The sequence below is a fragment of the Mytilus galloprovincialis genome, chromosome 3 (genome assembly GCF_965363235.1).
Source record: "Mytilus galloprovincialis chromosome 3, xbMytGall1.hap1.1, whole genome shotgun sequence".
In the NCBI taxonomy this organism is placed as follows: Eukaryota; Metazoa; Mollusca; class Bivalvia; order Mytilida; family Mytilidae; genus Mytilus; species Mytilus galloprovincialis.
This window is the reverse complement of record NC_134840.1, coordinates 70,188,053-70,466,938: the sequence shown is the minus strand read 5'-3', so window position 1 is coordinate 70,466,938 and position 278,886 is coordinate 70,188,053. Positions and strand designations below refer to the sequence as shown.

At 32.6% G+C, this 278,886-nt stretch overlaps 5 protein-coding genes and 2 long non-coding RNA genes across 10 annotated transcripts; 4 read left to right on the top strand and 3 right to left on the bottom strand.

Moving 5' to 3' along the window:
• Positions 1-16,041: 16,041 nt before the first annotated feature.
• LOC143068804 (putative fumarate hydratase, mitochondrial) lies at positions 16,042-25,749 on the top strand. Its single transcript, XM_076243107.1, has 9 exons — positions 16,042-17,147; positions 17,723-17,845; positions 18,150-18,260; positions 20,321-20,497; positions 21,534-21,689; positions 22,202-22,313; positions 23,029-23,109; positions 23,616-23,819; positions 24,522-25,749. Exons 1-9 carry the CDS (start codon positions 16,059-16,061, stop codon positions 24,944-24,946), a joined length of 2,478 nt encoding a protein of 825 aa, XP_076099222.1. The 5' UTR covers positions 16,042-16,058; the 3' UTR covers positions 24,947-25,749.
• A 28,494-nt stretch (positions 25,750-54,243) lies between these two features.
• LOC143068793 (uncharacterized) lies at positions 54,244-127,800 on the bottom strand. 4 transcript variants are annotated; one of them, XM_076243092.1, is made up of 18 exons: positions 127,654-127,800; positions 93,211-93,395; positions 91,941-92,012; positions 90,154-90,228; positions 87,128-87,176; positions 86,399-86,592; positions 81,701-81,833; positions 81,017-81,303; positions 79,728-79,923; positions 74,353-74,588; positions 72,680-72,791; positions 71,899-72,078; positions 70,571-70,729; positions 69,678-69,846; positions 62,392-62,542; positions 61,742-61,997; positions 60,875-60,971; positions 54,244-58,532 (listed from the first exon to the last, which is right to left on the bottom strand). In XM_076243092.1, exons 2-18 carry the CDS (start codon positions 93,322-93,324, stop codon positions 58,160-58,162), a joined length of 2,853 nt encoding a protein of 950 aa, XP_076099207.1. In that variant the 5' UTR covers positions 93,325-93,395; positions 127,654-127,800; the 3' UTR covers positions 54,244-58,159. The 4 variants fall into 4 exon arrangements, with proteins under 4 accessions (XP_076099207.1, XP_076099208.1, XP_076099209.1 ...); XM_076243093.1 differs by lacking the exon at positions 127,654-127,800 and adding an exon at positions 93,481-93,876; XM_076243094.1 differs by lacking the exon at positions 127,654-127,800 and having other exon boundaries at positions 71,899-72,072; positions 93,211-93,876.
• Positions 127,801-132,266: 4,466 nt separating this feature from the next.
• On the top strand, positions 132,267-181,700 carry LOC143068791 (kinesin-like protein KIF16B). Its single transcript, XM_076243090.1, has 32 exons — positions 132,267-132,404; positions 133,161-133,227; positions 135,205-135,327; positions 135,597-135,713; positions 136,802-136,834; positions 139,889-139,941; positions 140,614-140,723; positions 141,497-141,566; positions 142,818-142,890; positions 143,467-143,534; positions 144,351-144,451; positions 145,152-145,268; positions 147,027-147,124; positions 148,304-148,378; positions 148,945-148,998; positions 149,469-149,522; positions 150,677-150,796; positions 151,225-151,276; positions 160,244-160,381; positions 161,379-161,464; positions 161,946-162,037; positions 170,521-170,574; positions 171,047-171,179; positions 171,868-171,951; positions 172,454-172,615; positions 173,373-174,175; positions 175,010-175,064; positions 175,953-176,098; positions 177,495-177,542; positions 179,970-180,027; positions 180,947-181,063; positions 181,496-181,700. Exons 1-32 carry the CDS (start codon positions 132,358-132,360, stop codon positions 181,685-181,687), a joined length of 3,600 nt encoding a protein of 1,199 aa, XP_076099205.1. The 5' UTR covers positions 132,267-132,357; the 3' UTR covers positions 181,688-181,700.
• A 1,853-nt stretch (positions 181,701-183,553) lies between these two features.
• Positions 183,554-184,585, top strand: LOC143068792 (uncharacterized). Its single transcript, XR_012976251.1, has 2 exons — positions 183,554-183,708; positions 184,270-184,585. It is a non-coding gene; the product is annotated as an uncharacterized LOC143068792 (long non-coding RNA).
• A 54,031-nt stretch (positions 184,586-238,616) lies between these two features.
• Positions 238,617-245,509, top strand: LOC143068787 (uncharacterized). The gene is made up of 3 exons (XR_012976250.1): positions 238,617-238,790; positions 241,743-241,932; positions 243,590-245,509. It is a non-coding gene; the product is annotated as an uncharacterized LOC143068787 (long non-coding RNA).
• A 6,123-nt stretch (positions 245,510-251,632) lies between these two features.
• On the bottom strand, positions 251,633-272,601 carry LOC143068790 (uncharacterized). Its single transcript, XM_076243089.1, has 20 exons — positions 272,031-272,601; positions 271,389-271,732; positions 270,220-270,402; positions 269,647-269,908; positions 268,989-269,133; positions 268,345-268,602; positions 267,721-267,978; positions 267,264-267,498; positions 266,578-266,794; positions 257,215-265,980; positions 256,507-256,839; positions 256,014-256,176; positions 255,641-255,825; positions 254,868-255,118; positions 254,574-254,667; positions 254,011-254,098; positions 253,435-253,637; positions 252,861-253,188; positions 252,316-252,515; positions 251,633-252,045 (listed from the first exon to the last, which is right to left on the bottom strand). Exons 1-20 carry the CDS (start codon positions 272,592-272,594, stop codon positions 251,758-251,760), a joined length of 13,365 nt encoding a protein of 4,454 aa, XP_076099204.1. The 5' UTR covers positions 272,595-272,601; the 3' UTR covers positions 251,633-251,757.
• Positions 272,602-272,725: 124 nt separating this feature from the next.
• On the bottom strand, positions 272,726-277,896 carry LOC143066782 (vitellogenin-like). Its single transcript, XM_076239593.1, has 10 exons — positions 277,802-277,896; positions 276,886-276,927; positions 276,079-276,239; positions 275,440-275,688; positions 275,121-275,273; positions 274,486-274,681; positions 274,031-274,277; positions 273,710-273,875; positions 273,236-273,409; positions 272,726-272,902 (listed from the first exon to the last, which is right to left on the bottom strand). Exons 1-10 carry the CDS (start codon positions 277,851-277,853, stop codon positions 272,726-272,728), a joined length of 1,617 nt encoding a protein of 538 aa, XP_076095708.1. The 5' UTR covers positions 277,854-277,896.
• Positions 277,897-278,886: the final 990 nt, after the last annotated feature.

Sequence of the window (278,886 nt, the reverse complement as noted above, 5' to 3'; positions counted from 1 at the left end):
CGTCGATATGCACAACTACATAGTATGTCCTTATTATCTGAAAAGGTTTCGTGAAATTCTGTTGTGTGGTTTGAGAGGAGTTGCAATGACAAACTGTTGCAGTAGTACATTAAAGTAAATAAGTTCAAAGGGGCGTAACTCCTAGAAAAAAAATTGAATCGCAATTTCCCGTCGATACGCACAACTACATAGTATGTCCTTATTATCTGAAAAGGTTTCGTGAAATTCTGTTGTGTGGTTTGAGAGGAGTTGCGATGACAAACTGTTGCAGTAGTACATTAAATAAATAAGTTCAAAGGGGCGTAACTCCTAGAAAAAAAATTGAATCGCAATTTCCCGTCGATATGCACAACTACATAGTATGTCCTTATTATCTGAAAAGGTTTCGTGAAATTCTGTTGTGTGGTTTGAGAGGAGTTGCGATGACAAACTGTTGCAGTAGTACATTAAAGTAAATAAGTTCAAAGGGGCGTAACTCCTAGAAAAAAAATTGAATCGCAATTTCCCGTCGATATGCACAACTACATAGTATGTCCTTATTATCTGAAAAGGTTTCGTGAAATTCTGTTGTGTGGTTTGAGAGGAGTTGCGATGACAAGAAACAGGACTGACGGACGTACTGACGGACGGACGGACGGGTCAAAAACATTATACCCTCCGCAACTTCGTTGCGTGGGGTATAATAATGAACTTTTGACTGATTTTTTTTGGATGGCTGAAATATTTCAGGACCCTAAATCGAAGTATGGAGGCCATTTGCTCTGTATGCTTGAACTATCAGATCCCCAAACCTATTTAAATGTGCATGCTTTCATTGAATTTGAGGAAAATATGTATATTTATTCTTATTATTGGTAAAGCTATGCTACGTTGCGATATTAAATCATTTTGAAATTTGAAAATAAAACCTAGAAATAGCAGCCATAATGGGGTTGTATTGAACATACACCTTTTTAAAGTCAAAGGTGTCCATAGGTATAACATATGGTAATAATAAATAAATAATAATAAAATTCTTTATTTAACGAAGATGTATTGATCTCTTAGAGATAAACAGGCGGAAACCCAGTTGAAATAGAACAAAAGAATCGAAGCTCTTTGTTAGAGAAGGCGATAAATCACAGGCACTTGTTTCTGTCAATATGGGGTTTACTATCCATACCCGTACGAAAAAACACTAATTTTTCGTATGGGTATGGATAGTAAACCCCATATTGACAAAAACAGGTGCCTGTGCAATAAATACTTACTGTAATGTTTACTATAGTAACAAAATTTTTATAGGTAATAGAAACAAATAAAACAACAATTTTCTTCTCAATTACGAAGTATCAAGGGTGCTCTACAACACGTACATCATGTTCCAATGCAACTTTATCAGTATACGTTTTTGACAGATAAAGTTTGCCCTTCACAACTTGACTTGCATTTCACGCTTTAATGACTTTGGATAATTATATGTCACATTGTCGTTTCATTTTATACAGTAAAAAACATGCAAGCAACAATTGAGCTAAAAAATATCTTTCCTTCAGAATATGGATATTGAAGCATTTGGAGGCTCAACAATAGGGGAGGCAAGTGAAGATGAATCACACAAAAAAGAACTAAAGTTAAGGAGGGGTCTTCATACCAATGCACGTATTGTCCTTTCAAGACAAAATGGGTATCTAGTTTTCCCAGGCATAAGAAGATCCACACTAATGGGTTAAACAAATGTGACCAGTGTGAATTAAACTTTTAAGACTTCTCAATAAGCATAACAACTGATAGCTTTGAGAAAGCCTGATTTGTACTCATTGTTCCAAACACTTCAAAAGCAGAACTGGGAAGTGGCGGATCCAGAACTTTTCATAAGGCGGGCCCGATAGCTGACCTAAAGGGGCTAAATTCATGCTTCAGTGATTCCCTATATAATCAACCAAATTTTTCCAAGGCCCCCCTGGATACGCCTATGCTGGTATACCACATGAAGAAAGCAACAGGAACTATAATCACATCTGCTCGTTTTATAGTAAAACATTAAAAATGCTTTGCTGACCGCAGAGATCGAATCCTGAACAGTTGGGGTAAATTTGGATACGATATTAAAGCTTAATACTATCTGAATTTGGATTGTGATCAAATTTATGACGTTATATGGGTTTCTGACACAAGGTAAATGTAGTCGAAGATCTTAAATCGTATGCGCAATACTGTGCAACTGAAGCTTTCTTCCCGCCCATAACATTTTGTTTTCCTTCTAGGATAAATAACCATCAAACCAAATCCCAGTCTTTCCTTTCTGGTAATAAACCTTGTAGTACAATTTTAGAGAGGTCCATACACTTGAACACAAGATATTATCTGGAAACTAGAAAAATGTTTGTTTTGCCATTTCTTTTGCCCCTAATTTCTGCATGTTTGGGGCAATTATCCCCGAACCAAATCCCAGTCTTCCCTTTGTGACATTGTTCCTTGTCGTACAATGCGAAAAAGATCCAAAAACGTACACACAAGTAATTAACCGGAAACTACAAACATGATTGTTTTTGTCCCTTTTTGTTCCTTCATTCCTAAACTGTTAGTACCATTACCCCAAAATGAATCCTAACATTCTACTTGTGGTATTGAACACTGTGGTACAATTTCAGAACAATCAAAATTCTTATACACAAACAATTATCCTGAAACTTAAAACATGCTTCTTTTATGCCCCTTTTTCGTAAACGGTAGGAATCATCATCCCCAACATTATCCCAACTTTCATTTTGTGGTATTGAACCTTCTTTAAAATTTATATAGATCCATTCACTTAAATTAAAGTTGTCCAGAAACCAAATGGGTCTTCGGACGACGCAGACGATAACGACATCATAGCAATATACGAACCGAAAAGAAAAAAAACATTGCGGGGAAACATGGCAATACAGTTCACACATGTCAATACTGTGGGAAAACGTATAAATGGCCAGCCAGTTTCTATAGACATATACAAGTTATAAATATATATAAATATTAAAGTAATCAAATAAGTTTTTCATTTGTTGCAAGTCTAATTATTACATTAATCTACAATAAAAATTCATCGCATTTTCGAAAATTCTACATCAGAAATGAATGCCATACAGTGATAATTCATCGCATCTATAGTGAAAATGGATCGCTTTTAATAACTGATATTCTATGTTATGTTGCTTTTATAACACATATATTAACTTTAATACTGTTATTATACATTAAAAAGACACATCATAATGAAAATATGTTAAAATTTAGTTTCAAATCAATTATTTTGGTATTTTCAAAACGTAAACAAATAAAGTTTTCCCGTGATCCTTTATTCTACAATGAACATACTCGCATACAACAGTGAAAATGAACTGACTGGATTCGCACTTTATATACACTGGTCTTGTATCATTTACTTGAATTCTATTTCATGCAAGGTTCTCGAACATACGACCCACAGTTCAATCAATACATTTTTGAAACAGCATAACATCTTGACCGAAAAGCAGCTTGAATTTTATGATAAAGCTCGTATTATACATCGACGCAGGAAAGCGTCAAATCAAAAATTTAAAATAGCCGTCCAAGACGTCATAATTCTTTGGTCTAGGGTTCCACAAGATACTGTATTAGGCCCATTACTCTTCTAAGTTTCCCCCAGAATCAGTTCAACATTTGGTTTTTCAAACTATTCGCTGTTCTCTTCCATCACACCAAGAATTCCCAGGACGAGGCAAAATTACAAAAGGACTTTCCAACACTATAGATAAATAGGAAACCAAATGACAGATGAAATTTCATTTTAAAAAATGCATTGCTATTCGCATCAACACCAGCATTTAATTAAAATGAGAAATTACTAAAAATTACAAGGCCACACTCTCTGAAGAGGGCTCTCTGAACCAACCAGCAAATTTCAGCGAGGACTTACCATGGAATCTTATTGACATCACTACCAAAAAGCATCCAAATCCATCGGATTCATTAGACGAAACATAAGAGGTCTCATATATATATATACTACCCTCGAACTATACAAGAGTAGAACCACCTTCAAACAGCTACTACGGAAGCCTTTAGTCTGACAATAGAGGAGTCCAGCGTGCACTATCAACTATAATGCACCTTAGAAATTATCACCATAGACAGCAGCGGAGTGTACATAATTGTAATTGTATAGTATTTCGAAACGTTTTATCTGTAAATGATGACAGGAGAATTGCGGGATTTTAAAATAATATGTCGTTACAAGCAGTCAGTTTTGCCCAAATTTGTCAAAATAAGTTCAAAAACATCACTTATATGTGTTGTTGGCTTGCAAAGTAAATAATTAAATCTCGTTGAATAATTTAATCCTTCAGCTAGAGATGGGTTAAAGTTATGCATGTTCTAGGCGTGTTGGCTATTAAAAGAACAGAATGTTAGTGTTGAAAGTGAAACAATGGTAAACCATTTCCATGATTCGATCCACAGAAATTCATTCTTAAACAGATAAAAACGATGATTTTAATATTTTAACTATATTTTTATCTAAAATATGACATCAAACAGGCCTAGAAAAATCCAATGGCACGTGCTTGCTATCAACTGTTTTGTCTCGGTGTAATATCATCCATGGCAGTTTTCGGAGATCATCTGATTAATAAGATGGAGTCAAACGAAATGCTGATATTACTTGTCGATTATTGTCGAGCCCATGTGTTTATTTTATACTTTTTGTCATTTGGATATTCGTTTTAGTATGGTATAAATTAAATATACAGTGGCGGATACAGGGGGAGGGTTCCGGGGGTTGGAACCCCCCTTTTTTTAGACGATCAATGCATTTGAATGGGGACGTATAGTTGGAACCCCCCTTTGTCCTAGGTTGGGACCCCCCTTTTTTTAAAAATGGCTGGATCCGCCCCTGATATAAGAAATGGAGTCAGATCGATGAACATGAATTCGGGGTCAAAATACTTCTTTACGTAAATGCATAATTATTTCTGTATATACGCGAATAATTCGATTGATGTATATACGTAAATCAAATTCCGTATATGTAAATCGAATTCTGTGTATTCATAATTATTTCTGTATATACGTTAAATTTATTCGATCGATATATGTTTATACAGAAGTATTTCTGTGTATACGTTATTTGATTTCTGCCGGTAAAATCGTAATTAGATTTCCTTATGTATACGGAATAATTTCTAAATAAACGTAATACTCTAGTTCAGGGAAGCAATGCGCATGTGCAAGATCGATCGTGATTTTGCATTATCGACTAATTAGATACGAGATTTGATAAACTGGGGGCATTATCAGTTTATTGATTTACCAGATCGGCATCGTTATTACTGTAGTCATATGCATAATTTATTTTCACATGCTATGGCAAACGAAAATATATACAACATATGACAAATATAAGGCAGCAGAGAACAGAAGTTACAGAGTATACAATAATGACCAATAATATTATGACATTATATGTGATCTAATTTTCCAAGCGGCTGCATTTGAATAAATGCATAGTTTTACTGTCAGAGATTTAGAATAAATTATCTAACTTGTGCCGATTTGGCCAAGAATAGTAGAATAAATATGAAATTCTATGCGCACAGATCTATACGTTGGACATGATAAAACAAAATGATATTCGTCTTCCAAAACATTCATATTGCAACATATACAAATTCTATTTTCTCTTTGAGTATTCAGATAACGACCAACTTCAACATTTCATCTAAGTGTGCCGCTACGCAATTTTGTTAATATAGATACATTACAATGAAAATCTAAGTATCTTTCAAAACCAAATACTACTTTATATCGTTTATAAATACAAAGTTTGTTACATTCTTCTAAAGCTGAAGATTCCACTGACATATTAAAACAGACTATTTTGACCGTTATGTTAATTAATCTTAATTACAAAAGGAATGGTTAGATATATGTCACCTGACTTTAAATGTTACCTTCACGCAAAAATGGACAGATTCATGCTGTGATGTTCACTTAGCAGATCGTCTGTATATTCAAGAAGGTACAGGTGCTATTTCATTACCATATCTGAGGAACTGATCTCAGGTCATAAAAATAAAAGTCAATCAACACCTAGGCCATATGGTATCATAAAGTTTTACCTTAAACTATTAATCTCACCAGGCGACAGTTAGAGACAATTTATATACCCTTAATAATCGTAATCATGTTCTGACAGTTAGGTACCATTAAAATATATGTTCAAAATGCTAGCCCTGATTGCATGCGTGTATTTACATAAATGTTTTGTGCTTAATTCAAATGCATCGGATATTGAAAATTTTTGAAAGGAGGGGGAGATGGGTCGTTCAGCATTTTATTTTGATATATTGTGAAGCATACATAATATTGTATACAGAACATCTAGTTAATTCCAACTTTTAAAGCACAGTTCTGTCGTATATTTATTTTTGTGTCAGAAAATTCACGTTAGTAGGTAGAAAAATGATACTAAATGCGATTTTTTTTTGTTTTACTACAATTACTATAGAAAAAAGACCCCCCCCCCCCCCTAAGAGAAAAAGAAAACAATTATTGTCGTCTTGTCGAAAGCAAGGAGGTCTTTAAGATTTATGAGTGAAATAGCTGCCTACTTGGAGCTTTTGACATAGTACATCCTTCTTTTTGACAAGTTTCGCGAAAGCGATACTTAGCGATGCTAGGTTCCGTCGTCAGCATTCACGCCGACTAATTCAGCATTTAGGTTCAGTCTGTGGTTAAAGTTTTGTTTACATCAAAATCGTTGTCAAACATAATGAAATTTCGGGAAATTGGGAGCCTCTTTCTGTCCAAAATACAGTATCCAGGGCAAAATTTTGCAAATATTTATTTTTCATTTTTCCGTAGTTTACTACTAGATGGACTTCGTATTTCCTGAACAGTTAATTTCATGTTTTGTCTGAAGTAAAGGTTTTAGTGCAGTCGTCAATTACCGTTTTGTTTAATCGTCCAGTTGTATGCTATACTGTTTTGGCAATTAATGCCATTACGCCAGCATGTTTCTGGAAATTATTCTCAATCAACAAAAAATTATATTTCTGCACATAAACTTCTTCAAAGTTCTTAACAGCTTCCAGGGACTTGAAGGACCTCGTTCCTTCTTTATCAAACATTTCGTTTTGGCTTTTTGCAAGCAGTAATTTCAATTTTCTTTTCCAATTTTCTCCCGTAATTTTTAAACACTATGTCCCGAATTTTTCAAAACATTACTTATTTTACTTTATTACACATAAACATAAACAAACAAAAAACAGATGACACTCAACGACTTCACAGGTAAACGGGAAAGCGGCAGGCGTCCTAATAAACGCCTATTAAACACCGAATGTTGATGTGTACCATATATGACTTTGCCCCCAGTTCAACCAAATCTCGTATATTCTCGCATGAGTTTTAATTAAACGCTTGACCCACTCAGAATTCTAGGTCGCGAACAAGCTTTCCCTGAACTACTGTATTCGATCTACGTATATACAGTGGCGGATCCAGGGGGGGGGGGGGGGGGGGGGTCCGGGGTTGGAACCCCCCTTTTTTTGGACGATCAATGCATTTGAATGGGAGCATAAAGTTGGAAACCCCAACCCTCCTTTACTCTGGGTTGGGAACCCCCCATTTTTAAAATGGCTGGATCCGCCACTGTATATATATATATATATATATATATATATATATATATATATATATATATATATATATATATATATATATATATATATATATATATATATATATATACACGAAGGGCGTACGGTGACCTATAGTTGTTAATTTCTGTGTCATTTTTGTCTCTTGTGGAGAGTTGTCTCATATAAATTGGCAATCATACCACATCTTCTTTTTTATATAACTATTTTTTTGTATATAGTTAGTAATCGAATTTGTATTATATTCGTAACTAAGAATATTTTATCTTGATTCTTTTCCATAGTCTAATATTTAAAAATCAAATATGAGAGTATAAGTCACATTGGTCAACATGAATTTGACAGATTATGCCCCTTTCAAACTTTTATTAAATAGACAACTTTCAACAGTTATTAATTAAAAAGTAACTGTTTTTCGTTTCAAAGATAAAATGATAATATAAATCACGCGAGTAGAAATTCGAGAGCAGCTTACGATTCACGAATGTCTGGTTAATTGGAAGAATCAACAAAACCTTTCGATTTTGTTTCTTTGATTATAAACTAACCCCACTGGACCTCGTTTGTTTAATCCATAATCCGTTTATACACCGGTTGCTTCCCCTGCAGTTGTTTTTATAAGTTTAAAAGTTAGTACACGAATAGTCAACATTATCAATACCATAGTCATGGTGAGTTAAACTTTAGATTATTATTACTTCTGTATAGACTTGCATCTAATTTTAAACACATATGAAATTTGATTCATGTCCTTATTTTGACTGTATGATTATTGACATTAAATGACCGATAGACATACAACTTGTGGCTAAGTGTGCCAGTTCATTTCAAGATAACAGTAATGAATTCAAGACGGTTAGATGGAATGAGAATAAAACTCACGAAATTACAAAATTGAAAGAAGACGATATGATTTTTACACTCAAAACGAAAGTGAAACACGTGGAGCACTAAAGCATAAAATACTGCAGAGAGTGTGTCTGTCGAAATATTGCTTTTTAACGGTGACAAATAGAAGATAGAAACTTGATTTTGTTTATATAGTTAGTTATTTTTTTTTAATGAATCGATATGTTTTAACAGTTTTGGTGTTCTTTGATGTGTAACAAACCTCCTCTCTTTTGTCAAGTTGATCGAAAAAAAATAAATTGAACGTGACCTGAGTGACTGCACGTACGCGGCTATAACAGTATAATAATGACCGTAGCAGTATGTGGTGATGAGTTCTGCTTATTCAATAGTTTATTTCAGTTGTGCATTGAATATCTAGTCCAACCGTCATTATCATAAATAAAGTACTGTGAACAAAAGTAAACGGAGAGCAACTGATATATAAGTAGCTTGAGACGATCCGTGATTGGAATCGGAGTACGACCTCGGCTGCACATTTAGGAGAAACTGGAATCGGATGGAGATTCACACGAAGAGTTAACTATAACAGTAACTGAGGACATAACATACAGTCGTCGGGAAGAATTTACGAAACTTGTTACCGACTACTAATATATATTAAGACAAGACGAAATTAGTGTCTTGCAACAAATAAAGCCTACAAATGAAAACAAAGGAGATTGTAATGTCTATCTAACACCTAGTAGAAAAGAGCAATGGTTAAAGATTTAAATCACTAGAAGTGTAAGGTCATTGTTAAATTACCAAAAAGAGATATAGAAAGACAAATTAATTGCTGTACAGTGATTAGACAATGAATGACACTTGGTCACAGAAAGAGCTACTAGTATTACTATTAGGCAACCTTTAAAAAACTTATTTAAAACGAAAAATCTCGAAAAGTAAAGAAATGTAAAACGAGCTGAGACTACAATGACAACGACGAAGACGATCATGATAATAATGATGATTGTCATGATAATGATGATGATTGTCATGATAATGATGATTATGATCATGATAGTAAATATGATATGCATGTGCAGGACGGTTACCTATTTATGTCATATGAATATTTACAATTCTCTGCACGACAAACTCGCCACGCCGATTCACGTGGATGGATACCAATGACCCTGCATCCATACCATTGTTTTGGATATTATGACATTACTGTTATATCTATTCAACTATGTACTGTATGCATAATTATATTTTTTCTTATTTAACACTTATTGTTCATTTGTATAAATGCTGTGGTGTTCGTTTGTGTCTCTGGTGTCCAGTGTGTGTTTGGTTATTACTTGTGGTCTGTGTGAGTGATCAACCGATGTGGTAGATCTGATCTGAATAAAATTTTGATCCATCTTTACTCGCGAGCTAGTTTAAAATCAAATAGGGATTACGAAATCTGAGACCTGTAATTTAATTAGATTGTGGTAAATCGAGAAGAAACTATAGTATCACGTCATTAACTCATCATAACTATCACTTGCACTTGTATAGCTTAATGTCAAACATGAAGTCGCTTATGTATACCATATAAGTAAATAAGTAGATTATTTATTATAGTGACTTGTGTAATTACAGTAGTGTATCAATTTACATAGTTTAACACAATATATACATACTAGTATACACCCGACCCACTGGGTCTATAAGTGACCTAAATATTTAATATTAAAGTTCATATCTGATTTGTGTCACGAATTTGATAAATTTAGTAAGTCTCAATAATCAATGTATCTAGTCAGAAAATATAATAATTACAATAGAATATATATTCAATCATCAATAAATTAAAGTTTTAGATAATTAATTAAACTTGTCCGAATACAACTTGACGCCGTTTCTTAATGGCGTCCACCAGATATTTAGGATCATTTAGCAGCTCTTCTTGGAAAGTTGATTAAGATATGATAAAGTTTTTCGTCATTGCTCATTTGCAAGTAGTTGACATCTGATATAATGTCTTTGAAATGTTCATTTCTAAGTTCAGTATAAAGCGAACAGTCAAGAACAAAATGTGATTCGTCTTCAATGCTGTTTTCGGTACAAAAATTACAAATGCATTCCTCACGTTGTTCACCAATGTACCTTCCAGTCTCTATTCTTAGCGGTAGAATTCCACACCGTAATTGTGCTACGCACGATCGTTGTGATTTGCTGAGATTCAACTTAACACTTCACACTTAAGCACTACACAGGTATAAAACAGTTTTTGTTATAATTTAACTCCAAACTCTTTAAACTGATGAATACTTGATATTATTTTCCCCAATGCTCGTCCTGATCCCTTTGATAATGCTTGAGAAGTTTCCATTATAAGTAAACACGACTCCTATATACTTGTACTCATTAACAGTTTCAAGTTTATTTCGACCAACGCTGAATTCAAAGTATGTAGGTTGAGCTCTAGATTTTCTAAAATGGACGCATTTCGATTAACTTGTGTTTATCAAAACTCTCCATCGTTTGCACCAGTCCTGAAGTTTGTCTAACATTTGTTGTAAGTCCTTTTCATTTTTTGCTAAAAGTGCATTATCGTCAGCATAAAGCAATATAGAGAGATTGCTGTCTTTTAATCCAATTCCAAGATTCATATCGTTTAACTGCATCACCAGGTCATTAACAAATATCGAAAACAATGTCGGCGATAAATTGTCCCCTTGTTTTGCACCCGTTTCGCAACAGAACCAGTCGGTAAGTTTACCGTTTAATCTCACACATGATTCAGAACTCTGGTAAAAGTTTTTTATAGAGTTATACACTTTTCCATTAATGTTATATCGTAGTAGTTTGTACAACATCATCTCCCTGTCAATGAAATCAAAACATTTTTTTTCAAGTCGATAAAAGCAACGAAAAAGTTTTCATTATTTCGGATTGCACTATTAAGGGTGAAAATATGGTCTTCATCATATGAACGATTCCATCTAAATCCGTTTTGTTAGTCCGCTAACAAGTTATTATCTTCTAGACAATTCGTGACTCTTCTATTAATAAGTGCACTGTAAAGTTTACTTATACAGGACAACAAGCTTATCCCTCTGTAGATCATCGGGTCTCTCGAATCAGTGTTACAATCTATCAGAATTGGACAAAATATGAGCCATATCAAGGGCACCAATGGGCGTAATGGGCAGTAAGTAAGTAAATAAGTATCAAAGTTGCACATCGGCACCATTTGTTACATTAAACTTCAGAAAAGTTACACAGGAACCACGCGAGAGCCATATGCAGTTTCCGTAACAGAAACCCCACATTGGAGCCACACATGTGTTCTACGCGAAACAGGTATCAGACGCCAATGATACAGCGACATACCGACACACATTACTAAAAAAACACACTCAAATGTAATGCAAATTACAATATCGGGCGGTATTTCTTACTCAGTTTGACAGACACAGAATCCTGTGGCATTAATCTACTTTCTTTTTAGTCTTCGGGACTGGTTCAAACCGTGATACCATATGTGGTTCGTTTTGCCCATTAAGTTTATTATGTTTTGCGTTATTTGCCATGGTATTGTCGGATCCATTTGGTATCTTCTGCTTTTATTTGAAATACTGTCATGAGAATCATAGCTATGATTATCGTAAATTAAACATATAAAAAAGAAGATGTGGTATGAGTGCCAATGAGACAACTGTCCACAAGAGACCGAAATGACACAGACATTAACAACTATAGGTCACCGTACGGCCTTCAAAAATGAGCAAAGCCCATACCGCATAGTCAGCTATAAAAGGCCCCGATAAGACAATGTAAAACGGTTCAAACGAGAAAACTAACGGCCTTATTTATATAAAAACATGAACGAAAAACAAATATGTGACACATAAACAAAGTTTAACGCCAACCACTGAATTACAGGCTCCCGGGACTTTGGACAGGCACATATATAAATAATGTGGCGGGGTTAAACATGTTAGCGGGATCCCAACCCTCCCCCTAACTTGGGACAGTGGTATAACAGTACAACATAAGAACGAACTATAAAAATCAGTTGAAAAAGGCTTAACTCATCAGATGGACAAAAATACAAGTGGCCGGGTACTTATACATCCCGACACAAAAAGACACAAAAACAGATCTGAGAGTACTCGCAGTTATATGACAGCTAGTTTGAAGCCACTAACAACTAATAAAAAATCATGCATTTAAGACTAAACTGTCAATCCGTACACATCCAACATCCAATGGATTTAGTATAAAGACGTCATAAACAGCCAGAGAAAAACATGACCTAGTGCAATGCCAAGTTACAGGTATCGATAGATTGTAGATCCATGAATATGTATATGTATATAACATACTAGAAATATTTAGTTGGCTTTTAATTTACTGATAACAAAATCAATATTTATACTAATAAAAACAATATTCAATGATCTTATTACAGTGTTGAATAGGTAGCCTTTAAGAATAAGTTTATTTAAAGGAGCGACAAGTTTACATGGATCATTTCTAAATTTCTGGGCACGGTTAACAACATTTCCGCAAAAATGAGGATGTGCTATCTCGTTTGAAATAAGCTTTCTACAGTTACAACCAAACTTCAAAACCAAATCTTTATATCTATGGAAAAATTTAGTATGCTAAGCTCTTTAATAGTAGTTAATGAACTAGTTAAGATGTTCATTCGAGGATGACTAGAATATGAATGATGACGTTCTTTTACGAATACCAAGTTATATAACCTTTTCTATGATGTTCAGATTATATTCCAAGTTCAACATGTCACGGTTTGCAGTAGTGATGTGCATTTTCAAATATTTGTAAATAAATGACGTGTCAGATGTTCAGAAAAGTTTCCAACCCGAGAGCAATAAATTTCCGCTATGTTTTTTACATGTATATAATGTTGCCTTCTCTTTACAAATCATTCAATGGCAAATAATATATATATTTATTTATTTTAAACTCTTCTCAAACAGCCAATGGTCGGATGGAGCGGTAGTGTCGTTATAAATTTGAATAAAATTTACATGTGCCGTGTCAAAAAATATTTGACAAAAAATAAGAAAGTACTTCTTCATTTATAGGTTATCTCATTTGCAGCTCTATTCCCAAATATTCATTAGTATTTGGTGATGTGTGTATTGTGTTCAATGTCATTTGTTCATAGATTTTAGATTTTGCTTTATAGTTTCGTACTGTTACTTGTAGATGTGGAGCCTAACGGTGCATTGACAACATATTGAATATAACTAAATGCTCACAAGTATAAGCTCTATGTACCCATGCTTTGCTTTTCCTATGACAAGCGATTGAAACGGGGATAGGATAATGTAACTATACAGTACACAATAAAAAAAAACCATGCACCGCTTTATACATCTTCAATAGCTAAGGGTTACGATCCAGTCCGAGAATGGGACTGGATCGTAACCATTGGCTAGTGAAGATGTGGAGAGGAGATGACGGGATTGCAACACTTGGCTAGCGAAGATGCACTTTATGTAACTTTCTAAAAACAACTATACCAGTCATAATTACAATATATAAATTATGATTATTTTAGATTTGATTTTTTTTTTTAAAGTACGATTGTTAATGACTACATGAGATTAATATGGATTAGGATCAACTGACATCCGTATTCTTTTTAAAAAATATGCAATCATTCATGGTTTTAGTCAATGATGTTGTAATAGGTTTTATATTGATAGCAGATAATTATATTTTTAAAAAATAAAAAAAAAAACATCAGTTTTAATAGTTTTTAAAATGACTTTTAATTTCTTAAATTCAAAATAGGTTCAGGAACATCCGTGTACTTTTCAATAAATCCGAGTACAGTTCGATTTGTACTATAATATATAAAGACACAATATGGGTTAAAAACTAATTAATTTATAATTCAATGCTTCAATCAGTTACTGAAGACAAAGTTCGATTTAGAAAATAACATTATACGTCCGGTTTTGTTCAAACTTAAATCATTTAAAATGCAATATTGATTTTTTAGTTGAGTGACTCAATATAATTTTCTGGTAAATTTTAGGAAAAGAACGACCAGAAAGCCGCTTTTCAATCTGACTTAAATACAGATCCTCGATTGACCGCTTTTGCATTTTTGGGTGTGTCTTGTGATGTACCAGGCCTACAATATAAGACTTCGTAGGTTCACATCATTTGCATTCAACGTTTTTTTTTTATTGGATATTTGTTTTACTGACTCTCAACATTATCATCATGATCATTTAAAAAAATATCATTTGCATTCAAAGTTTTTTTTTAAAGGATATGTTTTTTACTATCAATTTTCGAGGCTTAAGTAGTGTGTACACTATGGAGAAATCTATATATAAAAAAAATCAATAATATATATTTGAAACAGGAATGCTCTTTTACACGTCGGTGATCGTGTTTGAACGTGTCTTTAGCAGAAAAAAAACCAAACCAAACGGAAAGACTAAGCAATCAGGACAATTTCCTTTATTTAAATTTAAAAATCACATTTAAATAACAGATAAACGGTCCTACTAAAATGCGCCCAGGAGCGCCCGGGAAAAGAAAAAGCATCGGGTAAGGAAAAATAGCGCTCGGGAGAATAAAATAATAGTATTTTATAACAATAAATGTTTTCCTGAATAAAAGAAATAATCATTTCTTGTTTATTTCTTGTTTTGTCCTTGATATATTTTTTTTCTTTTTTTGATTTGTTTTTCAATAGTCAGAATTTAACATACAGGTACCCCTATACGCTACCACCTGACAAGGGTATCAAGGGGTTACATCAAGGATTTGTATACAAATCTATGGTTACATAGAGAAAATAACTGAGTGTTATTATTTAAAAAAAATATTCCGAATATCTTTAAAAGAAGACACAAAAAAAAACACTCTTATGTTTAAATTAATTTTGGTGAAATGTACTAGAAAAAAAAGGGGGAGCTAATTCCGTAATTCGCTATCATTCTTACTAATCATTCTAACCAAAAGTTATATAGAGATTTCTCGAATTACCAGATACACAGAATCGATCGAAATCCCTGCCATTTCAAACTCAGGCTAAGTTTAACTTCAAAATAGCTTGGTAAGGTCGGTGTTTTTTTCGGCCACATTTTGAAGTTTCTCATGAATCATGAAGATTGCCAGATTCTAGCTATAACACGAATAGTTCATTAGTGGTTATATGGTCTTCTATTCTATCGATCACTTCATTAACAAGTAGGATTGATTGTGGCGAGGGACTTAATTATTGGGGTTGGATTCTTACAAAGACGCACTTTAGCTTCAGGGTGCTCTCTTAGACGTCCGCGTTTATGTCAACATATGACCAAACCCAGACGAATGTGAATTGGATAATTACAATGTTTTTATTTTCTTTTATGAACATGCTGCTTTTAAATAAAAATCGTTATTTTTCTTTTCGAAATTCAATGCATTTTAAATATAATCGATTGACTATCAGTCGGTCGAAGAATTTTGCCGACGAACTGTCTTTGCAGGGACACCTGATACCGGAACCGGATATCTAATTTGTTTACAATGGCCGAGACGAATGAAGACGAAAATCAGAAACCTGTCATTAAAACTGAAGCTGTGGACAATGAAACAACAGACAGTGTTTCAAATTATGCCTTCCAAACAGAAAATCAGTTCAACCCATACAATGTTAACATGGAACAATGGTTGATGGAAAAATTATACCGTCAGAACGAAATGTACCTGAGAAGTCTGAGTGCTGCTGCAGCGGCAGCAACAGCATCGGTGTCAACACCTGCTTCTTCTTCATCGGCATCTCCATCATATAGTACAGAACAACAAACTAACGATACGATATTGAATGGAACAACAGCCCCACAAGAACCAGAAAAAACACCAGAAGACAATCGAGGTGCAAACTCCTCAATTTTGCAAATCTTGTCAACTCCCCCAACATATGCAGCTGCAACTTTAGCCATGGATGCTGCAGACAAGAAAAGAAAAGAATTGTCATTGAAGCAAAAAGTCGATATGATACAAGCAAGCAATGGGAAAAGCCAGAGACAGCTAGCTGATGAATTCAATGTGTGTAAAAGTCAGGTCCACAATATCATGAAAAGAAAAGATGAAATATTAGAGACATTTGAATATTCAACACCATCGAATAGAAAAAGACGATTTATAAGGACAGAAAATGAAGAAATCAATATATTGACACTTCAGTACTATTTGAAAATGAAAGAAATGGAAATAAATGTGACAGGTTCAATGCTACAAAGAAAGGCAAGAGAAGTTGCTCAACAGTTGGGTAGAACTGAATTTAAAGCATCCAATGGATGGCTTGAAAGTTTTCGAAAAAGACACAAAATAGGATCCTGTTATTCTGGGAATAATAGTCCACATGGTTCAGAAAGACTGCCTTCATTTCCAAGCTTTGCAAATATAATTAAAAGACACGGAAATGCTGCAGAGGAAAGTCCTTCATCAACACAGCAGGGTAATGAACCAAGTCCAGAAACAGAGCAACCACCAATTCATGTAAATGAATCAACAGAACATGTACAGCAACCACAACATCAAGTACAAGTACAACACCAAGCACAACATCAACATCTTCACATGAATGGTTTCTCACCTCATACAGTTGCATTTGTATGTTAATAATTATGGGAAAATCACAGAAAAAAACCTTTATTTAAAGTCTTTTATTTGACTTTTCTTTGGATCAAACCCTATCCGTCCCGCAAATTTAAATTTCAATAATTGTATTCATGAACCCTGAAAATTCTATAATCCATGCAATGTTTAAAATGAAAAGTCCCACTACCAAACATTTTAAGTCTTAGGTTTAAAAAATATGCATTGAAGGGTTTCTTTCCCAAATATGTAAATATTGTAGGGACTAAATTTTTTTTAAAAATTCATTTCACTCATACATGTACATCATGTACATGTACTGACCGTGCAAGGGCCAAATAGCTGAATAGCCAGTCAAGGTCGTTAAAAACTTCCATCAGCATCATTGTACTGTACATTGTCATATACAATTGGAAAAATATTTTACCCAATCCTGTTTTGGTATGACACAAACTGCTTTACTGGACCACTAGTGATTGTTCAATACATTTTTGTAGCTCATATATACATGTAACACACACATGACATATAAAAACTACTGGATAGTGATCATCTGCAATTTATGACATGTAAAATCTTTTTTGTTGTAGGCATATCGTATAGAGACTGATAGTTTTGGTCAGATTGAAGTTCCATCCAGTAAATACTATGGTGCTAACACTGCCAGATCTGTGCTCAATTTTGACATTGGTGGACCTTCAGAAAGAATGCCAGTAAGCCTTCTGTTTATTATATAATTAGAAAGAATATAGGGTGTCTAATAGGAAAACATTTTAAAATGTTTGTTCAAGTTATTAAGTATAAGAGGGGAATGATAAATTCATGTTATGTACATGTACAAATGTATTCAATGTTTAAAAAGACAAAAGAAGAAAAAAAGAATTGTTTTCTATATGATTGGATGACATACCTTCCTTTAGTTTTAATACACATAGTGTTATTGTTAAGTGATGAATGCAAATTAAGTCTTAACCTACATGTACTTCTATTATCAATTTCCATGTATATATTTTGCAGATTCCAGTAATAAGAGCTCTGGGAATATTAAAAAGATGCTCAGCTGAGGTAAACCAGGAGTATGGTTTAGATCCTTCAGTAGCCAATCTTGTTATACAGGCAGCCGATGAAGTAAGTTATAATTACAATGTGTAAGGTGACTAGCACATAAAAACAAAAAACCAAATTTAAAAATTTTGCAGTATCTTAAACTAAAGCACATTTGACCTGGATGAAGTGAATTACAATGGGCCATTCCAGTTAATGTCTGCTAAAAGTGGGTGGATGGTCCTTTCTGAGGAGTGTAAAATTTATACATCTTAGGGGGTGAAATTTTTGGTTTATTCATCTGGCACGTACACTCATACATTTTGTATGTGTTATACGCAAAAAACTTCTGAGGGTCTTGCAGCAGTAAATAATTAAATCTTATTGGTTACAAAAAAAAGTCTATGTCAGATCTTAGGGGTGCTTTGGAATGCAGACAATTTCGTATCATGCATTATCTGGTACTGTATATAAAATTCTGATGGGTACAATCCTTGCAGTAAAAAATTCTGATAGGTAATTTTTTTTGATGAAAGCCTATCCACCCAATGTGAGCAGAAACTCTACATCTGATATGTTTTATTTTTTTAGATCTGATAGGTAGTTTTTCACGATGTTTTTTTTTTGAAACAGATAAAAAGAAATCTCCCCATCCATCCCCACCTGTCAGAAATTAACTGGAATGGCCCAATGTATTCTTATCACATGTTATCTGTTAACTTTCACAAAGATCTCTGAAAGTACTAGGCTAATGGGAAGATAAACTTGGATCTGGTTTTAATTAACATGTTTGGTGAACTGATTTGAAAAGCTCACTAGAGCTTGTGTTATGTAGTTTATTGAATATCGACTCTAAATAAAACTTTGAATCTTGAATCTTGAATCTTGATCATGATCCCAAAAACCTGACTGACATGACTAAAGGAGATAATTCTTGCTAAGGTTATAATAAATGGTTTTCTCCTTAAAAATCATTATAGATAGAGAAATCTGACGGGGCAAAAATGTTCTAGATGTTAAGATTTATCAATTATAAAAAAAATAAAAATATGTGGTTTGATTCAGGGTTTTCAAAAAATATTTGAGCTAGCCAGACATTTTAAATCTGATCCCGATTTTTATCCCTTAAGACTAAGTCACAATTTAAGGCAATTATGGTAATCAGATGGCCATTCCAATGATAGACATTAGATTAAAAAAAAAACTATTTTAAACTTTACTTTGATATGAATTTGATGTTGGGATGTAAACTGTTAAATTGACAGTGCATCATTCAAAGTGTGCACATCAGCGCGCTCATATCTGCCTTAGACTCTTTATTTGTGCAAAATGACATTGTTAAAAACTTTACTTTCGTTTTTAAAATCACATTTTTCTAAAACCAGATGTTGACTTGACAATGGTAAAACATCGACCATAAACGGATACGTAAAATTTGTGTATGTTTACAAAGCTTGACTGAGTGAAAAAGCTCTCTCGACATTATTTCTTCAACAAAATACTTAAAATGAACATTAGATACAGGTGTCAATGATAATTTTAGCGCTTTTGAAGAAATGTAGGATGCATAATTAAATTTCCCACCTGTGCACATGCGCACACATGTTCTAGTTCATACAACGTAGTTCTGACTATTTTTCATTTAAAACGTTTCATGCTTTGCCCAGCCGGACTTTTACTGGACATTATATAAATGACCGGAATATATGACCGTTTTGGAAGCCTTAGTTTGATTGCCAATGAGACAACTATCTACCAAATGTAAGAAGATGTAAGCTGACATCTGTACAGCCTTTAACAAGGAAAATTGTGTTTTAGGCAAACACTGATGTACATGTAGATAGAGTAATGTACAAAAGAATACAAACATATGCTTTCAAAATGTCCAGCAGATAAAATGCACTTATTGGATTGCCCATAAAATATTTCAATGATGTCAGATCTCAGTGTAGGTGTTAAAGAGTTTTTATGGCATTGGAAATGATATTGCTACTACTTATGAATCAACAGACCTTTTAAATATATTAACACCCAAATTTTCATATTTACCATGGTAATTTTCATAATTACCCTAGTTGTATACATTTGTACTTCTATGAGTTCAACTGTACCTTTTGTACTTAAAAGTCTTTTTTTATATGTAGGTAATCGAAGGTAAACTAGATGAACACTTTCCTTTGGTTGTGTGGCAGACAGGATCTGGTACCCAGTCAAATATGAATGTAAATGAAGTAATTAGTAATAGAGCTATTGAGATAGCAGGTGGTCAGATGGGATCAAAGAAACCAGTCCACCCTAATGATCATGTAAACATGAGCCAAGTAAGTTGTAATATGAATAATATCTTATTTCTGAGCACAGTTCTTTTTGGTTTAATTAACATAAGAACAGACCTTAATCATCATGTACTGAAGTGGTATTAAACATCAGCTAGTCAATCAGTTCATATTTCCTCTGTGTCTATTTGCGAATCTCTGATGGCTTCCTCTGTTTTTTTTTTAAACTTTTGTCAATGCTGCTCTGGTCCCCAAAGATAATTGGCAGGTGTACCGGTACATTCTTACCATTTGTCACAACACGAATGTAGATTAATGGGTTGTGTTGTGTATTGTTAATCGTTTATTGACTTATTGTAAGCTTTGTTAAGGCTTTATAGATGTTTTAAAATACATCTACCATTACAACTTTTTATTCAATAGTCATAATCTTATACTGTGAAAGTACTTTAAATCGTGGGTATCAATTTTTGTGGATTGAGCAATAATTACATGTTCGCAGGTTTTTAAATTCGTGGAATTTCTATTAGAAACGAGGGTTTCAAATCGTCTGGATTGAAGGAAATTGCAAAGTAAACATTGACATGTGTAAATCCTAGTGATCACACTAATTAGCCCAAGGGCCATAGTGCATTTTGCCTGTTACTACTATTATAGTATTCTCAGATTTGGCGATATTAAATATATTCTCTAGATCATATCAGTAGTAAAACTTACATAGGAATCTTTTAATGTCTTGATTCAGACAACGGATGTTTTATTTCCTTTGACACTTAAATTCGTGGATAAAGTCAACCACGAAACCACGAAAATTGGTACCCCACGAATAAAAGTACTTTCACAGTATCACACTTACGTTAGGGGTCTTGGTGGCCGAGTGGTCTAAGTAGTTACAATATAGAAATACATTCAAACACTGATGAAAGTAAACTAAATAGAAACTCTGAAATACTTGTTTTAGAAAAAAAGAGAGGGCAAGAAGGCATTGTATAAATAAAGAATAAGTGAATTATAATTAGAGACCTACACATTGTTCATACATGTAGATGATATAAACATAATGAGCTTTTCCTTTTTACAGAGTTCAAATGATGCCTTTCCAACAGCTATGCATGTAGCTGTCTGTTTAGAAGTTCATACCAGGTTGTTACCCAGTCTTCAAATTCTTAAAAGTACTATGTTAGCTAAAAGCGAGGAGTTTAAAGACATTGTCAAGATAGGAAGAACACATTGTCAGGTATGGTTACAAGACTTTTGCCCAAGCATATTGCTTATCGGCAGTTTGTTCAATTAATTTTAATCTTTCTAGAATTATCACTAATGTTCATTTTGTTATCATATGATGATCATATTTTGCAAATTGTAAATGATTAAGTAGCAAAATTAAAAAAATGATTGATTGATATACATGTTCCCTCAAAATATAACTGTAAACATATATATGAAGCTACAAGGGTAAGGACATGTGAAATATACAAAAAATTCAATAATTGTGATTAGGAAACAAGAGCAGTGCCAGGCCATTCATTAGGAGGCGGTACCCGGTACTTTTACCCTCCTATGCTACTGATAAGTACCGCCTGATTCAGGAATTTTTATATAAGATGTTCATTGAATACATTGAAAAGTGCCACCTACAAATAGGAATGTACCGGTCAACATGAAAGATAATGAAACCCCTGACAGTGCTCATATAAATTTGTCTCCCTAAAAATATTGCAGATTTAGATATTTTGTGATTATTTATAGGATGCTACACCACTGACTTTAGGACAGGAATTTAGTGCTTATGTTGTACAGATAGAATATGGTATACAGAGAGTCAGTAATACATTACCAAGACTGTATGAACTGGCTGCAGGTGAGTTATCTACCTTAGTAAAGTCAGCTGTTTTGTTCTGTAATGGATAAAAAAAATATTTAAGAGCAGAAGAATATCTGTTTATAAACCTTTGATGCTAAATTTTTCAATGAATATTTTTGATGGCCTCTGCTCTTGTCTTTTTGTGTGCATATTGTATCTTTTTCAATATATTGGAAGATCAATCTGAAACAAATGCTGATGCTATATCATATGTTTGTATTATAATTTAAGTATTTTATAAATTCAAGGTACCATATATATTTATTTGATTCTTCTTTTAGGATTGATGATAGAAAAATGTAAATACAATATAACATTAATCATTCATACATGTTCCATTCTCAATTTTATACATGTTACTTGCTCAAAGTTGATTGTGCACCTTTGTGCATTCTGTGTACTTAAAAAAAAAATATTTTCTAACCTGCAATAAAGTTTATAATTTGATGTCAGTACTTATTTACAAAAAATACACTAAGACACTAAATGATTTAATTAATGCCACATTGAGTCACATTTTTGTTTGGAATTCCTTATAAAGCTTTTTTTTAAAACAAAGTGTTATTTTCATAATAAATAATAAACTTATAAACTTCTAATGTCTAGTTAATACATAGTGCATATAGATTGTATTTATAACATTGTTCTTATTGATAAACAGTTAAAATATCAATCGTAATAAAATTGAGATATTTTAATTTTTTAATTTCAGGAGGAACAGCGGTGGGTACAGGCCTTAACACAAGAATAGGTTTTGCTGAGAAAGTGGCCAGTAAGATAGCAGAGTACACAAGTAGGTAGTAACACAAGGGAACTCCCAGGAATTGATATATGGAGGTATCCTTGATGGATAAAATTCAATTAAAAGTTCCTTCTTTCCCAACAATATGAAATTTTTGACTCATTCATCACCTTAACTGCTTAAAAACACATGTTTTCTTGAACTGTAACAATTTATAGTAATGGGAAGATGTGGTATGAGTGCCAATGAGACAACTCGCCATCTAAGTCACAATTTATAAAAATAACTTATTGTGATCGTTTAACATTTGTGAAAAAGCAATATGAGATGTCTTTGGAGAATATTAGATGACAATGCAAAATTAGACCAAAACAGAATTCTTATCAACACAAATCTTTATGTAGGAAAATGTCTCAAGTGGTGCTTCATTCAGTCTAATCTTTTTAAGATTGTAAATTTAACCCTTTGACCTGAAAGGCTATTCAATTGTCCGATTTAAAAGTTATAGAAGACAAAATAATTCTTTTCAAACCAGAATTTATCATTGTTTATTTCAGAAATTCCGTTTAGAACCTCCAGTAATAAGTTTGAATCATTAGCAGCACATGATGCTCTGGTTGAGGCTCATGGGGCATTAAATGTGATAGCTGTAAGTCTGATGAAGATTGCTAATGATGTACGATTACTGTCATCAGGACCACGGTGTGGTATAGGGGAAATCTCCATTCCAGAAAACGAACCAGGAAGTAGTATTATGCCAGGTAAATCTATATTTATCTCTGAAATAGAGGCCTTGGTTTCTGACAGGTTTGCCAAAGATTTAGACATCTTAATTCAGAGGTTTCTTACATCAAATAACAATGTTGTTATTCTGAGCAGAATTAAATCAATATTAATGATGTGCATAAAACCTAGTTCATTTGGCAATATCGCAGTCACACGATTTTTGTTTTGTCGCTCCTTCCATGTGCTAAGGGGAGAAGCAGTAAAAACCAAGTTCCAAGTCTTTGATTTGACCTGACTGGAATCCAACCCTCATTATTCTGCACTCAAGGTGAATATGTTACCATGATACCACTGAGGAGGTTAGGATCAGGATATAATATAAAAAAGAAGATGTGGTATGATTGCCAATCGGACAACTCTCCTAAGAGACAAAATGACACAGAAATAACCAACTATAGGTCACTATACAACATTCAAAATTGAGCCAAGCCCATACCGCATAGTCGGCTATAAAAGAATAGATAATATTAAAAAATTAAATTGTATTCATGCAGTGAGATGAAGTTGTTTGAACATAGAATTTTCTATCATAGCATTAAAATTGGGATTGTTATATCTTCACAAGGGGGCTTAATTATGTTTAAATTTGATTTGTTGCATGATGTTGCTGTATTTCTACTTTAATATTGATATATTACAATAGGAAAAGAAAAAGTATGATTTTTTTTAACTTTTAGGCAAGGTGAATCCTACCCAATGTGAAGCAGTAACCATGGTAGCAGCTCAGGTGATGGGCAACAATACAGCTATTTCAGTTGGTGGTTCTGGAGGACACTTTGAGCTCAATTGCTACAAACCCATGATGGTCAGAAATGTACTGCAGTCTGTCCGTCTACTTGGAGATTCCTGTTTATCATTTGCCAAAAACTGTGTATTAGGAATTAAACCAAATACTGACCGAATTAATCAATTATTAAATGAATCTCTAATGTTAGTGACCGCTCTTAATCCTCATATAGGGTATGATAATGCCTGTAAAATTGCTAAACTTGCTCATCAAGATGGCTCAACTCTTAAAGAAGCAGCTCTCAAGTTAGAGCTACTAACACCTGAACAATTTGATCAATGGGTTGTGCCAACTGATATGCTAGGGCCTAAATAACTGTTTAATCATATCAAAGATCAAAGGAGCTCTATATCAGGTCATAATTTTAATATTTTTTTGTTAGGTATTTTTGTCATAATATTTGTTGGGAACACAAACATGCTTTTATTTTTATTTTTTTCATAATCTGACAGTAAAGTGAGAAAGAAAACTATTTTTTAACCAGATTTTATTTATTTTACATAATTTGTTGAGAGTGAAAATGCATTTTTATTTTACTTCACAATCTAATTGGGAAGTTATAATACAGTAGACTCCACCTCATCAGATATCAGTTAAATGATTATATCGGCTATTGTAAAATAATTTCAATACACCAAAGCATCCCTATATGTTTAATGCTAATTTTATCGTGTAATTGAATATTGGATATAAAATATATCGACAAACTGGATAAGAATATTCAGTAAAATTGAGTTAAAACCATGCACAATCATATATTTTCAATGTTATTCTGACAGGAAATGGACCCAGGAGTTACGCAAGTACAATCTTTCAGACAAGATTAGGTCAAATCATTATTGCTAAATATTCAATGAATATACATTTATCGTCTAATTGAATATATCAGGTAATGGGATAATTTATGGTGACATTTAGGGTATCTGATTTGCCAGAGTCTACTGTACATTTGCCTACAAAGTAATATTAAGATCTGTTTATTGTTCAAACTTTATATGTCAGATTGTTGTTATTGTCAACAAAACAGTTGTGCATTTATGAAAAAAATGTTTTTGTTGTTGTTTATTATTCTTGATATTTTACATCAGGAAAAATTCTAATAAATGTTATTACTTCTATGAATTTCTTTTTGTTTTCTGTTATACCATATTTTAAGGACAAACTGCATGTTCATATATTTTAATTGGGGGGAAATTGGGGGATGCGGTGTAAAAATTCATGATACGAGTCACTACACTAAGTGTAGCACAAGAAGTAGACAATTTCCCAAACCAAAAAACAGAGCTTTTATTTGCTGTTTTAAATCTCAAAATCACTGCGAGGCTTTCAAAGTAGAGTAAATTTCAACTTAGGGAAAAGCTTGTGTCAATGCAATTTGCAGATGATTGGATAGAGAAAACCAACTACAACCAGTTATACAACCAGGTATGACTGTTTCCCTGTATTTGTTTCTGTGTCTATTAGATTTATATGTAGGTAAAAGTGTAACAGCTTTTGTGAGCTGTTCTGCTTCATCTGTCTATTACATGGAAAAGCAGACGGAACACTGCACAAAAGATAAAAAAAAATGCTTGTAAATCAAGGCAAATATTCTTAAATATAGTATATGCTATAAACTGGCAATCTTTTCTTGGACCTCCAGAATTGGTGCACATGATGCAAGTGTCTGTTTTAGTGTTGTCTAATTTTTTAGTTTAAAGAAGATTTTTTGAAAATGACCAGAGGAAAGTTAAAATGTGATTGCAAAAATGATTGACACACCAAGATCTATTTACCCTCAAAATTTCTGAAAAATCTGTTGTGCTGTTATGGATTGAATGCCCCTGATAAAACTTTTATCTCCAGTTTTCAAAATTTTATGCTGTTTGAGTTATTGCTCCTGGAATATCTATTTTGATAAAAAAAAATGGTTTATATAAGTTATTTTGTATATATGATCAGAGGAAAGTTAAAATGTTTTTTTCAAAAATAGATCGGCACATGATCTATCTACCCTCAAAATCTCTAAAACATCTGACATCATGTTGAGGAGTAATGTCCCCTGAAATTTTGAATTTTACTGGATTCGTTTGTTGTAGTTTTTTGGTTGTTATATCAAAAACTAAGGGCAAAATGACCAGAAACACAACAACTAGTATGAGTAATTTAAAAAAACTGCTTTCAGCAAGAAATATGGCTTGTTTCTAGTTAACTTTTATAACTGCCTTCTCAGTACCGTACCAAATTTAACAAAACTTAGCCACAATTATATTTCGGGTATTTAGTTGAAAATTATGTCTAAAACTGCCTGCAAACAAACATTACCGACTGAGTCGACTCCTCATAGAGTTATTGCTCTTTCATGGTGGTGTTTACTAAAAAAGTTGCCATTGAGGAAGATGCAGGTGAGAGACACAGCCTCTCTTCTATAGACAAAAAATGACAATTGAAATTAAGATGTAGGTATGTAAAATTGCTCGTAAGTTTGATTAAATAGTATCCAATTGTACACAAGTAATTTCTAGTAACTTGATTTTCTTCCCAAACAGAATTTTGTGCTGAAATTTTATTGACGTAGTATTTGTCATGAAATATATCAAGACTTTCTTGCATTTAATAACTTCTGACTGTTGTGTAGAAATGCGACTCATGATCAAAGCCATGGTATTGTCGGCAGCATAATACAATGTACAAGGTATTCTTGAAATACAGTGAATGGTCTGTCCAGTCATGTTCGTGCTTTAACTCATGAACCGTTTAACCAAAGCTCTTTAAAAGCTTATATGTTGTTACTGATGACAAAATGGAGGTCGAGTTTTTCAGTAGGTATGGTTCTTGAAAGATTGAAAAATGGTCTCTCCAGCCATGTCCGTGCTGTACTCGTCGACCGTACGATGGTGCTAAAGGAACATCACCATCCAAAAAGGGAAAATTAACAATAGGGAACGAAAAGACTTACCTTATGTCGTAAATTTTTAGTGTGGAGTTTCCCGTGTAAAACCGAAATGTCGATTTCTCTATTATGGGTGTCTTACATTTATTCGGTAATCATTTTTTTTTTAAATTTTCGACAGCCTGTCTTTAACTTTTGTACCCAATTAATTTCTGTTCCGTTATATTTTTTGCTCAATTTTTTCTATTCCTTTTTTAGCCATCATTATGTACTTTGTGAACCCTACCCAGGCTCTTAAGTATGATCTTTATCTAATTTCTACATGGTGTGTCTGAAATATTAAGATTTTTTGTACTAACGTCTACGTTGGACGCGTCTTCTTTGGTTATTGTGATCAAGCACTTCCAATTTTCCAGTTCTGAAAAATGTGACTTGACATTGTTTATTTTCATTTCAGAATTTCAAAAATATCTGTGCTTATCACGAAATCTATGGGAGTAGTTTTAATTGCTACGAGTCGGGAAATAAGCAACGCTTTTTGTATGCGACTGAATGCGATACGGACCAGACCAGTCATTAGGTAACACTATATCGAAACTTTTTTTTTTGCTTATGTAATATTAAAAACAGTTTATGTTCTCTTTGAAGCCTGTCAATTAGCCAATGAAAAAATTATCTTCCTACCACGGCATTGCCAAAATCACGCAAGATTATGAAATACGTCACACGCAACGTGGCCACGATGTCTGGCACACTATTAAAGATTGGAATTAATTACAAATATTAATGAACTTTCTGGCTGTTATCTAGGAGGTATCAAATTTATCTTATAATTCGGGTAAATGAAGGTAGGAAGCTGATTAGGACATTCATGGTAATAATTTATCCAATTAATGATGTCATTATTAATTTAGTTTCTGACGGACATTTATGTGGCGTCTGCTCAACAGATGTTCAGCCTTGATTTTAAGCCAATTTTATCCATTCTTTAATTCATGAAAACGGATTTACGTTTAATTCTGGCAAAAAATTGTAGACAAGACAAAGTTACACGAAAATCTGTCATCGTATATTACATAAATAATTTGTATTTGGCTGGGTCATTAATTAATCTTTATTTTTTTTTTTTAATAGACTTTCTAATACCCCTGTATAATTTATCGAGATTAATTATGTAAAAAGAACAGCGAAGAGATTTTTGTTTTACTTATGAATGAAATTAGCTAACATTTGCTAACGTGAAACTCAAGCACAAACATTTAGATAACCATATTGTTATTTTGTGGCTTTTTCTTTTTATACAAGTGAATTGTTTTTTTTTTTCACAGACAGTCGAAATTCTAAGGATCACCAATTGTGCTTCCCTACTTATCATTATAAAAAAGAAGATGTGGTATTATTGCCAATGAGACAACTATCCACCAAAGACCAAAATGACACAGACATTAACAACTATATGTCACCGTACGGCCTTCAACAATGAGCAAAGCCCATACCGCATAGTCAGCTATAAAAGGCCCCGATAAGACAATGTAAAACAATTCCAACGAGAAAACTAACGGCCTTATTTATGTAAAAAAAGAAGAATTCTTAAATGTATGAAACATATTTCGAGCACCTGCTTAAGCGGAACGCTACTTATACCCTTTGTAAACCACCTTCCACTATAGAAACGATCATGTATTTCCTAACTTTTGAAATCTATCTTATTCTGATTTTATAGAGATATAGCAAAAGCATGCAATTGTACTACAATTGTAAGCGAAAACCTTTCTTCTTCGAATTTGACAGGGAACACCATTGAATATTGTTTTTATTGGTATAAACATTGATTTTGTTATCAGTAAATTAAAAGCCAACTAAATATTACTAGTATGTTATATACATATTCATGGAGTTTACAATCTGTCGATACCTGTAACTTGGCATTGCACAAGGTCATGTTTTTCTCTTGCTGTTTATGACGTCTTTACACTAAATCCATTGAATGTTGGATGTGTGCGGATTGATAGTTTAGTCTTAGATGCATGATTGTTTTATTAGTTGTTACTGGCTTTGAACTAGCTGTCAGGTAACTGCAAGTACTCTCAGATCTGTTCATTGTGTCTTTTTGTGTCGGGATGTACAAGTACCCGGCCACGTCCACTTGTTTTTTTGTCCATCTGATGAGTTAAGCCTTTTTCAACTGATTTTTATAGTTCGTTCTTATGTTGTACTGTTATACCACTGTCCCAGGTTAGGGGAGGGTTGTCATCCCGCTAACATGTTTAACCCCGCCACATTATTTATGTATGTGCTTGTCCCAAGTCAGGAGCCTGTAATTCAGTGATTGTCGTCTATTTATGTGTTACATATTTGTTTTTCTTTCATTTTTTTTTACATAAATAAGGCCGTTAGTTTTCTCGTTTGAATTGTTTTACATTGTCTTATCGGGGCCTTTTATAGCTACCGCATAGGCAGCTGGCTTTGCTCATTGTTGAAGGCCGTACGGTGACCTATAGTTGTTAGTGTTTGTTTCATTTTGGTCTTTTGTGGATAGTTGTCTCATTGGCAATCATACCACATCTTCTTTTTTATACCTATTTACAACGAAATAAACGAAAAAGTGAAAAGATAAGTTTTACATTAAGATCCTTTCGGTTGAAATAGGCACTTAGTAATACATTTTGGATAGACATATTTTATTACGACATCCCCTAGTCTTTGTTTTCTATCAGGTTTTTTTAAATTTTTTTCAAAGGTTACTGATAAGGTATCGGTCGAGACCCTTAATTGTTCATAATTTTAGTAATTTATTATTATAATACAGACAACGTTAACCCTACGTCTAGACATTATAGTTTGATCATAGTCGTCAAACATGAAAGTTGCAATAGAACTGACAGTTCCTTGGGAAGAGAAATGTGAAGAGACATACCATCGGAAGAAGGAAAAGTACACAGAGCTGATGAAAACACATAGAGAGAGCGGTTCGAAAGCGTGGCTGTTCCCAGTAGAAGTAGGCTGCAGAGGTTTTTCTGCAGTCAGTTTGGATATTGCCTAGGGCAATGGAAATAGTCGGGAAGGCAGGGAAGACAGCAGTAAGACAGCTATAGGGGAAGCACAGAACGTTCATCATGCTGTTTATGGGCAGCGCGAGGTGATCTGAGCTGGAAGCCGAGTGCTGATGAGTAGTGATTTGACCACCTCATAAACCTCTACTGACCTGCCAACCGGGGGGTGTAATGGTACAGGGTCGAAACATCTGGTGAAGGTTGGAACCATCTGAAGACACCAAAGCACAGACAGGGAGCTACAGAGATTCAGAGATGAGGGCAGATGAGCAGTCAAGAGAATATGATAGCAGAAAAGCAGAATACCACCATCTGTAAGTAATAATAACAAAAACAAACGATTACATGTTCTGCAGTTCTGAGAACTTCGTGCTTTAATCAATATCCTTACTTGAGTCCTTAGTCTGCAAATTCATGTGCTTCAAAATAACTGAATTCTTAGAGATGAGACATCAGTGAATATTCATGACCAAACATTTGGCCATTGCATTGATAACTCTAAATAATAATGACGTCTTGAAAGGCCATTTTATTGTTTTGCTTTGTTGTCATAATTACTTCAACAATCCAAATAATTATGACGTCAAAGCAAATAAATAAAATAGCCTTTCAAGACGTCATTATTATCTAGACTAATCAATGCAATGGCCAAATGTTTGGTCATGAATATTTACAAATGTTTCATCTCTAAAAATTCAGTGATATTTGGATTGTTGCTGTCATTAAGGCGTCAAAGAAAAATTAGAATAGCCTTTTAAGACTTCATTATCATTTGGACTAGGCATTGGTATTGATAATTTCCTTTCGATATATTACTCCCATTTGATCTGCGAACCTTATCAGTATTTTGAAATTTTTTATTCTATACTAACTCCAGCATATGTAACTTTTTAGCTCACCTGGCCCGCAGGGCCAAGTGAGCTTTTCCCATCACTTTGCGTCCGGCGTCCGTCGTCGTCGTCGTCGTCGTCCGTCGTCCGTCGTCGTTAACTTTTACAAAAATCTTCTCCTCTGAAACTACTAATCCAAATTGAACCAAACTTGGCCACAATCATCATTGGGGTATCTAGTTTAAAAAATGTGTGGCGTGACCCGGTCAACCAAGCAAGATGGCCGCCACGGCTAAAAATAGAACATAGGGGTAAAATGCAGTTTTTGGCTTATAACTCAAAAACCAAAGCATTTAGAGGAAATCTGACAGGGGTAAAATTGTTGATCAGGTCAAGATCTATCTGCCCTGAAATTCAGATGAATCGGTCAACCCGTTGTTGGGTTGCTGCCCCTGAATTGGTAATTTTGAGGAAATTTTGCTGTTTTTGGTTATTATCTTGAATATTATTATAGATAGAGATAAACTGTAAACAGCAATAATGTTCAGCAAAGTTAGATTTACAAATAAGTCAACATGACCGAAATGGTCAGTTGACCCCTTTAGGAGTTATTGCCCTTTATAGTCAATTTTTAACCATTTTTCATAAATCTAAGTAATCTTTTACAAAAATCTTCTCCTCTGAAACTACAGGGCCAAATTAATCCAAATTTGGCCACAATCATCTTTGGGGTATCTAGTTTAAAAAATGTGTGGCGTGACCCAGTCAACCAACCAAGATGGCCGCCACGGCTAAAAATAGAACATAGGGGTAAAATGCAGTTTTTGGCTTATAAATCAAAAACCAAAGCATTTAGAGGAAATCTGACGTGGGGTAAAAATGTTCATCAGGTCAAGATCTATCTGCCCTGAAATTTTCAGATGAACCGGTCAACCTGTTGTTGGGTTGCTGCCCCTGAATTGGTAATTTTGAGGAAATTTTGCTGTTTTTGGTTATTATCTTGAATATTATTATAGATAGAGATAAACTGTAAACAGCAATAATGTTCATCAAAGTAAGATTTACAAATAAGTCAACATGACCGAAATGGTCAGTTGACCCCTTTAGGAGTTATTGCCCTTTATAGTCAATTTTTAACCATTTTTCATAAATCTAAGTAATCTTTTACAAAAATCTTCTCCTCTGAAACTACAGGGCCAAATTAATCCAAACTTGGCCACAATCATCTTTGGGGTATCTAGTTTAAAAAATGTGTGGCGTGACCCAGTCAACCAACCAAGATGGCCGCCACGGCTAAAAATAGAACATAGGGGTAAAATGCAGTTTTTGGCTTATAAATCAAAAACCAAAGCATTTAGAGGAAATCTGACGTGGGTAAAAATGTTCATCAGGTCAAGATCTATCTGCCCTGAAATTTTCAGATGAACCGGTCAACCTGTTGTTGGGTTGCTGCCCCTGAATTGGTAATTTTGAGGAAATTTTGCTGTTTTTGGTTATTATCTTGAATATTATTATAGATAGAGATAAACTGTAAACAGCAATAATGTTCATCAAAGTAAGATTTACAAATAAGTCAACATGACCGAAATGGTCAGTTGACCCCTTTAGGAGTTATTGCCCTTTATAGTCAATTTTTAACCATTTTTCATAAATCTAAGTAATCTTTTACAAAAATCTTCTCCTCTGAAACTACAGGGCCAAATTAATCCAAACTTGGCCACAATCATCTTTGGGGTATCTAGTTTAAAAAATGTGTGGCGTGACCCAGTCAACCAACCAAGATGGCCGCCACGGCTAAAAATAGAACATAGGGGTAAAATGCAGTTTTTGGCTTATAAATCAATAACCAAAGCATTTAGAGGAAATCTGACGTGGGGTAAAAATGTTCATCAGGTCAAGATCTATCTGCCCTGAAATTTTCAGATGAACCGGTCAACCTGTTGTTGGGTTGCTGCCCCTGAATTGGTAATTTTGAGGAAATTTTGCTGTTTTTGGTTATTATCTTGAATATTATTATAGATAGAGATAAACTGTAAACAGCAATAATGTTCATCAAAGTAAGATTTACAAATAAGTCAACATGACCGAAATGGTCAGTTGACCCCTTTAGGAGTTATTGCCCTTTATAGTCAATTTTTAACCATTTTTCGTAAATCTTAGTTATCGTTTACAAAAATCTTCTCCTCTGAAATTACTGGGCCAAATTAATTCAAACTTGGCCACAATCATCTTTGATGTACCTTGTTTGAAAAATGTGTCCGATGACCTGGCCATCCAACCAAGATGGCCACCACGGCTAAAAATAGAACAGGGGTAAAATGTAGTTTTTTGCTTATAACTCTGAAACCATTGTCCAAATCATTTAGAGGAAATCTGACAAGGAGTTAAATTGTTTATCAAGTCAATATATATCTGCCCTGAAATATTCAAATGAATTGGACAACCAGTTGTTGGGTTGCTGCCCTCCAATTGGTAATTTTTAAAGAAATTTTGCTGTTTTTGGTTATTATCTTGACTACTATTATAGATAGCGATAAACTGTTAACAGCGATAATGTTCATCAAAGTAAGATCTACAAATAAGTCAACATGACCTAAATGGTCAATTGACCCCTTAATGAGTTATTGCCCTTTATAGTCAATTTTTAACAATTTTCATTAATTTGGTAAATTTATGTAAATTTTTACCAAATATTTTTCTCTGTTACTAATGGGCAAAGTTCATTATAGATATAATTGTAAGAAGCAAGAACGTTCAGTAACTGAGTAAGAACTTCAAACACATCACCATCACCAAAATACAATTTTGTCATGAATCCATTTGTGTCCTTTGCTTAATATGCACAGAGACCAAGGTGAGCGACACAGGCTCTTTAGAGCCTCTAGTTTTGTTATTATCTTGAATATTATTATATATAGAGATAAACTGTTAACAGCAATAATGTAAGCAAAGTAAGAACTAAAAATAAGTCAGTATGACCAAAATAGTCAATTGACCCCCTAAGGAGTTATTTCCCTTCATAGTCAATTTTTAACAATTTTCTTAAAATTTGAAGATTTTCAATAACATTTTCCACAGAAAGTACTGTTATAGATAGAGATAATTGTAAGCAGCAAGAATGTTTAGTAAAGTAAGATCTACAAACACATCACCATCACCAAAACACAATTTTGTCATGAATCCATCTGTGTCCATTGTTTAATATTCACATAGACCAAGGTGAGCGACACAGGCTCTTTAGAGCCTCTAGTTTGTATTTCTACTATTGTATTGTATATAATAAATACAACACAAATAAAATGCGAATTCCTGTTTGAATAAAAAAAAGAGTATAACAAGACAAAGAACAGTATACTGAAAATTTCATTCGTCACTCAAAAAATTGTATATGGGCATGTGTAGCACTAAAAAAATGTAAATATGCAGTTGTAGAAAAAACACATTGCGATTAAATATACATAATTTTGTTTATGGTTTTCTCATGGGGAGAATATGATGTACATCTGTGATGAACAAAATAATTTATTAATTTCTTGAAAATGTTGATAGATTGCAATTTGCCTTTCAAAATCATTAGAATTATCTATTCAACATTTTTGAACTGTACAAGTAATAAATCTCATGTTGTTTTAAGAGCATTGACAGGCTTTGATATTGATATGCATTCTTTTAATTGTCAGGTGGTTATCCCTAAAATGCATTAAAGTAATAAAATTTCAAATATTATTGTAAAAACTGATAACCTTGGAGAATAAGGAGAATATTACGATATAAATGATATTCTTGTATCTTACTCAATAAAATTTTATATGCATTCTTAAATATTACAAATATTTTTATATACTTTATACACTTTGAGTTTAGGAAACAGCATACTTCGATTATACTGATCTATAGATTCATATATATCATTTCTCCTTGACTACAGGTTCATATAACACTTTTACATGTCAATAATAGATTCACAAAACAAAAAGTTTATAGGTCTATATAAGGCTTCTGCAAATCTGATTCCTTTAAAACTTATATAATTAGTTATCAAAGGTACCAGGATTATAATCTAGTACGCCAGACGCGCGTTTCGTCTACATAAGACTCATCAGTGACGCTCAAATCAAAATATTTATAAAGCCAAACAAGTACAAGGTTGAAGAGCATAGAATGATCCAAAATTCCAAAAAGTTGTGCCAAATACGACTAAGGTAATCTATGCCTGGGATAAGAAAAGCCTTAGTTATTCGAAAAATTCAAAGTTTTGTAAACAGGAAATTTATAAAAATGACCACATTATTGATATTCATGTCAACACCGAAGTGTTGACTACTGGGCTGTGATACCCTCGGGGACGAAACATCCACCAGCAGTGGCATCGACCCAGTGGTGTAAATAGTTATTAAAGGTACCAGGATTATAATTTAGTACGCCAGACGCGCGTTTCGTCTACATATAAACTCACCAGTGACGCTCAAATCAAAATATTTATAAAGCCAAACAAGTACAAAGTTGAAGAGCATAGAAGGATCCAAAATTCCAAGAAGTTGTGCCAAATACGGCTAAGACGATTCATGAAACACTTCTTCAAGTTTATATAGATCTATATACTATTAACACTACTACACTTCTATACGTCCATGCAAAACCTCTATAAGTCTATAAGTTCATACACAGCACTTCTGAAAGTCTATAGATCCACCCAACATTTCTACAATTGAACACATTCATATGACACTTCTAACTATATATATAATAAAAACTATAACACAAATTCCCATACGTTTCGGCCATTACGGAAACGTATGGGAATTTGTGTTATAGTTTTTATTATACAATCATTCAGAGACTTTATATATATATATATATATATATATATATATATATATATATATATATATATATAAATTCACAATTCTCTTCTACAAGTTTATAGGTTCATATAATACTTCTAAAAAGTAAAATCTGAAAAATACTGAACTCCGATGAAAATTCAATACGGAAAGTCCCTTATCAAATGGCAATATCAAAAGCTCAAACACACCAAACGAATGGATAAAAACTGGTCATATTTCTGACTTGGTACAGGCATTTTCTTGTGTAGAAAATGGTGGATTGAACCTAGTTTTATAGATAACTAAACCTCTCACTTGTATGACAGTCGCATCAAATTCCATTATATTTACAACGATACACACGTTCTAATCTTAATCACTAAAATACAAAAACAAAAATGTAACACGGAACTTGTGACAGAAGCAAAAAAAGGCATATAGACAAAGCGTATTATCAAAAATTAAAGACAAGAATACACAAATTAACCATAACACATGAATAACACACTGAAAGAATGTTTACATACAGAGCCACGAAATATATGTAACAAAGACAAATAATAGTCTATAAACTAACATAATAATTCTACGAATGAATATAGATCCGTACAACATTTCTGCAAGTCAATATATTCATATAATTATTTTACAAGTCTAAAATTTCATATTATAATTCCACAAGTCTATATATCCATAGATCACTTCTGCCAACCCGAATCCTTTAACACCTTATAATATATTATGGTCTTTACAACTGTATGTATTTTGTAACGGACACAAATATTGATCTCTTTGGTTAATATATATAGCATGTTTCAAGGATCAAAGTATTTGTATTCTCTATTATCGGAAAAACCTTCTGCACATCATCGCACATGATTCATATGTTGCGTCATTTGATAGGATTGACCTACAAACCAGTATATATAGATTTGAGGACATATACACCAGTGGTAGATTCAGCATTTTTCATTTGGGTCTATTGACTGCCTAAGAAGGGACCCACTGCAGTCATGCTTTAATGATTCCCTAAATAATCAATCAATTTGTTTCCACAAAAGGGAAGTCGACCCCCTTTGCCCCCTAAATCCGCATCTGTACACATCGTAAAAGATTAACTTTAATGACTATCGCCAAGTAGTTATCAATACACAGTCGTACAGGATTAATATAAGTACAATCATACACGATTGACCTTAACATCGTATTGCGGGAATGATTTTTAACACCATCGAAGATCATCTAACAGGATGTACCTATAATACAGATCATTAATGATCGATTTTTGTCGAGCCTTCGACTTTAGTCGAAAAAGCGAGACTAAGCGATCCTACATTCCGTCGTCGTCGGCGTCGTCGTCGTCGGCGGCGTCCACAAATATTCACCCTGTGGTTAAAGTTTTTGAAATTTTAATAACTTTCTTAAACTATACTGAATTTCTACCAAACTTGGAGAGAAGCTTGCTTATGATCATAAGAAAGTATCCAGAAGTAAATTTTGTAAAAATAAAATTCCATTTTTTCCGTATTTTACTTATAAATGGACTTAGTTTTTCTGCGAGGAAACATCACATTCACTCTGTGGTTAAAGTTTTTAAAATTTTAATAACTTTCATAAACTATCCTTGATTTGTACCAAACTTGGACAGATGCTTGTTTATGATCATAAGATAGTATCAAGAAGAAAATTTTGTAAAAATAAATTTCCACTTTTCCGTATTTTACTTATAAATGGACTTAGTTTTTCTGCGAAGAAACATTACATTCACTCTGTGGTTAAAGTTTTTAAAATTTTGATAACTTTCATAAACTATCCTTGATTTGTACTAAACTTGGACAGAAGCTTGTTTATGATCATAAGATAGTATCAAGAAGAAAATTTTGTAAAAATAAATTTCCACTTTTCCGTATTTTACTTATAAATGGACTTAGTTTTTTTGCCAGAAACAAAACATTCACTCTGTGGTTTAAGTTTTTAAAATTTTTATAATGTTCTTAAACTATCCTGGATTTCTACCAAACTTAGACAAAAGCTTGTTTCTGATCATAAGATATTATTCGAAGTAAATTTTGTTAAAAAAAAATTCACTTTTTCCGTATTTTACTTATAAATGGACTTAGTTTTTCTTCCAGTTAACATTACATACAGTCTGCAGTTAAAGTTTATAAAACATTTATTAGATTCATAAACTATCCTGGATTTTTTACCAAACTTGGAAGCTTCTTTCAATCAAAAGACAGTATCGAGAGGGAAATTTTTATTGATGTTTTTCCTCATTTTTGTTGAGTCTGCGATTAACAGCAAAGGTAGGCGAGACACTGGGTTCCGTGGAACCCTTACGAATTTTTAAACCATCGTTTATGATTTATTTTTAATCCAACACACATGGTTGTTATATTCACCAATGTTCAAGATTGATCATTACATGATTGATATATTTACACCAGTGTATTTAAAAGGATTCACCCAATACCATCGTATATATTGATCTAACAAATATTGTACGGATTAACCTCTACATCATCGTTCAAGATTTATTCATCGTTCATGAAAACTATATAAACCATCGTAAATGATTGATATATACACCATCATACATGATTAATTTGATATTGGAATTGATCTAAGGGTTGACTTCTTCACCATCGTTCAGGATTGATCGTTCAACCATCATACTTAGTATACACCATCATACATCATTGATGTATAAACCATCGTACAGGATTCACTCACTACCATCATACACGATGGATATATACACTATCATACATAATTGATGTTAACATCATCGTACAGGATTCACCACGTAAAATAACAAAAATACCGAACTTTCTAAACGAAAAGATCATAGGCATAATGCACAATCCAATAACCAAACACAACAAACCAATGGATAACAACTGTCATATTCCTGAATTGTTACAAACATTTTCTTATTAAATCTGGTGATCAAAGGACAATTTTAACGGGTTGATCTTAACACCATCGTATAGGATTGATGTATACACCACTGTGAAGGATTGATGTATACGCCATAGTACGGGATTGATGTTTACATCATCGTACGATGATGCGCTATGCACCATTGTACACTATTGTCTGTACACCATCTAACAGGATTGCGCTGTACACTATCGTACATAATTGGTCTGTACACCATCGTACAATACTGGTCTTATCACCAATGCACAATTTTGCTCTGTACACCATCGTACAATATTGCTCTATACATTATCGTACAATATTTCTCTACATCATAGTACAATATTGCTTTGAACATCCATCGTTCAATATTGCTCTGTACACCATCGTACAATATTACTTTGTACACAATCATACAATATTGCTCTGTACACCATCGTACACTATTGCTCTGTACACTATCGTACAATATTACTCCACACCATCGCACAATATTGCTCTGTACACCATCGTACAATATTACTCCACACCATCGCACAATATTGCTCTGTACACCATCGTACAATATTACTCCACACCATCGCACAATATTGCTCTGTACACCATCGCACAATATTGCTCTGTACATCATCGTACACTATTGCTCTGTACACCAACGTACAATATTATTCTGTATATCATCGTGTAATATTACTCTGTTCACCATCGTACAAAATTGCTCTGTACACCATCATACAATATTTTTCTGTACACCATCGTGTACTAATGCTCTTTACATCATCGTATAATATTGGTCTGTACATCATCGCCAATATTGCTCTGTACATTATCGTACAATTGCTCTGAACCTCTTTAATCATCGTACAGTATTGCTCTTTTCATGCACCTTCGTACCGGATTAACCTATACGCCATCTAATTGATTAATGTACACACCATCACACAGGATTTTCCCATACATAATTGTTTGCGATTGAACTACACACCTTCGCAGTTATTGACTTTTCATGAATACAGCTGATTTTTTATAAACCTTTGTGAAAGATAAGTTATAAGTCAAAAAAAATGTACAACATTTGCATTTGCTTGTATGATATACGCTAGACTTTGTGCAATTGGTCATTCTGGGGGATGAATGGATGATTTTATTTGCCATGAATAAATGGCAAATGCCTTCAATCGTGTGTCTTATTAGACTGTTGGTGTTAGAATATATTTTTCTTATATACATAGTTGTATATCATATGAATTTCTGCATCATTTCAGATTTCCTTTTTTCTACATTTGTTTGACACCTTTAATATTGGTATACTATTGGATGTCTTCAACCTTTAATCCCCTCTTGCTACTTTTATTATTTTACCTACCACAGTTCCACGTGCTATTGTTAAAAAATAAGATACTGTTTTATAAACTTCTGTGAATTTATTGGTAATTTTATTTCTCAAATTCACGAAGTGTAAAACAAAAATTTATAAACAGTATGAATTATGGACAGCTTGTTCTTGTCTTCTGATAGCTTTGGTTTATTTTTTTCCGTTTCACTGAATTAAAAAATATTCGCTAATTTGGTTAATTTTCAGCTACGGATGAGGTACAAATCGGGCCTTAAGATGTTGTTATATTGTCAATATGATTAAAAAAAATCAACGAAAAATACATCTGGAGTATAAAAAATCAATTCTCGTGTTATATGGCTGGTTTCATTTAGGCTTACTGTATATATGTGATGGATGTTATGAAATTAATTTTTGAGTCTGCCTTTTTTTATTATTTCATTTGGCCTATAAAAAAAAACTCCGTAGAGAGACGGTCAATATTAAAACCAAAATTTTCGATGTTTTAGTGTAAAGTAAATTTTAAATCAGAAAAATACCGAACTCCGAGAAATATTTGAAACGGAAAGTTCCTATTAAAAATGGCAAAATCAAAAACCCAAACACATCAAACAATCAAACGAATAGATAAAAAATCATATTCTAGACTTGTTGCATGTATTTTCTTATATAGAAAACACACGAATTTAAATGATTTTCAATTTGTAACTCTTTGTCATTGATTTCCGATGACATGTGAGATCATTTGATTAATAAAGACCATACAGAGTACGAAAATGCCACCCAATTCGTTAATCCAAACTCTTATGTATATAAATAAAGACAACAGTAGTATAACGCTGTTCAAAAGTCATAAAACGATTGAGAGAAACAAATCTGGGTTATACAGTATGTTGATAAAACTTTTTTTTTTAATTTTTATTGCTGTTATGAATATAGCCTATCATTGATTACATCAATTAAGGCCGCAGCTTCTTGCACCGTTTCACAAGCATACAATGTATTGCAGCTTTTTGTCTTGAATGTGTAAACAATTGATACAAAGCAACGGGCGTTGTTTCTCAATTACTATTAAAATTTAATTTTAAATTTATATATCGAATTTCGAAATCAAACAATTATTCAATAATTCAATGGTTCAATGTATTCTATAACATTTATCTTTAAGCATGCATGTTTTTCTGATATCCCTGTGTTTGAAATACAATTAGTTGTTGTTATTTAATTTCTGTATAGAATAGTTAAATAACTAATTGTGTCCGTCTTCATGTTTTGTTCCATTGAGGATTTCATTTACTAGTAATTAATTTTTCAATTTTAACCTGAATGACAATAACAAAAACCTTCTAGACTTAGCCTTAGAACATTAGACTAGCATTGAATCTCCATACACATTTTACTGCTTGTCTGTGACAAAGATTCTGCTAAAATTTTTAATTTCAAACTTTCGTTAGTTTAAACATATTTATTCATCATCAATACAAATATATATCATCATACAAAATACACAATAATAATAGGATTCAAAAACAAGCTATCGTTAGGAACTCGGTATAAAGTGTTCAAAGGATGACATCGATAACTAATCAGTGCCCTTTTTCCGCCCACTAAATTATTTCCAACGGGTTCTGCATGGACTCGCCTGTGAATCGCATTTCTTCTTTATAAAATGAATTTTATTGTTTCACAAATGATTAAAACACATATAACATATTGACAGATGATATTTTTTTTGAAGGTATCGGTGGCCGAGTCGGGTCTAAGAAATTAATCTACAGTTGTACGTAGGATCCTTTGGAAATGTTTTTGATAATTTCAGGCCACCTTTATGTAATATAGAACAATGTTTGGTTTGCAACACATTAAAATGTCACACTGACCATGATAGAAATGAGTCCACAGCAAATGTCACAGTGACCATGATAGAAATGAGTCCAAAGCTGCAGTGACCACTAGCCTTATAGTTAACTTCAAAGATTTGAGTTCGGACCCCTTTGGTGGCATAGTGTGTTCGACTTTCGATCTAAATCGACAAGAAATGTAAAGTTTGATTCCAAAAATCAGCGGTGCTCTACAGGAACTTCGTTCCCATATTTTCCTCTTATGTTTGTTTTGTTCGCGCATCGTTGTAAATATAACAAGATTTGATGCGACTGTCATACAAGTGAGAGGTTTAGCGATATTAAACCAGGCTCAATCCACCATTTTTTACATTTGAAAATGTCTGTACCAAGTCAGGAATATGACAGTTGTTGTTCATTATCGTTTGATATGTTTTATCATTTGATTTTGCCATTTGATTAAGGACTTTCCGTTTTGAATTTTCTTCGGAGTTCAGTTTTTTTGTGATTTTACTTTTTCCTCCAACAAACAAAATCATTATGATATAGACAATAAAGGAGAGGTGAAAGATAACCAATTAAGAATTGAATGCTTCTTTTTGTAAATTTATTGGGGTGTAAAAGCGTTGACCGAAGTACATTTTGTATGAAGCGCGGAAGCGCTTCATTCTAAAAATATACGCACGGTCAACGCTTTTACAACCCTATAAAGTTACAAAAAGAAGCATTCAATACTTATAATTACATTTTTTAGCTATAATCATGAAAACACGAATTTTATATATTTTATTATTTAATTCACCTGTGCACTTTATTGTTGGAGCACGTGTTATCATGAATGAAAAGTTGTATTGAGCAATGCAACTGCTTACGGAATAACACGTGATGTGCATTTAGCCAATCAGAATAAAATATTATAATGAAACATAAACTATGAAAGCGGCTTTAAGGAAGCAGGATTGTCATGTTTTAGATTTTTTGTCAGGTTTCGGAATCCTCTGGTTTTATCCATTTGAATTTAGCCGGTGACCCCCAATTTTCTTTTTGTAAATCTTTTACATGTTTAATGATAAGCCATCTGTAAAAGTCTTATAAAATTTTAATTACTTTTTTAACAGTTTTTGAGAACTTCAACTTGTCAATGATAAAGCTATGAAAAGTCAAGAGAAAATATTTTCCTGCCAAAATTTCAATAGCTAATATCTCTAAAACAAGCACGGTGAACTATATTTATTTTGCTCTTTGGATTCTTTTATTAATCTCCTATCTATTTAAACTTAGTGTTTTGAAAAGTTAATTACTTTGAAACTGAGAAGCGAACTCCCTTAAACACAAACAAAACAACTATTTTATTCAGATTGATTGTCTCATAAGAATTTGGCTTCTTTGTTTGACTTACTGACAATGACCGTGAAAAGATTTAAAAATCGAAACATATTTCAGCTTTATAAACAACCCCTTTTATCAAAACAAAACGAAAAACACGTTTTTTTAAATTCAGATATAGCATAAAAAATTACAACTGTCTACCTATTATTTTTGTAATGATTATCTTTAAATAAGTAATTTGAATTCCATTCCTTCATATAATCTTTAACTATCAGTTTATTAACACTAGTGTTATGGTTAGTATTGTGATACCGCACAAAAATAAGATCAAGTCAAATATATTGAAATCCTGCCGAAATTTTCGTTTAGATATTTAGCTTTTATCTGACAGCCGTTTCTATTTAAAATAACATACATCGGTACGGATTGTTAAGATCACTGCCAATATAAAATGATATCTTGACACAGTAAACAATGATTTTGTCTTGATTCCAATCACACATGTTTTATCATTACGTGATGTATAGGTGGTGCTAATTTAAGTAAAAAGGAAAAACACAATAAAAAACAGTCAATAGTACAAAAAAATCTCAGAAGCTGGTATGTGTGCAATATATTGTCGCCCAACCTACTTACTTAAGATAATGATCGGTAAAATGTTCAACGTGCCAATACATTAACTTAGAAAGATTGCACCTACTCAAATAAGATATATATACATCCAAATATTATGGTAGAAATAGTTATGACTCCAAATGTTATTTTTTCACCCATAGAGCCAATATTGAAAGGTTGAACAAACCTTTATCTAGGAATTCATATATTACCAATATTCACCAAATATCAGTAACATTGATGCAAGCTAACAATACAAAAAAAAACAGAAGATGTGGTATGATTGCCAATGAGACAACTCTGCACAAGAGACCAAATGACACAGAAATTAACAATTATAGGTCACCGTACGGCCTTCAGCAACGAGCAAAGCCCATACCGCATAGTCAGCTATAAACGGTTCCGAAATGACTTGATGCAAGCTAACAAAAGCTAATAAAAAGTTTGATTTTAATTTCCAAACTAACTTTTAATCTATCGTACAAAACTTAAATTTTTGGTTCATTTTAAAACGTTTTAAATTTCTTTTGAGGTAGTATTGGGTAATCATCAGTATATGTAAACACCATCGCAAATCAAACCATTCTTAATAAAGGCTACAGTAGTATACCGCTGTTCGAAATTCATAAATCGATTGAGAAAAAAACAAATCCGCGTTACAAACTAAAACGGAGAGAGCACACACCAAACCTAAGAGGAGAAAAGCATGGTTTAAAACTTTATTTAACAACTTTTTAACAGGGGCATGCACCTGGTACAAATATTACCCCTAGCAAGAGTATGAAAAAACATGACTGAAATCGACACTATATAATATATGTTCCAATTATCGGTACCACAATCTCATCCTTATTACCTGAAATATAAACGACTGAAATAGACTTATCACCAGGTTTGTACTTACATGCATGACCAATAATAATTATTAAAGGTACCAGGCTTATCTTTTAATACATCAGAAATAAGACTACATAAGATTCATCAATGACGCTCAGATCAAAATAGTTAGAAAGCCAAAACAAGTACAAAGTTGAAGAGCATTTATGATCTAAAATTCAAAAAAATGTGCCAAATACGGTTAAGGTAATCTATGTCTGGGATATAAATTACCGGTACCAGATGTGGCAAATGATCTTCTTACCCTTCCGGAATATATGAGAGCCCCGGTTTTGGCTGTGTTCGTGTTGATCGATCTTAAGTTTTCCATGTTGTGTTTATGTATAATGTTTTTTTTTTCTTTTGATTGTTCTTTTTGTTTTCATCCCACGGAATTGTTAGTTTGTTTTCGTCTTGTGAGTTCGAATATTACCTTCGTACTTCTTGCCCTTTTTTTAAGGTCACCATCATGAATTGTTTAACCGATTCAATGTATCTGTGTATCGACTAGATAATATCAAGTTCTGTCGCTCTTAACTTTAAATATGTACCAGTAAAATCGTCTGATCGGTTGCGTCCTTTTGCCTTTTGGGATATTTTGAATAAGCGTGGATCCAAATGGCGGCTGATACATGTAAATCTGGAGACGCACCTGTCCTCACTCAGTTTGGAGTTCATGGGATTCACTACGGTTTTGTATTTGGGTTGTTCACACAATGTTGTTGATATAACGAAACTATGAACCATTGCCTTACATGTGGGAGGTGTAGCTAGCTATTAAACCAGGGTTCTTTCCCTTTCTTTGGAAAATGTCCCAAAGCAGGAAATAGAAGATGCCTTTCACTTGTTACATAGCGTCTGCTTTGATGAACTTCCCATTTTAATTTGCCTTCAAGATTGTTATTTTTATACCATTTTGCGTCTATTTTTTTGGCAAATGAATCCACAAAACAAGTAGCTGACAGACATGAATAGGATTGCAATATTTTTAACATTCAACCCAAACGTTTATATACGCGATAAAAAACGATAAAAACTCTAGTCAACAAACGATTTTAACGATAAGACAGAAAGGGTATGAAAGACATTTTCCACAATGAATAGCTGGGACAGTACATATAACGAAACATGATAACGCCACATCGTGATAGTCAGTGCAATTGTTACAAAGTACCTGACGTATACAAAAAATATAAGAAAACAATTACTTAAGGATAAGGATAGATAATAGACCAAGACTTGTCTTGGTATGTGATTATTATCTTCCCTTTATTATAATTTGACGTCAGAGTATAAAAAAAGTCATATAATTATGAGAACAAATTAACTTGATAATGAATTCGTAATCAGTTTTAAGTTTACATAATTATATCTTACAACTATAAACACAGCAAGTGGTTCCCTGTCAGACTGCTCATACAAAACTATAAATCGTCGTTAGGGTTGATAATACGTGCGCCATTGTGTTATCGACAGGAAACAGAGATACTAACTGATTGAAATCAGTAAATGCAGGGATTTTTGACGTATCAAACTTAGTGCTTATACTAACAAACTGTTGAATAAATTATCCTAATGTCATTTTTACCAGGTTCTTACGTCTGATGAAACTGGTGCACCTGATAGACAGAAAGGCTTTTAATCAAAGAGGTGTACGCACCTGTGAAAGATAATAACTGTACTGGAAGTATATATGTATAGAAAAGTTGAAATTGAAACAGAACCTCTCATAAAGATAACAAATATATAGGTGTTATGTTGTCTCCCCTTGTTGATTAATCTTATTAAATAAATGTTTAGACTTCCTACATATTCCTTTCTTGTTTACATCCTTCTGACAAAGTGATACATTTACCAATCACTATCATAATACTGATTGCACCATGACACTGACTGCCCATGCAGGTGTCAATCATAATGGCAAACACTTAGTTAAAGAGGTTCATTTGTAACAGTTATAAAAGTAACTTAAAATCCTATATTTTCAATTTTCAGACTCTTTCAATTTCAACTGGAATTTGTTGCGACTGTCATACAAATGAGAGGTTTAGCTAATTATAAAACCAGAATCCACCATTTTCTACTGAAGAAAATGCCTGTACCAAGTCAGGAATATGACAGTTGTCATTCCTTTGATGAGTTTGAGCTTTTGATTTTGCCTTTTGATTAAGGACTTTAAACACTAGTATAGAAGCTCCATGGACATATATATCTACTAAATACATCTCTAGCTTACCGTTAATGAAATATATTAAAATTGTTCTTTGTTGCAATGTTGAAGGGATTTGTTCTAATGCTAACATTAATTTCATGTCCCTCTGGTATCTTTCGTTTCTCTAGCATATGCACTGTTTTCATATGGATTTGTTTATCTCAAATTTACCCCAATTCTTCTATCTGTGATATCTCGTTAAAGTTTACAATTGTTTCATTAAACAAATTACCCATCAGACGTCTAAGCAAAACCCTGGTGCAAAGAAACAGTAGTCCATCAATGGGAGCAAGGATTTACAAAATCTTAGGGGTTCTGAAACAAGATATATTTCAACAGTGTCAATAACAACAAGTTTCTACTGATACAGGCAGCTGAAGCGGTATGTCATAATAATTCTTGTTGTCAGACACATCAATATCAAACATATATTTTTAGATGGTAATTAAAACAAATATGTAATTCAAATAGTTAGAGAACAGATGTTATTAATACAAATACAAATATTAGGCATTAGAAGCACGGGTAAAGTACATAATGTTCTCTGCGTATGACGTCTGCTAATACGAATTCGTCAGATATTTGGAGTTTTACATCACGTAGAACGTTAAACATAAATGCTGTTTGAATTTGCTGTTTTTAACTTTTTGCAAAATTATAGAATTGCCCCCACAGAACTATGAATAAGCAAATAGCTAAAGTCAACGTCGAATCTCTGCCTTTTGCTATTTTGCACTTTTTCGTTGGCTCACATCGGCGCAAAATGTTTTATTTCTTTATTTCATTGTTAGGAAGACTTTTATTGATTTTTAATACTTTGAATTGTTTTGGTGTTGGTCGTCTCAAGTCATACCCCTGTTGTTGACAGTCTTGTCCACTTCGATTTTATATTTATAACAAGTTCATCTGAATACACAAAAGATCAGGTACCAGTAGAATTCCAGGTTAACTAGGTTTAATCTCATATAGTTAAATAGAACCACATTTGTACTGTTATCCAAATTTTTACACGCATATTCCTGCATCACGTCCATATTGATATGTTGGCAAGATTATGATATTCACTGACTTTTCTCATGATGTCTACAAAATGATATCTAATGCAATTGTACTTATTGCTATTTTAATCTTTGAAATTATGATTCACTTTTTGTTAATATTGTTTGTTTCTCATTGGTTTGTGATTTATGAACCGATCTCATTAGTCAAATTCCTTTAGTTCCTTTCACAGTGTGTTTTAATGTTCTGGTGTTGGCCACAGACCACAATTAATTCCTCTTTTAGTTATCTATAACGTTTCGGTATCTTTAATGATTTTCTCTTTTCTTTGCTACACTTAAGTGTTAATTCTTACATTTTACCTATGATATATTCAGAAAGTTTCAATTTTGGTTAGAAAGTTTTGTCATGTTGTATTGTATAGCTTTTCTTTCCGTCTTTGTGCATTTTTAGATTGATATATTTTGAAATATTTGGTGTACAAACTAAAATTATATACTGCTTTAAATGTGTTAATTCAATTTTTATTAATGTATGCCATGTTTTATTGTATAATCGCTTAGTATCTTCTCCCATTTTCTTATCAACGACTTTGTACTTCAGCTCATTGTTAGTAACCATTAGAAACTTGGCTGTTGCTACAGAAGAAAGACCATAGTTCTTCAACGTTATAGTGTTATGTTTCTCAATATGAAAATGCTGTACATTGTTTTAAGGATGAAAATATTAATTCCATTTTTTTTTATTGATGTAAGATATTTGGAATATGAACTGACCCGAATTGCAACATCTTCAATGTATGATGCTCAGTTTTAATTTAGAAATGCCTCGCACTATTTGCTTTATTGCAATTACAAGCATAAATAAAAAACAATAATATCATTATTTCTTTAATACATTGTTTGCAACAATTTTAACATTCCCAAGTGGACGGGTTAGACGATAGTGTCGACCCATCACTTTGAAGTGATAATTTTGTGCAAATTGTAAATTTTATACATTTTTTTAACAAGTTATCACCATTTTGAAACGCTCATTTTTTTCTGTGGAGATACAAGATTATTCTCAATTTTTTCTATTTTTATAAATATTCAAGTTGCAGCAAATGAGGGCACCACATTGGGTTAGATTTTATTTATTTGTTTTCTGATACCATATAGCAAACAAGACAGTGATAAGCAAAATCAAAGACAGTGTGCTTGTTTGCATCTTATTATTTGAGGGTGTGTTGTGTACAGATGTCGTACAACATCACGAGCGTCCACAACATAAACAGATAGATGGAAAATGGTCAGTTGACCCCTTTAGGAGTTATTGACCTTTATAGTCAATTTTTAACCATTTTTCGTAAATCTTAGTAATCTTTTACAAAAATCTTCTCCTCTGAAACTACTGGGCCAAATTAATCCAAACTTGGCCACAATCATCTTTGGGATATCTAGTTTAAAAAATGTGTGGCGTGACCCGGCCAACCAACCAAGATGGCCGCCATGGCTAAAAATAGAACATAGGGGTAAAATGCAGTTTTTGGCTTATAACTCAAAAACCAAAGCATTTAGAGCAAATCTGACAAGCAGTAAAAGTGTTTATCAGGTCAAGATCTATCTGTCCTGAAATTTTCAGATGAATCGGACAACCTGTTGTTGGGTTGCTGCCCCTGAATTGGTAATTTTAAGGAAATTTTGCTGTTTTTGGTTATTATCCTGAATATTATTATAGATAGAGATAAACTGTAAACAGCAATAATGTTCAGCAAAGTAAGATTTACAAATAAGTCAGCATGACCAAAATGGTCAGTTGACCCCTGAAGGAGTTATTGCCCTTTATAGTCAATTTTTAACCATTTTTTCGTAAATCTTAGTAATCTTTTACAAAAATCTTCTTCTCTGAAACTACTGGGCCAAATTAAACTAAACTTTGCCACAATCATCATTGGGGTAATTTGTCTAAAAAATGTGTGGCGTGACCTGGCCAATCAACCAAAATGGCTGCCACGGCTAATAATAGAACATAGGGGTAAAATGCAGTTTTTGGCTTATAACTCAAAAACCGAAGCATTAAGAGAAAATCTGACAGGGTTTAATTGTTTATCAGGTCAAGATCTATCTGCCCTGATGTTTTCACATGGATCGGACAACCCGTTGTTAGGTTACTGTCCTGAATTGGTAATTTTAAGGAAATTTTGCCGTTTTTTGTTATTATCTTGAATATTATTATAGATCGAGATAAACTGTATACAGCAATAACGTTCAGCAAAATAAGATCTACAAATAAGTTTGCATGACCAAAATAGTCAATTGACCCCCTAAGGAGTTATTGCCCTTTATAGTTAATTTTTAACATTTTTCATAAATTTTTGTAAATTTGTAGAAAATATTTTCCACTGTAATTACTGGGCCAAGTTCATTATAGACAGAGATAATTGTAGCAACAAGAATGTTCAGTAAAGTAAGATCTACAAACACATCACTATCACCAAAACACAATTATGTCATGAATTTATCCGTGTCCATTATTTAATATGCACAAGACCAAGGTGAGCGACACAGGCTCTTTAGAGCCTCTAGTTCTTCTTCTAACATTTCATGGACCATCGAAAATTTATATTTGTCATCTGTACTGCACGACACATCAAGAAACAATTGATTCATTGAGATATATCAATAAGAAAACATGAGATTTTAGACAGCCATGAAAATAAGACTGAACAGCAGGGATTTTGATAGAAATAACATCAATGAAGATGAAAGCAGTAAAATAAATACAATTTTTTGCACAGTAAAATTTAATAATAGCTAATCCAAATTTCAACTTAGGTAAAAAAAAAAAACACGCTTTTGATAATTATTTCCTCACAAACATGTTTTTCAAAAGGAAAAGACAGAGCACTTTTAAAATTCTCAACCTTGAAGAATAAAAAAAAAGACATATGCGTTGTGGTATTATTCTCTGAATTTCGAGTCATTACTGTTAACAGTCTTGATCACTAAGTATATGTTTGCTTGTTTTATTTTTGATGATTAAACTACATTTAATACAAGACAGATAAGGTAGTTGTAGAATTTTAAGAGAACAAGCTTTAGTTTAATACAAAGTTTAATATATAATTTAATACATAAGGAAACTAAGATTACTATCCAGCTATTGAGACATCTGGTTTTGCATCATGTTTGAACTAAAAATTAAATAACACAAATTTCAAACTCCGAGGAAATTCAAAACGGAAAGTCCGAAATCAAATTGCTAAATCAAAAGCTTAATTATATAAAAAAAAAAAGATGTGGTATAATTGCCAATGAGACCGTACCGTACGGCCTTTAACAGTGAAAAGCCCATCCCGCATAGTCAGCTATTAAATCCCCCGAAATAACAATGTAAAACAATTCAAACGAGAAAACTTACGGCCTTATTTATATAAAAACATGAACGAAAAACAAATATGTAACACATAAACAAACGACAACCACTGAATTACAGGCTCCTGACTTGGGACAGGCACATACGTAAAGTGGGTGTGTTAAACACACCAAACGAATATATAACAACTGTCATACTCCTGCACAGGGTTATCTCATACTCTCTTTATGAAGTATAAATATCGTAGTCTTAGAAGAAATAGTCTATTTATTTGTTAGACTTAGGCTTTGAAAGAACTAAATAAAGATACTAGACTTATAGTAAAGTATACCAATCCGCGTTTCGTATCCATAACACATATTAGGGGCGATCGAATAAAAAAGCAGGTAAAGGTATCAAAAAAAAAAAAAAAATACAAAAAAGAATAAAATACCAAACAAAAACGAAAATTCCTTTAACAAATTGCAAAATCAAAAGCTCAAACACTTCAAACGAATCGAAAATAATTGTTACATTTTAGACTAAAGACAGATATTCCTTTATGTAGAGCTGGAAGGATTAAACCTGCTGCCCTATCTATTGGTAGCTAAACATCTCACTTATATGACAGTCGTAAAATTTCTATATTAACAGCTATGTCTGAGTATAACAAACAGACATAATAGGTGAAAATAGGAAGATTAAACCAAAAAAACGAAGATGTATAGCATTGAACACGCCCAAAAAACCCAACACCCCCCCCCCCCAAAAAAAAACCCAACCCAACAAAGGTGTCAAATCTGGCGATCTGTACACGGGAATAGAAAAACCAGTGTTTCGAAAAATTTCCTTTAGTTTCTGTTTTGCTACTTAGCAATAAAGTGTCTTATTGTTGATGTACAATTTGTCTATTGTTTTCCTTTACCTATATGTTAATTTCTGATTTTGCTTTTATACAGTGTAATTGTATTTTAATAAAGATAGCATGCTCCTGTGGTAACATCAGATGGTTTTCTTTTTTTCTTTTTCCCTTTCTGATGTATAGAACACCAGCACAGTAGTCAGCATTTTGGTGTTGACATGAATATCAATTATTTGGTCATTTTATAAATTTCTTGTTTTAAGTATGAATATTTCGAAATACTAAGGATTTTCTTATCCCAGGCACAGATTACCTTAGTCGTATTTGGCACAACTTTTGGAATTTTGGGTCTTCAATGCTCTTTAACCTTGTGCTTGTTTGGCTTAATAACTATTTTGTTCTAAGCGTTACGGATGAGTCTTATGTAGACGAAATGCAGGTCTGGTGTATTAAATTATAATCCTGGTACCTTTGATAACTATTTACAATATTTTTTTCCTTTTCCTTAACATGAAGTTTTTGTCCATTGTCTGATTTTGCTTCCTTCGTTTGGGTATATAAATGATAATTAATTCCCAAATATTATCTAATGTGATTAACAGTGTGATTTGAACATAGCCATACTGACCGTATGTATAAATATATTTATGCACATATATATATATAACCATTATAATCTATCTGATTCATAGCCAAGTTCCTTATGTTACATCTAGATTGACGTTTCCTATATTTTTTGTCGGTTTTCTTGTGAGTCGGATTTGCATTTTTTTGTTTTTGTTTTAAAGATGTACTGGGAGATCACCTGAGATCACTTAATGTTTTAATTGGGTTCGTGTTGCTTAATCAGTCTTTTAGTTTTCTATGTTCTGATTTGTGTACTGTACTTTGTAAATTATAAAGGATCATAAAGCAGCTATTTCTTTTATTTGATTTTTAGTTTTAAGCAACTATATCATATATGCACAGGATTATTTTGTTTATACCAATTGAGTTAGAAGAAAACCGACATGGTATGAAAATGCAAACCTATTCATTATAAAAAAATTTACATGGGAAAATATAAAAGTAACTTTTTTTGACGTTGATAAATTCGTATGACGTACAGTTTATATAATTCGTATGTGGTGTCTTGTCGTAAATTCATGTGAGGTGTTCGTTGTTCTTCTGTGGTTTACATGTTGCAATTTACTATTATATTATTTATTTGTGTATTTCTCTGTCCTGAATGTTTTTGTGTTTATTTGTTCAGTATTCCTGTCATGTAATGTTGTCATTTTAGCGCAATTTTTAACATTGCCATAAAGGGCGAGGTTTGGCTAATTATAAAACCAAGTTTAACCCACCATTTCTTTTCTTAAAATGTTCTGTACTAAGTAAGAAACTTGGCAGTTGTTATCAATAGTCCGTAGTAATATGTATGTTGGAGTTTGTTTTTGTTGCAGTTCAGTGTTTCTGTTGTTCCGTTGTTTTCTCCTTTTGAATTTTCCATTGGTTTTAGTTTGTAACCAGGATTTGTTTTTGCGTTATCGATGTATAACTATTGAACAGGGTATACTACTGTTGCCTTTGTTTATGAATTCGAATGTCCCTTTTGGTATTTTTCACCGATATGAATTGCGTTAGCATTGTTATTTGTAATCAGCTGTGTGCTATTTATATTGCTTAATATCACTATTTTATTAATAACATTAACAAACAAAACAATAAAAACAATCGTTTTATTCTTGCTTAAATTACTTGTTTGCAACAATTATAACATGTATATACAATAAAATATCAACAAATATTCGAAATTGGACGGTTAGACGATAGGGTTGATCTAACACTTCCAATATATACACACAGACAGATTCACATTATATACATTTGTTGTTTACTTTTCTGTGCTGTACGAGACATCAATAAATGATTGATTGATTGAAATACAATGTAAATCAATAAAAACAAATAACACATTTTGAGACAGCCATTAAAATATGAAAGAACAGCATGAACTGTGATAGAAATAACATAATGAAAACTGAAAGCGGTAAAGCAAATATAATTTTTGCACAGTAAATTCAGAACCGCTAAACGTTTTGAACAACCATTATCTTCTTACTAAAACACTTTTTATTCAAAGAATCATGACGAACATTTTTTTTTAAATGCTGTTTTATTTATCTTAACCTTGAAATATTTATAGAAACTGCAAAAACCTTAACCTGAATTCATGGTTACCGATAACAATGAACATACAAGGCACGTTTAAAACGTTTGATAAATCCAAAAATTTGAAACTAAGTTTTGAAATGCAAATTTAATAATAATGATTAAACAAGAATGTGTCCAAAGTACACTGATGCCCCACTCGCACTATCATTTTCCATGTTCAATGGACCGTGAAATTGGATAAAAAATATAATTGGGCATTAAAATTAGAAAGATAATATCATAGGGAACATGTGTACTAAGTTTCAAGTTGATTGGACTTCAACTTCATCAAAAACTACCTTGACCAAAAACTTTAACCTGAAGCGGGACAGACGGACGAACGAACGGACGAACAGACGGACGGACGAACGAACGAACGGACGCACAGACCAGAAAACATAATGCCCCCTTCTATCGTAGGTGGGGCATAAAAAAAACCCCCAAATTATCACATCAATTGGATGTCTTATCTTCACATATTCACAATCTTTTTGGAAGACAAATTATAACTAAAATTTTCAAACGGCTCGTATATATATTTTCGGATGAATATATCATCTGAACCGTATGACACTGTGCCTGCGTATCATAAATTGTTGACACAGATATATGTCTTGTCGTTGTGATAATATACAAACTTAAACAACAACAGACCCCGACGGCTCCGTAAATATCACACCCAAATTCTAGTATCGCTTTCGCAATTTTTGTCGCAGGTGAGACAGAGAACTTGGATACCAAAGAAAACCACTCTCACTCACATTATACAAGAATAAAATGTTATTTACTGCCTAAAATGCTACCTGAGTAAAACAATAATAAATAACAAAACAAATAAAAAATATATACACATCATTTAGCACTCAGTACTGTAAATAAGCTGTATAGGGTCACCAATGAAAGAAGGATACGATTTTGGGCTACATTGGCATCCACATTTTAATTCATTCAAAATTTCTGTTGCAAAATTGAAAGATGAATACATATATACTTTAATAATCAATCTATATTTATTTTTATGGAGGTGTCTTTTTACGGAGAATACAGCCATGAAATGATAGAAATATCAAGTAAAGTGACCCCGCCTGCACACAATCTTGATATTTAACTTTTGCATGTTAACAAAACAAAATATAGCACACTTTCGTTAAAAATATATAAACGCAGGAAGAGCATTTTCGATATGAAAAGTAATTTTAGTCTTTGATATCGATTTTTTGTTTTGCAAAAAAAATAAAGAAAAAACGAATATGTAATGCATAAACAAACGACAACCACTGAATTACAGGCTCCTTATATCATGTTCTCAGATATCATCTCCCAATTTAAAAAAATCACGAAAAATTGAACCTATTATGTGTTGCTCTCCTAGCTATAAAATGTATCCAAAATCAAAGATGTGGAACATATTCTATCATAATCATTTGGTAACTAATGCAATTAGTGTCTCTTCCATGCCTGTCTTGAACATAAAAACTAAACTACATATAAAATAAACAATACTCCTAATGCTCCGGTTAATAACACATATAGGAAAATCATAGAACTACATTTATCATAAAACACTGTCAAACATTCAAACACACTATCCACACTCATCTGTCTCCACACTTGTTTGTTTGCAAAAAAAAAAAAAAAAAAAAAAAAAAAAAAAAAACCATCCAGCAATTTCCCTAATGATACATATTTAATGATGCCACAGTAAAATTGGTATTGTATTAAAAGAAAAGTTTGCGATTTAAGAAAAACATATGTCTATGAAGTATAAAATTATTTCAAATAACGGAATTAAATTTTTCATTTTTGGTGAAATTAACTATTTACCTATTTCTCTGGGTTTTATTTAGCTCTAAATGTGTAATTCATTATTATATAATCGATAGACTGCAATGAGGCGGCACACGCCCAACTAAAATTATATTATTACCCAAGTTGTTTTCATCAAAGAACAAAAACGTTAAAAACTATCAACCAATAAAATCTGTTAAAAATATGATTATTTTAATGTCACATTTGATACCTTGAATTATTCCGTAAATTTATTTTTCAAACGGAAATATAGTAAGATACCGAAAATATTTAAATATAGAGATATGTTTGTTAAGCCTCTTTCTGTTTGCAATCTATTTGATAAATAAAAAAAATGATCATTTATAACTGATCAAAGCTTTGGACGAACTCATAACATGCAAACTTTTCCTATCATCCTTCAATGGTAGAAACTAAGATATATTTCTTTCGTTTACTGAGTACAATGTTAACTGTTGAAATAAACATATTCATTGAAGCACATGTATATATATAAGAAAACGATCACGGCGAATACTGGCCAATCAAATTGTAAAAGTAAGATCTCTACTTCATTTTTGGAATACAATGACATGGTGTAAATTGTAATACCTTATTTGTTGTCACCCGCCGAAAACATTTCAATATATGTTTAAATTCCAGTTCTTTATTTTTTTCTCAATTACACAAAGGGTAATATGTGTATCTAATTCATGCTTTGTCTAAGCTGCCAGGGGAAGGGAAAATATTACTTTAAAACAGATACAGACAAAACTTCCATATATATTACACGATAAATTTCCTTTGTTAACACTTTAATGTCATAACTAAAAATAAAACGTCACGACATGTTCACATGATTGAAATGCTTCATAATGTAAATGTATTTCCAGGCGTTTTGGTTTCCAATCTGTAGTAGGCGATGTTTATTATATACGCACGATTAAGATATTTAGCTTTTTACTCAATATAAATTTCTCTAAGCATTATATTTACTAGTATATATTGGACATTGGTGTAACATTATCTCAATTATAATATATAAATAAGTTTAGTATTAGATACAATTCTTGTGATATAAGATACAATAGAGGTATTTGATATACATATATAAAAGTTGGAATAATGTGCTTTTCATGCCCTATGAAAGAAACGTCACGATTTTCATATATATGAGAGTTTTTGTGGCAGATATCTATTTGCATTAAATTGTGGACGGATTATAAATCCTTAGAAAAAACCCTCAAAGGCACAGATTTATAAAGTAATACAAAATTCAGTTCGATAACAGACTATAATATGTATTTTGAGAAAGACTAAAAATAGCTGTCATTTAATGACACCAACTAAAACCGCCATGGAAATGTTCAAAACTAAAGCAACAGAGTAAGGAAATCTTAAGTTTCCTCTATAAATCACAGACTATAAATTACACGTTTGTCATGTCTTATTTGTCATTATATTTTTTCAATAACCTTTTCACAAATTGTTTGTGAAATCGAAAATTCACAACCATATATCACAATTTATCTGTCCATATATTGGCAGTTTTAGATTCTAATATACAACCCGCATACCAAGCACATTATCAGCAATCAATGACTTTGGTCCTACATTTCTACACAAAACAAGATATTATGTCGTTGTTTCGTCATCACGTGCCCGAGTTAACCAATCATTTGACTGTTCTCCACAAATACTAACTGTTATGGTGTCACGTGTTAGTGACGGTATTGTTATTGCACGTGGCTGTCTGCCCGTTGAGCTTTTTACCATACCAGTATTTTTCACTGACTGTGAGTGTCTATTAGAAATGAGCGATAATCTATCGTCTGTTTTGGGAACACTGTTACTGCTGCTTTCTGATGTAGACAGAGGAACATCAATATTATCTAGATCTAAGTAATTTCTGTCTACTGACAACAGTTGTTCTAGTTGGAGACGCAGTTCACAAAATAATGGTCTGTCCTTTGGATTTTCCAACCAACATTGTCTCATTATAGCATATCTGTAAGAAAAACAGGTAAATTAAATAACACTAGTGAATACAACTCAACCTTAATTGGGAGTTGTTTTTCCAAACGAGGGAGAAGTTATCAGATGAACAATTAAAATGGGTTGAACATACGGCACACAAATACACAAACAGACAAAACAGCAGTTAAAAAACACTGCATGCAAAAACAAAATTGAGCAGTCGTGACGATTCTAGTATATTCAGTACCAGAATATATCAAAGAAGTTATTCTTACTAAAAAGTCTTTGCTTTTACTTCTATGTACCGCGAACAGAGAGAAGCATAGAATTCCTGTCGGTGATCGAACACACGACCTTCCAAAGAATATAGGAAAGTAATCTAACGACGAGATAATATCGGCGGATATTAGGTAAATATGAATTGGCTATCGATAATATTTTAAGAGAAAACAACTACACAAGGTGCAATGCATGTTAGAATGAAATTCAAAACAGTGTAGCTGTGGCCATTGATTGACACATTAAAATCATCTATTGACTTGGACAATTTACGTGAACGTTTGTCTGTAACGACCACTGTTCACGACGTACCTACGATAGACATTTAAACTGTGGGGTCACCAAAGGTTTCTTAACGCCTTTAATTATAAAATAATTCGAACAATTAATCAGGAATAACCTTGTGTTTTGATTTATATAATTGATATAAATCAAAATATCGTGTTATTTCTGATTAATTTTTCGAATTACTTTATTTAGGTGTTGAGAACCTTTGGTGATCCCATAGTTTAAGTGTCTTTAAAAAGTACATAGTGAGCATTGGTCGTTACATACAAACGTTCACCTAAATTGTCCCAGTCAATGGTTGATTTCAATGTGTCAATCAATGGCCACAGCTACACTGTTTTGAATTTCATTCTATATAGGCACCAATCTTTTATGAAGACGGTCTGTTTACTTCAATAGTTCTTTTAGTTTGTATGTGTCGTAGGGTTGCTTTATAATCAACGTAGAGCCCACAACTCCCTTTTTTGCCGTAGTTTTAAAAACAATACAAAAACACAGCATCACAAGAAAAATAGATAACAGTAACTTTATATTATATATATATATTTAAGAAAATTGTCTCATAAAAATTCTGAAAGTGATTTTTCTTTCTTTCTTTGTATGCATCAAAAGTTATCAAAATATTGTTTTACTTTTTAAACTTCAATCATTATAAATCCCGAAGCCAAGTTACGTAGAAGAAGTGGATAAGATAGATGTGCTAATTAGTCTATTAAAATATGACGCCTTTTTCATTGCTGTAATTTTATACGTAATGGTTAATTTAGATAAACTTTATTTTTGCAAGAGGTGTAGGATCATTTGTTGTTTTAGCTTATCAAATTTATTAAGATAAAGCTCTGATTTACTGAGGAAGATGCTATCTGCTTCAAAGTGGCTCTACTTACTCCTATGTACCGAATCTAATTGTACCGTATGTCTGCAGAATACTTGTGTTCTCGAATCTAATTGTACCGTATGTCTGCAGAAAACTTGTTTTCTCAGTCATTTATTTTACTGAAAGCTTAATTTTATCTTATTCTAAAATCCACAGTTGGTACTTTGCAGCAAAAATGATTTGACACTATTTTATCTTTTGTGTAAACTTAAACCATGATAATATCAAAAATATCTATCTAAGATAATCTGTCAGAAATTTATCAAAACATCTACTTTATATACTGTGCATGCCATACAAACATTAGCTGAAGTTTTTAGTTCGATGTTCTTCATTGGATCAACAAAGTCTGGTTTTATGCAAGATTAACTATCTGATGAAACTTATTAAGATAAGGAATAAATAAAGAAATATCTAAAACGAAAAAAATGTTTATCAATATTCTTTAATCACCTTTAAAAAGTGCTCGTTAAAGTTTCTCAACCAGAAAAAATACATGTTTTTCTAGAGTCAGTTTCATGACTGCTGCGTTTTGACATAATATTTTGATATGAAAATCTTCTGTTTAAGATCAAAACGCGACGAAATTAAACCTTGCTATGGATATATCTCCCAAGACTGGAAACTTAGATCCTGCAGAGTTATGTTTTAAATGTCTACTTTAATTACAAAATGAATACACTGATTGCATTTCAAGCTACAAGTCTTCAAAGAAAAGGAATTCGGATTGTAACCGTACCACTGTTTTCACATAAACAAGACATTTCTTTTAACAAATCAAGATTTCAGTAATAACATTCGTGTTAATGTAAAATGTTTTAAATATAGGAATAAACGATCTTTGAAATCAAAAGGTTTATTTAGTATGAATTTAATTTTTTTTAAAAAGGCAACAGTAGTTCATATTTCCGAGTAGTATATAAGCTTACAGTTCATCAGAGGAATTTCCAGGCTTCTCCATTCGATATCCATTTGCCAATACATAATAGAGGTCTGCCAAGGCTGTATGAGGGTACGGTGATCCTCCTACAAAAACGCATGATAAATATAGTGTGCATCAATATCAGCCCAGAATGTAAACGGACAATAAATATGATTTGCATAATATCGGCCACAAATTTAATTATATTTTTTATATATATAAATCATATATTGCATAATAGACACTTTATATTCATTAAATTTTCCTATATAGAACAAAATTGTCAGAGTATGAAAGGAAAAGCTTAAGCGATCGTAGACCTTCAATTGTCAAAGTATTTGACTGTGTTTTTAATTTGTAAATTGCAACCCGATAAAACCAAACACATTCGATGATAATAGTACATGTTGATAATTGGAGTTCAATTCAAAGCAAGCATTACAGCTGTTTTGAGTTCTAAGTGTTTCAGGTCCCTTTTGGTCATGTAGCTTTTCATGTGGTTTAGTCTTAAAAACATCATTGCATTTGGTTTATTCACAGAAGTCCTCAAAGTAGGCACACATTACTTAAGTGTTTGTAATGAATGTTTTAATCTTGATGGAAACGAACAATTTTGATACAGAGTATTAGGAAGTAGATCTTTTCAAGGGAAATAACTCTTATAAATTACTTTGATTTGATTTAATATGTTTCATTGTTGTATTCCAATCGTCTCAGTAACAATGATTATTGTACTTCTGTATCAAACGAATATTTTTAAAGCGTTGATGAAAGTATGTATTAAAAACGCATTATTGATTGATAAAATCATCTGCCGTAACCCATGTATATCCCGGTTACAATTGAAGCAAGAATAACAGGCGTTTTGACTTACCCATAGTAACTATTTCATACAACAGTATACCAAATGACCAAACATCACTCTGCGTTGTAAATACACGATCACGTAATGATTCGATAGCCATCCATTTTAATGGTAATTTACCACTGGTAACTTTGTGATATTGGTTATCATTGAAAATGTCTCTAGAAAGTCCAAAATCACAAACTTTAACAACTTTATCATAATCAAGTAGGACATTCCTGGCTGCTAAATCTCGATGTACATATTTCTTTTCTGCTAAATATTGCTGGAAGAAAAAATAAAATTTTGCTACAAAAAATTTAAATCAAAGGAAATATTAAAAACAAATGATACATAAAAGATGTTTACCATAAGGACATAAAATGAACGGCATTTTGTAATTAAAACTATTTATTCTTTCAAAAGTTCTCACCCTATTACTAAACCATATTGTCACTATGCAATTTACGTTTAACAATTTTTCACGCTCATTGTGTTTTTATGTTCGTCATTTCAACCAGCTGTTACAATTACAAATGTAAAACAAAATATGATGGATATAACATAAGTTTGCATCTAGTCCGTAACGAACCTACAAGGCAGTCTAAAATTACACCATACAGAACAAATAATTTCTTGTATAATTAATGGTAAAACTGAACAAAAACATATTTATATACCATTGCCATGGCAACTTGACGTGCAAATGACAGCATATCTGCTGGGGTTATTACACCATTATCAATATCACCATTCGGATCCATGATTGAATATGTAACCTCGGTAGGGTGTCCGACTCTTTTAGTAAAATCTCCCTCCATGCGACATTTCCTACAAAAATAACAATCAAATAAAATACACATTTAATATTTATGTTTGGGAGCTCCGCGCGAAAGTAAATCAAGAAAAGTGCTTCAAATGCACTAAACTTACATTACATAAAGTGTTATATTTTCGTTATGTAAGCCTCAGAGTGATTTTTAAATGCATCAATATGGCGGATGGCACATTGGTATACAGTCTTAATGCACCAAACACAAAATATTTCCAAATGTTATTCGGTACAGTAAACAATAAAGAAATATGTAAAAGCAAATACAACAAACAGGTAAAAATTCTATAATATGATTGATGGGGATATACGCAGATTAGTGATTGCCATGTGACCAGAAAAAGATGGCAACTACCCAGGACACCAATGATTATCACAATAAATCCAACAGGGTACCAGTTATACAGATCGTTTCCTTTTCTTTTCAAACATAACTCTCATGATTGAACATGACAACGTTGATTTTATTGTTGTTCACAGTAATTATTTATGATCTATAACTCTTTTTATTATGGCTGTTTGGTTAATTTTTAATGCAATATAAATACAAGAGTGCACACACAGAAATGTCTCGCCTTCTTTACTAATCATTGATATTATGTTGATACTCCTAAATCTAAAGCTTTATTACGACTGTCACATAGACTTAACATGAACCATGAAAATGAGGTCAAGGTCAGTTGAACCATATGCCAGGCAGACATGTACAGCTAACAATGCTTCCATACAACAAATATAGTTGACCTATTGCTTATAGTTTAAGAAAATAGACCAAAACACAAAAACTTAACACTGAGCAATGAACCTTGAAAACCAGGTCAAGGTCAAATAAAACCTGCACGACTGACATATAGATCATAAAATATTTCCATACACAAAATATAGTTGACCTATGACATAGAGTATTAGATAAAAAGACCAAAACTCAAAAACTTAACTTTGACCACTGAACCATGAAAATGAGGTCAAGGTCAGATGACATCTGCCCGCTAGACATGTACACCTTACAATCATTCCATACAACAAATATAGTAAACCTATTGCATAAAGTATGAGAAAAACAGACCAAAACACAAAAACTTAACTATAACCACTGAACCATGAAAATGAGGTCAAGGTCAGATGACACCTGGCAGTTGGACATGTACACCTTACAGTCCTTCCATACACCGAATATACTAGACCTATTGTTTATAGTATCTGAGATATGGACTTGACCACCAAAACTTAACCTTGTTCACTGATCCATGAAATGAGGTTGAGGTCAAGTGAAAACTGTCTGACGGGCATGAAGACCTTGCAAAGTAAGCACATACTAAATATAGTTATCCTATTACTTACAGTAAGAGAGAATTTAACATTGCAAAAAATCTGAACTTTTTTTTCAAGTGGTCACTGAACCATGAAAATGAGGTCAAGGACAATGGACATGTGACTGACGGAAACTTCGTAACATGAGGCATCTATATACAAAACATGAAGCATCCAGGTCTTCCACCTTCTAAAATATTGTAGCGGGTCGAGGGTTGGTAGCGTTTCTTTATTGTCTGTTGCCTGGTATATCAGATACTGTGACTGCTATGCGGAGGACAATATATACTATTGGACTGCTGGTAAACAGTTGTCTCACTAATCGATTAATATTCAGCTCAACTGCCGCCGTGGTCTTGTTTGTATAGGTAACGATAGCAGAAAGGGGGTGGGGTGGGTAGCCTAACTAGCTGTATAAATAGCGGGTTGGCGTTTCAATAAATACCAAGTCGTATCTTGAACTTAATATGTATAATTTAATAAGTTAGACTGACGAGTTATTCAGCATTACATATTTATATGATTTATATAATCAATAAGTTTAACAAATAACTATATTATAACAAGACTCTGTTATAGCTACAACTTTATACAGGAACGAAATATATAGTCAATAACAACTGGTTACTTCTCTGGTACCTGTGATAGTTACAAAAAGGGGGGAGTGGGGTTGGGGCTGGGGTAGCTCTGGTTCAATATGGGTAAGTGGACTGGTAATAACCAAAAGTACTTAATAAATAATCAAAGCATATAATCCTTACAGATCCTTACACATTTTAGCATAAATTGAACACTTAAGTTAAATATATTTAAGGAATATTTATAGAAGAAATTAACAGTTTATAGTTAACATTACGGTTTCTGGGGTGTTCCGCAATCGGCGGTACCGTATAAATATTCACAATGAACTTTCTTATTTAGCTAGCGTGATCCTAATAAGCCTTTATAATAAAAAGATCTAGAATAAATATTAGCAATAATCCTCAAAATCCTAAATTATTAGAACCTAACCTTAACGAAATAACTGGATATATATAAATTCTCTATTTCTGCTAGTTTGTTTATAATTTAACAATATGGCTGCCCAGGAGGAACAAGACTGAATAAGAGAGAATGTCGCGCATGAATTTATAGTACACGACACACTTTGGACACGATTTGGACACACTTTTGACGTTTCTAACGTCAAATGACGTCACGACACAAACTGCACTGTAAACATACGGGGACTTTTATAAGGACTTTGTAAATAAACAATGGCGGCCCCCAGGGTTGAAGTGACCCGTTAATAAAAAGGGATAAAAGCTACATGTCTCGGAGACTTATGATCGTTGATACCGGTATAACTACAACAAGGAACCAGAGAATCACGTTAGTTTTACTTGACTGTAAGTTAAATGTACAACTCGTACATTAAAATAGTAAATTCTACACATGTCACATACATCATACAATTATAAAAAATATAGTCTTAATTAAGCTTTGTCCCCATTTCCCGTATCAATTGCCCTCCCATCTTGAACAGTATTTACATTTCATCACAAAATATAAAGAACGTGATCCACAAAAGAAATGATCAAGAATGGATAATTTAGAATTACAAAACCGTAACAATATATAGCTTTTAAGAAGTGAGCTAACACCGCCGCCGCCGCCGGATCACTATCCCTATGTCGAGCTTTCTGCAACAAAAGTTGCAGGCTAGACAAAAATGGCATCAAAACAGCAATGACGGCTTTAACAGAGAAGAAGATGTAAAAAGAGGCGAGGATACCAGGAGGACAATCACAACGAGATAAACTGACAGCACGGGACAAAATAGAAACAAGACAAAAAACACAAAACACTACATAGATAACAAGACTGAACAACAATAACCCAACCAAAAACTTGTGTAAATCTCACGTGGCCCGGCAGGGTTAGTATATCTTGCAACACTAGTATATAAATAAAGCAAAACAGCCGATTAGCTAATCATATTCGCTATGGTATCAGCAATTCTAAAAATTCTATATAAGTGTGTAAAAAAATATACACGGGTTTCTTCATAAGGAAATGAAGTCAGGAATATGACAGTTGTTTACCATTCGTTTGATGTCAATTAGCTAGCTTTTGCTTTTTCGACATTTGATAAAGGGCCGTTTCCGTTTTGAATTTCCTTGGAGTTCGATGTTTTTTTGTATTTTACTTTTTTACCATTAATAAATCCTTTAAAAAATTATTTTGTTTCGCATACAAATTAATAGAGTTTGATGTTTTCATTCAAACAAATGGCTTTAAAGGGAAAAAAGGCCAGTTCATCAAACAGCTTGCTTTTACAAGGCCAACAAGCCAAGTAGGAACATCAAGGGTGCACGTGTCGGTGTAAACCACTTGCAATTTGCAGTTTATCAAACAGATTGTTATCACCTAAAAATGAATCGTGTATGTTACATGTGCAGTAGGAATTTTATTATTCTGACACGAGTATACATATTTCAAAATGACTTTTATGCAAAGTTGTAAACGCCAATTTAGAAAACTGCAAATCAGTTACATCTTTCAAGCACAACTATGTATATAAGTGCATGATCGCGTATCATCATGTACTTTTTCAAATCTACAATTGCAAGTTTTTTGAGTGCACAGCTGGAACCGAAGCAAGAGTACACGGCAAAAAAGTACACATTATTCATACATAACAACAACTTGGCAGGCTTGCATAAATTCTGCAACCTCTGAGATACGTGTCTTTCAAAAGTTCATAGAGACTGTCAAAAGGAATCTGACTTGTGTCAGCGAAGAAATGTCATGAAAACGACTGAGAGTACTCGAAAGAAAAACATAGCGCATGGCATAAATTGTTTTCTTTTTATGATGTCTTCTGATTATATCTGCACTTAACATGCAACTTTAATTAAAACAATGAGCTCATCGAGATTCCTGCGGGTAAGGGAAGGGTCAACATGGTTATAAAAAATAATTCAATTAGAAATATATGTCCCAAATTTCCTATTTATGATTCAGAATCGCACAATCTATAGAAAAAGTTTATACAGGTGCCCGGAGTAAAATTACTTAACCTTCCCGTGAACTCCTATTATCAAAAAGACCAGTAGAATAAAAAGTTAACCGTTGCTTATTCTCGAGGCGATAATGAACTGTGAATTTTTTTACAATCCTATCAGTCATTCCTGCAGATATAGCGAAGTTTTGGAAAGAAAAGTAAAGCAGTGGGGTTTACAGTTGCTATCTTTCTTGTATTTCATAAAATTAAAATTAATTGGCAAAAATGTGATATTAGAATATCGCACATATTATCTTTATGGGAATTATTTGTAAGTTAACCGAAAACACTTAAGTAATGAAGCAAATTTAATTGTTTTATCATTTTCTTATCCAAAAGTTACAGGTTTATGACCATAATAATAGCTCGTATACCATTAAATTTGTCAGAGTTCTCAGATACTGTCAAACCATCCACTATTTCTAAATTTTCTTCTTTTTTCTATTAAAGTTTTGAATTTTCTTATACATTTATTTTACAAAAAATTGTAATCATGATAGCAGATGCATGTTAAAGCCCGTGTTTAACGTCAGATTAAATTTCTGCATTCTTTCAGGCAGCATTTTAATAGGAATAAAAGAGTTTAAAAAATATAAACCAGCTTTTCTTTTAAGAATCATATAAACAAGACAGAGAAAATAAAATAGAATATGATTATAGATGAAGTCGGATTGCTTTAAACACTTCCTGATAGGATGTTAGTCCTTGGGTGCCATATGCTCAGTAACTTGCGCTACATGCAGTTACGTTTATTTGATTCAAACGTTTCATATAATATTTTACGCGATTGTACTAAATCTAAAGTAACCCCTAGTTTACAGTTAACTGAATTATTCAAGTTAGAGAACCTATGTTTTATATTTCTGTCCAACACATGATGCGTGTACTTTTGGGTAAAAGTAAGATTACTTTTTTTTTTTATCTTAATCTTCAATATTAATTTACGAAATATAATTGATTAAAAAATCACAGATGCGTAAAAACACCTTACGCATTCATATCGTTGTTTAACCTACTGGGATTTAAATAAAACCACCACCAAAGACAAATCGTACAATAAATACCTATTTGTATAGTAATACATGTGTAAATTTGCGATATTATTTATATTGACCGTAGTATTGAAAGGTGACGGAGTATGACCCAGGTTGTTTTACGGCTTTTCTCTTGTATCAATCCGAAACAAAAATGATTCCAACTTATGTCCCAAGTATAATCCAACATAAAACGGTAAAAAAATACCCTAGATCTATTTATTATAAACAGCTGCTTCAGTTGCACATATTAAACTATGTTGTATAACGTAATCACGAAAATAAACCAAATATCTGCGTAGACATCAAGGGATCTAAATTCGTTTTATTTTAATCTATCGAACTGGATGACTTGCAAAAGAAGTTTCTTTACCGTCTGATTAAAATAAATCGTTAAAGAGCCCAATCACTGCTAACGCACTGGTTCTTTAAGATTTTTATTTCATGCAAGTTCGTAGCATGATGTCTCATTTAACTAATGGTTATATACTTAACATGCAATCATCATGTAAGGAACTTTGCTCAAAGTCATATAATAACTTAAATAACAATAACAGAAAACACAAGAGTATTGTAACTTTTAATACCAACAGCATGCAATATGTCTATATTTTTGTCAAGCTTTGGAGATGGGTGCGAAAAGGAAGACCAATGCTAGGAGCAATACAATATATGTCATCGAATGGCAGACGATACAATGAATAAGTGAAAAAGATAAACACGAAAAATAGTCAACATTCCAATGAAAACTAAAAACTGTTAGAAAACGAAGTACACATTCCTGGAATACCTATTCATTCTTTAAGTTTGATGATATTTTGATTAAATACAATTATATCTTGGCATCGCTTTGTAATAAAGTGCAAAATCCATAAAAAATCTTACATAAAATATAATAGATTTGTAATGTAATGTTAAAGTAAAATTAAAGCTGAACGAATTTCAGATGGATTCTCATAGATATTAATTCTTTGATCATTTCCATGAAATGGGTCACGAACAGAAGAAGTAAAACTGTATTCAGCAGCAAAACATACATAGAAACCCATCCCGGGAACAATTCATTTAAAATCCCTAAAGCTTCAAATCTGGGTAACAATCACAAAGGTATTCAAGAGACAACATTTGAATATAGATAAGTTTAGAAAGCAGGATATTCTTTGATTGGCATTTGAAAACATAAAATTGAGAATGGAAACAGTGAATGAGTCAAAGAGAAAACAACCTGACCAAAGAGCAGAAAACAGCCGAAGGACACAAATTGGTCTTCAACACAGCGATATTGTTTTCTATTGGTGCTACTCAAAGCAAACATAATTAATCATGATAAGTTGTATTGGGTTTATTGTTATTTTCAGGGATAATAGTTGTTTTGTGCATTCAACCGCAACTATACGAGATTTAGTAATTCAAATGAAGAGATAAATACTGATAAGTTAACTTTGATCGAGCTTAAAAAATAACTAAGATATACGAAAAGAACACACTCACACACAATTATCCAGAAAGACAATGAAAAAATAAATATTAATATGAAATAAAACTGGCATGGCAAAAAATAAAATATAGAACAAAAGTTCTAGACTAAAATCAGAAGAAATGTGGCTTGTTTTGGTGTAGGGGATTGTTGCTGTACAGTACACTACAAGATTTTTGTATCAAATACATACAATTATCCTCTTTTTGTTAAATTTTGGCATTGTCAAATTTTCATTTTACTTACAATATATATGTATTACTTACTTCAAAAACATTTGTAGGTTTCCAAAAGGAATGTACTCCATAGCAAGAGCAATGGGTTCTGAAAGGGTACATGCTCCTAGCATCGAGACTATATTTGGATGAGCACCTATACGTTTCATCAAGTTGATTTCTGCCAATAGATCTTCTTTATAAGATAAAGGTGCACTATCTATAAAAATAAAGGAAAAAAATATGTACTGGAAAATTGCCACTGGAATAGAAATGCAGGAAACAGGTGAATACAAATAACTGACGGGCCAATTCATTTAAAATTAAAGATATGAATTACTTTTATTATCTCATCTTTGAAACGAAATTGGACATTAGGTTAAAAGTTATTCACATACTATTTTAAGTAAGCAAGTCGGCTTAAAAAGTAGTTTTGATAAACGTCTCCAAAAGATTTTCATTATGTAATAATTTACACCGAAGTAAAGGAGCACAAGTCTTTAAAATGATGTAGAAATATGATGTATTAAACCAGCAAAGGGGAGACGATTACTAGTCATCTGGCGGACATTAGTTCTCAATTATAGCAAGTGTATTGATATAAAAAAGTAACACTTTACAAAACTCTAATTATTCTCTTCAAAGCTATCAATTTTTACGTAAAACATGAATATAATCAACAAACTTTTATAGTTTGCTAGTTTTCCTGACAGATAATTGTAAAAATGTGTTTCACGTCCAAAAGAATATCACGAGCTTAACACAAAAGCTGTTCGTGAAAGTGAAATGAATGATTTAAATGGGAGGTACTAAGCATAAAAAATCTCATAGGATCATAGTATATGACCCTGACGTAAAGAAAACTAAATAAAAACATTCAACAAGTTAAGAAACTTTCAGCTTTATATGAAAATGTGTGAGCATGATTTATAAATAAAACGCACCTCGAACAAGTTTAATGGCTACTCTCTTGTTGTCGTAGTAACCAGTCACTACTTTGCCAAACGCTCCTTGACCAATAGGGGTACAGAACTTGAGACGACAAGGGTCCAGTTCCCATTCATCACTCATTACCAACAATTGATTGGAATAATCAACTTTACCTGTAAAAATAAAAATAAAAATATTTATTGTCTCTTTCTAAATTCATGTATATCAATTGTTTAGGAATATCAAAAAGATTCATATGATCATAAAGAGAACCTTGGTTTTCTTTTTTGGGGGCTTTTTATTTTGTTTCTTCAAAACATTTTGTGTTTTGGACTTAACAAACTATTGGTTTCAAAAGGTAACTGAAGAAGACTTATATCATTTTCTAAATCTAATGCATGTCCGATCAATTATTTCAATAATTGTAGTTGTAATTCTGTTTGTGTTTATAGACTGGTTTTTATAGACAACAAAAGCACCCAAACACTATAATGTAAATACTGTTTGAAATAGACAATATGATTGCATATTCAGTATGCCCTACACTCGGTAAAAGAGGCATTATATTTTCAAGTTTATGAATTCGTCTGAAAGTCCGTCGTGTTAATGGTTAAACGTTTTGTTTAATGTAATTTACCCTGAATTTTGGGTGAAATAAACTTGAACCTTGGCACCTGAATGTTCATATATAGTGAAAGTTTTAAAAATAATTAGATATTCAAAATTGTGTATTGAACATGGAAATGGGATATTGCAAGTAGGGCACTGTGTACTATGGACACAAATTAATGGTTTCCATATCTTTAAATTAATCAATCTTTTTTTCTATACATTAGTTTCCAAACGATGTTCTAATTCTTCAATATAAATATAAAATAAACATACTTAAACTTTAAAATGTCAGCAGTACTATTGACAAATTTAGTGTTTAAAACAAGACATGTTTTTGCTATTAAATGCCAAGCAATGTCTTACGGCAAGTTTTTTTTATTTTTTTTGCATTGGTCGCTGCAGGGTCCTGATTCTTCATTTCTAAAATGAAATATTTTATAATTCCATCTATAATAAATGTAACATATGATTTTAAATAGGACATTGGTACTAAATTAAAATCATTTAAAGGATATGTACAAAAAAGAAGATGTGGTATGATTGTCAATGAAACAACTCTCCACGAGAGACCAAATGACACAGAAATTAACAATTATAGTTCACTGTACGGCCTATTTAAGAATATAAATATATGTTTTTTATTTGTATGTCATAGAAATGGCGAAAAATATTTGTCGAGATAATTAACGAAACCAAAAACGGACACAAATTCGACCTCCGGAATACTTACATCCGACGTTAGACTTGTAACTGTTGCTCTTGGCAACTGCTGGTTTGGTAATGATGATATCTTTGAATGTATGTCTCTTCTTATAAATGAAGAGAATAATTAATCCAAGGAGAATGACACTAGCGACACAAGTAATTCCAACAATTATTTTATCAATATTCTTCCAGTCTGCATCTGTAACTAAAATGTAGAATATAAAAATACAACGGGCATCATTAAAATATATATAAAAAGGAAGATGTGGTATGATTGCCAATGAGACAAATATACATAAGAGACCAAATGACACAGAAATTAAACAGCTATAGGTCACTGTACGGACTTCAACAATGAGCCAAGCCCCTACCGCGTAGTCAGCTTTAAAAGGCCCCGAAATCAGCACAAATGTAAAAATATTCAAACGAGAAAACTAACGGCTTAAGTTATTGTGGCAACTTTAAAAAAAGTTTTTTTATTTTTACCCTTTGGGAAATAATTACCATGTACTATTAATGGGTTTATTTGTTATATGAGTTATCATGTAGATAGAGAATAATAATGGAAATAAAAATGATTTGAAAAGACAAAACATTGGGGGATGATCATGGTAAATTCAAACTTAATAAATACGATAAATTCCAGAAGAATGTTCCTGGACCATTATGGATTTTCTTGGCTACAAGCTTTGGAACTACACTGTCTACACTGAAGTATAGTTTGAGCCATTTTGATATTTTGACTAGATACTCTACATGCGATTAAATGTAGCTTTGACAAAAAGATGTTTGTTGAACGAGCTTACCTTTTCTCGATTTGACGCTTTCAGCTTTAATAGCACACATTGTAGTGTTGAGACGTCTGATATCACTTTGGATTGCATCACGTCTTCCATTACGTTGGTATATAGCTACACCCTAGGTTAATAAAATTGATACAATAGAAAAAAATATAGAAACATTTTTTTTATATAAAATACGGCAAAATTAAGAGCGCATTTGTTTCTAACCTAAACGATGTAAACGATTACGCGCGTAGTCGTTTAATCCATTTTGTTTCTTACATTTTTTGGTCAACGTTGACATCGTTCACATAAACGATGTACGCGCAAAATAGTCGCGTAGTTGTTGATCGTTTATCGTTGAGACGTGTAAACGATAAATTTGTTTCTGCATCTGTCGTTTAAATATTTACGAGCACGTACGTGTTGTTTTCGCAAAGTCCTGGGGTGGTGTTCTCGAAAGTATCCTAAGATTCGTCCTAAGTCATAGATAAGACCGATTTTAGGATGGACATAGGATCGACTTAGAACACTCTTAAGTTGCGTCTCGAAATTATCTCAAACGCATCTTATGTTAGGACGTCCTAAACATATCCTATGTGCGAAAGTCTAAATAGTTAAAGTAATTGTTTGATAAAACATTTATTAGAGACGAAACCAATTAATAAAATTGTTTATAAAATTTTGTGATAACATGTATTTAATTAAATGCATGATTTCAAATGTAATTATAAAATAATATCAAATAGGATTTTGATATAAACTGTAAAACAATTTGTTTTGAAATGAGAATATTGAATTCGTAGTGTCATCGTATCGTAAAAACACGAATTCAAAGTTTAAAATCATGCACAAATTCTTTATACGAGTTAATAACCGATCGTGCGTTTCTTTTCACGTTCATCTTCACGTAAACAATGAGAAAAAAGTATGCACAAAGTTAGGATGAAGATATGATGATCTTAAGACACCTAATTAGGTGTCCTAAAGTTAGGACGAAAAATGTGATATATCGTAAGTTAGGAGAGCTTCGAGAACACGACTTAGGACAAAGACTAGTCATAAGATGGTCTTAGGACACGTCCTAATCCTAAGATAGCTTCGAGAACACCACCCCTGGTTATTTATTTCCCGTACTTTTACCTGTTTGTTTACAGTGCGTGAGTGTAATCTATTCTGTCTGACTATGCGGGGTCGATAAAGTTTATTAAACGATGTATTTGTTTCTAGCAGCTTAACGTTTACTAAACGATAGTCATCGATGACAAAATTTCGGGTTAGAAACAAATGCACTCTTAGTATATTTGTATACCATATAGATAGTTACACAAACATTAAGAAATAAAATAACCATATGTATTTTCATAGTACCAATTTTTGCTTATATTATAACTTTAACCGACTTTTCATCGATTTATCCGTAACAAATATGAAATTATAGTCCATCTACAGCATTCAAAAACATTGATAACAATAATTAAGATTTTTTTTAGTTTTCACAATTTCAGGGAAAATATGTATTTAATGGTGTATAACAAATATCTGACGACGGAAACATTTCAATCAAGAACATGATTATAAGTATATACCGTTGGGTTTGTATATACATTTTGTATATGAATTGGTTATAAAATAATGAAAAATAAACCGTTTTAGTCTATTGCCATCTAACGTATTATTATACACAAATATTTTACCTCTATTCGATATTCAGTATTTTCATCCAAATCAAACCATTCTTCGGTTTTATTTGTTTTCCGGACTATAGCTGGAATGTCGGAGACGTCGTTGATGATGCAGCTTATTGTGTAAGACGAGACAGCAGAATGATTGAATGGGACGTTCCATGCTAACAATACAGATACTGTCCCAGTGTGCTTGTTACACTTCCAGTTCCGTAGTACAATTCCCCATTCCATTATATCAATTGGTTCTGGAAATATAATGATAAATGTGCGTTGAAAAGAGTTTGTGAAAATTGAAACAAAAATTAATATTCTAAATTTGACTCATTACGAAGACCGATGCAATCTAGTGGCTCTTTCACAAAAACTTAAAAGTGGTATAAATTGAGATCATTTTAAATCGAGTATTTTTGTAAAAAATAGTCGATGGATGATTACGGTACAAACATTCGCACCACTAGGAAACAATATGATTAAAATTCAGATCTATAACAACTCTTGTGCTTTTATATATATATCTCATATGAGAATAACGAAATTAGTGGTTTATATTTTGAATAAGATAGATTTTGATAAATACTAAAAACTTTAAGTGTAAGCAATATATACTTCAACAAAACTCGATATTATGTATTATCAAAATAATCAAGGAATGGGCTTAAGGAAGGAAATTATTCCATGAACGTCTTTTTGTTTTATCCAGTTTTTCCTTGTACAAACACCAAAGCATAGATAGACCAACAAGAAATTAAAATGGTACACCAAAATGTCAAACAATATATGGCTGAATATTTGAATTTTTCAATAGGATTCAACTAGAGGAAAACGTGCTTCTGATGTTGTGATGTCTGTTATAACTAAATATTTTTAGTCAGTAGTTAGTTAGATGAATGTTGGCACGTAATTTCGTAAGTATTCAAACGTTTTTCATAAAACTTTCAAAGAAATAAATGAACTAATCTTGCAGAGAAAAAGTTCCACTATAATTCATGATGTTTGGAGGCAGGATGGAATTCGGCCAATGAAATTAACAAGCGATACTGAATAATCAATTAAACAACCGAATACCGATACTGTGATACGTCAGTGTAATAAATTAGATCAAAGACAAGCTTTTATTAAAATATTCTGCATAATATCTAATTATTAAAAAAATGCGTACACAAAGTAGCAATCATCTACTCTTCATGTAGGCAGTTTGGTTGTAATTAGTATATTTTGTCTTCACAAAGTTTGATTAGGTAATAACAACAAGATTGTCGTCTCTCCACCGTAATTGTTACGCATTTGTAATGATATTGTTTAATTGGCGCGGTTCCATCACATTCTCAATAAAATACACTGCTATACAGTAAAGATAGCAGATCAAACTGATAAAATCGTTTGTGACGAGCTCCTAAAGCACCAAGATGCTTACAGTACTTGTTTCATTCTATTCTCAATAAAATACATTGCTGCTATATAGACTTAAGATCATTCTGATCAAACTAATAGAAATGTTTGTGACGACAACAAAAATAACACAATAATAAGAATAACCTGTGGTTCAAATAATAACAAGGCTATAAACGCAAGAATGATTTTCAAAATAAATGTAATTTAACGTCTAGTTGCAAATATATCATGCATATTCAGGACGTTTCTACGTTTTCGGTGCTCATACGCTAAATTATGTTATTTACTTCTTCCAAATAACAGCAATTTAAGCATTGAAACAATGAAGATTAAAACAGGAGAGCCACTTTGTTCCGGTCAATTCTTATCAGACATGCCGATATTACGGTTTTTTGAAACATACGAGGAATGGATGTTTTCAAAACACATCCTGTATATACTAATCACATCAAAATAGAGAAATGCAAAACTACACAATACCGAATTTAATTTTATACACCATTCATCCCTTTCAAAACCACATATAAAAAGATAAAAAGTTTAAAAACAGTATAAACTTTATATAAACAAATAGTTAACATAAACACGACACACACACATAAATAGGGGGCGCTAGTATTAGTTAAAACATTGACAAAAACATTTCACAGTTTTGAGTCGAAAAATTTCTTTTAAGCACTGGATATTAGTTAGAATAACTATCATGGAGCCGAATGATAGCAATGTTACGCTAAACTTTTGTACAATCGATAAAATTAGCACGCAGATGAAATGCTAGGCAGAACAAAAAAGTACATTTTCTATCAGTAAGATGGAGAAATGCTAGACAGAACAAAAAAAAAAGAACATTTTCTATCAGTAAGATGGAGAGAACAAAACACACCGATAGTATTCTATGCCTATGATATAAACAGATGGATGTAAAATACTAGAAAAAGACAACAGCCTTCATTCAAGGGATAACAGGAAGATTCCCTTCGTTCGTATGGGAAAACAGCGATACGAGATAACATTCTGCTCATGTAAGTTTATAGGTTAGATGTAAAATATGACTGAGAAAGAGAAAACACCCTTCATTCGAGGAATAAACAAGGAGATGTTTAAAAGATTCACAGAATAATTCAAAATAGTGGCGAGAGATAGCATCCACCACGGCCATGTAAGATAACAGTTGTATAAGAGGTTTAGAGCAATATGGAAGAACTGGTCTACATGAACGAAAAAGTTAAAATGTTAAGCTAGTGGAATTAAAAAGTACAAACCAGATGACATTATATGCATTGTTCAAAGAAAAAGGATGAAAAGCTTCGTTTTTATATTTATCGTATTTATGCACGATTCAAAGGCTTGGCAGACTTGTTTTTTGTTTCTTTCTTCATTTGTTCTAATTTATATTTCCTGTAGCAGGTGCTTGTCGTCTGTAAAAACGTGGAAAATTATCACTCTTTAAGTTAATATCATTGTCATTAGATTAACAAGTTAGATCCTGTTTTCATCAAATAAAAACATCAAAGAAGTTAAAGGGTTAATCCCCGATAATCATCTTAAAGATTATTCATCAACTCTTAAAAAGATACAACCTCTTCTATCAATGTTCAGTTTCAGATCGTTGCTCTTTTGGCAACCTGGTGGTAACGTGCATTTATCACAATCCAAACTACATTAAAATATAAATTGTTATCGTAGTCACGATGCAATCGAGAGATCATTATTGTAATGATTTATCATGTGATATTATCATATGGCTTTGACCTTTTTATGATGCATAAATCTTAAGTACAGAGGTCACGTAAAACAATGTACATGCAATTGGGTGGTCTTTCGGATTTTTATAAAATACATGTATGCAACTATATTTCCCTATTTACATGTATCTGAATACAAAGAACACTAATGTTCAAGAGATTTCATCAATAATAAAAATTATGAAAAAAGATATTCAAAAAAATGCATGCACATAAAAAGATCCATAAAAAAGATATTTCTTGCGCTTAAAATTGTGCTTTTCATATTTCATTACTTTGAACTTTGGCTGAACATTGTTTGATACTACTATTATAGTGGATAAACCAATAAATCATTGAATTATATAGAACTTATATAGGTGATGGTTTCCTATTTTACTGTATAAAAAATAATTTGAGTGACAAGTTAAAAGCTATGAGTTTGTAGCGTGAGGTTTTGACGACGTTTAGCTCCTTCCTTGTAAGTGTTTTTCTCTTTATATTTATTTTAGTAATTCATGATTTTGAGTTACCAAATCAACATTGTGACCTAATTTTTCAACCCATAAAAACGGGCATAACGTATAAAGCGTCAATTTTAACCAACTTTTGTAAAACAGGTATTAAAGAAATTGCAATTTAAGGATGTACTTAGGTGAGGTTTTGGAATTTGTGTAAAATGTTCGGACTCTTTGGTATTTTTATAACACCCATTTATTTTTTCATATAAGACTTAATAGCTCATGAAAGGTCATTTACCAAAATTTTAGAAGATTCTTGATTTTCTTTCTTCTGTTTTGAGACACAAATAATACAATGCAAATATAAGGTAAAAGTCCGAGTCAGCCTTTCCCGCCATATTTTAAATCTCAAATATCTCGAAAAGGAGGTTCATGACCTATGAATATTTTTAGCTTATCTTTATCCTTAATTGATGCTTTACCAGCTTATAGTATCAATTTTAATTTCTTAATTTCTTAATTTTCACCTAACCTCACCTAAGTACATCCTTAATTAATCAAACATTTTACGTGCATTCTATACAATTCTGAATTATTTTCACACATGTAAGTCGATTGATTCAAAATGCAGCTCTAAACATATATAACATTTCATTAAAATTCTTAATATCGCAAAACCTAAAGTTTGTTAAATAGCTGTTTTTATTGGAAATAATATTGTTATATGATTTATGATTTATCGTACAAAACTATTAAATCGATCATTAACACATTTTAACACTGAAGGCTTAGATATTTTCTCGCAGAATCTCAGACATATTTTCGTTCTTTAGCATACATTTTTAACGATATGATCTAAATTAAGGAGTTCGATGTTGCATGTAAAACATCAAAAAGTGTTAAGTAGGTAATCGTTTAAATCTATCACTAAGAATAATACATAATATTGATCAATTGGACCAGTGCATCTATACTGACTAACTGGTTATTGGTTGTTTCCCACAAGAAGAAAACTATGTAAGCTATTCTAAAGTGGAATAGAAATCGCCTCTTATGGTCGCTGGGGATTATTATGTAGCAAAATTTTTGGCAGTCCGGAAAAAGTGCAGTCCAAGAAAACAGTTTACCAATTTGACAATTATTAAAACTATATAAAAAGGCAACCAAACTACCATTTTATAACTCTTTTTGTAGCTATATAATGGGTAATCGATCGCTAGCAATTTCTAGCAGTTTATCTATGGACATAAATCGGTAATAATCACTCAAATGCATGGTCTTTGAGACTGTGATCTAATATTTAGTAAGCTGGTCTTCGCATTTCACTTAATCATGAGATAAATGGTTGGCCTATCCAAGATGTTATCCAGTGGTTGTCATTGGTTGCAGTGTGACATGTTTGTTTTTCGTCCAGTTTTGTAAAATAAATCAGGTTGTTGTCAGATGCGGTTCCATGATTTTAAAAAAGACAAAGTTTGAACTGGAACCGGTAAATATAAATACCAGCTGCATAATCGGGCCCGGACATCCTTGTCCCCCTTATTCATCCGCCTCTGGTTGTTTTTTCTCTATTGAATGGTTTCATATTGACCAAACCGAGAACTGTTATAGCTAAATAGGTTTGTTTTTAGTACCATACGATATTGGCTTTGCTCATTGTGAAAAGCCGTTAAGTAATTTGAAATTGTTCACAAGTTTGTCCTTTAGTCAATTGATAGCTTTAAAACCACATCTTCATAACTATTAATATATAAATTTGTGTATCATGTAAGACTGATTCAAAAAGAGACATAAAACCTACGCTTACCATGTTCATAATCCTCTTCTGTTTCACTCTCATTATTATTGGCTGTAATTACACTTGGACATACTGTGTAAGTTTTTGTGTCAACATTTGGACATTCTACAGTACGGAATTCCACATTTCCATACCAATCATCATTCATTTGAACTTCTAGGTGATAGTAGGAATTATACAGCAATTTGTCCAGCTTATAATGAGGCTGTAAAGCAAAAGTAATCATTTTTATTTTTTTTTTATTAACAATTTGCATTTGACTATAGCATGTTACGCTTTATAATTTCCCAATTACCACAAGCAGTATATGGCAAAAAGGTGGTACCTAACACTAGAGGGAGATAACTCTGTAAAATCAGCTAAACGTTTTAATTACGTTGTGTTGTTTAGGGAATATTAAGCATCTCGATGATCAAAATAAGTGTTTGTCGAACTGCTATATAACCAGTGTATTTTTTTCTGATAAAACGGTTGGTTTAAATTTTTTGAAATTTTTATATTTTTGTCAAAGGGTCAAAGTAAATACTTTGTCAAAATTTTATGAAAATTAAACGAGCCAAATTAATTTTAGTTAAGGTGTTGGGTACCACCTTAAAACTCTAGTGCCGAAAGATGTAAACGCAGTGGTAACACCAACACGATGGAAATGAAGAAATCAATGAACCATAAACGTCTAAGGTCAACCTGATTTTCCCCAAAAAAGTTAAGATATCTTTATGATCCAAAATATATTAATGAGTTTTTGTTTTCCTTTGATTTCTTTCGCCTCTCTTTTAAAATTATCGAACTTTAAATAGTTATTTTTAGAAACGCCCCTTCAGAGATAATCAGGTTTATAATTTGGTAAGCATCACTGCATTTTATCTATATACATAAGACTTATCAGTGGAGCTCAAATCAACAGCTGAAAGGCTAAATCTTAGACAAAATCGAAAAACATGGAAAACCAAAACCTTAGTTAAAAAAGTTCTGCTTCATCTGGTTTTTCAAAATGTCCCAAGTCAGTGCAAACGCACGAATACACATTCAGTAATGAACATTAAAATTCAAATTACATTTGACATGCAAATTTTAATAGTAAGGATTCTTTCATTAAAGAATGAAATATACTTAAATTGTGTGTTCGATTGACGTAATGGAAAACCTAATTGCCTTAATGAAATTTCTAATGTTGTAATGACCAAATTAGCTTTTATATCCAAGTATACTGCCATAAAAAAACCTTTATACACAATCTTACAATTACAGTATTACAAATTTTCAAGTTAAAGTTGACAATATTACAAAATAAAACTTACCTTTAATGTATCTCTAAACCCAACAGTATGTGCATATTGTTCTGGTGTTTTCAGGCATGTTGGAGATGTTTCATAAACATTGTTGCAGTCAGTAAATAACAAGTGAATATCATACAAAATAACACGTTTACTGGTGAAGATGGGTGGATGGTCCCACTCGACTAGTGCTGAAAGAATTCCAGTTTTGGTATCCTCTTGTAGAGTAACGTTTACAGTCAATGGTGAGTCGCTTGAAATTTGTACTGGTTGCTTTATTTTTAGAGGAAAGACAACAGCCGGAGTAATAACTGCAATAAACAAACGAATTCCGTAAATATTTCATGGTGAGGGAAAGTATTTTCCAATTGTCATTTCATGATTGGTTGTTGTGTCAGAGTGGATATAGAGACCGCCAACCTTTGATTGAATGATATTTTTTAAGCATAAAACTGTCCAGAAAATAATTTGTTTCGCTCCGCTCGTCAGTATTTATTCACATTTTGGAAATTCTACCCCCATTTAAAAATTCTGGATCTGACCCTGATGATTAAATCCAAACATTTAGATAGAAATATATTGGAAATTTCAGCCCATTCACTTAATCTGAAAACAGTGGCTATAAAGTTAACTTTAGAATAATTTAATGAAAAATCGCACTTTTTTTAAGAACTTTAGAGTTTTGAAAAAAAGTAAACTGATAATTACCTTGAACTATCGGTGATGAATCCATGTCAAATTTAATTTCAGCAATAGTACCGTTTTCACTGACCGCCATCAACCAGAACTCCGGAAGTATAGGAAGAGAATCTTGCTCTAAAAGTACTTCCTGAGATGATGTCTGTAAAAGAAAATAACGCTATGTTTATTGTGTTAATATGAAGCTTTTCATGAATTCATTTTCACAAAGAAGTTTTAATACACTCGCCCTTCGAGCTTATGATCTATATAGGGACATGAAAAGAATATCTAAATCCATACTTATCGATACTGAATGTTGCTTATTTTTTAATAATTACGAATCGGTACTTATCGATATTGAATGTTGTTTATCTTTGCACTTTTACGAATCGAAACTGATTGATCTTGAATGTTGCTTATTTTTAAACAATTACGAATCGGTACTTATATACGGTATCGATATTGAATGGTGTTTATCTTTAAACAATTATTTACGAATCGATACTTATTGATATTGTATGCTATTTATTTTTTAACAATTAACGAATCGATAATTATTGATATTGTATTTTACTTATTTTCGCACAATTAACAAATAAAAACTTATCGATACCGTCTGTTGCTTATTTTTGAAAATTGACTTTGTATATTTTTTATGTATCTGCTGTGTTTTATACATTTTACGTTGTAAAATAAGGGGCGATGCTTTTACTTTTAACCTCGAACGGTTCATGGAACACACGAATAACAACTGGGGGTGGACATTGATCAACTGGCGTTCATGCCTTCTATTAATTCAGAGAAGATGGAATAAAGGGATAGGATTAACTTAGGGACATTGTTTATTTGACTAGACCATTTCATTTTCAATACGTATCTGATAGAAATATAAGCAACAAATGAGCCCCCGCTAGAATAGACAATGATACTGAACAACTGTAAAAAATAAGCTTGTTTGAACCGATAAATTTTAAACCTCTAAGTATTGTTAATAAAGAGCAGAAAGTTATCACATTTGGGAATGCGTAGGTCTAGTTTGGTTGCAATTGTTCATTTTTTTCAGGAGAAATAATTTCTAAGGGAACTATTTCTTATCGTCTGTAAAGTAACTTAAGTTACTTCACATTTTTATTCTCAAATATAGGGTGCATAACTACAGGAAACAAAATGTTCTATTTATAGAAACCAAGGAAATGTTATAAGATAAGATTGCCTTTTTTCTCTGAAATCTGGGGAACGTTGCGGTCTAAATGTACATCTATCAAAATAATTGAATAGGTCAAAGTTATCAAAGTTATTTCTTATTAACATGCCCTTCATTCCAAACTTAATGAGAATGCTGTCATCGTAGATTCACACAAAACTGATTGGATAACATATTTGACTCAGTTAATCTATTTAACTGAAACATCACAGCGTAAATCTAAATTTGAGGATCTAATAATGTGTCTGTTTGTTTTATGGACAAAGCATTCTTAGTTACTGAGTAAGATTTTCGGTTTTTAGGTCGAGCAGCAGAACAAACGCAAAAGAACAACAAAAAAATTATCCAAGAATCTCATTATGTTAGTAGACTTTTTGTTTTTTATCATTGCAGAACAATGTCACTTCAAAGAAACTTCATGTCATGCAGAATCGGTGATTAAGATTACTGACTAACAAACGTCTATCACTATGACGAATTGCAATGTACTAAGACAAACAAAAAGTAACTCAGTACATTATAGTAAAAATAATTAACAAAGGTAAAAATTACTTTCTTTAATGTTCCGAACATGTCTTTCATTATTTTTACTTTCGTTTTATCGACAAATGGTCCGTTGGTATCTAGCTGTGTCGGTTATAGAGATATAGCACGCTTGGTTTCAAATACAAATTGGTTGAACATCGATAATCTGTAGAATTAATGATGTATAAATCACAAAGCTCCTGTGATACTACCATGCTTCGATGATTACATGATAATCAAACTCGTCATTTTTTACAATCTTGGCACAAGAAACTCAAAATGATAGAAGCAGCTTCCTATCAAATCGTTTGAGAAAAACTACAACAAAAGTACTACGTCCATGGTAATTTGCACGGTTGCAAAAGATGAAATTTGAATCGATAGGTTTAGCGATTACAAGTAAAAGGAGATGAAGGTTCAATAACCGCCAATAAGACAGCAAACCAACGACGAAACGACCCAAATGACAGACCGGAAGGCTCTGAGCATAAAGTATCCATTTTGATCTCCAAGAAGGAACCAATTTCACCCCCCCCCCCCCCCCCCCAAAAAAAAAAAAAAATCTACAGAGAAGTAATGACATGAAACGGATATTAAAACATACGGCAGAAATGAGGCATTTAAAATAAATATTTCCTTTTCAATTTCTGCATTTTGAAAACTGATAAAAATTTATATAACTATTAATAATAGTGAACCTGTTACGACATAGACATTTGTTGCAAGCTTGGCATTTTTCTTTTTATGTATGCCTCATTTTTATAGGCACTTTGATTTAAGAAGTTGCGTCGTTATATGAAACACTAATTGATTGTTGCTGCATGTGTATTAGGGAAAACGATTTTCTAATGTTTCTGCCAAGAATAAATGGTTAGGACATAATGAAAAGTAAACATAAATGGAATTTTTATTACTAGACATTACACATTTTCCATATTGTACGTATACCTGCAATGCTACTTTAGCGTATAATTTCTCTATCGATGTATCTAAACTCATCAATGCAAATCCAGATACTTATCCCCTTACAATGTTATTAAACAAAGCAAGTGGTTTGGGCATCTGGTAAAATCTAATAATATACCACTGTGGGAGAATGCCAAGGATTAACGTTGGATTATTGCTCTGGCAGATTTATAGTATGTAAATAAAAACATCTACCAAGAAATTATTACCCTAAATATCACACTTGCATACATCATAATAGAAAATCAGACAGAACTATATCGCTGCGTAGGACGCAGAATTTACTAAGTTTTTTTTTGTTTCTAATTAATACAAAATCATCATTCTCGTTACATTTGACTGGATAACATGGATAGATCTCAAGGGAACTCATTTCCTTGTTCAATACTAACATCACAGTAACTTCTGCTTCCATTATTGTATTTAAGTCCTAACGATTTTAGGTAATCAACTTTTGAAAATAGAATCCGGGTGCGTTCAGTAACGGGTGGTTAATTATTAACAAGTTTTTGTAGGAACAAATGATGTGCAATAGATGAATCAACCTGAGAAAAAGGAAAATACGACCTATAAGAACACATTGACATTTTCAAGCTGTTTTACCATTTGGGTTTTAACTTAAAACTTTGATTTAACGCTAATTTTCTCGTGTATAGTCATTGTATATATGTAATTTTCGCACTGAAAGTGCTGAGAAATCATATTCCACCACTAATATACTTTACTATAGTACGTGTAGATAGGTCAAACCGTAGTAAGCTGAAGAGCAATTACTCGATATTTTTTATTTTCCAAGCATGACGAGACCTCAGTCGCAAAACACATTTTATATGACAAATGAAATTCTAACACGGAAAAGTTGAAAAAAATACATAGAGCATAGAGAGGAAAACCCCAAACAAACTCGGAAGGGGATGCACAATTTGAATATGTAGAAAAAGATTCCATGAATATTTTATTGAAATAATCACGATTTCTGGGGGTTGCTAATGAATACAAAGATGCAATGAGATTAATTGTTAAATATTATTTTTTCTATTAAAAATTTATTTGACAAATAGAAGTACAAACACTCTGTAATAATGAATTGAAAAAAAAAAAAAAAAAAATAGGTTGGCGGTTCTATTATATGAATATTTAATTTAGTATTACTTTGAATGAAACAACCCTTGAAACATGAAACCTCTAAATATTTAATCATTTTAAAACATTTAACTGATTTATATTACAAAATGCTTTGTCAAATTTGTTCTTTGATCATCCTTGTTCCCTATACAATGTGAGTTGATCCCTCCCCCACGAGAAAACATTCAAAATAAAACAATGAATTTTAATGTCGGAAATTTTGTTTTGTTGATATGCTGGTATTTTGGCACTAGTCATTTTAAGATAGTAGTCATGCTCGATATACTAAATTCCTGTACTGAATCTTTAAACCCATTACATGGCGGTAATCTTAAATACACATCTAAGATAAGACAAGGCTTGTATTTCTTCAAGAGTCTAAAACATGGAATATGCTGATTAATATCGTGAACATTTTGTATAGTGTTTCAAATACAAAATTCAGCTGTTGGCAAGTAAAAATACATATACAACTGTTTTCATGCCAAATAAATTACGAGTACAATTGAAAAGATCGAACTAAAAAAATATCAGGAAAATTAGTAATTTTATGGTATTATTATGTTTAAATATTTTTAAAAAGTGATCAATAATGCTGGTCCTTGAAGTAATGCGTATTAGTTTTTCTTTTTGTTCTTAAAATCATTAAAAAAAATCCTGCTGAAAAATGTAAAATTAAAACTGAAGCAAATCAAAATCAAATACAAAACAAAAACAATCAAGAAAACCCGGATATGTTGGCAATCGAATTGCGACTTCGGAGAACAACGACTGAAAAGGGGAATCCATTTTAAGTGCACATACTTGGCATAAATGCACACGTATTTGGCATAAAAAAAAACATTTTACACTTTTACCAACAAGGTGAAAACAAAAGTAAGCATGGCATGCATTTGTATACTTACTTGCTGGACTTCCTCCCAGTCTTTGATTTTGACCGTCTTGTCTCTGAACATTATGACATACACAATCAAATCGTTCTTAGTACTTGGAAGTTCCAATTCTGGGCGAGACCATGTTATTTCAACTTGGTGAGAATGTTTTAAGCGTTGTACATGGGCATCTTTTCCTTTAAATTTCCAGCCAGCAGTCACGTTTCCTAAAAGAATGAAAATTTGGAGTAGAATGTTTTGAGTGCTGTATATGGTCATCTTTCCCCTTAAAAGGTGGTACCTAACATTACAGGGAGATAACTCTGTAAAATCAGATAAACGTTTTAATTACGTTGCGTTGTTAAGGGAATATTAAGCTTCTCAATGATCAAAATAAGTGTTTGTCAAACTGCTATATAACCAGTGTAATTTTTCTGATTAAACGGTTGGTTCAAATTTTTTGAAATTTTTATATTTTTGTCAAAAGGTCAAAGTAAATACTTTGTCAAAATTTTAAGAAAATTAAACGAGCCAAATTAATTTTAGTTAAAGTGTTAGGTACCACCTTAAATTTCAAACCAGCAGTCAAGTTTACCGAAAGAATTATAATATTTGATAATTTGATGTTTAAAATAGGGACCTGATAGGTGTAGGAACTACATAAAAGAGATTAAATCATAAATGGTGTAAATCATTATAATAAAGAAAGGAAAGATAAAAGGGGGTATCTTTCTAAAAATTATGAGTTTAATTAGGACTTACCCGTTGGTTCGTTTTCTCGAAATCTGCAAGCGACTTTACAACCTTTGTGCTGTATAAAGAAACAAAAAAAAAAAAAATGTATAAAACTACTGGTTTTCGATATGGTTTCTAAAGAAGAACTCAGTTATTTATTTTGATTAAAGTGCCACTCATTCATTCATTCAAATTTCATTAGGATATAAATACAGAATAGTAATCTTTTTGGCCCTTTCTGCATGGCAATCGATTCTATACGGGTCGAAGTTAAAAAGAAAAAAACTTTTAAAAAAATCAATCAGTAATACTGTAAAATATCTTAATACAAGAATTACGTCATTTGGAAATCATATTCAGTTCGTGTTATTATAGGTAAAAAAAATCTTCCTTTTTTATTGGAAACTTTTGTACTTTGGAAAACATATGTATAGGAGTGAGTACAAATAGCAGTACAGCCAACTATGTAATGAATTCTTTATTTCAATAAGATAAAATCAAATAAATGAAAAAAGGTGTTTTGATGCTATTATTTATCAGATGTTCATTAATTGAAGGTGTGCTCGAATAAATCTGTCAAAGACTTCCCACCTAGTTGTCTAATAAGATAATATTGAGTTTGAAAACATTAACGAACATTGCAGAACAGCTCCATCATTCATATAGCATCCGACTGATTGTTCGCTTTGTCAACAGATTGAAAAGGCTTTTAATTATTGAGTCAGGAATACCTTGTTGGGTGTAAATCAATATGTATTGGCCCAAAACAGTGTGCTTTTGTCGACTATTGGAAGATTACATGGTAGTGTCATACCACAAAATGTGATTAAATAAATTGGAAACAATTTAATCAAATACAAAATCACATTTGTTATTTAAAATGCATATGGTATACTATCCATTTAAGTGTTTGTTTACGGTTGAAGCTATGACAGAATTAGACGATTCTTTTTTAACTTTTGAAAATGCGGTGGCATGTCTGCCATCTTTGTCTTGTCTCCCAAAATTAGTGAACTCTTCAAAATCTTAACCTTACATTTTGAATTCTTTTGCTTATATCAGTGAGACTAATATTTTATAAGCTGCATTTTAGTTCTTTTGTTTTAACTTTTGAAAATGCGGTGGCATGTGTGCCATCTTTATCTTGTATTTCGAAATAAGTGAACTCTTCAAAATCTTAATCTTACATTTTGAACTCTTTTGCTTATATCAGTGAGACGTAATCTTTTCTAAGCTGCATTTAAGTCAGGTCAGATTAGGTTATGAATTACGACTCTGTGGTTGCCTTTGATTTCAACAAGACTGACCACGCACATTTGCCTCCTTGGCTATTTGTACAGACCATACATCAACATCTTGTCAGATGAAAGAAAGTTTCGAGCAAAACATGTTTTAGAAGTGGGCATGACGATTACATTGTTTTTCCTTGAATTATATATTTGATCAAGCGCTCGACTTCTTTATTGTTGTCAGTAACCTTCCAAACTCTGGCTTACAAATACATACATATATCTGAGTTCAGATACCTTTTCAAAAAATGCTGAAGTTGTTGTACACATTGACAACAAAAATACTAGTATATAAGCTATATTCAGTCATATCACGTTTTGTTCTCCTATATATATTCAATAAAATTGAGAAAGGAAATGGTGAATATGTCAAAGCGACAACCACCCGACCACAGAGCAAACAACAGCCGAAGGCAACCAATGGGTCTTCAATGTAGCGAGAATTCCCGCACCCGTAGGTGTCCTTCAGCTGGCCCCTAAAATATGCATACTAGTACAGTGATAATGGACGTCATACTAAACTCCGAATTATACACAAGAAACTAAAATTTAAAATCATACAAGACTAACAAAGGCCAGAGGCTCCTGACTTGGGACAGGCGCAAAATTGCGGCGGGGTTAAACATGTTTATGAGATCTCAACCCTCCCCCTATACCTCTAGCCAATGTAGAAAAGTAAAAGAATAACAATAGTTTGCATTTACCTCTTTAAGAGCAAAGAACATTTAGTGTTCAAGCTTACTCAACGAATACGTTTTAAGAGTCTATAATATGGCTATTTTTTGCAATGAACTTGATACAGTTAAAACTTCATTGATACAGTTAAAAATGTATTGATACAGTTAAAACTGTATTGGTACAGTTAAAACTGTATTGGTACAGTTAAAACTTCATTGATACAGTTAAAACTGTATTGATACAGTTAAAACGTCATTGATACAGTTAAAACTTTATTGATACAGTTAAAACTTCATTGATACAGTTAAAACTTCATTGATACAGTTAAAATTTCATTGATACAGTTAAAATTTCATTGATACAGTTAAAACTTCATTGATACAGTTAAAACTTCATTGATATCGTTAAAACTTTATTGATACAGTTAAAACTTTTCTGTCCACTATCATCTCTAATTTTTATGAGCATGGTAAAAACTAATGGTTAACTACAAATTAGAATCTCAGCATACCGTATTATGTGACGCATTGTTTCAATATTTAAAAAAAATGACATTAAACAGTAATAATTTATGATGATTTTCAGGCTTTTCAATAAAAAATGGTCAAATCGCTGAAAGACCACTTTCCTAAATTATTGCAAAACTTTCATTCTGTATTGACAATAATGTCTGGATGTAAACAAGATACATCCCTCTGGGCTACCACCCTAAGTTGTACATATAGTACATACATCATATCGATGTTTCTGATTCGATTGAATGTCGATAAGGACAAATCAATGCTACGTTAGAAATATGACAGAAATCGCCAAAAATAGTGGACAGTGAACAACACACTGCAGGCAATATCAACTAACAACACTTATAATTTGGACCAGGATCAAAGATTAAAAAAAAAAGACGAATGCAGAAATAATACTGCATAGTGGACATGTCCTTTTCATTAGCGAATACGGTATTTAAGACGACGAGACTGAAAAACACAGTTTAGGAAGACACAAGCTAAATTTCTGAATTGGTCCAAAGGAGAAACACATAAAACTAGTTCCACTTATATTCATACGCTAGAAAGATAAAATACTTACACAAACTTCGGGATTACTACATACAGTTGATGTTAACTGATAACTGGCATACAGGTAGGAACACATCTGCCAACACTGAAAAAATAAGGTCAAATACAGAGCAAAACTTCCTTTCGAACTCTTTTCATGGTTATCTCAATAAGAATTAAGAATTAAAGAGAAGTCTTTCTAAAATAATTAAGCAACTTGTAACCCGGATTGCTTCGGAACCATTTGATATATGTTAAATTTTAAGTTTTTATATAAACACTATATCTTGTATGGTATCTAATATTTTATTTTGGCTCTTAAAGGATTACAGCTTTACTTTCCAAACGTTGTCTCGAGCGTACGAGATTGAGGTTATCAGCAGAAACACTTGTCGTCTGCAGTTAATTGCTACTTTCTTTTTTACGTCTATATGACCTGAAAGCAAGGAAATCTAAACAAAAGCACACAAAACAGATGCAACAAAGCTCTAAAAAAAACAGTTATTTTTCTGGTGTGGACTTTTGATCAGTTTGAACTTTCTCAATTTCCATTTTGAGACAGACTACATGTATATAAGCGTAAGACATTGGGTATATAGTTTGTGGTTCGATAATTTCGTCTATATTTTTCAAGATTATTGCTAATCAAAGCAACATTTCAAAATAACAGAATGAACACAATCAGTAAAAAGAATGAATAAAAGAAGATGGTGGGTATACTAGTACTTCAATAAGAGAGCATTTAAATGACAAAAATAAAAACCTCAACACAGTTGGAGGGAAATCTACAGTCTTCGTCAATAGACAGGTTTTGATGTTTTATTTCTTGTGAAAGTAAAATATATGAAATCTGGTATGTTCTGGGTTAAAACGACATCAAAACTAATAGCATTTTTTTTTTTAAATCAAAGGTTTTTTATGCCCTGTTTAAAATCCACAATTTCAGAACACAAATTTTATGACGAGAGGTAACAATTTTGCCCCCGTGCAATTTGAACATAATCATCATTGTTATGCTAACAAATTGTAAGCTTTTGTAAATGAAGAACAGTTTGTTGTCGTTTTTTCTTCTCCCAAAAGTTACTGTGAGTTGGATAAATACAAACGACGAATACGCTGACCTGTGGCGAGCAACATTCTGAACCGTGCCATATGTATGAACATTTAGTTTGCGCTTTAAGTGGTATATTGTTATGATTTGCTATTACTACAATTATCGCATGGCAAACTTAATGAAGACGGGTCAGTAGTATCCAACTAGGAAATACCCTACTGTTTGTTTACATCTCGCAGCATGTTTGTGGCAGGCTTAATTAATAGCCTTATCAATATAAAGTTATTGTTGGAACTGTTACTTCTCAATGCCATGATAATCAGGGGCAACATGAGGCCAAATAAATATAAAGCAATAATCTTGTCTGGATAATGAACTATGTCATATCATAATATACTACTAGTATTTGCATGTCTAATCTAGTAAAACTGATATGGCCCGGTTTATGGACAAGTACTGCATCTGTTTATATTCCTCATTCAGGGTTGATCCAAAGATCTAGATAAATTCTTCTTTAGGTTTTCATATTTGCTTCCGAATGCTCCAATTTATTTATTTAATGTTGACACCAAGAAATATTTAGCTTTAATGTCATTTTTAGAAATATTTTGGGGGATTTTTTTTAAGAATTGCAATTTCAGTAAATATTATGCACTAAATTCATAACTAAAGCCGGTAGCAACTTGTAGTAGCCACATCAAGACATCAGCCGATTTTTATGACTTTCTCGATATAAACCTCAAAACGAAAATAATAATACATACCCCGTCACAATTGAATTTTTTAAAGCAATTTCCATCGTTGATTTTCGTACTGATATCTCTATGTTTTATTGTCTAAAAAATAAAATGTTATGTGCAGAAGATTTTCTAATACATATTGCAAGAGGTCATACAAGACATTCTATACAGAAACTCGTTTCTTGAGGGAAAAATGAAAGTTTTTATGGTACTTAATTTTATAAGAATGCAGCTATACATGCAAATAGAAAATTTGTAATTGATTTTACATTGAAATTCGGGGTTATCCTGTATCAACAAAATAAAAATTAATTCAAGAACAATTTATATTATCATGCCATACAAAGTTATTAAAATTAATTGTGCTAACTCAAATGAAAACCAAAAATAAGTGTAAGATCCAAGAGCAAGATTCGATCGTTCTGTCTCTGAAAAGGTACTTTATAAATCCAGGAGAACTATTTATTTTGTACAGATATGTTTTTCAAATATTTTTATACTTTTTTCACATATCAATATTAGCTGTAATATTAGATTTCGGTTTATTAAGTCTCTCATTTGGAACAGATTCCTATTTAAATTACAAAACAGTCTCAAAACTGGTTTATTCGTAAAGAAAATATGTTTTCGATGTAAAAAACTCATTTCATGCGTCTAGTATCCAACTGTTATGCCTATTTTCAATGATGTAAACTATATATATTTACACAAAATTAACGCTTTAGTTTGGCTAAGATTTAGTGTGAAATTTCGCTGCACAACATTTCTGTCAAATAAATCATATTTTTGTTCTCGTTTTATTTCATTGGCTTCTCCAAAAATGCGTTTACCATGTTGTATACTGGTCTGTGTTTTTCTTTTTCTTTAAATGTAAATGATGAAAACACCATAGTGCATTATATTACCTAAATTTTACGTAATAAATGTGAACTTAGAAACATTTTTCATACGGAAAATCTTATTTTCTTAATACTTGTTCTATGCTCTTTTTATTCTTAAAATGAAATTGAAAGATAACCACCATATTGCATTGTATTACAAGTTTTTTTAAACAATTTTACGTAATACATGTGAACCAATAGAAACATTTTCCATACTCCAAAATCTTATTTTCTTAATACTTGTCCTACAAGCCATGCAATGCTTTGAGATATTTTTTCATTAAACGGTATTCATATACAAACAGGTGTTGGTAACACTCAAACACAATCAAATAAATTATTCTGAGGTGCGAAAAAGTAATTGCGTTAAACAGATGCAGCAAATAGAGAATACAAAAATAAACTGTATTTACCTGTTTTAAGCATTGCACCCGACATCGAGCTATTTGGACAGTTGTATGATAAACGTTGCCGTGTACTAATCCACAAATAAACACAAACACAAACAGATAAAATAATTTCCACATGTTGCAGCTTTTTGTTTTTAAGACATTCCTTTAAAGTTAGAATACCATGACACTGTATCGATCCTTTAACACTGAAATGAAGAATAAATGTCAGACATAGTTTTTGGTTCAATAATTAATTCAATTAATGTGGAGTTGCAGGTTACGTAGATTTACCTTTCACACCTGAATAATGTTCAGTGGAAATGAACATGGGTATAAACTGTAAAGTATTACTGTTATACACACAATTCCCTAATTGCTGAATATACAGATGATACGAGCATATCATTTCTAGTCGAAACAATTCTTTGAACAATTAATTAAACTGGAGTCAACTAATATTAATCCTTCTATGAATTAGTATCATCCAAAACAGATTAACACAAACATCACACAAAAATAATCATTAATCCATATATCTCTTAGAATTATAATTGATAAGTATGTGTTTTCATTCAGAGAAATACACGTGGATAATAATTATACCATGAAAATTAACGTTGTTTTGTGAGATAGATGTTTGTTTCTGAGTCATATATACGAACGATGAAATGTAACCCTATGTTATCGCGACCGATGATGCTCTGAGGTTGATGAGAGTATGGATTTGAGGCGCATGTCAGCTCTGACGTTTTGACGTTAATTGCTTTGCATTTTCTCGTGTTGGTATTAATTTCATAATGATTGCGTCTTTTAATTAAGAAAGAGTTTTTTAACTGATTATGTTTTTTCCAGATATAGTTTATCTAAATTAAAGACAGTTAATATTTTACAGCAATGAAAGTCTAAAGAGCACGTAATACATGATCTATAGAAAGCTGGGTTTGATATTTAATAAAGATAAATTATTCATGAGAAAGTTTTGTTATTTGAAATTGATTGTATGAGTTCAAAATGCAAAATTGAGTAAATATATATCTAATAAATATCTCATTTGCAATTAAAAAAACTAATATCTTCATTCTCTTACATAAAGTATAGGCTTTTCCTACAAAAAGCATAATGAATATCAGTAAATAATAAATTGGCAATCATATCACATCTCCTTAATTTTCAAATTATATAGAATTTAAAGTTTTTTTTATTAGCATCAAGTGCATATTATTCACGAAATGTTTTGTTATTTTCCCCAATGGAATGACGATATTTGACCCAGTATTCATTTTTTTCAAACATGTGTCGGAATGCAAATTAAGATTTTAACTGGAAAATTCGTTCAAATTCAATATTTACAATTTGAAATCAAGGATATTCTAGCAGTTAGTATATGTTCTGAAGTAAACTGATGACAAAAATTATGCAAAACAGAACATCAGAACATACCAGACAGCTTCCTGAGGGACCGACCATTCCGATATTCGGCAAAAAAAGGGTGGTGGTGTATATGGAGATTTTTTTGCGGGTGAATTAAGTTTTTCTGCCTCGCAAAATTATTCTTTTCTGCTTTAACCAGCGAGGATAGTCATTTTTAGAATCACCCCCCTCCCCATAAAAAAAAAAACAAAAAAAAACAAAAAACAAATTTAATAAGGAAAATCAATTGGTCGTCCACGTATACTGCTGTTTTCATTCTAAAAATATTATATCATTATGTCGAACTATTACATTGAAAAAAAGGAAAAATGAACGTATTAAATACAAATCGAGGGTATTATTCTATGTTATTATGAGTGGTTGTCATTTTTTAACCTTTTGATTTTTAAAACTCATTTTATTCTTATTTTCTTCTGGAATTGTTACCTTTAGCTACTGAACGCGTTGAAATTTGATCTCTCAAGTTCGAAAAATAAGACTACTTGACAGTTTAGTTTAGCCTGCATACGTTATTTAAGAGATTTAATTTGTAAAAAGATACGTTTTCCTGATCATAGTTTGAGATTTTCGTAAATTGATATTTACCTCAGCATAAGTACTTAAGATATTTAATCTAATTTAAATTTTGAATTTCAAATTTAAACTGAGAGTATTGAATTTCTAAGCCGAATCTGAAATTATCCCTGTGGGCTTTCAACGATTGCATTTCAAAAGGAAGTCAGAAGACCAGGAATAAGAAATATTCATAGGGAAAAGTAACAGGCATTGTTTTTTTTTTTTTAGCCTTTTCACTTAAATGTAAAACGAATTAACCATTTCTAATCAATAAAATTGAGAATGGAAAGGGGGAACATGTCAAAGAGACAACAACCCGACCAAAGAGCAGATAACAACCCGACCAAAGAGCAAACAACAACCCGACCAAAGAGCAGACAACAAAACATCGGTCTGTTAATTTCACTGCATTTCAATCTGACAAGAAACTTACAAAAATAGACGTACTTGATTTTGATACTGGTTAAATCTCTTTGCCTTTATACTTAATTATTTCTGAGTTATGTACTATAAATCATATGTATTCGTATTTATAACTGATAATGTAGAATTATTTTTTAAAATCTCAGCTTTAACAAATCGTTTTATTTGTAACAGGTTATTTCAGACCAAAGAAAAAGATGGAAATACTTATGTAAGAATTCTTAATATTTGCCAGTGTATATCATAAAATATTAGTTAATTATTACAAACGATCAAACATTGATACATTAAAGAAAATCGTATTTGTTAGCAATTTAGAAAATTGACTTGGTGGCTTTGATTTGACGCGCATTTTGATGAAAACGACGAAATGTTAATTCAGGGTATAAAATGGCACCAGAACACATTAGCGCAAAAGAGAAATATACTGATTACTTTAATCGCCTACTTTATTTACTCGATTTTGAATATGCATAGGATATGATTACCATTCCGGAGCACCTGGTTCAGTTTCCGGTTTTAATGTAGGTTCTCATTTCGCAAATCTTGTTCTTTGTAGATTTTGCGTTACCCTTACAAGGCGTTTCTTCTCCGTCCGTGATTCAGTCTTGCATCATTTAATTAGTCCGTTTCATGTGTTGTCCTCACCGGGAACTTTATGACAGTTATTCCAGACAGAATCACGTGCTGTGATCACGGAAATCATATCATATGGTTTTTTAAATGCTATATTCGGATATTTCTATTTTCTAATATGTTTTTTCGTGTCCTACTTGATGGAAAACTGTTTTTGTCATGACTCTGCATGAATTTAATTTAACACCGATGTTCTGTAAAATGGTGTTATCTTACAGTGTATTATTTCAAAAGTGGACTATCTATATATGTAATAATATGATGTTTAGCTTTTCACACCTGCAATAACTTTAAGTAGCAAATTACTTATACGGTATGCTATGCTTTTTTTCTTGTTATACTCTATATGCGTTGATTTAAAATTGAAATTTCCACGATTTGAGAAATGTAAAAATAATAAAAGGGGTGTCGTCCTCGGGCAATATCTGTAATTCAAACAAACAACTTAGTTTTTGACAGCGTTGGTGCTGCCTAATCTTAAGTTTTCTGTAAAGTTTAATATTTTGAGTACTTTTAACTTTTTCATCTTCCGTCGTCGAACACCCCCCCCCCCCCCCCAAAAAAAAAAGAAGCGAAAATGGCCATGCATTGCGTTCTCTTCTTCTTATACGTATAGTTTGTGATTGCTTGTATGCCAGTATAGTTTTTTTTTTTTTGTACATAACCAATATTGCCATCATTGCTTCTGTTTCAAAAGATAATTTGAGTTTTAAAACATTTCAAGACTAGTAAAACACTGTGCATGGCTAATGTAAGTTTTGAATGACCTCCTGTTTATCAAGAAAGGGTCTAAACAATGTTCAATGATTGAATGTTTTAGTTTTGCCTTCTTCTCGGTTGTTTCAAACGCAAACAGTCCCTGTTTATTAAGAAAGAGTTGAAAACAATGTTTAATAGATATAGGAAGATGAGGTATATATGAGTTCCAATGAGACAATTCTCTATCCAAAAAACAACTAATAAAAGTAAACCGTGATAGGCCAAGGTACGGCCTTCAACACGGAGCCTTGGCTCACACCAAACAGCAAGCTATAAAGGGCCCGAAACTTAGTGTAAAACCTTTCAAACGGGAAAACCAACGAGCTATAGTCTATATATAAACGAGAAACGAAAAACACGTATGAACTATACATACACAGACAGCTACTGTACATTAGATTCCTTACTTAAGACAGGTTTCAACATTTGATGTTTTAGTTTTGCCTCCAACTCTGTTATTCAAACGTAAAAGGTGGCAGCGTATACGGAGAGAAACAATATAGGTACAAGCTATAGGTAAAAACTATAACACAAATTCCCATACGTTTCGGCCATTACGGCCTTCTTCATTGGAATAAATTACAATTGAATGTTGTAATTTATTCCAATGAAGAAGGCCGTATTGGCCGAAACGTATGGGAATTTGTGTTATAGTTTTTATTATACAATCATTCAGAGACTTTACACATATATATATATATATATATATATATATATAAATGTCTAAGAATATAACTTAAACACACTAATTAATACATTAAAACTTGAAGTTCTATTAGATGTTAAATAGAAATACGCAATATTTCGCTAAACAAATTAGCTTCATCAGGCGTGTGCATCTCTCAAGGTGAAATCGGATGCATGACAAAAAAATATTTTTGTAGCTTAATCTATACAAGAGTTGAGGAAAAGTGTAACATATTGATTGATGTTGCATAAAATATGTTTGTAGCTACAACTACATGAACTTGGAATAAAAGTTTAACACATTTATAGATGTTCGATTAATTGTATGAATTTCTATAAATTAATTTGTATGATTTCAAGATAATTATGGTTTTGATTTGTTTTTAAATCTTTTTTCGTCTCTCTCATTGAGTCCATCAGGTTCAAGAGTTCGTAACTGGTGCATCCAAAATCTCTCTCTTTTTTGTCTTCCTTGTGTATCCCAATTTTGATTTTTCTCAATGATTTGAAATGTGACGTTTTCAAAATCATGTCCTGCTCTTAAAAGGTGTCTTGTAATTGGGCAGTTCCTTTCTTTTGTATAAAATGACCGATGGTTATTTAGTCGGATGTTAAATGGTGTTTCTGTTTCACCAACATATTGTATTTTGCAAGTTCCACACGTTAGAACATAAATGCAATTTTGCGTTTTGCAATTTGATGTTATGAATATGTTGTATTTTTTCTTTGTCACTATGCTGACGAATTGGGTTTCGATAGTGGCGACTCTGCAGCACTTACAATTGCCCCTTCCGCATGGTGTATAACCTCCGATTGTTGATATCTCCTGTTTAGATACTTTGGATGTTACTAGAATATCTTTGAGGTTTTTGGGTCTGCGGTAAGCCATAACGGGAGGTGATGGAAAAATCTCTTTTAAGGAAGGATCATTTTCAATAAGACGCCAGTGTTTGTGGACAATTGATGAAAGATTTGTCAGGTCAGGATGAAAGCTAACAACAAACGGGATTTTATTTGTCTGGGCCGTCTTTTCTTTGTATTCAAGTAGGTTTGTTCGGTCTTTTTCTTTTGCTTTACCGAAAGCTTCTGAAATATTTTTGTTCTTATAACCTCTTGATTTAAGTTGCTGTCTGAGTTGCCCCAAACGATGGTTTAATTTTGATTCCGATGAACAAATCCGTATTTATATGACTGGTGGAAATCTAGCATACTCAGACGAAGAACCAACGACAAGAATACAAAAAGACTGAGAAATGTATTGTAATAATAAATTATAAAACTAAATACAATATGATATACAAAACTGAATAAGAAGTTCAAAGCGTAACAAGTCCTATACGTAAATACTCAAATAATTATCATTCAAACTAGCTCGCTTCCTTTTCTCTTCTCCAAAATTTTATCCGTTTATTACATCTAGAAAGTTATTGCGCAAATAATTATCACAGTTATCGTTTAAAAAGTGAATATTTACCATCAGCAAATTTTGGGCTGATGTAAATTAAAAAAAAGTTAAAAAAAAAGTATAACTGGGTTGCATATATCGTTGCAAAATATCTAAATTCTAAAATCTCTTGAATATTTCATATTTAAGTTTTTTCTTCAAAAAAAAAAAATGAACTGAATAGTGACAATTTCATTTCCTTACATTACCAAATACTAATATTCTGGCAAACCAAATATATATAATATATATATAAATACCGCGTAAAGACGTCTTTTCCTTTTCTTTGTCCTATTTGGCCCCTGTTCTACTTTTAAATAATTGAAATATTTTATCTTTTATTGTTGATTATTTATTGCATATAATTTGTTAAAGGTCCATTATCTTAACATACTAAATATGGACATAATTTACAATAGAAAATAAACACATCAACAACGACTATAAATTTATTGGAGGAGATATCCCTATAGCCGAGCAACTCAAAAGTTAATGGCTGTACCTCTATATCAATCATAATGAACATGGAAAGTTAAATGAATACATATCTATAAACAATGTGCATGAAATACCAGAAAATCCTAGCTACAGATTATTACTTTATTGTTAAAAAACACAAATACATGCATTTCAAGTTAAAGTGGTTTACAAAAATTCCATACGAAAACTAAACTTGGTTCTTAAAAACAATAACTGAACATAATGACATCGGTTTGACAAGTGGCATATTGAAATAAAGAACATTTATTTTGTTTTTACAATTTCTTTAGACTCTTTTTTTCAACTTGTAATGGGTGCGAAGTAAACCTATATACTGACCTGTTTCATTTTTCATATAGCTTGTACCACTTAAAACTGATATACATTTAGAAAAAAATACAACTCTATATAGACACGGAAGCACGTGTTATTGTATACACAGACCACATACTGATTTAGTTCTTTAAGTTAGACGTGTGTCGTTTGTCTACTCTAAATCACATCTATGATTAGGGACAGACAATTGTATTTGTATCCCCCCTTTTTTTTCTTCGAAATCCTGGTTTTCACCTTTAAATTTCATTTTCTTCTGTGTAATATCAACGAACAACAGTAACTACGAAGTAAGACAACATACGGTACCGCCCCAGATGGACGCTTTCAGGGAACACAAAATTTTGGCTCAAGTAAAAATTTTCACGTAAAAAAATATAGTGTATTTTTTTTATACTGATGTAACTTTTTTATCATTTACATAAGACAGATATAATTGCAGTCAGTGCTTTTATGCTATTTGTTGCCTTCAGAGTAATGTGTAATCCCTAAAATCACCATAAGAGAAATATCGGAATTTGTATTGTGGTCTCGTTATGATATCATGTCATGATGTCTAATATTTTTATTTCTTGACGTGCACTTTCCGTGGCGACTGTTCTTAGTGTTTATGGTAAATCCCCTTAAACGAGTATAGTGCAAATAATGACCAAAACTAAATCTTTTTAGAAAAGAAAAAAAGATACAAGTTGTCCAGAAAAAGTCTGACTCCTGTATTAGGAAGATGGAAGAATTAGTTTAACCAGAATTCCGTTTACAAAGATAATCGTCCCACATATTTTTTCAATTTCAAACCTGATTAGGTCAGTGCCTTCAAAAACATAGAATTATAAGATAAATGTTGACTAAAATATCCTTCAGGCTTGAAGAATTCATTGATTTTGTCAATATTTCTTATATAATTAGAAGATCTTTTTTTCTTTGACTTAGTATCAAAACATATTGCGAAAAAAATAACCTCTGGGGCGTATACATGTGCTGCTTTCAAATATTAAAATTTTTCATCTAATTGAGATTGGACTGATATAATTATCAATAAGACAGCAACGCAACAACAGCACTTTTCCTTCACTCCAATACTATTGAAAAAGTGACCCCTTATGTTCGTTATCTGAAGGCCACCATGCTACTTCCGGTAAAAGCAAAAAATGAACAACCATGCAGATTTTAACGATATAAAATTAACTGACGTCAGAACAGGTACATACAACAATGAGGATTATTGAGAGTGTTGCTTGCACAATGAGTACACCCACTTTTCAACTAAAATATAGTTCTCTGATTTCGATATTATGTATACTTATGGAGTGAGCTTATATATGTATGTGCACGCACGTTTATATAGGTGAATTTTAATCAGATTGCTTTTTTTTCCGACCATCAAGATTAAAAGATTGTAAAATTGTTTCCGTTTTTTATAAATACGTATATATTGTTATTTTATTTCTCATTTTAATGAAAATTTGTGGTGTGTCTTTATCAATAATTTGCAGTACATCGAAACATCTGAATTTTCGAACGTTTTAGCGGGTTTAAAAATTTGTAGCCAAAAAGGGATAGCTAATGGCACGGCGCTTATGTTGTTGTCAAAGAGTTGTACAGTTCTAAACATTTCACACCATGATCCAATAGTTCTATTTCATAAAGTTCTTATTCTACCAGCCGATATGAACTAAGTATTCATTTTTGAGATATATTTCCCAGTTCAATAGTAATGAGTTTTCCCTCATTTAATGCAGGTGTGTGATGGTGTTACTGTCTTGTTTAACTTCTCAAAAACGAGTTTTGCTTCATTAGATAGTCTTGTGTGATTTGCCGTTAAACAATACTAGCAGAATAGAAACATGCAATGTTTTCAGATAACATACAAAATTATCACAATGAACATTTTCCTTTGTAAACTGTAGAATTTAGACATGGATATTTCCTATAATGACATCCGTACTTTCTAAAAATATATATAAATCAAAGTGAGATTTCAAAATAAGCATAGGAAATAGGTCTCTCTGTGTCTGTACATATGCAACTTTAAACTATTGAAAGGTTTTAATGATTGTTGAATTTTTATTTAGCTTTATATAGAATTATATTTGTAAATTTAGTTACAGAAGAAATTTTTATCAACTTGCGAATATTACGTATATGAATAAAAGGAAAGGCTTGGTGTACGTCATTAAACATACCAACTGGTTCACAAATTGAAAAAAAAAACCACCAACACATGAGGGTCTGAATAGAATGAGTTATTCTTCATATCCATTATTTTCTAGCCTTTAATTTTTGCCCAGATTCTCTATTTATTATACTATTTTGGCAATAGTTATCTATATTCTGTAAACCTAATTCAGATCCGCATACAGGTCAACCCACCTCTTTCCAAAAGTAAAACAGTCTTTTTTTTTTCTTATGTCAAACCTTGAATTACGCCCTTCAAATTCCTGTTATAATATAATACATTTATGCGTATTGTCAATTAATTTTATAAATGGTTATGAAATTATCAGTACAAAAATATGAATATGCATATTCATATATTTATTTCATTACAAGAAACAATATGAAGGCCGTACTGTCACATTAGTTTGACAAATGAATCATTCCGGACATGGCTATATATCAACATGATTGTTGTGATCTTAATGCTCATAACAACATTTTAATCCAATAGAACTGGAATTCATCAACATATCGTAGTAAGTCTCAGCTTGATACTCCATGTTTTCACCTCAAGAAATGTTCGGGTGTGGTAAAAAACAATAAACATTCGCAGATACTTATATTTATATATCGGTTAATTTTCCAAGATAAGAAGCAACGCATTGCTAATCAGGAAGTATTGAAAGTTTATATCACGTGTCAAATATTCTTAATTCAGATAAATATGATTGTGTTGTTTGTTGATAAATGAAATTTTATTTTTTGTTCACCCATAATTGTTTGAATACATATTAAAGATTTAACTGAGTAAAAAACGCCGAAGTGGTTTGGTTTCTGTAAAATACCAAGCAGAACGATAGTCCGTTAACATTTATCTTAAATATAAAAAAGAAGATGTGGTATTATTGACAAAGAGACCATGTACGTCACCGTACGGCCTTCAACGATGATCTATTTCGTATATATATAATATATATAGATGTCTTAATATTGATTTGAAAATTCACTCACTTTATTAAGGCTAAGTTCACTATATATGTTATAAAAACCTCACTTAATAAATATGGGGGACTAAAACGCTTCTCTGAAAATAACTTCATCCGGAATACTTAAAACCAAAAATGTATACACATCTGGTACTCAGTGTTTAATATAAAAATCCTTGTTTTCTAATAATTATAATGATTTAAAAAATTCTATTCCGTGAGCATATTGGATTACGGGAGTAAATTTATCAATATACTACATTGACACGCAAACATCATTATATTAAATTGTTTTGCAACATCATCTATGTCTTATCATGTAAGTATACTTCCATGATTTTTTACAAATTTAAACTAATGCGTGCACGCCATCAAGATATCCTTTGATTCCAAGTTTTTATGGGATGTAACGCGAATCGCAATATCTTAGCGATAATATTTAGCGAAAATACGTCATTGAAAGGGTTGTGAATAAAAACGTGAGAAGAAAGCTTTGTTAATGATTCAAGGGGCCGGTTGGTGAATAAAAGTCAAATATTCGCGGAGAAAACGAATAGTAAAGCCACTGTTGTATTTTTATATAGAATGAAATTCATAACAGTGTAGCTATGGCCATTCATTGACTGGGGAAAATTAGGTGAACGTTCGTCTGTAATGCCCACTGCTCACGACGTACTTATTATAGAAATTTAAACTGTGAGGTCACCAAGGGTTCTAAACGCCTAAATAAAATAATTAAAAATACTAATCAGGAATAACCTTTGTGATTTGAATATAAATAAAAATGGCCTCACACCGAACAGCAAGCTATAAAGGTTGAATACTTAAAAATCTTTACTTGATTTTTTGTTATGGTTTGACCATCAATTTTCCTAATATGATATCGCACGTTCTTTCAGAATATTTTTTTACTTAATTGGCTTTAAAAATTACAATGCATGTTGTCGTCTGTTTATGTAGTTCATATGTGTTTTTCGTTTCTCGTTGGTTTTCCCGTTTGAATGGTTTTACACTAGTAGTTTTTGGGGGCCTCTATAGGTTGCTGTTCCGCGGTGTGAGCCAAGGCTCCGTGTTGCAGGTCGTACCTTGACCTATAATGTTTTACTTTTATGAATTGTTACTTGGAAGGAGAGTTGTCTCATTGGCACTACATCTTCCTATATCTATGTGTGGATTGACCATCTTTTTGCGGACGTCAAAGCGATTTAACAACTGCGGTTGTCGAATTTAGTCATCTTTAAACCTTTATCTGATCTTAGTTTTATTTAAAACCGAGTGAATAATCCACCTTCAAAAATTGTGAAAATAAAAAAATATAGACAGAATATACTTCTGCCATATCTGCGTACTTGCAAGTTTTTGGAAAGTCAAAAGGCTATTTGGATTAAATCTTGTGAAATTTGAATTTCCGTTAATGTATTGGTAAAAGGTAAAACAAATTGTATAAAGGAAACTTGAAATTATTTTGTTATTTTTGTGTTATAAATTTGTATTGATGCCATCTCGTATGTTTTTTTAATATGAATAAAGAGATAGTCAGTTTGTCTTATACGCAACGAGACACACACAAAAAAAACTGAAAAAATAAATTAAAAAAAGGTACAACATTTTTTTTTCAACAAAAGAATACATCACAAGAATATAAGTTTTGTAAGAAACGTGAGAAATTGTGTTGGACTTGAAGATAAGGCAAAGTGACAAATATCTGAAAGAATGAATCGTTTTATGGTATTAAACAAAGAAATCAAATGATTTTTTAATTATCCACAAACAAAACCCACATGTATATGCATTGAATAAATAGTAGGCCATTCTTTAATGATCACAACGTAGAAGTAGTTGTGCTCTTAATCAATGAGATATTTTGTGAATAAACCCCATCAACTTAATAGTTTTTTTTTACAATGGATAAACCTATTTTTTTTTATATTATTATTAAATGATATCATCTCTGAACATCATTATTCTTATAAATGACACGGTTGTATGTGATGATATAATAAATATTTAAAACAAATTCCTTTAAAGCTTTGTAAAAAGAAAGTTTCATTTTATGTATCTGAATGTGTAACAAGTGAATATTTCAATCCCCACTGGAAGGCCTCTGACAAACTGAGTGAGCATAAAATCATAGCCGTTGACAAACAAGTTACAACCTACAAACGTTTTACCGTCGACCACACTGTTATGCAATTAATTCTATATATATATTTATATTACGATTTCTAAAGACACAAGTCGGCATGTGCCGATAATTTCCATATCTCAATAAATATCGACTGCGCTCTGACGCGCAATAGCTCTTGCACACAGTTGTAACAAAAATAATAATACATGAAAACAGACCGTTCGGACGCCAGGTCTGAATCTCGAACTAATTTACATTATGTTATGCTTCTTTTTATTGAGATTCCATGTCCCACTTTAAAAGAAATAAAGCAGATATGATATGCTTGCCAATGTCAAATCCATTCCGGCAAAATACAAAAGAAATAGATATTTCAAATATATAGTATTAGGTCAATGTCAGAAAAATATAAAAATTTTTGTATGAGGTTGAGAAAATTGGGAAGGTCAAAGTTCTACCGAGCCCTTCCCCATTATTGTGCTGAAAACAAAAAAGTTAATATTTTCTTACATTGACCTAATGATAATTATTTAAATTGTAAAATTTGATTTCAAAATTATTATCATCCCTTAATGAACCTCTAATTGTAAAAAACGTGGATGAGGCTTAGAAAAGGGGAAATGCGAGGCTCTGCCCGTTTCTGACCGACTCCTCATATCGTTGATGATAAGATTGCATTGTAAAGAAGACAATAATAGTGCATTGACTTGGCATATGATATTTCAAGTCAATACACTATTATTGTCTTTACAAAATATGATATGTCAATTAAGTCAATACACTATATTATTGTCCTGACTAAAATGCAATCTAAAAAAAAAACAACATTTTCAACTATTGTTTAATATGTTAATGTTATTTATTTGATTTAAATATTGGGGAAAATCATATCTTGCAGGTGGAGAAATATATACAACACAATGAAATGTAAATTACTTCTTGAAACCCTAAATCGATGGTGAACGAATTCGTTTGATTTATGAATAGGTTATTCAGAAACAGAAAACAGAAAATATGAACAAGTGAAATATGTTTTTTCTCCAAATATTGTAAAAGAAACAAATTTAAGTCGTTACACGCATCTTTGTATACATTGGAAACAAGAACAGGTTGAAGATGTCGTACGAATAATTAAATATATTAAATTTCGGATATTCACGAGGAAAAGTGACATCGGGTCAGTGACTGTATATGACATAGAAATATACAGTCAACGCATTTTGACTGCCCGAATCAGTGGCGAATCCAGAAATTTTGATAAGTGGGCCCACTGACTACATAAGAGGGGGCCCGCTACGGTCACGCTTCATTGATTCTTTATATAATAAACAAAATTTTTCCCAGAAAAGGTGGGGGGGGGGGGGGGCGGTCCCCCCCCCCCTTAATCCGCCTCTGCAAATAGAACTAGTGCAGTATAAATTTAGGAAATCCAAAAAACTTATTAACACCAATGTAAGATACTTATATACGGAAAGGCTTATTCCGTTTTTTGTTGTTGTTGAACATTGCATAATTATAATTCACAACAAATACTATAAATAAAAGTAGTGGTTGACAATACCGGAAGTGAATACTGACAAACTTAAAGTTAAACAACCTATAAATTACAACATTTCGCACTTACCTGTTGAGTACACCTGAAGGTTATGGTATTTCTATAATCAGAGATAAGTTTCAATAATTTACGTATTTTTTCCATTAATTGACGTTTTTCTCTGGGATTGTCTGTACCTAAGTACATGATATTTCCACTACAAACAACATAACGATTTAATGATAATCTTTTAACTGAAACACGAAAATAGTAAAGCAAAGGTGTTTTTGTTGTTTCGTATAATATATATAATTCAGCGTTTCTCTACAAATAAATATTTCTGCCTTTGCGTGAATTAGACAATAGAACAGTACATCTTGCAGATGTACACAACTGTAGTGAGTACATAACACGTGCAAGAGGATATTTCTTCAACGATAAATTAGTTTTCAACAAAAAAAAGACAGGAAAAAAGAAAAAAAAAGAAAAAGGTACCGAAACAAGTTTGATACGCATGTTTCAGTCTACTCATTTAAAGTTTACGCGATGATCAAGTTGCATATAAATATCGTTGATGTGCATCGTTTGGAATTTTTTTTTATTAATTTTACTGCAATAGGTTCATTCTGGTAAGTATTTTTTTGTTTAATTTTTGGAACCTTCGTCATATCTTTACTTATTATATGTGAAAATTATGCAAAATTAAAAAAAAAAAAAAAAAAAAAAAAAAAAAAAACGGTAACGGATAAGACATTCGAAAAATTTCAAACTGTAGATACATGTAATTCAAACTAAATAATAAAAAGTATAACAAACTACACAGTGGATGCTGCATTCAAAACTTAGACTTATACTGATTGATTACATTTGGAAGTACAAGTCAATTCTCTTTATATAATTTTATGGAAATATTTATCCTTCTTATAGTGTGGTGAGCTCGTTACTTCAAAATCAACTTGTGGTAAAGGGTCATGAAGAATCGTTTAAGGGAACATTTTATTGGGGGGGGGGGGGGGGATGAAATATGGATCTTAAAGCATCAAACTCAAGACAACTTTTTGAATAAATCTAAATATATATATGACTGTTTGAAGATCATGAGGCATAACAATTAAAACAACTTTTTGAAAGAAAAGATCTGTAAAACAATCATCCGTGTTTATCTTTTTTGAGTAAAGCATAAGAGACTGTGTTTTTATTTTGTAAAAAGTCTTTCATTTTAATAATACATTTTACTGCTCTGTGGTTGGGTTGTTGTCGCTTTGACACATTCCCCATTTCCTTTCTCAATTTTACTGTTGTTTTTTCTCTTGTACTAGTGTTTTTTGTTGTTGTCTGCTATGCCGTATACCGGTACAGAGGAAAAAAGTGTTCTCAAAAGTAAACATCGGGAAAGTTTAGAGAGCCAGTAGAATGATCTGGAAAATAGCATATCCAGCTACACAACTATTTGTATTACGTTAATCTTGGAAAGAAAAATACACTTAACCAGTATATGATGAAAAAAAGCAAATTCGAACTGTATAGTGGAATAGCTTGCTCGCCTCGAGTTCAATAGGTCATTAGTTGAAATTTGAGTCAGAATAATGTACCAGGAAGGATAATATGACATATAAAAGACAATTATCTTGTAAGTTGGTACATGTTGACATACATGTACATTGGCGGATCCAGAACTTTTCCTAAAGGGAGGTGGGTGGGGGCGCTTTCTGACCTAAAAAGGTGGGGTCCAGTCATGCTTTAATGATTCCCTATATAATCAACCAAAATTTTCCCATGAAAAGGGTGGGGCGGGTCCCCCAGCCCCTACCCTGGATCCTCCTATTATGTATGATGTTGATGATCTAACTAAGCGTGGTATGCTAGTGTCAATCCCAATCTAAATCTGAATATACAAATAATTGGAGGTGATGTATCCTGAGTAAATCAATAGTAGCACACTATCGAACAAACAAATTAGAAGTTACGGTTAGTCTATAGTTTTAATTCAGTAGGATGAAAATGTAAATAAAATCACAGAAACTGCACTAATAGGATTACATCTTCTGACATCAGACTCGGACTTCTCTTGAACTGAATTTTAAATGTGCGTATTGTTATGCGTTTACTTTTCTACATTGGCTAGAGGTATAGGGGGAGGGTTGAGGTCTAATAAACATGTTTAACCCCGTCGCATTTTTGCGCCTGTCCCAAGTCAGGAGCCTCTGGCCTTGGTTAGTCTTGTATTATTTTAATTTTAGTTTCTTGTGTACAATTTGGAAATAAGTATCTCGTTCATTATCACTGAACTAGTATATATTTGTTTAGGGGCCAGCTGAGGGACGCCTCCGGGTGCGGGGATTTCTCGCTACATTGAAGACCTGTTGTTGACCTTCTGCTGTTGTTTTTTCTATGGTCGGGTTGTTGTCTCTTTGACACATTCCCCATTTCCATTCTCAATTTTATCCTGTTGTTTTGTCTTTTTGTCTCTTTCTCTTTTGGCATTGCTTTATTAGTATGAGTTTATTATATTCGCCTCTCCTGTCAAACAATATAACCGGTACAGTATAAATAGGAGTGCAGCTTTGATATAGAAACAATTTTAAAACAATTAAAACATCACAACAACCATAATTCACAAATTTATGATCTCGAAACGAAACTTTCTTCGTCATAAACAAACACCTTATATCTATTCATCAATTAGAGACTATAAATTTTGACGAAATACATCAACGTCCAAGAGCAATAACGGCTACTCGATCCCAAAAATATGTAATTATTTGCCAAAATCAACCGACAGACATACACGTTTAATAATCCTGACGATAAACGTACGTCACAAGCGTCGTCTATCATTTTCCATCAGCACTTTAAGTTTATTTGATAGCTCACCAAACCATTAAGCAGTAATTTCTCTGGACTCGATGAATGATGAACGGCATACATTGAGCAACAGCGAAACATTCTTATACAAGATTCTACGATAAGGGGATAGAGATAAACAGTCCTCGGTGAATATGGAGGATATATCACCCTGTCGTTATTTTGAAGCATATCATCAATGGTATCAATCAAACATATGCTGGTGGCAAACACCCAAAACATCAGGCACTAAAATGGGTACGATATTAAAAAGTGTTATATCTTATAACTAAGTTTACTTTCTTTAAACAAGCTTGAGTAAATATATTTTTAATGTTTGTAGAATGCATGCCGAGAGAATCATTATCGTTAAATTTATTTATTCAAAACCGCGATAAGAATAAAAGTGCGGTTCATTGAAAAATATAATAAAACATTAAGAGTAAAAATATTAAGATTTTCATACGTTGGAATGTTGATATAAAAAATGAATTATGTCAAATATTTCCCAAAATTTCTTTTGAAAGATAAGATAAACTGCCTGAAAATTCTTTTGTGAGATGAAATTAGAATAACGTTATTTGTCGTATGAATAACAAGGTGTGATTGCACTTCTTTTAAAAGACACCATATATAACTTGTGTCAAATTGGCTACATGATATGATTGCCCTTCTGTAACACAACAGGTCAATCCTGTCGAATGTTATGCAGGTTATGATTACATTACATAGAATGATTTGACTACTACAGTATATACTAATAAAGTGTATTGTATCATATTGACAAAATAAACCCTTTATTCAGCAAAGTGCTCCCGAATCATAAAAATAAGAAGATGCAGTATGATTGCAAATGAGACAACCATCAGGCTACGCAAGGATCAAAGTGATACAGAACTTGATAGACAACTACAGGTCACCGTATAACCCTCCAACAATTAGAAAAATGCATCTCCAACAGAAAGTCACAAAAGGCCCCAACACACAAAAAATAAAAAGATAACAACTACGAACGATAACCACCGAAGTACTGGCTTTTAACCTGGAATCGGGAGACTCACTGAATGTGGTGGACCAAACATATCTGCAGGTGTCTAAGCTTCCCCAACTTAGGACAGTGATGTTACAACTTAACATAAGAAGAAACTAGAGGATCTGAAGAGCCTGTGCCACTCACCTGTATTTACTGATGACTTAGAAATCATGTAAAATAAGGTCAAAATCATTAGAATGAAATTCAAAACTGTGTGGCTGTTGCCATTGATTGACACATTAAATTCATCCATTGACTGGGACAATTTAGGTGAACGTTTGTATGTAACGACCACTGCTCACTATGTACTTTTTAAAGACACTTAAACTATGGGGTCACCAAAGGTTCTCAACACCTTAATAAAGTAATTCGAAAAATTAATCAGAAATAACACGATGTTTTGATTTATATCAATTATATAAATAAAAACATATAGGTTATTCCTGATTAATTTTTCGAATTATTTTATAATTAAAGGCGTTAAGAAACCTTTGGTGACCCCACAGTTTAAATGTCTATCGTAGGTACGTCGTGAACAATGGTCGTTACAGACAAACGTTCACGTAAATTGTCCCAGTCAATGGATGAATTTAATGTGTCAATCAATGGCCACAGCCACACTGTTTTGAATTTCATTCTATTTATAGTATAAGATTATATTAGATACGATAATACTATTAAAGATAATTGCAAAAAAGTACAAAATTACTAACTCAGGGGCAGCAACCTAACAACTGGTTTTCAGATTTGTCTTAAAATTTCAGGGCAGATATATCTAAATCTGATGAACATTTTTGCCACCAGTCAGATTTCCTCTTCGCTTCAGTTTCAGAGGTATAAACCAAACACTGAATTTTACCCTTTGTACTATTTTTAGCAATGTCTGCCATCTTGGTTCGCAGGCAGGGTCATTGGACACATTTTTATTTAACTAGATACTCTTATAATCATTGTGGACAAGTTTGGTTACATTTGTTTTAGTAGTTTCAGAGGAGAAGATTTTTGTAAAAAATAACAAAAAAAAAAGAAAAAATGGTAAAATTAACTATAAAGGGCAATAACTCCTTAAACTGACTATTTTGGTCATTTGACTTATTTCAGTGTAGATCCTACTTTGCTGAACATTATTGCTGTTTACAGTTTATCTCTATCTATAATAATATTCAAGATAATAACCCAAAACGGCACAATTTCTTAAAATTACCAATTCAGGGATAGCAATCCAACAACCGGTTGTCCGATTTATAAGCCCCTTATTTGGCCCAAAAATTACTGCAAATTTAAAAGTTATCATACATATTTTTAAATTACTGAAAAGTATCTCAGGTAGAAGGTATTCAGAAAAACAAATAATTTTGGACATTGAACAAGTTACCATGGCAACAAATCATGCCTTAATTTGTATATTTTGTAAAATTTTGTGATTTTCCTTGTTTTTCATCAAATGTTTAAGTATATTTTCGATTGGAAAAGTATGTGCGCACCCAAGAAACAACTTTATATTTGGTGAGATTTTGTCAATAGTAATAATAAAGCTTCAGTTAAATTATTGTGTTGTTTCTTGGCTGCGCACGATGTTTCCACACCAGAAATAAAGATAGAAAACTGCATAAATTCTGAATTTTCATCGTTTTTGTGAAAACAGTACATTTTATGACGTAATTGTGACGTCATCACATAAGAATCTTAATGCTCTTCATTTATATTTCTTGACCCTATGCATTGCTACAGATTATGTGCCAATTTCAAAAAGTTATCAAACATTTTATTTTCTTGGGCCAAAACCAGGCCTTAATGCCCCTACTCCTTTCAGGGCAGATAGATCTTGACTTGATAATCAATTTTAAACCCATGTCAGATTTGCTCTAAATGCTTTGGTTTCAGAGTTAGAAGCCAAAATCTAGATACCCCAAAGATGATTGTGGCCAAAGTTTGGTTAAATTTGGTCCAGTAGTTTCAAAGGAGAAATTTTTTGTAAAAGATTACAACAATTGAAGAAAAATTGTTAAGATTGACTATAAGGGGCAATAACTCATTAAGGGGACAACTGACTATTTTGGTCATTTTGACTTATTTGTAGATCTTACTTTGCTGAACATTATTGCTGTTTACAGTTTGTCTCTATATATATCAATATTCAAGATAATAACCAAAAAACGGCAAAATATCTTTAAAATTACCAATTCAGGGATAGCAACCCAACAACCAGTTGTCCAATTCATCTGAAAATTTCAAAGCAGATAGATCTTGACTTGATAAACAAATATACCCATGTCAGATTTGTTCTAAATGCTTTGGTTTCAGAGTTATAAGCCAAAATCTACATTTTATCCCTATGTTCTATTTTTAGCTATGGCGGCCATCTTGGTTGGCTGGCCGGGTCACCGGACACATTTTTTAAACTAGATACCCCAAAGATGATTGTGGCCAAAGTTTGGTTAAATTTGGTCCAGTAGTTTCAAAGGAGAAGATTTTTGTAAAAGATTACAAAAATTAAAGAAAAATTGTTTAAATTAACTATAAGGGGCAATAACTCCTTAAGGGGACAACTGACTATTTTGGTCATGTTGACTTATTTGTAGATCTTACTTTGCTTAACATTAGTGCTGTTTACAGATTGCCTCTATCTATATTAATATTCAAGATAATAACCAAAAAACTGCAAAATATCTTTAAAATTACCAATTCAGGAGTAGCATCCCAACAACCAGTTGTCTGATTCATCTTAAAATTTCAGGGCAGATAGATCTTGACTTGATAAACAAATTTACCCATATCTGAAAATTTCAGGGCAGATAGATCTTGACTTGATAATCAATTTAAAACCCATGTCAGATTTGCTCTAAATGCTTTGGTTTCAGAGTTATAAGCCAAAATCTACATTTTACCCCTATGTTCTATGTTTAGCCATGGCGGCCATCTTGGTTGGCTGACCTGGTCACCGGACACATTTTTTAAACTAGATACCACAATGATGATTGTGGCCAAATTTGGCCTATTAGTTTCAGAGGAGCAGAAGGTTAACAGACGACGCCGGACGACGACGACGGACGATGGAAGCCAAGTGATGAGAAAAGTTCACTTGGCCCTTCGGGCCAGGTAAGCTAAAAATCAGTTTAATAAGCCTTACTAGAAAGTACATTAGTACAAAGTGAATAACTCGCAATTTCTGAGAAAAAGTTCAAACTGAAAACAGCAAAATATTAAATACATGTATCCAAGACCAAAATATCAATCAGTACACATCCTATGGATTTAGTGTAACAGACAGGGAACACGAATATGATCTACTCCTTCTACTGACACTAAACAAGTCTCGTTTTGGATAATTTGGCTTTAGAAAGGCATAGGTACCGACAAATGTACCACATGCCAAATGTAAAATGTCTTTTCCTGTTTACATACATGTTACTATAATCTTTTAAATGATAAGATTTTTGTCGGATATACTTTATTCATTGGCTTATCATGTTGTTTATTGGTACATCTTAACCTAGATAAAGAAAATTTACTGCACCCTAGATTTAGTACATCTTATCAACATTCAGATTAATTCGAGGAAATTCAATTTATCTTCCAAATCATTTTCAGATTAAAATATATTTAAAATAGATTAATTACTATTTCGATATGGATGTTTGTCAACGTCGAGAGTACCTTTATCTTTCGATTTCTTTAAGTTGCACAACATTGTTTTCGTAGTTGTTTTTCATTCGAAAATAGAATGTTTGATCTTCTCAGTGGCGGCAATGTATTTTGATTTCTATTTTGATTCTTAAGATTTTCATAGATTTGCAGGCATATTAACTCTATAGGATATATCAATGTCAAAGCTTTATGAATATACATGTATCAGATTGAAAAGGTTTACCTTTTTTATGACGCTATTTTGACAGATTTATTATTTTATTTATCAATATAGAATAATAATCTATTGACACAGATATATGTCTCGCCTGTATGTTATTTTAAAATCAAGAATGCAAATATTGAAAACGGCAACACTTTTGAATTTTAACTTTCCAAACTTTCAAACTTAATGTAGCACGTACCACGAATACATTAAGCCATGAGACCAAAACAATCTTTGGGGAAATGAGATATGACAATGTGCGTACAATTGAATATCAAATATCATTAACCATTTGAAGTTGTTCCCCTTGAGATGACCTAATTGCAAACTTATTGACCAGCTCCAAAATCCCAATTATGTTGGAAAATAATATGGTTTACTCCAAGTACAAATAATGGAAGAAAACAAAGCTGCCTAAAATTTATATAGAACTGTACATTTTCCTAAACATTTAACAGGGAAATGATGCAATATATGAACCTTTTTTCAAACACTTGATATTAACCAAACAATGTTGTTCATTAGAAAGCCAAAGAAGATTTCTGCAAATCGTGTATATTAATAATATTTTTGACGATTCGAGTACACAGGTTAACGTATTAGCACGTTTGCCAAGGTTATACTCGTTTGCATGATGGATAGTCCATCACATTGTTAAAATCTGCTACTATTTTTTTGGCGCTCAGACTTATAATATTAATATTGTCTTTTGCAAAGTAGCAGAAAAGAATTATCACAGTCATTTGAAATGTTCGTACTAATGATATTTCAAGCAAGGTTTGACCTTGTAATGACATTAGCTTTATGCTTATGTTTACATTTAGGACAAGTTATTATTGTTTCAAGATTATAATCACGAACACTAAAAGCAATTACACAAAATGCATTACAGAAACTGCATTAATATTGGTTTGGGGTGTGTGTTCTGTTTATGAGCTGCCAGAATTATTGTAGGTCATCAATTTGACATCTACATATATCATAGTACACGTTTAGCATTTATGTAAGAAAGTTGATTATAATTCCAGCTATAATCCATTACCAATACATACCGTTATAGCTATGTAAATCTATGTCGACAACAGAGTTGGCAACTGCAATTGTATACAACCGTGACTTGAACGTTTCTATATTATGTAAACAAACAAATATATCTTGTTGCATTTAGTTTTATATACCACCCTAAAAACCTAAAAAAGATATGAAGGTTATCGGGTCCGAGTAAAAAATTGCCCAATCAGCCCATGTCTGTGAAAAGCACCGATACAATTTCCGAGATATATGTCTTAATCTATAAATTCTCAGATATGGCTATCAAAAGTTCAGGTAATAGTGAGCCTAACTTATTACAAATTGACAGTTCAATTACTGAGCCTAACTTATTACAAATTGACAGTTAAGTTACTGAGCCTTACTTATTACAAATTGACAGATCAGTTACTGAGCCTAACTTATTACAAATTGACAGTTCAGTTACTGAGCCTAACTTACAACAAATTGACAGGTCAGCTACTGAGCTATTCTTATTGTAAATTGACAGTTCAGTTACCGAGCCTAACTTATTACAAATTGACAGTTCAGTTACTGAGCCTAACTTATTACAAATTGACAGTTCAGTTACTGAGCCTAACTTATTACAAATTGACAGTTCAGTTACTGAGCCTTACTTATTACAAATTGACAGATCAGTTACTGAGCCTAAATTATTACAAATTGACAGTTCAGTTACTGAGCCTTATTTATTAAAAAATTTAGTATACATTGCTTTGAAGTTCATTTCGCAACGTTTTGTCTATTTATTCTAATAGTATTTTTTTTTTTTTTTTTTTTTTAAATATTTGGCAATTTGGTACATTTGTACATACTTGTGGTATACGATTCAGCTAAAAATATTATACTTTAATCTTTTTTAATACGAAAGAAAACTTTAATCCAAAAGATACTTTATATAAATAAAAAAAATAGATGGTTAATAAATAATCCCTATTTGCACCATAAAACTTGGACTGGAAAAGCTTTGAATTGCAGGTGGGACATGTTATAGAAAAACATACTTGCATGCTGCAAACATTTTTAATGAATTAGACTTATGTCTTCAAACTTAATTGCAATAAAGCCGTTGGCAACCAACATCTTATAATTATTTTTGCAAGAAAAGAACGTGCATGATTTTACCTGTTGTGAAAACATGATTTAAAAACAGTTTGAGGGTGCATAAGAAAATGAGTTTATCTAATTTTAACACGATTGTACGTTGCATTGTTGATTACTATATCACGTTCAATGTTTCCTGTTGTTTTTCTGATAAAAACATAAACTATTCCTAATTATCTTTGTTAATTATAACATTGAAGTGAGCAATGACGCTCAATATAATTGTGTATGGTCAATTAAGATTAGGAGACAGAGAAAAAGAGCCAAAAGAGAACGCAACTCTTTTACTCTCTGTGAGAGGCCTTGGTTTTCTCGTTAGTATGACTTGTTACAGGTTCCGCTTCATATGATGAGTATCGGCAGTAAACTATCTGTGACGGTTTTACAAATTACACTAAACATCTGCTGGTTTTACGTCACATATTTAGTTTAAATTGAACATTAATAATTGTAATGTGCTTGTTCAAACTACCCATTTTTCTTAATTACATAATCACAGTTCCTTGAAACTGTTTCAAGAAAGTTAACTACTGTTATTTTTATTGAAGTGTATGAATGATTTCTCGTTTTTCTTTTCTAAGATGAAACAATTGAATACTAATGAAAGCAAATAAACAAAGCGTAAGCTTTTCTCAGCTGAAAGCGACGCATGTTTGCACTGTGAACCAAAATCCGTATATGATCCAGTCGATATATAAACTTTGCTGATGCAAATTAAAATTGCTAAACAAAATAAGATGGCGTATTTATGAAATTAACGAACATATTTACGAATAAAAAAAAACAGTATGCATTTTCCTTTTTAAAATTTACGTAGTTAAGCAATTTATATTCACAAGGACGGGTTTCCATGAGATATTTACTGAACATAAGCCAAAAAAGAATATACAAAATACCGGTACAAGAAGAGTTCCATGCAATGGTGTAAACAAAGAAATTTCCGAATTTATCAAACGAAGAACGTTACTTGACGGGTTTTCACGACTACAGTACTCAGTAGTGATTTTGTTTTGGTCGTCAGTTATATGACAGAGATGGATATGTTTAGCATTGGTGTCTGAAGTCTGGTTCTTGTACATGATGCTTTGATTTAAATATATGCCCTGCCGTTTGATCTAGTGCGACATGCCGTTCCGAATTTTTCCGGTACTTACTCATTTATAAACATCCTAAAGGAAAACATGTCACCTTTTTCGGACACATCATTCAAATTTGATTCTATCACAACCTTCCATTTTATCTCCTATATGCCTATGTGTTTACTGGAGAATTAGCAAATACCATTGTAGACGATTTGGTTAGATAAGGCATCAACTAACACCGAGAAATACAGTTTGGAGTATTATGATATGCATGAATATTGCAGATCAAATTTATTCGTTTATAGTGTATTAATGTACGTTTTTTGATTGAGCTGCCAATTGATATTTTATTGAGTGTTTTTCTATGTTGTGATGTTATGCTATTGTTTCAGAAAAATGGAGAAGGTTTGGATCCATTTTAAAACGTTTAATCCCGCTGCAAATGTTTGCACCTGTCCTAAGTCAGGAATATGATGTACAGTAGTTGTCGTTAAAACTTTGTTTATGTAATTTATACGTGTTTCTCGTTTCTCGTTTTTTCAAATTTTATATAGATTAGACCGTTGGTTTTCCCGTTTGAATGGTTTCACACTAGTAATTTTGGGGCCCTTTATAGCTTGTTGTTCGTTGTGAGTAAAGGCTCCGTGTTGAAGGCCGTACATTGACCTATAATGGTTTACTTTTTTTTTTTACTTGTTATTTGGATGGAGAGTTGTCTCATTGGCACTCACACCACATCTTCCTATATCTATGAAATTATCCTTTTGTCATAAATATTATTTGCATTCCCTGCATCTAATTTAAGAATAACGTTTTTATTACTAATTTAATACAATTCGACTTAAAATATTTGATTCAATTTCAATTTCTACAAATTCCGAACACAAGTATCTAATGTTCTGCCATACGCAAATAGATATATATAGATATATATATAACAACACATGTGAGCAATAGTTTATGGAAGATGAAACATGAACTAAGTATATTGGAAAACTTTGCTTGTGTCACATTACATATAGATAGGTACAAAAAACAACGAATTAAAATTTTGACCATAAAATTATTTTTTATTTTGTCCAATTAAAGGAACCAATTGTAATGGCATGACCATATCATTAGTCTGTCAATCATATCGTTATCATTCAACGGAAACAAAACGGCGAATGAACATTTGATTGACTATACATGATATATGCTTTTTATAAGTGTAGAACTGATTAAGAAGATATGGTTCACTTAAAAAACTAGCGGTTAAACTTCATTTTATGCTCGAAGTATACAATACAAACAGCTGTACTAGGGGTTTAATAACACACTGAAATTTTTCAGGGAGAACTATCTGTTTGTTTCTCCAAAACAACAAATGATGGCCGTCTGGAGACATAAAGTTGTGGACTTCTATGTCATTTTGGTCTCTGGTGTAGAGTTGTCTCAATGGCAAGTCTCTGGTGTACAGTTGTCTCAATGGCAAGTCTCTGGTGTACAGTTGTCTCAATGGCAAGTCTCTGGTGTACAGTTGTCTCAATGGCAAGTCTCTGGTGTAGAGTTGTCTCAATGGCAAGTCTCAGGTGTAGAGTTGTCTCAATGGCAAGTCTCTGGTGTAGAGTTGTCTCAATGGCAATTATACCCCATCTTCCTATTCTAATAAGACCCTATCGGGCATACTGTATTATCACTGTCGAGAAATTTCAGTGGACAATATATACAAAATAATCCAGCGTTGAAACACAACTTTTTCTGTCGACAACTTGACAATAGCGTACTCAGCACAGGCACTTGTTTCTATCCATTGGAAGGTCGACTATCCATATTAAACAAGTGCCTGTGGTACTCAGGCTGAATAATCGATCCCTCAAACCACGGCTTTTATTATTTGTTAGCTTCATGACCTTCCTATTACCTGCGCATTATAGTATTAGGGATTATTTAAAATTTCGAAATTGATGTCATACGAGGCAAATGAGTAAACTATTTTGACTGATTACGTAATTACGTAAATCGGTACTTGAGTTACATAATGGTACACATGGTCTCCTTGAAAACGTTGTAATAAGAAGACGAAAATTCAACGCACGCATTGACAATCTAACAAAACCAAAACATTCTTCCTTTAAAATATTTTAAAAAGAAGAAGGTGAAGATAACATTAAAAGGAATTTGAATAATCTTTCAAGGACAACAAAAAATGCCATGTGTTGTCTGTTCATGCTTGTATCTAAAATTTATGTTAATTAAAAGGCGAGTTAATTACTACAAGATAGATCCCACATGCTGATCGCTTTAACGAGTTTAAGGACAGTCTGTATAGTGCTGTGTTAGTTTTTGTACTTAAACACAGGCCAACTTGCTGCTTTTTCAATAGAATAATGGTGATGAACAAGAAACAAGATGGTTTGCGGTAATTCTTCAAAGCATCTGGTTAACGAAACAAGCTAATTTTCCAAAATTTATAATAGAAAAGTTTATGATATATTATGTTATGCCTATATGTCTGTCTATAGATGTGTCTATCTGTCTTTTTTCTTTTTGTTTTTGTTTCAAAGTTTAACAGCAACCCATTTTTTTTTATTTGAGCGTTCACAATCATGACGTTCAATCTAACAATACAATATTCAATCATCTTGAACATGTAGTCGTATTACCCCCTTTTTTCCCCATTTTTTTTATGAAAATGTCCAAACAATAACATTGTCATGAATGTTGTTAACTCTCAATACAGCTTGAAAATAAATCGTCACGGCTTAAACTTTTATTAAATATTTGCAACTAGATGTAAAGAAAACATTACTGGTGCTTGCCCATCGCATTTAAGACCGCCCCGAAAGTATCGTGATTGTGTGTTCGCCTCTGGTACGCGGGTCATGTTTTCGAACTGGACGTTAAATAACCATCTATCATCATCATCATCATCATCATATCCGCACTGAAAAATCGCGCTGCACCGTTTTCAATTAATTTTGTCTGATTCCGTGACGGGATTGCGTAAAATATTTAGTACAACACTGTAACATCTAATTACAAAACAAGAGAACTCATTGACATCCTCTTAAAACGAATGCCAAAATCCTGAAATAACAACAATGACACACCTCTGTCTTATATTTGACTACACAAACAAAGAGATGTCTCCAAGAGTTATTACTACAAGTAGAATGTCTGATGCGCATAAGAAGAAATTAATCTTTGAAGATCCCATAGTGACGAATAAATTGCATATACAAATCTTGTACTCAAACATTTTACGTTTTGTATTACAACATATAAATGAGTGTAAATAAACAACTCTCAATACGAAATGAAATGAAATAAACAACTATAATTATACCAAACAAATATAAATATATTCAAATTTATATTACTTCGAAAAAATTTCAAAATATAGATTAGGGGGAACTCTTAATCTTGTCTTGCGTCTGCCAACCACCTTCATAATTATATATACGTAAAACGTGATGTCAATTTTCACATGCAACTCATCATTTGTGCGTAGTAGGTATTAATTATGCATAAACTTCATAGTATGATTTTACAAAGAAACATATATGTTAATTCATTTAAAAAAAAAAATCTTTTGGAAAAGGTTGCTTAGAGTTACAAAGAATATCATGCAGTGCACCAACCAAAATGCAATTTACAAGTGCAACAAATCTTATTCATTACATTTATATATATATAATCAGAATTTTTTGTGAAAAATAAAAATGCAATATTTGCTGATCCTTCTTTATGAATATACATAGAAATAGATCATTTCCGATCACTTATAAAGATATTGCATCTTGGGAAACATAAGTCCTAGAGTGGTTTCCGAGTAAAATTATACATGCACGCAGGGAGACGAGACATAAATAAGATGGTGAAAATGTTTTTTTTGTGTCCGTGCTGTAGTCATCAGAGCTGCATACATATGACGAAGTAGCATCTATGAGGGTAACATAATTAGTTCTATGACATAATGAGTTATTGCACTTGTATTGAGGAAAACCATAGCTTCTCAGTCTGGTGCAGATAATATACTGTAAGGGACAATATAAATCAAAACAGTGCAATGACCGTATACTATTTACAAATTTCTCACAAATCGAAAGGACTTTGATCTTTCAAGTTTTGGTGGTATTACTATCTAATCGATCAGTATACATAAGATACTATTGTTTAACCGAAGTAACAATACATTAACATAATCAACACTTGTGTTGCCTTTGTTTTGACAGATAGTATATAAACACAAAGGTCTGAAGTATGTATGAGTTAATTTTGTTTGACTAGCAGATTATATGGCTTACAAGCTTTAACAAGACTCTAATAGAAGCTAAGAAGATTTGCACACCAGTCTGTATCTTTGAAAATATAGCTTAATTACACCATTATGCCATGTTTGATTAGTAAAGTTTATTTGTGTGTAATTTCACTAACATCAAAATAATAGCAAGTTGTCAGATCGGATTTGTAAACCTGACTGAAGAGATACATATTGGGTAGATGCATGAGCAGAACATACATAAAACATACACCGTCCTAAGGTAGGGGAGGGTTGAGCGCCAAAAATAAAAGTTTAATACCGACCAATCTAATTAAAATTAAATCCTTTAATTGCTCCTGTTCTGATATGTCGCGCATCAAGGCCTTGATGCGCGACATATCAGAACAGGGCCTTGATGCGCGACATATCAGAACAGGAGCAATTAAAGGATTTAATTTTAATTAGATTGAATACCGACATAATTCTATATATGCCTGTCCGAAGTCAGAAGACTCTAATGCAGTGCTTGTCCGTGGTTGCCGTCTCATATTTGTTTTTTTTTATTCTGTTGTACACAATTCAGGCCTTAAAATCATTTTCAGATTGCTTTAGAATATGAAAATAAGTGGATGTGGTATGATTGCAAATGAGACATTTCTCCACTAAAGACCAAATGATAACTTCAGGCCACCGTACGTCCTTCAACAATGAGCAAAACCGTACCATACAGTTAGCTATAAAAATTGCCTTAGGTAATGACATGTGTAACAATTCAGACGGGAAACCTGACAGACTGGTTTACGAAACAATCATGAGTCAGAACGAAAAACAAATATGAATCTTTCCTTATCCTGTCCAAATTTTTGTATGTCTATATTCTATCAGATCAAATCACGATGAAATTTTGCAAAATCTGCCCATTTACAATACCGTAGTTTTTTAGTGCAACTTTTTGAGGGCCAGTTTATTCATTCTCATTAGAATAATTTTCCCACTGTTCTCTCCTAACTACTGTGCGATTTTAGAAATAAAAAAAAAAAAACGGAAAAAATTAAGAACGTACACTTTGTCAAAAGAAAACATTCCGCCACTATAATTTCTTCAATGTAACTGTGAAACAGGATATCTGAAAATTGATTGATTGATTGTTGTTTCCTTAACGCTCAATTGCAATTGAAAATGGAAAGGTAAGTTAAAATAATTGTAATTTAGTCGGCCTACGTATATTGAAATTTGACACCTTTATATATTAGTGCACAAAAATCATTCACTTTCATTTGAAAAAAAAAACTCTTAAGATGTAAATAGTTGTGTTTTTACTCTGTTAGAATAATTAGCATTTTCATTTATTCTTTTGTTGTCTTACAACAGCCGAAGAGATGAGTGTGATTACTATTGTTTGTGTGGTTTTTACGTTAGGGAAAATCTTAATCCACCTTTAAACATCTGCCATATCACATATTTTCTGTTATTTTCATATTTTTTTTATATTGTTTGCCAATTATTTGTGTAATTACCCCCACCCCACCCCCAGACGTAAGATGTGCGATTTTTCCTTACATCTCACTTTCAAGGATTTTACAAAGATCCAATGTCGACAACGTTTCCTCATTTTGTAAAATCTAGTCTACACATTTTGTACGCCGCAGGCACTTGCTAAAACCTTAACGAACAGAATCATTGATAAAAGTTATAATTTATAACTACTGACAGAGATCAAGCAACAACAAAAACTAAAGATGAAATAAAAAAAGGATGGGCGATACATCGATCTAATATAACAGGAAGTTTTTAGTGCTGTATATCTTTGTGGTATACGTCAGAAAAAGCCCAATGGCTTAGCGCTGACTTGTAAAGCAGAAATCTTTTTTTTTCTTCAAAATATGAAAGCATTTATATGCTGAGATAGGTGGCTTTATTAATTAATTTGTATTTTGAGTAAACGATTACAAAACCTGTCTTGAAAAGACATTTAGAGTAAAGAAAGTGAAGTTGTGTTTAACAAGAAAAGATGAAAGGCGACAGAAATTATAATCATATGTTCCAAAAGCTTTTTTGTTGTTTAACACATGTAAGAATCATGTAAATTTAATTGACGCGTAAAATGCACTGGAAAACTAATTTTTCATCATTATTTTGTGGTGTAACGAAGTTAGAGGATGGAAATATCGTTTGCAGTAGGTCAGAAAGAAGAGTTAGTTTACAGCTATTTGGGTATACGTATGTCAGATGTGAACGTGTGATGAAAAACCCGTGATAAATATGAGATGTTAGACAGCTATGGAACGTGCAAAAATGGTTACTTTATCCCGCACATATGGGTGATACATCTTTTGTTGAAAATATTTCGATGACCGAAAACTAATGTTTACGTTGTTAATGACGATCGGTCAATTTTGACACAAGAAACGAAATTGATACGTTCGTTAAGATTTTTTTTCCTGGCACCTATACAGATGTTTCAGTTGTAAACTCTGGCTGACTTTAAAGTACCTTTACTTTTCTGTTTCCATATAGTTTGATGTGTTCGATAGAAGGTGGATGATTTTGTTTATATTCTTATTTTCAAACTGAGCCCCTCCTCCAAAAATATATATTTCCCTTCAGATATTATTCATAGTTTAATGTTAATTGAAACAGTAAATCATCAAAAGTTTTCAGTAATATAATTTTTTATGATGAGTTTATTTACAACCACTGGGTCGATGTCATTGCTGGTGGAGATTTATTTCCCCGAGGGTATCACAAGCCCAGTAGTCAGCACAAAAGTGCTGACATGAATTGTCATTGATATTGTTATATTTATAAATTTACTGTTTACAAATTTTTGAATTTTTTGAAATACTAAAGCTTTTCTACCTCAGGCATAGATTACCTTAGCTGAATTTGGCATTTTTTTTTTTTAGGAATTTTGGTTCTCAATGCTCTTCAACTTCGTACTTTATTTGGCATTTGTTTTTTTTTTTTTTTGTTTTTTTTGTTTTTTTTTGTTTTTAACTTTTTTGGATTCGAACGTCACTGATGAGTCTTTTGTAGACGACACGCGTGTCTGGCGTATACTAAATTAAGTCCTTTGTATCTGATGAGTTTATTTACAACCACTGGGTCGATGTCATTACTGGTGGAGATTTATTTCCCCGAGGGTATGACAAGCCCAGTAGTCAGCACTTTTTGTGCTGACATGAATTGTCATTGATATTGTTATATTTATAAATTTACTGTTTACGTATTTTTGAATTTTTTGAAATACTAAGGCTTTTCTACCTCAGGCATAGATTACCTTAGCTTATTTGGCAAAACTTTTAGGAATTTTGGTCCTCAATGCTCTGCAACTTCGTACTTTATTTGGCCTTTTTTACTTTTTTGGATTCGAGCGTCACTGATGAGTCTTTTGTAGACGAAATGCGCGTCTGGCGTAAATACTAAATTTAGTCCTGGTATCTATGATGAGTTTATCCTTACCAAGAGGTTGTTATGACTTGATCTTGAAAAGTTAGGATTTTTCGGATAGCTGCTATCTCATACATGTATCAATGAAATACTTCGAAATATTGCTTACCAGTAAATTGATCATAAACGCTTCGATGACGCCAAGTACACTTTTGAATACCGATTATAAAATAAAGGAAAATTCATTTTTTAAATGAAGCATTATTCAAAACTAAATGAAAAAAGAACTGGTATAGATGGTTCGTAAACAAACATGTTAATGGGATTTTGAAAAAAAAAAAAAAAAATGTACCGAATTTTGCACTTAAAAGTGGGATTACAAAAATAAAATGTTCTAACGCAACCAAGACATTTGGATTTATGCAATATGATATGTGTGTTAACAGTATGAAGTGTGTTATATGAAATGTTTTATCAATTATGTCATATATTTGTTTTGACGAAAATTTCATATATATATACGTAGCAATTAAGTTTCGAGATATATATTTTAAACATACTTGATATTTATTTAAATCATTGAATAAGTAAAAAAAAAAAAAAACTCTTTGAGATCTTGTTCGTCTAAGGGGAAATCAGTGGGAAAAAAAAAACATCAAGAAACTGAGACATATATCGTACGTGAAAATTCCTTGTTTACAGACAACAGACGGACAATAAACAATTGCAAAGGACAGAAGGACAAACACATAAATTGCGAAAGAAAAATGAGCCGAAGAAGAAACATAAAGCAACACATTACGCTATATAAAACTTAAACTAAGTCTCATAGATTTCCCTTGAAGTTCGTTCCTGATCATGTAAAAGTATGATACTAAATGTACATATTTTTGTCGCAGAAGAGGTATTGACGGTGCCTAATTGTTGATGAAAAGTAGCTTAGCAGATGAAAGAAAATAAGAGGTTACAAAAATTAAAAGAAATATTCAAACTCAAAAGTCAAATATAAACTGACAACATTATGGCAAAAAATGAAAGAAAGACCAAAAAGACAAACAATACTATACCAAACTCAGCATAGAAAACTAAAAACAGTATATGGAAACAACATATGGTCCGAGACCACCATTGTTGTCCCTTGATCACAAATATAGTCCCTAGTGTTGACAGTGGGTTACTTGCCATTAATTTTTATACCCTTCCAAATTTATTTCTCCATGTTTAATGCCTCAAATTGCAAGTAGGGGGGTGAAATTACACTGTAAAAAAAATTTGGGTCCAGAATTTTAAAGGAAAGTAGTGATTTGGTCCAGCTGAAAACAATTTAAAATTGGCACTTCGGGAGCTGTCAAAAGATTTCAAGACGCCCTAAACATAAAATTGTCCATATTTTGAGTTACAGACGATGAAGTTTTCTATAATTTTGATATAATTTGTCCCAAAAGTAGTACAACACACTGTAAAAGTTTCTTTGAGAAAGCGCAGGTGGGATTTTTTTTTATTTTCATTTAAGTTCTAAAAGAAATGCACTACGAAATAATTGTGGTCTCGGACCATATTCTAGGCCCAAAATCTACTTCAAATTATAGGCCTAAAAACGGTTTCATATGTTATGCCCCAAACCTACTTTAATAGCTGAATACCTTATAACACAAATATCACTAAGCCATTTATTACGTCTTAACTATGACTGTCTTTTGTGTTTCCGTGTAAATTTAATGTAAAATACATTAATCTAATTTGTTTTTACAAATGAGAGATTTGTTTCTCAGTTAAAATGTAAACATAGGAATGTATCGTGACAAAATTGAGTAAATTGAAAATAATACAATTCAAGTAGTTACATGGTACACAAATCAAAGAACAGATGATACCCAATGATATCCTCCTCGAGCTAATAATTATATTAAATTGACGAACAGCTTATATTTTGTTTGTATTTTTGCATGTATAGAGAAAAATTAAATAAAAAAAATTAAAAACAAAAATAAGTCCTTCCAAATATAGATGTTTTTTCGTTTCTTTTAACATGCAAAAATACAAACAAAATATAAGCTGTTTTTAATTTTTTTTTATTTAATCTTTCTCTATTATTTATATGTCTAGAGATCTGTTGCCATTATTCTCTCTTTTTAATTTTTTTTTAACACATTATTTAACATTTTTAAACCCCAACAAGGACCTCAATCATCACCCAACTATTGTTTTACAAATATGCAACACATGGTCCAAGTCGATCAATTATCATTTACGTACATGCAAAAAAATAAGACGACAAAAATAAAATTGTAATGCATTGCTAGCCTTACCTTACTGGTGACTGATTTATTGGTGAATCTATACATGAATCCACAATACCTTGTAAGATAGACAAGAGCAGGTAGTTAACGTCAGAACTTTCCTTTTGTCTCTATTAAAAATCAATGCTTGATAAGCAGGAAAGCAACTTTTATAACTTAGACTTAACTAAAATCAGCAAAATTCAAATAATCTGTTTACAAAAGCTTCGATCCACTATGACATTTGATCTATTAGATAATATTGAATTATTTGTTATTGAACGTTTCACAGTAGCCTGGGCAAAGCTTTTTAAGACATAGATAGGGTTTAGAATGGGATGTCTTCCCGCTGGTATCAAGAATCTGTTACCTGCTCATTTAAAGATTTAATGACAAAATCTCACGCTTCCAAAACATTTATCTTTCAAAATGACAAAGGTTTTGATTAAAACTGGTAACAAAATGTTAATCTATTATCTACTTCTATACTACACTGAAATGCTCGTCTAAAACACATTTGTATAATTAATATTTGTAAATCTTAATGTCGAAGTTCAAACTTGATCTCGTAAAATAAACAAGTCTGTAACATACTATCCCTTTGTAATTGACAGTAAAATTACAACTGTAACACCAGGAACATTCGGCACAAAGTTATAACACTGCATAAGGGGCTGAGAAGCATCAGATGAATTTTTTTTAACTGACAATAATAATTTTCTCCGGGACAGAGATATAGAAGTCCTCGTAGAATTTTCTCTTTGATATGAAGTTTGGCTTCTTTTGTTGGTTTTATAATGTTCGAGATCGAAACACACAAGAGTAGAGGTTTCTTCTATCGAGTAATACTTTTCTGTTGGATATTGATGAATGATTCATTGGGTTAAAACCACTTTTATAAAAAATTCTCTGAAACTGATATTATCAAGATGCTTGATTTCTTGATTGACAACATATTTGTAACGTTCGGGGGACGTGTTTTTCAACAGACTGTCGGCATTCCAATGGGAACAAACTGTGCCCCTCTACTTGCCGACTTGTTTCTTTATTATTATGAGGCTGACTTCATGCAGGAACTTCTTAGGAAGAAAGATAAGAAGTTAGCAATATCCTTTAACTCTACTTTTCGCTATATAGATGATGTTCTTTCACTAAATAATTCAAAATTTGGTGACTATGTGGAACGCATCTATCCAATCGAGCTAGAGATAAAGGATACTACAGATACAGTTACGTCGGCCTCATATCTTGACTTACATCTAGAAATTGACAATGAGGGTCGGTTGAAAACAAAACTTTATGACAAAAGAGATGATTTCAGCTTTCCAATTGTGAACTTTCCATTTCTAAGTAGCAACATTCCAGCAGCACCTGCATACGGGGCATATATCTCCCAGTTGATACGATATTCCCGTGCTTGCATTTCCTATCATGATTTTCTTGATAGAGGGTTGCTGCTCACAAGGAAGCTATTAAACCAAGAGTTCCAAATGGTGAAGTTGAAATCATCCCTTCGTAAATTTTACGGACGCCATCACGAGTTGGTTGACCGTTATGGAATAACCGTTTCACAAATGATATCGGATATGTTCCTTACATCGTAACTACAATCCCCTTCCCTTTCATGAATGTGACCTACCGAATTAGACCATTTACCGGATTTGTTATCACATAAGCAACACGACGGGTGCCACATGTGGAGCAGGATCTGCTTACCCTTCCGGAGCACCTGAGATCACCCCTAGTTTTTTGGTGGGGTTCGTGTTGTTTATTCTTTAGTTTTCTATGTTGTGTCGTGTGTGCTGTTGTTTGTTTGTCTTTTTCATTTTTAGCCATGGCGTTGTCAGTTTGTTTTAGATTTACGAGTTTGACTGTCCCTTTGGTATCTTTCGTCCCTCTTTTATAGTTAAAGTAGTCAAAATAATTGTAAATTAGTCTTTCAATACCGTCATTATCAAGATAATTGTTTGGACCGGTATTGTGAAAATATTTGTATGAAGTTCAAGATTACATATTCGTTACATAAGTGCGTCACTATGTAATGAGTGTTCTTGCGTGTGTCTGTGCTGTATTTCTGTCACGTAGTGATGTCATTTTAGCGATAGTTTTTTTAATATTGCCGTATAAGCGGGGGTTTGACTAGCCATGAAACCAGGATCGAACTATAATTTGTTTCTAAATGTCCTGTACCAAGTCAGAAATATGGCGGTTGTTATATATATATGAAATAGTTCGTTTCTATGAATGTTGGCGTTTGTTTTTGTTGCATTCAGTGTTCCTTTGTTTTCCTCTAATAGGTGATGTGTTTTCCTCGGTTCTAGTTTGTAACCCGATTAATGACTTTTGAACAGCGGTATACTACTGTTGCCTTTATTTATCACTTTTGGCAATATCATGGCCAACCGTTTTTAATGGTGAAAGAAGCGTGAGTGTTATGGCGGCCAGTTTTTATTCGTGAAAGAAGTCCGATTTTTCGGTTGGATATTGATGAAAAAACAATAAAGAGCTTGCATTATCCATTGGCAATTTACAGCGTCATGGTTAGCGGATTTAACTCATTAGGTTAAAGATAGAAATCCTCACAAAGTTGGATCATTATCATTCATGCATTGCAACTTGCATTCTGGTTATCAAAGTTTAAGTATCTCGTTGGTCATATTCATGATTGCCAGAACTAATTTGAAAGAAAAAGGATGACTTTAAAGAGGTATCGCTATTTTCTTTCTCATTAGCTTCAGCATAAGGTTAAAAAAAAAGGAATATAGTTTATGATTTTTAAAATAATGAAAATTTAACCATATCTAATTCTATTTGCATGACTTATAAGGTTATATAAGATTTGAAAACTGGAGGACAAGAACATGAAGTAAAATAAAGATCATTATTTATTGGTCAACTGAGTTCATTAGTTCTTAAGTTATATTATTTTTCTTCTTTATCTATTATTTTAGTATCATCTGAACTCGAATTCAATTTGTCAATTGTCTTTAAAACTGTGTCAGTTTGTACTCAGATTTTCGGATGCTTAGTCGCCTTCTAAAGCTGATATTAGAACTTACTTTTTTGTTACAACTGAAAGATGTCTAATTAGTATTTTGGCTCGGAGCATTAAGTTCTTGAGATGTTCCCAAGGGACATAACTGAGTCCACTCGTACTGGAAATAAATCCAGAGAATTGATTAAGGATGGTTGTCTCTATCTACAAGAACTGATAGAGATGAGAGGGAAAAAAAACAAATAAAAATAACAGTAATGACAACAAGAATTGCCATTACGAGCAATAGCGGATGTCACCCTGCTCCGCCAATTGCCACTAAGTGGCAGCCATTTCGAAACATTTTAACATTGAATTAACATTTTTACTTCACAATACATCATTCTGCTAAATTTTAGAAAATTTAAAGCATTTTTGAAATTTTAACATTTGTACTGTTTCCATGACAACAGCGGCCATTTTGAAAATTCCAAAGATGGATGGCAGATCCTCACATGCCAAGAACATTGCCATAAAGTTTCATTCAATTTGAGAGACTTTCCGATTTTTCACATTCTTTCTGTTTCCATGACAACGGCAGCCATCTTGGAAATGCCAACCCCCGATTGCACATCTGGACATGACCATTGGTCCAAGCAATACCGAGAAATAGTCTGGACAAAAAAAAAAGTGGTATAATAAGGAAAAGAAAAAGAATCGAAGAACAACAATATGTCACCCGACCTCCGTCAGGGTGACATAATAATATTGTAAATGAAGATACAAGTCGTTTAACAACTCAATGATGTTGATTGTAAAATTTCAAATTAAACATGAATCATGTAAACCACAAACATCGGCCGATATTACTTGCGTGACCGTCACAAGTCAGAAACATTGTTGGAGGTTTCTAATATCTTAGCATAATGTTTTTATTTGTTTTTTGGGGGTGTTTATTGCAGATCTTTGACTGTTTAATGTATTCAAAACTTGTGCCGACTGGATTGATTGGTTCTTGGTTGCTTAACGCCCAGTGGCAAATATTTCATGCATGTTCAGACTGGACAATTTAGAACTGGACATATTGTCTATTTTAGAAGACCCTTCTAGTGGTCTTTGATTTTTATGTTGTTGGTTTACTGTCTGGTTGACGTTCACTCCACATCTCCTTTTATTGATATATGTATGTGTTTGGAATCTCGTAAGTATAGTCAGGTCATATCAAACATGTGCAAAGAAACTAAATCAAAGAGGAATAACTCTATACCTACTTTAAACGAATGTGCACACAGATGTTTTAACTAAAATGATAAATTAAACTTTTTGTTACTTATGCATGTTATGTTTGTAAAGGAAAATAAACAAAAACTTTCAATTTGTAGCATGTGAAATAACAGACATACTAATGTCTGCATGTTTCCCATGCAAATGCAGATAATAAGACTGATATTTATTTATCTTTCAAAAATTGAAGGCTGCCTTTCTCGTCGCTTTACACCATGACTAAGACTGGCAGATAGAAATCCCTCAATTAAAATATTTTTAAGGAAAAAATTCATATTTCTGTATTTTGATTCAACGAAAAAGTTATTTTGTTTATAAATAATATAAGTACTAATATTTGACGTGCATTTTTTACCCAACAAAGTAGATAACAAAGTTTGATAATGTTTATCACAGTAAGTTTGTGTACACTAAATGTGTGATTGATAACACGATGATATATGTAAATCATCCGGACATATATTAAATGTACAGTCATGACTTCGGTTAAAGTTGCTGTTCGTGTAAGACCTATGAATCTGAGGTAATTAGCAAACCTTTTCACCTTCCCATATCCCTTTTTTGCACTAAAGTAAATCTATATGTCGCCTAACTTACTATTTTCACATATATTTCAAGTGTGAAACTAGCCGGCGATAACAACATGAAACCTATTTATTCGTTTCAGTTATATCAAGAAGGTTATATTATAATCTTCTTATTAAAATCAACGATATGTTATATTATATCCTATACACTAAACATGAAGTTAACTTTAAGACCAATGACAAACACCAAGAGTAATAAAACAGTGCAATTGGACTAAGCGAAAATACATTAAATTTTGAGAGTAAAAAAGCAGAATGGTCCATATTTTTTAATTATCTGTTATGAAAAAATGTTATTTCAATCCTTTTCTTAGCATTAATTAAAATTAAGATTATTTGAATAAATTAACTCATACAGTATTTGACCGGACTCCAGCTAGCGACCATTCAAACCAGTGATCATTTCTAGTGACCACTTATTCAAAAGATCTGCGAGTTAATATAATATTAATGGGACGGGCGCAGGGACTGACGGATGGATGGATGGTCTAACGGACAGACAATTAAAGGTAAAACAGTAAACCCCCACTTTTTTTAAAGCGGGGGTATAAAAAATATAACACCTGTAAGCTTAATATCTCATAAAAACTAATCGTCGCAAACCAAGGTTATCACTGGTTTTGATAAAGTGAAACCCGATATTACATTCATCACGTAAACGCATGTTATATCAAATAAATGATATTTTGCAGGGAACGCGAATCAAATACAGATGTGGTCGTTCAATTTACGGATAAGATCATACTAACAAATAATAAGGTAAGAATGCTTCAAATGTATTGTCTCTTATCATTACTGTACGTTATAGCTACCAACAAAATGTATACATGAAATTGAATAAACCAGTTTGTTCGAATCATGTGATCTAACGCATAAGTCTTTACACCCTGGATTTGTACTTATATGAACAACACGACGGTTGGCACTTGTGGAGCAGGATCAGATTACCCTTCCAGAGCACCTGTAAACAACACCTAATTTTGGTGGGTTTCGTGTTGCTCAATCTTAAGTTTTATAAACTGTGTTTTTTATACTGTTGTTCTTATTTTGGTCTTTTCTTGCCATGACATTATCAGTTTATTTTCGACACATGAGTTTGAATGTCCCTTTGTTATCTTTCGTGAGGACATATACGTGCATTAATTCAAACACAGGTGATTTAGATCTATAAATGTTGATGAACGTGATTTGTAATTGCAAGAATGTATGATATTGTCACCAGAGGTGATTTGTATTTAGCTATATATGGGAGATGCAATTAAAAATAGATCCAATTCAGTTAAAAACGAGTATAAAGCAAAAAATTATCAGACGAATTCATCCAACAATGGCACTCTCAAATCAATAACTCATCGAGGGGGGAATATTACGGTCTTTTCAAAATTGACTTTGGCTTAGAAAAATATTTATTAAGACTCTCATCTACAGATCGTAAAAATATAACTAAGCTGCGATGCTGTAACCTAAAAATACCAATCGAAACAGGAAGATGGAATGGAATTCCTAGAGATGAAAGACAGTGTCATCTCTGCTCCTTGTCAATTGGAAATGAGTATCACTACTTATTTGAATGCCAATCTGATCTTGTTAAAAATATCAGAAAAAAATATATTTCAGAATATTACCGCATTTATCCATGTGTTGAGAAAATGAAGGGACTGCTTTCATTTTGCAATATCAAAGTTCTTAAAAATTTATCATTGTTTATTAAGAAATTAGTTAAAATATTGTAACCGTTATATGATTATATGTTAACATATATATATTGTTTTGTAGTAACCATAATAATGACTATGTATTTTGCCTCTTGTTGCACATGTAAATATGTGTCTGAGTGTTTCCAAATAAAGTATATTGTTATTGTTGTTATTGTTGTTATTGTTATTTAGTGTCATCCGTATCCAAATTAAATTACTAGTACTTGAATTATTACCTGACGGTGATCTATTATACTTGTATGTTTATGCCATCTCTAGGCATTTATGATTTGGTCATAATCATGTTATGAAATACTCATGGACATCTTGTTGGTGTTTGTTTCTGTTGCATTTCAGTGTTTCTGTTGTTCCGTTGTTTTCTTCTTATAGTTGCTGTGTTTCCCTTGGCTTTTAGCTTGTACCCCGGATCTGAATCGATGTATGACTTTTAAACAGCAGTATGTGACTGTTGGCTTTGCTTGTTCATCATACGCATATCTAAGTGTGATACTGTGAATTTAAGTATAAAAATGAAGGCTTTATTTAACGCTGCTTGCTAGACAAAATTGCAATTGATTAAAAAGTATAATCGATTGCGTGAATAACACGAATAATGAGAAAAAAAAACCGTGTTGGCTAACAGTTTTGCAGATCTAATAGTTGCTAACGACATATGTTACTTTCAAACGACACAGGTTTGTATCATATACATAAATTTTTGCAGTTTTAAACGTGAACGTAAAGTTCTACGTCAGACGGCTGCATTTTATATACACCGTTTGAAACATATGACGGTATCACATGGTCCGAATTTCAGCAAATTACAAAATCATAATTATTTTTTATGAACTAAACACATACTGAAGATAATGAAATTGAAAAATAAAGACAGCAGTAGTATACCGCTTTTCCATTAATATAAATCGATTAACCGAAAACAAATCCGGGTCAAACCAAAACCGAGGCTGTTTAAGTACCCTAGAGTTAAGTTAAGTAAGAAGCAGTTTTGAATGTCTATTTAGAAATAATTTTATTTCAGATTCCAGAGTTTGGTTGTGAAGGAGACGTAGCTAGAGAAGCTACTCGTACCAAAGAATTTTCTTTTAACTACATATTTTGGTCAGTTGATCAGGATGATTCAAATTATTGTTCACAAGAAAAGGTAAACTATAAATTTGATTTCGATATATTTTTAGGATGAATTTGATGACAACGGGAACGAGTATGAGGACGACGACGTTAAACAGCGGAAATTTCAGAAAAAATAAATTGGTATATATTGTTTAACACAAGTTGGAATGATAACGAATTAAATGCGTTGGTAATTAACACCAATTGTGTTTCTATAAAATTATTTTAAGAAGACATTAGATTAATAATCAATTTGATATAAAACAATACTGTACAATAAAGAAACCATGCTATTTGTAGGTTTTTCAGGAATTTGGAACAGATATTGTGTCATCTGCTTATGATGGTTTCAATGCATGCGCATTCGCCTATGGGCAACCTGGTTCAGGTAAAACCTACACAATGATCGGAACGCAGGTATGTATATAGTTACCCAAACATTGTAGATATTTTTGTTAGTTTTTGTTTGCTTAACGTTAATTTAGGAGATAACTTTATTGTATTTTAGGCTCCGATGGCATCAATTGGGAATTTGATGGTTGCAAATTAAGTTTACTGGCGACGCGTTAGCGGAGACAGTAAACGGGTATTTGCGACCATCAAATCCCCAATTGATGCCATCGGAGCTTAAAATAAATATTGTTATCTCAATTCTAATAAAACTGACAGAAAACAACGTTAAAACATGTAATTAAAATCTGCAATATGTCGTCTACGCTTGCGCGTACGTCCTATAGCATCAATTATCAATTGATGCCATGTAAAAAAGTGACATATCCAATCAAAATGAACGTTACAAACATTGTTGCATTAGAATGGCAAATACTTATTACATGTTCAGGACGAGAACAAACTAACGCTACATACAATAGTCAGTTCCTTAATAGAGGCCGTTCGGAATGAAGGTCTGAAAATTTTTGACTGCCACTGAAAAATGAGGATAGATAAGATAGGTAAAGAAATTTTGCTTTGAATCAGGTCATCTATAGACCCATAAAATATTGTTGTACAGTTTTTACTGTGGAGAGCGTATAACACTCTTTACACGACGTATCGGATTTAACGTTCCCATCTGACCGGCCTTGCCGGGCGGTGTACTTGTAAATCCAGCACACTCATATAGACACCCACTTTGACAAGGTTATAACTGCTATCGGAAGAATATCAAAGTCGCCATATTTCTTTATCCCTTGGGGGATGCATAGATAGAAAGAAATTCGACTTTTCATAAAAGATTATTGAAAAATTAGCAAGTGAACAAAAGTCACATGAACTTCAAATGCCAATACACTTTTATTATTTTTAATTTGTATGTGCATAATTATTTCACCAGCAGTACAAACTCGCCCGCGCGTAGTACTCTTTGACATTAATTAAAAAAATATATATCATCATGTCTCATTACTTATTTCAAACTTGATCGATGAAATGTAACTAGTAGCTTTTATCGGATAATCTGGCATCACAAAGCTTATGAATTCATGGATGAAATTAAATTGTTTTAGGAAAACAGAGGTCTAATTCCAAGGATATGTAATGTAAGTATATCAAACACATGCTAGATAATAAAAAAAGGAATTGGTGAACAAACACTTACCCCTATATAGCTTACTAGGTACGTCAATTGAAATCCCACATACTAAATTTGTTATTGTAGGAGCACGTGTATTGATTTATCTTTATAGCGAATGGCCAGAGTCAAAGTTTGGAAAAGCCAATGATCTTTGACTGCGGTACCTTTATTTTTGACATTTTTACCTATTGTATAGATATAAGAAGATATGGTAGGAGTGCCAATGAGACAACTCTCCATCCAAGTCACAATTTATAAGAGTAAACCATTATACGCCAAAGTACGGGTTTCAACACGGAACCTCGGCTCACAGCAAACAGCAAAAAAATTGAAAACAACACGTTTAATAATTTCTTGCGTCCGAAGCGCTTTTCTGTATTTACCTTCATCAGGAACGCTCAAAGCCAAACATTTGAAATCCGAAGATGTATAAGTACCGAAACCGTCGAAGAGCTATATGTCAAAAATATCTAAAATAAATAGCCAAAGCCTTATAAAGCCAACTGTGTCTGAGGGAGTTGAAACCTTAGTTTCTTTATAATTTCAAAATTTATAAACGGACAATTTTAGTAAAGTTTGTTAAATCATGTCAGTACTGAAGTACTGACTACTGAGCTGATGATACCCTCGGGAACTGATAGTCCACCAGCAGAGGTATTGTTTATTAATAATTTCAAAATTTATAAATGGACAATTATGTATTAATTTGCTGAAGACAAAATCGATATTTATGCATATGTGAACTATATTTGAAGACCTAAATACAACTTTGGTAAGATAACCTTTACTAATAAGTTTGTTAAAAGGTTCGATGAGTTTACATGGGTCACATAGTGCTTCCCGCGCTTTTAGTACAATACTACCATTGAATGTAGGATGTGAATTACCTTGTTTAATACGTTTTTTTTACAGGTATATCCAAATGTATTAATAAAATATTTGAATCAATGAAAGAATTTATTTAAATTTAAAGTTATTTATGGTAACGATATCCATAAATTATGTCTGTTTGGTTTGTTCCCACATCGTTGTCAACATAATGAAAATTGATGCGACTTTCATACAAGTGAATAAACTCATCATAGATACCAGAGGTTTAGCTAGATATAAAACCAGGTTTTATACACCATTATCTACACAAGAAAATACCTGTACCAAGTCAGGAATATGACAGTTGTTAACCATTCGTTTGATGTGTTTGAGCTTTTGATTTTGGCATTTGATAAGGAACATTCCGTTTTGAATTTTCCTCGGAGTTCAGTATTTTGTAATTTTGATTTTTATGCCCCACCTACGATAGTAGAGGGGCATTGTGTTTTCTGGTCTGTGGCTCCGTTCGTCCGTCCGTCCGTCCGTCCGTCCGTCCAGGTTAAAGTTTTTGGTCAAGGTAGTTTTTGATGAAGCTGAAGTCCAATCAACTTGAAACTTAGTACACTTGTTGCTTATGAGATGATCTTTCTAATTTTTAAGCCAAGTTAGACTTTTGACCCCAATTTCACGGTCCACTGAACATAGAAAATGAAAGTGGGAGTTTCAGGTTAAAGTTTTTGGTCAAGGTAGTTTTTGATGAAGCTGAAGTCCAATCAACTTGAAACTTAGTACACTTGTTGCTTATGATATGATCTTTCTAATTTTAATGCCAAATTAGATAATTACCCAATTTCACGGTCCATGGAACATGGAAAAGGATAGTGCAAGTGGGGCATCCGTGTACTTTGGACACATTCTTGTTAATACATGCAATCAAAGTCCATTCTATCAAATTCAAATATCACTGGTTGACACAATTGAAAGTACCTTAAAAACATTAACCAATTAAAGTTAAGATAAAAGCGTCAATACTAAATAGATATTAAAATCCCAAACTAAAACTGAATATCAAACTGTGCATTGTAATGATGCATAAAAAGGGTTGTACTATAACCAACATCTGTAGAACGAAATATTCACAAACAAATAACGTAGAGGTCAGTATATTGTTTTACATTGTCTTATCGGGACCTTTCACAGCTGACTATGCGGTATGGGCTTTGCTCATTGTTGAAGGCCATACGGTGACCTATGGTTGTTAATGTCTGTGTCATTTTGGTCTTATGTGGATAGTTGTCTCATTGGCAATCTTTTTTATATATTCAATTACAGACCATTGTATTTAAAATATGTAAAGCTCTGAATCGTACTCGGTCTACACAAACGAAACAGTTAAAAAGGGGACAATATCAAAGAAACTATAGACAACAAAACGCGAAAATCATAAAGCTAGCAATTGAATAAATAAAAAAAAAGAAAGAAAAACTGAGCTAAACTGAAAGGTGCGATATGAATGAATAAAACAGTTAATAACACAGATCTGCATAACATCAAATACTATAAAGGTATATTTATTTTCGCCCTCTCAAAAAGTGTTGAATGTCAAATAATTCAAAGCTATCATTACGTAGGATCTGAATACCATTAAAAGAACAATGTTTTTGACATTAAGCTTGATTATACCGATGAAAGGCATACATAGTATTGATTATACAATTAGTTGTTTGTAGATCTTACTTATACAACTCTCATAATATCACAATATGTACACACAGTAATCAATATCTATAACATTATTTGTCAAATTAACTCATAGATACCAGAATTAAAATTTTGTACGCCAAACGCGTTTCGTCTACAAATGACTCATCAGTTACTCTGGAGTAAAAAAAAAATATATAAAGGCAAAAAAAGTACTAAGATGAAGTGCATTGGGGATCAAAATCCGATTATTTTGGCCAAATAAGGTAATTTATTCCTTTGGTAGAAAGTCCTTAGCATTTTGAAATGATAAAAACAAATTGTTTACAGTTAGTTTCTTTTCCATACCAATGATATTTATTGTCAACGCAGATGGTTTGACTACTGGGGTGGTTATTCTCTCGGGGACGCGGAGTAAGAATGAATAACACAAATACACGATTTTTTTAATTTCGTAATTACGTACTTGTCAAGTTCTGAAGTAAAATAAGACATTGCCCTTTTTTAGGATATTTTTCTGAAGATGAATGACCAGTCTGCAACATATAGAACAGAAATAAGGTAACTGTTACTACAATTTGCATAAAAGATTTCGCATTAAATAAGATAACCCGACATTTAGCGACACTTGAATTTTATAAACATGATAAATAACTAAAAGAAAACCAATCAAATGGACACTATTGCGGCATAGAAAATTTTTGGTGAGGTGATGTCATGATTTTACTGAAAAGTCTACAATGGCATGAAATGGCGGACTCGTGTCTATAACGAGTGTGTTAAAATGGTTAATTAAATACGTCGCAGGACAAATACACCATGTACAATGGAAAAATATATAACTCACGATTAGGAAACATTAAGAAACGTAGAAAAATAAGACGGATGAAGAACCAATGGTGCTCGTAAGATTAAACAGTTTCTTCTCCACTTGTATCACGTGATATACTTCTCAAGGGAAGTAAGCATCAGGTAAAATGTCGAATTCGGTGAATCGTTGTACACGGGGACAGGAGGATGGATTGTCATTATAATAATCGAAACTTAATTTATGTTTTAATATTCATCTCCAATTTTTATGCTTTTTTTGTTCTCAATCTGTCAAGCACATAAATTGTGCATGATTTGTTCGTTACTTGTAGCATTTATGATTTTGTCTCATTTACAGATACCGTTATAGTTTGCTCTTTATTAAATGCTTGCAAATCTTAAAATGTTTCTCTATTATTTCAGTTTTATGGAAATATATAACGAGAGAGTAAGAGATCTACTAGAAACCCCCGATAGAGCTCGAGAGGGTTTACGTGTTAGAGAGCACCCTAAGTATGGCCCATATGTTGAAGGTAACATATTCTAATATTGACATCAGTACAAATGTATCACTTCAGATACAAGCTCACTATTGAACATAAAAGCGAAAACAGCTGAAATAACATTACATTAAGTAATACAATGTATATTGCAATCCCAAACTCTTGTCATGTAACAGGAGGCTTCAGGTCAAGAAACATGACAGTACCGATGATAATATTATATAGACAAATATATACATAATGTATCTATCGCATGGTAAACATGTCTCAAATAGTATATAACGATGCGACTAAAAAGGGAAACATCCACAATCAAAGTACAGCAACAACAGTTTACTTATATTCAAAGTTCATCAATTGATGAAAACTTCACAAAAAAAGAAACACAAACAAGTTTTTTTTTATATAATGAAGTCAAAATATTACAGGGAAAAGAAAGATGCCTTTATTTTAAGCTTAGTAATTGAGTAAACTACAGTGTGATTGGTTATAATTTAGCATTTGCTTTAATACTACATCGAACGATCTTGTCTTAAATATAACTCCAAGCAACGAATAATGACATATTTATAGACAAGATAGTGGGTGTCATTGACATATGAATACAAAAGTTTATTAAAAGAATATGTATGCTTATAATCAGAATAAAGATTTCTTGGAATTACACTGATCACACTATGAACATTTGAATAACAGAACTTATAAACTCAATTTTGAATCTCATAAAAGTAATACATAGGCCAAGAGAACAAAAAAAAAAAACAAACTGCGATGAAATATAATTTATAATTTTTATCCTTTAGATTTATCCCATCATATAGCAGACAGCTTACAAGATGCAAATGAACTTATTCGTATAGGGGAAACGAATAGGTAAGAGTGGAATAAGTCAAAAGAAATCGCTACTGCTTGATATTATTAAGCATACACATTATGAATAACGAGGTTGAACCTATTTTTAATGCCTTTGTTTCATTCAGAGATGTCCAAATTGGCATATGGAATTGAGTATATAAGTTTTTTTTAAAATCTAAACTTTTAATTGAGTGTTCTCCTTCGAATACATATATATTAATTATGTAGAAAGACCACTCATCAATATGCTTTGCTATGAAACACGATTTTGATACAAAATAACACATTTTGTTAATTCATTTATAAGTATTGCAAACACATTTTTCTGAGTTAAATTTTCATCGACATAAGGGATAAACAAAAGACCTTTGAATTGATTTAGCTGCTTCTTTGCTAAGAATGCGGTATTTAGGTGTAAACGCAAATACTGATCGTCTGGGAGTAAAAATAATGAGGTCGGGAAGGCTGACATATCTTCCAAAGGACTGTTACTATGCGAACTAGATGTGGGTTTTGTAAAAAACACGATATGACATTAATCTATGATGAGTTTATTGACATACCATAGTTCTGATATTTTTGTAACAATTACCTTTTGAAATTTAACGCCAACCCAGTATCATCGTCATCCTGATTCTAATTAGTATTTATTGTTAAACTACACAGCTAGTGCTGATAAGCTAAACTACCATACAGTTAACAAAAATAGGATTAACAAACAAATCTGTTTAAGATGATATATTTTAAAGAAATTAAAAAAAAAAACAAATGTATGTGATTAAGATTTCGTATTAGGTAGAAAATAAACTCATCATAGATTCTAGGATTATTGAAATTGGTAATTACGCCAAACGCGCCTTTCGTCTACAAAAGACTCATCAGTGACGCTCGAATCCAAAAAGGTCAAATACAATACGAAGTTGAAAAAAGTAAAATCACAAAAATAATGATTCGGAAAGTCCATAATCACATGGCAAAATCAAATAACAAAACGCATCAAAAACGAATGGACAAGAAGATCATTGAGGATCAAAATTCCTAAAAGTTTTGCCAAATACAGCTAAGGTTATTTATTCCTGATTTAGAACAAACAGCCTTAGTATTTCAAAAGTTCAAAAGTTTAAGAAATGATTACATATTGTAAAATTCCTAAGGAATCTCAACCATAGACCGTTAAGTGGAAACTATATTAAAAATACATGCAAGTTTATTTTAAATCATTTTATACAAAGGATAATAATTTTTATATGAACTATATTGAAACTTCAGATGTACAGCACCAACTAATATGAATGACGTCAGCAGCAGGTCACATGCTATATTTACTCTCATATTTACTCAGGTATTCTCACTTTAATATTTTCATTAAAGTACATAACATCTCTATGTAACAATATTTTGTATATATGTTGAACATTTACAAATCTAAATATGAAAGGTGTTCCTTGCGTTTTCTGTTTTATCTATGATTATATCAAAATTTAAAATTTGCAGATTGTTCGTTAGATTGTAATGAATGTTTTGAAAAAAATATAATTTTATACTTTCGTTATGTTTTTTTTTAAATGTAACAATTAAAGAACGTTTTGTGATAGCTATAAGATAAGATTTTCATCGAATGAAAATAACACTTATACACTTCGTGTCACTATATTGGCCATAACCAAGAAACCTAAGCTTTTTGAAAACTAGGCATGTTAATTTGAGATTGGAAGAAAAAATGTTTTTTGATATCTCATCAACCCAAATTTCAACTGATGATGTGTGTCTATTTTCAAAGAGATATGAATCTGTATGAACAATCAAAATAAAAAAAAATCCATTGCAGTACTGACTTACATATCTATGAACGTACCTTTTTTATTTTTACATTTTTTTTTATTTTGCTGGTTTATTCACATTTTTGTATATGCTTTAGGCTAGAATGTTTAATGGAATGCCTTATGAAACCCAAAGTAGAATTCATTTGGTAGATCTGGCTGGGAGGTGAGTTTTCATATACCTACAAGTGCTTCTATACTAAAATCACCCTAACGAATACTGTGTCTGCAATTTTCAGTTCATAATGATTTTAAATATTTTAAAACCAAATTGATATACTTGTGATCTGCACTATTACGTTGATTTATTCTGTATGCTCAAACACATTGAATATATTTTGTTAACGTTTTTTTAACCTTTGGTCTAATGAAGATGGTTTCAAAATACTAGTACCGTGTCGTCCACTTGAAATCTTTCACTTTGATATTAAATTCGAAAGCGATGCTTTTGGAACATTTGTTTTCGTGAGAATCATTTGCTTCTTTGTTGCATGATTATAACTAACATATTTTGCTTGTAGATTTAAGTTTTACATTCGTAAATAAATAAAACAAAAATTAAGACATTTCATGCGTTCAAATCTTTTTTTATGCCCCACCTACGATAGTAGAGGGGCAGTATGTTTTCTGGTCTGTACGTCCGTTCGTCTGTCGGTTCGTTCGTCCGTCCGTCCGTTCGTCCCGCTTCTGGTTAAAATTTTGGTCAAGGTAGTTTTTGATGAAGTTGAAAGCCAATCAACTTGAAACTTAGTATACATGTTCCTTATGTTATGATCTTTCTAATTTTAATGCCAAATGAGAGTTTTGACCCCCAATTTCACGGTCCACTGAACATAGAAAATGATAGTGCGAGTGGGGCATCCGTGTACTGGGGACACATTCTTGTTTTGTATTTGTACTTGAACTAAAGTTGACCTTTCTAAGTCAAACGAAATTTTATTTTTAATTTTAGTTATGCTATTTGTTTTCTCATTCTTTTTAGTGAAAGTGCAGATGCTTCAGGGGCTACTGGACAAAGACTGAAAGAAGGTGGTAATATAAACAGATCACTTGTCACTCTGGGAACAGTTATTACACTACTAGGTATATCTTTTAGAATACAATTTGTGCGTGCAATGGGAAAAAAATGTGCCTAAGAGGTCATATTTTACCTGTAAAAACTCACAAGCGTTCCAATGAAAATCAGACTATCAAGCCATATGGAACCTTTTTAAAGGCTGATATTACCAATGTTATTTCAACTGATCGGGCGCTTGGAGATTACGTTTTAATTTGCATAAGGACAGTCTATTTGAAGATGTGTGTGATAAGGACGATTGCCGTTATAATTATCATTGCTTTTCAATCAGCTATCAGTGTCACCAAACGAATTTACAATGACCATAACTGAAACATCATTGATGAGTTTATCCCAAAACACCTACCAGTAGACTGGTCAATGATGAGCGAACCGTTTTAACTCCGCCTAGTCAAGTGAAATAAATCAAGTAATAACTGAAATAAATCATAACAATTCATAATCTTCGAATTCTATAATCAGGAAAGCAAAATTATAATACGTCATGAATTACGTTTTTTTTACAGATTCAAACTTAAAAATAGAGAAAGTATAATATTTTTACTTGACAAATTTGTCTTTGTTCAACTATTTCCAAAACTTTGTTTAACCAAGTGAAAGTTTGCTACTATTTCTTCTTATGCTAAAATGAAAATATTTCTTAATGTATTGCAGCTATTGTATTAGGAGTTTTCAAAGTCTGTTAGATTGTTCGTTTCTTTTCAGCTAAATCTTCCGACACAGACATAGAGAAAAAGGTTTTCATTCCGTATAGAGATTCTAAATTAACGTGGCTGCTTAAGGATAGTCTTGGTGGTAACTCTAGAACATTTATGATAGCAAGTAAGTGAAGAAACATTCCGACTGCTTATTAAGTATTGCATTTTCAAAAAGTGTAGTTAACTGTTGTATTAAACAACGTTAACACATTTTGCATAGTCAAATCTTAAAATTCAAGCACATTCTAGCTAAATGAGAATAAAAAGTGTTTCCCAATAGACGTTGGCATCTAAAAGTCATTTTTTCTTGAACTTTATTATGTAACAAAGTGTCTATACTACCGCTTATGCACTGTTAAACTACGATAACAGCATATATTACATAATATATAACTAATAAATTATCAGTAATCTATGAAAAACGAGACGATTTTAATATCGAAATTACGAATTTGTCGAACCTTAGCAATATACCAACTACACCTGCATATGGGATATACATTTCCTAACTCATTTGGTATTCAAGTGCTTCCAGCTGCTACTCAGACTTTATAGAACGTCACTAGTATCAGATCACTAACCTGATAGACCAGGGTTTTATTAAAGAAGGTCTTTATCTTTTAAAAAAAAAAAGATTCATCTGCAGATACCAAGACCCTGTTGATATTTATTCCATATTAACTTCACAAAAAAAACATGATGATCTTGAATTATAGATTCTAGGTACTGACGTTGTTTATCATCTGAATGAGGTATTATAGTGTTCTTTTATTTGTCTTTGGGCATTTTTGAACTTTACTGTTTAGTCCAATTTTGGTTACATATGTTGTGTAAGATGTAAGTTTGTACAAATTACAATTTGTACATGGTTTTTGTACAATTTATAAGTTTTTTTGACAAATACCTTCTTGCACCAGGTGATATCTAAAATGTACTAGTTTAATGTCTTAAATTCAAATTTTGATACTTCAACCTAACATTTAGTGCTTGTCTCCTTGTCCTCATACGGGAAATGAGGATACCTGAATGGTTTAAATTCTAATTTTGATTTTTCTCCCTATACCATATTAAAACCTATAAATAGTCTTTTTGTGGTCTTATAATGTTTTTTTGTACCAATGCTCAGTATTTGACTGTATGATAAAGTTGTGAAAATATGACAGAAATCTGTGAAACAAAATACTGTGTGCTTGCATCATCCATTTTGGTTTAGCAGTTCATAAAACACTGATAACTTGTACAAAAAATCTGTACAAATTATAATTTGTATAACATTACAACTTTTACATAACATATATATTTGGTATGGCTCGATATTTGTAAATCCCGCCATTGTTATATTGTGCTTCGGGCTAATTTGTTTTCTTGTCTTTCATTTTTGCTTGTGCACTTTGTCTGTAGAGTGTCTATATGTTTTTTTTTCTTTGTTGAAATAGTTTTTTTTATAGTAATTAAGATTAAAAACAATGTTGACTGATCTTCCCCAATTTTTGAAATATATACAATTTTTGAAATATATACCTATATGTTCGGTTGTTTTGCTCACACATTGTTGTCAAGATAATGGAATTCTATGCTACTGTCATACAAGTGAGATGTTAAGCTAGATATTAGGGTTTAACAACCATTTTCTTTAAAAAAATATCTGTACCAATTCAGGAATATGACATTCGTTTTATGTGTTTGAGTTTTTGATTTTGTCGGTTGCTAAGGACTTTCCATTTTGAATCATCCCTGAAGTTTGGTATTTTGTTATATTTTTTTTGTAAAGGGTTAGAAGACTTATATATCTTCCGTTTTGATCTTTGTATTTTATGAAGCGATATCCCAATAGGACCTGCTTGTCTTGAAACTGAACATTTTTAAATTATTATTATTGCAGCAATATCACCAGCTGATATCAATTATAATGAAACACTAAGGACTTTGAGATATGCAGTAGGAGCGAAGAACATCATAAACAAACCAACTAAAAATGAGGTTTATTTAAATATGAAGCATTTGTATATCTTTTAGTTCGTCATATCTGGTATGAAAAAGAGGTGCAATATAACAAGGGGTTTAAAATCTTATAAGTAGAAGAACAATTGGCAATACCATGGCAAAACGAAGAAATAAACAAACAATTATACCAAACACTAAATAAAAATCTAAAGACTGGTTCCTTTATTAAGTAATCGCTATTGTATTTGCTTGTCATAACGTAATATAAAACTAATTTAAGTAGAGAAACAACAATACACTTAGCTGATAGGATCTTAGAGTAGATGGTTACCCCGAAAAAACGTTGTCAACCGATGCAAAGCCTAGGTTGACAATGTATTCTCGAGGAGGAAGAATCAGCTCTATCACTTTAAGACTTTAAAGACAGTAATACCAGAACATTCAGAATAATACCTTAAATAACACATATCTAAGAGGGCGATAAAGCAGATTCCTCGAAAAGACATTGTCAGTTTGTAATAGATTTGTTAAAGCAGATTCCTCGAAAAGACATTGTCAGTTTGTAATAGATTTGTTAAAGCAGAGTCTTCGAAAAGATATGGTCAGTTTGTAATAGATTTGTTAAAGCAGATTCCTTGAAAAGACATGGTCAGTTTGTAATTGGTCAGTTTGTAATAGATTTGTTAAAGCAGATTCCTCGAAAAGACATGGTCAGTTTGTAATAGATTTGTTAAAGCAGATTCCTCGAAAAGACATTGTCAGTTTGTAATAGATTTGTTAAAGCAGATTCCTTGAAAAGACATTGTCAGTTTGTAATAGATTTGTTAAAGCAGATTCCTCGAAAAGACATTGTCAGTTTGTAATAGATTTGTTAAAGCAGATTCCTCGAAAAGACATTGTCAGTTTGTAATAGATGTGTTAAAGCAGATTCCTCGAAAAGACATTGTCAGTTTGTAATAGATGTGTTAAAGCAGAGTCCTCGAAAAGACATTGTCAGTTTGTAATAGATTTGTTAAAGCAGATTCCTCGAAAAGACATTGTCAGTTTGTAATAGATTTGTTAAAGCAGATTCCTCGAAAAGACATTGTCAGTTTGTAATAGATTTGTTAAAGCAGATTCCTCGAAAAGACATTGTCAGTTTGTAATAGATTTGTTAAAGCAGATTCCTCGAAAAATTATTGTCAGTTTGTAATAGATTTGTTCTCAATTCTTCAGGATGCTAGTGTTCGATTGATCAGAGAGATGAAAGAGGAAATATTACGTCTGAAAGCAATGCTTATTGGAGAACTGGTATGTTATAATGCTAAATATTCCAATAATTAAAAAATAATTATGAGAAATGCTTTTAAATATTACGTCGCTGATGCATAAATTATCGGAACAAAACGTTTTTTTTTTTAAATATCTTTCACTGTTTTGTAATCTCTGAAGTTTCATACCAGTAAATAGTTATCAACGGTACCAGGATTATAATTGAATACGCCAGACGCGCGTTTCGTCTATGTAAGACTCATAAATGACGCTCAGATAAAAATACTAGTAGTTATAAAGCTAAACAAGTACAAAGTTGAAGAGCATTGAGGACCCAAAATTCCAAAAAGTTGTGCCAAATACGGCTAAGGTAATCTCTTCCTGGGATGAGAAAATCCTTAGTTTTTCGAAAAATTCTCAAAGTTTTGTAACAGGAAATTTATAAAAATGACCATATATAATCAATATTCATGTCAACACCGAAGTGCTGACTACTGGGCTGGTGATACACTCGAGGACGAAACGTCCACAAACAGCGGTCTGCATTTTGCACCACTGATTTTAATCCTTTTTTGCATATTGTCACTGTTTAAAATTCCTTCAAGGACAAGTCTGCTGAACCAAGAGTGAAGGAAATGTTACAAGAAAGTGAAGTCAGGGTAAGTATTATATTAGGAAACCCAAAATCAAATGTGATTTTCTGACACAATATAATATAAATAAAAATAGATACCAGGATAGACATTTTTTATTTGCGCCAGACGCGCGTTTCGTCTACAAAATACTCGTCAGTGACGCTCGAATAAAAAAAACCTTTAAAAGACCATTGCGGACTAAAATAGTTAAATTTTTGCCAAACACATATATGATAATCTATAAAGACTTCAAAAAAATTAAAACGATATGAGTAAAACATATTTATATTTCATAATTTACCACAAGTAAATCTGGAGATCCAAATAAGGTATTCATATGAGTGTTTCAATATATGAATAAATTTAAGCAAAGCAAAGCATACTTTTCAATGTTCATAATACTTATATAATCTGTAATACAAAAGTATTACATACGTGACAAATCATATATGCAATGCAAGTTAGACGTATTTCTCTTTGACTACAATATTTAGGTAAAAGTGTTGACCGAAGAATGGACAGAAAAATGGCATGAAACAGATATTGCTGTATGTATGAAAACAAAATTGAACACCCACATAATGCAATAATGCTTGATCAAAGTTATTCGTTTGTTGTGTGTTAGTTTGTGTTACTACGTTTTTTGATTGAGTTAAGCCATTCCGATTGATATTTTATAGTGTATCTTTCTATGTTGTGATGTTACACAATTGTTTCATATTAGGGAGAAGGTTTGGTACACTCAAAACGTTTAATCCCGCTGCAATTGTTTGCACCTGTCCTAAGACAGGAATGAATCTGATGTTCAGTAGCTGTCGTTTGATTGAGTGGTTCATAGGTGTTTCTCGTTTTTTATATAGATTAGACCGTTGGTTTTCCTGTTTGAATGGTTTAACACTAGTAATTGTTTGGGACCCTTTACAGCTTGATGTTTGGTATGAGCATTGAAGACTGTACTTTGACCTATAATGGTTTACTCTTATTGATTGTGACTTGGATGAAGGGTTGTCTCTTTGGCACTCATACCACATCTTCTTATATCTATTAAAACAATATAGCTCGTTTGTTTGTACTTCCGTTAAATAAAGGCAACAGTAGTATACCGCTGTTCAAAACTCATAAATCCATGGACAAAAAACAAGATCGGGGTAACAAACTAAAACTGAGGTAAACGCATTAAATATAAGAGGAGAACAACGACACAACATTAAAATGTAACACACACACAGAAACGGACTAAGCATTAGACAAAATCCTATGTTATTACCTTATTTTACTTTATTTTCCACGTCACGTCTCTCCTCTGTTTTGACTGTTAATTCCTCCATTAAATTCGTAAAAATTACAGTTTGTTAAGATGATTTACTACAAAATTTCCATGGTTTTCTATTATTTATTAATGTTTACTAGTATTTGAAAAGCGCATTTTTATACAATTGGGTTTGTTCTGAAACATTCTTTGTGTTCCCTTAAGTTGTTTAACAGGGACAAAATCAATAAATGAATGATTACCTAGTCTGGGTTACATTTCTTATTATATTGTTTGTTACTAATTTTTTTCAGTTTTGTTTAATAATTTGAAAGTCCCATCACTACGCATATGGTATTTTATATGTCTTTTAAATAAATATATCTTTCTGCAAGATTATATTTGTGGTTTTAATCGTTATTTTTTTAATACTTTAATTACTGATTTCTACAGGACCATGCAATGGCTGTTCGCAAGGAAGGAAAGGGAATTATGTTAGATTCAGCACATCCACATCTTATTGGCATTGATGATGATATATTTAGCACAGGGATAACTATGTATAATCTTAAGGTTTGACATGGAATTTATTCGAATACTAACTGGCATTGCAAAATTATATACAGATGGACAGAATTGAATCATGATCAAAGGAGTGAAAAAAAGCCTATATTCCTTAAAACTTTTAACGAAAATCTCAGATAAACAAATTAAAAAACAACCTGGATTAAATAACCTGTTAAAGATGTTACAAAGAAATCTGAACAGCATGAAAATATCATATGTTACTTTTGAAGAACGAACTTTTAAATTAATGTATAAAATGACAGCTAAAACGCGTTTTGTTGGTTCTTTTCAGTAATCAAGAGGTAAAAGTCAATAAGCCAACTAGGATTTTGCCGCTCCCAAAGTATAAGCCACTAATATAAGGTTTCATTTAATATTTAATTATGTTGTCTCTTATTAGCATTTATTTTGTAATTTACTTTTCTTATTTTCAGGTTGGCATAACTACAATAGGTAGAAATGACGCACAAGTAGAGCAAGATATCAGTAAGTTGCTTCCCCTTCACATTTCAATGAGCCAGTCTTTGTATTTAAATGCCCATAGTTGCTTGATTAGTCAGAAAATGATATAACCAAATGTGAAAAAATGTAAAATTCGGAACTCATTTCATGGGTACATACATTATATAGCGAGGTTCACCATGTTTTGTAACAACACAAAAAGAACGAACTGTAAATTGTAGTTTGAATAAGGGAGAACTCAATGGTCGACAATGGGTAAAGCTGAATTTAGTACGTTTGTCACAGTGTTTAGTTATAGAAGAGGGTCGAAAGATTCCAGAGGAACAGTCAAACTCATAAATCGAAAATAAACTGACAACGAAATGGATAAAAATGAAAAGACAAACAGACAAATAATAGTACACAAGAAACAACATAGATAACTAAAACCATTTCTAGTTGTCAATTGGTGTGAATGTCAAGATCTGAAGCAGACAATCTAGTTTTGATAGTATCCACTGTGATATTTGTTGCAGAACATCATTAGTATATCTGAAAGTAAAATTTTCGATTTTGGCAGGATTTTTTACTACTTTAAGAAAGTTGACTATGAATTCTGCGTCATATGAGTACAACAAAACCTTAAATGTTGTATTATGATATATAGTGTCTTGTTTGTTGCCTGTCTTTCATTTTTTGCTTTCTGCTCTGTCTATATGCCTTTTTATGTTTCTTCGTTTCATATATGACTTGTCTCTGTACTTATACAGCCCGTTATTGTGGTATTGTACTATAGCAAATTTGTGTATTCTTGTCTTTAATTTTTGCTAATATATTTTGGTCTATATGCCATTTTCTGCTTCTTTGTTACATATTTGTTTGTGTTTTTTAGTGATTAAGATTATAACACAATGTTAACTACTGTATTTTACATTTTTACCTATTATGTCTGATATAGCTAGCTATAAAACCAGGTTTAATCCACCATTTTGTACAGAATAAAATGCCTATACCAAGTAAGGGATATGACAGTTGTTATCCATTCTTTTGATGTGTATAAGCTTTTGATTTTGCCTTTTGATTAGGGACTTTCCGTTTTGAATTTTCCTCGGAGTTCAGTTTTTTCGTGATTTTACTTTTGTGTAATATTTAAACAGGAACATTCAAACTTCCAAACCCCATCTTGGAAGGAGTCAATGTAAATATATATGACTAAAAGGGACCCAATACATAACAGTCAATCGGTGTCAAAGGCTAACTGCGCCTGAGAGATTTGCAACCAAGGCGTCTAGAACATTTTCAAATACGATTATCAACCAAATTTCAACTACACTTGGCCTTATCTAGAATACATTCAACCGATTTTGGATTTGACGGAAACAGTAGTCGAAAAATTCTCAACTGAATATAACTGCATCTTAGTTGCTCTTTACTGTATTTTTAAACGTGGTGTGAAGGACTGTTCAGAAGTGAGAGAATTTCATTTCAGACTGCCTTGACAGAGCGTGGATTTTCATGACATGTGATGCATGCTTACAAAGAGACAACTCGGCCTCGCTCCCTTTGCAGTTCATGGGATGCACTCATTTGTTTTTCGTGATTTGTATCTCCTTAATGTATTTAAGATTTTGACAGTGGTAACTACTGATTATTTTGATACAATTTATATATGATTAAAATCTGTCTAGTTTTAAATGGTGAGAAATTTTTTAAGTAAAGTTAATGTAAGTTAGTCTTTTCCATTCGGTCGGGTTAAATGCAGTACAAACTTGGACCATCCCAACTCTTTTGGTTTAGTTGTATTTCTATATCATAACGTCAATTAACAAAAGACTTTTCCGTTTTTATCCAATCGTAAAATATGCAAGCATCGCTATATCTGGAATAAAAATTCACAAATAAAGATTACAATATATCATATAACAAAAAGAAACGTTATTTCTGCAGACAAAACGTGCCCAAATAAAAGTCGAGTAGAATTTAATTAAAAAATAGTTGATGCAAGCTATACTTAATTGCAGTTTTAACATGGGTAGGCATTATATTCGTGATTATGTTGCCCGAGCGATAGTGAGGGCTGAAATAACACGAATATAATGCCTACCCATTTTAAAAATAGAATCAAGTGTAGCTTGCATCAATTATTTCGATTATGATTAGGACAATTAAGGTAATTTCTACGTTCGATGTTTATAGATGTAGAACCTCCCTTTTTAGCTCACCTGGGCAGCAGGGCCAAGTGAGCTTTTCTCATCACTTTGCGTCCGTCGTCCATCGTCGTCGTCCGTCGTCGTTAACTTTTACAAAAATCTTCTCCTCTGAAACTACTGGGTAAAATTTAACCAAACTTAGCCACAATCATCATTGGGATATTTAGTTTAAAATATGTGTGGCGTGACCCGGCCAACCAATCAAGATGGCCGCCATGGCTAAAAATAGCCCATAGGGGTAAAATGTAGATTTTGGCCTATAACGCTGAAACCAAAGCATTTCGAGCATATCTGACATGAGTATAATTGTCTATAAGGTCAAGATATATCTGCCCTGAAATTTTCAGACAAATCAGACAACCCGTTGTTAAGTTGCTGCCACCAAATTAGTAATTTTAAGGAAAATTATGCAGTTTTTGGTTAATATCTTGAATATTATTATGGATGGAGATAAACTGTACACAGCAATAATGTTCAGCAAAGTAAGATCTACAAATATGTCAACATGACCAAAATTGTCAGTTTATCCCTTAAGGAGTAATTGCCCTTTATAGTAAATTTTTAATCATTTTTCAAAAAATTTAGCATTCTATTAAAAAGATTTTCTCCTCTAAAACTACTTGGCAAAATTGAACCAAATTTGGCCACAATCATCATTGGGGTATCTTGTTTAAAACAATTTGGGGTGTGACCCGGCCAACTAATGAAGATGGCCGCCATGGCTAAAAATAGCCCATATGGGTAAAAGGTAGATTTTGGCTTATAACGCTGAAACCAAAGCATTTAGAGCAAATCTGACACCAGTATAATTGTCTATAAGGTCAAGATATATCTGCCCTGAAATTTTCAGACAAATCAGACAACCCGTTGTTGGGTTGCTGCCACCAAATTAGTTATTTGAAGAAAAATTTTGCAGTTTTTGGTTAATATCTTGAATATTATTATGGATGGAGATGAACTGTAAACAGCAATAATGTTCAGCAAAATAAGATCTACAAATAAGTCAACATGACGAAAATTGTCAGTTGACCCTTTAAGGAGTTATTGGCCTTTATAGTCAATTTTTAATCATTTTTCAAAAAAAATAGTATTCTATTAAAAAAATCTACTCCTCTGAAACTACTTTGCCAAATTTAACCAAACTTGGCCACAATCATCATTGGGGTATTTGATTTAAAAAATGTGTGGCGTGACCCGGCCAACCAACCAAGATGGCTGCCATGGCTAAAAATAGAACATAGGGGTAAAATGTAGATTTTGGCTTAAAACTCTGAAACCAAAGCATTTAGAGCAAATCTTACATCGGTAAAATTGTCTATATAGTCAAGATATATCTGCCCTGAAATTTTCAGACAAATCAGACAACCCCTTGTTGGGTTGCTGCCACCAAATTAGTCATTTTAAGGAAAATTTTGCAGTTTTTGGGACATATCTTGAATATCATTATAGATGGAGACAAACTGTAAACAGCAATAATGTTCAGCAAAGTAAGATCTACAAATAAGTCAACATGACCAAAATTGTTAGTTGACCCCTTAAGGGGTTATTGCCCTTTATAGTCAATTTTTAACCATTTTTCAAAAATTTTAGTATTTTCTTAAAAAAATCTTCTCCTCTAAAACTACTGGGCCAAATTTAACCAAACTTGACCACAATCATCATTGGGGTATATAATTTAAAAAATGTGTAGGGTGACCTGGCCAACCAACCAAGATGGCCGCCATGGCTAAAAATAGTACATAAGGGTGACATGTAGATTTTGGCTTATATCTCTGAAACCAAAGAATTTAGAGCAAATCTGACAAGTCATTAAATTGTTTATCAGATCAAGATCTACTTGCCCTGAAATTTTCAGACAAATCAGACAACTCCTTGTTGGGTTTCGGCCACCAAATTAGTAATTTTAAGGAAAATTTTGCAGTTTTTGGGACATATCTTGAATATCATTATGGATGGAGACAAACTGTAAACAGCAATAATGTTCAGCAAAGTAAGATCTACAAATAAGTCAAACATGACCAAAATTGTTAGTTGACCCCTTAAGGGGTTATTGCCCTTTATAGTCAATTTTTAACCATTTTTCAAAAATTTTAGTATTTTCTTAAAAAAATCTTCTCCTCTAAAACTACTGGGCCAAATTTAACCAAACTTGACCACAATCATCATTGGGGTAACTTATTTAAAAAATGTGTGGGGTGACCTGGCCAACCAACCAAGATGGCCGCCATGGCTAAAAATAGTACACAGGGGTGACATGTAGATTTTGGCTTATATCTCTGAAACCAAAGCATTCAGAGCAAATCTGACAAGTGATTAAATTGTTTATCAGATCAAGATCTACTTGCCCTGAAATTTTCAGACAAATCAGACAACTCCTTGTTGGGTTTCGGCCACCAAATTAGTAATTTTAAGAAAAATTTTGCAGTTTTTGGTTAATATCTTGAATATTATTATAGATAGAGATAAACTGTAAACAGCAATAATGTTCAGCAAAGAAAGATCTACAATTAATCAAACATGACCAAAATTTTCAAATGTCCCCTTAAGGAGTTATTGCACTTTATAGGCAATTTTTCACAATTTTCATAAATTTTTGTAAATTTTTGTAAATTTTTAAAAACATATTTTCCACTGTACTGGGCCAAGTTCATTATAGATAGAGATAATTGTTGTAACAAGAATGTTCAGTAAAGTGAGATCTACAAACACATCATCACCAAAACACATGAATTTATCTGTGTCCATTGTTTAATATTCACATAGACCAAGGTGAGCGACACAAGCAAACGACTGACAGTGTGATTTTTCAGAAGGAGGAGTTTTCAAAAGCCAACATGAACGGTTGTCGTATCTAGGTCAAATATGTCAATTTGAAATGCAACACGTTACAGTCAAAATAAATGAATTAGTAACAACATGTGCATCATTTAAGAGGATGAAAATGTTTAAAGATTATCAAATATATTAAATGCATGCCAATTTGATAAAATTAATTATTCTGTAGTAGTCAATATACGCATGTGCAAACAAATTTTATTGGATTTAGAGCATGGGTTTAATCATAAAGCGAATGAAGCACGTCATATAAGTACAAACTTTGCCTATCCGAACTATTTCTGGTTACTAGTGTTTCCATATCATAACTTCAGTGAACAAAGGAAATTTCCATTATCATTCTATCATAAAACATTCAAGCATCGATATATCTGGTATAAAAATCAACAAATAAAGAGTAATATATTATATAATAATAAGAAACGTTATTTCTGCAGACAACGTGACGAAGTATAAGTAAGTCAGTATTTTCCATTTTGTCGGGTAAAATTCAGTACAGCTAGTTACACACTTTGCCTATCCGAACTCTTTCTGGTAAGTAGTGTTTCCATATCATAACTTCAATAAATAAAAGAAGTTTTCTTTCTTATCCTATGATAAAGCATACAAGCATCGATATATTTGGAATAAAAAAACTGAAATAAAGTTCACTTTATTATATTACAGAAAGAAACGGTCATTTCTGCAGACAAAACGTGCCCAATTAAAAATAAATCATCATTTTCTATTTTGTCGAGTAAAATTTAGTACAGTTGAATACACACTTTGCCTATCCGAACTCTTTCTGATCAGTAATGTTAAACGTTTTTATATCATAACTGCAATAAACAAAGGAAATTTCTATTCTCATCCTATTATAAAACATTCAAGCATCGATCTGTTCGGAATAAAAATAAACTGAAATAAAGAGTCATATATAATATAACAAAAACAAACGTCATTTCAACAGACGAATCGTGCCTACAGCAAGTAATAAGATTGAATATCTATATCATATTTAGCAACATAAATTACGTTGCCGATTTTTTTTTTAAATATTGAAATGATGACCTAACATAGATGGTTTCAAAGATTCCATTATTCATGGTAGACTTGATAATAATCACATGGTGTTTCCATCATTATAATTAAACATCAGTACTACGAGCCATTAGAAATTAGGTTAATGAAATGCCTATTTCGAGGGAATACGATACGAGTTTTAATTTCTCGGGAAGTTTTGATAAAAGTTTGCATACAGGCTTATTTTCACTTAGTCAATCAAATATTTAATCCAAATATTCCTCCATGTGCTGTTTTTAAAAATAAAATTGGTCGACATTTTAGATATTTGCTGAAAATTTCGGTTTCTTGGTCATCTATATCCTTATAACAACATTCTCCTCTTTTTGTTTCAAAGATAAAGGCACGTGAACTATTGTAGAACCGTCCGTTATATCTTCTCTACATAAGTTTGTCTAAATTCTGTGTAACACTTCTTTGAAATAATTCGTTTGAATCACATTTTTAGGATTTTAGTAAATAAAAAAAGTAAAATTTTGCGTTTTATTACTTGTAATCTTATTTAGAATAATTTCATTGGTGATTTGTTTTTAAAATTTGTCACAAGTAATCGTCAAACATAATTAGGCAAATGTACTCTTTTAAAAGAGGTGTCCATGAACTCGTTTTCAATATAAATCAGACGAAAAATGCATATTCTCCAGCAATTTCACAGTTTGACGTCGTAAAAAAATAACATTTTACGTTAGCGATGTCATTACCTCCCCCTTATCTCTTTCGTTCCTTTTTTGCACTTCAATTTAAATATTGGAATTGAACACTTTTTTGTAGATCTTTTGACTCTGAAGGCAATAATGATAAAGTTTATACTATCAATAGGTCGGTACCGCTGCTGGTAGACTATCTATATTCGCAAATCCCATCTACCAAGAAGCCAATTCTTCGATATCTGCATTATTCAAATGATCTGTTTCTAAATTCATAGATTATGATTTGTTATGAAACTCAGTTTACAACTAAGTCATTTAAGGTAAAATTGATATACACTTTTGCATGATTCTATGTCACTTGATAAAACTCATCAACATATTTTATAGGTAACACGACGGGTGCAACATGTGAATCAGAATCTGATTACCTTTCAAGAGCAGCTGAGCTCGTTTTTATGGGGGTTCTTACTGCTCAGTCTTTTCTTTTTTCTAAATTGTGTTTGTGATCTATTTCTATTTTTTTTTTTTTTTTTTAAAGTTTTTGTCATTGCATTGTCATTTGTTTTCGACTGATGATTTTTAATATTCAGTTGGTAATGTCGCTTCTCTACTTTAAACAGTTTTGTTTAATCTGTTTAGGTTCTTTTAAATATCTAAAATTTTGATCTTAAGCAATCTGGTGTCTGTTTATCCAGTTTGAACACGAAGAGTGTGCACTCTAATGAATGGCTGATCGATATTAGAATCTAGTTACCCCACTGTGTAAACGAATATAGATGTGAAAAATAAAAACAACCTAGATAATCACGTGGACTCTAAACTAGAGGCTCTAAAGATACATCTTACTTTACTAAACAGTCTTGCTGCTTACAATTATCTGTATCTATAATGAACTTGGCCCAGTAGGTTCAGTGGAAAATGTTAATAAAAATTTACAAATTTTATGAAAATTGTTAAAAATTGACTATAAAGGACAATAACTCTTTAGGGGATCAATTGACCATTTCTATCATGTTGACTTATTTGTAAATCTTACTTTGCTGAACATTATTGCTGTTTACAGTTTATCTCTATCTATAATATTATTGAAGATAATAACCAAAAACAGCAAAATTTCCTTAAAATTACCGATTCAGGGGCAGCAACCCAACAACGGGTTGTCTGATTCATCTGAAAATTTTAGAGGAGATAGTTCTTGACCTGATAAACAATTTTACCCCATGTCAGATTTGCTCTTAATGCTTTGGTTTTTTAGTAATAAGCCAAAAACTGCATTTTACCCCTATGGTCTATTTTTAGCCGTGGCGGCGACCATCTTGATTTGATGGCCGGGTCAGCGGACACATTTTTAAACTAGATACCCCAATGATGATTGTGGCCAAGTTTGGTTTAATTTGGCCCAGTAGTTTCAGAGGAGAAGATTTTTGTAAAAGATCACTAAGATTTACGAAAAATGTTTAAAAAATGACTATAAAGGGCAATACCTCCTAAAGGGGTCAACTGACCATTTCGGTCACGTTGACTTATTTGTAAATCTTACTTTGCTGAACATTGCTGTTTACAGTTTATCTCCATCTATAATAATATTCAAGATAATAACCAAAAACAGCAAAATTTCCTTAAAATTACCAATTCAGGGGCAGCAACCCAACAACGGGTTGTCTGATTCATCTGAAAATTTCAGGGCAGATAGATCTTGACCTGATAAACAATTTTACTCCATGTCAGATTTGCTCTTTTGGCCAAGTTTGGTTTAATTTGGCCCAGTAGTTTCAGAGGAGAAGATTTTTGTAAAAGTGAACGACGACGGACGACAGACGACGGACGACGAACGACGGACGCCGGACGCCGGACGCCAAGTGATGAGAAAAGCTCACTTGGCCCTTTGGGCCAGGTGAGCTAAAAAGGAGCGATACCATGTGTTGTCATAGTAAGCGGTTTTCTAGTACGCATGCATAACCCGCCAAGAGAATCCTTTTTCGTTTAAAATGTCACGAAAACAAAATCGGTCCTTTGATAGATCTAACGATTATCTGTTTTTAAGATCTAAGATCGCGTCGAATTTGTTGAGATGTCGGTCATCCAACGTATAATGGATTCCGTAAAAGCCAAAGAGATATTTCTAGGCATTTCTTACATTATTTTTTTATCGGTTCGATTATATATACTATTTTTACCAAATAATTAACGCTTGTTCTGCTAATCGTAACATTCCGTTTGAACACAAACAATACTAAATTTTTATTTATTGTCAGAAATAGCTGGACTGGACATAGAAATGGAACACTGTGCAATCGCAAATGATAATAATCTAGTTCAGCTCATTCCGAAGAATGCCGCGATGTGCACAGTAAATGGTTGTTTGATAATGGAGCCAACCAAACTTACGCAAGGTGAAATATTTGAAATATCTAGTATAAGACCCAATTCTAATTTTTTTTTATCAAAACATTACGTACCAAAGACTGAGATATATATATGTTAAATAGAAAGACAACAATACGAATAAGACAAGATGTCAAACACTGATCATGTACGATACACACAAAAATCAGCAGACATTCAGAAATCATCATACGGTCATTACTCAATTCTTCTAATAACATGTCAAACTGTAACTCTTCTGCAATTAGGCAAGTAGTGCCATCAATTGCAAGGTTTACAATCGGAGTCATTTGGAACAACGTTGTGCAATTGCAATCGACTTTTAAGAAGTTATTCGAAATAGTTTTTTGAACAGTTTAACAATATTGTATTAGCATAGGAGTTACAGTACTGTATTTAAAAATATTGGATTTGACGGTCCGATATATCCGTTTTACTGACTTTCTGCATCATTTTAGTAAAACAGCATATGCTTGCATTACATCCGTAATTGACAATGGCAACGCTTCAACCACCGTACTGTTATTCCTTTAATACCAGTATCCGGAAATGCTCGAAATTTTAACAGTATGCATTACGTTTTAATTATTACGATTGAGCATTGTATTGTTTCCGTTTATTAATCCGAATTTAACATGTTTTGAAGATAAGTTTTAATGTTTCTAAGGTTCAAACATATTCATCTATAAAATAAAAAAGATAAGATTTCCGCCGCACACCACTTGTTGAATGAATAACTAACCATTATCAGTTACGTTGTTCAGCAACATGTCCAACTCTACAGGAGAAAGATGTATAATATGTTTTATGAAAATTTCACAATTCTATGAACTGAATATTAACAACAAATATATTATATAAATAATGCAAATCCTAAAACTACAAAAGTATTTAGGTAGGGACCATGACAATGGTAAATACTTAATAAATCTATAGCAAACTACAATGACTTTTGTCAATTTAGTTTCTTTCACACATTCTAATATCTACTGTTTATTGTTCCAGGTGCAGTTATACTTTTAGGTAAAACTAACATGTTCCGTTTTAACAATCCAGCAGAAGCAATAAAAATGAAAGAAGAATTAAAAGACGTAAGTGAAGGACAGTTTTCCCACAGACACTTTCAGGACGCTAATCGAATTCTTTTTGTAATTTTTAATAATTAATAATAACAATATGAAAACTATAAGCAGCCCTCATAAATAGGTATAGATTTATAAATTTGCGAACACGAATATGAATAAGTCTGAAGGTAGAGGGAATCATCATGACTAAACCAAAAGTCGTAAAGACCACTAAGACCAATTTCTTTATGTTAAATATAAACTGAAACCATTGTTTTTTCGAACCACACCTTTTATGTTTATGTTGTTAGCTCCAATTCATAATTTTACTAGATTTGCGCCTGAATATGACTTATATCAAATACACGATTTATTCGGGTTTCTTATTATTATATCATGAATGTATAATTCGGTCCATGCATATTTTTCGCTTACTAATTTTTTTTCATTGTTCGATTTTTTTATTTCATAATCTGGTCTGTTATGATGTACTTATTTCTTTTGTCAGCATGGGATATCAGTATCTAGGGAGCCTTCTATTGGCTATGGAAGATCTATCAGTGACATGTACAGATCTACGGACAGCTTGACATCATCAAAGTAAGTATTAACGGTCAAATAGTATAAAAGACAGGTCCATAGTATAACTGTTCGGATATTTTCCCACGAAATACTTTTAACAGGGATGTATATTTTCCATAAAATAATCTTAACAACTTTACCCCAATATAACGTCAGTGATTGCTTCTGATTCCAGTAATTACGAGCATTCTTTCATATGGTATAACCGAGTACTGTTGCACTTATACCAGAGCGTTTATAGGTTATTTTACTGAGTTTATTGCGTTTTCGAAACTTATTTGAAGGGATTGTTTTTCATCACGGTGACCGTGTTGTCATATTTTCTTCGACTTTTGCTTTTGAATATCTTTTTGTATCTTCCACCTCTCATTTATGTACTTAAAATTATTGTCTGCTATTCGGCTTACATCCGATAAAATTGAAACGCCGACGTTTTGTATTTGTTTGTTATCAAAGTTCTATAAGTAGCAATGTCTGTATTTAGCTTAAGAGAACATTCTTCATTGTATTCCAGTGACCCATTGTTACGTACATGGGATATAATGGATATAATTAAAATAAATAGAGAAGAATTATTAGAAATGTATGAAATGAACTGACTTAACATTAGGAGAAAAAAAGTAATTTATTTACGTGATTGGAAAATATGTCTACATAGAACGAACTAATTATCACATTTGAATGAAGTGATGGAATTTCTGTTTCCTAAAACTATCGACCATGGCACAACATTTTGGAATTTTGAGTCCTCAATGCTCTTCAATTTTGTATTTGTTTGGTTTTATAACTATTTTGATCTGAGCGTGACTGATCAGTCTTATGTAGACGAAACGCGCGTCTGGAGTATTAGATTATAAGCATGGTACCTTTGATATCTATTTCTTCCTGTCGAGCACATTGGTTCTAATGTTTTACTTGTCCAACAACTCTATTTTTTTTTATATAAGAACATAACCTTAAAAATACCGTGACATAGTAACTCAGTATATAACTAGTCAAATTTGATAAATGCTTAAAAACTTCTTGTTTTCTATATTTTTCAATGTTTGCTATTATATTTGAATAAATATTATTATCTGCATGATTTTTTGAATAATTTTCATTTGAGACTATTCGCGAAAGTCAATATGTAATTATACGAATCCCAAGTCAAGGCTATTTTGAGTTTTTCATGTTTCTCTCTTGAATATGTTCCTATGAAAAATATGTTATAAAGATTAAAAACTGAGAGCCGTGGTGTAGTGGTTAGTTCATCGGACTACTAACACAAAAGGTTCCTGGTTCGATTCCCGTTTGGGATGAAAATTTCAGGAACTCAATTTTTGGCTCTCCCTTGACACCATCTGCGAGTGTTACGGCCAGAAATCGCCTTTAAATTGTAGCCAACAAAAGACACAAATCAATTATAAAAATTAACAAGATTTATTATACAAAAGTTTACAAGAAGTATTACACAAATATTACTGTCAACTTAACTGTCAAAATATGAGTCCAATCTTTTATCTTTATCTGTATCCGGATATCTTTCGGAATCCAATCTGAATATTACGTTCACTACTAAGGTCAAAATCCAGTATGATGTTGTTTGTAGAATTAAAGTGTCAATCCAAATGCGGTGAATACTAATGTCTATCGATGTCTAAGTCTAAGTCCAAGAGTGAGAGTTTAACTTTAGTGTCTGTATATATATAGTTGTCATGGAAGATTCTAGAACAGTCTATAATGGAACATCCTAGAAAGTTACAACGGAAGTTTCTAGTAAAATGTAGAAGTTTATATAATTCATCTTTTATTAGGATCATTCTGGAAAGTTCCAATCATTCTGTAATTGTTCCAGTGATTTCTAAACTGCACAGTTCTAATATTATTCTGTAAACAACTATCAGGCCACACCACACAAATCAGGCCAACATAAATAAATACAATAATTACAATATCATTACCAAGTGATCATAACACCTCCCCCCTTAAAAGAAGTTTTAGTGTAACAAAAACTTATCATGAACAAAAATACATAGTATATACAAAGTGTTTTAATAAGCTCTAGATAAAGCATCAGCTATTACATTATCTTTACCCTTGATATGTTTTATAATTACATCATATTCCTGTAAAATAAACTCCACCTAGTCAACCTCTGATTCTTGTTTTTAATTTTATGTATGAAGGTAGGAGGATTATGATCAGTACAAACAAGAATAGGATATACAGTGGGATTCAAATATACATCAAAATGTTGAAGTGCCGACAACATTGCAAAACACTCTTTTTCAATAGTTGAATAATTTTTCTGATGTTTATCTAATTTCTTGGAAAAATATGATATAGGTTTCTCAACATTATCATCTGTCTCTTGATATAAAACAGCTCCAATTCCTACATCGCTTGCATCAACAGCAAGTTTAAATGGTTTTTCAAAGTCTGGAGTAATCAGAACCGGACTATTAATTAAAAGTGATTTGCTATTTTCAAAAGCGTTTTGACAATTTTCACTCCAGATAAATTTAGAATCTTTTCGTAAAAGATGAGTCAGTGGTTGAACCACAGTAGCAAAATTTGAACAAAATTTTCTGTAACATCCAATCATGCCTAAATATCTCATAAGTTGTTTTCTATTTGTAGGAGGAGGAAATTTGGAAATAGCTTCCACTTTAGCCATAATAGGTTTCACTTGACCTTGGCGAACTGTATGCCCTAAATAATCAACAGTGGCCTGACAAAATTCACTTTTACCAAGATTAACAGTCAAATTTGATTGTGACAATCTATCAAAAGTATCATACAAATGTGTTAAATGCTGTTCCCAGCTATCACTACATACAATTAGATCATCAATATAAGCATAACAACAATTTAAATCTTTTATAACATTATTGATCATTCTTTGAAATGTAGCTGGTGCACTTTTCATGCCAAACGGCATTACAGTATATTGAAATAAGCCATCTGGTGTAACAAAAGCTGATATTTCACGAGCTCTCTGTGTCAATGGAACTTGCCAATAACCTTTCAACAAATCAAATTTGCTCACAAATTTTGCTTGACCAATGTTGTCAATACAATCGTCTATCCTTGGAATCGGATAGGAATCAGATTTTGACACTGAATTTACTTTTCTGAAATCAGTCACGAAACAAAAGGTTTTATCTGGTTTTGGCACAAGGAGACAAGGAGAGCTCTATTCACTGTTACTCGGCTCAATAATATCATTGTCAAGCATATATTTAATTTCTTTTCTCATAGCTTCAAGTTTGAGTGGATTGAGCCGGTAAGGATGTTGCTTAATTGGAGAAGCATCTCCTACATCAACATCATGACAAACAGCAGTGGTTCTGTTTGTCACATCTGGAAAAAGATTTTTAAAAGAAAATACCAAAGTTTTTATTTCTTCTCTACAGTCTAAAGACAGATGTGCAAGTTTTGATTCTAAATTTGACAAAATTTCTGAATTTTTCAATCTAACTGTCTCTTCCATAGTTTTAGAACTAAAAGGTGGTTCAATTACATCTGGTTTGTCATGATTGTTCACAAATTTAACCATGCCTAAAGTGGCAACTGGTTTACTCTCACATTCATTAGTACGCTCAAAATATGGTTTTAACATATCAATATGACACACTCTGTTTTGTTTGCGCCGACCTGGAGTTTTTACAATATAATTCAAATCATTGATTTTACTCTCTATTGTATAAGGACCACAATATTTAGCCTGTAAAGGATGTCCAGGGACTGGCAAAAATACAAGTACCCTATCACCAGGCTCAAAAACTCTGTCCCTGGCATCTTTATCATACCATATTTTCATCTTGTTCTGTACATTTTTTAAGTTTTTCTGAGCAATTTGACAAGCAGTGTACATTTTTTCTTTAAATCTAGATACATAGTCTAAAAGATTCAAGTCAGTATGTTCAGTAAGCCACTTTTCCTTAATCAATTTTAACGGTCCCCTTACAGTATGGCCAAATACCAACTCAAAGGGATTCTTGAACAGCCTCTCGGACCGCAAAAAGTAGAAAGTGAACTCCATCATCCCAGTCTCTGTCAAATTGAAGACAAAAAGTTCTTATCATGTTCTTCAATGTTTGATGAAAACGTTCTAAGGCACCTTGAGATTCTGGATGGTACGCACTTGATCTATACTGAGCAATCCCTAACTGGTACACGACTTGCTGAAATAAACCTGACATGAAATTTGATCCCTGGTCGGACTGTATAGACTTAGGAAGTCCTACTAACGTGAAAAATTTGATAAGAGCTTTGACAATAGTAGGTGTCTTGATATTTCTTAGCGGAATAGCCTCAGGAAAGCGTGTGGATGTACACATGATTGTCAATAAATACGCATTTCCAGTTTTGGTCTTTGGTAAAGGTCCAACACAGTCAATTAGAACTCTGCTGAAAGGTTCGTCAAAGACTGGAATAGGCAGAAGTGGTGCTGGTGGTATTTTCTGGTTAGGCTTACCAACAACCTGGCATATATGACATGATTTGCAGTATTCTGCAACATCATTTCTAAGTCTTGACCAGTAGAAATGCTGCAAGATCTTAAGGCAAGTCTTCCTCATACCTAAGTGTCCAGCCTAGGGGGTGTCATGGGCAAGACCAATGATTTCTTGCCTATAAACTTTAGGCACCACCACTTGGTATACCACTCTCCATTCCTCCTCTGGGGTAGCATCAGGAGGCCTCCACTTCCTCATTAAAATGCCATCTTGATGGAAATAGCATTCAGCCACTTTGTCTGCTTCCTCATGTGGTTGAGCCCTTTTGCGGAGTTGAAGAACCTCAGGGTCTTTATGTTGTTCTTCGAATAAATTCTTTCGGTCTAATGAATGGCTGTTTACGTTTGGCCATGGCATAATAACATTCTTGTTAACACTATGTGGTCTTATTATGGCCTTTTCTGAGCTACCAGGACCTTCAATGTCGGCTAGGAAAGTGTCAGAAAGGTCCATGTAATCAAACTGGTTTTCTTGCAAATCCTCATCTTGTTGTTTTCTAGCCATCGCTCTAGTGACAACACAAGCTGGATAGAATTCAGCATCATCTTCAGATGATTTAACATCCACTACCGGTTCACTGGTAACAATTGGTTCTGCAACCACTTTGTTCCTAGCTAGATCATTTCCTAGCAATAATGCAATACCCTCAACAGGGAGGTTAGGACGAACACCCACAATAACTGGTCCAGTTATCAAATCTGACTTCAGATAAATACGATGGAGAGGAACATCTATACAACCTAACTCTACACCTTGTAACAAAACGGAGGCACCAACAGAAGTCTTCTCGGACAAAGGCAACACACCTTCTAACAATAAAGACTGAGAAGCTCCAGTGTCCCGTAAAATCTTAATAGGCTGAAGAGTGGTATCATCAACAATAGAAACAAACCCATCAGACATAAAGGGTTTATATTCCTCCATGTAATCACAAAAACTGGACTTAAAAGCCTGACTCGCAGGACATTCCAACGTACTGGTAATATAAGGTGTCGTACAAGCACTGGACTTCGACTTATTATCTTGTTCATTCTTCTTCTGGAGTCTAAAACAATCAGCCATCAGGTGACCATTTTTCTTACAATAAGCACAAATCAGTGACTTCTTCTCAAAAGTATCAAATTTTGGACTAGACATATTATAACTAGACTGACTCTTATTCTGTGCAACAGGCTTACTATCAGTACGCTCAGTGCTTTGATTTTTGTAATTTCCACTTGAAGTATTAACATTTTGACCCTTGAAACTTCTTTTATGTGAAAGGGTATAATTATCTGAAATTACAGCATCATGTACTGTCCCAACAGTTTTGTCGTCTAAATGTGTTTTTAAGTCTAAATGAACACATTGTTTGAACTCTTCTAATAACATCAATTGTCTTAGGTTATCAAAATTGTTATCTGTTTTCTTTGAAGTAAGCCATTTATCAAATAGATCTTCTTTTTCCCGAGCAAATTCCACATAGGTTTGTGAATCAAACTTTTTATAAGATCTAAATTTCTGTCTATATGCTTCTGGTACTAGCTCATAAGCTTTCAAAACTTCCTGTTTTACCATGTCATAATCGGAACTTTTTTCTGATGGAAGTGCGGAGTATATTTCAGCGGCCTTACCCTCAAAAACACTTTGTAGCATTGTAGTCCAATATGACTTTGGCCAATTCAAATTATGAGCAATTTTCTCAAACTGTGGAAAATATTTATCGACTGTTTTTTCACAAAATCTGGGAACCAAACGTATATTTTTGGCTGCATCAAAATATTCTGATTTCGGCTGGACTTTAGTGTTGCTTTCTTCTTTGACCATTTCAATTTTCAGTTTTTCCATCTCTAGCCTTTCTCTCATTGCAAGTTCTTTTAATTTTAACTCATCTTCTTTTATTTTCTCCCTCTCCTTCATTTCCAGTTCTTTTAATTTAAATTCATCTTCTTTTTCCTTTTTATCCATTTCCAATCTTTCCTTCATTTCAAGTTCTTTTACTTTTATTTTCTCCATCTCCTTCATTTCCAGTTCTTTTAATTTAAGTTCATGTTCTAATTCAAGCTGTTTGAATTTAAAGGCGTCAACATTTTCGACCTTAAGTTCAAGAGCCTCTTCACCTAAAATTTTTGCGTCAACTAATTTGTCTATTACCAAGTTTTTTTATAATTTGTTTTCTCATAGATATCTTAACATTCAATTTCAGATCTTTAGCAAGCAACACTAATTCCTCCTTCTTTAAATTATCAAACCCCTCCAGGTCTGGCGTTTTCAAAAATTTACCGGCATCAAATGCCATTTTGTAGAATTTTGTTGGCTAGTTATAATTAAAATACTGAATAAATTTTGAATAAGATATTTTCGTAATCCCGGACGAGCCCCCAATTTCTGTTACGGCCAGAAATCGCCTTTAAATTGTAGCCAACAAAAGACACAAATCAATTATAAAAATTAACAAGATTTATTATACAAAAGTTTACAAGAAGTATTACACAAATATTACTGTCAACTTAACTGTCAAAATATGAGTCCAATCTTTTATCTTTATCTGTATCCGGATATCTTTCGGAATCCAATCTGAATATTACGTTCACTACTAAGGTCAAAATCCAGTATGATGTTGTTTGTAGAATTAAAGTGTCAATCCAAATGCGGTGAATACTAATGTCTATCAATGTCTAAGTCTAAGTCCAAGAGTGAGAGTTTAACTTTAGTGTCTGTATATATATAGTTGTCATGGAAGATTCTAGAACAGTCTATAATGGAACATCCTAGAAAGTTACAACGGAAGTTTCTAGTAAAATGTAGAAGTTTATATAATTCATCTTTTATTAGGATCATTCTGGAAAGTTCCAATCATTCTGTAATTGTTCCAGTGATTTCTAAACTGCACAGTTCTAAGATTATTCTGTAAACAACTATCAGGCCACACCACACAAATCAGGCCAACATAAATAAATACAATAATTACAATATCATTACCAAGTGATCATAACACGAGTATGGTCTTGAGGAAACGATGATAGTCCGTAGGAAGGGGACGATAAATGGCTGACCCGTGTTAAGAGAGAGCCATATCTCTTGCACGTTAAAGACACCCTTGTAGATTTCGAAAAAGAGTAGGCTAATGCCACTACAAGGCAGCACTCGCACCCGCAAAGTGGAAAGGGATTAATATAAGTTGCAAAAATTGTTTCCCAATCCACTATAGACAAATATGTTTAATCTAAACTAAAGATTAAAAAAATAAAAAAAAAGATGTGCTGACAATCTGTTAGTTGTTATTCAATAAACCGGTCTTATTATATAGCGCATATCATATATGATTCTCTTTCCTCTTTTAGAAAGATGCTGAATTTCAGGATAAAATAGTTATTGATATAGGACTTTCACCCTCACTCCAGATAAAAAAATAGTTTCACGTATTTGGTGGGATTTGAGGATTCCTGAATTTTATTTCATTGGTATTAGGTAACCATACTTTTTGGCTACATTTTATTTGTGAATGAACATTGTGTGAAGAATGGCAAATAAAGCCGACTATATTTTTCAATTTTGATTCATTGATTCGGAGTTTAGAGTGACGTTCTTTTTCACTGAACTATTAGAATTTTTTGTTTAAGGGCGAGCTGAAACCTGCCTCCTGGTGTAGGATTATCTCGATTTGTTGAACACCGAATTGGTGGCCTTTGGCTATTTTGCACTTGATCGGGTTGTTATCACTTTGACACATTCCTCATTTCCATTTTCCATTTTATTATGATTTATATATTTCATATGAACTGTTTAGTAAAAAAAATACAATATTAAGGCCATGACGTTGTGTTTGAATGTGAATTATGCTGATCAGCACAAAATAAAATATTACATTTACGTCTGTTTCCATGTGAAAAATTCTGTAACACACTTTTTTAAAAGCGCAGCTTTGAAAGAGTGCTGATAATATAGCGGTGTAAAAGAAAGCAAATGGCTCGTACGTATATTCTAAATAACAATGATTCTATTTTTATGTTTCTATAGCTGGGAAACATCAGATGACTACGGAGATGACATAGACAAGTTAAATGAACAAAGGTAAGTGTCATTGCAATAAGAAAAAAAATGTCTGAGTACAAATTTATAACACAAAATAAGCTGTACATAATGACAAAATAATCGATAACAAAACTAGCCAGCTTCATTTCAAGGTAAAGAAATAAGAAAAAAAAATCAAAACGTTCTACTTTGTCAACCAAGATTACAACTGTAAAACAACTGTCATATTCCTGACTTGGTATATACCATTACCGAGGAATTGGTAATTGAAACCTGGTTTTACAGCTAGCTTAAACTCCTACAGTTGACTATATTTTCCAAATAGACTGACAAAAAATCGCGAATAACCCAAAGAAACATAATTGATTAATTTGACAAGAAAAGTCTGTATGTAGCATTCTAGTGTACATAGAAACAAAAATATCTTTGAGGTTGTTTTTTTTATATTATATATTATATATTAGTGAAATTTCTTTTGTTTAACTGTCTAAAACATATTAAATTTCTTTAGGAAATACATTGAGTTGATGGAACAACGCTATGATAAAGCTCAAACAGAAAGAGAATCATCAATATCCAATTTGGAGCAAGAAGTTCAGAACATTTTAATTACTTTGGGTGATATAAAAGATCGAATACATCAGGTAATATGATACAGTATTATATATTTCTGTCTACTTGTATATAAATTAAAGTGTGGGAGATGAATTCCACGTTTATTGAGATATCTAGAATCTAATATTGCGGCATATATCTACTGTTCACCTTATGACCTTTAATGATCGTCAACCATCAACAGTAGAATTATTTTTCGTTGGAGTGCCGTTTCGGAAATCCACAATTCCCATTCAGCGGGACATTTCAATTCGAAACCTATGTGAAACTAAAAAATAAAATAATAATAAAATATTTAATTTATCAGATGTATTATAGATAAACAAACCACCACTATCGAAATCTTAACAATGTATAAACTCAACTCTATAGTCTTTATGTATTTGTATAGCTCATCCTGATTTATTTTAAAGTTATTCACCTTCGGGCATATCTAAGACGACATTAACTTTTATGAAGAGCACCACATTTGGAACATTTATATATTTATCGACGAAAAAGTGGGAGGGGATTAACGACACTGACTACCCATGAGGGTCTTGCTCGCTAGGTCAAATATTTGTGAAACTGGAACGGAAATTTTAAAGCCTTTTTTTTTAGAAGTAAAAACGAAACTCATTTAAATTATCTACATTAGAAATCATTGAAGCCAAAGTTATATTAATCCGTTATAACATGATCAATGTGAAATGTGATGTTATTTTTTATTCTATTAAGGACAATATGCAAAATACAAAATATGGAAAAGGATTGAAAAAACTAACTGATGACCACACGAAGGCCAAAGATGCAATTTTACAGGTATTTATTTTAAGAAATTACACAACATACATTAATTTTGGACATTATTACAACAGTCATGTGCAAAAAACTCGCCGCTCATTTGGTGGACAAAGCAACAAGCCTAGTATCTTTAATGGGATTATGCAACAACTTCGTCCATGCCCATGCTGATGGTGGTATGGTCCAAAAGGTGTCACAAGACTTGTAGTTTCCTCTTTGATGCTGACATATCATTCATACGCATTGTCTTTATTAAATAACTGCTTATCAAAAGTTGAAACATTCTAAAATACTTTGTACCTCGGGCACTTTTAGCCGAATTATGCATACTTTGTTCTGTATTTTTGGTTTTCAATGTTCTTACTAAACCACAGGTTAGTTTTTAAGACTAAACGTGTATCTTGCATTCAAAATTACTAACTCGGTATCTTTTAGTAATAAGTCTTATTTTTGAAAAGCACAATAAAATATATATATATACATATGATTATTTAAAAATTCCTGTATGTTTCATGCCTAGGAAATTACAAAGCTGAAGTCAGACCTTGAATTTACTCTGAAGTCTTTGGATGATGAGATACTTATTTTAGAACAGAAGGAAAACGATCTTGTTATTTCACAAATAACTCTTCAATCAAACGTTCATTCTAAAATCGCTTATCTATTAGAGAGCAAGGGACAGGTAAGAATTCATCGTTGTAAATATAACTGAATTGGATGCAACTGTCATACAAGTGAGAGGTGTAGCGCTATAAAACCAGGTTCAATCTACCATTGTCTACATTTGAAAATGCCTGTACCAAGTCCGGAATATGACAGTTGTTATCCATTCGTTTGATGTGTTTTATCATTTGATTTTACCATTTGATTAGGGACTTTCCGTTTTGAATTTTCCTCGAAGTTCAGTATTTTTGTGATTCTACTTTTTTGCCTTTAATTATTACACAATACCATAAGTTGTTTAAGTAATATTTAATGTCCTTCTTTCAAACGGTGGTTTTAAATATATTGTTGTGATTTATCCATTTGCGTGTATGACAGTGTTTGACTGTGGGTTCGGTGGTGAATATGTCCTAAAATACTAAATTTGGCAATTATTCAATGCAGTAGTTTTGTACAAAACGATGAGAGCAAACAATAACAACTGATTATTGCATATGTGCAGGGACAGAAGGTTTAAAAAAAAATGGTCGATTTTTATCACGTTTAAAGAATTTTATAATATCTGAGGAGTTAAAATGAAGATTTGCATAGAAAATGAATAAAATTGAAAAACATAAGTCTATTCTTCTAATCAAACATTTCAATGTTTTGAGGATTATATGTTTATTTGAATATGCAGCAAACTTTTGATTAAAAACTAAACAAGAAGAACTACATGTTCTGCGACATTACAATGACCGCCTGTACAAATTTTCATCACTTTATAATTAATACAGAACTTGAAAGATTTAGAAGATATAGATAAGGATTTACAAAACCTAGAACACTGTTTCACAGGAGAAAAGACAAAACTGACCTCAAAGTCTGATGTTAATGAACGAATTCTGAGAGAACTTGAACAAGAGGAACAAAAAATACAAACGGATGTCGATATAGAATTAAAACTGTTACGGGATAAACGTACTAGGGCGGAACATAGCAGGGCATCTGAAATGAGAAAAATAGATGAAGCATGGCAAGATATCCATGAACATGAGCAGCAGATGAGTGAACAAAAAATGCGTGGCTTGAACCAAACAGAAAAGTCTAAACTTTTGCAAAAGCAAACACATATTAATGAAGCGAAAGAACTTTTAATACAAGAACAAGAATCTATTTCCAAAGACCATAAAGAAGTCATGACACAGTTAGAAAAAGAAGAAATGAAAATTGATCTGAACAGACATAAGTTGTTAGAGGAATTTCAACTGAAAAAGCAGAATGTTTTATCTACAATTAGTCCTAAACTTACCGAAATTAATAACACAATATATATAAAAAAGAAGGATCGCGACAATCTGGACAGTACCATTCAAAATTGGGAAAATGAACTAGAAAATCTAGAAGGGATGCTCAGCATGTCAACCGATAGCTGCACTAAACAACAACATGGGATTGCACAAGAGACACTTAAAAAGAAGGAAAAGCGTGATCTGAATGAGAAAGAAATAAAATCAAAGTTATCAGATCTAGAGTCCAAACTTGCTGTGCTTGATAAAGAATTCAACGAGTCAACAGAAAAACTGAAATGTGATCTAAAGTACGTAAATGTATAAATGTAGTAAAAAAAAAACCAGATTCAAAAGCTATAAAAAGTCCGGAATATGGCAGTTATTATCAAGTAGTTTGATTCTATGAATGTTGGCGTTGGTTTTTGTTGCACCTCAGTGTTCCTGTTCCTTTGTTTCCCTGTTATAGTTGATGTGTTTCCCTCGGTTTTAGTTTGTAACCCGGATTTGTTTTCTCTCAATCGATTTAGGACTTTTGAACACCGATATACTACTGATTAAACCACAATTGGCATTAACAATTCTGTCCGAATCAACTAATCTGTAAGGATGATTGTAGTTAAAATTCACAATTACCACTTCATATTCAAATGTTGAGTTATATTGTGTAGATGTGAGGCCTGTGAACAGCACATAGACCAAAATTTGATTTCAAGTTAGTTTAAGAATTTGTCTATTCTTAAAACTCGTTTGTGGACATTTCTTTTCTGCGTATTTTAGAATGTTGCTTTGTTGACTTTTATTGCAATTAAACATAAACATGAAAGATATGTTCAAATAAACATTAACGGAAGACCAAACGTTTGATGTTTTCTTCTTTCCAACAAAAAATATGATGTTCTAAAAAAATATTAGATGGTTTGAAATATTATAATTTCAGAAAGTTAGACATTTTCAGATAATAAATGCTATCCAGAATTTAGATTGAATACATTTAAACATGCATTATCATATTTATCATGAAAATATTCCTTAGAATCCGTAGCAGAATAGGACAAACAAAAAAGGTTTTTACTTCACGTTGTCTTATGTCGTTGCAAACAATACAAAATCAAAGAATCTTAAATAGTTTTGTTATTTTGCAGTTTTCAATCCAACCAAGGGGATATTGATAAAACCGCAAGTCACCCGAAGCAAGAGGTAAACATATAAATCGATAAATCAGATATATGGCAATGTTTGAATTTTTTTTCGCGAACATTCGATATCTTTCTACACAAATTCAAGCTACGGTACTGAAATTTTTCACCATGATTCACAAAGGCAAGACACATGACGAATTATCTTTAGACTTAACTTTTGTCAACTGAAAAAAACCTGTCTATTTCAAACAAAATATGTAGTATCTTTTTGTGCGCTTTAGACAGATTTAATCACAACTTTCACTCTCATTATAAAAAAACTTTAATATTCTGGTACGCAAAACGATCTTATTTAACTATAATAATTTTTTTATTCATATGCTACATCTCGTGATTTATGATTATAAATACATATTTAAAATTTTGATATTGAAAAGTAAGATCACAAAAATACTGAACTTAGAGGAAAATCAATTCGGAAAGTCCATAATCACATGGCAAAATCAAATAACAAAACGCATCAAAAACGAATGGACAAGAACTGTCATATTCCTGACTTGGTACAGGCATTTTCAAATGTAAAAAAATGGTGGATTAAACCTGGTTTTATAGCGCTAACCCTCTCACTTTGATGACAGTCTCATCTAATTCCGTTATATTTACATTGATGCGTAAACTAAACAGACACAGTAAATAAAGTAGTCAAAATACGGGTATATCAGTCATCATCGTATAACAATTTAACAATTTGAAGGGGATGTATACAAATTCTGCTATAAGTATATAGTACTTACATGTATAAGATCGACCTGATTGAAAGTTTTCAAATCATAAGCATTATGTAACCTTTTCAATGTTTATTATTTGTTTTAATCATGGTACATATCAGTGAAAATGTGTGCAATCTTTTATTTTACAACCACTAACGCATATATATTTCTAACAGGAAATTACAAAATTTCAAGAGCTTTATGACAAAAAACATTCAAATTTATTAATCCTAAAACAACAAGCTGAGGAACAACAGGATAGAGAATTCGAATCGTTGGAACTTGAAATCATGAAACTAGAAGAAATACAAAATCAGGCTAGGTATGTTTTTGACAAAATTTTAGAAATTTTGGAACCATGCTCTTCAACTTCGTACTTTATATGGCCTTTTTGACGTTTTTTATTCGTGGGTCACTGATGAGTGTTCTGTAGACAAAACGCGCGTCTGGCACAATAAAAAATTATAGTCTTGTTATCTATGATTTGATGAGTTTATTTGTACAATCATAAAATGAAATGAACGTTTGATGGAAAGGATTATAGTTGTGTATCATTTCTTTACAATTTGAGTGCGATTGGGATTCTCCGTTTCGATTGATATGCGAAAGGAGAACGTTTTTAAAAAGTTCATTGAATTCATGGGTAAGCTTTCTAATTAATTCGTTTAACTGTAATATTTATTGTATTTTGAGCAAAATATTTAATAAGTCCCTCAGATGATTGGAAAAACGTATTTTTATCGACAAAGTATGTCGGATATCACTTCTCGTATATCGAAATTTGGTCTTTGGCTTATAATGTGTCACAGTACGACTATGTACCAAGGAGATATCTAAAACACACAAGTCGAAAAATGACACCATCCTATAAAAGAAAAACAATTCATAGACAAACATAATAAAACATAAAAAACTAGATACTGAGCAACACATCACCGCTAAGAACAAACGGTGATCAAGTTGACTAGGAAGGGTAAACTAGTGGCACCCTGCCAAATAGCCATTATTTAATCGATTGGCATTAATATTTAATTCCAAGCCATGATCTAACCAAAACAAAAGTTATGTTTACGTAGTTCTTGTGTTTGGTGTGAATTTCAACTGTGATGATACGAACGCCACTGGTGAGTCTCAAGCAGAAAAATAACCGCGCATGTGGTGCATCAACTTCTAAGTCTTGTATTTTTGATCAATGTATACAAAGATGTGTATTGGAGTAAAAACAAATTTTTGGTACAAGACATCGACTCAAATTTTAACTAAGAAAGCAACAGTAATGACCATTTAAGGTACATATATATTTTAAATATTTATGGCGTCATGAAATGTCTGCATGATATCTTAATATTCAATTATTGAAAGTTCATTATTTGGTTTAATTTTTATGTGCCAGATAATGACTCTTACCAAACATCCACTTTATCGAGACACGTATTTGTTGAAAAAGATAAAAAGGAGAATTTTACCATATAGGCTATGCATTCTGACAAAAGATAAAAAATATCACATGAACAGATATACATGAAATTGCGAAGGATATAATTTTCAATAAGAGGAAGCGTATTTTTGATTTTCATGTGAATTTTCAAAAATCGAATTCAAGTTGACATAACTAAACAAAAGAAATACCAATGTTTTTGTACAACTGGTCAAAATACGAGAAACTAAAGCCATGCATCTTTTTAGCATTCATTTATTATATTTGAATTATATTTCAGAATTGATCAAGAGGTGAAACGTCGACTACGGGATGTGCGACAAAATAAGTGAGTTTTCTCTACTATTTGTATGATAAAATCAAATGTACTTCAATAGTAAACAGGGTCTTTTAAAAAAGTTCGGGTAATATTTTTTTTAATTAATTTCTGTTACAGTTAAAACATTTTAAGCACGGTCAAAATATTTTGAATCACGTTTGTTTCAGCGACCAATAAAATTATTTTCATACATTGATACCACATACTTTTTCTACTGATGCTCTAAGTATCTTAACGGTATGATCGATATTTGTAGAAAGTAAAACCATGTGATTTCAGTTTAATCTGAAAAGAATGTACCAGTCTTGTATTACAACTCCAGTTTCCGGTGCATGTCAAAACATGGAAGGAAACAAAATAGTCCATTTTTTCTGAATTTATTTCTTGACTCAATTTTTTCTGTCTGATTATAAGTTTATGCTGAATTGAAACATATATATTGATTTAAAAAAATCTTGCATCTTTTTGGGTATATCAATCCAGGAAAGTGGAAGGATGTCATGTTTACTTGAAGTGGTGCGGCCTAGTAAAAATATCAAACATATAGAAGAAAAAATGTTTTGACTTCAGGGTTACGTAACTTTTTATTCTTCGTGGCATGACCCACTTTTTTTCGATTAAATCTCAATATCATATTAGTCCATATGAACATGAAATTTTGTTTCTATGTAGCATTTTTTATTTTTTTATTTTCAAAGATCAGTTGTTTTGCATGTAAGCCTATGGAGCAGTCAAGTACAAGACTGCAACACGACAACACTATCAACCCTGGGTTTAATTGATTTAAAAAAGTTTCTAATCTATTTTCCGATTGTTTCTGGTCTACAAAAAGTACAACATGACAAATTCACAATGCATGGAACTATAAAATACAGGTCATATGAGATTATAATGGGTGAAACAATATTTTTCGAGCCAAAGCAATATTTGTCAAACTTATGCTATACATCGTTTCTTAGTGTGTAATTTAGCATTGGATTTTCAATTATGCCCTAAAATCAGTCATGACTACATGTATAATTAATCTGAAACACATCAATGAGAAAAAAAAATGGTTTTATTATCCGAGGATGGATATTATACATTTTACTCTTTACTTGTAGTCCCTTTTGTATAAGTTAACCATTGTAGATATAATCAAACTATGATTAAAATTATAATATATCAATTTTGTTTTTCGATACATAGTATTTAAGGATGTACTTAGGTGAGGTTTTGGAATTTGTGTCAAATGTTCGAACTCCTTGGTGTTTTTCCGTACAATACCATGTAAAATATTTTACCCCATAACAGCCATTTATTTTTCTTATAAGACTCAATTGCTTATGAAAGGTCATTTTCCTAAAGAAAATCCTTAGTTTTTCGAAAAATTCTAAGTTTTGTAACAGGAAATTTATTTTAATGACCACATTATTGATATTCATGTCAACACCGATGTGTTGACTACTGGGCTAGTGATACCCTCAGGGACGAAACGCCATATTTTAAATCTCAAATATCTCGAAAAGGAGGTCCATGACCTATCAATATTTTTAGCTTATCTTTATCCTTAATTGATGCTCTACCAGCTTATAGTATCAATTTTAATTTCTTAATTTCTTAATTTTTACCTAACCTTACCCAAGTACATCCTTAAGATATAGTTAAATAAAAAAAAATATTTCAAAAACAATATTTGTAGAGGATCAATTGTTAAAAGTGTACTCATTATATTCATTGTATATTTCATAGTTACCGTTTTATCATAACTTTTGAATATTCGACTTTGTACAGATATATCTCAATGGGAGTGTTGGAAGGATTGGTGCATCTCCTAGTCATATTGATCTAAAAATTCTTTACAAAGCACTATTTGTAGAAACTATATTGTGTCGGGATTTCTGGCGTGGGATATTTAACATATGATGCTCGGTTGTCTAGTACATTTATCGTAACATTTTAACCTAGTTTTAAATTTGAACTTAGTGCTTTCGTATAGAAATAATCTGGTGAAAATTCTTGCCACACAGCGCTAAGAAATTAGTAACGGTATATCTAAATTCGGCTCGGCTATTTTTTTCATAACTTTTCTATACTTAAATGGAAAGATGTAGGCCAATTATCCCACAATTAATTCTACAATTGGAGCAATTTTGAAAATCAATCAGAGAAAAGTGTTTCATTTTTGAAAAAAATCTGAAATGCACAAAATCCTTACACATCCAACACAAATCACACTACTTAAAAAAATATTCTTTACATCTATTGTGACAGTATATGGGTAACATGATTTTTGACCAAATATCATTTCTTTTGATTTAGGAAGCTTGCTTATTTATAATTTGAAATATGAAATAATTCTATCTTGTATTATAATTATAGCCTTCTCATAAGATTTTAGATTTGAACAAATTTGTAATTTAATGTCAACTTCGCTGACGACATAATACGTTTCAGGGCTACCAAGAGACGGAATTATGAAAGTTTTGCCAGTTTAGAAACAGATAACAATACTGTAAGTTAAATAAGTTGTCAAGATACAATTAAAAATTCCACACGTAAAGTCTTCTATCCATTCGATTGATGTGTTTGAACTTTTGATTTTGTAATTTGATACGGAATTCCCGCCGTTTTGAATTTTACTCAGAATTCGGTAGTTTTGTTATTTTGCTTTTAACAGATAAGACGACTATTCTAGTAAACAACGAAATGAAAAAAAGAGTTTGTGTTAAAAATGACATTTAAAATAATTGTTTTATTTGGGGTAACTATCTCTTTTTCGAAATAGGTCTCTACATACTGACTACATGTAGAATTGTAGAAACCAGAATAGTGGTCCGATTTGTATGTTTACTGATTGGCCTCTATGTCTGATAGTGACATTTTGACAAAGTGTTGATTAGTAATGCAAAGCATTAGACAAGTATCCAGTCGAGAGTGTATAGGATTCGGAAACGGTGATTTACCATACAAAACTGGAACCCTCAGATACCATCGTAACACCGGAAATATACCGCACCTAAATTGGCTGTATTTTCGTAAGACAATATATTCAAAATTTAAAGATCAGTATTGATGCCAGAATTTTACGTTATTGATGGGCGACGAACCTTCAGATAAGTTCAGTGATATAAAACAGTCTATAATTATATATTCAAAAAATTCTTCGGTATGAACGAGGTGCAAGCTGAAACGTAATTGGTGGGGATCAATTTCAACAAAATAATCTTAAACATAAAAAACACTGATAACCGAAAATAGTCAATAGAAAATAATTGTTTGTGAGCAAAATCGTTTTGTTGTTTATGGACTTATGTTTTTTTTGTTTAAACATCTGTGTATGTGAGGATCTTTCATAGGATGGATTATTTTCAATCATGAAACTCATTATGTATTTTGATCATATAAGCTGATTTATCCAAATTCTTTTACAGGATGGCACTTCCCTGGCATGTAGCACATTAACAAACGTTTCTGGTATAGGCGTGAATGTTTCTTCTTTCAGTCTACGAAACTGTGGTTCCGACAGCTTTTATGAGTTTGAAGTGCAGGTATATATTTTCAGTGTTCATCTTAAAATAACTTTTGTTTTAAGGATTTTCCATTTCTAAGGACAAACAATTCTTGACTGACTGATTTCTTTTACATACAAATGGAAGTTTTTAACGATCTCGACAGGCTATACAACCCTTGCACGGTCTGATTTCTTTCGCCAAAAGCAAAGCTTACTTAATAAAATATTTTGAATACATATTAACAATTTGTGCATTGAATGAATAAAATATATAAATATAGTTTTATTAACTTCTACCATAAATTCTTTAATGACACATTTAAAACAAGAATGACACGAATACACACCAACTTAGTTAAACCATGGGACACCATTGACTTTATAAAATAGCCTTCAAGCTTTTTGCAAGTTATTAATTAACATACTGTACCAGTTTCTGAGAAATGTAACTAATAATAACTCTTTACAGCTGGTAATTGGGAAAGATAATTGGACAGTTTACAGGCGTTATAGTAAGTTTCGAGAAATGCACAAGGAACTGAGACAAAGAATTCCCGAGGCAAGTATTACATACGTACATATGATGTCATTTAGAACTGCAATGGCCGAAATGTCGTCTATGATATTAACTATGAATTTTATTGACACATATATACATTAAAGGCCGTACCATGACCTATAATGGTTTACATTTATAAATTGTTACTTGGATGAAGAGTTGTCTCATTAGCACTCATAACACATCTTCTTATATCTATTTAGCTGTATAATGTTTCCGTTTTATTTCATGACATAATTTCGCAATGCAAATACAAAGAAAAGTATTAGGATAAACGGTAAATATAATCTTTAGTGTTAAAACTTTTGAATTATATTTGCATACTTTCCATGTTTTCATGTACACACCTACTCCATATCACCAGTCAAAAGTAAAAAAATTAAAACTTCTCTTTGGCGGGTTGAATTAAAAATTCCAAAATGTACTTTAATAAACACAGCAAACTGTAAAAATAACTTTATACAGGTAAACTGAACTTAAGAATAACATCAGTGAAGCATATTGTAGGTTAGAATAACTTTCTTTGTGGCAGATTGTTTGCAATTGATTTCCCCAACATCAAGTTGTATTTATGTTTCTCATTTGGTCATGCATTTAAAAGGCTAAATACTGTATAATTTGGAAACAAAAGGGGAAAGTACTCGACTCCACGCATACCGTCCAATTGTTTTTTTTTAAAACATGAAATGTATTTATTGAAAAAACACCTGAAAATATTTTACCATGAATATTCCAATATCTTTTTTTGAAAAGGTTGTGTTTAACAAATCATAGCAGCCTGATACATCTAGAAACAGGCTTGTCTTTTAAAAAAATAAGTAATGTGAGAAGTTGTCCAAAATGCATTAATTTTTTGGGAACGCCCTTATGAAATTTAAAATGTTGCTGCAGCATTGCCGCAGCATTGCGGCTTTAAAGCTGCAACCTAATCAGGTTGCCAGAGGATTGTTGCCGGAGTAGTGCCGGATGATGCTGCTAACGGCATAGTTCTGGCATCATTGCGATACTAATTCCTTTCAAAATTAATGAGCACCACAATATAGCCAGAAAATTTGATGATGTCATTTCCAGCGTTTTAAGCTATTCCCTGTACTAGTGTACGTGTGTTAGAAATCCACCATGTTGCTTGTGATTATATTGTATTGAAGAATTTGGTGTTCTAGCTGTTTTTTTTGGAAGATTTGAAGACTTGTAATTAAACTCATATCAAGTAATTGCATGTATAGAAAAGATCAATCTTGCATTGTGTATTTCAATAACATGGCCTCATCTGAGTTCACTATACATGTATCGGTGAAGTTTGTGTTGTTTTGTTTTTTTTTGCAGCAGTTTAATTGCATACTTGTAGTTTGGTAAATAACACAATATTATTTGCTAAACTTGGGGCACATTAAAAATTTTCATTTTTTTTATGCAGATACCGCTGACATTTATTTTATGTGCCTGTGCATACAAATTTATAATGCATGAATGCATGTCATATATATGCATTGACAACTTGTTTTTGCCGGCACAATACATTTTATACAAAACACGGCCTAGCTATTCGCATGTTTTGTCACTAAAATGATGCAAGAATATAGCCGTATTAGTGCCGCAACAGCGCCACAATCATAATGCCAGAAAACTAATTTGCATACGAATTACGCTATAGCCGCATCAGTGCCGCAACATGATGCCAGAATATTGCCGCAACGGTGCCAGAATATAGCCGCAATTATGGTGCCAGAAAACTAATTTGCATACGAAATATGCTATCGCTGCATCCAAGCCGCAACAGTTTGCAGCAACAAAGCCGCAGCATAGCCATACTGCTTGCTGCCGCAACAATGTACCAGAGGGCTTATATTTCCATAAGGGCGATTAAGCTTAGAACAATGCAGAAGAAGCTAGCAGTTTTTCAAGATCACAAAATTAATTTTGTTTAAAAAAATCTGTTATTCCTCTTCTCAGTTGTTATTGTATGTTATAACATTTAAAAAAAACCACATCTAGCTAGCTTTTGAGTCGTTATGAAAAATAATTTCGATATTATATTTTAGATGCGTAAGATAAATTTCCCACCAAAAAAGATATTTACTAAATCAGAGAAGATTTTGGAACAAAGAAAAAAGCAGCTTGAGGTAAAACATTATCATTTTGAAAAAGAAATAGGAAAAAGATACATGCATGTTATTACCTATGCTGAAGGGTAAATAACAATGTTATATGGTGTCAGTACAATGACGAAATTTAACAAAGATTCCAGAACAGGTGAATTTGTTATAAAAGAGCAGTAAACATTTGAAAATGAACCTCTTTTAAACATAGACATAATCTCTTAACTATCATCTAGCGAATAGTAAACAGGTACAACGAATATGTTGCATAATTTTGCTATTAGAAATGCAATTCAAAGAAATATCAAAATAAAACAAAAGATATTCTTTAGGGTATGTTCCATTGCAGCTTCTACCATTCACACCATTAACTTTGAAACAGAAAGAATACTGTTAAAAAAACCATAAATATAGTTCTGTATTCATGATGATTTGTATGTTTGTTTGTTTTGATTTTGACTTTGTCTTTTGTTCTTTGATTTAATTGCAGTTGTTATTAAATAGTTGTAACTCTTTTCTTAGAAAAAAAGTAAAAAGAATACTATTTGATATTGTCTTACATTCATTTTTTTATCTTATTCACAGGTGTACCTGCAAAATGTGCTTGAAGTCTTCATAAAAACTCCGTGGTGTCCATTACACCCACTGCAAAATAAAGACCTAAATATGAAGTTACTGTGCGACTTCGAGCCTTTTTTTAAAAGAGGTCTATTTGAACGACCAACAAATATATCTGAAAATCGATGAGCAAATTCTAAAACAAATTCTAAACTCACAGCAAAACAGATTGCAAACTACAACAGTTTTTTTCTAGAAGTGATAGTTATACAATTTGATGAGAAACAGACGACAAAAAGTTAATTTTCAGAATATCTTTTATAATAAAGATCAATATGCTTAATGATTTAGGGTCAGTAATTATATGCTGTCGTTGCTTTTCTGCATGCACACAGAGATCAATTGGGATTTACCATATAATCTAACATGTCATTTTATTTTCCGCGCTCTTATTATTTAGTGGTTACAATGTAACTAAATGGTATTTTTGTGTATCTAACATCAGTCAATAGATGGTTCCTAAGATGTGAACATGCTTGAAAGTTGCCACTTGTATAAAAAAAAATTACTCTCTGACATTTTCAAAGTCTTGAACGTAGTGCTTCATTTGTGACCTTTGCTAAATAGGGATGACTGATATGTACTAAACTTAGTATTGAAGGCCGTACATTGACCTATAATGGTTTACTTTTATAAATTGTTATTTGGATGTAGAGTTGTCTCATTGGCACTCACACCACATCTTCCTATATCTATTCATAGTTTATTCCTTTGAATATGAAATTTGACAGACAGTAGAATAAAGTTATTAACACACACACAAATGAATGACAGAGCAGATTGTTACCCCTCGAAAAGGCATTGTGAACTTGGCTTAGCCGCGGTTCTCATTGTTTCCCCGGAATAAAAATCAATCACCCTCTCATCTATGTAATAATAATTTATGTAATGGAACCCAATCCGAAACATTTTGATTGTTACTGGAAACAACAACAACAATCAATCTGAATGTGAAATTTATTTATAGTGTAACTTGTCTAATCCGACACCTGAGTATTCCAACATCCTGGTTTAACCGACACATTTTCATGGTCCTAAAATATGTTTATCCATGCAGAAATATCCTCAGTAATCCGACACCCTTCTGAATCAGATTTTTTTTCTGGTCCCCAAATGTGTTGGATTAGGCAAGTTACACTGTATATTGCTTCTTTAATATTCTTGTTTGTAACAAGTGTTTAAAGGAACTCAGATTCATCATGTTGACATAAAAAAGATAAGAATACGTCAGTCTGGAGAGGCACATAGTTCGTTCTAATGGAAAAGTTTACTTCCAAATTCAACAAATATATTACCAATGAGAAACTGGAGCATACTGATCATTTGTTCCTCGATGTATCATGTGTTACGTTTTTGTGCACTTTGTACTATTGTATCGTTAAGCAATACATTTATAGCGTATGTTCCATTTTTATATGTATTGCAATCCATTATTGATAATTTCTTTTATACAATTTTCCAACTGCACATATGGAATAGTTGTAGAAAGGCTTGACAAATTTTAAGGTTATAATGGAATTAAATTCAAAGAAAGATCGAGATGTGGAGCAGGATCTGCTTACCCTTCCGGAGCACCTGAGATCACCCCTTATGCATTGGTGGAGTTCGTGTTGTTTATTCTTTAGTTTTCTATGTTGTGTCATGTGTGCTGTTGTTTTGTTTGTCTTTTTCATTTTTATCCCTGGCGTTGTCAGTTTGTTTTAGATTTATGAGTTTGACTGCCCCTTTGGTATCTTTCGTCCCTCTTTTAAAATTATCAAGAAGTTCTATAGAATTTTGTTTTAGAATCCATATATGTGTTAAACCACTAAGCGAGAACTTACAAAAAAAATTCATTTTCGACTGTTCTCGTAACAGTCGAAGTGATGTTTTAGTTCTGTTTAAGTAATGTAAAAATGTAGCATTGACTTTTGTTTATGAAAAGGTCCACGAGGTGTCTATTTAAACCAATATCAGGTGTACCCAGCGATTGATAAAGATTAACCTCTTTGATAATTTGGTCAATAATGTCATTTCTTTTCAATGTTATTCAATTGCAATAGAAATGTGGAATATGTCAAAGAGACAACAGCCTGACCATATGACAGATAACAGTTCAAGCCACCAATGCGTCTTAAACTAGTTCAGTGGAAATTGACTAAACTCAAAAATATACAAATGAACTAAAATTGAAAAAAAAAACCAACTTACAATGACAGCACCGGTAGTAACCTCGTAATATCGAGGAGCGTTTAGTATAGTTATTGTTGTCATAGTTTGAATAAGTTTGACATGATGGTGTTAAGTGTTTTTTTATGACAATCAATGCCAAAATGTAAACATTAGTATATTTTGCAAAAGTAACTTCTGACCATAAATTCAAGCTGGTAAGTATCTTTGTATATAGTTTATATATTTGTACATCAAAATTTGTATCATATAGTTAGTACTTTAACACAGAGCAATGCATGCGTATGTCAAAATTTAAAAGTTGCTGTTTGATTTCTCGTGCATAAAAAACATTATTTGCTTTCTGTCTGATTCATCACATATCTGTTTGTGATTTAAAACTGCCGTCAATAATCCGAAAAATATCTATTTTTTCACACAACTTGAAATTACTGAAAAAAACTGTGTCGTGGTTTGGTTCATTTGTGTCATGGTTTAGTTCATGTTCGATGTTCAGTTATGTGATTCTTTTCGTGTATAACAAAGAGTAACAACCAAAATAAACATTCATCTTACAAAAATTGTTTCATTTGAAACACAAAAGGACATATGAACGCACATACAATGTAGTAATAAGTTATTCATTGAAGACCTGTTGGTGACCTTCTGCTGTTGTCTGCTCTATGGTCGGGTTGTTGTCTCTTTGGTACATTGAAGTATGATTGCCAATGATACAACTATCCACCCGAGATCAAATGACTTAGATGTAAGCAACTGTATGTCACCATAAATCCTTCAACAAGAGCAAAACCATACCTTTTAGCAAGCTATTAATTTCGAAAGGCTGCGTTTTATTGTTTCATAATAATAATTGATAAACTTTAACATTATGTCAGTTTAAGTCCTAACATAAATTATGATCTTTCATATTTCAACTTTTGATACTTTTTTGAGTATTTTTTTACTTTAATTTCACATTTAGTTTATAAAACCAATAAGTTGTCTATGTCACGCGTTAAAATACGGTTTCATAAATGGTTATAGACCGTTGGCCGCTGTAAGAAATCTGTCAAAAACACAGCCTATGGTGTGTGCACCGATCAGACCATCGAGTATGCTGCCATATTGTGGGATCCCCATCAAACCACACTGATCAAAGACCTCGATTGGGTACATTGCAAAGCAGCACGTTTTGTATTTAATCAGTACACCGACACTTCCCTATGCTGTGTCACTGGACTATTAGAACAACTCCAGTGGGATACCCCACAGCAAAGACGAATAAACCAACGACTTGTCCTTAGCTACAAGACCCAACCCCAACTAGTGGAGAGACAACCAGCTATCTATCACATACCTGGGGACAATAAAACAATGGGTGGCCATAGAACTAGACAAATCAGGGCAACAAAGGAAGAATACAACAACTCCTTTTCCCCATGCTCTATAAGAGACTGGAAATTACTGGCTCCTGTTATACCGAACGGAGTAATTAAAACACTCAAATACGAGGTCAACTCCTTAACGGACGAAGAAAAAGAAGACTTATGTTTTCCTCTTAATATATAACTGTATCCTAGGCCTATACCCCTTAACCAAACTATGACAAAATCACTGTAATAAACGCTCCTCGATATGACGAGATTACTTCTCGTGGACAGGGGCTCCTGACATGTGACAGGCGCAAACATGCGACGGGGTTAAACAATTCTTTAGATATCTCAACCCTTTCTTTCAACCGCCTACCAATGTAGAATAAAAAACACACACACAGCAATACGCAGATCCTGAAACCGTTACGAAAACGTTATGTGAATTAACATTTATATAAAGATAAGTTGAGATAGATTAAAACTGATTGTAAATGACACATCTTGATATCTCTGAATATCACAGTGACTATATGAAGGGAGATATTGTTATATCAGCATATTGCTTCCTTTGTACTTTGTATCATTTGTATTAGAATTACTTGATATGATAGAATTTATTCTGATATCAATTTGTACCTGTTTTTTTGTCTTCTGTAATGTTATACGGATTTTTATAGTTTCCTGCTTTTTTCAACCAGGAAAACAAACAAGTATGTATATAGTGTGCTTCTTCCATCATTTCAATAATAGATTTTAAAACATAGATATGAATTACTGTTTCAGTCATCAAAAGATGAACTTGTTGTCTCAAATCAATATGTATGACTTTTGATCGACAAAACGAAACGTAAAGAAAAGAAAAACCCGGACAAATATTAAAACGATTACCTATGTTTGAGGGGTTGATGTGCAATAATCACATGGTTAAAATTATTTGGTGATGTAAGGGTAACTAATTTATATATTTTCAATTGAATATATCAATATTGTAAATTGTGCATTTTGAAGTGAAAAAAAAAAAAAAAGGTTACAATATATCAAATCAGAATCTTTTTTTTGTTTACAAAATTACAAAAATCCTCAAATAATCCTTTCTTTTATTTTGAATCACACCTATTTTTTTTAAAATCAACATTTAGTATTTTCTTCACAAAATGGACAGTTTCTGCATGTCATACATTGCGTTTGATTGTTAGGTCTTTTAGTAACTGTTTCATTGACGTATATCCCATATCTTTTATGTATGTATGTGAGTTAAATCTTATGATTGCCGATCAATGGATAGAAAAAAACAACATCTAAAATAAGTAACTATTTACAAAGGTTATGCAACTTGAAGTTTGTCAATGTGTTTTATATAATTATTAAATAATATCTAAATAACATAACAGTTCATGGTGTCGATACAAATATGATTTACAACTTATTTACGACTTCCATACTCATGTCGTTATCGATAAACAAAAAATCATCCATATACGATATCGGTATAAAAAGTTTCCAAAAAATCATGTGTGTGATGGAAGTTGAAATTTCTGAAATAAGTATAAGTGCTTTAACACTGCTTCTTAAACCACCTTTAAATGTATACCTTTTATTGTAAGTAATCCTCTCTGAACATCTGTTTCAGAATGCATTAACCAGAGAATAATGGCATGATTACTGGAGAACAAGTTTATATTTTCCAGTTATGGCTTGTGTTGAGCTATGCCAATGTTGTCTTCGAGAAAATGAAGAAGAGGTCGCATATCATTGGTGTAATGACTGCAATGAAGCTGTTTGTAAAAATTGTGGTAAAGCTCACAGACGATTTTCCAGTGCTCATGATGTTATATCGATAAAAGATGCTCCTGATGGTAGAAAAGCCGTACCAAAATACTGTGTTTCACATGAGAATAAAAAACTTATACTGTTTTGCGTAGAACATGATAAACTTATTTGTCATGCATGTTTATCAGAAAGTCATAGACAATGCAATTCAATTGTGGAAATAGAAAAGGCTGCAGCTGGCATAAAAGACAGTGCTGCAATAAAACAACTAAAAGAGAAAATGACAAAATTGAAAAGTATTCTCGAAAAGACACAAATTGAGAATGAACAACAACTGACTACAATCAATAAAGATACAGAGGCCGCAATTGACCACATTAAAGAATTCCTGCAAAGTTTTAAAGATCACTTAATACAAATTGATATTAATCTTAATAAGAAATACGAGAAAATAGTAATACAAAATAAAAAAAAACAAACAAACAAAGACATTTTAACAGGTCTAACACAAAGCCTGCAAGAACAAGCGGATTGGTTATGTATGTTAGAAAGTAGTTCCTCTGAAAGTAACATATTCCACGCACGCAGTAAAACATCTTGATACCATACAAGAATCAAGAGAGAAGCAAGTCAATATGATCAAAAACAATTTGATAACCATACCATTGGACGTTTTACCTCCCAAGGCAACGAAAAGCATCGAAAAACTTTTCCAAGAATTTAACCGGAAAATAGTATCTCAAACTGTGCATTCTATTACCACTTTGACGACCAGTGAATTGAAACAACCACAGATCAAAATAGATAGAGAAATTCAGCCTCCACCTCCCCGGTATCAAGAATTTATTTCAAGCAATAATTGTACGTTTGGTGCATTCTGCTTCACCGAAGATGATCGTATGTTTGTTGAGGAATTTGTTCTACCTGGATTCGAATGTCCATTAAAATATTGTATCCGAGTATTTGATTTGCAAACTAATAAGTCTAATGAGATTGTGATTTCAGACAACTACAAAAGGAACAGTTCGGATAGAAGCTCAATATGCATGTATGACGAAACGTTCGTTTTACTAGCATCTATGAAATCGGTCATGGTAATTGATATGAAACGTCTTAAAATTTGCAGAACAATTCACCTCCAGCAGTCTCTAGGTCTTGGAAATCTTAACGGAATAAGATGGATCTCGTGTAAAGAAGGGAATATATACTTAATGGCGGAGTCTAAAACTGGTTTATGGTTATGTTCCATTGACTTTAACGGTATGATTTTACAAAAAGTTGGTCTTCCACGTTCTATAGCTGATATTGATTTTGTCGGGTCGAAAAGGTTTTTTTATACAGACTATCAAGTAAATGATATCCATTGCATTTCAATTAACAAAGGCTCGACTACTTCAAAGTGTTATTCAAGTCTTAATTTAATATCAGGTTGTGCAATATTGCATATATCCGGTGATGAGCTGTTAGTGCTAGAAACTCACACAAGTAGAATTTATAAACTAGATATTAAAAATCAACGTCGGTCAATTTTGAAGCAAAAAGACGATACTGAATATCCGAGTCATTTTAACTGCAGCCTTAAGTTAAAAAAAATTGCCATAATGATTGGTATTGGAACACGTATTCGAATTTTTCCATTTTAATTTTAAAAGGCAATTTTGACGGTTGTTGTGTTGCAACGATCATATCTTAAACAAATATATTGTTATCATAAATGTCTATAGATAAAAGAAATGTCAGTCATACTCAGTTATGAAAGTCAACTTCCGTGGGTAAAAAAATTGCACTATATTTTTTTCTAAACGACATTGTATGTTATCGTATTCAAATGAGAATTCACATGGGAACATATCTACATAGGAACATCCAGTTACAAATAATACAATCAATCAATGTTAATCAAGGAATAAGAGTTTTCGTTCAAGATTTTATATTTGACCTGTGTAAAAAGGGTTCTATACTTTTGACATCGCAAACTTTTATTGAAAGCATACACGGAACTGGCTACCACAGCAACACTTAAATTAAGAATGGAAATTTGGAATGTGTCAAAGAGACAATATCCCGACCAAAGAGCAGAAAACAGACGAAGGCCACCAATGGGTCTTCAACACAGCGACAAAAATCCCGAACCCAGGGGCCTGCTTCAGCTGGCATCTAAACACAATTGTGTATTAGTTCAGTAATAATGGACGTCATACTAAACTGCGAAATGTATTAAAAAAATCATACAAGACAAAAAAGGTCAGAGGCATTTGACTTGGGACAGGCGCCAACATACGGCGGGGTTAAACATGTTTGTGAGATCACAACCCTTTCCCTATACATGTACTTCTAGCCAATGTAAAAAAAAATAAACACACAGCAAAACGCTTAGTAAAACTCAGTTTAAAAGAAGTCCGAGTCCGATGATAGAATATGTTACAAAAGAAACGAAACAAAAGCACAATGATATATAAATTTACAAAGGACTAATAGCAGTAAGTTACATGCCAACTCCAGACCTCAATTAAACTGATTGAAAGAATATGTCTTTATATCAACGTTTTGTTGATCATTTCAGTAGTATATTAATTTTGTCTATCTTCAGTTTTTGCTCAAAACACAAGAGGGTAAAAAAATCCATATATAAGGGACATGGTAATCACTACTTTAAAGAGTGACAGCCTGCTGCTACCTTAATCGTTTAAACTGTTTACTTATCCCTATTATTTTGATCATGAAAGGCAATTTTCCACAAAAAGGATAAAAATCGTCATTTAAAAGCAACAATTCGAAGGAGATGTGGGACAATTCCCTTCATATTGTCTTAATTGTAGATCCTGTTTGCTGATCATTATTTAAGCTTCTATCTATTATATTTTTTAAGATATAAGGGGGAAAAAAGCAAAAAATTGGAAAAAATTATCATCAAAGGGCATTAACTATCATTAGGAGTCGGTTGATGATTTTAACAATGCGAACTTATTTGTAGAAATGTCTTGCTGATAACTTTTCAGTTAAATGCTTCTAAGTATCTATTATAGTTTTCAAGATAATCGGTAAATATGTGAAGCAGAATGCACCAAGCTATGGGAAAAGCTCACTTGGACCAGTGGGTCAGGTGACCTAATAAAGATGTAATAACTGTCTTTTTTATTTCTAAATTTTTAACCAGATCACTTTATCTGAAAGCACGGATACCTCGGGAAAAGGTATTTAAACACAAAAAAACTTAAAATAGCCTGTAAATCACAAACGTTTTTTGTTGTTGTTTTTTTTTTTTTTTTTATATAAAACGCAAACATCATTTTAAAGAGCACAACTGTCTGATAAGGTGGTATGGGAGTCTAAATTAAAATGATAGAATTTGTTCATACTTCGCCAAAATGTACAATTTATTGGTATATGTTCCAAAATATAGTAAAAGGGATAGGTCACAGCGCATTTTTTTAAGCTACAGGTTGTGAAAAAATGACACACTTTGTATGGATTACACAAGAAAAAACGTCATTATGTGATTATAATCTAAACTAAATGATAGAATTGTAAAATTGATATTACAAGAAGGTAGTTTTTGGAAAATGCTTTGTGAATATTAAAAAAAAAAAGATAGTGCGTTTTTTTCTGGCTTAAATACAAAATAGAAAAAATCCATGCAGATTCCTTCAGAAAATGCACTATTTCAGAGTTACCTCCCCTTAAAATAAAAATTTTAAACCATTAAAATTTAAGCAAAAATAATCCACACTTGTAAAAATATTACTATTCATACGTTATAATCTTATGAATTTGTTCTTTTAAATAAAATTTCACATTAGCTCTCTATATTCCTGCATCATATTTCGCCAACTTGATTGAAAATCTTGACCTTTGATTCTCTGTTTTTTACAATCCAAGATGGCGAAAGACACCCATACCTCATTTAAAACGGAAATATCATACCAAAAAAATCGTAAACGTTACGCGTCGTATAAACGTCGTAGATAAAATTTTACATAATTAATACTGATCAATACTAACAGAATTAAAAAAAAAAAATTCTCAACAATAAATGACTATGAAAAAGTTTAGCATATCTGCCATTTAATCGAAATTCTCCAAATAACGAGACTTGAATTATTAAAAATACTGACGACGTTCCTTTTTCCAACATATATATATCGAGAAAATTTATCACCACACAAATAGCCCTGTACTTAGTACTCCTTTCCGAAAAGATAGAGAAAATTTCTGGATAAGGGAACTAGGTACTGCAATGCCATATGGTTGCAATGATACTGTCAAAGGAGTGGGAAATTTGTCAAGTCCAGCCTGCAGTGATGTTAATGTAATGAGTTCATTTAATACTACCTCACGAAACCTTCGTAGTCATGGGCAAAAACCTTACCATCGGACTAATGTAAAAAAGTCTTCCAAATCTAGATCGCCCTTTGGAAGCTTTTTTGACCTTCTTTCTCATCTTCATCATCCGCTAGGGTTACATTACATTAGAACTATTCTTTTATCACTGCCTGTTAATTTTCTTAAATGTTTGAGAGATTATGCACTTGACAAAGGATGCATAATACATTTTCTCCAATATACAGACTTGTCAGTATAATTTGTTATGTAGCTCTTTTCCGTCTTTTTTTTAACCAGTAAGATCGGAACCTTTACATAAGGAAAAGAGGAAATTCTTTCCTGTTTACTTTACCAATAGAGGAATTGATGCAATCAACATCAGCAACGTTCTATATCACAAGGAGGTAACATCTAAAATTCCTATTTATTTTCAAAATCAGTCTGTTCCTATTGTGTCCTATAGTTACACCAAAACCATTGCACCCAAAATATTTAACTATAAACAAGCATTACAGGACTTTGATTTAGAACAATACCTAAAAATCCTCTGACATGTGACTGTTCCCACTCGCCTTACAATTACAGCCCCTCTGGCCATGTTATTACTGGGGATCTAAACATAATTCAATATGAAAATCTCCGAAAGGTGATTTCTCATGGTCCTACGTTCAGAGAACCCCAACACATCAATTGGAACCATAACTTCAAAGTAATTACGAATTCCATTCAGGAGTACGCCAGAGCATGGGCTAAACGAGAAGAAGTTCAACTGGACACTTTGTCAGAATGGGTCAAAACAATCAGGTCTCTGATAAAACATCGCATTCATAAGTTGAAAAACTGTGTGAATGATCGACATAAGTCCGTTTTCAGTGACAAAGAGGCTGTAAAATGTCTATCATCTCTTCAAGATAAGTATGTTGTTGTTCCTGCGGACAAAGCTTCAAATAATATTGTCTTTAGATAGTATTACTACGAGTGTCTTGTAAAAGAATTAGGAATAAATAAGCACACAGGTAATCCCACTACAAAAACATATCATTTAATAAGGATGAGATTTTGGCGAATCATAAGTCCTTCATGGCTTCAATGAACATTACATCGAATAACAAATCGGAGAACTGACCTTGTTTGTATTGGATACCTAAACTTCACAAAATTCCGTACAAACAACGGTACATTGCCGGCTCATCTGCATGTTCCACTAAAGAATTGTCCATTAGATTGACTAAAATTCTGTCTGCAGTGAAAGAGGGTCTTCAGATATACTCTGAAACTGTTTACTCGCGTAGTGGTATTAACCTTAAGTGGATTCTTAAAAACGCTAAAGAACTTCTAGATAATTTTAAATCTCGGTCTTTTTCTGAAATTAGTTCTATCAAAACTTTTGATTTTTCAAACTTGTATACCACCATTCCCCATGTGAAATTGAAAAACCGCCTAAAAGAAATAATCCACAATGCTTTTCATCATAAAAATGGTAGCATACGTTATAAATTTATCACTTTCATTGGGATACCATAAGGCATATTTTGTTAATAGGGAACAAAAAGGTAAAACATGCTACACAGAGGAACAAGTGATCAGTATGCTGGATTTTCTCATTGACAACATATTTGTTGAATTTGGAGGTAGACTTTTTCAACAGATTGTCGGCATTCCTATGGGAAAGAACTGTGCGCCTCTCCTTGCCGACCTCTTCTTATTTTCATATGAATCGGAGTTCCTTCAGACACTTGTCAAAAACAAGAAGATCAAAGAAACCAGGTTATTTAGTTTCACTTTCAGATATATTGATGATGTTCTTTTCATTAACAATCCGAACTTTTCTGATTGGGTTCCATTAATATATCCACCAGAACTAGAAATTAAAGAGACAACATACACTGCTTCATCCGCCTCATTTTTAGACTTATACCTCGAATTTGACATACACAGTCATCTCAGTACCAGAATCTATGACAAACGAGACGATTTTAATTTTGAAATTATCAATTTCCCCAACCTTAGTAGCAATATACCAACTTCACCTGCATATGGAATATACATTTCCCAACTTATTCGGTATTCAAGAGCTTGCAGCTCCTACTCAGACTTTGTAAAACGTCACCAGTGACTGAGCAGAAAGTTGACGAAACAGGGGAATGCCAAAGAACGTCTCGTCCTTTTTCTGAAAAAGTTCATCGGAAGGTAACAAGAACTTGTTGATAAATATTCCGTATCAACTTCACAAATAATACAAGATGGTCTTGAAGTATAGATTTCGCGTACTGACGTTGGTTATCATCTTAATAACGTGTTTTATCATATACTTAGACTAAATAACATATGATTTTTACTATATGATAATAGCATTAAATTAACGTAAATTCCATATTTTTTCGAATTGGTGCTTAGCGGGCTGATATGAAAAGTTTATCACATGCTTCGATTGTTATCACATGCCTTTCCGTAACGTTATCGCATGGCATTCCGGTGATACTCGGCAAATTCCGGAAAATACACCTCAATGCTACGTTTTCTATGAAAACATTACAAAGTAGTGAACAAAACAATTATTTGAATACTGGAAAGTATATTGTGTAAAATAATAAAAAAAAAAAACACAAAAAAAAAACAACAACAAAAAACTAACAAACAAATTATTAAATAAATGCATTTTTAAAAGTTTCAAACATAATTTAGAAAGTTACTTTCAAAAAGTTGACTTTTCCAAACAGTGTTCATTATGTATATTTTTGTTGATTCGGCCATATTAAAATATGTTTCTTCTCTGTTGAGGCATATGATAGAAAGATTTCATATCGAATGTACTAAATGTGGGGTCCGACGTCCGGTGAACTTTTCACTCTTTGAAATTCTATTTGGGAACCACGTAGGATCAATATATGAATCTGTTATTTTTCTCCATTGTTGAAGCATATGATAAAAAGATCATAACATGTCATTTTTCATATCGCATGTATTATCAGCCCTCGAGCCATGCGGCTCTTGGGCTGATATTGAACCTAGGGCTGATAATACATGCGATATGAAAAATGCCATGTAATAATCTGATAATATTATTATTTTATTTGTCTTTATTAATATTACTTTTACTGTTAAGTCAGTTTTTTTAGATATTCATTTGACGTGACTCTGCGCTTATGTATACCATCATACTTTGAACGACAAAATTATTTTATTTATTTATATTACTTTTACTTATGTATCTTGTCATACTTTGAATGAAAAAACTATTATTTTTTAATACTGCTTTTTCTGTTAAGTCAATTTTTTGTGATATATATTTGACGTGACTCTGTACTTATGTATCCCGTCATACTTTGAACCACACAATTATTTTATTTATTATTATTACTTTTACTGTTAAGTATGTTTTTTGTTATATCTACTTTACTTGACTCTGTATGTATGTATGCCGTCATACTTTGAACGACACAATTATTTTATGTCTACCTGTGCGAATTTCAAACGCGCAATTTTACACCAATACTGAAAACCTTCCATCCTTTATGGATGGACTTTACATAGATAAATAAAATCGTATAATATAAGAAAAATGAGGATGTTAATGTTGATATATGCCTTTTTGTGCTTCTTCGTTACATTTGTTGTTTTAACCCCAAGGGTGACTGGGGTATAGAAATATGGTCACTTGGTCTTCTCCCGACCGGCAGTAAAACGCTTGCCGAAGTGGGGCGTCCGTTTGTTTGTGCGGGATGTATCAAGTTCGCAGTCACGTCCTGTCAGAAGGGGGACGTTAAATCCGATGCCTCGTGTAAAGAGAGTGCTACGCTCTTTGCACGTTAAGAACCCTTGCAACAACTCTTTGAGGGGTCCGTAGGTCGCCTGTTGCAAGGCAAAATTTCTGTCCCTATCCAATATACCCTCATTTTCCAGTGGTAGTCCAAATTTCCCCGACCATCATCCTGGATGGCCTCTATTACAACAACCTACCTATTGTATTTATTGTTAACTTGTTCTCGTCCTGAATATGCATGAAATATTTGCCACTGGACGTAAAGCAACCAACAATCAATCAATCAATCATTTGTTGTTTTTATTATGATTAAGATGATAACACAATGTTGACTGCTGTACCCCTATTTTTGACATTTTTACCTATTATGTCTGTTTGTTTTGTTCACGCATCGTTGACAATGTAATGGAATTTGATGCGACTGTCATACAAGTGAGAGGTTTAGCTAGCTATAAAACCAGGTTCAATCCACCATTTTCTACATAAGAAAATGTCTGTACCAAGTCAGGAATTTGACAGTTTAAGTTGTTATCCATTCGTTTGATGTGTTTGAACTTTTGAATTTGCCATTTGATTTGGGACTTTCCTTTTTGAATTTTCCTCGGAGTTCAGTATTTTTGTGTTTTTACTTTTTTTCATAGTTCGTTCTTTTGTTGTTCTATATATGTTACACCAATGTCCCATGTAAGATGCGGATTGGCGCCTTCAATATGCTAACCCCGTCACATTCTGTATTTTCCTGTCCAAAGAAAGGATGCAGTATTTAGTGGTTATTGTTAATTGCTGTTCTTATATTTTGTTTTGCATATTTTGTTCTCGTGTTGTGCTTCGAACAGGTTTAACCTCGCCACATTTTGTACGTGACTGTCACAAGTCGGGGCTGTAGTTCACTGGTTGTTGTTGGTTCATATCTTCATATTAGTCGTTAATCGTTTTGTATAGACTAAGGCTGTTAGATTTTTCATTTGAAGTGTCATAAATGTATATTTATATGTGTGTCATGTTGGGCCTTTCAAAGCCGACAATACGGCTGGATTTTGTTCATTGTTGAAAGCCATAGATTTCTTATAAACGCATACGTCCATTTCATTTGAACTTTGACGGATAGTTGTCTCATTTGGTAATCCTATCACAACATTTTTTTTCTATTTGTGAAACATAAGTTGGGTTAAAATAGCTTATTTGATAATCGAAAATATTCCCCAAAATCAATCGAAGTTATCTTACTTAAAGTTATTTTTAGTTTTTTTTCAAATTTACAGTAGCATAAGAAACATTTTGTCCAGTAATGCTACATACAAGTGTTGTTAAATACTTATCATTCCTTATGCCCGCGTCACACTGCCCCGATTTTTATATACGATGAATACCCGAATGCGAAAATTGTCAGTTCGTACGAAGTTGGTCCCGATCTCTTTAAAATACCAAAAAGTGACCGAAGCAAGTACGATGAATAAAGAAGTCTATACGATGGTGACGAAATTATATACGATAGCAAAAGATGGACATACGAAGGTTAACCGAAGACGGGTATTTAAGCTTCATATCTCAGCCGAAGCCTACACGATGGATCACGAAGGCTACACGATGTATTACGGAGGCTACACGATGGATTACGATGATGGCGCGATGGCCATACGATGTCTAAAAGACGTCGCGTCGTGTACAGCTTACGATGCATTTAAATTATATGCCGAAGGCATCACGCGTTTTAAATTGTTTGATCAATATTGAATATATCTTATATTTTAAATTTAATTTCTGGTTTAATCATAAGACGGAAGACCGTGGGCTTGAAGGGTAAAACTTGACTCTCATGCAGATGGACTTTTTTCTCCTTGAAATAGCATAATACACAGGACATTGTTTGCTAATTTTTTTACCTGCTGGTTCTAAGGACAATATTAAAGGTATTTCCAGTTACTGAATGTTTTGGTTGATTTCTAAAAAAATTGTTTATGTATCAAATATGCATATTCAATTAACCATTTTCTGCATGTGTCATATACAAATATAGTGTCCATATTTGTCCCCAATATGTTACATACGAGAGGATGCCACGCTCGGCATTGCCTTGTTTGAACTGTAAAATGTGTGCACTAGTCTGAATATTCACCCATAATTATGCCCATGTTTACTGATCTATCTTAAAGGTAAGGTAATGGGTTTGATGATCCCTTTTATTCAAAAAGAGTTCTTTCCAGGAGAATATCATAATAATATAGAAAAAGGAAGGATGTGGGGAAAGCAACAAATGCGGCAAAATATGACATATAGAAAACAAAATAGTTATAGAGTAAACATTCGTGTGACAAACACTCAGACGATACATAAAAAATCAGAATAATGAAGAAAAAGTTGGTTTCCCTATATACGTGTACCTGCAGTGTTGGTGTACGAGGCGCGTTTATGATTTTCATTATGTTACTTGATATGAAAAATTGACAAAAAATAATATTTTACTTGTAAAAGTAAATCCTGAGCCTGTAATAGCTGCTCTTCTTGTTCCATTTGAATTAATAGAAACAACGCTGTCGCCTTTCTTGCTCTCATAGAATCATATGATATGAGCTCCATGTTTTGTGAACGTCTTTCTTAACTGTCCTATTAGACTGATTATATCGCGTATGGCACTTTAAATGTATTTTAGCGCGAAAATTAACTTACATTTAGCTGGATTTATTGCCGTCGTAGTTCCATCTTGTCGCCTTCGTACTTTTATTCGATGGAAACACGACGGGATTACGAGGTCTTCATGAAGTCGTGTTGCCATCGTAAGACCTTCGGGTAGCTTCGTGATTCATTCGTGTAGACATCGTAATGTCAAAACTGCCCGATGGAAACGATGGAAACACGAATGCAATACGATGTTCAAAGATGCATTCACGGTGACATTACGATGGGGAGGATGGTGATACGAACTCAATACGAACCCTCAACATCGGACGCACCTTCGGGGATTTTTTAACATGTTAAAAAATTTAGAACCCTTCCCGAAGTTGTCCCCGAAGGCTAGAAAAAGTGGCCGATGGTTCTACGATGGTTAAAGATGGCACTACGAATAGCCCGATCTGGATACGATAAGTCCCGATTTTGAAATTTCCATAATCGTGTTGCCATCGGCGTAAAAATCAGGACAGTGTGACGCGGGCATTCGGGGACAACTTCGGGAAGGGTTCTAAATTTTTTAACATGTTAAACAATCCCCGAAGGTAAAATACATTTGAAGTGCCATGCGCGATATGCACTGGTCAGTCTAATACGACAGTTAAGAAAGACGTTCACAAAACATGAAGCTCATATCATATGATTCTATGAGAACAAGAAAGGCGACAGCGTTGTTTCTATTAACTCAAATGGAACGAGAAGAGCAGCTATTACAGGCTCAGGATTTACTTTTACAAGTAAAATATTATTTTTTGTCAATTTTTGATATCAAGTAACATAATGAAAATCATCAACGCGCCTTGTACACCAACACTGCAGGTACACGAATATAGGGAAACCAACTTTTTCTTCATTATTCTGATATTTTATGTATCGTCTGAGTTGTTGTCACACGAATGTTACGTCCATAACCATTTTGTTTTCTATATGTCATATTTTGCCGCATTTGTTGCTTTCCCCACATCCTTCCTTTTGTCTATATTATAATGATATTCTCCTGGAAAGAGCTCTTTTTGAATAAAAGGGATCAACGAACCCATCCATCGTGTAGCCTTGTAATCCACCGTGTAGCCTTCGTAATCCATCGTGTAGGCTTCGGCTGAGATATGAAGCTTAAATACCCGTCTTCGGTTTACCTTCGTATGTTCATCTTTTGCTGTCGTATATAATTTCGGCACCATCGTATAGACTTCTTTATTCATCGTACTTGCTTCGGTCACTTTTTGGTATTTTAAAGAGATCGGGACCAACTTCGTACGAACTGACAATTTTCGCATTCGGGTGTCCATCGTATATAAAAATCGGGACAGTGTGACGCGGGCATAAAAGGGTTCGGCATGTTTTTACCGGAATAGTTTTGAAAACATGCAACTACAAAAGAACAAGCACAATGAATTTTTATCTTCAGCTGGATCGTTTTTTAAATATATAACAAAGTATTTGGAAAGTCGTTATTAAAATTTCATCCACGAACTGTTTTAATCAGATTTGATTATGTTTGTAAGTATTATAATAGGTCATATATAAGCAGATACGCATACAACATCTTCTGATATCCACTTTGGACATGCGCAAAGATGCGGCGGCCAGTGTTGATTTTGTTTAAGATTCTATCAGACATCTTTATTAAAACGCATATGGTGTTATCTAATTAATTTTGAATCTGTTTCTACCCTATATACCACAATGCCTCACATTCTCATTAAAAAAAAATCACACACCTAATTAAATGGGTATTTAAAAAGTCAGAATGCAACTACCTATGTTCAAACTCTTTAAGTCATTTTTAAGTAGCAATAAACAAAAAAAGTATGTCAATTGGACATGTTTTGATACTATATCTACCTTTGAATTTTAAAAAATATTATCCTGTTGAACTTACTTTGACTAAAGCTAATGCTAACAATGACCACTGCCCTTTCCTCGATCTTGATATCTATATCATTAACGGAAAGCTTAATACAAAAATTTATAATAAAAGAGATGATTTTTCATTTCCTATCGTTAATTATCCATTTTGAGATGGTGACGTTCCCTTGTCACCATCTTACGGTGTTTATATATCTCAAGGTTCACTTGTGGCCAAAAATGGCCTAAAAAAACAAATCTATCATAAAACACTAAAAAGTTCATAATTTGGTTTGTAAATGGGTCTATTTCAAAAGTCTTAATGCTCAATAAATCAGTTCTTTTCATAAAAGTAAATGATACTCTCCAAATTAGGCCTATTTTGGACATTTTGTCAAATTATGATAATTTTGGACAATTTTCAGACCTAAAGCTTTAGGAAAATTTTGGCCGCCAACTACGACCCAAAATGTTTTGTAACCAAAGGATTCCAAAATGTGATATAAAATTCATCAATATAAAAACTTTTTGGATCGTGGATGGCGGCCAATATTAATTATGCTAAAATCATTTGAAATTTTGGACAAAATGGACTAAAATTAACCTAAAATACAAATAATGTATATTTAAGGGTTCATAGCTTCAAAAATGTGAAAGGAAGGTGCCAAAAACGTATATTTTGGTCTTCACAGTATTATCACAAGTATTTCTATTTCAAAGTTGTAATTGTTTGGCCGGATTTAATAAAGATTAAAATTTAGGGCAAATTTTAACTCTTCGTGAACCTTCTCCTTTATGTATTACTGAAAAATTATTACACCAGGGTTTTCGATATCTCAAACTAGTCAAAACATTTACTAAATGTTATCATCGGTACAAGGACATTATTCGTAAATATAACTCAACATGCATACTTCTTATAAGTTTAGGTATTTCACATCCAATCTTTTATGGTAATATTCTTTACAAATCACAAAAATGTCAGTATTCACCTCAGAAGCTAACAAAACCTTTAAACAGTCGTATAACGAAGGGATATAGTTACGATACTGTTATCAGGTCATTAAAGATTGCATAATTTGACTCTAATATTGATTCACTTATAAGGTCTTTGCATCGGAATTAAACACATTGTTTTAAAAACCAATTGTTGGCATGACACGGGTTATGTTCTTCTCATATATTTTATGATGGTAAATAATACTAAACCCCTAACTGGAGGGATTGTGCCTGATATTCATATGATGAAGACATTATATTTCAATCAGTTTAAATGAGGTATGTAGCTGGTATGTCAGTAACATAGTCAGACTTGGTCTGTTGTTATTATGTATTATTGTCATTTTGTTTAATTTTTTTTGTTACCTCTGCTGACATCGGACTCGGCCTTCTCTTGAACTGAGTTTTACTGTGCATCTTGTTACTTTTTTACATTGGCTAGAGGTATAGGGGGAGGGTTGAGATATCAAAAAACATGTTTAACCCCGCCGCATTTTTTCTCCAGTCAGGAGCCTCTGGCCTTTGTCAGTCTTGTATGATTTAATTTTAATTTCTTGTGTTTATTTTGGAGTTTAGTATGACGTCCATTATCACTGAACTAGTATATATGTCGTGTACATGTTATTATTTTGTACAGGTTATTACTTGTACAAAATTTTCATACAAGTAATTACTTGTATGATGCCATCATACAGGTTATTACTTGTATAAATATAATTGTACAAGTAATAACCTGTACAAATTTTGTGGAGAAAAAGATAATAACTTGTACAAATCATTAATTTGGACAAAAACACTGAAATTGATGTTTTAACTAGTACGAGCACTGAAGCTGATGTTGACACAGACACAAATTTCAAAATAATACGTGCGATAAAACGAGCCCTGTCAGGCCAACAAATACAGGCCGATGAGCTGTTGTCTTCTTCCAAAAAAAGATTAAAAGACTTAGAAATTGGAGACAGTGTCATAATACCAGTACAAAGAGTAGACCGTGGGCCGATGGACTGTAAAAACATCAAAGGTGTTGTGCTTGATATTGCAGAAAATGGATATAAAATAGGTACAACAGTTGGAATTATGATCGGTTTCATGAGTCGAAATCAAATTGAAAAGATTCAGAGAAAGGAATTGACGATATTGGACATACCAGAGAATACAGAGGTTAACATCAGAAAAGCTGTACAATTGCTTTCTTTAAGTGGTGGCTAGGTCATGTTCACTATAGCTGTCGGGGTGGCTGTAAAACAGGCAAATGTAAATGCAAAAAAAATAAATTATTGTGTAATTCAAGATGCCATGCTTCCTTGTCTTGTGCAAACAAATAGGTTTTTTAATCAATCCGGCTTGACTTATATTTCCAATGTATGATATTATGTATGCAATTTTTCGTCATGATGTATGTTTGAATAGGAATGTGGCTGAAATCGGTTTATGTCCGTTCAAAATAACCCTTACTTCGCATTTGTTCCAAAAATCACCCAACCGTAAAGTTGTCGACAATTGTCTTTAAAGTCATTTTCAATTTGGAGTACCAATTTATTTTTGCTTTTAACGACCATGTCACTTTGTACCAGAAGTCCGTATTTTCGAGGCATCTAGCTGTTTAGCTAAATTTGCACAAAGTGTCACGTTAGCTTATATTATTACTTTGCGTCCTTCGTTCATCTGTAAATTTCTAACATTTCAAAAATAATACTGATAAACACTTGAAAATAAGAACAGAAAAACAAACACAATATAAATTTCAAAAGATACGAAAGATAGTGAGTTGTACAAGTTATTATCTTTTTCTCCACAAAATTTGTACAGGTTATTACTTGTACAATTATATTTATACAAGTAACAAGTGTGGACACAGATGAGTGTGGATAGTATGTTTGGATGTTTGACAGTGTTTTATGATAAATGTAGTTCTATGATTTTCCTATATGTGTTATTAACTGTGTTGCACGATGACAACCAACCGGAGCATTAGGAGTATTGTTTATTTTATATTTAGTTTAGTTTTTATGTTCAAGACAGGCATGGAAGAGACACTAATTGCATTAGTTACCAAATGATTATGATAGAGTATGTTCCACATCTTTGATTTTGAATACATTTTATAGCTAGGAGAGCAACACATAATAGGTTCAATTTTTCGTGATTTTTTTAAATTTGGAGATGATATCTGAGAACATGATATAAGGAGCCTGTAATTCAGTGGTTGTCGTTTGTTTGTGTGTTACATATTCGTTTTTTCTTTATTTTTAGTACATAAATAAGCCTGTTATTTTTCTCCTTTGAATTGTTTCACATTGTCCTCTTTAACCGTTGAATTTCTGCGCAAATGGTGCTTTACTGAAATTGCTCAATAGGATCTACCGTGACCACCATTGAACTCACGTGACCTTTGGACATCCATCAGAGTCGATATCGGATATGTTAAAGACCAAATGTATCGGTTTTGCTGAGCGTTTCTTGCTTTTTGAACCCCGGGATGTGGCTTATCATTAACTGATCCATTTTTGTTGAATTTGTGGATGATTTGGGTTATTGTAAAAAAAAACTATGCTGTGAAAGGCTTCATTGGATCATGCCCGAAACTGCATGTCGCTGGTTGTCAGAAAGTCCTGGCATTTACTCAGATGTTTATTGCAGTTTCCTTACAATAAGGGCGGGAAAATTCATGACATTAGCCTAGCTTTAAATGACAAAATCGTGAAAATGGTGCGTATGTTGAAAAGCGGTGAAATCGGTTTATGTCCGTTCAAAATAACCCTTACTTCGCATTTGTTCCAAAAATCACCCAACCGTAAAGTTGTCGACAATTGTCTTTAAAGTCATTTTCAACCAACTTTACAAAGTTCTAATATAAAATAAATAAAAATTATCAGACTTTTTTGAAAAACAAAAGTGTTGCGTTTTCATTGGCACTCAGTATATCTTTGTGGTGGCTTGTCAGTATCATTAGTAAAACACTTTAAAATGTTGAATTGATCCTCAGATTAGAAGACATTTATTGGTTTTTAGTAATGACAATGCCTAACATGATGCTTGGGCCTGATGAGCTAGAAAGTAAGCTTCTGTGCTGTTTTCTATCAATTCTTTGATAATATCTCCTTCAAAGCTGGTGAAAGCAAAACAAATTTGGTCAATGGACAAATAATGTTTGGTTCAAACAAACAAAAAATGCTTTTATCTCCCTGTTACTTACATTGTACATAGAAATGATAATACTTGCAGACATCCTTGTACATGAGAGTTGTCTGTAAAATCTTTATTTCACAAAGAATGAATTGCATAACAATGAACCAAGCTCAAAGCAAAGCACTTTAATAATACACGTTGACAGAGAGCTCAATCCAGTGATATACTTTGTACTACAGGTCCTTCATGAACATCCATCAACCAGAACCATATCTCAATAACATGCCATTCTACATGGTTGGATCAGAAGTCCTGAAAAAGACATGATTTTTTTTTATCCTATTTAAAGTATATATGCATAGGTTAAAACTTTCACAAATTTGTGGTATAATCATTCAGTGTCTGGCAACTATCAATCGCTTCATGCACAAACTGATATAGGTTGAGCATGAGTGCCCCTCTGTTGGAAATAAAAACATACCTCCAACTTATTTTAGTCTAGTCAACTGATGAAGAAACATTCAAAACTATAAAATGTTATCTAAGACTTGTCAGTGTCTATATATATAGCTATTCACCATCGCCACTGAATCAGTGATACATGTACACATAAATACATGTAAGACTAAAATTAAAGTACATATATAAGACTAAAACTGACATTCGGTCTTTACCTTCATTCCCCAAGTCGTGTTCAAATCTGATTCATGATAAAATAAAAATTACAACCAATGAAATCAAAGGCGAATTAAGAGGCCCCCCCTCCCTTGTCTGGAAAAAAAATGGTTGATTATTTAGAGAACCACTGGAGCATGATCAGAGTGGGTCCTCTCTTAGGTAGTCAGTGGACCCCCACTTATGAAAATTTCTGGATTCGCCACTGGAAATATCCCTCTAATAGACTAGCGTTTAAATCCCAGTTTTCTAATATGGTAGCTAGGTGGAACCTAAAACTAAAAAATTTGAAAAAAATATTTTAAATACATTTCAAATGCATGTACATGTGATAATATAAATTCTCCAAATTTCACTGTATTTTCCCTTTTGATGTTTTTCAACTACAGCCAGTTTGGTGTGGGTTGATGTTTGATTGTTGTACATGTTATATATCGACATGAGATTTGTTTATATACATAATACTTATTTCTCTAAATTCAAATAAAATAGATGTGAGAAATTAAAGGAAACCATATGCAAATATTAAAAAAATAATTTGCATTTGTTCTGTTGATTGATAGTTGTACACATATGAAGAAATGGTGAAATCACTTATATATAGTTCTGATCAAAAGTTTCATGATAGACATGCATGGTAAATAAGTAGTAGGTTGTTTGAAGTTTGCAGCATATTCAACTTTGAAAATCTTTTTCAGGTCTACAATCCATATAAAAATCTGTATATATCTGGTATAATTTCCAATGAGACAGCTTTCCAGAGGTTAAAATAACAAAGTAATTATAGGCAACCATACAGCCTTAAAAAGTGAGAAAAAACAGTCTAGACATGTTAAGTAAGCAACAATTAAAATACTTTTAAGTAAGCAACAATTGAAATAAGAAAAGTAATGGCCTGATTTGCAACTTTAATATAAACAATTGGTTTGGAACCCTCCCCCCAAAAAAATCAAAGAGCAGATTGCTCTGAGGGATACGATTGCCGTTGTTTCGTTGACACATAGATGTACATGTATACATGTAGCTGGATAATATTATTTTCAAAACTAATTCAACTGCACATGTAAAATAGTTACAAAATAGCCAATCCCAGATAAAAGTGTATGAACAATGCAATTAGGCCTATTGTGTTCTATTTTTGTACTATCAATTCCAAGTTTACTTTCCACAGCAGTCACTGAGACTCAGAGTGAGAGAAGGTATTTCACTTCGTATCTTCTCACCTATTTTCCTACTTTAATTCTAGGAGGAACCCAATTCCTAACTCTTTAAATATTTAATTTCCTTTCGGTCAGTGATCATGACTCCTTTCCGTACACATTTATCGGTTTAAATTGCGATCGTTTTTAATATAATACACTTTATTGACAGAACGAGCTAATACTCGACATATTGTTTTGATTCAGAATTCATGGAAGTTACTTCCGGAAGGGAGACAACTCGAAACAATAATATGGAAGACTCCATTTCGCCTAAAGGGGTGTTCTACGATGTGGACTATATTTATTTTAATTTAAATGATGCATATGATTTAAAATTATGCAACAATAATAACCTTCAATACCAGACATACATAGAAAAGATCCCATGAGTTAAAAATTAATTAATTGAGTGGGGAATCCAGAGCAACCATTCAATCGAAAACCCCTCGAAGTCAAGAAAACTATACCCATGCGCATAATTTCCAAAAATAACCTGGAGCAAGAACGTATATTAAATGTTTATTAAACGACCAAGATAGTTCTCTATTTCTTTATGGAAGTACAATCTCAAAAGGTACCTTCATAAAGGTAAATTATAAGAAAAACTCCACTTCAGTTCTTATATGACAGAAATAGATAAATCGGAATTCAGAGCTCTCGCATTTTATCAAAACTGGGAATTCCCTCTAACGTGTTTCTAAATTTATAAAAAAACACTAAATATAAATACTGCTTAATTCTGATTTTCCGTGTTGTTAAAAACACGCATATAAGTCAAGGGAATTATCAAACATGAAGATTATGAAAAGAACATTATAGGAAAGTTGTTAAAGTTCAATCCCTTTGTTTGGTTTTACCTTTTAAAGCCAATCATAAGAATCTGAGATGTTCCTTAATGTTTAGAATAAAACGATTGACGCGAGGGCAATGCTCTGAGCCACCAGTATAAGTCTACAGATTGCTTGAAAGCAATCGTATCCCAAAAATTGTTCCAATGAAGATAAAGGCAAGCCTGGAGCGGATTCATTACATTTGGAACAACTTTTCTGAAGGATGGATACGTATAAAAATTAAAATATGTAATAAGATTGCCAATAAGACAACTACCCACAAATGTTCAAATGACAAAGCAATTATAGGCAACCATACAGCCTTCAAAAATGAGGGAAACTGTCCCAACATGAAAAGTATGCATTAATACAATTGAGAAGAGTAATGGCCTGATTCACAATTCCACTAATAAACAGGTCGGGAACATCTACCCTTCAAATAAACCAGATGCTCCACAGGGCGCAGCTTGATACTACAGCAGAGGCCGAACCCGGAACAGTTGGGGCAAGTATGGACACAACATTAAAGCTCGATACAGCTCTGAATTTGGATTGTGATCAAATAGTCAAAACAGAATAGGTTTCTGACATAGAATGAATGTAGTCTAAGAACTTAAAACATTTAATATTAAATTGGACTTTTACCTATTGTGGTCCTTTATCCAAAAATCTTGATACATGGTTTGAGGCACTTGTCGCAGAAAAAAATCCTATATATAGACTTAGGGGTCGACCATTTGATATTCTGGGGGAGGGGGCAGGAGGATTTGTTTTTGATCTGATCAAATGCCCTTTCATTTGGTATGCAGGTTTCAAAAATAGAGGGAGAATAAGAGGGAAAGTTGAGTCATCTTTTTAGACTTCAGTTAAACTGAGACTTCTATAATGTGTTATAGTAGTCTCAGAGTTAAATAATGACTTATGAAGTTATGTAGACATACCTTCTAATTTAAAAAAAAAAAAAAACCCACAATACTCAGAACTATGTCTAATTCACTTTGACTACTGATATGCAAACATAAAAACAGAAAAATATATCATAAATTAAAATAGTGATTGAAAGATTCATAACACTTTGAAAGGATAATTCAGACACGTGTTACACGGGGAGCATGTTTGTTTACAAATAATAATGTCACGTGATCGCGCAGACCTCACATGTTGCATCGCCCTTACAATCCAGTAATACATAACCCATTATCATGCAAACATGCAACGTGAATGTGATTGGTTATCAAATAATACAGAAATAATGCATGTACAGTTTATGAAGAAATTAGTTCATCAAATAGATCGATTTTCACTTTTGACACGAATAGGTCGGGTTGACATTTTTGTCATTGGGGATAATATTGAGATAAATTGGATAAAACTGACCGTCAAAAAGGTCTAGAGAAGCACATCAGTAGAACCTTAACATTAATAAGTAATACTTACCAAAATTTCTCTAATTAATAAACTATATAACTGAAATTTCACAAAGATAACGGTAAATAATTTTGATGGTGGTGGTGATGCTGGTTAAATTGGCGCGAAATAATATTCTTACTCCTATTGCTTTACGTAAAAAAAAATGTATAGAATTGAATTTGACTAAAGTTGAGCATAAAAAAACGTGAATATGCAAAAGCCTGGTAATATATTAATGATAAAGTGTGTATAAATTTCCGTTAACGAACTTACCCGTATACTTCACTAAGAATTACATTTGAGCGCAAGGAGATCTATTTTGTGAATCGGTTTATATAACCCCGGTTGAACTCAAGGTCGTATTAACGGAATTTTTTGCGTTGCTTTTAAAAATCATTGAGGCCATTTATTTTTATTACGGGTTTCCACATCTTTAAATCGGAATTATAGAAAAAATGGAATGTTGTTAGCAGAATCAAAACAGAAATGATGAACACTGCAACATTTTCAGCAAAACATAAATAGGATGGAGGATCTGTGTATTCACATTATTTGTAAAACTCTCCTTATTCCTGTGAAGCGTGTGCTTTACATCGAGGCTTTCTATGCTTATCATCGACGCTACAGTACTTCAACCAATCAGACAACGTTTATTTGGGGCATTCGACCTATTTTAACTCAGATTTTGGAATTTTTTAATCGAAATTATAGAAAAATGGAATGTTGTTTGTACATATAAAATAGAAAAAGATGAATACTATTAGCTAAAGCAAGTTTGGATGGGGTTCTCAACTTCTGTGTATTTACATTGTTTGTACAACTCTCCTTACTGATGCCATATTTTGGAATTTCCGTGACCTAAATGGTTCGCGAAAATTAATATTTTTATATATAGTATAGTAAATACATGGGAACTCACACTGAATGGTCAAATGTGTTCAATATGAAAATTGCAGCAAAGATGGTAAAATCACAAATCAGCCGTTACTGTAAATGGACTGAAAGTATGACTTTTGAGCAAATTTAAAGGGAAATGACAGGGAAGGGGCCAAATTGTGTTCAAGGGGAGCAAATTCCCTTTAATTTGGTATGCAGGTTTCAAAAATAGAGGGAAAATTAGAGGGAAAGTTGAGTCATCTTTTTAGTCTTCAGTTAAATAATGACTTATGAAGGTATGTAGACTTACCTTCTAATTCTAAAAAAACACACACACACACTACTCATAACTATGTCTTGACTACTGATATGCAAACCTAAAAACAAACAGAAAAATATATCATAAAATAGTGATTGAAAGATTCATAACACTTTGAAAGGATAATTCACACGTGTTACACGGGGAGCATGTTTGTTTACAAATAATAATGTCACGTGATCGCGCAGACCTCACATGTTGCATCACCCTTACAATCCACTAATACATAACCCATTATCATGCAAACATGCAACGTGAATGTGATTGGTTATCAAATAATACAGAAATAATGCATGTACAATTTATAAGAAATTAGTTCATCAAATAGATGCGATTTTCACTTTTGACACGAATAGGTCGGGTTGACATTTCTGTCATCGGGGATAATATTGAGGGGGGATAGGACCTTTATCGGGACTCCGGGATCGGGTGTTTTTAAGCTCGGGATTTCGGGATTGACCCTTGATCACCCTTTCGTGATCCGGGAATCGTTTTTTCGGATTTCGGGACATCGGGATTTACTTTATTTAAATTCGGGACCTCGGGAATTCGTTTTTTTAAGTCCGGGATTTCGGGATCAGGACCCCTCCTATCCCCCCTCAATATTGAGATAAATTGGATAAAACTGACCGTCAAAAGGGTCTAGAGAAGCACATCAGTAGAACCTTAACATTAATTAGTAAAACTTACCAAAATTTCTCTAATTAATAAAATATATAACTGAAATTTCACACAGATAACGTAAATAATTTTGATGATGGTGATGATGGTGGTTAAATTGGCGCGAAATAATATTCTTACTCCTATTGCTTTACGTAAAAAAAAATGTATAAAATTGAATTTGACTAAAGTTGAGCATAAAAAAACGTGAATATGCAAATGCCTGGTAATATATTATTGATAAAGTGTGTATAAATTTCCGTAAACGAATTTTCCCGTATACTTCACTAAGAATTACATTTGAGCGCAAGAATCTTTATTTGTGAATCGGTTTATATAACCCCGGTTGAACTCAGGGTTGAGGCCACCGACCGTGCAAGGGCTGTATAGCCAGTCAAGGTCGTTAAAAACTTCCATTTGTTGTTGTGGTTGAGGCAATCTATTTTTATTACGGGTTTCCACATCTTTAAATCGGAATTATAGAAAAAATGGAATGTTGTTAGCTGAATCAAAACAGAAATGATGAACACTGCAACATTTTCAGCAAAACATAAATAGGATGGAGGATCTGTGTATTCACATTATTTGTAAAACTCTCCTTATTCCTGTGAAGCGTGTGCTTTACATCGAGGCTTTCTATGCTTATCATCGACGCCACAGTACTTCAACCAATCAGACAACGTTTATTTGGGGCATTCGACCTATTTTAACTCCGATTTTGGAATTTTTTAATCGAAATTATAGAAAAATGGAATGTTGTTAGTACATATAAAATAGAAAAAGATGAATACTATTAGTTAAAGCAAGTTTAGATGGGGTTCTGTGTATTTACATTGTTTGTACAACTCTCCTTACTGATGCCATATTTTGGAATTTCCGTGACCTAAATGGTTCGCGAAAATTAATATTTTTATATATAGTATAGTAATAACCTGTATGATGGTACATGTATCATACGAGTAATTACTTGTATGAAAATTTTGTACAAGTAATAACCTGTACAAAAAAATAAAATGTACACGACATATATATATATTTGTTTAGGAGCCAGCTGAAGGACGCCTCCGGATGCAGGAGTTTCTCGCTGCATTGAAGACCTATTGGTGACCTTCTGCTGTTGTCTGTCTGTTCTATGGTCGGGTTGTTGTATGCCATAAAAACTGATATTGTTTTTCGTTCCGTTTTAATCTAGGGCACGAAAAAAAATGCACTTTAAAGACATTTTTGTTTTGTTTAATAAAAAATATTCAAATATACTATAGTCTACAAACTCAGTACTCCAGATGATCGTTTATTTATTGTTTGTGTTGGTTAAAATAATATCACAATATTCACAACTGTACACAAGCATACATAGACATTTTAATCTATGTCTGTTTGTTTTGCTCACATATCGTTGTCATAATGGAATTATCTCATATCAATGAGAATTTTAGATAGCTATAAATAAGGCAACAATTGAATACCACTTTTCGAAAGTCATAAATCGGTTGAGAAAAAACGGATCCAGGTTTGATCGACAATTTTCTAGATAAGGACATACTTGTAACAAGTCAGAAATATTATCATTGTTTGTCATATGTTTGAGGTGTTTGAACTATTGTTTTTTAATTTTCACTTGAATTTTCCTTAGAGTACGGTATTTGTGGTATTAAACACAGAAATGCCATTCGAATAAAGAAAAAGTTGAAATGACGAGATAACGTTAAGGTATGTATGCACTATACCCACCAAGGTCTTGAAGATTAAATATACAGAACCACATGTGCATCACGACAATGAATGTCTCTTCAGTAACTCTTGAGGCCTAAATATTTAAAATTAACACCAATACAAATGATATACATACTGCTCCTTAGAGCATGTAAAAATCAAATGAGAAAATACAACATATTAAAATGGTGTTATTGTTGAGAGGTTTTGAAATGTATCTTACGTACGTCTGCACTTTAATAAATCGATTGTAAAATTGCACTTCAATTCGTTATTTATCATTTGTCTAAACCAAAACGAAACCATATAGAAGTAAATTGATATATTATTTTCTAAGTATAAGATGACAACACTTGGTCGTTTTGAAACAATATTCCACTGAGTTAGGCACTATGAGATCTTTTATATTTTTGAAAATTGTTTACTTTGGTTCAGTGATTGTTATGTGAGAAAAAACTTGTTTCCACGTTACATTGATGTTTGATTTACGGTTCCAAAGTTGGCAAATGTAAGCTTGAAATATATGCATTGATACAATAGCTCTAAGCGTGAAAAATTGTGTTTTTTTTTGGCGTTGAGTAAGTAATCGCAATGATATAAAATGACTAGACATTGTGTAGATCGAAACTAGATTCGATTTAGAAAAGGAGTAGAAGCTAATACATACGAAAAGGTAAGGATACTATAACTGAATTTTCAGATTTACCTTCTAGTGAACGTTTTTTATACTTTTTTAATCACGTTGTTCCCCTCTCATTTGCGCAGTGCAGTTGGTTAGGTTCTATCGATATGTGTAATGACTAATGTCACTGCATACGGAAAAGCTATCGGTGATTTAACGTACGGGAAGATATTCAGTCTATAGCAGCACATTTCTAAAGATTTTGATAAGATAAAATATTCTGTAAAGAAAGTTCTTATACACGTGTTGTATAGTAAAAATTACCCACTCAAGCATATATACAAGATAATTTTCAACTTTTGTTTTCAATTTGAGGTAGCATATGTCTTTAAAATTTATTGTTTAAAATCACATCATATTTTTACGATAAAAAAGTCTTCTTTTTAAACTTTACATATTTTTTTTCAAATGATGGATGTTTTATTGACACTATCTTTTTACATTTTAACATAGTAACGTTTGAATCTACCCATTTGTTTTGCTTTTCTCTAACCAATTAAAATTATGCAATTCGAAGCGAGATAAAGATACTCCTTTTGTCTCATCTGAAGCTGTTTACATATCTCAGTTAGTACGTGACGTTCGAGAATATTAGCACTACGGACTTCATTGACAGGGGTATGTTCCAATACAGTAATGAGGGGAAAAGACGGATATGGCACTTCACTGTTTTGTACGGTCACCATCCCTTATTGGTTTTAGAAACAACTATGTGTTGGTGACTCCAATCATTAGCAACAGGTTTGATCCCATTACCAGTAAAGAAGTTTGATCTGTAATTTTAGCGATTTTTTTTTCTGCTGGTTCAACTGAGTGTGAACACGAACGGAATGTTATACATGCAAAGCAGCAAGAGCGTTACTTTTGGATGCATCCGGTTTCACTCCTTTTAAATCTTAAGCCAATCTGGATGTATTCAATTAGTCAATATATAAGCGTGCTGTCTGTAAAAATCCTACTTTTATTAAATTTCATGTGGGTATATAAAGTGCACAATACTTGTGCGATGGAATTTAAAATTTAGAGAGCGGTTTAAGTTCTTTTTGAATCTTGAAAGGTATGCCTTTTATTGCAAGTACTTCTTTGAATATCTATAGATAGCATATCCAAATAAATGAACCAGAGGCTAGTCCATAGACCATCTTTTTTAAAAGCAAGATTAATTGAAATTCATATGATTCTTTTCAGCTATGGCTGGTATTGAGCTATGCCAATGTTGTGTCAGAGTAAATGATTTAGAGGTTGGTGAACTGTGGTGTATTGACTGTAGTGAGGCCGTTCGCCAAAGTTGTGGAAAAGCTCACAGACGATTTGCCGATGCTCATCATGTTATTTTGTTATCAGATGCTTCCACTTTTCATAGCTTATATCTCAACATCGGTCGATTTTTATCCACAACCATATTGCAAATAAGCCGACGTAGTTCAACTCGAGCTTGAAGTTTAACAAAATTGCTATATATATATTGATGGATGGTGGAAAACGTATAAGAATGTTCCCCTTTTAATTTTCGTTGCAATGTTGAGGACAGCAGTGTTATGTCACACTCATCACTCGTAGTCAGATAAAATATTGTACCTAATTAAGATTTTCGTATATGTTTATTAGATAAAAAAGAAAATGTCTCATATATTCAGTTATGCAAGAAAAAAAGATATGGGGTATTCATTCATGACAGAAAATCAGTACATGAACAGCAAAAAACCCACAAAATGCAGAGGAACAGCATTGTGTGTTCATTCTATTGCTGTTCTTCATTACAAATTCACCGTGAGGCCTTCAACGGGGAGATGTTTGTCTGTTATAGAATTAAAAGGAATTTTATGGGTTTATGTATATGAGGAGATCTGGAATCCGATAAAAATGAAATTAACAATTCATTTATGGAGTATCATCTTTGTCTGCCCAAAATCTTAAAGGAAAAACAATTTCATTTTTTCAACTTGCAACCATTGGGTCTAGGCAATATCCAATGATGATTTGTTTGCTTTAAACTTTTTGCTTGAAGGAAGTTGTGGGTAAACTTATTAAGAAATAGTGTTTTTGAAGACCTTTTGGTGGCCTTGGGCTGCTTCCGCTCTTTGGTCTGATTGTTGTTTCTTTAGTACTTTCTTATTTCCACTATCTATTCTAATACATTGTAACTACTTTTATCTATGTTGCTATATCAATCATATAAAAATGTTCTAATTTATCATATTATAACATGTAGATTATATAAAATTGAATTAAGTTATTGTCTGCCAATATTTAAATATGTTTTGTTTTGCAGAATCTTTTATATACTAGCTATAAAATATATGATTTGGTTGAGTAGAGCACCTGTTATCAATCCTTATTTTTGGAGTAGTTCGTGTTGCTTAATTTCAATTTTGGTGTTTTGTGGACTTGTTTGTCTTTTCGTCGACTTGACTATTGGGCAACACGAATCATGCTAAAAAAATAGAGATGAGCCAAATTATCTTGAAGTATAAGTAACTCCTGCTTCTGACAATAAATATCAAAAATACTGATCATTTGTTTTTAATGCCTATTCTTGCCGAATATGCTAACCCATCAAATCAATCTTTGACTTGATTTGCAAACGTATACATTAAAACTTTATGACAAAAGAGATGATTTAGATTGCAAATTGTGAACTATCCATTTCTATGTAGCAACATTACAGCAGTGTTTTCACATATTGTAAAAATCGTCGAATTGATATGATATTTCTGGGCTTATATATAAAAAGAAGATGTGGTATGATTGTCAATGAGACAACTGTCCGCAAGAGACCAAAATGACACAGACATTAACAACTGTTACAGTAGGTCACCGTACGGCCTTCAACAATGAACAAAGCCCATATCGCATAGTCAGCTATAAAAGGCTTCGATATGACAATGTAAAGTAATTCAAACGAAAAAACTAACGGCCTTATTTGTATAAAAAAATAACGAAGAACAAATATGTAATACAAAATCAAACGACAACCACTGAATTACAGGCTCCTGACTTGGGACAGGCACTTGCATAAATAATGTGGCGAGGTTAAACATGGTAGCGGGATCCCAACCCTCCCCCTAACGTGGGACAGTGGTATAACAGTACAACATAAGCACGAACTATAAAAATCAGTTGAAAAAGGCTTTACTTAAGGCTTACTATCATGATTTACTTGATAGTGGGTTTCTGTTTAAAAGATGTTATTTAACCAAGAGATCCGAATGGTGAAGTTGAAATCATCCCTTCGTAAATTTTACAGACGCCATCATGGGTTGGTTGACCGTTATGGAATATCCGTTTCACATACGATATCTTATATGACGTTATGTCGTTACTACAGTCCCGTCGCCTTTTCACGAATGTGACCTCCTTTGTGATGGAACATTATAGTTTTAAGTTAAAGCGAAAGATTGGCGCCTATTACAACTTTTTGACCTGATGCATTTGTTTGCAACTGTCCTTAGTCAGGAACCTGATGTTCAGTAGTTCTCGTTTGTTGATTAGTGGTTGATTAGTGTTTCTCGTTTCTCGTTTTTTTAAATATATATTATAAAATTGAGAATGGAAATGGGGAATGTGTCAAAGAGACAACAACCCGACCAAATAAAAAACCACAGCAGAGGGTCACCAACAGGTCTTCAATGTAGCGAGAAATTCCCGCACCCGGAGGCGTCCTTCAGCTGGCCCCTAAACAAATATATACTAGTCCAGTGATAATAAACGCCATACTAATTTCCAAATTGTACACAAGAAACTAAAATTAAAATAATACAAGACTAACAAAGGCCAGAGGCTCCTGACTTGGGACAGGCGCAAAAATGCGGCGGGGTTAAACATGTTTGTGAGATCTCAACCCTCCCCCTATACCTCTAACCAATGTAGTAAAGTAAACGCATAACAATACGCACATTAAAATTCAGTTCAAGAGAAATCCGAGTCTGATGTCAGAAGATGTAACCAAAGAAAATAAACAAAATGACAATAATACATAAATAACAACAGACTACTAGCAGTTAACTGACATGCCAGCTCCAGACTTCAATTAAACTGACTGAAAGATTATGATTTCATCATATGAACATCAGGCACAATCCTTCCCGTTAGGGGTTTAGTATCATACCATCATAACATATATGAGAAGAACATAACCCGTGTCATGCCAACAACTGTTTTTTTTTAGAATAAATGTGTTTAGTTCCGATGCAAAGACCTTATCAGTGACTCAATATTAACGCCAAAATATGCAATCTTTAATGACTTGACAACAGTATCGTAACTATATCCCTTCTTAATAAGTCTGTTCAAAGGTTTTGTAAGTTTCTGAGGTGAATACTGACACCTTTGTGCTTTATAAAGAATATTACCATAAAAAATTGGATGTGAAATACCTGAACGTATTAGAAGTCTGCATATTGAGCTATATTTACGAATGATGTCTTTATACCGATGATAAAATTTAGTAAATGTTTTGACTAGTTTGTGATATCGAAAACCCTGGTGTAATAATTTTTCAGTAATACATAAATTTCTCTCGTTAAAATCGAAAACATTGTTACATACACGAGCGAATCGTACAAGTTGAGATATATAAACACCGTAAGATGGTGACAAGGGAACGTCACCATCTAAAACCGGATAATTAACGATAGGAAATGAAAAATCATCCCTTTTATCATAAATTTTAGTATTCAGCTTTCCATTAGTGATATAGATATCAAGATCGAGAAAAGGGCAGTGGTCATTGTTAGTATTAGCTTTATTTAAAGTAAGTTCAACAGGATAAATTTCATTAATATACATACTATAGTCGTCATTATTGAGAGCCAAAATATCATCCAAATATCTAAAAGTATTATTAAATTTGAATATCAGATGTTGTTTCGATGGGTCTTTGCTTATTTTTGTCATAAATTGTAACTCATAACAATACAAAAACAGGTCCGCAATAAGTGGTGCACAGTTAGTCCCCATTGGAATTCCGATAATCTGACGATATACGGAATCTCCAAAGCGAACAAAAATGTTATCCAGTAAAAATTCAAGGGCATATATAGTATCAAAGCATGTCCAATTAACATAGTTTTTTTGTTTATTGCTACTAAAAAATGACCTAAAAGAGTTTGAACATATATATTCACATTCTGATTTTTTGAAAGCCCATTTAATTAGGTGTGTGAATTTTTTCTTAATGAGAATGTGAGGCAATGTGGTATAGAGGGTAGAAAAATCAAAACTTTGAACAGATTCAAAATCGCCAATATAAGCATGCAATTTATCAAGTACTTCCAACGAGTTCTTGACACTCCAAAAGTAATTTATTCCACTATTTTCGAAGGCCTTATTTGAACAATTTATTATCAGGTTTTTAATTGTACCAAGTGTGCTGGTAAGAAGAATATACAATTTAGTAGTTGAACAATGGCTTGAAGACGAAATAAATCTATATTTGTAAGGGGTTTTGTGTAGCTTCGGAAGCCAATACATAGTTGGGACTTTCATTGTATTTGGCTCTGCTTGTAAAGCGGTGGCTAAAAGTTTATTAGACCGTTTTATACTAGTCATTTTGGTGCCCTTTACAATTTGCTATTCGGTGTGAGGCAATGTTCTCTGTTGAAGGTCGTACTTTGACCTATAATTATTTACCACATCTACATGATTCAACAACTTATCTGCGCTCTATGTGTTCCTTTTATCATATGAGACATATTCTCCGAAAGTATAAAAAGAAAGTAACATCATCCTACCAATTCATAACATTCAATTATTTAGATAACGTTCTCTCACTAAATCATTAAAATTTTGAGACGTAATTCAATGAATCAATCCCATTGAACTTGAAGTGAATGATACCGCTACAGTTGACTAACATGGATCTGGACATTGTCAATGGGAATCGGCAAGAAAAAACAATGGAGTATATATCCCTAGTTGATATGCTAGTCTAGAGCTTGCGTTTCTAATAATGATTTTCTTAAATGAGTATCGACCGTTATGGAATATATGTGTCACAGAAGCCGACGGATATGTTGCCGGTATGGTTAACACAATCCCGTATTCTTTTCCTCATTTGTGAAATCACAAAATGAGGCCCATCAATTGTTTTGTATGTGCATTAGCAACTTGACAGGTGTCACAGGTGGAAGAAACACTGAGAACCCTTTTGAAGCATCTGATCACATGCTGAATCTGATCTATGTAACAGTAGTGTTTTGTAGTCGTTTTTCGTTTGTTTTTACGCGTCGTGTTTTATTCAACTGATGAATATTAAATGTGTTTTATATATTTTACGCGTCTTTGGTTGAGAGTCAAGAGACATATATCTATCATCTGAAAGATATACCGTAAATTGGGAAATTTTTGTGTCGGGATATTTTGGTGGTTTTCACTCAAAAGGCATGTGTTTTATTTTGGTGTGTGTAATTTTGATGCTTCGTCCAATTGATGTGTTTAATTTTGGAACAATAGAAGTGTGCGAGCAAATTCGCCCTTAATATTTACCCTGTTATGCATATTGACAAAATTTCAATGACCTACACAAATAAGAAATAAGACAAAGTTAACTAAATGAAGGAATCGGATACAAATGCAACTGCAAATAATTCCGTATCTTGGGGGTTGAACGCTAAAAAGAAATTGATTTTAAATAGATTGTAACTTTTTTACAAAAATCATATGAAATTAACTCTATTTTAAAACTACATGTTAATGATTAACCATCAAGGATTTAAATTGTAATCCTTGTGCCTTTGGCAGTACATGTAGGCGAGTGTAATATTTGATTGATTGATTGTTGGTTGCTTAACGTCCAGTGGCAGATATTTCATGCATATTCAGGACGAGAACAAGTTAACAATAAATACAATAGGTAGGTTGTTATAATAGAGGATAATGGTCGGGGAAATTTGGACTGCCACTGGAAAATGAGGGTATATTGGATAGAGACAGAAATTTTGCCTTGCAACAGGCCACCTACGGACCCCTCAAAGAGTTGTTGCAAGGGTTCTTAACGTGCAAAGAGCGTGGCACTCTCTTTACACGAGGCATCGGATTTAACGTCCCCCTTCTGACCGGACGTGACTGCGAACTTGATACATCCCGCACAGCCAAACGGACGCCCGCCTTCGGCAAGCGTTTTACTGCCGGTCGGGAGAAGACCAAATGACCATATTTCTATACTGTAATATTTGAAAAAGACGTCTAATTAAGGACTTTAATGCACCCACCTAACACACGGCTAATTTCTTTTTTAAATGAAAGAATAATGATTTAACTTTGTTTTTTGCCCGGTCGTCACAAAATCGTACGGTGCAGTTTTTGTAAAATTGACGTTTATTTCAGAAATTAGTTGAAAATTATAAAATTACGACATGTTTTTCAAACAAAGGAAATTAGTCGTATCTCTTCTTTTAGACAGAATAATTAAGGTTTATGTACCCTTCTGTAGCCATTTTTGTACGAATTTTTCAAACCTCAATTGTATCAAAACTAAAGATATAATAAATAATAGAGATAGGCCATTTAGTACATGTTCCAAGGGGAAACTTGATGCAAAGCATTATTTTTTACTGTTTCATTGCATTTGATAGAAAAAAGACGACTTTGTGGCAAATAAATCAAGATTTTTATAGAAAATCCACAGCCTTTAATACAGAGATTTTTGTTATAAAATTTGAAACATAAATTACTCACTTGATTTTCTATGATGTGCTAGTGTTTGTTTTTTTACAAAAAGTTCTAAATAACCTGTAAATTCCAAAACACCTCGTGATGAGTCACTAAAGTCGAGCGCACCCTAAAAGGTGTACTTGATTTTGGCCATATTTATACTTGTCTTAACCAAAAACTACATTTATAAACTTGTTTTAAGGAAATCAATGCTAGCACTGCATGCAATAATTCTATATCTATCAGTCATCAAATTGCCAAATATGAGAGTACAAGGATAAAGGCTGTGGATTTTCTATAAAAATCTTGATTTATTTGCCACAAAGTCCTCTTTTTCTATTAAATGCAATGGAACAGTAAAAAATAATGCTTTGCATCAAGTTTCCCCTTGGAGTATGTACAAAATGGCCTATATCTATTATTCATTATATCTGTAGTTTTGATACAATTGAAGTTTGAAAAGCTCGTACAAAAATGGCTACAGAAGGGTACATAAACCTTAAGTGAATTAGATTCTTAAAATAATGAAAAACAATATTTACAACTGTAAGTCCGCATGCTTTTGCATTCCTTCTAAATATTTGACATTTTGTACGAAAATTTTCGTAATCCTGACCTTTTCGGATCTACAATTAAATTTGTATTAAATGCTTTTGCACTCTATTCGTTTTAGTACACACCAAATTACTCACCAGTTATCGTTTTTTCATTCAAAGTCAAGACTTTATCTCAACATTTCTTAAAATCACGAATTTCTGTAATTTTATGATGTAACTGGGTGTAACGATAAAATCATGAACCAATGCATACAAACATCATCAACTTAATGCACGATTTTATCATGTTTTTTTTTACATAAATTTCGGATAATCCTCAACTTTTTTTTTTCAATCGGTCAGTGTTGTTGTGCAAATATGGCAGGTAATTAAAGTTCGTGTATTGAAGCCGAAGTTTAACGATTGTCACCTGTTTATCAACAATCAACAAAAAAAGCATGGATATTGTGCACGTGTTTAACATGTACAATCAGATAATAGTTAATTTTAAGGACATTCATGCGTATAAAGATCACCGGATTTTTACGAGATGGGTCACACTGAGGTCACTTTGCATACGGAAAATATGTCGGGGAATTGCTTCCTGGAAGGAAGCAAATAAAATAAAGTAAACTTCTTCTAAATATGAACAAATTACAGAATTTTCTTCAGAAAAAAGTATATGTACATAAGTTTTATAATGAAAACTATCCATTAAGTTATAAAAAAACATATGCATTATTTTTTTTAATTTTAGGTTTCTTATGGCTTTAATATTTGAAATAATCATAGATATAATTCATACTGCATCCTGGTGCATGTTTTAAACAGTTAAACATAACAAGATTATGCATCATATTAAGAAGATGTCAAATATACCTTACGAACAATTGCGCAAAAATAAATCGATTGTAAAATGGCGCTTCATTTAACAATTAAATCATTTTGTCGTTTTTTTGTCAACCAAAACGACATGATATAGAAGTAAATTGATACATCTATTTTCAAACAATAAGTTAACAACATTTGATCGTTTTGAAACCATGTTCCGTTATGTTAGGCACTATAAGATCGTTTATATTATTTCAAAATGGTTCACTGAATTTTGTGTTAAATAGCACTGTTGCTACGTTACAATGTTGTTGCTGTCTGTCTAGTTTTTTGTTACGGTGTGTCATAACTGGTAATTTGATTGGATTGAATGCCACTTTAATTTGTATTGTTTCACCCTATTTCCATAGTTTGTAAATATAAACTCTAGAGATATGCATAAAACAATAGAGATAATATAAAATGTATATTGTTTAGAGTAATCGATAATCCAATTCGTGTAAATGGTAACATGTCGTTTTATTAGAGAGAGTATAAACAATGAATAAATAACGTAAAGGTAAGGCCACTATTTCTTATTTTCAAGCATAGAAATTAAAATACACAACCGAATCTATATCTATTTCAAATAACAAATCGACAGATACTTTTTGGAGTAGGTGTGCAAAATTATCTTTCTAATAATAATTGTCTCATGATAAATAAAATTGCATTAACTTTGAAATAGTGTTAATATATATTGTAAAAGTTATATTACATTTTAAAGTAAATGTAATCAGATGCTGAAAACACAGAAAAATAATAACAACACCATAAGAAAAGAAAGATGTTATATCATAGATCAAAAGCAAAAAATAAGGAAAGATAAAAACATTTACATCGAACAAAATAAAAAAGGTTTTAACTACATAGAAAAAAACCAGGGGTAACGAATGGTTTTCATTATTAGAGTACCAGGTAACTAAACACTTAGTTGAAGTATGAATAAATATTACTTTCATATTAAAAAGAAATCATGTATTATATGTCTTTTTATTCAAAGTAACGTTTTTATATATTTGGGCAAAGGATTTTTAATATAGATAAAAAGAGATAATCAAAGTAGCAATTCATTCAAATAAAGAAGTTGTGTTTGCAGATTCCCTTGCTTATTCTAATTTTTGTATGTTGCAATATCAAAGTCTTAAAAGTTTGGGTTTTTTTTTGTTTGTTTTTGTCTTGTTATCAAATACAATTTGTAGCATCATCTCACGTCAATCTAAATTCAAAACCATAAGAAAATATTAATGAATATTTAAAAACGAATATTGATAGAATGGGTTATATATAGACTTGGTTTCAGATGCATAATCACCTTGTTTTATACATACACGGGCGGAGGCCGACTCGATTTGAGTTTTTTTTTTAACTTAACACGCAGTGTAGCAGTCAGCTGTGCAGGAGAATCAGGAAGTTATTTAGGCTATCATTGTAAATTGTTGTTGTTAGTTACCAGTGTAGAAAACACCAAATCTTCTTTTGATGACGTCAATATTTTTGAAAACTTTAAACTTCGATTTCGAAAATAAACATGACGTTGAAACCTACCTGTCTTGATGTATGAAATATGTAATATTGCATATTGCCTTTTGTCAAGAAACAGAACTATAGTAGCTTACGAAGACAACCTATCCAATGGATCCAGGAACAAATATCAGATACAAATATACCGAGAAAGATTTCAAGAAAGCAAAAACTGTTATCTTTATCACTATTTGAAAATATTTTCATTTCAACTTTTATTTTAATTACAATTATTTCTTATATATATCCTAGTGAACTTACCTTTGTCTTATTACATATCTGATTGAGTACTGAATGAGACCTTAATAGGTGGGTTATACATGCAAAGCAAAAGACGCTCAGTTACACTGTCGAAGCACCTTGTCTCACTCCTTAGAAATGTCATGCGATTCCATGGTTTTTGATTGTTAACTTGATTTATCTACTACTTATCGATATACGAGATTTGAACATAGTTAAACCACTGCCGTATAAATATTTTACCCTTTCCTGAAAATGTTTCTTGTAGATTTTTAAGTCAGCCAATCTGGATTTTTTTACATCTGTCAAGATTTAAGTGTGGACACTTTGTATTTATCTTCATCTAAAATGCTGTCATTTATTTTCCTGTCACTACCTCGCTTATATCCCAGAAACTTGTTTATCCAGTTGAAAATTAAAAAAATGAATAGACGGTTATCAAACCAGATTCTTGCGGTTTGTACCAAATGTTCAACAAATATATTTTGCAAAATAACCACACTCTTTAATCTGAATTGAATATCACCTGAATATATTTCTAAACATATATCGGTGTTTAAAGTTGTTGTTTCCTTACAAACTTAACTGTTTCTGAATGCCAAGTAATGTTTTTAATAGTTTGTGTCTTGGGGTTTAAATATCATTGACGCATATCCAACATCTTGTTGTGTTGTTGTTTGATTGTATGAACAAGAACAAGAGATACGTCTTAGAACTTCTTCTATAAAAGCATGATTAATGGAGTATAAGATGTTTCTTTTTCAGTCATGGCTGGTGTAGAGCTATGCCAGGGTTGTCTCCGAGAAAATGAAGAAGAGGTCGCAGATCAATGGTGTAATGACTGTAGTGAACCTGTTTGTCGAAATTGCGGTAAAGCGCACAGAAGATTTCCCGTTGCTCATGATGTCATATCAATAAAAGATGTTCCTGCTTGTAGAAAAAGTATACCGAAAAACTGTCTTTCACATGAAAACAAAAAACTAATTCTATTTTGCATAGGACACGATACGTTAATTTGTCATGAATGCTTATCAGAGAACCACAGAACATGCAATAAAATATTGGAAATAGAAAAAGCTGCAGAGGGCATAAAAAACAGTCACGCAATCAATGACATGAAAACGAGAATGATAAAATTGATAAGTGTTCTTGAAAAAACACAAATTGAAAATGAACAGCAACTTTCCAAAATAAATGCCGAAAAACAATTTGCAAACGATCACACGAAAGAAGTCAGTAAGTGCTTTATATGTCTCTTATCACAAATTGAAAATAATCTTAAAAAAAACTACCATAAAATAGTCGATCAAAATAAAGAAAATGGTGCACAGTTATTTAACTTAAAACAAAGCCTGCAAGAAAACATGGACTGGTTATCTACGTTAGAAGAAAATTCCTCTGATAGTAATATGTTCCATGCTTTAAAACATTTGGATACCATACAAGCATCAAGCGAGAAACATATTGCTATGATTAAAAGGGACTTGGTTACCATACCGTTGGATGTTTTACCTGAAGGTACGAAGTTCATCGAAAATATTTTTCAAGAATTTCAACGGAAATCATTGTTCCGATCTTTCCTTCCCATTGTGAATTTGGAAAGTGAATGCAAACAATCACAAGTCAAAGTAAAAAAACAAGAAAGTCTGCATCCACCTCCTCTGTATCAGGAATTTACTTCAGGTATTGATTCTGCGTTTGGTGCACTTTGTTTCACTGAAGACGGTCGTATTGTTATTGAGGAATATGTTCTATGTGAAAACCGATCAAGAAACTACTTCTTTCGAATATTTGATATACAGACAAACAACTCTAAGCAAATAAAGCTTCGTAATACATCTCTAAATGTCAACTTGAATGCAAGCTCAATGTGCATGCATGAGAAATTTGTCCTACTGACTTCAACTCAACACATAACGGGGGTCTTAGTATTCGATATTGAACTTGAAAGAACGTGCAGAAACATTTACCTTAAGGACCCGGATAACAAATTTAGATTTCGCATCATCGAAATAAAATGGGTATCTTGTAAAAACGGGAAAATATTTGTAATGGCAAAGTGCCATGATAGTATTCGGTTGTTTTCCATTGAATTTAGCGGTACGGTTTTATCAGACTTTAATCTTTCAGATTCAATAGCAAGTATTGATTTTGACGGCTCGAATATGTTTTTCTACACAGACAAAACATTTAATGACATTTATTGCATTACATTTGACAAAAGTTGGAAGAAATCAAAGTGTTATTCAAGTCTTGATTTAACTGACGGTTGTGACGTAATGCATATTACAGGTAATGTGCTATTGCTGCTCGAAAAAAGCACAAATACTGTTTATAAACTAGATATAGCAAATCAACGTCGATCAATTTTGATTCAACATGATATTGTTACACCAGCTCATTTCAACTTGAGCTTGAAGTTAAAAAAAATTGCCATAACGATGGACGAAGGAAAGCGTATAAGAATTTTCCCATTGTAAGATTTCTTTAATTTCAACCACTATTTTCTTAAAGCGCATTAAAACTATTCTCAACATTTCAGTGTTCTTTTTGACATCACAATATCACATAATTATATAAATATAGGAAGAAGTGGTGTGAGTGCCAATGAGACAGCTCTCCATCCCAATAACAATTTATAAAAGTAAACCATTATAGGTCAATGTATGGCCTTCATCACGGAGCCTTGGCTCACACCGAACAACACGCTATAAAGGGCCTCAAAATTCTTAGTGTAAAACCATTAAAACGGGAAAACCAACGGTCTAATCTATATATATATTCACTTGTCTCATGTTAGAGACTGCTGTGTTATCAACGTTAAAATAAATATGCATTAACAATGTATAACCTTGTTTGTATAGTATTTGTTTCTGATATAATTCAAAAACAAATTCTATGAGATCGATGTACATCAGGCAAAATCCTTTATCGACGATCATTATTAATTAAAACAATTTTGACAATTGTTGACATTTGAAACTGTGTTTCCCAATTTCATATCACAATTTAAATACATAAAGTTTCAGGCTTCTTCAAGATCGCAATTGATATGCACCTACAGAAAGAGACTATTTCATATCCATCACTTTACGAGGAACTATATTGCAATAACTTTGTCCGTCTCCCAGTTGATCCATCCGCCCACAAATGTTATCGTCACAATTTTCTATAATCCTACTAAACAGAATAACACGATGTTTGATCCAGAGCTTGACACAGAAAAGTTTTATCGTTTGATATGTTTTAATGTATGTTATGCACGAAACACATGATTGCCGATTTATTTCAATATCTTGGATTTGTTCTTAATCGTATGAAACTAATTTTGTAGGAATTCGGTAGTATAAGTAAACATTTATGATAGATCTGTGTGAGGACGTTAAATAACCAACGAAATTTGGTATTCACGGAAAAATGAAACTATGTTTTGTCGTCACACATTTTTCCAGTTCTTCTGAAGATAATTACTTCATATTTGGAAAGCAGTTGCACGTATGAGTTTTTTTTTGTCCAGTCATACAGATGCCTCTATATATTTTCGAACACCTTTAATTAAGCTTTAGCATTTCAACGTATGTATTGTTTTTGAAATAATTATTTAATGTTTTGTATTTTCAAACATTTGGCCTCGGGTAACCCTGAAAACCATTAATTGTTTATAAATCATTTGAAAGACCTTTGAAAACCCGTGTAATAAATACAATGCAAAAAATATTAAAAGGATTTGCATTATAATACGACCACGAGGCTTAATAGTTACGTGTAACATTTTAACAATTTGTGTAATATAGAAAACTGAAATGTCGTATTCTGTGATAAGCATGCCAAGTTCAAAGCAGCATGCTCTTTGAGAGTAAGGGGCCTCGGTGACTAAGTGGTCTAAGTAGTTCTACTACTGTAATCACAAGCCAGTCAAAACCCCACTCGTCTAGTTGTGTTGGATTCCAATCTTTATTGACTAGAACTGTTATTTTTTCTATAGAAGGTCGATGGTTTTCTCCAAGCACTCCGGCTTCCTCCATCTATAAAAACTGACCGCTACGACATAGCCAAAAATGTGGCGCTTCAAAGAAAGATTAAAACACAAACAATCAATCTTCGATAGTTTATATAAAAATCCCTATTTTTTAGGATGTGTATACTATAAGTTTTAATTATTATTTTTAGGATATGTATAATATAAGTTTTAATTATTATAAAAAAGCAATAATACACTGTGTAAGATGATCATCGAACAAACTAACTCCCTCTTGATCATAGTCCTCGGTACATTTTATAAAGCTTAATAAAAAATAATACGAAATGAATGCTGTAGTATATCGTATTAACTGGGGATATATGAAACAAGATACTAACAAAAATTCTTATACAAACTTTTCCGATGAAAAACGAATAAAAAGATTTCTAAAACAGTATACCAAATAAAATCTTCATATTTTGTTAAAGTCCGTTGTCTGCTATTTTAAACCCAACGACCTCATTTCCATAAATTTTGATATAGTATACTTTTTACATAAATAAATTCTTCTTTTGGGTATTTCAACAATTATTTTTTAACCAACTAGACTTAGCCTCCTAAACCAGTTGACATTGATTTCATCAGGCTTGTTTTAGTGGTCAACAGTTATCCAGTGGATAGGAGTTGCATGCAACAAAGCCCTGGTGTCAAGCTTCAGTTGAATTGATTCATATATGAGTGTGTCCCTCAAAATATGACACCCTATTACTACTGTAATGGTTAATCGACAAATATATGTTTTTTTAATTTCAGAGTTTCCAGTCTTGTATTAATAAACAATATTAACATATCGAATTATACATTATACATATATGCGAAGCTTTAACGTCAAGAAAGGTTGAAGTTAAGCAATTCATTCAATAGAATTGTATAAAAGTGAATGACAATTATAGGTTTCATAACGCGTGAGAATGGGAGATCGCTTTATATCAACTCCAGTTATTTGATTTCAATAGAATAATAAACGAGCCTTTGGCGAGTTTATTTTTACTATTTAAATTAAACAAAGAGAATTGAAATCAAGCGATATCCAATGTTCACAAGTTGTTAAACCTATTTCTCTTATGCTCAACACTTTTAATGTGTCAATAAAAAAAACCCGCCAAATGTTAATCTTGTCTTTCGCACATTCCTCTGGGACGTCAAGAATCCTTTTCCGATGTCAAACTTTAATACTAAACATTTTATTACATTTTGTACGCTTCAGAATGTATTATCTAATCATTCAAAAAATAAACAACAGAAAAGAATGACCAGTCCATATCAAAAGAAGTGTATAGATTATTAAATTTTTTGTACTAACAATATCAAAATGCTTGAATTCTTGATTGACAATATATTTGTTACGTTCGGAGGACGTGTTTTTCAATAGAGTGTCGGAATTCAAATGGGAACGAATTGTGTCCCTCTTCTTGTCGACTTATTTCTTTATTATTATGAGAATGACTTCATGAAAGAACTTCTTAGGACGAAAGATAAGAAGTTAGCAATATTCTTTATCTCTACTTTCCGCAATATAGAGGATGTTCTTTCACTAAATAATTCTAAATTTGGGGACTATGTCGAACGCATCTATCCAATTGAACTAGAGATAAAGGATACAACAGATACAGTCAAGTCGGCCTCATATCTTGGATTAAATCTAGAAATTGACAATTAGGGTCGATTGAAAACAAAACTTTACGACAAAAGAGATGATTTCAGCTTTCCAATTGTGATCCTTTCATTTCTAAGTAGCAAATTCCAACAGCACCTGCATACGGTGTAGTTATCTTCCAATTGATACGACATTCCCGTGCTTGCATTTCCTATCATGATTTTCTTGATAGAGGGTTGTTGCTCACAAGGAAGCTTTTAAACCAAGAGTTTCAAATGGTGCAGTTAAAATCATCTCTTCGTAAATTTTATGGACCCCATCACGAGTTGGTTGACTGTTATGTAATAACCGTTTCACCAATGATATCGGATATGTTCCTTACGTCGTAACTACAATCCCCTTCCCTTTCATAAATTTGACCTACCGAATAAGACTATTTACTGGAATTGTTATCTCATAAGCAACACGATGGGTGCCACATGTGTAGCAGGATCTGCTTACCCTTCCGAAGCACCTGAGATCAACCCTAGTTTTTGGTGGGGTTCGTGTTGTTTATTCTTTATTTTTCTAAATTGTGTCTTGTGTACTATTGTTTTTCTGTTTGTCTTTTTCATTTATAGCCATTGCGTTGTCAGTTTATTTTCGATTTATGAGTTTGACTGTCCCTCTGGTATCTTTCGTCCCTCTTTTATTAAGGTAGTTAATATGACAGATTTAAAATGAAGGATGTCTGAAAAAGTTCAAAAAAAATGTACTTGACAAATTATTTCTACTTATATAAACATCCATAGAATTATGAATTATGAATTGAATAGCGGGACGGCTACACTGCAGGCGATTTGGTGTCACGATATCTCAGTAGCATGGGTTCGAATCCCGGCGAGGGAAAAACAAAAAATATGCGAAAGCAAATTTACAGATCTAACATTGTTGGGTTGATGTTTAGACGAGTTATATATATATATAACTCGTCTAATTATATATATATATATATATATAACTCGTTAATTGTTTTCTGTTTAGTATTAAATTTATATTAAGATCCATTTTGTTACATCTTGTGATCAATTTTATTTGGCAATCGCCAATAGCAGTCAGCAGAGTTAAAGAACATCAGTTGTTCGACCTGTTAGTCAAATGCGTTTTGTTTAAATATACTTTTTCACTTTTTTGGTCTTTTGGAAAATGTTGTTTGTGCTGTATTTAGACCCTTCTACAACGAAATTTGTTTTACATGCACACGTATAAAAATTGCGGTTTTTATCCAACGCAATCATAGGTTTGAACGTAGTTTTCAATTTAGACTCGTTTATATTTTTTTGTTTGGGCTTGTATCATATTTTCCCTTCGGTTTATATGATCCGTTCATCCTATATTGACTCTTAAAATTCAAGAGTCTATCTAAAAATGAGGGTACATTTGATATGGCCTCCAAATACCGTTTCGATCCCTAACATCACTGAAGAGACATTTATTGTCGAAATCCGGATCTGGTGTACAAAAAAATATATATATTGACACCTTATGTTTGTGGCATAACATCGTGGCCACAAGTTAATTGTTTTTTGTTTAGTATTAAATTTATATTAAGATCCATTTTGTTACATCTTGTGATCAATTACATTTGGCAATCGCCAATGGCAGTCAGCAGGGTTAAAGAACATCAGTTGTTCGACCTGTTATTCAAATGCGTTTTGTTTAAATATACTTTTTCACTTTTTTGGTCTTTTGGAAAATGTTGTTTGTGCTGTATTTAGACCCTTCTTCAACGAAATTTGTTTTACATGCACACGTATAAAAATTGCGGTTTTTATCCAACGCAATCATAGGTTTGAACGTAGTTTTCAATTTAGACTCGTTTATATTTTTTCGTTTGGGCTTGTATCATATTTTCCCTCTGGTTTATATGATCCGTTCATCCTATATTGACTCTTAAAATTCAAGAGTCTATCTAAAAATGAAGGTACATTTGATATGGCCTTCCAAATACCGTTTCGATGCCTAACATCACTGAAGAGACATTTATTGTCGAAATCCGGATCTGGTGTACAAAAAAAATATATATTGACACCTTATGTTTGTGGCATAACATCGTGGCCACAAGTTAATTGTTTTCTGTTTAGTATTAAATTTATATTAAGATCCATTTTGTTACATCATGTGATCAATTTTATTTGGCAATCGCCAATGGCAGTCAGCAGAGTTAAAGAACATCAGTTGTTCGACCTGTTAGTCAAATGCGTTTTGTTTAAATATACTTTTTCACTTTTTTGGTCTTTTGGAAAATGTTGTTTGTGCTGTATTTAGACCCTTCTACAACGAAATTTGTTTTACATGCATACGTATAAAAATTGCGGTTTTTATCCAACGCAATCATAGGTTTGAACGTAGTTTTCAATTTAGACTCGTTTATAGAAAGTGCCTAGAAAATCAACCTAACGATGTTAGAGTAGATTTGATTCGTAACTTCCTCCCCGGCGACGGGGCTGGAACCTGTACTTTTTTTCTAACTTCTACGACAACACCGCCTAGCATTGCGCAGAAACCTTATCCCCTCCTCGTACTCTAGCTTATATATATATATATATATATATATATATATATATATATATATATATATATATATATATATATATATATATATATATATATATATATATATATATATATATAGTAGAATTTATGTGGCCACACCTTGACAAAAACACTACACGGGAAAAGATGATAAACATTTCATATCTACTTTGTGTTTGTGTTTGAAAACGGACTTAATTCGATAATTCACACAGTTTTTCAACTTATAATTCGACATTTTATCAGAAACCTGACTCTTTTGACCTATTCTCAGTTGACTAAAGGTGTTTATGACTATAGATTATTATATCTATAGGCTTCTGTCGTATTGATTAACTTTAACACTATTATATGGAAAGGAATTTTTAAACTGATATAGAATTTTGATAACGGATTTGATTTCATGCACCTTCGTAGTATTTGTTAGGACTACAATGTCCAAAGCTTCATACCATCATATTATGACAACATATAACAACATTTGAGTGTTTGATTTTGTAATGTATGTCAAAAATAATTCCCCTTCAACTCGTGCCTGTTAAATATAAATTATATAAACTTATGGTCCCGTTATTACAGGAGGCATATACATCGTGTTAGATCGACATTTTAAACATTCAAATCGATGAATCCCTAAGCTAGGCAACTGAACTTGGGAATTACAAAGACAGTAAACAAATGTGAATCAAAACATAACAGAACAAGATGTTGTGGCATCGTTCTAAGATGTAAATTAAAAAAGGAATATACTACAATAAGTAATAGAGTTTTGTAGTAAACACTATTGAACGTCATTGATGGATGAATATTTAATCCATTAATGACTTACTTAGTTTCGCAATTTTGTGTTTTGTTGGTTTTATTTTCTCTCGTTTATTTATGCAATGAACTTTTGTAGCGTTGTCGTTTTTGTATGGATTCGTGTTTGTCGATGTGTTATTTTGGTAGCGTAAATTACGTAAAATCCATATTCAAATGGAACAAAGAAAACAAACCACAACACAAAGTTTCAAATCAAATCACTATGTAATCTGTTAAATGTATATCAGTTTGACATAATAAAACAGTTGAACAAAAATCCTAATTTACTAAAACAATATTACTCTCCACTTCTAACTAGCAATCTCAATTCTATCTCTTACTCTTCCTATTCCCCTCTGATCTCTCTCGCACCCCCTTATATACATATTTACAGGCGGTACCCCGACGGTTCCAAAGATTGGGTACCGGGCGGTTCTATAGATACCGGGCGGTACCTCAACGGTTCTAAAGATTGGCTACCGGGCGGTACCATGACAGTTTTAAAGATGGGGTTACCGGACGGTACCCCGATGGTTCCAAAGATGGGGTACCGGGCGGTTCTTAAGATACCGGGCGGTGAATTTAAATGATATAGAAACCGTTCAAATAAATAAAAATACTGGGCATTGCCCTTTTAGAAATGTAATTTAACCCAAACGTATTTAAAAAAATTCCTATTTCAATGTCGTATTAAACAAAACTAGGCTTGTACAGCTACATGTATATCCAAAAACACAATCAATATAGTTCAACTCAATGTTATATGTTTACTTCAACATGCATAATAACCTAGTTATGATAGCAATTCCTAACTTCACTTTCTAATCACCAACATTAGCTGTGACGAACCTTGTATTCAATGCTTTTTTAAAACAGTTTCCAAGACTTTCCAATGTTTGTTTGTTTTAAGAATTTTCTGGTGGTTCCAATATTTTTTCCTCAAAATTGTCAGGCGGTTCCAATGTTTTATTCATAAAAAAAAATGTTCAGCGGTCCTAATGATTTATCCAAAGAATGGTCCTACAGTTTTTTTGATTGGCATCTGTTTCTCCGGTATGATTTCATCCCTAACAATATATGTCCAGTTTCTCCATCAGGGTCAGCAAACACACAACAATTTTGCAGCAATACCCTTTTAAATTCATCGGCTTCTTTAATTGAAAGATTCTGTATACCGCTTTGGTACATTTTTTCCATATATTGAGGAAACAAACTATTAGACGAATTACGATGCTCAACAATACCACAAACATCTTCATTTTCATCTTCTACCTCAACAGAATTGCCGATATTCAAAACTCGTACAAATACAGCAATATGTGTTCGTTTGAACAACATAATATCTTTACTGGTTGGGTAAAACAAACTTACATGTACCATACCTTGAGAAGAATTAAGATACTAGTAGTCCATATTTTGTCATGAAATGGAATATTTCTGCATCATATTTCTAAAAATAAAGAATTCCAGTCCCTTTGACATCGAATGGATTGGATAATACTTTCACCAAGTAAATGATTTATTACTCCTGAAACAATAATTGAAAATTGAACACAAAATTCATCACATGATAACGTCAAAACAGCAGTTCCTAGCACTTTTAAATCACCACCAATAGTTGTGATGAACCTGGTATCTAATGGTCCTAGCATAGGTCTACTATCAGACAAAATATTTCGGTAGCTGTCTTTTGTTATGAAAGTATGTCTTGCACTGGTATCGATCTTGCAAGTAATTGCTGGTCCTTCTATTTACTTTCTACCATCATACCGACCTTTCCTTATATTTTCGTTATCACAGCTACGTACGTCATTTTGTCCAATATTATCTGACAATAATTCGTTGTCTATGTGTTCATCTCGCAGATAACACACGCACCATCACTCAACCGCTTAGGTGTTATATGATACCTTTGTCTAATAAGTGATCCAAGTTAATCTCCATATCACCCCTTTCAGTTTGAGTGGAACGTGACGTCCTATGTTTACCTAAGGTACACTCCTTTAACCTTCTGCTAGGCCACCAGTTACCGTCGGTCGGAGCAGGGCCTATTGCTCCGACCGGTTGTTGTTTAACTGCTGGACGGTACCACTGCTATTCTGGGCGATGTCTTCCTCTGGTACCGTCTGATTTGAAATGTTCTGATCGTTTGAATGTGTCCTACTCCAACAGAACTCTCTTGTGTGTCCTCTTTTTCTACAATTCGTACACTGTCTATATCTCTTATTTTTATATCTTCGGTTGTTCATAGGAACGTCTGAATAATTGTTTTTCTTTGAATTCAGTTCATGAACATCACTTCCTTTTTTCGCTGTATTTACATTATTTCTCCTGTCAACCTTGGTCACATTCCCTTCATTCATTCGATTACATTCTTCTTGCATGGCACTTGCAATAGCTTTCTGGAGTGTCCTAGGCTTAGTTCGCCTTATAAGAATGCGGAACTCCTCCGACTTATCGCAAGCGTCAAGAAACGATCTGATACCGTTTTCTTGGACAAGTTCTGGCTGAGATGGGTATGCACCCTGTACAAATCTTTAATAGATTGCCCCAAATCTCTTCACCAGGTCTCCTTCTCTTTAGTTTTGCCTCTGCAAGATAGCTTTCTTTCATGTTTGAATGTCCAAAACGTAACTCCATCTTATCTATTAAACTTTCCTTTCTCATTTGGGCATTTGAAGACAGTCCGTGCACGTATGTTTCTTCCTGTCCTCTTGAGGTAGTAAAGAACATCAACATGTATCCAAATAGTTTAAGTCTCACTGATATTCCAACCATACTCCTCATTATGAATTTAAAACTTCGTGTATGGCTATCCCACCGCTGCCGCCATTTGTAGCGTTGTCGTTTTTGTATGGATTCGTGTTTGTCGATGTGTTATTTTGGTAGCGTAAATTACGTAAAATCCATATTCAAATGGCACAAAGAAAACAAACCACAACACAAAGTTTCAAATCAAATCACTATGTAATCTGTTAAATGTATATCAGTTTGACATAATAAAACAGTTGAACAAAATCCTAATTCACTAAAACAATATTACTCTCCACTTCTAACTAGCTATCTCAATTCTATCTCTTACTCTTCCTATTCCCCTCTGATCTCTCTCGCATCCCCTTATATACATATTTACAGGCGGTACCCCGACGGTTCCAAAGATGGGGTACCGGGCGGTTCTATAGATACCGGGCGGTACCTCAACGGTTCTAAAGATTGGCTACCGGACGGTACCCTGACAGTTTTAAAGATGGGGTTACCGGACGGTACCCCGACGGTTCCAAAGATGGGGTACCGGGCGGTTCTTAAGATACTGGGCGTTGAATTTAAATGATATAGAAACCGTTCAAATAAATAAAAATACTGGGCATTGCCCTTGTAGAAATGTAATTTAACCCAAACGTATTTAAAAGAAAGACATCTAACATAATAATTATTTATACAGTCAAACTGAAATCGCTACACTTTATTCAAATGCATTTTTTTTGGAATTTATTTATTAAACGGTTTTATGATTATTTGATGAACCTTCTCTATATTATTTTAATAGTGACCTCCCTGGTTTTTTTTTTTTTTTTTTTTTATCTTAAGGGATATTCGAAAACTTGCTTGACCATATTAAAAAAATATTTCTGAAAAATATAAAAAATAGTTATATAATAAAAAGTATTGAACTCCAAGGAAAACCAAAACGAAAAATTATTATCAGACTTAAACGTTATCCACAAAACTATAAAATCAAATCAATAAAATACTTTCGGGAATTACAAATTGTATTTTATAAAACTCCATATATTATAAGATATTTCCTTCAATGTGACTACTGTATTGAGCTTAAGTGAATTTTCGAAAACTTGTTTGACCTATTTGAAACACATATTCAGAAGAAAAAAAATTATCAACTGAGACGTTATCTTCAAAACTATAAAATCAAGTCAACAAAAGTATTCTGTGAGATACAAGTGGTATGTTATGATACTTCCCTCAATTTGACAAATTTATTGATCTGAATGAATTTTCGAAAACTTGTTTGACCTGTTTAAAAAGCATTTTCAGAAAAACATATCAAACTGCGAGGTTATCTATAAAACTATAAAATCAAACCAATAAAATACTTGCATGAATTATAAATTGTATGTAACGGGTCTTTTAGTTTACCCAGTAATGGTTTAAGATATAAGGCTGGCGAGACAAAATAAATAAAATTTGGAGATGGTAACGAAAGCTTCATTAGATTTAGAAATAATTGACGGATATTATAGAGGAAATACATACAGTTAAGAAGGTAGGGGAAACTTTTATGGTCAAAATCACACTTCAATAATATAAAGGAAATAATCTTTTATACTGGTCTTATCAGGAAATATTGTGTTGTTTCCATTACATAGACATTAATGATACCTTAACTTCCACTGTCTCTATGTTATGTTGTATACCAACATTCAATTTAAGATAGATTAGATGATTAACGCTTTCAACTTGTAATTTCTCAGACCCATAACCATCCGCTCTAACGTAAAAAGTAATAAGTAACATACTTCATTGTTTACCTTATACAAACTTCTTTACTAGGAATGAGCACCTGACACAGAAATGGACCACACAAAGTGTTTTGAAAGAATTACTAACTCGAAATCGACACAGAAATAGTTGAACGCCAAACACCACAAATAGATGGCAGCTATATCTTAAATCACAACCGGCATGTGTCAGGTCTCTAGAAACCGGAATTGAAAATCTAAAAATTTACTGATTGTTTGCTATTACCGACTGTTTGCACCAATGTTTGTTCCATTTAAATTTCGCATGATTCCTTTATCTTTGGTGCTTAACCATGTTTTGTATCTTTGTACTTGATCGATGACTATTCAACCGCAGATTATGACCAAACTCAATAAAGACCCTCTTAATTGCATTTAATTGATAAATTCAACAAAACACCGTTATCTTGATGAAATTTTGCGTTAAATAATCAAGATTTTCTGTTACTGCTGAAATTTATCCAAAGGAGCTTATCTTAAATGATGAATATTTAATATAAACGGCAATAACAGTCCTTTCCTAGATTACGATATTTCAGTTTAACACAGGAAACTGTACACTAATATTTATGACAAGAAGGATATTTTTCAATCTTCGTTCAACATTGTAAAGTTTCCCTTTTTTGTACGGTGATGTTCCTTTGGCACCATCTTATAGTGTTATCAAATCACAAATCGTTCGCTTTTCCTATGCCTGTTGTAATGTTTTGGATTGTAATGAATTATCCATGTACTCTATATATAACTGGAAAATTATTAAATCACGGATTTCGATACCACAAATTACTTAAAACCTTTACTAAATTCTTCCATAGCTTCAAAGTTTGATTTTGGAGTTTGTTTCTACCGTTATAAAACTGATTTCAAACGTGATATAGCACATCCTCATTCTTACGAAGATGTTGTTTCCTGAGCACGAAAATTTGAAAACGATCCGGGAAAACTTATCGATCCTTTAAATAAAATTTATTCTTAAAGGTTACCGATCGATTCAACACTTTTATTAGATCTTTAAAAACTGTTTTTATTGGTATTAATGCTGATATGTTTTTAGGAGTTTTACATCGAACTTAATATTATTTATATATACATATGCACACTCATGGCTCTACAACCTGACACCCCGAGCGACACATTACATTTTGATGAAAACTGAGTTTTAAAACAAATAAATTTTGACTATGAATCTAGCATATGGTTAAAATCTATGATAGGAATTCATTTATATACAAATATACGGGTAACAATCGTCAAATGTAGTTTTTGATGCTGAAAAGCCTCAAAATCTGGAACACAGAGAACTGTGGAAAGATGTTCGAGAAAACTCAAACTTCTGCTTTTGCTTGCTGGAAATTGATAATGGTTCGGTTCCTTCCGTGCAAAAAGTAAAATCACTTGGTACTAAAAATTCTCAAAAAAAAATTTTGATGCTTGAACTTGCCATTATCGTTTTCTACGCTTCAAAAGCGCCATCCCGTGTCAAGCATAGCCGATACCCTGCATGTTGCGTTCTACACAGTGTGTAAATGGTGTCCGAGGGATTTCAATTTGGTGAACCAGCTTACAAATTGCAATGTTAAACAGTATTTATAAAAAAATATTTGCTCTAAAAAACAATTGCATTGAAATAATCCTTTTGTTTAACTTTCGAATAAGCTTTATTATGGTATAAACAAAAGTTTTCTTTAGAACTAACAATATTTTGTGTGAGGGGATGATCCAGCCTAACAACTTGTAATTAACATTTAAATATCTAAGTTATATCAATTACTTTTTATAGCGTCTTCCCGTTTTTCGACCATTTATATTTCCATAAAAACGTATATGATCTTAGTGCATAACATGATTGCCTACACTGATTGATAAAATTTGCTTGTGCCCAAAACTTACGAAACCCAAAGAATAAAACCTCTGGTAGAATGAAATACCTAAATGGAACAGCAGAAACTGCTTACGGTCAACTTTGACTGAAGGGAGTTGCAACATATTTAAAGCACAAATGTTAACTTCTAAACAGAGCGAATCAATTAATGCTACGTAGTATGTTTATTTTAATCTCTTTACTTGGTTGAACAGCATTGGTGTCTTTTTTGAAAGAAATAAAGAAACTTTGAAAGCAATGTTTAATTTTTCGCTAATTCTTGTTTGTACGATTAAACTTGGAATAAACCATATGCTCTGTTGGTGAACAACCACACTATTATCATGTTGAACATAATGTTAATGTTTCAATATCTCCTTGTGCAATTCGTATTAATATGGAGCAGGATCTGCTTACCCTCCCAGAGCACTTCAGATCATCCCCAGTTTTTGGTGGGGTTCGTGTTGTTTAGCCTTTAGTTTTTCTATTTTGTGTCTTGTGTACTATTATTTTTCTGCTTGCCTTTTTCTTTTTTAGCAATGGCGTTCTCAGTTTATAGTCAATCTATGACTTTGACTGTCCCTCTGGTATATTTCGCTCCCACCTTGTAGCTTCTGCAAATACATATACAATCATTAAAGATAATACCATAATTACAAATATCATGGTACCAACATAAGTTAAGAGATCTAACACCCATAATCGTATCTTTGTCATTACCTTATTAGTTAAAATGAAAGAGGTGGGTTTTCAGTAGGTTTAAATTAGATGTGTTTGCTATTTAATATTTAGATGAAAATCCTTTCCTGAAAATATGAAAAATTTCCTTCTTTAGACTGAGAAAAAGTTCGTAGACACTAGAATGGAAGAAAATGAAGAAGAGCTTACAACTACAAAGAAAACAGAAGAACCAGAAGATCCAGAATTTGATGGAGATGGTAAACAGAATGTTGAAGCTACAAATATTGAAGAAGAGGTTAATGTACCAGAATTACAAACAGAAGAGAAATCACAAGGTAAAACTGGTAAGTGTCTTCCAAATATTTTTTTATGTTTTACCTATTAAAGTTTTAGAATTTAGTTGTCCTAGCAGGTTGGAAAAGAACACGATATACATGACCGTAACTGTCAATTGCTGATTTCTTCTTCCTGCTTTTTGTGTTTTTCAAAGATGCTCATTCTTTGAAACAACTGAGCCAATCATAATCTGAACTACCCGGAGTTATCATTATTTGTTTAGAATGCATTTTGTGATTAATCAACAAAAATAGCCTGAATGACTGAACCTATGATATGAGGGTGAAGTTCAAATTAGTGTTTAATAGCTAAACACTCATATGGGTCAAATCAAGATCAACTGCTAGCCAATTGAATTGCCAGGTTACTTATTTAGTTTTTTCTTTCAAATTTTCAAGCATCGGGTTGATCCTCTATCGATGGGTTATTAGTCTCGGTGGTTATCAACAGCTAAGTAGTCAGTAGTCAGTCATTTGGTTATGACATAATTTGTAACATACATTCCTGAAATGTCCTTAGAAACAAGGATCCAAACTTCCTCAGGCAAAGTTGGCCTTAGATAATTTTCGGAATTATAATCAATTCCCTTTTATTTTAGATCATATAGATCTGACCGTTTCCATGTATTTTTACTTTCCTGGCTTCTAGTTTTGAGCGTTCCTGATGACGGTTAATCTAGAAAATTATTCCGGACGCAAGAAATTTATAAAGTGTTATTTTATAGCACTGGATTGGTCCTTTGCTGATGAATTGTTGTTCACTGGGGTATCATCATAAGCTCATCGGGACTGACATGATTAGTATAACTGAATATTTCTGAAATTCCCCGATGATAAAAACAAAAACAAGGGTTGAAACTCCTTCTGGAAAAGTTGAGCTTAGAAGAATTCGGTACTGCTTTTCATGTCCCTTCAGATCATATAAACAAATTGTATGAAATTGTCTGAGTATTTATGTTTTTGAAACGAGTTGTATAAAATATATTTGACGAAAGAAAGGCGAAAGATACCTAATGTACTTTTGAACTCATAAGTCAAAAATTAACTAATAACATCTGGGCCAAAAAAATGTTTTGGTCCATTTTCATATCTAAAATATACATGAGAACTGGCTGAAAATAAACAAGACTATAAAAAAAGCATAGTATTTTTTCATTATTACTGAATGTTTTATTATTTCAAATGATACAAATGTAACTGCTTCCGATGAACATATAAACTTCAAGATTGTCATTATTTTCACAGTGCTGTCTCTTCTCTGTCTTTGTTGTTTTATAACTGTATTCTATGAGTTCAAGTGCTGAATTCACTTCTTTGCATCAATCTCTTATCTTACCATTTGGATCGACTACTAGACTCTTTTTGTGATTCTTCTATTGCTAGATATTATTGTTAGAGAGAGACGAAAGATACCAAAGGGATATTCAAAATTATAAGTAAAAAACAAGCTGACAATCCCAAGGCAAAACAAAAATCGACGCAAAGACAAACAGTGGACAAAAACAACATGGAATATTAAATATCATTACAAGCATTTTGGTCGATATGTTATTTTCTCACTCTTCATATTTTGATTGAACTGCCATATTAGATAATATTTTCAGACAGAGTCCTAAACTATCTTTTTAATATAATAAATAATGGAAATAATAATGTTTTATTGCAGTCTTTGATGATCCTGAACTATGCCAATGTTGTCTTAGGGTGGACGAGGAAGAGACCGCGTATCTATGGTGTAATGACTGCAACGAAGCTGTTTGTCAGAGTTGCGGTAAAGCTCACAGAAGATTTATCGTTGCTCATGATGTCATACCGATAAATGATGCTCCGACTTGTAGAAAAAATGTACCAAAAAAATGTCATTTACATGAGAATGAAAAACTTATTCTGTTTTGCGTTGGACATGATAAGTTAATTTGTCACCAATGTTTATCCGAAAATCATAGACTTTGCGATAAAATATTAGAGATAGAAAAGGCTGCAGGAGGCGTTAAAGGAAGTGCTGCAATAAGTAATCTGAAAGAGAGAATGAAAACAGTTATTCGTATTCTTGAACAGACTCAAATCGAGCATGAACAGACTTTGTCTAATATCAGTATAGAAAAAGACAGCGCACATGAGAGTATCAAAGAATTCCTCCAGTGCTTTAAGAGTCACATAAAACAAATTCGAAATAATCTCAACAAAAGGTATGACAATATATTAAAACAAAATAAAGAAAATGGTCAACAATTAAATTACTTGAGACAAGGCTTGCAGGAAAATATGGACTGGTTGAGTATGTTAGAACGTAGTTCCTCTGAAAGCAATATATTTTACGCAGTGAAGCACCTTGATGCCATACAAGTATCAGATGAGAAGCTAATCAATCAGATTAAAAAGGACATGATAACGTTACCGTTGGATGTTTTACCTTCTGAAGGTACGAAATTCATCGATAAACTATTCGATGAATTTTACAAGAAAGCAGAATTTTACACTTTATCTGCCATCACCATTTTTGACAGTGAATGCAAGCAACCACAAATAGAAAGAGATAATCAAACTACACCTCCTCGATATCAAGAACTCATTTCGGACCACACTTCTACGTTTGGTGCGCTTTGTTTCACTGAAGATGGACGTATCATTCTTGAGGAGTCGTTCCAACAATGTAGTTCAACTATCCATTGTCTTCGAATGTTTGATTTGCATACTAGTCAGTCTCAACAAATAAATCTTCGAAAAATACACCATGGGATTAATATGAAAACAGGCTCCATTTGCATGTACGACAAAACATTCGCTCTAATGGTGTCAAACAGAGATGTGATTGGGATCATGGTAATCGACTTAGCTCTTCAAAGACATTGCAGGACAATTTGCCTTGAGTGTTCCGGTCGTCTTGGTGACATCCAACAAATAAAGTGGGTGACGTGTAAAGAGGGGAATATATACCTACTTGCAGAGAGGGACATGGGTTTAGGGTTATTGTCTATAGATTTTAACGGTACGATTTTATCAGAATTTAAGTTGCCCGGTTCAGTAGCTGATATAGACTTTAAGTGTTCCAAAAGTTTTTTTCACACGGACAATAAAGTAAATGACATTCATTGCACTTCCACAGGAAAAGCAAGTAGTACTTCGAAGTGCTATTCTAGTCTAGATTTAAGAGTAGGTTGTAGCATACTGCATATTACCGGTGATGAGCTGTTATTACTCGAAAAAGACTCTAATACAGTGTATAAGTTAGATATAAGTTGTAGACGTCGGTCAATTTTGCTGAAAGATGATATTGAAAATCCGACTCATTTTAACTTGAGCCTAAAGTTTAAAAAGATTGCCATAACGATGAATGGTGGGAAATGTATCAGAATATTCAATTTTGAATAATCCAGAAATTTAACTTTGATCTTTAAAACCAAGTCTTTGTAAAAAAACAAAGATTTCATATTTTATACGTTAGTTTTTTATGTGAGAGTGTTTGCATTGTGGGAAGAATTGTTGTCTCTGTAGAAATGTGAAATAAAAAATGTGTATATCAACCAGTATTTTGTCTGTATGTGCTTTACGTTATTCTTTATGTCATCTGGTATATGGGGGGTAGTGGTATTGGATAGATGAACACGATATAAACTGCATCATGTTCATAAAATACGAAATAAAAACGTAGGTTAACAGAATATGACCATTAACATGGAGACTTTCTTGATATTCTTGATCAGTGTGCTGAATCTTCATATTTGAAAATTTATAATTTTGGCATTTCAAACTTGTATGTAGTCTTCAAAATATTCAATGAAATGTTTTTTCAAACTGTATATTTGTTGCACCCAGTCTCAATTTGGAGGTCATACTTTTTGTGTGTTACCTTGATATGACTTCTTAATTAATGATCATGATATGAACATCGAAAAAAACGCTGTAAATAGATTAGAGGAATTTGATCAGTTTCAGGCATTTGACTTATTTGTAGATCTTACTGTTTTGAACAATTTTGTAATTTATACTTTCTCTCTTTGTATAATAATATAAAAGCTGATACATAACCCAAAACTGTACAATTTCCTAAAAAATAGTTATATCTGGACAGAAACCCAACATCCTATTGTTCTGACGAATATTAATCAGGTAGATCTAAACCTATTTAACACTTTCACCAATGTAAGCTTTTCTCTTAAAGCTTTAATTTTTTAGATGAAAGCCAAATAGTTCATTTGACCCCTATGTTCTATTTTTAAAAACTAGCCTATGTTTTTAAATGGATCAAACCCCCAAATACAATCAATAAACTGGATACCCTAAGGGACATTCAATTAAAGTTTTAAGTATTTGGCAAAGTAATTTCAGAGAAGAAGATTTTCAGAATATTAATAAGACTTTCACAAAAATGTTAAAAAAAAGAACGTGTTAAAGGCAATAACTCCTTAAATGGTCAATTGGCTATTTAGATCATGTCGACATATTTGTAGGTCTTGTAACTAAAACAGTAAAAATTAGTAAAAAATTATTTACTTCCAACAATTACCCTACAATGGGGTTGTCGAACGTATCTGAAAAGCTCATAACCCCATATATCACTTTTACCTCCTTTCACTTTTGCTCTAAAGTTCTGTAGTGATATGGATAGAAGACAAACACTGCTTTTGTCCACATGGTGGCTATGTTTCATGTTTATGATTCCATCGGCAAAGACCTGTGGATCAGATGTATCATCATCTTGGCCATATGTCCCCGACGACTGAGACTGACTCAATGCCGTGTTCTAACTAGTAACTCTTTCTTTTGATTTCTGTATAGCCATTTTGACCTGGCATTTAGTCTCTCGTATTCTTCCGGCTTATAACAATATTGCTGACAAGTTGCTTTCTTTAAAAAAAAAAGAAATGCAATCGTGAACCTAAGTGCGTGTTTGGTATATAAGGGAAGACTCCGAAAGGGTAGGACCCGTCATGTTGCTTATCATTTTAGTATACACCTGGTTTTAAGTCTAATTCGAATGGTAACATTCGGAAAAAAGGGAAAGGGATTGAAGTAACGAAATCAGGAACATATTCGTTATCACCTGTGAAACGGATATTCCGTAACGAACCCCACTTGGAACTCTTGGTTTAATAGCTTCCTTTTGAGCAACAAACCTCTATCTAGAAAATCATGATATAAAATACAAGCCCTTTACATATTGTATCAATAGAGGAATGTATACTCCGTATGTAAGCGCTGCTGGAATGTTGCTTCATAGAAATGGAAAGTTCACACTAAGGAAACTTAAATCAACTGTTTTGTCGAAAAGTTTTGTTTTCAACCGATCATAATTTTCAAGTTAAGATTTGAGGTACAGTACTCCGCCATAAGTATTCGTAAAACAACAATGGCGGTCACGTCACGGAAGGGTAAACAAGATTTGACCGTCGTCTCCATGTCACAATCGGGATGGCAATGAATCTATATATAGATGATCATGTGGAAAAACATGTGGTTGTCATGTGACACGTGCGTAATGACGTCAGAGGCGTCTGCACTTACGTTGTATCTAATGTAAACAAAATGGGTCGCAAGGGAAAAGAACTGACATCTGATCAGAAAAGTCGTCTCGCTGCATTAAATGATGCAGGTTACAGAAAAAGTGAAATCGTCAAATTGACAGGCATTAAACAGAGTACTGTTTACAGTTTTATGAAGAGGTATGAGCACCGGGGTGATATAGAAAACATTCGGAGAACAGGCAGACCAAAATCCTTTCATGACCGGGTTATGAGAAAACTTTCCCGTTGTGTAAAAAAACATCGCCGTAAATCTTTATCTGAAATTACTAATATTTTTAATGAGAGCATTGATCGACCTTTCTCTAAACGAACTGTTGAACGTAAATTACATTCTGATGGGTTTCACAAGCGGTCAGTAAAGAAAAAAATTCGTATCCGTGAGGTCAACAAGAAGAAACAAGTGGCATATTGCAGGGGGAATTTACATAAAACTGTTAATGCACACTGGAGTAAAGTAATCTTCAGTGATGAGTGCAAGGTAATCATTGGGCAGGATTCTCGTGTCAGTGTCTGGAGAAAGGTCGGAGAAGAGTGGCTGACAGATTGTATTTGCCCTCCATCTCAGCGAAAGTATAGTTTAATGATATGGGATGCATCACTTACCATGGTGTCGGAACTATTACTGTTGTTGAAGGTAACATAAATGCCTTAAAATACATTGAAATTATTGACAATAACTTATGGCCAGTGGTTGTTCGTCATTTTCCAGATGATAACTAAGTTTTTCAAGATGATAATGCCCCCGTCCATCGAGCTCGATCTGTTCATGATTTTCGTAGGGAAACGGGTCTAATAAGCATGAACTGGCCAGCTCAGAGTCCCGACCTCAATATTATAGAGAATTGTTGGTGGGTATTAAAAAGGGAACTGCAAAAACGAACTCAGAACATAAATAATACCAAAGACCTGGAACGTGAAATTCGTGACATATGGGACAAATTAACTGTTACCTACCTGAAATTGTTGTATAACAGCATTCCAAGGAGGGTTTTACGAGTAATGAGGAACAAAGGAAACATAACAAAGTATAGAGGTAGGATTTTTTTATTTTGTTACTTGTTAAATAGTTCCAAGTTTTTTCAGGTGCAGATTTACATTGACTGGCGGCCATTTTGTTTTTACGAATACTTATGGCGGACGACTGTATTTCTGTATCTGTTGTATTATTTCTGTCAGGTTCGACGTGAATGATGTGATAGATGTGTTCAAAATATTCATCAAATTTTAGTTATCATTGAGTGAAGTGAGCATCATCTTTAAAGCGGAAAGTAAAGTTAAAACATATTGATAACTTCTTTTCTTTTTTATCTACACATAACAATAAACAAAGATATTTACCAGCTTTAATTCATTTCCAGACGTTCATTTAGAAAGAATTCTAACGTTATATTGCACCATTGATTTTCATTAAAACAGTAATTAATAACACAACCATGTCCAACTGATCCAAACTACATGTACATGACACGATCACTGTTCTAAACTCATCTCGATATGACGAGGTAACTATTCGCTTGACAATATCTCGGAGAAAGTTTAAAGTTATTTGCTTTATAAGTATACACGTTCATGTTTATTGGTTCTTGTATTTAGTTTCTTACTATTTCTGCTAACTGTGGGAGTCAATTGTGAGTTTTTTCTGTATGATTTAATCAAAGTTTATTTTCAATTGGACCTCCAAATAATTTTGCTTTCTATTGCCTCTTTTTTGTAACAGTTTGCCATTTTGACTTCTTAACAATTGATGTTTTGTGGATTTATTTATCTTCCCCTCTATTTTTGTAACGATGGCATCAATCACAATTATGTTTGTTGTATACCTGTTCAAGTATTTATAAATCTTTTTGCACTTACATTTTTGGTTTGTGCGTTTTTTACGAAGGTAGATCCCGATGGCACCCAAATTTTAGTGTAGTATTTAACATTAAAATAGCATCCATGTGTTCATAACAAACGTTTGATACAATTAACAATCATTGCTGAATACTGCTCTTCTTTTAAGATAAGTTAAGAAGCTGTGATATGATGTCCAGTGCGACAAACATCAAACAGTTCAAATGATACAGATTCATTCAACTGTATGGCAACATTCGGCCTTCAACTATGAGCACAAATTTTATCGTAAAGTCAGCATTAAAAGCCATCAAGTTGGTAACATGACAAAATATGACGCAATTAAACGAAAAAACTAACAACCCTTTTTCATACAAAATAATACATAGAAGCCAATAACAACGCCTGAATTATAGGCACCTGACATATACATAATATAGAATCTGAAGGGGTTACATATTTTTGTGAGCGTTCATCTTTCCCATAACCAGAGACAGTTGAGTATCAGCACAGCATAATGTTCCATATAGTTTATATCCGTCATTCATTTTTGTAATGGTTGAAGCCGTCAATGGTTAACCACCACAATTATTTTTAAAAAATATTGTCAGTAATATACAATTATAACCAAACCAAAATTCTTTGACAATTAGTTTTTCTCAGAATATTTGAAAAATATCTAAATTTATTTTTTGTCAAATTTTCGTGCTGTACATTTTGTGTTTTTCTATGCAGAGATTTGTAAACTTGTTTGTCGTCTTCTCGTGGTTTTTTTTGTTCATTATATTGTAAGTTTCTCTTCGTTGTATCTTGTGTCTTTTTTTTTAATATAGATTGACAGAGTCAGTCTCACTTCGTTTTATATATGAGGAATACTCAACGTATATACAAGTATTGTGAGTAAAGAATAAATGAATCGTATTTTGTAAAAACATACAAGCCTACTATTGATTCAAACAAAGAATCTGTTAAAGTTATATTGAAGGCCGAATGGTTACCTAAAATTGCGTTATCTACGTCATGTTGTCTCTGATGGATATATGTCCACACCATCTTATTATCAAGATGCTTGTTTTTTTATTGACAAATTATTTGTTACCTTTGAAGGTTGTGTTGTTCAACAATTAAAATTTCAATGGATATCAACAATACTCCTTTATTTGTCGACTTGGTTTTTTTTCCATAAGGAAGACTTCATACAAGAGCTTTTCATGAATAATGAAAAGACGCCAGTATTATATGTATACTTTATGGTTTGCATTGCATTATTAGCATTATCCTTTCGTTATTAATTCAAATTTTTGTGACTATGTTGCACGCGTCTATCCTAATACATACAACAGAAACAGTTCAGTCTGACTCAAATCTTAAATCACATATAGAAATTTTTCCTTTTGTACATTTCCCATTTTTATTTAGCAACATTTCATCAATAGCGTCATATATGGAGTATACATCTCCCTGTCAAAACAGTATTTCTCAGCTTGCTTTTCTGTGATGATATCCTTGATAAGAGAGTTGTTCCTTACCAGAAAGTGCTTTATCGTTAATCATACTACATTAAGAAGAAAGAGAAAGACCAGTTTACTTTGATTCAGAATAAGATGGCCGGGTATGAATAATGTTTTTTTTTATAGATATAACAGCTTGTCAAAAATCAAATAATTAATTTGTAGGTTAATTTCGTCGACTTTAATTTGAGTTTTCAGAAACATATTTTTCAAAATTGGTCCCATTTAATGCAAAAGTATTATTTGCTACTGGAGACAACACACTCCTTGAACAAATTCTAGTGAAGCATAGATAGGTTCCCAATTTTGCTTTTATACAACATATTATTTCTGTTTTTAACAATCATTAATAATAACTAAGGACAGACAAAATCACGTCAGAATAAAGTTTTAAGGTATATCCAAACCTCCAAACCAAATCTTTGTATTTACGAAGGTATTAAGTATAGGTTTCTACCAATTTGTGTTACTGAAATACCTAACTTACCAAATAATTGATAATATATTGAACCCTTTTAGCCGTGAAAAATGTTAAAACTTTCAATTTTACATTTACATATCTTTTTTGTTTTTTCCCCGACATTATTTGACGAGTTCATGTTTCTATAATTATTCAAACCATATAAAATTAAGATCATTGGGAATTAATGTTTACATAACATTTCATTGCGATAATGGGAAAATGGATGTCGGGTATACGCCTAGAAGACGACACCCAAACAGCACAATAAAAACCAACAAGACAATTAGAAATTAATATACAATCTCCATCTGCAATCCATAATAATAATTTGTTTGTCATACCTAGATCCATGTAAAATTTAAAAGAGTAAATAGATACTATATTCAATGCTTAAAATTGTTTTATTTCATTTATAAGTTTCACAACAATATCCAAAATATAAATTAAAAGTTAGTAATCACAGTTTGCTTTTTCATGGTATTTCAGAGTTTGAAATGTTCATTCAACATCTATCTTGAACCTGCCATGCGTTTCCTAGAGCGAAAGCGTCGGATGTAATTTGTTTATTTGGCATGATCATATCATCGTAACGTTCATGGTTCAGAGTACCAAGAAGTCCTCCTGTTTTACCAAAGTACCACTTGCTCAAATCAATGTCGACCATATTTACGGTTGGGTCAGATTTGACTTGGAATCCACGTCCTTCAATGAACACCTTACCATCTTCAGAGAAAACTGCAAACTCTGATGATCTGTAAGGTAAATTCATAACTACACCGTCGACACTGACCTACAAGAGAGAATGTATGATACGGTGAATTCTTTTCTTATGTTACAAAATACATTAATGTACATGCAAATAGTAAATGTCTAATTGAGTAATACAGACATGCAAAGTTAACCTTAAAGCCATTTTATTATCTTTTCACTTTTTATACATGAATCACATGTTTAACTTTCGCAAAGGAGTCTTGCGGAGCATATCCACGATATATCATAATGTTTCATATTTATCTACATATAGAACTATGTAAATATTCCTGTAGAGAACTATATTTACCTTTCCATTTGGTGATAATTGAACATTTTGTTGGTGAGAAGTCAAGATTAACTTCTTCTTTTGTCTGCCCAAATAGTTCATGATGATACTGAAGTTGCCATCTACATAATCTCTTGCAAGAACGTATCTACATCGACCACTGAAGTCAAATTCTTGACCATCGAAAGTTGTAAAGTGTCGGCCATGTACTTTTGCACTTGCTGTAGAAATGAAATCAAACATCAAATTATTCTTTATTTATATCATTAAGGAAACATACAATAAAATAAAATGAAAAAAACACACATGTAATTGTAGTTTTCTGCTATAATTTTTTGGCCATGAGTATGATGAATATATAAAATATAACATTTTAAGTAGAAAACATAACACATCATGAACAAAATACAAAAATACAAACTCTGTTCACGAAACGCTGCTCACCCAAATTTAAAGTACATCTACTTTCATGCATTATCGTTACATCCTTGTTTCCCTTCATTGTACTTGCAACAAATCAATCGTGATTCTGAGTACAAAACTTAGAAAAATTTATGTTTACAAACCTGTCCAGGACATGTGTGGTATGTAATCCTCCACAGATCCAAGGAAATTTAGTTTTGGAGTTGGAAAGCTCATATCTGGAATGTATTGTCTCAAAAAAATGTCTTTTAGTGAGCTGAGAGTGTGTACGTCAACAGGCAGGTACAAATCTACTTCAATATCTCCATTTAGTATGTCGTATTTAATAACTTTGGATTTGAGTACATTTCCGAAAATCTCTTTTAAAACAGACATCTCCTTTGTAGCATCTTTTTTCAATTCATCAAATATTTTGTCAACTAAAGCATTTACATTCTCTTCAAATTCCCAGTATTTGTATGCAGATGATCCCTTGAAAAGAATATGTCAATCTTATTTCACTTTAAATATCATATACATAAATGTTGTAACTTTAATATAGGTTTGTATATTACATATCTTTTTTCATTTTTTCATTTTTGTTTTAACAATTCATAACATTGATGCTAATACATTTTCCGTTTGATTTCATATCGGGTCTACTCCAAACATGTATATATTTTGAAACATATTTTAAAAATCAGCCTTACAAATCGATCAACACAAGTTTATACCTACCATGTTGTACATTGGTGTTGGTAACGAGTTGACCAGTCGTTGGTTGATCCCCTCTCTGATGTTGTATATGCTTGATGTGTACTGGTTGGCAACGTTAGACCATTGCTCATTTAATTTCATATTTTTAAGCTGATCCATATAAGAGTTATATTTTGATTTTAAATTGACAACAGTTTGGTGATTTCCAACAGAATTTTTGTAATCTGAAAATATTATATTTAATATAAATATAAATATGAATGTATTAGCAAAAGAGATTTTAAAGTGATGCTTATACTTTCTTTATGAAAACTAATATTTAGGTGAACTAATATCAAATAATTTTTTTTTTATTGTTGATGATCTTCTACGTCTAAACAATGTGGAGAGTTAATGATCAAAGAAACAAGGCTGATAACGTACTACGCTACTCCCAGATTTTGTCTCCCTAAATCTAAGTAGCTAATTTACTTTTTGTCATCAAGTCTCACTAAAAAGCAATACCCTAATATATAATTTCCGTTTTTTTTTAATTTAGTTTGTAAGTTGTCCTGGATTTATTTGAATGAACAGAGGTATTTAAAGGATAACATTTACCAAGTAATCTCTGATAAGAATTTGTTGAAAGGCTGTTAAACTGGCCACCCATGTTGATATAAGTATCTTTTGAGTAGACATCCAGTCTCTGAAACATAAAAATAACAGTGTAAAATAAAACTTCTGACAATTTGCAGGTAAACCAAATAATTTTCATGGATAGTCATTTGTGCGACATTTTCGAGTTAACAAAAATTTAATTCAAAATCTAACACAGACACTGTGTTAAAGTAACATAAAAGTTAGTGACACATTCCAAATAATTATAATAAGGAGTGTACACGGGTTAAACTGTACCCTCGCAGCTCTCGCATGGTGCTCCAAACAATTGAGAGATCACGTAAGACATATGTTGACAATTTTTCTGGTTGTTCTTAAATGCAGTAAGGAATCATCTGGAGTACGAACAGATTTTAAGGTATTTATTCTTAATTGTGATCAGTAAAGAAATAAACTAATGAAACTAGCTACCAGATTTTGGATTTTCAAATAGTATAAACATGAGCATCATTGAAGAGAAATTGTCGTGCAGTAAATTTGATACCGTTAAAAATAATAATAACCTGTTGTAGTTGTTCAAGACTAGTCATATATTCATCAATTGTGTGTTTGACTGGGAATCTCCCCCAAGCTTCATTTAAATCTTCTGCATATTCACTGAAAAAAATCAAAAAATAAATATTTTGTAACAGTTTTTTTTCTGTGGCAGTTTTTTTAGCAAATTAAGTGCATACATTTTCTTCTATATTCTCACTGTTGTTGATACTTTGAAGTTTTGGCACAAAAAAAAAAATATAAAACAACTTTTTAAAGTGAGATATTAAAATTTCACCGGAAAGATTTTAAAAGAAACGTACCCGATTCTGTTCATGGTAGTATCAACTGAATTACAAATGTCTTGAAGATAAAAGGCATTTTCTGCTTTCAATGTTCTGAGTTCAGACAGTTTGTCATTGATGGCATCAGCATAGGACTTGATTTCTTCTGTATAGGCAGCTTGGAATAATCTTCTCTTATATAATATTTCTTTATTAATTTCATCAGAAGACTCTTCAACGGCCATAGCAGATCGTATTCCATATTCTTCAATTCTTTTTGTTAGTTCAGCCTGAAAGATGAATGAGCTATGTGAAGTTTGGTAATTCTTTAAATGTTTCAATCATAACTTTTAAATTGTTTTGTTATTTTTGGTCATATGATGATGGTGAAAACGGCATAGACAGAATGCAAACCAAAACAAATGTGTATGTGAATGAATCTTAGATTCCACTGAAATGGAATACTATATAAAAAAAAAAAGTCAACTTTTTAAAAAGAATTGTTTCTATTTTCAATATGGCATAGTTTGGGTCGCTCCTTTTTTATTCGACATCATTAATTTTTTATCTGTCTTTGTCCTTTTTTTTTTTAGGTTAGTCGTGATTCTCTTGTCGTGTTCAATGTCTTTCTTATTCTTATGTTTTATGTGTACTTTTGTCATTTTCTTCATTATATCATTGTCTAGATATAAACTAAACTATGGGATTGATTTATAAGACCTTTGCTCTTAAGGAGATTTTCCTTTTAACCCTGTTCGCTATCTGTATATAACTGATAAATCTCAAAATAGTTGAAAAAGTTGCAAATATACCTTGAGATCACTGATAATTGATGGACGCCAGTGAACCCGTGTGTGAAGAATCTTAGAGGTTTTTAATCGCAGATTAAGCAAGCTGTCTACTGTTTTCTTCTGATTTACATTTCTGAACAGTTCTGCAGATATTCCTTTCTCGTCTGAGAATTTAGCCGTCACATGAAGTGTTTTATCTGGGTTTTCTGAAAATACACAGAAAAAGATAGTAAAATTAAATGAATTTTCTGTTTTAACGAATATAAGATATCACGTTTAAAAGTTCAACTTAAAACAAACTATTCTACTAGTATCTATCCATTTTGTAACGCTTGTTTTTTTGAATTTATTTTTGCCTTAATTATGGTATTGGTATTTGATAAGGATGACTTACTGATATCGTAGTTCATGTTAAAATCCAGACTCCCATCATTAGGATCAACTGTCAGCTCTGTATTGATTGGCTTGGTATCATCATAAAGATTTTTCATTGTCAGTTTGAAAGGTGATGTCTCCACACGAGCATCTATTTTCATTGTTTTGATTGGAGAACGAACCTGCGGAATAAAAGTCAAACATAAAGAAACGTTAAAAATTCTTGTCAACTTTTTACTTTGATCATTCGTTTATAGTATATACATGTACCAATAGTTCAGTAAGGTGTTTCACTTTATATACGGAAACACAAACTCAAGTAACAACAAATGTTATTTTTATTGATTAACACTTCAACTAAGCCAAAAAATATTTATGAACAAATTTAGTTACAAAATATCCCAAAAAAAATTATTAATTTTGTGTCTTCCATTATTCAATCAGTATGGAAAAAAATGAACTGAAAAAAATGAACAGAATAACTTTATATTTATCTCTTAGTAAGTCAATACCTGTATATTGAGTTGACGCTTGAGTTTATCAATCTCGGTTATTAAGGCGATGTTCTTTGTTTGACGTCTTGCTGTTAGGTATTTGATATCAAAATCAGCTGAGAGTTTGTCGTTAGATTTTCCGATTATTGTCTTAGTTTGGATGTCCACTGTAGTATATGGGTGACTGATACCAAGTAAGAACTTGTAATTCTCCCCACGACCTGATACATCTTCTAATTTTGAACTCAAGGTAAAAGTTTTACGAGAATCTTTTGAGTATCTGAATGCAGTACGGCCATCATAAATAACGTTTCCACTTCCAATTAGCATTTTGTAATCAAGTTGAAGATCCTTTAAAATAACAAGGGCATAACTATTTTAAAAACTGTATGCATGAGAAAATAAAATGAAATTACTGTAAATGTTTTTTAAATGATTTTTCTGTGTCTTGGTTTGTACCTAGAATATATGTGCCATAAGAATGTTGTGTACATAGGAAATATTCAGATAACTTATAATACAGATGGTTTCATTACTTATGTAATAAGATTTACTGCGCTACAATAGTTACTCTGATGAAGTCTCCAGTTTAGACACACGATACTATATCCTCTATAAAGCATTTGTATTTCAACAGCCATTTGGTACTGCCTAAATGAAAAACGTATTTTGATATCTTTAATCCATTAATTTCTTTTTTCTAATAATAAATATATTTGTAATTACCTTCCCGAGACTTGGCATTTCTAAACCCAATGAAAGTTCATCTCCATCAGATCTGGTCTTAATTACTACTCGTTTGTTTTGGTCTCTCTCTGCATCCCACGAGAAATCAAATACTTGACTGCTTAGTCCATATCCTGATGATACAGTTGACAATACAACTGTCCTAGATGGTAGCTGTAGAGTGTATTTTGCTTGTCCGTTCTTTTCGAATATTGTTTCAATTCCATGTGTTCTGATATCATCTTTTTCTATAAATAGAACAATTTTGGACGATTCATCAGGACGGTGATACGATGCTCCAATGCTGTAAGATTTAGACCCACATACACCTCGATAGCTTGCAATCTGTTTTTTGTCAGACCAATCTGAATTGAATTTAACATCCATTCTGCAACTGCTGTCTCTATCTTGCTTGTTCCAATTTACAAGCATGTATGTTTCTGAGGAAAGCAGTTTATTTAATTCAAACCTCATCTGTTTTGGTTCATTGACATTAATTATTAGTGTTATTTCCTTTCTTGTCTCAGCATCCATTTCAAAATCAACATCGTACAATGTTTCTTTGTTGATTTTCATATTTGTTTCTACTACCAAATGATTTGTTTTGCTACTCCAGTCGTATTTTGCATATCCATAAGCTGTTCGGAGTGATTCCCAAGGAGTAGATACTGATAGTGAACAGTCTGTCTTCGTGAGAGATGCATCTATTGTTATTCCGTTGCGCTCCGTCAAAAATGCTTCAACGTGAGATTTTAATTCTCCAAAACTTTTGTCATTTTTCATGGATATCCGTATATTTCGCAAATTATATAATCCAGTTTTGAGCGTAAGGGATCCATCTAATTCATCGAATCTTTGGCCAATAAGGCGTGCATCAAATTCAATATCAAATAAGTATGATGTCTGTATATTAAGTGCAGCATGGTATGGTTTTCTTGAGGCAGATGCTTTAATTTGTGTTCTCTCATATCCTTTGATTGGTGTATCAAGATTTATGTTGATAGAGGATGGAGTTTTTTCCATGGCAAGAGTTATCTTTTTCTCTCCAATTGCAGCATTTCCGGATAGTGAGTAGGTGTCATCTTTCATTTTCATGTCTGCATTGACGGAATATCTGTTTTGTGGTGTATTCAATGAAATATCGACAATTTCTTGTGTTATCTTGAGATTTCCGTTAATAAGAGGCATATTTCTACTGAGCGCCAAATATGCAGATGAAGTGAGACTGTCTGCTTTGAAATCATGACGATATCTACCGTTCAAATAACGAATTACGGTGAATGGAGTTTGGAGTTCCACATTTAAGTACATACTTTCTTGTCGATACATTGTGAATCTAGCATTTCCTTCAATCTTTTTGTCGGGTGCATATTGAAAACTTCCGGTTGTTGTGAAAGACTTCACAGATCCAGTATGTTCAATCTTGATATTTACATCTCTTAGTTTCTCAAATGGTGTTTGTAAGCTTAGTGAACCCTCGATAGATGGAAGGTGTTTAAAGGATGCATCGGCTTTGATTGTCTGGTCGTCATATTTTGCCTCAATGCTTGTTTTAAAATTTGAAATGTAACCATCATGTAAAAATCTAAGTTGAGACGATTTTACATTTCCAGATAAAGTGGTTTTAAGTGCTGTGACGAAGTCTATCGACTTTACTCCTAGTCTGACGGTGGTAATTTCTTCAATTCCATTCAATTTACCAATGGATGCCTTTACTGTTGTTCCGAATGAATTTGGATTTCCATTTACGTCATATTTTATTTTGATGTCTTCTAGAATAGGTGTTGATAGCAGCATGTTCCCTTTGATTGCTTCTGAGGACCAATCATGGTTGACTTCTCCTCTAACTTTTTCTTTTCCGTAGCTAACAGACGATTCGTATCTGAATGCATGCAGACCTCCATTTCCGTTTATAATCACCTCAAAGTCTTCAGTTAGTGGTGTTTTTATACACAGTTCGATTTTTAAACCAGTTGATGTATCAATTTTGCCATTAAGTTGAGTTTTATGTTTTCCTATTTTCGCAACTGCCTTTCCAGAAATGAGAGACTGTACATTTGATAATGTTAGTAGAGCCGTATTTCTTTCATATCCAGAGAAAGGTGTCTCCAACGTAAATGTTAGTTCACTAGAAATATCAAAATTTGTTTTTGCGTTGATTTCTTTGTCATTTAGAGTCAGTTTGATGTTTGAACGGAAGTTTTTCAAAGTACCTTTGAGTTCATGTGAAACTGATGCTTTTATGTTTTTGATAGGTGATCGTATGTCAATATCTATTTCTAAACCATTTGGTAAATCTAGATAGAAATTTGATAAAAGTTCATGTTTTTCTTCACCATATTCAAGCAAAGCCTTGGTTTTGAAGTTTTCAATTTTTCCATCGAATGAAACTTCTAGCTGAATATTTTTAGATATTGGCGATTGAAGAGCCACATTTGCAGATAATTTTGAGGTAGTGTCCATATCGACAGTTAAAGCAGATCTTTTATCATTGTATCGAACTTCACCAGATACGTGGAATTGTTTCAATGTACCAGTACGCTTAAGTGTCGAAATAATTTCGTGTTGTTTACTTCCGCTGTAGGTTGCACTAGCTTGTGATATGAGCTCAGATGAAGTGCCTTGATGGTCAAGGAAGATTTCCATATCATCAGTGAATGGTGTTGACATACGTGCCTCTAATTCAATTCCACTAGTAAAGTCGGTTTTAGCTGAAGTGGTGAATTTCTTTCCGTTATATGTAGCATCTCCCGATAACTGGAATTTTTGTAGTTTACCAGACCATCCAAATGTTATGACGGCTTCATGGTGTTTGGATCCACTATATGAAATGTCAGCTTGTGACTTGAAATTACTAACAGAGCCCTTATGGTCAATTATAATTTCTATGTCGTTGGTAAATGGAGTTTTCAAAGTACCTTTTGTCTTAATACCGTCTGTGGAGTCGAATTGTAGTTCTGATGACACTCTCTTGGTATTATAAGATGCTTCGCCGGAAGTTCTGAAATTTGTCATGTCTCCATTATGCTCAAATGCAGCATAAACTTCATGTTGTTTCTTTCCGCTGATGGTTATTTCTCCCTTCGTTTTAAAGTTCAACATTTCCCCTCTATGGTCTACTTCCAATTCGATATCTTTTGTGTATGGACTTTTTATTTCAATTCTGCTCTTTATTCCTGTAGATTTTTCTAATGTTGCTTCTACTGATGCTACCTTAGTATTGTATGACAATTCTACAAATACTCTCTTGTCACCATTCTGGAGTACAATATTGGCTTCATGCTGTTTTCTACCGTTGTAACCGATCTCTCCATGACTAATGAAATTATGTAGAGTCCCTTGGTGAGAGACAGAAACTGTTATATCATCAGTAAAAGGTGTTCTTAAAGTTACTGTTCCCTCTGGATCGTTCAAGATATCCAAATTCACATAACTCGAAATTGTTTTTCCGTTGTAAGTAGCTGATCCCGACGACTGGAATTTTTTTAATTCGCCTTTAAATTTGAAATCTGTAGTAACTTCATACATTTTAGATCCTCCATAAGTCAAATCAAATTGATTGTTAAAATCGATCAATTTACCATTGTGTGAAAATGATACACGAAGGTCTTTGGTCAGAGGAGTGTTCAATGAAACTGTGGATTGGACTCCATTTGTACTATCAAATGATACTGATCCAGTTACTCTCTCTGTATTGTAAACAATATTGGAGCTGGTGGAAAATTTCTTAAGTAATCCATCGTGACTAAAGGTAACAGAAATGTCATGTTGTTTGCGACCACTGTATGTAAGATCAGCCTGCGTTTTAAAGTTCAAAGGTTGTCCGTTGTGGCCGATAGAAATAATGATATCATCTGTGAAAGGTGTCTTTACTGTTGCTCTTCCTTCAATTGTTAATTCAGATTCAAGACTGACTTGGACAGATGCTGTCTTTGTGTTGTATGTGATATCAGCAGAGGTTGTAAATGCTTTCAGAGCACCAGTATGTTTGAAGTTAACAAGAACTGCATGTTGTTTGCGACCACTATGTGTAAGCTCAGCCTGAGTTTTAAAGTTCAAAGGATGTCCAGTGTGACCGAAAGACAGAATAATGTCGTCCATGAAAGGCGTCTTTAGTGTTGCTTTTCCTTCAATGTTCAAATTTGACTCGAAACTAACTTGAACAGCTGATTTCCCTGTGTTATATGTCACATCAGTAGAGGTTGTAAATGCTTTCAGTGTGCCAGCGTGTTCAAAATTAGCAAGAAGTGCATGTTGTTTGCGACCACTGTATGTAAATTCAGCTTTTGTTTGGAAGCCATATGTGTTTCTTTGTTCTTTGTCACTGCTGAACATAAATGAAAACGATACTGGTTCACTTATTGGCGTTTCAATTTGTCCAGTTGCTTCAGTCCTTTCTTGTATTCCTTTTGGTGCGCTGAACGAGAATTTTCCAGTAATTTTTTTCTTATTGTATGCACCGTCAAAATGTGTTCTCCATGTCTTGATTGATCCTTCAGCATTGAAAGAAATTTCAAGTTCGTGTTGTTTCTGCCCACTGTAAGTAAGCTGGGATACGGATGTAAAGTCCATCAGTTGTCCTGAGGTCTCAGTACTAATGACTACATCACTTGAAAATGGAGATTTCAAAAAGCCGCTTATTCTTATATCTCTTACCACATCCACTGATACCTGGGCAGACCCTGTCTTGTAACCGTAACTCAATTCACCATTAGATAAAAACCGTTTAATTTCTCCTTCATGATTTACCTTAAGAGTGATATCTTTAGAGTATGGCGTTTTCAGGAATGCCCTTGCATTTATACCTCTAGAAGTTCTCAGTGTTAGCTGTCCTTCTGATCTCTTTCCATCTTGTACATATTCACCTGAACATTCAAAATCTCTCAACTGTCCAGAATGTTTAAATGACATTTCTGCACTACGGATAATTTCATATGGAGTAGTAAGTGTGGCTCTTCCTTGAATTCCATTGTTGCTTGAAAATTTGACTATTCCATTGATCTTTTGAGAATTTATGTCTATATCTGCTGTGCTCTCGAAGTCATTTAGTTGTCCTTTATGGTTAATATTGAGTTCTCCTGACCTTAAAATATCGAATGGTGTTTTCATGTTCAGTCGAACTGAAAGGTCATCGTCAGTACTAAGATTAAGATCTGCTTGAGCTGATTTTTTTCCATATGCACCTTTGATGTTTGAAACGCATCGTCGAAGGTTCCCGCTGTGTTCAAATGATGCTGACATGTCAGGTGTAAATGAGGATATAAAGGTAGCTTCTCCGTTCATTTTTGGTTCCCTTTGATATGAAATTCTGCTATTTAAAATATCTTTTCTTCCATATGTTAATGAAGCTTGGTTGTTGAAGGATGACTCAAAACTATGCGATAACGACATCCTTACAGGTTCATATTTTGGAGTAAGAAGGGTAAATTTTCCTTCAATTGGACCAAGACTAGAGAATGAAACGTCCAATTGACTTCTTTTCTTCTGGAGAAGAGTTTCTAATCGTGAGGCAAAATTGTTGGAAGTTCCTGAGTGTGAAAGTTTGCCTGTCATTTCTTCATATTCCTGGAATGGCGTCTTGATATCAACAGAAACAGTTAATCGGTCATTTGTGCTGACTGATGTATCTAGTGTTATAGTTTTAGAATCAGAGTAAGTTATTTCAGCTTGAGTTCGGAAGTTATTTAGTGGGCCTGCATGACTGAGTAATGCCTTTAGATTGCCATAACTTTTTACCGGTGTTTGAAGAGTTGCAGAAAGGATCAATGGTTGAGATGTAAATTGCAAATCACCAATAATGTCTTTTTTGTTCTTTGAAACTTCCAGATGACATTTAAAGTTAGAAAGTTGACCGTTGTGTGTATAGGAGGCTCTCATCTTTTCATATCCTTCATGAGGTGTGTTGACAGTAAGCTCTGTTACTAATTTTGGATCAACCGTTGATTTAACATTAGCGCCCCAAACATTTTTCCCGATTTTCAATTCCGACTGACATTTGAAGTCGCGTAAATTCCCGTCGTGTGTTACAAAAGCGGACATTTTTCTGATGCTCTTGAATGGTGTGGATATTGAAACGTCTGCCTTCAGATTTTTTATAAAGTTGAATGTCAGGTCTCCTTCAATTTCCTCCTTCTTTCCCCATCCAATCTTTGCTTTTGTCTTGAAGCTTGTACTTTTGCCTTTGTGTACAAAGAGAACTGTGATATCATCCATGATGGGAGATGCAACCTTTAATGTTCCTTTCATTCTTTTGGCATTTGTCATTTCTATATCTATATTGATTGGCTTATTCTTCCCGTATTTCAGTAAAATGTTAGAATTAATGCTTTTTCTATTTCCACTGTGAGAGAAGGAAGCAATGGTATCTTCAACAAGAGACGACTTCATAGTGAAGGAACCTTGGAGACTCTTTCCATTATGGAAACTGATATCAAGTTGATGTTTGCCATTTTTGTCATACTGTAAGTAAGCCCCAGATAAGAATTGATTCCATGTTCCTTTGTGGCTCAAAGTAGCGGTTACTGGATGGTAATTAGGAAGACGTATTGTGACTGAAGCTTGATAGTTTTCGTTGTATTCAACAGCAAGCTCAGCAGAGTAAGATTTTCCCTCTGGATACTCCATCACAACTTTCGTAATGCATCCTTTGACGGAAGGGTTGTGTGTAATACCGGCTGTTAAACGTTGTAATTTTTCAAAAGGAGTTGCAATACTGACATCCGCGCTTAGCCTTTGTCCATCTAAAAGAGTTCTTGATGTCAATGATACGATCTTTCCTGGTAAGTATTCAACCTTTATATCGGTTCTCGATTTTTCATTCTCAGGGCGGTTAGAGAATGTTATTTCACTGGATGGAAGTTGTTGGTATTGAGTTTCAAGTCTTACATTACCAGACACACCACCAATTCTGTTAAATGTAGACGAGAGTCGAATTTTTCTTACAATTGGTTGTAGTTCAAAGCTGACAGAGGAGGTCATTGACTTCATATTTCCTTTAAATTCCATCTCTGTTCTAAGTCTTCTGAATGATTCAAATGGTGTAGATAAAGTAACCAAAACATATTTCTGAGATCCGGTTTTCAATCGTCCTTCTATTACAACCATTTGTTCACCTTTGAGTAAGAGGTTCCCGGTAGCAATGAGTTCCCCATTTTCAGTTTTAAGATGACCTTCACTTGTAAATAGGTTTTTGCTATTGTGACTCATCGAGAGAATGGTGTCTATGGAACTGTCTCTATGTAAATGACTAACCATAAGTTGTCCTTTTCCAAATGGAGTTGTGGAGGTCAATGTATACTGAACGGATGCTTCTTTCCATGCAATATTATGTTTGCCCTTAATGTTAAAATCATAATGCTCTCCATTAATATTGGTTGTGATCTCTGTTGTTATATCATTGAGTGTATTACTGTGTTGCCATGTAGAATCGTATTGGCTTGTTGGTGAAGAAAGAGCTATTTTACCTCTCTGCTGGATCATAAGACCTGCTCTATCATGTGTGAGTTTACCTTTGTATCTGTATTCATTTCCATTGATATTTAGAACGAGGCTGTTTTCGTTAGTTGTATCCTTACTCTGATGACTAAGATCTAAAGATACGGTTTGGATAGATCGAATGTTAGATTTGACACCAGCATGTCCCAAGTATATGTTGTTTTCTTTCTTTGCAGATGCATCAACCCGTATAGAATTCTTGTTTACCTGAACAGTTACAAGGGACTTCAGGGAGTCTTTAGCATCATGGGAAATTTCTAGGGACGAGGTTTTAAATCCACTAAATGGTGTCTTGATGTTTAGAGATCCTTGGAATTGACGAAGGCTCAATGGTTTTTTCAGGGCAAAGGCAGCTGATATTTGGTTATCTGGTTTCCAGTTGACATCAAAGTTTGTTTTATATTCGCTTCTGTCTGACAAATGGTTCATACCAAGTTTAACATATCTTAATCCTTTTGCTGCAGTATGTACTGTTAAGCTGCCCTCGATTTTGACTTGTTCGTTACCATTTTTCTGTTTCAAAGTTGCGTCAACAGATAGTTGTTCTTTTCCGTCAGATTTTATGTCAAAATGTGCATTTTCGTTTTTGCGATTTATGTTGATTTTGTTATTTTGCAGTGGACTTTTGAATACAAGGATTGCATCAATATCTTTAATGGTGTTGTATGTGAGTTGAGTGTCAACAAATATGTGTTTGTCCTTGTCTGCATTAGCATCCCATTGAATGTCCAAATGTCCAACATAGATCGGTCCCTTCTTCTTTGCTTCAAATTCACCTTTGACTCTTCTTGAAGGCACAGACACATCACCAGAAAGTCGTAGAAGTGCTTCTTTTTTGTATTGAGAACCAAATTCTACCGAATAGTCATTATTAAGTCGAGATTTGACACGAAAGTTTCTAGGATCTAGGTTGAGCAGTGCTTCAAGATGGACTGGCTTCTGTCCGGACATACTTATATCAGTGCTGACGTCATACTCTTCATTAGAAAGTTTAAGATCACTTACAACTTTTGTTTTGTGTCCAGCAATGTTTGAGATCAGCTCATTTGTGTATCTTCTTTTGTTCTTCTGTTCAAAATTGTTCGCAATAGAAAAGTCTTTGTCATTCCATTTCAGACTTACATCCCCAGTTAAGGATGTAAATTTTTTGGACTTGTTCTTCATTACCAATGCAGCGGATACTGATTGCTTCTTGCCGTATGATAACCCAAAATTAGAATTAATACTCTTTGGATTGTGAGAATGCTTTCCTTTCAGTTTAAGATCTAATCCCTGAAAGTAGTAATATGATTATGTAATTATTTCTAAACTTTCACAGACTGTCTTTAAATGTTGAAAGCACGTGGCTTTCTACAATTCCACCCTTATCAGAGTTTTAAAATGTTATGTAACATATCGATTATCAAATAATTTCAATCGAGTAAACTCACATATAATAAGTAACTCGCATTTAGAAGTATGGTCCTTTTGGTCTTGGAGGTCCTGCGCTTTATCAATACAGAACTATTTACATAACCGCTATTAGTGAGGCATGACTCTGATTTGTTTACCGGTAACTCAAAAATTAAAGTGTACTTTAAAAGTGTCAGAAGCCTGTAATTCAGTGGTTGTCATTTGTAACTGTCTGTGATCACAGTTTTTTTTTTGTAGTTTTTATTTTTCTTTCTTAAATCAGACAGTTTTCTTTTTTTTCACATTTTGTCATGTCAGTTGCTTAAATTCACTTGATATAGACTCTGATGTATAGTTGTCTCATTTGTAATCATACCGCATCTCCTTATTTTACATTGATATAATATTTTCCATATGGCATTGCCTTCTTTATTTTTAGACCAGCATGTAATGGTATTGACATTACGATTTTCTTACCAGAGCCAGATGTCGAATATCACCAGTTATATCTAATTCAGATTTCTTCCATCCCAGTTCGTGACGTACTAATGATGTAACAAAGATACGCTTGTTTTCATCCTTTGGTTTTGCACCATATCTAAGGTCAAAGTTCACTTTTGTCAATCTCGCTTTGTTGTTCATGTCTGTGTTGATAACAACATTGTAGTCACCATTCTTCTTGAAAGTTAAAGATCTGTAAGTATAGAGAACAATTTAATTTAATTTGTTTCTTTCAATTCAAAAATTGCATTCCTAGAATTGGGTTAAGAGTACCACTGACTAGACATCATATACTAATTGCAGTTTTGATGTAAAACATAAAATTGCGTATCTCCAAACTTAAATTATAGTCGAAGGGGGCTTTAAGTTTGTACTCAGTCTGTCTGTCAGTCTGTTCATTTGTTGTTGGAATTTACAAGACATATATAGTTTGTTGAATAATTTGTTTTTTTATCACACATTTTGATATAACGGTGAAGCATATTTAATTAATAATTATCAAAAATGTAACAAACATTTCGGACAGACTATACACACTGCATTATCTGAATATCAAGCAATATTAGAGAATTCTAATTCGGATAGAATCTGTTACATGTAGGCTAAATAAAATGTATCACTAAAAATGTAAAATTTAATAACATTCATATATGTATACATACCCTTTGCCAGCCAATGACCAGACACTCTTGGTGAAACCATAATTGATTTTACTGTTTACTGTTATTTTGTCCCTGCTGATTCTTGGAATAACGTAATCTAGATTAACTCTGGTGATTACAGCAGTTTTCTGAAGTACAATGTTTGAAGTTCCTTTTGCTCTTAGAAGTGGAGTTCTGATGTAAACTTTTGACTGATACCTGGCATTTGATTTCCTTAAGGTTCTCGTTAGTTTTGCTAAATCAGACATGAAGAAAATTCTATTTTAGCTACTACTCTATGGGACAGCTACACTATTTTCAATAGTTATTTGTACGATATCTGGGATTCTTATATTGCACTAAACATACTATTTTAAAAGATTGACTAAAAATGAAAGAAGATATATATGCTTGATGTAATTGAGACTTAATTTATATTCATTTAAATTTTGACTTAAATAAATTGTATAAAACTTACTAAACACTTTAACGGTTTTGTCCAATAACCTGTCAAGTGTAATGTCCACTAGAATAAGAGAACCACTTTTATATTCCATTGATCCTCCCAGGGCTGTGACTTCCTCCTTTGGTGTACGGATGGACAAATAAGGCATTAACTTTGTTGCTTTCTTTGTTTGTGTATTCTGCAATCTGCTTTCAAAACTGTAATCCTTCCCAGGTTCAAAGGAGATGGATGTTTTCATAGAAGACATTGCTTTCTTGGAAATCAGGTTTACTGAAAATCACATGACAATTTATTCTAATATAACGTTGAAAAATAATATTGAAAATATTAGTACTTTTCTATGTTATAATGATCCATTTTTATTTTCAGTAAGTGGTAATGGGCTACCTTCTTTAAACCGAGCTCGGTACAATTTTTGTTGAACAATTATAGACAATAAACTGACCAAATCGTTATGTTTACTTTTAGAAATATCCCATCATACTTTTAACTAATATCAGGATCATTTTTGAATGGTTTACTTGAAAATTTTGAATATTGCATTAAATAATAAGATATAATATTACAACAGTTGAACTATAACTGCACACACATTTTTGGGCAAAATAAATATTTACGGTAAACGGTATAACCTACCTTTTGACTGAATGGGTTGCTTAGATAGCCCCTTTACGGTCAATTCACCGTTGAAACTTTTGCCGACAACATACTCAACAGAACTGCTGAGTCTGATATTTTCCATATTTGGTATGATGATTTCAATGTATGGATTGTAAGTATAAAGCTGTCCTTTCCTTGTTCTGATCCATTCTCCAGTCACAGAGTATTCATCTCTGTCGTCGATAACAATTCTTCCAGCCACTTGTTTCTGTTGATTGTCACCAACCAATGCTCCTAAACATTTCAATCTTATTAACTATTTGGTTAGATTTCGTAAACATTCATATATTTTGTGTAAAAAATAATTACATTTAAGAATATTTCGTCGATATTTATATTAATGAAAATACATAGAAAAGCAGACACATATATTTTTTTAATTCTTATCACAATGGTCCACAATTATACGTACATTATAATAGTATGAAACGTCTAGTTGAATTTATAAAATTGTGAGCTGTCTTTTTACGTTATATGAATGAAAGCGAGTTATGACTACATAGTGCAAATCATTTCATATATATCTTTAACCAAAAAATACAGTAATCAGTTCTTACATTAACAAAATTTAAGCATAAATTCAAACGGTTTATGTCCTTCCTATAATGACATTTATTTACCTCTAACTGAAACTCTCTTCCATGGTGAGATCATGCTTATTTCCAACAGAGGGTCAGATCGAACAAGACAATCAAAACTCAATTCACGGTCTACATTAGAGCCTGGGGTGCTGAAGGCTACTCTAGCTCTGGCCTCTTGTTTATCCTGTAATCAAACAAAGAAGTTATATAGTGTATTTATTGAGTACATCCGTTCCATTTCTGCACTTGACACAACTAAAAGCTAAATATTGGGTTTTGATTCCTGTATTGTTCATTTAAAAGTTTGAGTCAGACATGCAGTATTAAAATGCTAACACTTTAAGTAAATGTCTGAGACAGACCATCGCCATGGAAGAAATTCTTTGCTCAATGTTGTTCATGCTTTGTCGAAGAATGTTTGCGAACATAAATGTGAGGTTATATAAAAAAAAAACATTAATAAAGGAAAAGTATTTTAACATATTGGAAAAATTGAATCGATTAAGGATAGTTTGCAAACTTATTTTGAGAGCTTTTCGATTGTTTCTTTAATCGCCGAAATTCTTTAATTTGGTTTTTTTTTCCTCGTTTGATACTGTTTTATCAGGTAAAATTTCCCAATTTTTATTAATTAAATTAAAGAGAGAGCTCAGTTTTCAAAAACTCGGGTCTTCTTTAAGTATTGATATGGCATTACCTTTACGAATTTGTATTCCATGTTGTAACTTGCATGTGTGTCACGTTTCAGAAGAGTGAGTCCAGCACTAACTGGTCCTGTCATTGGAAAGTATGGAGCATCTGCTATCAATGATGCATTTGGATACTGAAGTTCAGCACAGAGTTCCAGTCCGGTAATCTTGGCAAGTTTGTCTCCAGAACATACTTTTTTAGTCTGTCTGTTAGCAGTAATCATTTTCTGTTCTCTCTCGGATTCACGATGGACAGTGAAGAAAGCAGTCCTGTTAATAATAGTAACTTATTATTATATAAAATTATTATATTCTGAGTTGCATTCCCGACTTATACCTATGACATGCTGGTAAAACGCGCACCGGAAACCAAACTATACGTCAGGTATCTTTGATGACTATTTATATAAATTTAAGACAATCACTCTATTACTTATTTAGAATTCCATGATGAATAACCTAAAGATTGTTTGTTTTAACTACGAATTAAATTTCCATTGTTCTATAAAGGAATAAGCAAAATAATAATAAAAAGTTTTCAAAATCGTAAGTTATTGTAAAATATTAAAAATATTGCATACTTGATATTGAAAACTTCCATTTTGTCAAATGGTGTTTTGATCTGTGCACTTAGTACTTTGCCGTTTTTCAGTTCTACGTGTCCGTCTAGAGAGGAGGAGGAATGCATAGTGGAAACCATCTTCATTCCACTTTTTGTTACAAATGCATCTACGCTCATCATACTGTTGATCTGGACAGCGCCGCTGTAGAAACATTGAAAATATTAAAATTTAGAAAAACGTATACATAATCACAACAAACACTATATTGGAGGTAAACTTTAGTAGATTTTTATTGTTATAATAAACTATTTTTTAATTGCTTTTAAATATTTTGTGGCTAAAAGTGTTTACATTGATATTAACTGTTCCCGCAAGTAACACGCTCCAAATAAAGGCAACAGTAGTATACCGCTGTTCAAAACGCATAAATCCATGGACAAATAACAAAATCGGGGTAACAAACTAAAACCGAGGGAAAAGCATTAAATATAAGAGGAGAACAACGACATAACACTAAAATGTAACGCACATAGACAAAATCCCACGAGAATAACAAATATAACATATATATATAACATCAAAACCAAATACATGAATTTGGGATAGACAAGTACCGTGACACGTCTTATCGCAATGTGAATTTACACTCAAAAATAAGAGAAAACAAACGACACAACGTTATAATGTAATACACACAGAAACGAACTATAATATAACAATGGCCATATTCCTGACTTGGTACAGGGCATTTTTAAAGGAAAAAATGGTGGGTTGAACCTGGTTTTGTGGCATGCCAAACCTCGCACTTTTATGGCCATGTGAAATATAACATCAAAATGACAACACAGGACTACAATATAAATAAATTGGAGAACACAATTGACAAAGAATCACACGAACAACAGCCAACAAAAGGCAACAAGTTCAAAATTTTAATACGCCAGAAGTGTATTTTGTCCACACAAGACCTACGTGTGACGCCCAGATACAAAAGTTGGAAAGCCGAAACGAGTACAAAGTTGAACAGCATCGAGGACCAAAAGATCAAAAAGGTTGTGCCAATATGTGTTCGTTACGGTACGAAATTTTTCCAATTTAACTCATTTTTTCTTTAACCTAGAAATTTGAGTTGATTTCGTCTGCAGACAGTTTTCATTCTTTTAATATGCTTGTCATACATTACTAACCTTGGTTTCATATATCCATCCAAAGACAGACTTGGTGATCTGTCTGTTATTTTTGTCAAATCCATTTTACCAGAGGCACGTAAATCAACGGTAGCTGATCCATCAATGGTCAAATTTAATGGGAAGCCAGCCATTGTTGGAATGATGACGCTGCTATCCAAGAAGACGTAGCTCTGTGTGAACGAGTATTCTTGTTTCTTGGCAAGAGCCGTAAGAATGTCCAAAATATTGATTGATTTACCATCAGTGATATCACTTAGTCCTGTGAATCTTGTAAACAGTAGCTCATTTCCAAAAACTCTCATGTACAGATCTCCTTTCAATGAGTCAGATTCTGTGTCAAACTACAATAGCAAATTGATCTTGTTAAGAAGGATAATATTTTGGTTCAGCAATTAGGTAAACAAAACTTATTTGGTCTCTAATGGAAAGTTATCTCATACCACATCTTCTTTTTTTATATTAAATCGATACAAGTCATATCATACAAACCAAGCTTAAAAAGATTATAAACTTTGCACTATTTATCTACAAAAGAGTTTTTAAATTTGTATGCCAAAACGATATTTGAAATAAGTTACATTAAACCTGTGGCACATTTTCAGACTAGATATCTAACATATTATTAATGATAAAATTTACCTGTCTGTCAATGTCTTCCATTTTTGTATTACTGATTCCTTTTATGTTCTGTTTTGTGACTTCTTTGACATCATTTTCCTGGAAGTATCCGTTAGGTCCAAAGTAAGATTCAAGAAAATATTCAAGGCCCTCCATTCGTCCACCGATTTCTAACAGGTTGACGGAATGTCCAAAAAGGTCGAATGTTATGTTAGTCATGGCAGATCTTGGTAAGAAAGATTTTGAAGACCACACAACATTGCTGTCAATGGAAGCTCCAGTATTTAGTTTTTCAAGGAAGAAGGAGCCTTCGTAGTTTCTGGAATATTTCAGTTTTTCAAGATCGAATTCTTTCTTCAGCGCCTGGTCGTTGATGATATTCTTTATTTCTTGTTTCAGTGGGCTTGAAGTCTCCATCAAATTTGTTAAATGAGACCATACATAAGAACCAACTTGGTTGACCTCTTCTGATTCAAGTACATTTCTAACACGAGACAGGACATTATCTGAAGGGCATGTCATAAGAGCCTGGTAAGAAGCAATTCTCAATTCGGAATCCTCGTCTTTGTTCCTGAAGATTGCCATGACGTCGTCTCGCTGCAATGGAGAACACACTTTATATATTCATTATTATAGGCATTGTAGTACACAATGTATGATGCTATACACAAGAATAAAAACTGTATAACTATTAGTATTGACTCAATATGGACATTTTACAAAATTACAAATTGAAAACTTACGATTATTGCGCATGGCATACGACGGAAGGCTTGTATAGCAGAAAGGCGGACTTCAGTAGGATTCTCTCTCTTGGTCATACAGTTAGAGATGGTTATAATGGCATTACTAACGAATCCAGCATTTCCAAGTGATCTAAGACTACGGATCACCTAAAACAAAGTTCATAAGTGAATATTCAATGACACTTTAACTTTCTTTAACCAAAAAAAAAAAAAAAAAAAGAAGAAGAATTTTTTTTTAAACCTCTGATTCAATCAACTACATCAAGTGCTCTAAGACTCCTGATCACCTAAAAAAAAGTTTTAAAATTAATGATAATCGTAAATAATGATAATAATTATAAAGTGATATAAAACTTAAATATTTAACAAACTTGTATATTGTGTTTTAGTCAGTAATTGAAATATTAACTTTAAATTCACAGCAAAAAAAGTTCCATAGGGTAAATTATATGTCAGATGTCACCATTATATTTCACATACCTTGCCAAGATTGTTTTTGTCTACGTAACATCCAACACCAATCTTGTCTTCTATAGAAGCAACAATACTTGCAATGTCCACATCATTTTCACATTCTTTTGTCTTGCAGTAGGCATATACGAGTGACGAAACACCCAGCATAGCCTCTTCACTGCTCTCGGATGATATGAGTGGCTGTCAATAAAGGAAAATAAAAACAGTAAAAACCTGTTGTAACTAAAACCATTATGAGCATGGCGACAGACTAGTATGTTCTTGAGACAAAGTTTCTGATTTTAAAGTGATGATTTTATTAATGTTGACCTTCAATGATAGACGTATCGTTTACAAGATTACAATACGGTGCTCAATTTTGACAAATTATTTTGTTTATGAAATTCTACTTCATTCAAAGTTTGATTAAACGTAGGAAAATTGAATACGTTAAGTCACATCTGAAGTAACAGATATTTTTCAAACAAACATAAGACCTACTTTGACTTCATTCAGCATTTCTTTTGTCGGGTCTTTGATGAACGATAAAGTTGTTAGCCACATATTAGCTTCGATTCCACGAACTTCTTTCTTGTTAATCAAGTTAGTAATCAGTCTCAGTGAAGCTTTTGTTCCAAGCATTGGAACGGCATCAAGGAAGAATTTTCTACAAAGAAAATATTTAGTTTTTCATCAATACCAATAAAAAAATTCATCATTTCAAATTGTATTTAGATTCATAATGCTTCAGATACAAACTTAGTAGCAAGTGTTTCAATTGTATTTAATACTTGACAAGAATAACTGATAAATGCCACTTACTCAACTCTCTTTTGATTCGATGCACAGAACCTGGTTCCTTTCACCTTTCTGTAAATCTGTTCCACATCATCACTTTCTAAAGCCTTCATTAATCTAACCAGTCCAGAAAACAAAAGTGGAGTTTCCGGTTTCACACTGTCAGATGTGGATGCACAAATTTCATTCAGTTTACTCATGACATCCCTGATTGTACCTCTACCATCGTTAGAATGCACAAACTTCAATGGAACGCGGTGTCCAATGGAAACTGTAATACAAGTACACTGGTTCTTATATAAAACTTGGAAATATTTCTGTTGAAATGCATAGTAAAGATTCTGTTTACATTTATTTTATTAAAGAAAGTTTAATTTTAATAGTTTGATAAGAGAAATATTTTTCAAAATTTTCTCTATTTAATTAGAGTCAATTATCATTAAAATGATTCATTGATATATCTTTCAATGTTTTCTTACTTGAGCTAGAAGATGATACTCTTTCTGTTACATATTTCAATGTCTGTTTGGTCTTTGTTATAGCACCACTAGATTCCCTTGAGAATGGTCGGAGAACATGTTCTTCTTCACATACACTGCTCTGTAGTATACCAGCCTTGCTGATGTCTTGTGAACACTCATGGCTGCCTTTTATCAGTGGCAGAGACTGAATTTCCTAAAATTGTATATCAAAGTCCATTGTGGTAAACATATTATTAATTCCTTGTAGTTTTTGTTAGTTATAAAATATAAACTCATTTATAGTTATATCTGTATAAATACTTGTAAAAGAAAACGTGTAAAAAAAGTCTTTTAAGGGTGAATAGAAGTCCTATTCAAAGTCAATTTTTATTCCAGTTTAAACGAAACTCGTGTTATTAGAAATTGTACCTAAATTGACCCTCCATGCAGAAACAGATGGACAATAACATTAACGGTACCAATTTTTCTGCACCAGATGCGCATTTCGACAATACATGTCTCTTCAGTGATGCTCGTGGCCAAAATATGTAAAATCCAAAGCTTATATAAAAGATGAAGAGCTATGATGTTATTAAAATAGACTATAGAATAAGACGTATTGGTAGAAAGATAAAATAATAATTATAACTTACTGATTGAATTTTGTATGGTGTTCCCTGCATCATTGTATTGTATCCATGTCTGTCTGTACATCCAAGCAAGTCTTTGCTCTTTTTGATTGTTCTGGAGTACCATCCGTTGCTAGATACAGTATAGGCTGCTTTGCATTCCCCAGTGATGTCGGTCTGTTAAACAAAGCAAAACAATATGAATATAATAAAGGTGTTGTGTATATACTATTTTTCTCTGTATCTATAAAGATCAATCCTTTGCTATAATTACCCTTTAGCTCACAACAAAGTTTGTCTTTGTTAAGTTATTTGAGTGAAACTATGATATAATTCTGTTTACCTCTTGGACTGTTTGATCCTGTGTAAGGTCATCCATTGAGTTTTGAACTGCTGAGAGGATACCACGTTTGATGTTGAGTACCCATGTTTTCTCAGGTATGGATGTACAAAGTTCTCCAATGCGGCCATCTTGGAAGGAGAATGCCAAAGGAGATTTCTCAAGGTTAGTTCTAAACTCTCCACTTTTGTCGGCATCTATAAGTGTTTCAGGCGCTTTTGGGTCTGATTCCAATAGTCTAACATTGTCAAGCTAAAAATTTGAGAAAAGAAATTTCCATATTGAACATGTTTAATTTGTCAAAACAGCACCACAGATATATAAACATAGAAATTTAGGAATTCGGATACGAGAAAATTGCGTCTCGTTAACTTAGGCAAAGTTTAAAATAGATGAATTTGGCTATTTGTTTTAAGTAATACGGATCTTGTGTTTTTACGTATTAATATATCCTTTGCGTATGAAATGTTTGGCTTGATCGTTCTTAATAAAGATAAACTTATGTGTTATTTTCGTGAATTTCCTAACCTTTAAAGTTAATAAATACATGAATATCTTTTAATGTTGGTAATATAACATTGTAATTTTTTGGAGCGTAAAATAAATCAATTCTCATTAGAAAAATAACTTAAAGTATTTTACCCGAAGATTCATTTCACATTTTGAGACGACATCGATGTAAAGTTTGGCAGTCAACTGAACTCCGGCTTTTTCCTCGGATGCTCCTTGTACTGTTGTGTCGACGTCGGTTGTGTAGTCATATTCGTAAGTTTTTCCGGTTTCGTATCCAAATTTCTTTGTTTCTGCAATAAATCAATTATATGCTTTAAATATCTTTGCTATATCTGCATGATTCTTAAAGTCTGAATGATATATAATTAGCAAACCTAATAATAGAAACATTATTTTTATTTCTACGAGCTTTAAAATAAACTCATCATAGATACCAGGATTCAAATTTAATATTTACGCCAGACGCGCGTTTCGTCTACAAAAGACTCATTAGTGACGCTCGAATCAAAAAAAGTTAACAATACCAAATAAAGTACGAAGTTCAAGAGCATTGAGGACCAAAAATTCCTAAAAGTTTTGCCAAATACAGCTAAGGTAATCTTTTCCTGAGGTAGAAAAGCCTTAGTATTTCAAAAATTCAAAGTTTTATTAACAGTTAAATTTAACTGTTTTTGCAGTTTTCCTTTTCTTAATTTGAATATTGTAACAAATACCAAACTCAAAGATAAATTCAAAAGGGGGTGTCCATAATAATGAAATAATAAAATTAAATGGTATTAACCAAATGGAGCGATTGAAAAACAACTGTCTTATTTCTGACTTTGAACAGAAATTTTCAGTAAGACAAAAAAAAAAAAAAGGATTTGAACCTGGGAAAACTGTTTTTTTCTCCTCAAATTTTATGCTTAATTAAAAAAAAATAAAAAAAAACCATACCTGTACAACGTGTTGAACATGATCCTGTGTTAATAATTGGTCCTGAAAATAGAAAAAATTAAAATATCTACTTTGAAAAATTATTAAAAGAAATATCTACCAGACATATTAAAACATAAAGTTTAGCTAATTTATTGACAAAATTCATGAAAATACTACAAAACATTATGTGTTTTTGATGAGCTTGCATTGTCAGGCTGCTGTCTCTGCCTAGTTATTATTCAAAGTCTCCATTTCTTCTCATTTAATATGTTTATATTTTCGCGGAAAAATTATACAAATAAAATAGATCACAATTTTGGGATCAAGCAGCCAAAACTTTGTAATTATAGATGACCGACATACACACACAACTGACTAAAAATTTCAAACAAACATAAAAAAAAATCTTACACAGAATATATACAGGAGAAGGCAAAATGGATGAAAACCCACTGTTAAGTCTTCTTGCGTCCGAATCGTACATAAATGGCATTACATGAATACAGTATTTTAAATAACCTAGCAAATACATTAAGTAAAATACTGCTTGGAATCCTTCATTCAAGAAACTTCGCGCCTTCGAAAATTTAATTTAAATTCACAATTCAATAAACTTAATACTTTAATTATTATTAAAAAAAAAAAGCCTAGTCGATCAAAACTAAACGCATCTGTGCACAAGATTGATGGAGAAGAACACCGACGTGACACTAAAGAAAATGCAAGAAATAAATCTTATTACAAGTTTTTTTTTGTAAATTCAATACAAATAAAAATGAAAAATATACTATTTGAAATGTACCACTGTTTAAAAACACAATAATATTAAGTCATTCATATATAAAAAATGTTATCAAATAAAAAAAAAGTAAAATCGTCTGCGTAATTAAATAAAAAAAAAAGAAACTGTAAAATGAATATCACAAACACTTACCCGCCAATGTCGATGCCACTAAGGCAAGCAGTAGGATAAACGTATGCCCCATTATGGAGCTGGCGGATTGTACTCGGTCGCAGTTTTCTAAAGCAATTTGATGTTTAGTCACTTATATACTACTCCAGAGTACAAAGTGACATTTAACTAATGCATTTTGATAAATAAATAATGCTGAAATATTTGGGACTTTGTAACCGTGTCAATCATATTTTATCGAGATATATTTACGCATGTGAATTTTTGTGTGTTGTTTTTTTTTATTTGTAAAAGTGTAGGTCGATGTACTATTGGATTTTGATATGTACACAGTTGATATAGATATGATGAAATATTTTACAATGGATCATCATAGGAAATATATATATTTAATTTTCATATATATGAGCTTTATTTGACAAACCTATCCGAATTTTGGATCCTAAATGTTCCCCAACTTCGAACTTGATTTAGCCTTTCTATTTTTATTTTTATACGAGTGTCACTGGTCAGTCTTTTGAAGACGAAACGAGCGTCTTACGTAGAAATTGAATATATATAAAGGAGAAAAACAGTTATTTTTTTCAAACTTGGAATTTAGGAACATATGAATATTAAAGTGAAAAAAATTATATAAAGCAGTTGTTTTATGGTATAATCATTCAGAACTCTCTCCCGGACCCTTTCTGAATATACAGTTTATTTCAACAGGAAAATTATAAAAAAAAATCAAAAGATTGGCATTAAAAAAAACTGAGAGAGAAAAGAAAACTGGATTGATAGGAAACATAACATGTCTAGATTTCTGTTTGCTGTCTCATTGGCGCATGCCCTTTATCTCATTTTATTCATGATTTATGACAATCAAAGTTTCAAAAAATGATATCATGAGATGTCCCTTAATGTCGATGGCGGTGCCTGAAGTTCTTAAATGATGACTTTTTAAAAGAACTAGTTCATTGTCGTTCATACGAAAATTTTCATTCAATTCACTTTCCCCATTGCAGTACAGTTAATCAGAATCAGATTTGCCAGAAGTCAACATTCGAAAGTACATTTTGATAACTTTATATCAGTATGACATTGTACCGAGTATAATATGTTAT

What these genes read in the sequence shown, in the direction of transcription:
- LOC143068793 (XM_076243092.1), bottom strand. Translation starts at nt 93,324, where the DNA reads ATGTGGAAATTATTTTATCTGTTTGTGTTTGTGTTTATTTGTGGATTA. An exon ending in ACTGGGAGGAAGTCCAGCAA is followed by an intron (nt 81,834 to 86,398) that starts GTAAGTATACAA and finishes TTTCTTTTACAG; the next exon opens with ACATCATCTCAGGAAGTACT. An exon ending in GTATGAAATAGTTACTATGG is followed by an intron (nt 60,972 to 61,741) that starts GTAAGTCAAAAC and finishes GCGTTTTTGTAG; the next exon opens with GAGGATCACCGTACCCTCAT.
- LOC143068791 (XM_076243090.1), top strand. Translation starts at nt 132,358, where the DNA reads ATGACTTCGGTTAAAGTTGCTGTTCGTGTAAGACCTATGAATCTGAG. An exon ending in TAATTCCAAGGATATGTAAT is followed by an intron (nt 136,835 to 139,888) that starts GTAAGTATATCA and finishes GCCCTTTTTTAG; the next exon opens with GATATTTTTCTGAAGATGAA. An exon ending in AACAGTTATTACACTACTAG is followed by an intron (nt 144,452 to 145,151) that starts GTATATCTTTTA and finishes GTTTCTTTTCAG; the next exon opens with CTAAATCTTCCGACACAGAC.
- LOC143068804 (XM_076243107.1), top strand. Translation starts at nt 16,059, where the DNA reads ATGGCCGAGACGAATGAAGACGAAAATCAGAAACCTGTCATTAAAACT. An exon ending in TTATACAGGCAGCCGATGAA is followed by an intron (nt 18,261 to 20,320) that starts GTAAGTTATAAT and finishes TTTTATATGTAG; the next exon opens with GTAATCGAAGGTAAACTAGA. An exon ending in AGGAAGTAGTATTATGCCAG is followed by an intron (nt 23,820 to 24,521) that starts GTAAATCTATAT and finishes TTTAACTTTTAG; the next exon opens with GCAAGGTGAATCCTACCCAA.
- LOC143066782 (XM_076239593.1), bottom strand. Translation starts at nt 277,853, where the DNA reads ATGGGGCATACGTTTATCCTACTGCTTGCCTTAGTGGCATCGACATTG. An exon ending in AGTGGCATCGACATTGGCGG is followed by an intron (nt 276,928 to 277,801) that starts GTAAGTGTTTGT and finishes TTCTATTTTCAG; the next exon opens with GACCAATTATTAACACAGGA. An exon ending in AGGATCAAACAGTCCAAGAG is followed by an intron (nt 275,274 to 275,439) that starts GTAAACAGAATT and finishes TTTGTTTAACAG; the next exon opens with ACCGACATCACTGGGGAATG.
- LOC143068790 (XM_076243089.1), bottom strand. Translation starts at nt 272,594, where the DNA reads ATGGCAATCTTCAGGAACAAAGACGAGGATTCCGAATTGAGAATTGCT. An exon ending in GTCTTGAACAACTACAACAG is followed by an intron (nt 254,099 to 254,573) that starts GTTATTATTATT and finishes TTTATGTTTCAG; the next exon opens with AGACTGGATGTCTACTCAAA. An exon ending in ACCACACATGTCCTGGACAG is followed by an intron (nt 252,516 to 252,860) that starts GTTTGTAAACAT and finishes TCATTTCTACAG; the next exon opens with CAAGTGCAAAAGTACATGGC.